The sequence below is a fragment of the Gambusia affinis genome, linkage group LG10 (assembly GCF_019740435.1).
Source record: "Gambusia affinis linkage group LG10, SWU_Gaff_1.0, whole genome shotgun sequence".
Lineage (NCBI taxonomy): Eukaryota > Metazoa > Chordata > Actinopteri > Cyprinodontiformes > Poeciliidae > Gambusia > Gambusia affinis.
Genome location: NC_057877.1, coordinates 23487380 through 23742672, shown reverse-complemented (window position 1 = coordinate 23742672; position 255293 = coordinate 23487380). Strand labels below are relative to the sequence as shown.

Genomic DNA, 255293 nt, shown 5'->3' with positions numbered 1-255293 from the left:
TTTAAACTCAAAACATGGTGAGCCGCTGGATGACGACCCTAGCGATGCGCCTACCACCAAGATTTATTTTTGCGGGAAACTCTAAAATTATGTGAAAGTGTGTTATTCTCCCCTGTTTGTTCAATGAACGTATCTATAAATGTCCCTAAATCTCAAAACATGATTAAATGCAGTAGTTACTGTATCCAGTTTGGTGATACAAATCATTTGTCCTAAAGAAGCGTAAATGTCTTTCAAGAGCAGCATTTGTGTTATGGAGCCAGAGTTAAATAAAACATTAGTAATAAATGGTTCTTATCCTCGCTTTTAGCATTACCACAAAATATTGTGATAAAACTTTAAGTCCGTGTCGTCCAATCCGATTTTAATATCTGTATTAGGCCTGCCGCAATAAGCAATAAATAAATGAATCGCATGATAAATTAAGACAAGCTCAATAATTTCCATTTGGATGATTTATTGTTTTTCTCTCTCTTTTTACCAAAACCTGGATGATAAAAGTCTTCATCCTGGTGCAACCCTGTTGTATTTAGAGACTTTATAATTAATCTTATTCGTTGTACTTTTGATATTTAGAATGTCTTCCAGTTCTAGTGTTAAATATTTATTAGAATTTAAATTACACACAGTTATTAGTTATCTTTAAAAACACTCTATAATAATCGAGTATAAAGTCTCTGTAAACAAAAACGTCTTAAAAAACAGACATTCAGCTTAGCCAGTGAAAACAGGCAAAGGTTAGGGCAAACAAACTACTTTATATTGGGTTTTAAAATGTTTGCAACAATTTTCAAAATACATTCAGTGCATTAACTGATTTGTTGTTTATTGTGGCAGGCAAAGGAATACAGCGAAGAAAAGCTGAAACTACATGCAAACCGTGGAGAAAAAAGTTAGCACTAAACATACCAGCAGTGGTAGAAACATCATGTTGCAGGAATGCTTTTCTGGTCAGACTCGATGAAAAATGGATGGAAATAAAAGCAGAAAATCCTTGACTGGGACAGAAGCTCATTTTCCTGCACAGCAACAACCAATGACATAGAGTCAGAGTTACAATGGAAATCATGCATTTATATTAAAACACTCTGTAACATTTGTCTAAGCTTCAGTTTTTCTCCTAAGTAAAAGGCACAAAATTTGTAGTTTGTTCACTGAAACAATTGATTTCAGCACTTCTATTCAGAATTCTGCACTATAATTTGCTTTTTCAAAAAAAATAATGCATATAAATTGTTGAAGGAAAGACCGCAGAGTCTCACACACACACTTATTTTGCACGGTACATGTATAATAGTTAAGTAGTAAAGATTTAAACTGCAGCAGCTAATCCAAAATAAAGTGATCAAACAGTAGCTTCACACTGAATTTCTCCAGCAGAAGAATGTAAAGACTGGATCTGCTGACGCCCTCTGACCTCTAAACCCAGACTTGTGTGCAGGAAGATGAGGCACGTGCTTCTGCAGTCCAATAAAAGTCATGTGCCGGTCATGAAGCCATTTAACCTGGCAACTGCAAGGCAAAAAGAAAAAAAAAAGGAGTCATTTAGTGTTGTATTTATTAGAACAATGGGCATGTTTCTCATCATCACAAGAGGACTGCTTGAACTAAAAGTTATCTTTATTACTAGTTGCTTCTTAATCCGTCATAATGTTCCCACTGGCAAAATGATTTTAATGCTTAACTCAAAGTTTTCAGCTTTTTGCTGCATAATAAAATGTTTCGAATGTAAACTGAAGGTTTGACTAAACCCAAACATAGAAAGTTTTGCCTTAGAATTGTTTATACAAGTTATTAGTCACATGCAAAAACACTGATATATGACTAATATTATTGATGTATTAATGGTTGTCATTAAGGAAGCCGAAGTATCATAACTCAATGGTAATTTTACACAAAAATTCCTCCCTTCCTTTTAATTTCTTGTTTTTGCTTTTTTAATTTTCCTGCTGTAAAAATATCCACTTCAAATTCAGAGTAAACATCATCATTTTACATTATAAAATAAAATTAAGTATGAAAATATGTAGGAACCCCGACCAAATTTTTTAAAAAATATATATATATTCAAAGTGACATATATTATTTCAGCAACAGTACGGATTATTGTTGCTTCTATATTCTAAATAAAACAGAGGATCATGTTACAGTGGACCTCCGGTATTTGTTGGGGTTAGAGATCAGCTACCCGTAAATAGCTGAAATCCGCAAATACTTGAGCCCCTCTTTAAAAGTAACGGCCTACTTTAATAGTTTAAACACAGAATATATCTTAATCAGTCCCTCCAGTTTTTCTTAATAGTATTTTTCTTTCTTTCAATAAAAATGACCTATTTTATGGTCCTACTTTTGAAATATTTGTCCTGAATACCTTTCACTTTTTCAACTCAACAGTCATTTTGAAACATATATTTCAGATTCTTAAAAAAGTACAAGTGAGTAAAAGACGCGAGTAAAAGTAATGTTTTTATTTATTGGTTACATGTGCTTTTCTGTGACGGCAAATGTGATTTTTTTTGTTGTTGTTTGTTTGTTTGTTTCTCGCCGTATCGATAACGGACTTCCTTGACTGTAAGAAATACCGCAACCTGCAGTTAGCAGTCACTTTTCGTCAATTTCCACTCGCGATACCAGGAAAACTGGAGAGACTGTAACTTAACATGCATTAATACTTACAATGGAAACCTTCTTAGCACTACCATTTTAAGCTAACCTCCGCAGTCTTCTAGCGCCACTAATCCAGCCAATCAGCGCCAAGAAAAATGACTCGCGCTCCTTGCCTTGATTGGGTGTTTTGCAAGCGTCAGCCAATGGCATTATTTTAGTATTTAGATCTGTGTACGTCCGGTCACCAAGTAACCATAAGCCAATCTGGTTAAATGAAGTTCCAAATCTTGTAGAGTTTTTATTATTTATTTATTTATTTATTTATTTATTTATTTATTTATTTATTTATTTATTTATTTATTTATTTATTTATTCATTTATTTATTTAACATTATCGAATTTATTAAATTATTATTACTACTATTTGTTTCCATTGAAATGTCATTGCCTCTCCTGTTCTGTATCCCACTTCATCCACTATTGTTACACAAACAACAAAAACCTCCTTTCACGTGTGGCCCAGGTGATTGGTTGTTCCCATTGAGAGGTTAACTCACCAGTAGAGCACACCCAACCAGTTCCCCTCCTAAAAGGTGGTGGCAGCAGTAATAATATTAAAGTAGTCCTATATTTATCAGTATAGCAAGGTATTTATAAAAATAAAGCATTGTACTACTGACTCACAGGTCTAACTGTAATTTGCCACTTGAGTCACTCAGCCATCGTCTTGGCGGTTGGCAGAGCTCCTGCTCTGTTTTCTCTGCCGAACCTGCAGCTTTGTCATGTGAAGGTCTCCATGAAAAGAGGAGGTCAGAATAAATAATCAGAGCCTCCATCCAAGGTTTAAAAATAACAACCTCCAAAGCTGGCGAAGGAGGGAAAAAATCACAGACAATCTGAGTTATTCACTGCTGCTCCCAAGTTGGTTTAAAGGGCCTCTGTGTTCAACCAAAAAGTGTTTGCTCATCACATGTTTTTACAGGAACCCCCCAACCCGAATGACAAAAAAAACGAGTCCCTGTTGGCTTTAAAAGAACTAGTTTTCTCTCACAAAGCCAAATAGCCAGAGAGTTGGATGGTGATTAAAAACCTGGCAGGAAAGGAAAATATTTCACTCTTTTTGTTGTTGATTTTCTTCTTTTCTTCTGCTTTGTAATGTGAGCATTTGGAAACTTTAATCCACATCCTTCACAGCAGGACCCTTTGAGCATGGTTAGACCTTTTGTTTGACTAAGAGGTTAACAGGCAACCCTGCTAAGCTGCTGTAAGTTGAATTAGTGTTTTCCCTTAAGCTTCTCTCTGTACGTGTTTTACCAGAAGTCTGACCTTTGTGCTGCTCTTATTTCATAGATCGAAACTAAACTGCACAGTGGAAGTAGTAGCTATGTCAAGTCACTTGTGGAAAAAAAAAAATGCAGATTCAGTTCAAAGCAGAAGCTCAAAACCTAATATGCTGTGCAAGAAAAAAAAAGTAAAGAAAAAATACAATCATAATGCTCAATGAGTAATATAAAGTTTGATTTCCAGTCACTTTAAATCATGATTTCAAAGACCTGTAATTTTAATTTTACTGATGTCATCAAGAAGATTCAAGTTGCACAGAAATCATAGTTCGGTTAGTTTTTGTTTAGCTTAAATCAAGAAAAAGAAATAAAAGTGCTCAGTATAAAACTGACAAGAGGTTTGGATATATTTTTTAAGTTAATAAAACTGTGCAGACATTTGAGAGTAAAAAAGGTCTAAGGCACTTTAGAGTTGCTTTGATATTTAGACATTGCAGCGTACGAGATGTACTTGAATGCACCATTAAAGCACAGCTGTCGAGAAATCCCCTCTGGTCACCTGTGCAGCACTTTGCACTGGCTGAATGTTTCAGGCAGGTGGATTTGGATTTTAGCTTGAGATCATTTCAGGTGATTCAATTAAGTCCGGAATGTGGCTGTTAAAAAAAAAAAGATTGCTGCGTGAGAAAACCTTAATATCTCAAAATATTTGATTTTGAATATTAGAGTTTGGTGACTTCTAAGAGTCTTTTCTGTTTTGTTTTTGGAGTCACTTGTTAAAGTTGCTCTACAGAATGTTGCAGTATGCCATATTGGTGAAGTTGTGCCAGAATTGTTTTGGATTTCTTTATCTATTCTGCTGAATTAAAACAATTCTACAGAGCAGAATGGGCCAAAACCCCTCCCAGTTATCACCATTGCTTAATAAATTTAATAGGAAATAACTTATCACATAAGGCCAGGTAGGTTTGGTTTTGGGTAGCTTTTTCCCCCTTTTAATTTGTTAAATCCAATTTTTTTTTCCAAGTTATTTTTGAATGATGTAAATTCTGTTGTGATTTGATGATCTGAAACATCAACATTGTGACAAAAATTATTAGAAATCTGTAGGAAAATACATTTTTAGTGGAAATTCTGTGCTGTAGTTTCAAGAGTACCAAACTAAATCCCAACTGTAGTTTTATTCAATGACTTTGAGCATTATTCATTAGCGATAATAAGCAACTAATAACTAAAAATAAATCTGGTGCTTGTGAAATGAAACTAAAAATGTCATAATGATAAACTGTTACGAAGAGTAACAGCTTAATTAATTCTTTGACATTCTTGGTGCTCAATACTTTGATACTTAATACTTTGAGCACAATTCTCACAGACGTCTATCTTATTTATGGATTTCTCTTTCTAAAGTTAATTTGAACTTATGTACACAAAACTAAACAAGCAAAAGTGAGATCAAGTTTTTCCGGCTGCATCGGAGACTTTTAAGTTTACGGGAATCTGAACGAGTAACTCAAAGGTCAGATCTTTGACTTCTGAGTCGTCATGTGTTTTTGTCATCTGGCTTGTTTGCTGTGTGAGGTTAAAGCAGGAGAGTTGGAGCACATTCCTGCCTATGCAACAGCAGAACATGTGCAGCTTACATATCTGTAGGTCTCTTTGTGTGTGTGTGTGTGTGTGTGTGTGTGTGTGCGTGTGCGTGTGTGCGTGTGTGTGTGTGTGTGTGCGTGTTTGCTCTTTGAACTGCAGGTCAGGAATGCAGCTGCTCTCAGCGGGAAGGCGACTGTGGTGGGGTCTGTACATTCTCTGCGTTCTCGACAGTGAAGCAGAGTAACCTTCTTTATGTTAATCTGAACAAATCGTTACATATGTACACAAACATTTAAATTATCTTAAACTTATCTCTGAACATCTCCTTTGGTTTGTAGCACTTCAGAATATGGAGAAAATACTAGATATTTAACACATAATCGTAAGTGTTAATAATAAATCTGCATTGTTGTTGATATGAACTGTATCCTTCATAAACCAGGTGGAAAACGACAACACTAAAAGGTCAACATACTTAAGGGTGACATATGAAAAACATTACCCCGGCCCTGAGGTTTTATTGGACTGTTTTGCAGTTAATAAAGCAAAAATGCAGGAACTTTCAGCAACTGCAGAATCGGGATGAGGTACAACAGAAAATGGCCAAATACAATAAATATCTGTCATTAAAATATAAAGAAAAATCAGAAAACATCTTTGCTGGTGTATGTACAACTTTATTATAGCACAATTTTTGTCAGTATTAGTAAGTAGTCTGTCCTTTAATGCACAGAGACATGCATATTTTGTACATTTTTAATTAACCAACTCAGTTGCACATTCTTCTGAACTGGAGTAATTTCTGATAACTTTTTTATATATAATTTTGCCCTTACAATACAGGATTTTTATTTTTTATTCTGTATGTATATAAATTATACTCTATCTTGTTGTCATTGCTTGGCTCTTTGTTTCTGTTGCACAGAAATATCCGCATTGTTTGACAGTAAAATATATTTATATTCTATGTCTTCTATTTCTATTTATAGATAATTAGTTGCATGCTAAATGAGACAAAAGTTGCAAAACATAGAAAAGAGAGAAAGCATTAAAGTGCTGCAAAATGTTTTAAGGTATTAAATGAGCAAATAAAAAAAGCTAATATTAACTGCACTATATAATAGTTAGTGGCAACTTTTATAACCTTATATACCTTATATGCTGTTTATGATTTAGGTCTTCTATCTGAATGTATTATGAGTCATTTCATTCCCCTTAAGCAGAAAATTCAGAGTAGATGTAATGTCAAGCTGTGTATTATCTGTGTAGTTATGGTAACTAATATTATATTTGTAATAATCTGAGCTAGCAGGAGGATGTAGATATTAAATAAGAGAGTCCGCAAGATCAAACCCAAGATAAATCTTTATGATGCTGTTTGTTCAGTAAAGCTGTAGTATGTAACCTTTATAAAAAATATGCTTTTTTAATAATTATTGAAACTGTCACTATAATGTGACGGTATAAAACAGGCAATCTGTGAAAAAAAATCAAGCTCCCCTGCCTTCTCCCAGTGTTTCTAGTGCAAACAGCAGAAATGCATCACTCGGTCAGAAACTACCATTCAGAGCCAAGAGCTGTCAATCAACACTCGTTCCCCTTTCTCTCAGCTACGCTATAGCTTCTTTCCGGTAGCAGAGCCTGTCATTAATTCTCAGGCTAGTTAGCATAGCCAACAATGACGGCTGATAAACAGTTTTTCTGAAACTTTAAATGTTTCTCTGCCATTAACACAATGAGCAGTGCATAATACTTTACTGATTGACAGCGATAAGACCCTCCTCCTGGCACTGATTGGTTGTTTTTGACTTCAGGCTGCAATAGGAGCTCAGGGATACGGAGCCCCCTAGGGGACATGGGGAATTTTTTTTCTTTTGCGTTCCCTCGCAATACTTTTGCGTTCCCTCGCAAAACTGTACTGATCAGTTATGCGGCATAATTGAATACTGTAAGTCTTTCTTACGGTGGCCGCCGTACTTTCTGATTTAATATAAGGTTATGTAAGGTTTTTCCATGAATGTTAATATCTCGTTGTGAAATATCTGAAGTTTTATATCTTTCTTTAGAATGCAAAGGCACCACAAACCTATGATATAAACAGAAACCTTCCGTAAGTAGGAAAGAAATATAAATACTGTACATCCAAACTATATTTCTGAGTTATTATCGCGGCGTAATAAGTCATCTGACAGTTTTGATTGTGTCGCTGTTGTGCTGGTTGCCTGAATGGTTTAAAGAGCTGCTTTTATGTTCAGTTCCATCTCAACCTTAACAGACATAAAAATGCGGTGAATGAATCGATTTTCAATCAGTTTTTTGCACCAAAGACTTCATTATAATAAACACGTTTTCACGTAGGCTTCTTTTTCGTAAATTGGCAGCTTATGAAGCACTGGTTGTTTTTTAGTGTCATACCGATAGATGTAAACTTTGAATACTTTTTGAAGGCGTTAATAGAAGGTGAACAATTAATCCGTTGAACAGATTTTTTATGGCTTTTGAGCCCGACTGGTTCTTTAGACATGAAAGCTGTGAGAGTAGTTGGACTAATGTCTCCATATACAACAAACCCGACCACTTTCTCCTTGATTCCCTAAATCAAAGCTGGATCCATTTTCTCTTGTTTTTTGTGTGTCAGATGGACTTGACTTTACTTTGAGCTTATCTCAGAGGCTGGGTTATGCTGGGAGCTGCTTGTTTGCAGGTCTCATCTCTCACCAAATGTTAGTTAAGGGTTGCACACCACCACGGCTCATAGAAACCTGCACAAATATCAGATTTATTGACTTCGCCAGAAAAAGTTTCAGTTCTTTTGCGCAAGTATCTGAGAGCAAAAAAATGCCTTGCTACATTTTCTTTTATCAAAGTTGTTGAAACAAAAACTCTTTCATCATATGTACATTTCTCCACATTCCTGCAGGTAGTGTTTGTATTATTAGCTGAGCTATATTTAACCAAGAGGGAGAAACATTTCATGTTTATTCATCATACACAGAGAGAGGTGTAAGGAACGTTTCTGAAACAGTTCGTCTGACAATGGATAAACTGCATTAGTTAAAATGCACAAGAATTTAAAAGTGGGGTTAAAATTTAACTCTGTGGAGTAACTCTGGGTGAACAACCAACAGCACATGACTTTGTGCTCCTTCCTCATTAGCCCCTATGCCCTTTGACCCAAAGGCCAGGGGAAAAATCATCTCTCCTCTCTCTTCCCCCTCACAACACCCGGCACATCCTCAGGCCCTTTGACCTCCAGCGAATGGCGAAGCAATCTAAAATAAACAAGGCGGTGGAACCAGGCAAGGAAAAACATCTGCTGGGGTGACTCCACAGCAACACTTGATGTCCAATCAATATTTGCCCTTTCTAATACTCAAACCCATAGGATGTTGGTGGGAAACTTCCCTTTCCGTTGTCATTCAAACCAGATCTCTTGTCTCCGCTGTTTGCTGAGGAGTTGATTGAGTTGTTTACAGTAGCAGCAAAATTTTTCCTGGATGTCTGCTGTGCTGATGAGATTTCTGATTGAAAATAGCTGTAAAGGTATTCACATCCCTGAATTTATTAAACATTTTATCATAAATTGAAGGTGTTTTATTAGGATTTACAAGCTAGATCAACATATAGTACTGTTAAATGTAGGAAAAATGGTTTTCAGTAAAGAAAAACCTGAAAAGTGTAGCACAAATGTCCTCAGACTCAGTCACTCTGATATCCCTAAGTCAGAAGTATCCAAAGTGTGGTTTGTGGGCTATTTGTGTCCCTCTGGATGACTTTGGGCGGTCCCCCAAACTCAATTGGAGAAATGATTACAAAGATTACAGTGGAGCCCCATCTATTTGTTTTTTCATCTCTTCCTAAATTTTTCTACGGACTAAATTTTTTCCACGAAAGGACACTAAAGAGTATTTGTATTTGTGTCATTTTGGTTGTAGTTTATACAAGGTTTTAAGAATAGATGTGCGTTCATCCATTTTCTTTTCTTTCTTCCATTGCTGACATGTTAAGCTCAGAATATCAAAGACTCAGTGTGATTGAACTGATTTAAGGCTTTTGTTTTATGTTTGTGTGCGACTGCATGTGGCAGCTCTCATTTTAGACTTTGTGCTCATATGATCACATAACCCCTAAAACGATATATCATCTTTATGACACCCTTTACCTTCAAAGCTGTCATTCACTCAATAAAACATTTGGAAACAGATTTAAAAATAAAACTGATTGCAAAGGTCATTTTCACTGAAAGTCAAAGAGATTTATGTTCCAAAAAAAGCGCTACTTAGAAAGTAGCTAGCTGGCGGGTTCATTAGAGTCATTGAAACAGCTACTAATCACAAGTTTCCAATGTTTCTTGTTGAAGGTAAACCTTTCTCCCACTGACATTTTCAGACAAGGACTTAGCTGTCTGCACCAGCCAAACGGTTTCCCTCTGTTCCTAATCAGCCTCTCTCTTCTCTCCTGTAAATCTGCATCCAATCTGTTGCTCCCAGTGTGTGGCCTTTGTTACACCAGACATTGCCTCTAGGTCACATAAGGTGCTTAGGATGACAGAAAATTAACCTAATCAGCTCAGTGAACAAGACTCAAATGCTTTAACAGAATTAGGTCGAGGCCCCTCCTCCTGCCGTCTTTTGCCGTACTGAACACCTCCTATCTGTAATCTACTGCTCTCACGCTGAGATGAGTGACCTCATTAGGTCTTCCTCTCAACGGTTGTTGGGATCTTCTGTAAGTTTATCTCCCTTAACCTGCAAACAGAAGCTTGACTTTGTTATCACAGGAGAACCCGTTCAGGAGGTTGTTTAACTTCAGCAGCGTTTGAATGTAGGTCAAACGGTGTAAAACCACTGAGAACACATTATGCAAAGAATGAGGGAATCTGTTATTATTATTATCTGGCCTTCAGAGTTGGGTAGTAACAAGTTACTAGGAACTTGTTTAAGATATTACCCAACTTAAAACAGTTTAAAATAATGTATAAAAGGTTGGCTTTTGATTACTATAGGAATGGAGACTAGAATTGAATGCTAAATAGAATTACTACTGTTATGTAATGTGCTATGTAATTAATTGGTTGTTAATTGTTATTGTTTTAACTGGCATTTTGTTTGCATAGATGAAAGAAGTTAAAAGGGGAAAGGGGCTGGATTTGATAAAAGTTTACCTCTGTCTTTTTCAGATAAGGAACTGATGAATAACTGGCAGGGGATTTATTAATTTACGTTATTTATTTAGTTGATCCTGCTTCGTTGTATTTCCATTTGCTTGTTTTGTTATTGCAAAGGTCTGAAATAATCTAATAATAATAAACATTTATTCGATTACATTCCCTTTTTGAAAAAAAAAAACAACAACAAACTTCTAGGAGTATTTATTGTGCTCTATACTTTTACTTGAGTAACTTTATTACAAAGTATTGCTACTCTAACTTGAGTAAAATTTCTTGATATTTTACCCACCAAAAGATACAGACACACATGCTGTTTTTGTTAGTTTGGAAAAATGTTGTTTCTTTTTTTTTGCCTGATTTAACATCTTTGTAATTATTTTACTTATATTAATTGTTTTCATTTTGGTCCTTAAAATACCAAAATTTCCACATAAGTTTATTCTTTGGTCCATCTGATTATGTAATTTTTAAATCTTAAATATTGTTTTGATCAGTTACTTAGTACTTCATTAAACATTTTACCAAATACTTTTTTACTCTTGACTAATTTCTTGGATGGCTACCTTTTTGCTACTTTTACTTGAGTACAATTTCTGGGTATTCTACCACTTCTACTGGGGGTTCAGATGAACAAACAGTAAACTGGACTGAACTCATAACACTGATTCTCTTTACAGGAAAGGTCAGAGCAGACTGAGGAGATCTTATGGAGTACTTTGGATGCTTCTAAAGGCATCAGCCATTTTTTTTGGTGTTTTCTGTTGTTGATAAGCTGCTGTAGAGCAGCTTATCTACAGCTGAAAGGAAGCGGTTTGGTAAGTTAATCAGAAAGTCCAGCTCTCTCCTAGGATTCCCCCCAACCCAGTACAGATGGTTAAAGACAGAAGAACTCTGGATAAAATGACATTGACATGATGGACAATGTTTCCCACTTGTTAACTTGTTTACTGTAAATTCTGGTGATTCCAGCTGATGTTACGTTCAAATGCTTAAAATAAAATGGCACACTTAAATACTGCATTTCAAAATCCAATTTTTTTGTTTGTTTTTTGGGTTTGTTCCTCCTTTGAGGTTAAAATCATTAGCCATAACAACACCAGTGTTATGTAAGCTAATTACAAACAACGCTAAAGACAGTAGACATGTTACACTCATACAGAAGTTGGCATTGGGGAACTCCAACAGAAAATCTGCTTTGAACCCCAAAAATGGTTGGACTGGTCCTGCCTTGATGTAAGAGGTCCAAAGCAAACCATTGTTGAAAGAAAGCAATGGAATGCACTGTTTACAGTTTAAAATCAAATATGTAAGCTTTTTGCCAACATAAAAGATGTGAGTATTTGTGGAAAACTACCACCCTAAACACACCATCCTCACAGTGAAACATGGGGGTGGCAGCATTATGCTCTGTGGGGGATTTTCTAATTTAATTTCCCACTTTCTTTTTCATATTGACCAATATTTTAATCTAATTCCCCCTTCAACTCTTAGAGGATTTTAGACAGTGTTTTCTCCCTAATCCTGGATGTGAAGTGAGCTCCAACCTGCTCAGGACTTTATTTGATCTAATATTGAAACATGATCTAATGTCAAAAACAATTTTATTCCCAGCATACACATTTTTTAAGCATCTGTGTTGGCTTGTTGCCAAACTGCTTTGCCGATTATCACTTTTCTAGATTAAAAAACGCTTTTTTTCCTCCGTCTCTCTCAATCTTTCATCAAGCTGATGAGTTTTGGTCATCAAGCAACTTTCTCAGTCAAATGTCATGCAACACTCTTTATCCTCCGCTCCCCATGTCCGCCCGGCCTGAGCTGTTTGTTCTCATTATCTGAGTGGGCGAGAGCACAAAGCGGATGTGCCCGGCCATTTGATTGAGGTCAAAGCCTTTTTTTGGTGTGTGTGTGTTTGTGTGCTTTTTTTGTTTTTGTGCCTCTTGCACCCCTCTCCACCCTCCTGACCTCTTCTTGGGTTGACTTGTGTCGGAAAGCTCCTGAGAGCGGGGCGATTGGGTCATGGTGGCAGCGCAGAGTGGATGGATAAAGAGCAGAGGAGGGGACGAGCGGGGATATAGAGTGGCTGTGACAGGTGAGCTAATGGCTTGGAGAGAGGAAGCTTTCAGGCGGTGATCTCTTGATACAGCTTACAGCGGGACGACTTATTAAAATAAGGGATAAATGCAGAGAGCAAATGAGTTGACCTGAAACCCAAAGGTTGCCCCCTTTGACTCACCTCCTCCTCCTCGGTGTGTTTGTGTCTGCAGGCGTCCACCCCCACACTGATTGACAGCCACTGCCGTTATCTAATAATGGTCTGGGTATTTTTCCCAGGCTTTATAAAACTCTGTTGTGCTGTGAGGGGGAGTGAAAAATATCTTGAAATATGGAATAAGCTCAAAAGAAAACAGAGCAGATTCTCATAGACAGTTGTTTATTAAAATGAAGACCAGGAAAAAACTTTATTGTTGGACCAATGTGTTTCAGTCTGCGGCCTTCAGTCGGGTCTTTACTAAACACTGGGCAGTTTAAATAAAAAGAAACTTATTTTTAAATGCATCAACTGCAACCCATTGAGGGCAAACCTTCAAGGAGAAATTAAAATTGAGGCTGAAATTATTTCTATCTTTTTCTCTTGATTTTGGAATTCACTGAGATTCCTCTGTGCTGGTTTTTAATATAAATCATAAAACGTAAACTTTTTATGCTGAACTAGCATAGAATAGAAACAGCTTTTAATGGTAAAGGAGAAAATTCAGGTGTGACAGCAGCAACAGGTAAAAAGGTTCACAAATCTTTATACCTGCACTATGAACCAGGTATAAAGTGTTGAAAACAATATATAAAAACAAGATTAGCAATAACAAAAGTAAAAATGATGATGATGATGATGATGATGATGATGATCATGATAAAAATAATATACTGGACAAGACTATGACAGAAAATACAGTGTAGTTATTACAAATAAAAATATTGGACTTGTGATCCAAGAGATGAACAAATGAGTCGGATCACTTTTTCAATGAAGTACATTTGATTTTTTTCTTTTATTTTGTTTGCAGTTTAAAGTGATTTAAACATGTTTTGAATGAAAGAGAGTTGAAAAAATATTATGTACTCCTTTAAATTTTATCATAGACGCTCTTCAACTGTGGTTATCCCTGATGTGTCTGCTGTGTTGCTTTGTCTTCATGATGCTGCATTCTTTTTAATGCTCTCTAACCAACCTTTTTCTTTTTAAACTCTCATTTATATGTGGCAGGGTTTTATTTTTAGCAATAGCCTATTATAGATGTGAATTATGTCAAAATTTGAGTGTGTCTGTCATAAAGTCAACAAACGTATTAGGGTTACATAATATACTTTTATACACTACATTTGTTTTGATCTCATAAAATTTAAACAATATAGTGAAGTTTAAGGATGTCATGAACATGACAAAATGTGGAAAGCTACAAATACCTTTTTCACAACACTAAATAAAAAAAGTTTATAAACTTTTAAGGTTATTTTGCACCTCAGGCTTTAATATAAACAATCTTTCAATAATCTGATAAAACAGAAAACATGTTTTTAATTTTAAAAATATATTTTTATAATAACTTAACCTAATTATTTGGATTGATTGAAAAATTTCCTTGCACCTCTTATGACATGATACTTCAGTTTTCCTTCACTTCTCACTTTAAACTTGTAAAATGTTTCCCTCAAAGGGCCATTTTTGTTGTTATTGCTTCGCCTTTGACTCAAGAGTCACCCAGAGGTTACAGCAGCCATGTTTTCCTCAAACCTTTGATGAACTAAAGAGCTTAACATAGATCTTGGAGAGTGGCAACATAAAATTGAATGATAATTGCATCATGTGCTCTAATGGCAGCTATTACAACAATAGCGTTGGTGACCTGGAGGTATGGGATGAGAGGGAGGAAAGGCCCTCTGCGCTGACCTCCGCTTAGGAAAGGGCAAACTCAGGCAACAGTCGGGGCGTCAGAGGCCCCGCCGCCTCGTCTGCCACTCCGAAGCTTCAATTCAGTGCCTGACACAACAGCCAAGCATCGCTGTGACCCTGTGGGTGTGACACTCAACCTTTGCCTTAACCTCCTGAACCGCCGGTCACAGCTGCAGCGCGAAGGTCAGGGTGCAGGGTCGACCAAGGGGGGGATTGATGGGTGAGAGATGAGCTGGGAGAATATGGAAGGCAGGAAATTGAGAAAAAACACTGGAAAATGGACAATTGAGTGAGAGGCAAAGAAAAGGTGATAGAAGAGAGGAAGATGTGCTTCACTTGCAAAAGATTAGAGAAATTCAGTCAATTGGTTGAATCTAAAGAAAGCAATACATTTTCACATTTATTTATAATTCCCACTGTCTGAAATACTAAAGGTCACGGATTTACCTTTAATTTTTTTTAAAAATTATTTTACATTTTTTCTTTGTACCCCAGTTAATGCTTAACTGTAATCTGCAGTGGGAAAAAGTTTTTTCTCTCTCTTTTTTTGCAGTTTGGTTGAGTTGACCTTTTAACTGAACTGTCAAGCGTGAAAGGCGAAGAACGTGAGACCACGGAGGTGCAAAGAAGACAAATGGGCTTGGCGTAACATTTCGGGTGAAGATCAGCCATTGTTGCGGGCCCCACCCCCTGACGCCGTTGGTTTTTATGGGAAAACGAACATGTCCGCTGTCACCTACCTCAAATCATCTGATGGTTCATTCTTTATTTAAACTGCATGACAGTTTTATTTAAAAAGAAGATTGTGTCTTATGTTTGAGTTTTGCTATTTCAAACGGTCAGCTCTCTTTGTTGTGCTGCTGTTTTATTTTCTACATAGGCCCAAAAAGACAGATGGTGCAACTGCTATTGGTTAGAAAAGATTAAAAAAAGAAAAATTCTCCTTTTATGGCAGTAGTGTAGTTATAGCTGAATTAATTAAAATAGAGTCTCTAATTTGACTACATTTCTAGTAAAAACTTTCTTGAATGAATCAAAATCAACAGGGCTTTGTTGTTCCAGTCTATTTCACTTTTTTACATTAAATTAAGTGACTAAGTCTCTCTTTTTGGATATTTATATCATTTTAAAGAGAAACTCAGTTTTCTAAAACACTTTTCAAAATAGTAATGTCAAGAAAAGAAGCCATTCAAGTAGCTTTTGATATGTATTATTCTTCAGGTCAGGTAATGGCAATGCAAAAGTATCTGTCTGCGATAATTAAGCAGTTTAACACACGCTCACAGGTGTTTGGATTCAGGTGTTTACAGATATACATTATAATAGGCTGCAGTTTCCACTCAATACCTACTTGTACTAATTAGATGTGAAACAAAATAAACATTCTTGCACTGTACAATAGTTTTTCTTTTTTATTTTCTTTATGTATAATATATAATGAACATACACATACACATGAAGAGTGCTCCTTTTATTCTTTATTAAAGCATACATATTTTAACTTAATGTCTGCAAACTGTGAGCACTTGAAACCAAAATCACAATTGTTTGTGCAAAAACATTTTGGGCAATAATGGTGATTCTGATGCCAACTGAAAGCCTTTTCTGTCCTACCATCCTGAACATAAACATGTGGAGTTCTTAATCATTTGAAACTGGCAGAAAAATATTGCATACAATATACATGGAGGAAGCTATATGGTGCAGTAGGTCAGTTTCTCTACCAAATGGGTTGGCCTGGATTTTTTTATATAAAAATTTTGTGGATTTCAAATAAAAAATTGTTTGTGATTGTGTCCTTTTAGCAGGATGGCTGGAAAATCACCACAGAAATGGTTCAGTAGACACAAGTGAGTTTAACGCCACTGATTTATAAGAAATATTTGCAAAAAATGATTCATTTATTTGAAGGTTTCCTTCCTGTAGTTTTACCAGTAATAATAGAAGTGCTACAAGTATTTACATATGCAAAATATAAGAATAAATGTTTTTTAAAAACATAATTTATACATCAGATTTGAAGCTTATGTGAACAGCTTATAGCTGCGACGGATCTATTTTTGTCTTATAAAATCGTCTCTTCCTTCCTCCACTCCGCTCCTTCCTCTGCAGCTTTGGCTGCTTCACTCTGGCTGTGTTGACTCTCCATCATGGCGGCAACCTTCTGCTCCAGCCGCCACACCTGCTCCCGATACTTCCTGCGAATCTGCCTGTAGGAACTCAAGGCTTTACTGCAATAAAACCATCAAAATCTGGATTAGTTTATTCATTTCATTCAATCTTTCGGTAATTCGTATTTATGATAACATCCTGAAAGGGAAGAGCAACACATAGGGAGGGGAAAAGACAATATTATGTAGTTTCACTGTCAATAATCAAATTTAACTCTTCTTATGCCTTGAACAGTAAACAACACTAAAAGTATAACATAATAATACTTAGTAGGGTTAGGCAACACTCTTACCTTATTAAAACATTTTCGTTCTTAAACTGAGATAAATAAATTAACTAGTAAAATTAAGCTAAAACATGTACTGGTACCTAATAATTATTTCTTTACAATGTCTTTAAAATGACCTATATGAAAGTACACAGTGTTAAACCTCTTTCCAATCCTTTGCTGCAGTATAGTGGAAATACTGTTTTCCATATTTGGGCAGTAACTAATTACATTTACTCAATTACATTTACTTTTTACATGTACTTTTACCTTGACTTGAGTAATTTTAAAGTAAAGTATCTCTACTCTTAAGTAAAATTTCTGAATTTTCTACCCGCTGAATGAAAAACAAACAGGTCTAAACCAAATTTCACCAGACAGACAAACACCTGCAGTTTATGTTAAAGCTTGATAAGTTTTTTAATGAAGGAAACTGATAACTTTATATTTTGTTCCATCTGATTATGTAAATATTAACTTTGGTTACTTTTCTACTCTTACTTGAATAATTTCTTGGATGGATACTTTTTTGTTTTTTTACTTTTACCTGAGTAAAAATATGTTGAAGTAGTGCTACTTTTACTTGAGTATAATTTTTGTCTACTCTGCCCACCTCCGATGGTCACATATGATACAGGATGTTGAGTTTGGACATGAATTTAAGTTGTGAAAAAGACAGAGAATTATCACACCAAATTTCCAGACATTTATATTCAGTCATTTGTTGAGTTACTCCACCATCCCGGTTTGTAATGGTTGGGAGTAACAGTGATTCTAAGTAAGCAGTTTGCTTAAAGTGAGCATTGAAGCAGTGAGTTGCTGTCGATATTTACCTGTGTGCCTGTGAGAGGCGAGCGATCTGCTCTGCGTTGTCCTTCCTGTGGGGGACGCCGTCTGCAAGAGCCGAGTTCAGCGAGTCGTGGACCATGGCCAGCCTCCTCTTCAGGGCTTGTTCCCTGCCAGATAAAGAAAACAAGTGGATCAGAAGATAACTCAGTTAACAAAAGACGTTTGCTCACAGTAATAATACAATCGTTAAGAAACGAGTTCTTTTATTTACTTCATCCTTGGCCCGACAACGAGTGTAATTTAAAATAAAGCTTTTTTCTCTCAAGGTTAGAAGAGAAAGAGGAAGGTCTCTGGAGTATACTTTATGTTAAAGTCTGTTACCTAGCAACAGAAAAAAAACTTAATATCACCGCTCATCACCTTTTTTATTCTGGGAACATCACTCCAAACAATAGTTTCCTCAAACAACAAAAACTGTGCTTTGGAGAGATTTGCGATAGACCAAACAAGGCGGTGAATAATCGCCAAGTGGAGGAAAAATGTTATGAGTTTTCCATATTTGTTTACAAACAAGATACTGAAAAGTATGGTGTGAACTAGTTTATCTATAATTCTTACTGTCTAAAACCACTGACATTTATAAGTCTCCTGGAGGGTTGTCCAAATTTCTGTCAGACTTAGAAAACTAAATTCACAAAACATTTTATTGAGAACCTTTTTTGGCTGCTCAACAACAAACGAAACAAGAAATATTTTAAACAAAGAACATAGATTTTTTTTTTTGTAGTAAAGAAATATGTAAATTGTTGTAGATCCAAAATTTAAAAAAATTATTTTGCATGAAAGAAAGGTAACCACTTTACTAATTTAGTTTGACTGAAGGGCTGAAGAAAAAAAAAAGATTTAGTTTGTTCTCAGCAATAAAAACATAATTTAGGGCTCTCTTTATTTGAAAAACTTTTGAGAATGCAATTAAAAGTGTACCAAAGTTTGTGTTGTTTCTACATTTTTTGTGAAAAATTTTTAATTTGTGGGTAATAGTTTTGACTTGATTGAAAAAAGCCTGTGTCTGCATAGAACCAGCTGTGTGGTGGGACAAATTTCTAACATTATGTCATACGAGCCGCAAAAAATCAGTTCAGGTGCCGCAAATGGCCCCTGGGCCACACTTTGGACACCCCAGGCCTACTGGTTTTGTTCAATCAGATTGCAACATGTAGGGAAATTATAGATGTGGAGAAGCAAGTGTTAAGGTTTGAACATCACACTAAATAAAAGTAGGCTAATCAAAAGTATTGATAATATCAATATCAAAGCCTGTATCAGTATCGGATCAATACTAGCTTGATCAGGTTGATATTTTGGTTTCAGATTCTTGAAATTTGACTTTATTTTTGTATTGTAGCTTCTCATCTCCGAATAGAACAGAAAGGATTTCTTGGTTTAGATTTTAAAAAGTACATATATTTTATTATATAACAGAAATTTAACAGGAAACCGTTAAATTCTGGTCGTAGACATGCGATCCGGTCTTACCTCTGTAGGACTACCTGCAGCTCTTTCAGAATGGGTCGGGTCAGAGAACTCGTGATTTCACCGTCCCTAACAGCTTTGGTAGCGTTTTCACCAAACCTCTGAAACGTAAATATGATAATGAGCAGAAAGAACATCTAAAAACATCAGAAAGAACAAATCTGAAAGTTTTCTGTCGACAAGTCATTCCAGAGTCAGAGCAGAAATCTGGTTCCAAAACCCACTGGACCCATCCATCCATCCATCCATCCATCCATCCATCCATCCATCCATCCATCCATCCATCCATCCATCCATCCATCCATCCATCCATCCATCCATCCATCATCCATCTATCAACCATCCATCCATCCATCCATCCATCTATCAACCATCCATCCATCCATCCATCATCCATCCATCCATCCATCCATCCATCCATCCATCTATCCATCCATCCATCCATCCATCCATCCATCCATCATCCATCTATCAACCATCCATCCATCCATCCATCTATCAACCATCCATCCATCCATCCATCATCCATCCATCCATCCATCCATCTATCCATCCATCCATCTGTAGATCCATCCATCCATCTATCCATCCATCCATTCATCCATCATCCATCCATCCATCCATCTGTAGATCCATCCATCCATCCATCCATCCATCCATCCATCCATTCATCCGTCATCCATCCATCCATCTGTAGATCCATCCATCCATCCATCCATCCATCCATCCATCCATCCATCTGAAGATCCATCCATCCATCATCCATCCATCATCTGTCCGTCCGTCCGTCCGTCCATCCATCGATCCGTCCCTCCGTCCGTCTGCCTGTCCATCCATATCCATCCATCCATCCATCCATCCGTCCATCCATCCATCCATCCATCATCCATCCATCCATCATCCATCCATCCATCCATCCATCCATCCATCCATCCATCCATCCATCCATCCATCCATCCATCCATCCATCTGTAGATCCATCCATCCATCCGTCAGTCTGGAGGAAATGGATAATTTAACATAATTTGTAATAAAGCTGAAACATTCTGTGAATTATTTCCTGAGTTGCTGTATCAAACTCAGAACTTGTCCTCAATGTCAGTCGGTCTGACAGACTGAGGTGAGAGGTGCGGCATGACTTCCTGCTGCAGGGACAAGACGGCCGAGCAGAAGACCTTGAGGAACTAAAATATCTGACTCGGCCTGGAGGGATTCTGCTTTGGAAGACGTAATTTCCCAGGTGGGAGAGCTGGATTTGAATCGGATCTCTCTCACGAGCCCAAACTCCCTCTCGGTCCTTTCACCTTGACTTTGTATTATTTGCTCTTTTTTTAATTTTTTTTTTTAATGAAGTCATCTTTGCTGCAGTTGGAGCCTTTCATACCTGTTCGGTCTTCCGATCTTCCGCCTCGTCTCTGAGGTTTTCTGGAATGAAAACCCCAGCGGCTTCCGGCGACTTCTGTCCCATTAAGCCCCATTCGAGACATCGCAGCTCCTTCTCCTTCAGACGAATTAAAGCTCGAAGATCTGACATCTCCTCCTGGACAAAGGCAGTCAAACCACAACCTATGATAAACAAGGACAATTCATAGCAGCATAGTTTGTGTTAGGTAGCACAACTAAAAACTTTCATAGTTAAAGGAAGCCAGAAAGCAAAAACTGAATGTTATTTCTGACTTGGATAGTAGTAGAACAGCAATTTCTAGCTTTTATGACTGGTTGCAGCTCCATTTAGTTTATAAATATAAGTGTTTCAATTGGTTGTGAGCAGCCAAAAATATAGTTAAATATATTTAATACCAGGATTCCTGTCTTTTAATATTCATTAAACTGGTCTTATTGCGAAAGTGCTGTTGTAAAAGTGTTTTAGTGTTGAATATGTAATAAAAACTGCTGGCTGGTGAAAGATTTAGAGTCCTGAATCTGAGCGTATTTTCACAATAATCAGGCTGTAGACCGTATTTTTTTCCTTTTTCTACCTTTTGCTCTTTAGTAATCATAAAAATATTTTTGAAAGATTAGACTGCTACTTGTAAATGTGTTCATTTTTAAAAATGTTGTTAAAAGTTTTGATAAGATGCAGCAGTAAATTAGCTTTTCACAGCTTTTTGTTACTGTTTTAATCAATTTGCGTATTTTTGTGCTAAGTAGGCTGCCAAAAACAACACAAAACAGGCTGATGACAGCATATTTTTCACCAGTTTATACATTTAACCACTGAGCAAACAAAAACAGGGTTTACAGTTCTGTTTATTCTGTTTTTAATTAAATACAAACTGTTGCTATAAAGCCTCATTTATTGCAAAAACTGGACTCTAGAGATCACTGGATGTCCAAGTCAGAATACTGGTTTCCAGATGAATTTTGCTCATTTTTTCCAATTTCAACTTTGGAATCTCTTAGTAGGAATTTTAGCAAACCTATTAAGAGAAAATAATGGAATTGGATAAATATAATGGGTTCGTTTTGCCTTGAAAGTTGGAGCACAAATGTTGGAATTATGCCTCAGTTGAATGTGCTGTTGTGGAAAGTCTGCTGCTAACAATTATTAGTAATAACAGCTCAAACAATGTATTTATCTACACTGGAAGACAATTAAATTGTCAGAGGTGCTAATAAAGAGTTTTTACCAGCAATGTTCACTTTGTTTTCAACACACTGCAGTCATGTTGGAATTGAAATGCTCAGAAAAGTCTTAATTTGCAAGTTGGAGTTCTGTCTTTCGGGGAAATTCTTGTTTAATTTTCAAAGTTTTAATAAAAAAACTGTATTTGACAGTTAGACTATACTACAGTCACATAAGAATAATATTGGCACTACAAGGTTGACACAAGTTATGGAAATGCGACTTATTACTCTTCCCTGCAGTCTGAACTCAACGTAATGCGTAAGTAATTATAGAACCGTAAATCTTTGAAAAGCAGAAGTAGAACTTCCTGCACAACCAGCAAGAATGCAGCAAGTGGTTTCTGGATGTTATGTAAGTCAATAAAAAAACTGTTGTCCTTTCCAGCAGCCATTGTACAGCACATACAGTGGTAAAACCAGCTGAACAAACTGGAGCTCTGCTTGGGTTCTGAGGTTTCTATAGGTAATGGGTGGTACCTGCTGATTTTGTGATGTTTAATCGAAAAGGTTTTGAAACAATACATTTTTCCAGACACCAAATACATTCTCTTATTGCCAAAAGATGGCTGGGTGGTTTTATTAATCGCTTGGGTTGTTTTTAGAAGAAGTAGAGAGAATGGAACAACAAAACATGCAAAATGTGAATTTAATAAAATAGGTCCCCTTTAAAACTTAGCAATGTTTTGTGAAACTCAAAGCCAAAATCTGCTCTATGTTGTGTAAGAAAAATAGTTTTTTGTTGTTTTTGCAGCTAATAAAGAAAACTGACTTTTGTTAAAAAACAAAAACAAATCTCCCACCCTGACTGAGATCAGCTCGTAAAACAGCGATGCTTTCTCTCTCTTGCTCTCAGGAGGTTTGGTGTTGTCCTTCATCATGTGGCCCCATCTGGTACCGACCGGTTGACCGGTTTCTGAGCTCAGTCTGACCTCGGCTCCTGGACCTGGCTTTGCTGGGCAAATGGCTGCCCGTTCCCTCTTCAGTCGCTCGATTTGTTGTCGGAGAATTGCTTCCCGGTCTGCTGGATCTGGAGTTCTGTGGCGTTAACAGATTTCAACTTGTTGATATATATATATATATATATGTCATGTCTATATTTCTGCATCCTGACAAACGTCACCTGTGCCTCGTGTGACTCTGGGTTTCCTCTGTGACTCCAGCTGTGCAGAAGGAGGTGGATAACTCCTCAGTTCCCATCTCCGGGTTCTGAGCTGCTTGCTGCATGTCACACACCGGCTCTGGTTGGAGGAAAACGAGTGATTCAGAATCAAAGTATTTTATATATATATATATATTTTTTACATAAAACTTGATGACAACCTGCTGAGTGTATCTCCAGAGAGGGGCTTTGCTGCAGCTTGGCTTCATAAAGAAACAGCAGCTCGCCATAGGCCTCCTCACACTCATCACTGTTGGACAACAAACACAGGACAGAACCTCTACTCAGAATATTTGTGCTGGCAAGTTTAATTGTTAATGTGTCAGGTGTGGATGATAAATACCAGTATCTAAGAGCCATCTGCAGGGCAGAGCAGTCAGACTCCAGTCGGCACAGTTTCAGACTGATCTGCTCCGAATCCGCCTTCCTTCGCTCCAGAGCCCCAGTCAGACGCTCGTTTCTGGCCTTCAGCCTCTCAATGCATCTGAGAAAAACAGGAGGCCAGATTTAAAGCTTTTAACTGGGTATGGATGATATTTCGGCATTAACATCGGGATTAGTGATGATAGTGATGCTTTAACATATCAGTATCAGCAAAACTAGGCCAATATTAACAACTAAGTGATGCAACTCAGGATTTTGAGAGTTTAAAGCAGAGAAGAAACGTCAGCAGACATATTTTCATAGTGTCAACAGGGAAATATAGACAGTTCTGGAAAATATGAAGTGTCCAGTGCACTGAACCCCACTGAAAACCTTCTGGTTTTTCCACCAAATATTGATTTCTGAACTCTTCCTGAGTTAAAACATTAGTATTGTTGTTTTCATTGCATTATTTGAGGTCTGAAAGCACTGCATCTTTTTTGTTATTTTGACCATTTCTCATTTTCTTTAAATAAATGCAACATTTTTGCTTGGACTTTGGGAAACATGTTGTCAGTAGTTCATAGAATAAAATAACATTTTACTAATTTTGAGTTATTTTATTCAAATATAGACCTATAAAAAGTAAAATCTGAGAAACTGATCATTTTAAGTGGTCTCTTAATTTCTTCCAGAGCTGTAGATACAATATATATATATATATATATATATATATATATATATATATATATATATATATATATATATATATATATATATATATATATATATTTATAATATTGGTAAATACCGGTTAGTAGTCATATGAGGCATATTACTGTCGAATATCAGTAAAGTAATTGGTGTTCCTAGAAAAAACATAAACATTTTGACAAAGAACAGCTGGGTGTTTTTTTAAGCATTTGGGTTATTTTTAGAAGCAGTTCGGTGTGCTGTGGCAGCGTAGAGGATTTTCCACGTTTGGAGGCCCTGAGTCCTCGACGCGGCTGTCGCGGGTTCGATTCCTGGACCCGGTGATATTTGTTGCATGTCTTCCCCCCTTTCCTGCCAGCTTACTTTCATATAATAGACACTAGAGCCCACAAAAGACTACCTGGAGGAGAGAAAAGTAAAAAATAAATAAATAAATTTTCAGAGGCAGTAAAAACCCAAAGGGAAGTACCAAAACATGCAAACTTTTGCAGAAAATATTCACTTTAAACCTTCATTTATTGCTTTCTGTAGATAGAAAAAATGTTCCAGTTTTCTTTACATATAGAAAAATCTCCACCTTTTGAATATCTGAGAAAAACTGAATATGTTTAAAGTCAAAATATGTGAAAGACATGTTGGAAAAGCTTCTTTGGGTGCAACAATCAAACTTTTATCTGTAAAACTCATGTTCACATGTTGCCACATCATAGAGTCTTCACATGTGAGACAAATGTGAAAACATTTCACATGTGGGAGGTATCTCTACATGTAAACAATATAAAGCTCTAAACACATTAAGAGGCCACTTAAAATGATCAGTTTCTCTGATTTTACTTTCTATATTATATGTTTGAGTGAAATGTTCGTTGTTCTTTTATTCTATGAACTACTGAAAATATGTCTCTGATATTCCAAGCAAGAATTTTGTATTTATTTGCAGAAAATGAGAAATGGTCAAAATAACAAAAAAGATGGAGAAATATCAGACCTCAAATAACGCAAAGAAAACAACAATATTCAAGTTTTAACTCTGGGAGAGTTTAGGAATAAATATTTGGAATAATCAGGAGGTTGTCAATGAGGTTCAGTGCAGTGGGCTCTTCATGTTTTCCGGAGCCGCATGTCATGCAGCTCATCAGTTGAGGTCTTTTATATGGAAGGTTTCCCCAAATGTTTCACATGTTAACACACATCATAATTCCTACATGTAAAACACATGTTCACAAGACCAACCAAGCTGTCTTTCAGTGTCAGTTTACAGCTGCTGTTCAGTGTTTTGCTCTGGCTTGTTTCTGGTAAGTCTTGGTCTCACCTGTTCAGTCTGTCTGTCTCTGATTCCAGGCTGATGGGGCTGGGGCAGCGACTGCTCGGGCTTACGCAGCCCAGCGGAGTCCCGTCCCCACTCAAAGACAGAGGAGTCGCAGCTCTGGATGTTCTTCTGTGGAGTAAAGGTGAACCGGGGTAGGAAGGAGGCGGTCGGTCGGGGCTGAGAGCTCCTGAAGGAGGCCGGTATGAAGGAGAAAACCTGTCAGACCTCCAGGCCTTGTGGAGACCAGCCAGGTGGAGCACCTAAAAAACCCAACTCAAATTATTCTAAAAACTGTAGAGTTAAAACAATGAAACAAGACAAAAACATTTTACCCACCTTGTTTTTCTCATCTTCCAGTGAGTAAATGTTACTGGGAGCTCTCTGCAGCTCTTCATTGTGACTCGGCATGTTGTTCCTGAGAACAGACTCGTGTCTTTCCAGATCCAACAAGTCATCCAGGTTCTGGTCCTTCTGCATTCCCACAGAACATGAAATCCCAAAGTCTCTCTCCATCTCCTCCAGCATCTACAACCAGCAGAATATATTTACAAAACTCAGCGGTATTTGTTTAAATTCACAGCTGTAATAACAAATATTTCAACCAGAGTTGGGTTAAAAACCAAAAAATGTACTAAAAGTACATTTTAACGCATTTGTACTCAAGTAAAAGAAAAAGAAAAAGAAAAAAGTATTTGGTAAAAAGGCTACTAAAGTAACTGATCAAAACATCAATCAGTTAACATTTAAAAATGTCATCATCAGACGGATAAAAATACAGTTATGTGGAAATTTTTTGGTATTGTAGATCAGAATGAAAATAATTTATATCAATAATACAATTACAAAATAAGGCAAAAACAACATTTCTTTAAAAATGAGACTTAAAGAAAAACTGCAGGTGTGTGGTGAATTTTTAGCTAAAACAAACTTGTTCTGGATTCAGAATATAGTCACTTACAGAATATAAATATAGATATAAAAAGTAGAATATCCATGATATTTTACTCAAGTAAGAGCAGCAGTATTTCATAATAATGTTACTCAAATAAAAGTAAAAAGTAAATCGCAGTAAAAATCCTCCACATTTCTTTCAAAACTTTACTCAACTAAATGTAACTGAGTAACTGTAACTAGTTACTACCCAACTCTGATGTCAGGTTAAATGTTAGAAATGTTTCCCTCCAGTTCATCACCTGTGTGGCTTTGGTCCAGTTCTCCTGAGCAGCTCTCAGGTGCTCCGTGTCCTTGTTCTGGTCGGAGGCTGTGATTGGAGCGGCCCACGTCCTTCTGAAGCTGATCGAGTCCTCTACTGAGGATAAAACCTCCTGCAGTTGTGTCCAGACGACACCGCCGCCCCCTAGCGGGTAAAGAGTAGAGGTGCAGTAACGTTTAAAAGACCTCAGCTCAACGTATGAATCTTTAGCTCAAATTTAGGGGCTTTTGTAGTAATAACTTTTTTTTTTACCAGAAAGGATATGGGAATGTTTTTATGTAGAAGAGGCAAAACTAATGAGTTCTATAATAGGCACAGATAGTGTTTAATATTTTTCTTTTTAGTCGTTTAGAGTTTGCTTTTTTTGTGTGAGACATACTTTTCCTTACAGTAGTTGTTTTTTAATATTCAAACCCCTTAAATATAGAAATAAACTTATTTCTGGTGCTTCATTTCAAGTTTTAAAAAATTTACAGTTATAGTATAGTATTTTATAACGATAACTGTATGGAACCATTTTTGCTCAAACTACTCTCTCTGTAAGACGATCCACAATTTGGAACGCACTCCCTGTTAATTTAAAATCTATAACCAGCTTCAATATGTTAAAAAAAACAAACAATACTCTGTCCACGAAAAAAACAGCGTGGTATCCATATCTAATGTTTATTTTTTATTGTCATGTTTTTAATTCCTTCATACTGATTTAAAAAAAAAACTAGTTCCATTAGCAGATTATTTTACTTACAAGAAGACATTTTCCCCAGGTTATAAGTAAACTAATCTGCTAGGGGAGCTAATACTTTCTAAATCAATGTTAAGGATTTAAAACAACCTCCTGTATCTTGCTGAAATTAACTTGAATGTTAATTTTGTCTTATTTCAAGTGTAATAAGATACTTGCACTATAATCTAAATCAGAACTACTTGGTAAAATGCTCTTTTTGCAGCAAGAAGATCTTGAGCTCAGATTCTGACTGAACTTTTCTGCCTTCTTCTTCCCACAGTCCAACAGTGATTGTTGTGTCTATATAGTACAGGGTCATGATTAGGCAAAAAATGTCTGTTGTGTAAAATGTAAATTTTGTTTTAGAAACTAACTTCAAACTGACTCAACAGCATTGTTTCCCTTGCATTTGCATTGCTTTCCGTTCCTGAAATTCAAATGTTTTGCTGTTCCTCGTTTTCATTTCAATGCATTTTACTTCACAAAGCTGGACAGCTTGACATATTCGTTCCTAACTCGGTATGAACAACGGTTCCTCATGCCCACCTTGGTTGGTTGTTGGATGTTTGGATGCGGCGACAGAAGCAGAGCTGCTCTCTGGGCTGCTTCTGAGCAGCCGGTGAGACAGAAGGTCCGGAGGAACCAGAGGTCTGGACGGACGTGGCGGTCTCATGTCTCCTGGATCACTGGAAGAGTCAACCCCTTATACGAGTCATACTCTAAATCATGCGTTATCCCTGAAAGAATCATTTATTCAGGAACTGTACTCACCTAGGAGCCTTTAGCGACCCCATCTTCTTGTTTAGATCAGCGATGATGCTGAGCAGGGTGCTTACTTCTGCTTCACACTGAGCCACCTCTGCTGGTGTGGGTTCATGGCCAATCAGAGGCTCAGAGGCTTCAAGGTCAAAGGTCACAAAGTCACCATTGCTCAGCACATCCTTGTTAAACAGGGAGCTGGTATCAAGGCTGTTACATCTGCTTCTTTTGGAATCCTATAGAGACCCAGTCAAAAAATAACCTTAAATATTTCAATGTTTTCCTGCTAAATTATGACTTTTTAACACTCAGTCTAAAGGGTTTTCTCATGCTATTTGCTTTGGATTAAAAGTCTGTCATGAAGCTGGCATCAAACTGTTAAGCCATTGTTCAAGGCGGAAAAGGAGGAGACCAAAAACATCCTGAGATCCAACTTCCTGGCCAACAAACATTTGCAGATCACACCATCTATTGTTTTCACTAAAATTTTCAGATAAATACCCACAGCACAAAACAAATCATTGTAAACTGCAAGTAAAAAACTACTTGGAGAATATCTAGATTTCACACATGCATATTTTAATTGCTTGAATTCCAACATGTTTTTCTGCTGACCAGAGAGGACAGCATGTTTCACATTCCTGATCCCTGACTTTCAAGAACTTCTCATCAGTGTCAGAGGCTATCATTGCATCTCATGCATTTATTTCTTTTGCCAATTAAGTGGTGACATGGTTCTTTAGCTCATACTGATATGAGTGTGGAAAGTAGCAGAGGAAAATATTTACCAACTCCTCAGTTCCACAACAATTATCTTTCAAATGTCCTGCCAAGAGCTTACTTCTTAAAACAGCTGGAAACACTTTAAACAAGCATTTGTTAAAGTGGAACTTGGTTACTTTACTGTACTGGCAGTGTAACGGATTTCATCTAAAACCAAACAAACATTTCAGCATGACTCACTTACCTCCATTTTTTTTGTTTTTGATTTCTCCAGAGTATAACAATCCTTAACATTTGGAAAAAAAACAAAAGAAAAGAAAAAAAAAGTGGAGATTTTCTTCTTGGTCCTGCTGTTTTGTGCAGTAAGATGCCAGAGGTCAGTCCCTGAGCAAAGGTAGCAGATTGCTGTTCTGCTGCATGTCTGTCTAACTCTGTTAAATGTGATGAATGAAGTCAGTGGGAAACGCTCAGAGAGACATCCACACCCATTCCCCTTCACTTTGTGTCCTTTCCTGTTTTGGTCGCAGTTAGTTTCCATGCAGTGTCAGCTCCTGTCTGGGTCTTTGGAAAAAATGTTTTATACGTAAAAAATGGTTGTTAAAGGGGCAACATTAAGTATTCACCAGCCACATATTGCCATTTTATATCACAATCAAAAAACTTTGTTACCTTTAGTTGTAATAAAAATTTTACAAATATGAGACTTGGAGCTTTTCCACTGCAAAAATGTGAGTGAATCATAAAAAAGCAGAGGATTAATATTTGGAAAAATACCTCAATCCCACTTTTTCGTATGATGTGGAATCTGTGATCGTGTGAGTATTTTTCTTCCCCAAGTAGTGGGAACCTTAGAAGAGAAAAAGGCATTCTGAACTCTTAAAGTAACATAACATAAATGAGTGTAGTCCAGATAAAGGCTAGAATTATTTAGTCTGAAATTTTTCTACTGCAGTAAAAGATGACTTTATGGCTTTTATGCAACTTTGCTATTGGTAACGATAAGTGTGGCTGAAGTATAAACAAATGGGCTAAATGTGAGGCAACAGAAGTTTAGTTAACAAAAGAGAAACTGTACTGTTAGGAGCATTGAACTTGAACAATACAATAAGTTTACAAAAAAAGGCAAATATTGCTATAAAAGTAGAGAAAGAGTAAAAGTAATAGGAAAAAACACACATTGATACAACATTGCAAAAGGTAATAATTTTTTATTCAAAATAGAAGATTCTTGTTTTGTAGAGTTCTTTCATATTTACAGGCAGAGAAGAAAAGAGACTCTAATATTTGTTTTAACTGCACTACTGAGCTTTCACTCTATTTTTTATAATGAATTATTATTGTCGTTATCACTGATGTTGAAGATTATTTTATTGTGCTCCCGGCGGTCTACAAAACGGAAAAACTTAAAAATCAACCCAAAAACTACATTACCCACAATGCTGGGAGGACCGAAAGTTCCGGCTGTGTTGTTTCCGAACAGGAAGTTACCCGTTCAAAACAAACGTTAGCTCTGCTTGTTATTTATTAGAACTATATATGACAGTTTGTTGCACATAAAACAAAGACGCTTATTTTTTCTTAAAAACGTAAGTAGTATTTTTCCATTTTATATATGGCGTTTATATACTCAGCTGCTTGTTAATTTTATAGAAGCTAACTTATGCTAACAGCTAAACTTGTTTTTATATTATCGAGATTCATTATCTACAACGTACCTTTCCAGTACAAAGTGTTTGTTCAACTCCTAAAATCTGTGTAGAGATTTAAAGATAAAGCTGGTTACATGTTCACTGCAGAACTGCAGAAATAGTGCTGTGATTTGGTAAAGTAAGCCATAATTTAAGCTTTAGAATAAATAAGGTCCATCTGAAAGGTAGAAATGTTTTATTAAAAAGGAAAATATGAGATATAAGTCTGGGATTCATCCAATTTTAAATGTTTTGTATGTCTAAATAACTCCAAATATAATTGTAAGGTTTATTTATTTGTGTATTTATTCTCAGAAATTGGAACTCGAGTATCATATACAGATTGATTTCACCCAGAGTGATACATCTGAACATTAGCTTATCAGGATTATGGTGTAGAAGTGGATAGAGTAGCCAAAAATTGTACTCAAGTAAGAATAGCATAAAAAATAATATTACTCAAATAGGAATGAAAAAGTATAGAAGCATTGGTTTTTAAAGTTACTCAAGTAAATGTGATGTAATGTTACTACCCACCTCTGGTTGCAGCGACTAAAACTTTGGATATTTCATTATCCCAATTTTGAAAAATAAATTTTGAATAGAAATATGTCACATTAATTGAGTTTTCAATTGTGGATTTATATTAATTGTATTATGATAACCATCAAAACTAAAACAACTAAATGCTTCAAATAAATCAAATCTTGTGTACTGAATCACTTGTTTTACTTGTGGAATTCAATTGGTGAAATAAACATGCCCTGCAGTGATTTTATTTTAATTCATTCTTAAATCCTTTTATTGATGTAAACGGTTTATTAGTTTTAAATGCTCCATCCACAGCAGACTGGACTCATCACCTTCACTTTGTTTGCATCCAGTGTTTCCATGGAGACTCCAGAGCCAGGCCCAGCTGATGGAGAGGAACGTCCAGTGGAGCTGCGACCCCGGACGCGCTCCAACCCCGAAGGTGCTGAGGACCGTCGCAGCAGCACTGGCAGCCTCGGAGGCAACGGGAACCCGACCATACCTCAGCCGGCAGTGGGGAACCGCGTGGAGGGCGAAGGCGAAGCCTCGACCACCGACAGCCCTCTGAGCTCTGTTACAACAACGGTTTCAGCCGCTACATCTCAGGCCGTGGTTCCCCCTGTGTCCGTTTCCGTGGCAGCTGGTTCTGGAACAGCAGCTGGCACCACGGCCCAGCTGTCCACTACAGCTGTGACGGTCAAAGAACGGCCGAAGGCACCTCACCAGCAGCCTGTCCTCAGTACGACCATTCCTCCACCAGCAGAATACCAGCTCCGAGTTCCCAGAGTCAACTGTCCAGAGAAAGTGGTAGGTCCACCGTACACAGAAATAATTTCTTATTCAGGAAGTTAAAGTGATCAAGAAAGTAAATCCTCAAGGTTCTGTGTCTGTGAAAAAAAACTGTAGTCTTTACCTGGCTTTATTAAATTAAATAAGTAGGATGTTTAAATCTAACCTCAAAAGTAGAAAGGTTTAGTGTTTAACACAATTTGTTGAGTTGTATGAACCGCATTAATCTTGGGGCAAATTTGAGATCTTCCGTCTATGGGTCTGCATCTATTTTATTGTTCTTTTATTGTAAAATATTTCATTTTGATTTATTGTTGCCTCAATAAATCTACATTAATTAAACAAACAAAAAACAGAACTGACATGTTGTTTTTTTTAACTATTTTCTCCACTGTTTGTTCCTCAAGATCATAAATAAATATCAGTAAATTTGAAAATATGATCAAATGCAGTTAATATGTGCAGTTTAGTGATATAAATCTTATTTCTTTAAGTAAGTGGCCTCCTAAATTGGGAAGAGCAGTATTTGTTTTTGTGGCACTATGATTACTGAGCCATTCATGCCATACAGTTAACAAAAAAAACTTATAATAAATTTTTTTTTTATCACAATTTTTATTGTTTTCATAATAGTTGCATAAAATATACAGATAAAACTTCCATCTGAATCTTTGATGTCTTATTTAAAGTAAATTACAAGATAATGAAAGTAGCTCATTTTTATTGTGCCCAGGGAGAAACTATAGAATTGATTTTACTGTGATGTAGATTTATATATGACTTCATTTTAATGTTTTCTGTCTTTCCTGCCTTGTTTCTCTCTGTACAGATAATCTGTCTAGATCTGTCTGAAGAAATGTCCTTACCTAAGCTGGAGTCTTTCAACGGGTGTGTAAAAACACGGTAGACTGTCTCACTGTTTCCTGGCTTTAGAGTTTAACATTGCGTCATTTCATTGTCTCTCTGTTTAGATCTAAAACAAACGCCTTGAACATATCCCAGAAGATGATCGAGATGTTTGTGAGAACAAAACACAAGATCGACAAACGACACGAGTTTGCTCTGGTTGTCATCAACGATGATGCTCTGTGGGTCGGTACACGAGACGTTCAGTCACTGAAACTCCTGCTGGGTGTTTGACTTAACTTGGTTTAATGTTTTATAATTTTATCTCTGGTTACCCAGCAAAACCAAAACCTGAACTTATAAATATGATCTAGTATTTAAATTCAGAAATCCAATTATTTTTATTACTTGTATAGTTCTGTTCTAAACACAAATTAGGAAAGATGGACAGAAGGAAGGATGGAAGGAGGGAGAAGGATGGAAGAAAGAAAGGAGATATATAAGGAATAAAGGATAGAATGAGAGATATAAAAGAGGAAGGATAGAAAGAGATATACAGTATAAGGAAGAAAGAATAGAAGGAGAGATACAGAAGGAAGGATGGAAGCAGAGTTAGAAGGAAAGAAAGTATGGAATGGAAGCAGTGATAGAAGTAAGAAAGGAAGTGTGGATAGGAGAAAGGAAGGAAGAAGACAAGAAAAGAAAGAAGGAAGGGCAGAAGATATGGAAGTAAGGAAAGAATGAGTCGGTAAGGAAGAAGGGAAGGAAGGACATGTAGACAATCTGTGGGTCTGGAAATATTCATTTTTTTCATAGTTTATTTTTCTTTCCTCTTTGAAACCCTGCAACACAAAAACAATTACAGCTTTTTGTGTTTTTATTTTATTTTATGAACTTTGTGGAAATTTCCCTTCATAATTGTTTTGTTTTTTGCCCCAGCTGTCTGGCTTCACGTCTGATCCCAGAGAGCTGTGCAGCTGTCTGTATGACTTGGAAACCAATGTGTGCGAGTCCTTCAGTATCCTTCCATCAAACATTCACCAAAATACCTTTAATATTAAAATCAGATTACCCTTAACCTCTACATTTAGACCTGGAAGATCTCCTTAACGTCATGTAAGCTATGTTTATGTTTTTCTAATTTTCTCAAATTTGCTTTAATTGAACAAATAAAAACTTAAGTAGAAATGTTTTACGTTTTAAAATCTTGTCTCTGTTGCAGTCGTCAGAAGATCGAGCTGCCGTCGATGGAGAACGTTCAGACCATCCCGCCTCCCTACGTGGTGCGAACTGTTCTCATCTACAGCCGCCACGCTGGGCCCATGCAGTTCAACCCTTCAGAAGCTCTCAGTGTGAGTCACTGCTCTGTCTGTGGTATAGTCAAAGCACCTATATGTTTTATCTTGTGGTGATCAAGTTTCTTATTCCTGTTTCAGAAAATGCTGCAATCTCCATATTTCTTCTTTGATGTTGTTTATTTGCACAACGGGATGGAGGAACAAGGAGATGAGACCAGCTGGAGGGTGAGTGTTTTCTTAAGTTTTTTAAAGACAATATTACATTTTCTTATTTTCTAAATGTATGTCTAAATGTTTACTGTGAAATCAGTGAGGTCAGAATTTACATACAAAACCTGCAGGATGGATGGACTGGGAATAAAAACCCAGAATAAATTGTTCCTTCATTGCGTATTTTCCAGACTGGGTTGGAAATTGTGTGTTTTTCATATTTTTCTTCTCAAGTTGCATTTTTAAGGCCTGTTTTGATGTTAAAGAAGCATTAAAGTTAACAGTTACTTCTCTGTTCCTGTATGGCCACTTAAAATAAACATATTGCAGAAGATCATCAGTGTTTGGGAAGTTTGAAATTAGTTTACAGATACAGCACATCAGAAAGTATTCGCAGCGCTTCACTTCTTCTGCTTTTGGATATGTTACAGTCTTACTCCAAATTATATTATGTCAGTCATCATTATCGTTACTATTGTAAAAAGTACTAGCTCCACTGGCACTTATGAAAAATGTCTTGTTATAAGTGAAATAATCACCTAGTGGGACTAGTACTTATAAAATATCAATATTAAGGAATTATTTATTTAAAACAAGCTTCTATATAGTGATGAAAAGTTGCTTGCAAGTTAGTTTTATCTTACTTCAAGTGTACTAAGATCTTTGCACTCAAAATTAGACTAGAAATACTTGATAAGATTTAGTGTTTTTGCAGTGGTATTCCACATTCTCTGTTTTACTGTGATACAATAGTATTTATGCCTTCACTGCAAAAAACAAAATAATACCAAATAATCTTTGGTTTAGTTTGTAGTGCAAAAATCTTAGTACATTTCAAATAAGACAAAACTAACTTAAAAGCAACTTTTTGGCAATTATGGAAGCTTGTTTTAAGTTAATAATTCCTTAATATTGATAAAAGAAGTACTTGTTTGTAATAAGAAAATTATTGAACTTATAACAAGACTTTTTCTCATATTATAACTGATATATTATAATAATCTGCATATGGAACAAGTTCTTTTTCATTAATATTAAGGAATTACTAAGTTAAAGTAATCTCCTTTATATTGCTGAAAAGTTACTTATAAGTTTGTTTTGTTTTATTTCAAATGTACTAAGACGTTTGGACTAGAAACTAAACCAAAAATACTTGCTAAGATTTAATGTTTTGCAGTGGCAGGGGGACTCAGACTTAAGGTTGTTTATTCAAACTTTAATAAACTGAGACAAATAAATTATCAGGACTACTTCACTTCTTTTATGCCTTTACATTTGTGAGATCTTTTAAAGTCGAGTCCATCAGAAGTTCTTTGACCATCTTTTAAAGTGTTTGTTTGGTTTCCCAGGAGACTTACACTTCGTTCTGTACCCTGGACTCCAAAGGCATGTGTTATCGCTTCGAGGTCTCCCTGAGTGGACCCGCCATCGAGCTGCACAACTGCATGGCCAAACTGCTGGCTCATCCTCTGCAGAGACCGTTCCAGAGCCACGCGTCCTACAGCCTGCTGGAGGGGGACGACACCCCGGACACGGAGGCTACAGTGTAAAACGGACAAATTAAAACGACCTCGCTTATCTGTGAAGTCCACACATGCTGCAGATTCAGCAGAACTTTTTATTTTACTTTATTTTTCATCTGAAGGCACAATGTTACTGTTATTTTTTTTCTTTTTTAGTTTTGAACAAATGTGAGAATATCTGGGAAATGAGGGTTTCGAGAAGTCACTGATTGTAACCAAATTGTTCTGTTATGTGGTGAAAATTACTTGAACTGTCCTGGTAATGAGGGAGTAGGTGATGAAAGTTCAAATAAATAAAAAATAACCTAATAAAGAGTGGAGGTTGCAATGGTTGAATTGTCAGGTTTTGCAAAGACCTCTTTCATATTTGTGTTTTTGCTTCTGAATGTAATGAATGTGAAAGTTTATTTACAAACAAAACAACATTCTGACTGGCTTTTTTAATTTTGAGAGATAGAATGTCAACAAAAGATCCATAAAACACACATTAAATAAAAGTTGCAGATTAATTTGTATGTCAGGATTTGATCACCCAGAAACACGTGACTTATAAATTATTAGAAAATGTGTTTCTTTTAATTTGTCAGCAGGTTTGGGTTATTTTATTTCCTCATCAAACTTTCTGATTCAGCGCCAGAGATTAGCTTTAATGTTTTTCTTCCTTAGCTGCTCCTCTGTTTCCATGCTGGAATGTTTTCTGGGGGTTACATACTGCCTGTCACAGATTTTTATCTGAACCTCTCCACTCCGAGGGACTCATAAATAGAACCTTCATCAGATTAAAGTTGTTTTTATCTGTATAACTGTGAATTTATTGCAAATTATCTGAAAGACTTTCAAAAACATTGGGTTTAAATGACTAACTCCCACCTGCAGGCGGCAGTATTTCTTACTCTTACTATACTACAGCTGCCTCAGCCATACTTATAGTTTGTGATCGATATGCCGAGTAAAAAATTTGAATTAAAAAAATATGTAAAACAATCACAAAATCACTGATCAATGTGAAAACATGTCTAAAACTTTAATTCTAAGAAGTATTTAATTTGAGGAGACGGCTATTAATATTTTAACAGTTTGCTAATAAATTTTATCAAAGTATTCTGGCACAACCGTCACTTTGAGAAATTTTATTTTCTTGACGAGGCCGAAAATGAAAATAAGTTTGACATCCCTGATTTGCAGTTTAGAATATGGCCGGTTTTCTTCACTTCATCACTGTTGTACGTCACACAATGTGGCCGTGTAGGAAGGTTACACAAACACATTTATGGTTTTACCTGAAATGTAGCTTTACTCACAACAAAAAGTGCACCTATAAGCTTTTTTGGATATATTGAAAAGGCATATTAAATCCTATTGATTGTCTTTTAAATTGTTTAGCTGGTTTGGCCAGTAGATGGCAGCAGATTCCACCTTGAAATACATCCAACTCAGACTGAAAGCCCCAGCATGTTCTGCTGTCTGAACAGAACTTAGTTCATATTTTCTAAATCCAACAAATGAAAACCTGAACACACATCTTGCTGGATTCCTATGTTGTGTCAAAAACTCTGGAAAAATCTGAGAATTTTATTTTGAATTTCCACATTTTGTTTGTTATAAAACACAAAAATCAGAATTTTCTAAACAAGGCAAAGCAATTTTTAATAATTACTCATATTTAGATAAGCAGTTTTAAAGTTTCAAGCTAAAGGATAAATACAGAAATGACTTTTTCAGGGATTTTTATGGCCAGATAATTCACTGATTATCTGTCTCATACTGTCACAACATGGTGATAGCTCATTTTGTTGGGCCACATTCACTTTTACTGAGCAATTTTGAACACCTCTCCATCAGATAGTGTAAACGTGCCACTTATTCATCTATTGCCTAAACAATTCCCCAGTACTTGAGATATATCTTCCTGTCCGGTTGGCCGGTTGTCTCAAAAGGTGTCAGTCTCCAACCGTTTGACTTCCTGCCTTTGTTCAGAGGTCATCAGCCTGCGCTGCCACTCTATCTTCATAAATTAGTCTTTTTCCATTTGAAGGAAGGCTGTCAGAGCAAGCAGGAAAAGATGACCTGGCGCTTAGAGAACCTTTGGCCCGTCACACTTTTCCCAGCAGCCCGTTGTGTGCCTCACGTCATCGGCTCTGATAACGGCTTGGCTGGGATGGAGAGCGCCCAGAGGGAGACCTTGTTATTCCCTCAACTCTGAAGAGTGACAGCTACCTATTGTTTCTGTTCTCTCTGTCCTCTTCTGCCATGACTCCTTTCCGCGTAGGCTCAGGACAGGATGTGGGGGAAATTTTTTTTGTATTTGTTTGGCTTTTTCTGCTTTACTCCTTAACATGTTATACATTGTTCGTCCTTCGCCAGGGAATAGGATGAGGAATTCTGCTCCTGCTATATTTAAAAGTGGCACGGATAGGTAATGCTTCCTGCTTTCTGGACTCACACAAGTGGAAGTTTATTAAACACATCCACATTATTTACCAAAAACATGCTCTACACAGTTCTACAAATACTAATTTTATTCCACTTAGATATCCCCATAGCAGGTAATTAAGCAAAAAATATGACAAAAATACATACATTTCGCATTTATGTTAAAAGAAAAAAACAAAAAACAACCGTAAACCAATCTGCCTGCCTGATTAGGCCTTTGATCACGTCCCCACAAAAAATAAGTTCTGTCTTATAAAACTTGTCCACGTAGGGATGGACAATAAATAAATAACAGTATACATATTACGATAGATACGCAATATCAATAGATGATGCATCAGATAGAAAATTCAATATTTAGAATATTCAATGAACTCCACACAGCATTCTGGGAAATGTAGGCAGAGGAAAGGCTTACGCTAAGCATAGTCGGTGGAATCAACTGGCTCTTTAACTCTTTGGTTACCTAGCAACTCACTCGTTCTATGGTAACCTAGCAACAACTTGTTGAGTAAATTGTGCTCAGGCAAACAAATTTCTTCAAATCTTTTCAGTTCTCTGCTCCATCTTCTTAGAACCAATTCCAAACATACATGAACCTAAAGGTACTGGTTGTTACATGTTTTTAAGGCTGTTGTTTTGAGAAGGAATCATCGATCTGTAAATGTTTTAACTCAATGGTTCATATATTTCTGACATTATTGACTTTTTCTGTGCTTTTCTTCTGTGAATGTTCTGTAATCTCTTTATACTTCAGCCAGTCTTTGCTAGGATTCGCTTCCGAAAGAGATTTTTAATCTCAAGGGGATTTTCCTGGTGAAATAAAGGTTAAATAAAAAAAAAAATAATAATACGAATATAAAATCTGTAAAAACCTTTGAGGTCATAAAAACGTGGATATTTTGAAGACTCACAAAAAGCTGTCTGTGTGACTGGCTTTTATCACAAAAGTCCATTTGGGATAATTGAAAGTAACCTCAGAGAGGACAACTAAATGGGGTGAAAGGTCAGAGGTGAAGGTATTCTGTTCACAATAAAACCACACTGCAGTCAAACAGTTCATGACTGTATGCTGATAAAATAGTTTTTGTCCAGTTATCTGCTGATAAAAGTGAGAAAAAAAAAATCCTGAAAATGTTTGATTTAAGGGTCACGTTTTTAATAAACAGCTTCAGAAAAAATATGAACATTGAACCAAAGAAGGGTTGACTCTACTGAAGTAGGACTAATTTGACATATTTTTACTCAAATAAAAGAAATGGTAGAAAAAAAATTATACTTCTACAGACCTTTAGCTAGATAATAGTCACATTTACTGTCCTAAAAATCTGGATTTTACTCATATTTAGTTGATGTCAAACATCTGTGTGGGAAAATATAAACAGTAAACCATTCTGTCTTAAAACCTGTGGAGATTTTTTTCATTATTAGTTAAGTTTCTGTTTCTGTACAATAAAGAGTCTTCTGTTGCATAGAAAGTTCTTGAGCGTTGACGCTGGTCATTCAGGAAGTAGAGAGGAGGGGCCGTCCAGGACGAACCCTTTAAAAACCTGTTCCCTCATTAGGCTTCCTGTCCACCACATCGCTGCCTGATCATTTCAGCATCTAAAAAGACAAACAGAAAACCAAGGATTAAAGAAATATAAAACTTCTACTTGGTAAAGATCTGCTTTTTCTTTGCAGAGGAGATCAAGACTGAAGAATTAAAAAAATATATTTTCTTTGTTATCAAATAATTTCTGTTAATATCATAACAAAAACCAGCTGCAACCATTTCACCACCGGCTGCTATGTACAGCTCCAGCTGCTCCCGGGTCAAGCTCGGCCCAGAGGCCCGGCAGCCGCTGTACAGAAACAAAGGAAAGAGCTGCGGCTACTACATGAGGATCATTTTCTTCTTTTCATCCCTCATCCAGTCGCTCATCATCGTCAGCCTGGTGCTCCTGCTCATCTACGGACAGCCGGAAAAGTCTGCAGAGGAGGAGCGGGTCAAGGTTAGTGATTTCCTTTACGACTCGTAAAATAACTTTTATCAGATTGTCTGATGAAAGGAAATCTTACAAATGCATGATTTTAAAAGACTATGCCACATTTTTCAGTTAAAGAAAACATTAAACAAGACGAGGGTAGAGTACTCAAAAGTTGTACTCAAGTAAGAGTAGCACTACTTCAACATATTTTACTCAAGTTAAAGTAAAAAGAAATTACTCAACTAAGAGTGAAAACGTTTTTGGTAAAAAAGGTACTCAAGTAATAAATAACTGATCAAAACATCAATTATTTATCAAACTTTAATTTATATGTAATTATTCATACAATTTCAAAATAATTAAATCAAAGTATTAACAATTACAATTTATTTCAACATAAAACTAACAAAAACTGGTTAAAGGTTTTTGTCTGTCTGGTGAATTTTTGGTTCTTTATTCAGTGAAGTTACTTACAGTGGAGAAGAGTATCCAGACATTTTACAATACTTCATAAAAATCTTCTCAAATAAAACTAACAAGTGCACGTTTTATTATGTTTTTAATTTAATCTGTACTTACAATGAATGATACGTTCAGAAAACATTAAAACACCTTTAAGCTTAATAAAAATACACCTAAAAGTAAATTTTTTCCACAAAGTTTCTCAAGTAAGTGTGGATATCCCAGTCTGCATTGAACTGTTGCTGATTCTTCATGTATTGTGCAGAAGCTGGAGCTGGAATTTAACAAGCTGAGCACAGACAACATGAAACTGACAAAGGAGAAAGCTGAGCTTGGAGCAAAGCTTGCTGCTTGTTCGGCTGAGAAAACGGCTCTGCAGAAAGAGATGGCGAAGCAGCAAGCTGAGGCCAACTTCACAAAATTCAGATTCAACGCTGTAAGTACAGAGAATAAACAAGAGGAAGATGCATTTTTTTCTGTCAAGTTGCAGAGCTGCTCTAATTCTTACTGCACTTTGTGAAGATAACCTGAGATCCTCTCATCATTCCCCTCCTCACTTTCATTTTTGTTTTTTAATGGTACTTCTGTGGAAAAGGATTAGAGACACTCAAAAAGTGAATTCTGGCTTTTTTCCCTCAGATTTCTGACTTGATTTCAGAAGATGAAAGTCAGAAACATGAAAAAACAAAAAGTAAAAATCAATCAGAATTCTTTTCTTTTTCCATTTTCAGTGGCCGAAACGCTCTTCTGTACATTTCTGTTGCTTCTCTGTTGGTCATTTTTGTAATAATAGAAATGAAAGCCTATTCATTATCTAATTCACCTTCTTTTATGTTGTTTTTTTTAATGGGCAAACCTTGAAAAGCAGAAAAGCGTCGTTCATTCTCCTATGCGCTGTCCTCCCTGTCTTCCACCACCTACATATATCCGTAAGTTCAACACTGCATCAACATCTCTCAGAGTAACCAACAACAACGTTAGCTGGGACTGAAACATTAAGAGTTCATAAGCAGTCTGAAGATGCTTGCAAGGGTTTGACTTTTCAAGTTTTCCAGGACTGAATAAGAATGTAATATGGATTAATTGCAAGTGATTGTCCTGCAGATCTAACTAATGTCTACTGTACTGACTAAAGCATGTAGAAATTATGCAAAATTGAATTCTAGTTGTTAGATTTGATTTTCTTGTGACACAAACCTTCCATCTGAATCCTGCAGATAAGGCAAAGTGTCAGGAACTTGTCCACAATGAGACAGCACTTGTTAAATCAAACATCAATCAGGTAGTTCAGAATCTGTTGTCCGAGAAGGACAACACCATCAGAGATCGAGACAACGCCATCAGAGATCGAGACAAGGTCTTAAGAGATCGAGACGTCCATCTCACGGAGATCAGGAAACTGCATGGAGATAAGAATCTCCTGGAGGAGAAGCTCACCACCTACAAAAGGTGCCGTCCTCTTGTCTGTCTGTCCAGATGGTGCATTTGTCCTAAAATGTAAAGAACAATCTAATGGCGGCTTTTTTTTTTCAAATCAGGAAGTGCAAAGAAGACTTTATTCAGTCTCTGAGTGGGATCCAGACTGTGACCACCAAGTTTTTGAATAAGATCGACAACCTGTTCCCTCACTCGCTGACGTTCCACCTCACCTGCAAAAGCCAGAAAGAACAGCTGGAGACGATAAAAAGCAACTGCACCAACCTGTCCAGGGATGTGGAGAACAAGTTCCAGCCGTATCTGGACCATGTGGGCGAGAAGGTGCGTGAATGCAGACTGGTTTACCAAAAGCATAAAGAGATTGAAAAAAAAAAATAACATAATTTCAGCCTTAAACACATCCAGCAATGTGACAATTTCTCCTGGTTTTGGTGAAAGTGAAGTTTTTTCTGTAGTTTAGTAAAGCAGAACGAGTTTTGCATCAAGTTTGGCTGCCTTATGGTTTCATTTAGCATTTGCAAAGTTAGTCGAATTAAAAATCTAAATACAGACAGAAAATCACATGATAACACCAAAAAGAAGAGATAATTAGAATAAACAATTTCACCAAATGATAAGTTAATACCTTAAGGAATCATATTATCTGCACAGCATTAAACCTCACAGGTAATAGCCTCGGCCAAATTGACCCTGAAACTTTCCCTCAACACGTTTCTTCCTAAAATCCCCTGCAAAAAACAAGCTGAGCAGGAAACCTGTTTCTCCAGAGAGGAAGTTTACTCACGGCATCATTCCTGATAAGTCCAGCTAAAGAGACAGATGTCCTGTGAGGCAAACTCGAGGTCAACGCCGAGGTGAAGCTGTCCGCCCTGCTGATGCAGCAGGACAAAGACTAAACTTATCTTAAGCAACAACATGTTGTTAATCTATTAAAAAGCTCCAAAGGACAAGCAGAAAGCTTAGCTTTTACATGATTTATTTTAGTTTCTTCACCTGATAAACTTTTGCTTTTCCATTCAGAGTTCAGTTAAACTCGCTTGTGCGCCCCATCCCAGATTAACTAAGGAAGAAAATGAAATATTCATTAAACTTTTTGTTTTTTAAAGAGAAAATCTGATTATATCCTGCAGATGAGTGAGGTTCAATGGCGGTCCAGTCAGCTAGAGGTGCAAAACACAGATCTGACCTCCAAACTGCAGCAGTGTGAAGACAAATACAAGACGGCAGTCGCTAAAGCTTCCATGGATTTAGACGAGAAGCAAAAGCTTCATGATCAACAGGTAGGTTCTGGAGCAAAGCTATGAGAAAAGCCGTTTTCTTCAGTGACAAACGAAAGCTTAAAGCTGCAATAACTTTTACAAAAATATGATTTTTACATGATTGTTAAAACTAGTAGGAGACATATTTCCCCAGATAATCTTCTACTATTATCGTCTGAAGAAATGCACTGCTCTTGGTCAAAAACAACCAATCAGAGCCAGGAGGAGGGACTTTAGTGGAGAAACAAATGTTACAGAAGACGTAGTCATGCTAACTAGCCTGAGCTGATGGGGACAAGCAGAGCAGAGACCAAGGGGGAGAAGCTGTGAGCGGCGTGTACACACGCATGATTGGCACTATACTGTCACGATGTAATGATAACTTTAATAAATAGATAAAGAACATGTTTTATAAAAGTTACATACTGAAGCTTGAATGAATAAATTAAAATGCATTATTTGTTTTAAATTGATACATCTTTTGTTTTAGTTAACGACTTTACTGAAAGAGAAAATTGAGCAGGACCAACAACTGGCACAGAAAGACACAGAGATTCAGGCGCTGCGTCAAATGCTGCCCAGCAAGGTAACATACAGAGGAGCAATTTCTATGTAAATATTAACAATTGATTCACATATTATATGTAGAGCAGTCTAGATTTAAGAATTTTGGTAAGGCAAAAATAGTAAAATTTCACTGTGAGGACGTAAATCCTCAATCTGTGGTTAAATAATAATTAAATCATTCAATCTTTTCACAGGCTGGCCCACCAAACACTGCTTTCCTGCAGACTCTGCCTCGGCAGGGGAGGTAGGCAGCTACCAACATGTCTGCCGCAGTCAGCTGCAGCAGACCTGAAGTGGTGAGTTCCCGCTCTGGAAACCTTCAAATCAAACCTTGATTCAATCTTTTTCAAGTTTTCATTTTGCTTGAGAGGGAGAGATAAAATTGATTTGTCATTTTGCTTCATTAATCCTCTAACAAGCAGGAGTTTGTGTGATTAAACTTGTTTTACTGCATCAATATTGCAATTAATCCCATTTTTCAGCAGCAACAAACAGTATAACAATAATACTGGAAGTTAAAAGACTTGACTATCTGTCTATATTTTTTCTGCTCTTGCATGTGTAGTCCATAGTTGAACATGTGTTAATAAATGTTTTTTTTATATTTTTCAGGTTGGTTGATATGAGTTGTGAATCCATCTATTACCTGTAGCATCGATTTCCAAAGCACAGAAAACCCACCGCAACTTTGACTGTGAACTGTCAACAGACATGTTTGTGTTGCTATTGTTAAGCAATTTGAGGAAACCTGTAGATATCATTAGCATAACAAAAATACACCTTTCTACATTTCCAGTATTTTACAGAAGATACTAAACACAACCTGATCTTAAATTATTTTAGTCTAACCTTAAATGTAGATGAAAGTGCAACAATTTCCTGGTTAAACGGAAGCAAGAATAAATGTTATTCCATGAGATGTAAAACTAAGTTAGCACCAAGTTACTGCTAATTAAAGGAGCAGTATTATGTATTTTTCATTTAATAGCAGAATCAATCATCAATCTTCAGTCATTTCAAAAAGGGTGTATATATCAAAATATTTTAAAAGAAATTTGACTTTGCCTCTTTAAAATTGGGCCTCTGCCTCTTTAAGAAGCTTCTGCTCTATCCGACTCTCCGCCTTCAACAACGTTTCTCCATTAAGCCCTCTATAATCAATTCAAGAGCGTTGCAAAGAGAAATAGTTTTTAGAATGAGGTTAGACTCACAGCTCCAATAAGTGTTAGCTAATTGGTGCTGCTGCTAGTCGGAAGGAGCAGTGTGGGGGAGGCGCCAACTCTTTTGATGGGGGAATAACATTATAGCATAATATAAATGTCAAAAACTAAACTTTACATAAAAGTAACTGATTAATTGATCATCAGTAAGTGTGGCTGCATTTATGAAGACGTGACTTCAGCCAGGTTCCTGGTCCAGTTTGTAAACATGATGTAAAAACCCAGAAGGACACAGGTGTAAATATTTTTCTTGTGCATTGCTCACAAACTAAAAATGGACTCTGACTCACTCCAAAGCAGGTTTGCCCTCTTATTGTCTCAACGGTCGTAAAAATGCAACAAAGACTCAAGACGAGGACACATAGAGTCGCTGTTTTGTCTGCTAGAAGCTGAAATAGCAACACTCGTAACTCATGAGCGGTTTGCACGAATACACATCAAGTCTGGTGTTAGCTGCTCTATTTCTATTTTTGTGTTTTTGTTGAGCTTAAAAATAGGTAAACTCTATTAGCTGCTTGTTTTATGGCTTATTTTATAGTTTTAGTAACTATTATAGGAACGGCTCTTTAGCTTTACAGCTTCCTTTTCCTTCCAGACGTTAATAGTACAAAGGTTTCTGTTGCTGGAAATAGATGCTGGTCCTTTTTTTACGATTATTAGAGGTATATTTTGGTACACACGAACAAGAAAAGGGAAAAAATAGAAACATTGTGAAAGGAAAATGTACTCAAGGTCAGGATCAGGTTGAATTCTCATTAAAGCTTGTGTAAATATTGTACAGATTATTCATGCTGGTGATTAAATTTATACATTTATTATTCTTAAACTACATTTTTCCTGCTTTATTATAGTGAATTTACATTAAAATATTTACCTTTTACTAACATATCTATGCAAATATACACCTTCTGCTTAACTTTGAGGCACCTATAATAATCTGACTTAAATTTTTCTTTGCAATTTATGATTTATTTTGAACTTTGAGTTTAAGCAACCCGATTGCTCTGAAATATGTGAATAAATTGTGTTATTATATTTCATATGGTTTGTTGAAGTTAAATAAGTTTGTTGAATCAGAAGTGAAAGTTGCCACCAATGTGAGGACAATCCTGCCACCAAATGATAAAGCTATTAGTTAATCTGTTTCTGAGTAAAATTAACCACTGATGTTGGTAGATCTGTAAATAAAAACTGTTTTGACTTGACAATCCTGCGTTTGTGTGTAACTTTAGGTAAAAAAAAAAAAGTATCTAATTTTCCTCACAGGAAATTCAGCAGACATCACTCAATGGAAAAGGAGTATTAGTTGTAAAATACTAATTTCTCAGCTTTTATTCTTATGATTTGTTTTAGGGGATGAGCTCCAAGTCCTTGTTGCCATCAGCAGAATTAGAAATATGTGGTAAAATTAAATTATGGAACAATTATTATTCAAAAAGAAGAAAAACATTGTTGAAGGAAAGTTTAAAGTCTTCTTGGACGAAAAGGATTTGGTCCAATGAGACCAAAATTGTAACTTTTTGGTTGCAAAAGGAAACAAAGAATATTGTTCAGTTTCATCAGATTCAACTGAACCTGAACTATTCACCAAACAATCAGCAGAAAGGAATAAATCTGGTAGAAACATCCCAGAAAACATGCAGCAGTGATTGAAGTGAATGGTGGTTAGAGAAAGTATTAAATCATGAGAGCTGATTACAAATGCACTCCACACTTTACAGATTTTTATTTGGAAATTATGTTGAAAACTCTGCGTTGTTTTACTTTCACTCCACACTCACTACTTCATAATCATTCACGTTTTTACGTTAGTTTTTCTTTTGGATGTGACTTATTTTTATTATGTTTACTGTAAATTACTGTTCTTTTATGTTTCAGTGCAGCTATTGTATTTTTTTAATCCCTCCCATCAACTTGGTAGGAAACTACAGATGAGAATCAGCCTAAATCTGGGAAATTTACATGATGTATTCATGTTGATTAAAATGTGTTCTACCCTCTATAAAAATAAAATTAATTTGAAATTTATTACAAGGAAATACCTTTGGAAATAAGCGTAATCCCTTAATCCTAACTTTTTAAAAAATATTGTGTAATTAGATTAATTAGAAATTAGCATGTTTTTCTTACATTACATTTAAAAGTCAGTTTATTTTGTTGTTCAAGTGGTTGATGGCAGAGATCCTTAGATATTTAAGCCTTATGGAAACCAGTTATAATTCCTGGAGTCACAACTTGTTACCAGTGAAGAAGCCAGAGAGACACAAAGAGAAAAACCGTTTGCTGCTTTCCATATTTCATAAGAAAACGATCCGTCAGGCTCACTTTTCTGATTAATGTGAAATCTACAGGTGAGTCTGTCTGCTTTCTGCTGGCAGGAAATCCTTTGTTTAACATAAAGTGTTTGTGATTCCATGTATAGTCCCGGATGCTCTCGTGCACACAGGTTCACATGGATACAGGGCAGACCGGGCCGGATCAGCTACGTCAACACTCACATCTCAGGATGGCGACCATTCAACACCACAGGAAGCTGACAGACAGTTTCAAGTCCCTGCGACGAGTCAAAATAAAAGAAAGTTGGGCATCAGTCAGAAACCATGTGAAATTATGTTAGAAATCCCCTGGAGGGAGAAAATAAAATAAAATAAAAATATTTACCTGTTATGAGTCCTAATTTATTTATTAGACTTTTTGTCAATCAGATTTCTAAATCCCAATTTTCTAAAAATCTCAGAAATTCTCTAGAAAAAACAGTTTACAAAAGAAGAAAATTTCTAAGCTTTTCAACTAAACGTTCTACTTTTCAAACTCAGAAAAGTTTTTTTTCTAGAAAAAAAGATCTTTTGTTTTTTATCTACAATGGACCTAATATGCCATCATGCAAACATCAGCCAGTTCGGACAAAAATCCTTTATTACTTTGCAAGAAAGATGAATACATTTTTTCTGGGTCACTTTTGGTTGACGCATCCAAATCAACAAAATAACGACTTTCTCTGAAAAACATGAAAATTTAGAAATTTCTAGCCAGAGCTAAATGTGTGTAGATATTTCCAAAAAGCCAATAACAAAGAAGCAAAATTGCTTCGAGTTGTGCTACATTCAAACACTTGCATCCAAAAGCATGGCTTAAGTATTTAAAGACAAAGCTCCAAAATTTTTAACCACAAATCGCCATGACAGCAAATCCCCACTTTTAGCTCAAAGTCCTCCAGCTTTGTCATCAATCAGAGAAAACATGAAAGAGAAGCAGAGAGTTGACAGAGCAAAGCGGCGAGAGGAAGAGTCGCCAGCTCAGACGGAGTCAAACAAATGCAGAAACATCAGTTGCGCCGGTCTGCAGCGGGCCGAATGTCGTCAGAGACAGGGAGAGAAAAACCAGGGGAAGAAGGGTGAGGACTTCAACAAGGAAACATAAATATTTGATCAAGGGCAGATTGACAGGCGAACAAAGGGTGCAGAGATTATCGCCTCCAAAAACGCCCTTTTCCCACTGAAGGGTTGCCCCTTACTACCTTACAAATGTGTGTAAAACTTGATTGATGTTGAAAAAACACAATTTCACAATAGTGGTGCTGGTGTTAAATAAGAAAACGTAAATAAAAACACAAGTTAATAAGTTTGTTTGAAAGATAAGATGGATGTCAGAATCCGTCTTCCACTTTCTGTCGTCTTTTCCGCCTTCTGTAACATCGACATCAAAAAGTGTTTCTGTTGCAGTTTTACAAAATACAGTAATTTTAATACATCATAACCTAAAAACCTTTCAGCAAAAAACTGCAGCATTTTCGAAATTGGTCTGTTTCCATTAAACAAATGTATTTTTGTCATTCCAATTTGTGCAATTTTATGGTCAATGGACACTCAACCACTGTCCCTCATCCAGAACTGGGGGGGAAATGAGTAAAGTGAAGTAAAAAAAAAAAAAACCAAAATGATACACTGAATGCAATCTTACAATTCAATTAAAAACTCAATTCAAAAATTATTTATGTTTTACTCGTTTTACACAAAAAACATTGCATTACTTTTAGGGATATTTCAGATAAAAGTAATGTAATGTTGAGACAATAAAATGCTTGTATTTGATCTAGTAAAAGATAAACAGAACCATAGTTGTCATCACAATGTTATTGTCTGCTGTACTACAATCACAAATTAGTGCTTGGATTAAATATTTGGTACGAATTATTACTATTGAGATATTTTTCTGTTTCTGTCAATATCTGTAAATATAATAAGAGAACAAAGCCTGAAGACGTCAGGAAGGAAAATACTTCAAACAAATACAAAATATAACATATAAGTTTATGATAAATAATTTACTCCTCTACCTACTTCAACCAAGATAAAATGTTTCACTTAAACATTTGGTCCTTTAACAGAGTCTTTCTGTTTTGCTTATTTGTTGAGTTGAAATGTTGGAAATCATGAAACAAATAACAGACAATCTGAGTTTCAAATCATGATTTCAGTTTTTATAGCAAAAAAGATCTGCCCAAATCAACATAGTCCTATTTAAAATTTATTTCCTATAGGTTTGGCAGCAACAAATTAATTTATAGAAACTCACAGTGAAATATTGTCATCTATACATATAAATTTAGTCACACTGGAGGGTTTTCAAGCGTGTTAAGTTCACGCCATGGCCTCTCAATTAGTCCAAACTTTGACTAGGCAACCCTAAAATCTGAAAAGAGATGATAGCCAAGTATTTTCTGTATTTGTTTTAACATGTGGACCTTCCTTTATAGTTGTCAAACATCAAGCAAAGAAACATATACAAGAAAAATATAAATTTCAATGACAAAAGTAGACATCTGCACGCTCAGCTGACCTTGTCGAGGTCACAGCTGATTTTGTTTTGTTGTGCTGCTGCCCTGAAGGACAATATTTAGCCTTGGGAAAGTTTTTCGGATGATGACTGAGTCTGTGCCAAACACTTGTTCAGTATATTGGGCCCCTGAGACATTGCCATCATCCTAAAACTATTTCAGCTGGATTTAAAAAAAAATGCCACCAGAAAAAATATTTCTGTCCTGGGAACGGAGGTACGTCTGCAGCCAAGAACACACAGCCGACTATTTGGACCCTGACGCATGGCACGAAGCCCGGGCTGTTCACTAAACGGTTCTGTGGGAAAACAGCCTTCCTCCCTGAGTGGGCCGTCATCACCTGTGTTCTGTGTTTTCACTCTCGCTCCGTTATTTTCCAATGCAGAAGTCTTTGAAGATAATATCCAGGATCTCCTCTGCCCCCACTCGTCCTGTGATCCTCCCCAGGCTGGTGAGCGCTAACCGGACGCCCTCAGCTGCCAGAGCGAGGTCAGAGTCGCGGTACCGCCGATACTGAGCCAGCGCCGCCACGCACTGCTGCAGGTGGGCCCTGTGGCGGGCCTGGGTCAGCGTGGGCGCTCCGGAGAGAGGGTCACCACACCTAGAGAGGAAGTCAGGAGAACAAAACGAACGAGAGCAATAAAACGATCATTACTTTTTGTGCTTCAGTTTGCAGAAGAAAATCAGACCAAGAAAAACAAACATGAGGTTGAAGTCATAAAAGCTCATCAGCAGCAGAAAACAAATGCGATTTTTCTCATCGCTACTGAAATGAAAGAGGAACACAAAGAAAAAACAAAAAGTTTCACCTAAAACATGACATGTATGGAGGTTTGTCACAATAACCAATTCTGATGGATCAAAAACTGTCGTAGTAAGTAGGTTATTGGATTACTAATAATCTCAGTAATTACTGTGCTGGTAATTATTGAAATAAACAATAATATTGTTCTTTTGAGACAAAAATAATGTTTTTGTGCAAAATAGTGCATAAAAGTTCCCTCCCTAATTTAGTAAATAACACTTAATACTGGAACTGAAACACATTTAAATATTCAAAATCAAACACAACAACCAAAAACAATAAATAAAACAGAAATAAAAAGTACACACAACAGAAACCATAAATAAAATTGATAATCAAATCTCTGTAAACAAAATTACCATTCAAAAAATATTGAGCATCAAAATTTTAATTTTAATTTTAATTTATCACACAATTAACTGATTGATCCCTTATAGCGACAAGCTTAGAAGTACGTTGAGGTAAAATAGTCATTTTGTTGTTTAACTTTTTAATAGAAATGTACCGATACAAAAATCTGGGCTGATATCGATATAAGATATTGTCTGTTATGGTTGATAAACAATATTTACCAGTATCATATATATTTCACAACCGTTTCGACACCTTTTGGAAAAAACTCCACCAGACAGATAAAAATAAATATCAGTTGTTCATATTTGCCCAGTTTTATTTATGTGATCGATATCAATGTGTTACAAAATTAACAATATCAGCCGATACCGATGTTGGCGCCGATATATCGTGCATCTCCCTTTTTTACTCCCCTAATGCTAATACTGATTTGAGGCGATGAAATAAAAAACGTACATTGTTTTGATGTTGCTTTGCAGCACAGTGAGGAAATCTTTCAGTCCTTCGTTGGTTTGACAGGAAATCAGGCAGACAGGTGGGAGTCCAGAGACTCTTCTCAGCCCCAGATTCAGCTTCTCTCTGTGAGCCTCAGGTAGCAGATCAACTTTATTCAGCACCAGGAGACACCTGCCTGCAGAACCAACACAAACGTATCAGTAGTGTAGTGAGATTTTAAGGGATAAGAAAATGGAAAACGATTAGTTTTCCATATTGAATGTTGAACCAAATTAACTCATGGTTCAACGTTCAACATTTCACTAAAGAGACACAAACACCTTGATGATGTCATCATGACGTACCTGCTCCAGGCTGGTCCTGGGAGGACAGGACGCTCCTCAGGTGCTCCAGCAGGAGCGCTGCAGCTTCCTGCTCCTCCGAGGGGAGGATGGTGGAGTCAACGACCAGCAGAGTCAGATCAGCCTGCTGCACCCTGCAGAAAACACAAACAGCATCCAGTTTCATCCTGGAGAATATTTATGGCACTTTTGTGGAGACGGAGACGGAGACATTTTCTTTTTAAATTCTCAGACTTGGACAAATCTCTGTAAATAGAAAATGTTTTATCTTGCAGAACTACTTTAGCCAACTGTCACAGCAGTGTTTATGATCCGGTCATTTAAAAACTGAAATAATTTAAAGATAGTGCACTGAACCCACAGTGATAAATAATAATAATAATGAACATTGATGATTTGTATTCCCACTCCTGATAATGTTCCTTTAATTGTAGCATATTATTTTTTACTTTCTTTGGTTGTTTAATTTACAATATAATTTGTTATAATTTCTGTCCCTGAATCTCATATCATCATGAGCTGAAGGAGCCTTAAAACCAACACTGCTGCAGGCACAAAGTGTGACTGTAAATATGAAATAATTAAAGTTTCACATCATTTCAGAGTCTCACATTTAATAGGTTGTCTTTAGATCACAGTTTTATTTGCATTGAACATTTCACTGTTTCTAATTCATTAATAAAAATAACTGATATTCCTTCTATGATTTAATGTAATATACTTGTTTTTTGTTTCTATTCATCTAAAACAAATAACAATTTTCAACTCAGTTTCAGTAGCTACAGCTGTCATCTTAATTGTTTTGTTTAATTTAGAAAAGGAGAAGCTTCTCATTGAATATGTCAGTCATTTCTGCAGAGTTTTTTTTCCAGTGGGATTTTCTGAAAAGATTGGGATTGTTTACATTGTTGTTTAATTTATCACTGTGAAAGGAATCAACGTGAAATGTCGCTGCCTTGCATCCATCCAAGCGTAAGGTAGCAGCAGGAGTGGCAGCGGATGCTTGTATTCACCATGTCCTTCCTGTAGTGACCCGGGTCACGAGCTCCAGTCCTGCTCCCTGCAAACCGGTTTCCTACAGAACACAAAGTGCCCACCCTTCCTATAGAGCCACCTAACTGGAGCAAAATTACTCTGACATTTCTGTGTTTTTATCTTCACTTTGATCTAAATTTGTTCATCACTACAAACAAACAAAATGCAAGAAACAGAGAATATTTTTTAAAAAATGACTCTTTGTCAATTTAAATGTCACATTTTTTGCTATTTAAATTAGCTCTTTTCTTAGCTGTGAATTTAGTTTAATTATGTTCCCATTTTGCTACTCAGAACTTTTACATCTTCTGTACTTTATAACCCTGCTCCTTTGGTCTCATTTAAAATGAACATTTTTCAACAACATGACCAGTTGAAAATGTTTATATTAATTACTGTATATACTGCTTTTTTGTACAGGAAAAGAGGTAAGGGAAAAAAGTGGAAAAAATTGCAACAAATATTCTGGCCGGCTGCACTAATATCCTCTTTTTAAGGTGTGCTTTCAGTGCCTCATAAATCCCATTTTAAACCAACAACACACACTTCCACAAACAGAAATATCATAAAGTTTTTCACTCTTAATCTTCTAGTTTCTTTTAATCACATTTTATTTGACTGTTAAAACACTGCAATGACTAACATTTTGTTTTATAAGAGCCGTTAAAATATATGTGGCATCAAAAGCTATCCTTTATCACCAAAACAGAAGGCTGAGCCCTGCAGCACTCTGTAAATCTTTTTTATTGCTTTCTTTGCAGAGATGCAAACTGCCTGCCAAAAACACAAGTAGTTTGGGAAACACTTGACATTAATTTTCTAAGGGAAGAAAATAATGATTTAAACAGAATATGTTGAAAAGATTTGACATATTTACACCTAAAGTTCTTTATATCAATCATATTATAAAAATAGAGCCACTAGTTGACTTTGATAACAAGATCAGCTTATTTTCTTGGATATTTATGTCACAGTCCAACTAATTGTTTTAACTTGTGTATATTTTTTCACTTCAGTGTCCGTTCTGTAAAGCAGTGATGACAAATGCACCAAGTATTCTTCGCTGATGTAAATACTGGATGCCTGTAAGAGTGAACCACTATGAACATATATCATAACACTTGAAAAACTCACAATGAGGAACGGTGGCTCTTCATTGCATAACCTCCTGGGTCTGTTTGTCCCATGTATTTATAACCGTGGCTCAGCAGTAAAATAAACTGAGGCAGCTACACAGACATTACAGAAAAGACTTATTTCTTCCTTTCTTTGTTTTCCAGAACATACGTCTTTGGTCTCCACAGTCATTTGTCCTGCTAAATTATACACGTGAACACTTGCTGAGGCAGCATTCAGCACACATCGTTACGTAGAGCTATCCTGTTTAACCAGCATCGATCTTATTTCTGGCTGTGTGGATTTAAATTGAACAGAAATTAACTGGATTGTTAAGGAGTTGTTTTGGTTGCTCCCTGTCTGTACCTCTCCCTGGCCCGACGAACCCCCTCCTGCTCCACCAGGTCTGGGCTGTCTCTGAGGCCCGCCGTGTCGCTCAGCAGGACAGGGAAGCCCCCGATGTCCAGCGCCGACTCCACTACGTCTCTGGTGGTCCCAGCAATGGGAGAAACAATAGCTGCAGGTCTCTGGCCTGGAATAAAGAATAATGAAAAAAAAGTTAAAATACAGTTGGAAAAAAAACACAAATACATTTTTTTTTTCTTTTTCTTGATTTTGCTTAGTTAAAATTCAGAAAATTATTTCTATTTGTCAGAAAACTTGCAAGACTCACTTTAAAAGACTGTTATCCCAGATACTAACCAAATAAATTTTTGATTTGAGGGAAAGTTACAAAAATAAATGTCTAAAATATCTTCTTGCTAATGTGTTTTTTATTCAGTGTATGTAAATATTTAATTACACTTTTTAAACCCAACCATTATTACAAAATTTAAATTCAAAGGAACAGTGTCATGTATTTTCCAGGCACATGGTGCCATTTTATAGCACAATCAATTCACCTTCAGTTGATATAAAGATACGGTATATATCCAATATGAGTTAAAATAAATTTGATGTTGCATTTAACGTCTTGAAATTGGGCGTCTGTCTCTTTAAGAAGCTCCTGTTCCTCCAGACACTCTGCTTTCAGCACATCATCACAACAATGTTTCTCCATTAAGCCGTTTACATTTTAAAATACAGTTGAAACCAGATACTGATATAAATACGGTACACAGAATAAAAATAAAATTTTGCTCACTGTCTGCAGTTAAATAAAACCAAAGCTTTCTTATTTTTGCTTAGTTAGATTTACCAAAATTATTTCTATTTGCTAAATGTCAGAAAACTTGGCGAGACAGTTTAAAACACAGTTAACCCAGATACTAAACAAACTAAACTTCTGAATTAGAGGAAAGTTGCAGAAGTAGTTTTATGAGTAGTGATGAGTTTTATGAGGTGCAGTTCCACCAGGTGTTTGTTAATTGCTGTTGCCACTAGTCTGGAGGAGCTGAGTGGGGAAGGCTTTGTGAGAGCAAGCGTTTATGCACCCCAAATGGCTGCCATGGCAGATTAAAGAATCATTTCAACACTCCAGGCATGTTTCTGATGAGGGAATGACATTATAATATCACATAAGGTTACAAAAAAGTCAGTTTTACATAACATACCCTCTTCAAGCAGGTCAAACAATATAGAGTGTTGTTCAGTCCATCATAAGAAAGTAAAATGAGAAAACACATCAAAACTTGTCAACACACCTAAACTGACGCACAAATGACTCGAACAACATGGCAAACAGAACGACACGTCATCCTGGCCCCCAAATTCTCAAACTTTAACCTCATTGTTTTTCTGAGGGATGAGCAGGAAACACAAGTGTGACCCCCTTTTAAACTGTCATGACCTGAAGAATCTCCTGGAAACAGCCTGGTGCCTGATAACACAAAATACCTTCCAGAGGTCCTGAAGGGTTTAGGGCAGAACGGGTCAAAGCTGTTTATGTGGCATGAATGGGGACGATTCATGGTTTTCACAATCAATTCATGATTATGAATTAACTGTATTAACTTAACTTAGGTTGAGTTAATACAGAACTCAACATAAAGACGACAAACAACTGAATATCGAGCTCTGGAAAAAATGAAGAGTCCACTGCACTGAACCCCATTGAAAACCTCCTGGTTATTCCACCAAATACTGATTTCTGAGAAGTTAAAACATTAGTATTGTTGTTTCTAAATAAATATGAACTTGTTTTCTTTGCATTATTTGAGGCCTGAGAGAACTGCATCTTTTTCCTTATTTTGATAATTTCTCATTTTATGTAAGTAAATGGAAAAATTTTGGAATTTCAGAGACATTTTGTCATTAGTTCATAGAATAAAAAAAAACAATGTTTATTTTATTCAAACATAAACCTATAAAGAGTAAAATCAGAGAGACTGATCATTTTAATGGTCTCTTATTTTTTCCATAGCTAATTTTTGTCCACCTAAACTGGACATTGAATGGTTTTAAAATAGTGAAATAATCTTTCAATCACTTCTACTAAAATTAAAGACAATGACTCTCAATGTGCTGACACGATAAGATGCCATCTGCCCAATAACTCCAATCAAAAAATTTACTTCCTATTAAATATCCCACACTCAGCAGCTGTAAAAGGGGATTTATTAAGCAAAATTCTCATTTTTTTTATTTTTTTGTGCTTCCATTTGGGTCTCAACTGATTCTAAAACCAGTAAAAACCAACCAAGTTAATGTTTTTTTGTTTTTTGGTGTCTGGAAAAGTAGTCGTTATGAAAACCTCCTGAATGCAACGGCACAAATCAGCAGTGTTACACTGTTAGGGTCTACAGAGGAAACCAGAAGTTTACATAAACTATGTAAAAAAGTGTCTGACATGAAATCAGGAAACATTTTTCCTGTTTTAGTCAATGAGGATTACTGACATTTTTTATTTTAAAAATGCCAGAATGATGAGAGCAAGAATTTTCTAAAGGCAACATTTTTTTACTTTCTTTAAAGGAAAAAGTTTACGGGTAAAGTCACAAAAATTTGGGACATTCTTTGTTAGCTCCTGGTAGGTTTTACCGAAAAATGCGTATGTATCTTTTTATATAGTTTAGGTAAACTTCTGGTTTCAATTGTGTTTCAGAAACCCTTGTGACATTTTTTATTCAATCACAAATTGCAACACAGGTATAGGGAATAATTACACATTTATGTGCTTTTTACACAATTTAATTAGCAGTTTTTATTTAATTATCAATATATTTCATTTCTTTTATTGGACTGTGGCATTTTTCTACTTGACAGATAGAAAAATGGATTTGGAATTTGAGCCTTTCCAGTCAAAAGAAAAAGAAAACCCCCTTGTTAATTTTGCTCATTTTGATTTTATGCTAAATCAAAATGAGCAATACTATGTAAACTAATCTTTCTCTTATGTAATCTTTATTACAAAACTTGTTTCTGCAGGTTGGATGTGAAACCAAAGAGACAACGAATCAGAACTGGACAGAATAACCGGATTATTATTCTAATAGCAAATCTCTGCCAAGTTCCTGTTCCGGATTGGTTTATATAAACCATTCATAAATGACTCCAGGAAACTAACGTAATATTAAAACAACAAAAGTCTCATGTTGACACCATGTAGTTTACACAAGTGGAAACAGGAGTAAGGGTGATTCAGTCGAAGATAAGCTGACCATTTGCTGCACAACAAATAATGATAATTGACACAGTAAGCCATAAACGCAAATATATTTTAGTTGAACAGAAATGTATATGTGACCATAAACAGGCATTTTAACACGTCTTATATTTCTGAGAGCTAATTAGTGAACAACGACAAGAGACGGTTTTATCAGTGGTTTTTGATAAAAGTAGCACAGATTCTTGTGTCTACTTCCAGAGTGATACTTCAGACTCATTTTATTTAATCTGCAGAGGAAGCATGTTTGTTTGTTTCTTTATATGGACCCCTCTGGGTGACTCAAACATCTCTGAGTCTGTGCTAGGTTGACAGATTTTGCCTTTTTCCCCTAATAAATCAAGTGTGATTTAACAATAAGTCTGTGTTTATGTTTCAGCAGACTCATTTTAAGCTAATCCATCATGTGCGCTCATGCGTGCTGCTTTTCTTGGCTCTTACAGAGTGTGTTGAGGAGGCTACTTTTCCCTGCGTTGGTGGCACCAGCGATCACCACATGGATCCCGCTGCGAAGCCTCTCGCCTCGCCGCTCATCCTTCAGATGCTGCTTGATCTCTGCTTGCAGATCACACACTGAGATGTCCACTAATGGAGGAGGAAAAAAGTCACTGCACAGAACAGCAAACGATGGAGGGTTCAGAATCACTTTAGGGCTCTAAAGCTGTTGTTCTTCAGAGCCTGTTAAGTTTTGAGTTGTGCAGACTCTTATAAAAAGAGTTAATTATACAACTGATTCAGGCAATTATACAATTTACTTGTGGCACATTCTTCAAACTTGTATATTAAACCTTCTTCACTCAGGAACAGATAAATAAAATCCAGTGGATCAAGCTGCCTGTGTGTGATTTAATCTCAATTGAAAGAATATTAGAAAAAAATCAAAGCGAGTTTCCTTAGATAGATAATTTTTTTTAATAATTCACAAAGGAAACTTACCTCGACTGTATTGAACTAGAATGTATGCAACTGAATTTATCTGGGGGATATACAAATTGGATCTTGCAGAGTTTCTTGAGGCAACAGTTGAATTTAGATGATTCCTGGAATAAACCCTGACAAAACCTCTTCAGACCAGGACAGAGGTTGACATTCCAGCAGGATAACAGCAATAAACATATGTTAGGATTGCCTAGTTATCCCACACCGACAAGACTTAAAATTACATGCTGAACTGTAACTGCGGTAAAATATTCACTCAGGTGAGTTGAACTGAATCAATTGTTCTTCAAAATCTAAAGTAAGTTATAAAGAGTTATTGGCCTCAAAGTGAATCTGCAGCGGGATCCACTCCAGCTGTCATTCATACACACCTTGGTCTAAAACTCCTTCCTCGATGAGCTCATCCTCGCTGAAGTCTATAAAGGCTTCGACATGGGCTAAAGTCTGAAAAGAGGCAGAAACAGTCTGAGTACAGCATGCAAGGACAGGCTGTTTTAGACAAATTAACAGAAATAGTCCCACAAACAGTCATCTGTCTAATTATACATCATTCATGTCAGAAAACAGAGAAAAGATGTGAGAAAAACACAAAAGAGCAGAACTGATTAGAGTATAAAGTGCAATAATTTCAATATTATTCAAACCTATTGTCACTTTTTCTTGGGTTTTAATCACCAACTTCATTACATTTAAATTAGAAGTTAATGGGTTGAACTGCATTTACAGGTATCAGAATAAAAAGGCTAGAAATCAAATGCATATTAACCCTTTTAATGCTGTTTTATTTGCAAAACAGTTGCAATAATTTACTAATTTCTGCCAGTCTTTTTCATTAAATCCCAGTGAAATACATTAAAATATGCGCTTGTAATGTTGCAAAGGTTTAAGGTGTATGAATGTTTCTGCATGTTCTTGCTGGGGATCCATTTTAAAAATTCAAAGTTTTTGCTATGTGCAAAAATACATAAATGGGGTTTAGAAGCACAAATTATTTAACTAATAAATGGAATCAAAGGAATCATTTCTTATTTGCATGTGTAATGTTTTAATTGACTTATCCATCCAGTAATAATTTGAAAGTAAAAACAGTTGCCTTTCTAACTGGAGACAAAAAAACGGCTGGTTTCTTTCAGGTCTAAATGAGAAATATACAACTTAAAATGCATGTTTACTTAACACACTGAGTTTAATTCACCAAAACTAGCTGGAGTTCAAGATGCAATGTGTTAAAAACAAGTCCAACCCCAATTCAGCCGCTTGCAGAAACATGTGCAGATGTAATAACTTTTAAGTAATTGTCCTTTTAATGACGAGGCTGATATCCTTACAGTAGTCGTATTGTCTGACATGTTTCTGTGGAGGAAATGTGGTTATCAGTGTTGTTCCAGTTCATTTATGTCCAGCCAAAAGATTTTAATCAGCTAAGCTGAACGCCTTGTTTCTCTTCTTAGTCAACCACTCGGTTTTTTTAGTTATTGTTCAACAGGATTAACAAGTTTTTGACAAGATAACATTTGAACCTTAAATATTTTGGCAGAGAACTTCATGAACGACTATATGACAGCTTTGAGCGGGATATTTAATTAAACTGTCTTAAAGTGTTTTATGTCTTTAATCAGCTGTGATTCCGCCCTAAACAAGACAAAGTGACTTTAAAAAGTGAAATGGGTCTTTGTCTTGTGCTTGGAGATAATTTACTGTGCAGAAAAAAGGAAAATAAAGAGCTGCATAAAATTATTTGCTCCCTTGCAGACTTATACAGAGTTTGGTTTAAAGAAATCAGACCTAAATAAACAGAATAAATAAAAAAATTCCGCTTTGAAATGTTTCTTTGACTGAAAATTATCAACAAGTGGTGAAAAACATCCAGTGTTTCCTCAAAATGACACACAAAGGAAGAAGGAGTAAAAGAAATGGGAGAGCGCCTGTTATTGCACCTTGTGGTACCCCATAAAAAGGAAGCACAAAGAAAGACATAAAATCACATATGCCAACTCAAATATGTCTCACTGCCAAACAGGAACAAAACAAGTCCCACAAAACTAAAGATGTGAAACAAGGAGGAGTCAAATTTCAAAGCAAAGACTACAACAGGGATAGAATCACAATTGATTTAAGGAGTTTTATTTCAGTGCTGCCTGTGACACCTTTTAAAACCCAAACTAAAACTTTTAACGCAAATGACTCCTCACTAAAAATGCATTTACCGGCATAAAAAGGTCAAAATTTAAATGTATTTTTAGAGAGGAATGTTGACTGTGATTTATTTGTCTCCATTTCTACTAAAATTCCTGATGAATTTGTTTCCCTTGGTGCTACATGGTTCTTTTTAATCTTAACCTAAAGTACATAAGGAAAAATGCTTCGATATTTCCACCCCAACAAGATCGGCATCTTGATAAACATTAAGGAACATACACACAATAGTAGAGTAGCTGCAGAAAAACAGGAAGCATCAGACTCCAGCACTTTGCCCCATGTTTAGTTGCATGGAAAGGCATTAAAAACGTAGCATTGTTTAGGTGTCAGATAAAGATTTGACCCCTGTCATCATACAGATTGTATACTGCTGATTAGCTGTGTTCTCAGAAATCTGAGTGCAGAATAACAGACCGAACATCCAGCTTCAAGGAACCAAAGCTGCTGACAAGCAGATGAAACAAAGCTTCTCAGGGGAGACCACCTGGATCGGCTGGTGGGGTCTGCTGCCAAAACCATTAACAGCGGAAGAAGTTCTGGCCAACTTCCACTGGGATGAAACCATTCACCTGCGGTCACTGACCTTCTGTGCTAAGCTGCTTTCACAGGATATGTGAGGGAAACTCAACTTTTGTAACCATTAAATCTAAATGAGAAACACATACATCCAACGACTCCTTAAAAAAATTAGGAGGATGTTCAGTCAGAGAGATATCATCGGTACTCACTAGTGCATTTGGACCTGTTCGTGTACCTGTTATAGAAGTGCAAATTATAAGGCTATTTCAGAATTTCTTACTCGACACTGAGAGATATTTATTTTTTCTGGATGACCTTAAAAGTTATGAAGGACCAGTCTAAGAAAATTTTGTTTTTTCAAATTATGATAATCAAGAGTTTTATTATGAGAATAAAACTGTATGACAATAAAGTCGTAATACTACAAGAAAAAAGTTGTAATGAGTATATAGTTCTAATTTTACTGTAATAAAGTGATAATGCAAGAAGAAAAGTCATAATAATGTCATAATAAAATATTAGAAGAATAAAGAAGAATTTTTTTGAGAACTCCTACACAAAAAGTCAAATCACTGCAATAACATGAAAAATGTTGAGAGCCTTGTGAAGTTATACTCTGCTATTGGTTTTACAAGTATGGAAATACTTTATCTTTCAACACATCAACATAGAATTAACACAAGTAGCAGATTGTGCAAACTACTGAGTCTATTTTTAAGAAAGAAGCACACGGAGTCGCCAAGCTGGTCATGGTCGCATCAAATGCTGAAAAATATAGAAGCTTTGTTCTTAATAAACCTACCTTTTTCTTGTATTTTTATTATTTTCTCACAGTAGTATTTGTATCAGAATAAAAATTATGATACTTCATAGAATAAAGAGCCTTGCAAAAGTATTAAACCTTTACATTTATAAACACCAAATCAATTATTAAAGACTTTACTCATTTGACAAATACAAAGTAGAGCATTACTGAGATGTCAAAGGACAAATTTTAAGTTCTTTGCGATTTTTACAAATTTTATAATAGCGTAATATGATGGTCGTGTAATCAGTAAATAGAGTCCACTTGTGTTTAATTGAATGTCAGTATAAATCCCACTAATCTTGGAAAATGTTTTGTAATTATGAGAAATTGAAAAGCTTCATTTTATTGAGTGACCACTGGGGGAAGGAGAGGTTCAGTCACTGAGTCAGTAAAGACACTCAAGGTAACTCTGGAGGAGATGCAGAGATTCACAGCTCAGATGAGTGAATCTGTTGACAGGACAGCTCAAAGGGAAAGAATGCAGCTGGAAGGCAGTATTTGTACCAGACAAATCAAAGTGATTATGTTTTCATATGTTATGCAACAGAAAGCAACATTTGAGTTTTTAGTGAAGGTAAAATTCAGTGCTGTATTGAAGTAATCAAATGTTGCACTTTAACTGCAGGTTTCCTTGATAACTTAACAGTCACAGGTAGAAAGTCAGTGTTTATACAGTATCAGCATCAGAATCAGAAATCTTATTTTCAGCATAAAGTAACAGAATAAAAAGTGGCAAAATGCTGTGATTTAATTGTGTGTTTCTGGATCTGTGTTGATCATAGAGCACAAAGATACCAAAGGAAACTATTGCAGTCCTCACGCATTTTCCAAGCTAACTGCAAAAAAAATGAAAATAAATAACAATGGGTAATGCTCCATAGATGAGCTCTTTTGTTGCCTGCTGATATCTGAAATCAGATTATCTGATTCCTGTTCTTTTAATTCTATAAAATAACAGGAATCAATTAGTATCAATTAGTTTTTATCAATTAGTTTTTTAACTGTTGGCATTAGAAACACACGTACTACATGTCCTCCAGCGACATAAAAACAGGAAGTCTCTGATTCCTTTAAGAGCAGCTGTAGAGATAAAAACAAAAACAACAAAAGCTTTGTGTGGGAGTGAAACCACTGAGGTCTGACCTGCAGCTCAACACGGACCGCTTCTTCTCAAACCCTCTTCAAAACAATAAAAAAAAATCAAAGAATTCAGCTCGCTTTTTATTCCAGACACTTAAATAACTTTAATAATCTCCATTTTTATGCAACAATTTTGTCATCAAAGTGTTTTTATAGATAGCTCCTATAGGGAAAGGCTCAGGTAGTTTTTTTTTAAAAAGATGCTTCATGTTTTACACTAGTACTTCTCTGTTTAGGTGAGGAAACTGCAACACAGCTACATTTAAATCTAATATTGCAAAGAATTTTGATATGTTGGGTCTGGATTCCACAAAGTTTCTAATCCAACACCAATCAAAGTGGTCAAGCATGACGATATTAATCACCTAAACCCCCCCACCCCCGTATTTTTGCATTTTTAAATTAATAAACTCTGTGGCTCATCAGTAGTTTTAATTTGCCAGTTTGGGCTCTCGGGGCTCACTGACTGACCCGTTTCAGCCTGTGGCTCCAGTCCTGATAGAGGCGTCCCAGTTCTCCTGACATCTGTCTGAGAGCTTGTCTCCGCTGAGCCTCCGTCTCTGCATGGATCAGATCCCCGAGGCCTTCCACCTTCAAACAGAGTTACCCAGAATTACAAATCTGCATGTTTTTATTACAAAACATCTGCATTTATCTACATTTGTTTATACGATATAATTCATTTTAACATGTCATGTTGAAAAATGTCCTCTCTTAATGTTCCAAGTTTATGAAAAAAAAATCTTAACTCGAATTATAGCCATCAAAGCCTTTTTGCAGTTAATATAATATGTGGTATCTTAGCAACTGCATGCGCCTATCTGCAGGTAATGCTATAAAAATCTAAATAATTTGTAAAGACGAAAGTATATACGTACCAGTATTTAAGTGGATATTGTTATATAAAGTCCTAGTAATAACTGGATTAGAATATGACATAAGATTGAATTTATATGTTATGAAAGGCCCAATAGCTGCATTTATGCATGAGCCTATCACAACCCAGTGAAATAAACACCGGTGGGTAAATTTTCTGTTAACATTTCAGACATTGGAATCGGCTTCATTGGATTTGACTCTTCACCCTACTGACTAACAAAACCTAAACACACAGGGTCAGAATGCTTTTACGCTCTCCTCTGACTTACCTCTGTTAAATCGAGCTTCCCTGCGTGGAAAGCCCTCCGCGTGAACTCCCCAGCGTCGGCAGGCCGCATGCCAGGCACACTTCCTGAAAAACACACACACACGCTAACAAAAATGAAGAAACAGCATGATGTATGCATGCATCATGGACACAAAACATGCACACACAACCACAGGACAATCAAATAAAGGGCATCAGGGCATCACGACAGGCAGATCTGCAGGTTAACAAAGGTTGCGTGTGCATTGTTCGCTCAGCTGTTTTTCAAATCTCTTTAGGAGACCAAAGGGAAGACAAAACTATGCATGACAAATACACAGCAGAGAAAATATGTTAGATTATTATATTGAAAAGAGTTATTAGACTCTTCCCACAGTACAAAAACATGACTGTTAGATTAATTTAGTTTCATTTAAATGGCTCTTAGCTATCACTGAGTGCAGTCATGGTTTATGTTGCCCTGTGATGGACTGGGGACCTGATCAGGGTGTAACCTGCTTCTCGTACAATGACTGCTGGAGAAAAGCACCAGCCTCCCTCCTCCCACAAGGATAAGTGCGTATAGACAAGGGAAGGATGGATAAATATCACAGCATGGATTATATCATATAAATATTCCTGAATAATAAAAATCCCACAGCTCATGAACTAGCAGCCCTCCACTTTGCCTTGAGCAACACTGCCCTCTATCGAGTTCACAGAGAAACTGCTGAGAAACATTCTCTGAAAATCACAATAGGACCGGTCATGCCTGCCAGTGCAAATATTTTAAGTACCTAAGAAACGTTGATGCTGGTGTCAGTTTTCCTTTTTAAATCCAAGAAATGACTGAAGCGTAGAGAGTTTATAATCACACTAAAGGCTCAGTGCTTGAGAAAGTGAGGCTATAAATACCCGCAGACGGAGCCACTGGCGCTCTGAAACCGAGCGTTACTTTACAGTTTATAATCCTGGGTCCTGTTGTGATACATAGAGATGCAGGAGAAAAAGTGTTCACCTAGAGCTTGTAAGACAGCAGTAATGACAGCAGGACCGCCGTGGATGTGGAACTCCACACTGTCTTCTCCAGTGAAACTATGAGGAGCTGACAACAGAAAAACAAAATTAGCATCATCCTAACAAATATTCCCTCTTAGACTTTTAGTCAAGATATTCTCTACATCAAGAAAACTTCCAACAAATTCCAAATAAATGTTTTATTGTAACAGAATAAAGCTACAAAATAACAAAAACATGTAATCCTGCAGAAAAGTGAGAGAATGATCTAGAGAGAAGAATTAAAAGATCCTTCTCTCTGAGTGTGAAAAAAAATGTTACAAGAAAATACTAAGTGTCACCAAAAGGAGGTTAATGTGGAATCTCTTTACCTTCTAAGGAAAAGTACACATTTCACTGCAAAAAACTTTCAATTTTTTGAAACCAAGCTGTTTTAGTACAGAAGTTGTCTGTACCAAAACAACTTCTGCATAATTTGAAACCATTTCCTTTGTTATCTGAAAAAACAGTTTTGCATCAGTAACCTGAAGTATTAGGTCACAAACAAGATCTGAAGAGTGTGGGAGTCTAACCTGGGAACCAGAGGACCAATCCGCGGTCCAGAACTTCTTTAGAGTGGGGGTCTGTGATGCTGCGTAACAGCGCAGTTCGTGGAGGAGGCAGCTGATTTCCGAGCCCAACCATACATCTTAATGCTGTGGCTGCAGCAGAACCACTGATGCGGACCACTGCTACTCCACATCTGCCATGACCTGATGACAAAGCGAAGATGGTGTCAGCATCCGCTAGTCCAGCCAGAACTCTGCCTCCAGAGGACAGACGGCAGTACAGAGAGATGTTTCTGCAGGAGGAAAGGTAAATGTAACCTGTGTTTTTTATTTGGACTCTTTGGTCATGTCAGGCCACAAGATGTTAGCAAACATATAGTACATTTTACTGTTAAATTATTTTATGTGACAAAATACTTTCTTGCAGTTACATCCTGACACATTTGCTTTACTTGTTACATGTTATCTTATCTCTCTAACTTACAAATATTCATGAAAATATCTTTTATTATTTATTACGGTGTAATGGACTTGAAACCTAATGTATAAATTAAGATACGTTCAATTAGATTACAAGACTGTTTTGGTGTTTCAATAGTGATTAGAGCAAAAACTAATTCTTAACATCATGATATGAAATATCTTTAAACAAAAGTTATAGTAAGCATTTTCATTAAGTTGGATCCCAACTTTTAAAAAAATATATATTTTAGATTTTTAGATATTTTCAATGACAAGAAAAAATCCTCCAGAATTTCTTCTTTTGTTGCCGCCTTGTGTGTTTAGCTTATAAAACTGACCTGAATGTAATTTGATTATTTTTTCTAACTATATTAAATAATTTGCTTTGAAATTCAACTCTTTTGAAAATTGTATTAATATAGGTTAATACCTCTTTGGAAACAGTTCTACAATCTTATTTTATCAATATTCCTTTTAAAGCCAAAGAAACTGGGACATATTGAATATCTGCGCCAGTCTGTAGGTTATTTTTAATAGTTTGTGATGTGCAGACACAACATTGAATCATCTCTTGAATTGCAACGCCTTATTAACTAAAAATTGTCACAGTGGCTTGCAATAACTGACAAAGCGGGTAAAAATAAACAGCTTACGGTTCTTGAACAGCATTGTCCCTTCGTGAATGATTTTCTATACTTTTAAAAAGCACAACGCCCCTGCATACATTTAGTTTGAGTTATACAAATAAAGCATAAACAGTGAACAAACCTTGTCGTACGGATTACAGCTCTGTATATTCCTCCACAGACAGCTGAAACTGGCAGCATTATTGCAGAATAATACATTTAAACTTTAATTTATGGGTATTTTATTAAGTAATCTGAGATCTACTACACCGTCGGTACATTTTAACCTGTTAACTGCAAACAGGTGATTATGAGAGCAAACTGTTTGCTAACATACGGAAAAGTGACAATCTGGACATTCAGTAACAAGCTGACCCACGCTGTCGGCGTGTTCTTCCTGTTTCTGTGTTATTTTCTCCAGGATGTCTGCGATTGGTCAACACATTTTTACGCAGACGTGTTCTCTATTTCTATTCGTCTAATCAACAGAGTCCCGCCCTTTGTGCATCGGAAAATCAGGTCCGTAAATATTGTTCTCCTCAAACGTTCCGCCCCTTTCCCTGACTGTTCGCCGGGACAGTCGACAACAGAAGTGGAGGGGGAGAAGCTATTATTTTTTTTATTCATTCTTTTTTCTCTTTTATGCTCAATTTATGGTGTCAAAAAAAAAAGAAAAAAAAGAAGGTGGAGTGGGAAGAATTTTCACAGTTTTACTTCAACAGTGAATTAAAGTGTTGAACTTTTAGCTTCCGCCATATTGACGTAGGATCACAATTGTCATCTGCTAGATCAGAGGCCTGCAACCTGGAGCTCTATAGCTAGAAGTGACTCTGCAGTGTACTTAGTATAATTTACAAATGTTGCCCTGTATTAGTTAGTTTGCTCGCTTGTTTTATGCTCACATGAAAAAACAAAACAAACAAACAACAACAACAACAAAAAACACTGGGCCCGTTCTGGTGTTCCTTTGGTAAATTTTCTCTATAACCACCACTGCATTTGTCTGACTATATTTTAAATAATTTGCATGTTAACAAATCAAATCTTATGTCAACAGGACAAGTTAATAATGTATTGTCAATATGGTAAAAGCCACCTTTAATTTAGTTTGGTAAAATAGTTCAAACAGATCATAAATGATACAATAGACAATCAAAAAGACAAGGTTAGGTTTTCTTTAATTAGCCTCAGTGATAGATTGATGGTGCAGTTCAACAAAGGAACCATGAAAAACATAAATATATAAGAGGTGCACATGACTAAGTAAATGATTCAGTTTGCAAGGAGTTTCTCATGTCTGCAGCCTTCAAAAAGCATATGACCTCATGAATGAAACATCATTCACATAAGTCAGTCATTATACCAAATGGAAATCATCAGACAGAACTAAATGTGGTGAATATTTCCAAATCTACAATAGAAAGCAGTGAATGTGTTTGTATTCTGTTTTCTTAGACCTCAATGTAATCAAAATCATTGTAAGCTGAATCCTTTGTTTTGTGTTGCTTACATAGATATTTATGGTTTTGGCTTGCCTCAGTCTCTGTTATTCACAATGTTTTAATCATTGTTTAAACACACAACAATCGCGCATGCCGCAGAATAAAGTCACAGCGTCCAGACTTCATGTGCACTGATGTGAGTTTGTGGCCCACTGCAGAGTCTTGCAGCTATCAACCCTCTGAGCTGGTGAGTAAGCAGAAATTCTGCTCCAACTGGACTTGCCTCTGAGTTGTGAACCATGATACCAAGGGGAGGGCCGTCAACCTGACAGAGTGGCTGCAAGGAGAAGCACAATGGAAGAGGTTCCTGATTGTGTCCACACAGAACATGTACAGCATGAGGATTGGGAGAATTTTTTTAACCTTAATTTATAATTTATAGCATGCTCTATGTGAGTAAAAGGCATAAAGCAGCTGCTACCTCACAGCTCCTGAGTTCTGCATAATCACTTTTAAATAACACCATGTGTGTCATTACTAATGAGAAAATTCTCCTTGTAAAGAATAACTATATATATTTGTTTGTTTATGCACACCTGAGATGCAATTTACCAGCTCCATCAGTGGCTTTACAGATCCATACATAAATAATATGATCTGTAACATAAATATTTGTTTTGATGTATATGTATTTAATGCATAAACTACTATTGTCTTATGAGAGACCACAGTCTACAAATTGAGTTATATCTGTCAGCAAACATGATACAATCTTCTGCAATGATATAATTTATATTTATCCTCAGACATGTTTAACGAGACACATTATAGCAGTTTAAAAACAATCTGCACATTGCCATTCTTGGTGAACTGGAAGGCTACTTGTACCTTTACCTGGACACTGATGAATATTTAAGCAACAGCTATATTTCTGCATTATTAAATAAATTATATAGCCTATTCAGTTTTCCAGGAAAGGGTGAGATAGCTAAAGTGATAGAGACTAGAAGACTCCACTACTCTGCCAAAGAGGACTATTTTTATTCTCTATGTTCTCTAAATCAAATCTATGTAGGTGTAATTGCTTTTTTGTTTGTTTGTTTTTTTTTTTTTTTTTGTGATAAGAGAGAGCATTTTATTTTTTTATGTGTTAATTTAATGTTATGGTTCTGCAAGACACAACATCTATTCTATTAATATTGTTTAGACAAATGCAGGAATGATCCAGAAAATGACATTGATCAAATCCCAGACAGGAATACTGGTAAAAGTTAAACTGTTATAAGTTCCCTGAAAACAAAAATATCAAATTAAATTAAAAGCGGTCAATATATGATGACAATTTTGTGCTGCACCTTTTCTGTTTTAAAAATACCTTTGTAACAATAACTACTGAAATCTGGGCGACTTGAGACAACTTTTTCTTGTAGAGAAACATAATTTTTGTTCTTATTCACAACTACTTGAACAACTGTGGAATCTGGAAATTATGTTGCAAAGAAGGATTTTTCATAAAATTGAGAATATTATGGACCATCTTGTTCATGAGACTGTCATACAAAAACAGTTGGGTGTCTTCAGTCAGAGGCTTCTTCAGACTCGCAGTATTACAGACTCCTACAGGAAATCCTTCTTGCTCACAGCAATCAGCATCTACAAAAACTCTGAAGAAAACTTGGATATGATTCACAAAATTTAGCTTCCCTTTGGGATCAATAAAGTATTTTTGAATTGCGTTGAAGTAAATTGAACTACTTTTCATTTTTGTCAATCACATCAAATACTTATGAGATAAAATAAAGCTTGGAGTTGTTATGAGACCAAATGGTAAGTTTGCCTGCAACCCCTTTGCAGTAAACAGCAAAATGCGCACTTCTCTGACTTCTTGCATCCAGGTAGAGTGATGAGTTTAAAGGAACAAAGCACGTTTTTGCTCAGTTAACAATGTGAGCCATGCAGCAAACAATCACTCTGTATTTCTATTTCTGGCTTGCTTACAGAGTTTGCTGTATGGTGATATTATTACATGTCTGTGGGAGATGGAAAATCAAGGTCATGCATGTTTTAAAATGACTATTAGGAGTTAGTTTGCAGCTTCCATGCAGTTTAATTCAACATGAGATGACTTTTGAGTAACACCTGCAGGTCCACTGTAATAATCTAGGACAATAGTCAATTATCAGGGTGAACCGCTGTAAGGTGAAATGAGTGTGTCATCCAGCCTCCTCCCCCCGCCCTCCCTGTCTTTGTCCCTCCTCCAGTCATCATCGGAGCAGCTCTCTCCATCTAGCCGCGCATCCAGCTCCAGAGCCCCGTCAGGATGATCCGCCGCCGCACCGACAACCTTCACTTCACGTTCACTCCTCTTCTTTAACAGAGCCCCTTCCTTCACCCATGCGCTGCCTCCCTCCTGAGATGCGACACCGCTGCCTCATTTCCCGGACGATACCTTCATCTTGCGTCGCTCCTCGCTGATAGAGAGCATGCCCGACGCGGGGACGGGAGGCGCTGTGGCCGCCGGGGGTGCGACCACCTCCGGCGACGGCTCCGAGAGCTCCCGCCACCGACACCGAGCGCAGCAGGGGGACTCGGAGAGGCCGGAGCCGGGTTCTGCCCCGCAACAGAGCTCCTCGGGAGTCCTGGGTGAGTCGCTTCGCTTCGGACGGTGAGGCTTGGAGTCGGAGGAGAGGACAGGTGAAACAGCAGCACCATTCCTCCTCCTCCTTTGTTTCCCCAAAACGATCACATCGTGTCACTTCAGGCCTGTAATTCATGGTCTTACCTGCACTTCTTGCCCGGAATATGTTTGTTTGTGCCTCTGCTTAGGGAGATGGCTTCATTATGCACATCTAGAGCTAGTTTGACCTTATTGTTGAGTAATGAGGAGCTTATTACCACCTCCTGTCCCAGCATTATTACTACACCGTTCCTCTGAGCTCCTTTTCTGCTGCATAATGTCTGTAAGGCCTGCAGTTGTTCACTCTTCTTTGTAAACAAATATTTTCGTCACCCAGGGATTTTCTGAACTATTGCAGATGATGCCCTGCAATAATATTTCCCTTTTATTTTGACATTACAACCAGAAATCTGTGGAGAGCTATGCATTCAGGCCCCTTTCCATTTCTATTACCCCTAAGTAAAAACTATAACAACTAAATCTGTAGTCACCTTTTGGGGAATCTGTGTAATTTAATACAAAATCCAACAATCATTAAAAACATCAGGTTCAGTTCAGTTCAGAGTACGACAACCTACCAAAACAGGGCCGTCCACTTTAATTTGCAGGTTATTGGAAATGATAAAAATAGCAGGCTGGTGTTAACTCTGGAGGAGCTGCAGAGATTCACAGCTCAGGTGGGAGAATCTGTCAACTGAAAGCACAAATCAAAAGAAAAGAAGTAGTTTAAATTGAAAAGACTAAAATATCTGATGTGTACTATGCTAAAACAACCAAAGACAGAGGACAAATAAAGACAAATTAAATCAAAAGGTCCTAAATGTCATCATTTAGAAGTATATTTTAAAATAGGGCTGAACAATAAATCAATAATAATATATATTGCAATTGACACATGATCAATAGTATGGAAGAGGGCAAGACATAAGACATTGTTGATAGAGAGATACAGGAAGCCTCATGTGCACTTTAGAAGAAACCCTGTAGGACGCTTTTTTCTTTAGGAAAGACAGGGAAACTAGTCAGGACAGTCCTGGACAAAACCCGGTTAGAGGTTCTTAAAGGCTTGAGACTCAAGCCCAAACAGTGTTATAATGGTATTATTTAGAACCAAACATTGTCGTGTTTGGAGGGCTCAATCAAAGTTCAGACTTAAATCTAAAGGAGAATGTGTGGAAAAACTTAATTATTGCTTTTCACTGACACAAGCTGCATTTCCATTACTAATGTGTGCAGAACTTTGTGAATATTCTGCTAATTTCGAAAAAATACAATTTCGCAGTTGTGGTTTTTCCATTTAAAATCAGACATGAATAAGTTTAACAACATAATTAGAAAACATGCTGCGCCGTCCTCTTCCTGCTACTTCCTGTCGTCTTTTCTGCCAGTACTAAATTAAGTTTTTGATCATGTAACTTGTGCGTCGCCAAAAAGTGTTCCCATTGCAATTTTGGGAAATACTCTAATTTCAATACAGCCAAAAAACAAAAAAAACAAAACACCTTATCCTAGTGCAAAAACTTTCTATAAAAAAACATGGGTTTTTCGAAATTACCATGTTTCCATGAAGCAATTTTATGGTCAATGGAAACTCATCTAGTGACTCAAATTGTTGAAACAAATTTCTGTCTTTAGATAAACAAAGTTGGTAGAAACTTTCCCCAAAAAGCTCGTGGCTGCTAACCTCGTCCCGTTTTTTTGTATTTCTCAATTATCACATAAAATCCTAGAAAGAAAATAGAAGTTTTTGATAGTAATGTGACAAAATGTGAAAAGGATTAAGTAGTATGATCTACTAGGAAGTCGCTGTAGATTGCAGGCGGACTTTTCACCGTCTGGCTATAAGTACCAGCTTATTGTACAGCATGAGAGGTTGGACTACTTATTGTGTTTTGTTTGTGGTGCTGTTGATTCTTTAGACTCTCCTAACGTGATGTTTCTGTGCGATTCAGCTGCCTGGGTAGACTGTTATGGTTTTGATATTTCTGGATCAGACCTCATCGTTAGGGGAAGCCTTGGCTGGACTGTTTTCCTGCATGCAGGGTGCAGAGACGGCCTCCGTGTGCGATGCCAGCACTGCTGCAGAGTGATGCAGTGGAGCTGTCAGCAGCACATGAGAACTCCTTTCCACTGTCGGAGGAGGTAACCTGAGCAGGCAGCAGCTGACTGGACGAGCACGCTGATGTCATCCTCCTAAGAAGGTGGCACCACCGGGTGTTTGAATGGGTCACGAACACTCTGGAGGGTCAGTGGAGCACAGATTAGTTCAAAGGCTTCATTTGTTGGAGGCGGCAGAGGAACAAAGGAAAGGACACAGAGTCTGAGACGTTTAAGAAAGAATACAATGAAAGAATCGTAACTTTTGAGACAATGTGTTGATGTTTCTTGAATACCATTGTATTGAGTTATTGCCAAATCAATTGTTAGGTGTTAAAATAGGGCTGCATGATATTGGATGAAAACTGATAGTGTTTTTTTCTAAGCCTGTGACATTGCAACATAAAAACAGATGTCTTGAACAGTACCTTAAGTTATGCTCCACTCCTGCCATTTTGTTGACAATTTGCACTGATCTTATCTCTTACTATGAAAGTTACAAGTATGACTTTTGTCTCTATTTGATATTTATGCTTGTTGGGCTGCAAAATATTAGACATTTTTGTGATGGGTGATAATATTTGATCAGTCACCTGTTTTATTTATTTCTTTCTTTCTCATCTGTGCTTCCATCTCTCTGTGACCTTTAGCATTTTTGATAATGTCATTAGCATCTGGTGTGAGACTGTCCAGCTGGCTAAATATGACATTAGCATGAATAATGCTGGAATATCTTAGCAGACATTTATTGGACTCCAAACATTGCGATGATGACATATTATGCAGCACTACTGTAAAGCCTTAAAAGTTTTACATTAATCACACAAAAATGAAGGAACAGAAACACATGGATGCAGCGAAAAACAAATCCATTTTTTACATAAATTGTATCATTTCTTTCGAAAGATCTCTTGAATATTTTGTCCTGTTTTGATCAAAACTTGTTCAAATGCTGTGATTTTTTTATTGAGAGTCAAACACTGATAGAGAGGCAGATGTAGCATTTACTCACTCTCAATCAGTTTAATCTTTCAGGTAAAGTCACAGTGATCATACAGAAAACCAATGAAATCAAGACATTTTAAATGTATTCTTTCTTTTTATATAAAAAAACACACACTCTTACAATTCCAGGGAGTTATCTTACAGGACATGAGTCCTAGTGAGCATGTTTGATTTAAAACTGTGTAACAGGAAAGTTAGGAAATATCTGAACATGCACATCTTGTTTGGGAGCTTTGCTATGAGAAAACGTCTTCTTTTTAAAAACAGTATAGCAGCAAAATATTGATTTGGTGGGTAGGAACTCAGTGAACCACTTCTGGATCAACTGTACTTGAATAATAAAGAGTCCTTTATAAAATCATCCTAACCAAACTGGGTCGTCAACAGGACAATGATCCCAAACACAGCAGCAAATTAACAACAAAATGAGCGAAAAAGAATCCAATTAAGGTTGTGCAATGGCCCTGTTAAAGTCCAGACATCACTCTGGCTGATAAGCTTAATGGGGAACTGAGGAGAATATTAGCAAACCTCACTGAATGAAAGCTCATTTGAAAGGAAGAGTAGTTATCCAAAGTCCTTTCACAACATGAAAAACTGATTCTAGAACTGCTCCGCTCATGGTGGCTGCATGTTGGAGTAAGTTTGTTTCTGATTTTTTCTCTTTGTAGGTTTCTGCTCACAGTTTTTTAGGTTGAAGGGTTGCATGCATGGACAGTTATTGCCTCTGGGTTTGGATGCAGTGGAACTGGAAGGATTTTTGTTCTCACTTTTTTTACTTTCTGACAGTTATTATGATGACGACAACACATTATTTTCATAATTGGGAACAACTGATTATTATACCTGAACTATGAACCCAAATCCTTGAGGGGTTAAAAAGGAGGCTTCGTGGATGCAAAGCAGAGAGAGGGAGGAAGTTCAAACATCTCTTCCATTGATCATAACAGGCAAGGATCCTATCCCCTACTCCAACGTCTCTCTGCTCAGCTTTCTAACCGTATGGCCAGACATAGATTTAAAGGGGAGTGGCAAAAGCAAATGAAGTGGATTAGCTGTGCTTGGCAACAACAGTCTTTAGTCAGAAGTTTTTTCAAATTTGTTGCAAGACTGACTGCTACTGGAGAACCATCCTGTCCACAGCATCACCATCCACAATGATGACTATAGGATTATATTAGTTCCGACAAAATTTAATTTCTCTTTGAGATCAAGTGCTTTGAGTTGAACTGTATTGAATTCAATTTAACAGAGATAAGTTGAGAGAGCTATTGCTGGTTATTGGTTCGCTTTAATCATAGGGTGTAGATGGATTTTAGTGTTTTTGGCTTGATTTTTCTTGAAGAAAAAGAGAATTAGGGGCGTTGCTGTGTGTTTTTCTACATTTGACATTCTGACTTGTTCTGTTTTGATTGTTGATTCTATGTTGCATTGTGTTTTTGTTTTTTATTTGATGTAAAGCACTTTGAAATGCCTTGCTGCTGAAATGTGCTATACAAATAAAATTTGATTGATTGATTGATTGAATTAAATGATAGAACTCATTAAATAATAATAATTTTGCATGGCTTGATTTGTAAACCCCTGGAACTGGAAGGAGGTTTGTTTTCTTTTCACCTTGACTGAATCTATCAGGCCAGGTTTTGCCCAGAGGGAGCTTTGTTGCTGGAATGCATGCTAAATGTGGTTTGTCTTTCTTCATCAATGTATGGGCTGAAATACCATGATATCACATGACCACCCTCACATGTGTCGCTGTCAGTCAGCTAACGCAGCAGCAGGAGCGCCGACTTCTTCATTCAGTGGAGACTTGGAAGGATTTTCTTCTCTGGAGTCTTAGATTGTCTCCATCCGTCTTCCGTGTTTTCCTAATCCTGCCACAGTAGACATCAATGACTTTGATCCTTGATGCCACCATCCTTTGTAGCTCAAACACTCATTTCAATGATTAATTAATCTCTCGTCATTAGAAAATGCAACATAAAAGTCACAGCAATTAGACCGTGTTCCCTGTGAGGCTGGCGCTGATAAGGTTCTGTGTTGTGGAAATTAGGTCATGTATTTTCTAGCTGTCCAATCAGCTGCCAGGGATATGTGAAACATACGCTTATATTCAATCTCGCTTAGAAAAAAGATGTAATGTCCAAAGGTTGGAGGCAGAAATTTGAAGACTTTGCCGACATTTTGACAGATATAAATTAATTCTAACAAACTTTATTGTAATAATGAGGTAAATTTAAGTGAAGACATTGTTCTCCCAGGTTCTATGACATACATAGTATCTGGTCACCCCTGCAAGTCATTAAGTGTATAAAATCCAGCACTGTCAGGCGTTTTTTGTCAGACTCTTTTTTTTTTCTGAGCACTTCAGTGAATTTCAGTGTGCTACCATGATAGTTTGCTGCCTGTGCAATAAATCGAGTCATGAAATTTACTTGCGACTAAATATTCCCACTATGTGCAAAATGGGAACAACAGCAACTCAGCTGAGAAGTAAATTCACAGAGTGGGGTCAGCAGATGTTGAGGCGCAAAGTGACCAGAGGTCACCGGCTTTCTGCAGAGTCAATAATAAGGGCTCTCTTTTGTCTGTCATGTGAGAACTCAAATTTCTTTAAGGAGGGAAACGATTTTGGTTTCAAACTTTCTTCATCTACTCTCTAAAAGTGAAAAGTTTCCCACAGAACATACAGATAAATACATCCTAGTGAAGCAATCTAACACGGGCTGTTTTATTGAAATCAAAGTTTTGTGTTATTGTGGGATGAGATTTAATTCAAATTCACTTGTTCATTGCTAATTAAATAAAACTCTTAGCCATGTTACAGCTGTAGTTTTATATGTAGCATGCCAACACTGTCTTAACTACAATGCAGTCACATTTTGCGTTCATGTTTTCATCTGCGTTCTGGACCAATTCTTGCATTTTCCTTTTGTTCCAATTTATATAATGCGTCATGAAGTGTTGAAGAAGGTTTTGTATTTATGTCATGATCTGTTTGCTTTGTAAACTTAGTTACTAACTCCACACTTGGTGCTTGCCATTAATAATTGCTCTCTATCATCTGGAAAATGCATGGAGAGAAGGTCTTAAGTGGAAATCTGCACTTTGGTTGTGGTCCAGCCACTTAGATAAAGTTGAATACTTCAGCTTTACCTCTAAGGTTCTATGTCACACGGGTTTCTCTGAATCCAATGGCACTGAGAGGAAAAGAAAGCATCCCTCTGAAGTGTCGAAAGGAAAAGCTGTTTTCGCAGCAGCAGACAGTACGAGCCGCTGGTTTTGCCCTCCCACAGCTTCATAAGTGAAGGGGCTGAGGAATGCTGTTCTGTATGATAAAATACCAGCAGTATTTTCGCCTAATGACTCCCAGCTTAATGTGTTTCTCTGCTGCATCTGCTTCTGAGCCTACATTGGTTAACCGATGCGTTTTCTGTTTTCCTGCTCTTCTTCTGTGCTGGAGTATGTGCTGAGCTGCATATTAGCTGCACTTTGGATGACCTTGCTGCTGCTGAGAGTTTGTCTTTATTAACCTGAGCTGAAGGGTCAAGCACACAACTGGGGCATTACTTCAGGAAAGAAACAACAAAGTAACCATCATAATAAAATCACAGTTTCACAGTGATGTTATTGTAATTAGCAGCAATCAGGGCTCATTCTGGCTATCTGCACTCTGATGTTTTATGCTGCTGCAAATATAAACTATAAGTTTACATGTTCCTCAGAGCAACAGTGATTCATCTAATTGCTACTGATGCTAATCTGACCGTATCAGGCGTATCGTGTTCTGGCTTCACATTAATTGCTGCCTGTCAAAATATAATGTTTCTGTCATAATTTACATTTGTACTGTCTCAACTGTGTCGCTTTAATTTTCCATGCCACAAAAATCTTGACTTCTTCAGATGGAGTAAATGTTTCGTTGGAATAAATGAGTCAGCTGATTCTGTTTTGCTGTAAAAGTTGATGTACATAACAAGAAATAAAAATAGTTTTTTATAAGTACACAGCCCTTCAACCTTTATCGTCAAAAATGGTAAATGTGTACAATGAATTGCTAAGAGATCCTGATGCTATTATTTCTAACAAAGTAGAGAAGAGAAACAGGCCCAAAGCAGCACAGACCCTCCACCATGCTTATGTATGAAACATGACATATGTGAGGAAAAAGTACAGAATTATTCTTTAAGAAAGCTGTTCAGCAGTGCACAGCAACAACTACTGAGATTTCTGGACACAGCCTCACTTCATTTAAAAATAACAGTGCCTTAATATCTGGTCCATTCTTAAATACAGCATTTTGAAAGTAGTTAAATTTAGATGATAGAGTATTAATGTGAAGAACATCAGATTGCAACATGAGAACTTTTGTGTTAATTCAGAGTTGCCTGAGTCTAATTATTATTCACAAGTCATCACATTCAATTGACTTGTTTTTGATGACTTCCTTATCATTCAGTCCCATCAAAGTTTCAAATATCTTTGACTCTAAACTTCCTCATACTTTGAAGAACATTTAAGGTAATACTATCTTAACTAAAACTGGTTAATCAGGCAAGTGTAAATGTTTGGTTTTCCCCTTTGCCTGTTCTATGAAGAACCTTTAAAAACCGCTTTCGTTTTTGTTTCTGCAGCTCTGTAGATGGCCAAACCTGGAGCTATTACAAGTCGAGAAATGTTTCAGGAAGCTGCAGACAATTTCCCTAAGTTGTGATAAACAATTTGCCTTGCAAGTAATGATTTGCTCGCCCTAAATTCTCATGTTTTTAATGTCTCTATCTGTTTGTACGTAATGCATCTTTGCCTCCAGAGACGCACCGCCAACTTCTGAGTTCCTGTTTATGCCGGCCTGATGTTCACACTTTTCCATTTATAGCCATGAAGATAATCAAACCTTGTGCAGAAAAATGATAATGCACACCCGAGAGCTTAAAATACTTAAAAGTACAGATAGAATAGCTGCTGGTGTTGCCCATTCTGTGCTTTCTAAGATGTGTAGCAGAGATTTTACCACTGAGTTTAGGCTCTGATCAAAGCAGTGTGTGACTGGGCTTCTTATACTGCGAGGAAGAAGTGGGATTAAAGGGGGCTTGGTGACCCTGCCCTTCATTTTCTCTAACTTCACTAAGCTTTGGTCTGATTTGCCTTTTTCTTCGCTGCTAAGCACACCCTGCAGACAAACAATGACCTTGGTGAAGAATGCTGCTTTTAGGCTTGGTGGCAGAGAATTGCTCCACATTCGTTCCGTTCCCCATCCTCAACAACTGGAGGGCTGGGAAAGTGCAAAGAGGATTGTTCTGTCTTCCACAGCTCATAAATGGACGTATTATCCATGTCTGCGTCTGCACAGAGGCGCTCAATGTGAAGCTGGGGAGTTTTAAGCCACTTTATTGCACATCGTGTTCCTCTGCCGTTCTTGTTTATCTGATAACACCCTCCTGTGACTCATTTGGTTTGGCCACTCTTTGATTTGTTTGGTAGAGGTGCAATCAATTCTCATCCTCACCTCCTTATTAGCCTCTTCAGGAGGCTAAATTTCAGAGCTAAACCTCAGCATAAGGCAGAATTATCTGTTTGCTTGCAGACATCCTGCTGCATATTTTAGGATTGTTTTATTGCTTTTTTCTCTACCAGTTTTTTTAATGTAATGAATGAAAGGTGAATGATGTTTACTGCAGATTTTGCAATGAAATAAGAATTTATTGTTATCCTGTCGGAGTGTAAATTTTTCATCTTTGATGGCAACAAAACATGTTCTCCTTTTTTGTCAATCTTAGAAGCTAGCAGCTGTACAGGACAGTAAAGCTTTTAAATTTTAATAAATACAGTCTGTGATGTCTCTTACGGTATTTATTTCTTACCTTTCCTGAATCCATCCTCAGTCACTGGGGCGCTGAATTAATTTAATGGCTATGTCCTTCTGTGTCTTCATTTAACCTTCAAAACCCATCCACTGAGCCGAGGGTCGACCACATCTCTGTGGAAAGAAAGCACATTCAGGATGTTACACTGATTAGATCAGAAAACAAAGAAGCTAAAATATAAGAAGTCCCAAAACATGCAAACAAAAATCACCTGAATCCGTGCATATTCTGTGTTTTATGTAGCTGTGTTGGTGCTGTGGAGGACTTCATATAGTAAGCTAAATGTTTGATGTGTTAATTAATTTTAGCAGCATACATGGAGTTAAATAAAATGTAGCAGTCTTTCAGTTTTATTTAATCATTATGTATTGTTTTGAAAACATAAGTCTGTAGTTTGATTTTACTTATTTGTCAGTCACACAGGTGTCATAATCCGTAGGTAACGTTTAGCTTAATTTGTTTCTGTTTTGATCTTTTCGTTGTTGTCTTACTTAGATCTTGCCTTAATTCATTCCTCTGTTTGTTTACTTCTTGGTTTATGCTTTTTGATTTTTGTTTCTTTTATCAGTATTTCTTGTAGTAATTGTTTATGTTAATATTTTGTTTTGCTACTGTTTGATAGTGTCGGTGTTTTTCCCATCATTTAATTGTATTCTCTCTTCCTCCTGCTCTGCTTCTGTTCCTCTCCTCAGCGTGTTTCTCACCGCAGTTAAACACACTGTGGTGAAGAGGAATCAGGTTGTCTATCTCCTCATTCCTCTTCTGTTTTTGCTTTCCCTTCAGCTGTTCCTCATTCCCTTGATTACACCTGCTTATGTACTCTTCTGCTCCCCATTGTCTTTGTCGGATTCTTCCTCATGTTATTCCTCTGCTCTGTCCACCACGTCGTTTTAAAAGTGTATTTTTATACCCTTTATTAAATTGGTTGTTATGAAACTTACGCCTTTCTTTCTGCATTTTGTCTGTCATACATTACAACAAAATAAGCACTAAATGAAGTTTTTAAATTATGTTTTAAGTAATCAAAGCTCTCCTTTTTAACCTGGCCTTATGTAAAAGTAATTTCACTTACATTGATCACTTGATTCATTTAGTTTCCCCTTAAACAAAAAACTGGAGTCTTCCTCTGTGCCTTCAATCCATAATGCACAATCACTGAAGAAAACCTGGTTTGTTCTTTTTTTAGCCAAATTTTATTAGTTATAGGGTCTTCAAGCATTATTGATCCATTTAATCCCATGCCACCGCCTCTTAATTGGATTTAAATCCAGGCTTTGACTAGGCACCTCAAAACCTTCATTTTGAATCTCCTTGTTGCTGAAATCTGCTGCACAAGTAAATTTGACTTGACTTGCTTTTTTAAGTATCTCGTTCAGAGGTACACTGTAAAACATTTGAGCTGCATTTAGTTCTGTTTACTCTCTTATATTCTTTAAGTCAAATACATTTTGTGAGTTTTAGATTTTGAACCACATATCTGTTAGAAAGTTCCCATTTTGTCCTAAAAAATGTCAACTTTTAGATATACATATTACATATGCCATTTGTTTTATGTATTTTATTGTTGATTGCCAAGAATAAATGTTAAGTGGAAGAATCGGAAGTCACTAACTGTGTGGAAACAGAGACTAAAGGTGAATGATGTGAAAAGTGAAAATGGATCTTTTCAACTAGAAGTAGAACATGATTAAAGTTTTTTTTAAAGTAGATTATAAAAGGTTTTGGAAATTATCTGGTAATGTTCTGTTTTGAATTGTTTAAACTTAAAAAAAGTTCCAACATAAAAAGAAGTTACAACTTCTTATGCTTGCTCAGAAAATGGCTCACACACATTTTACACCACTGGGAACTTTGCTCCCCAGTAAGGGAAATGAATACTATTTAATTTCATTTATTCATTTCTTTAAAACATCCAAACAAGAAAACTAAAGTGCATAACAAGAAAAGATTAAGAGCACTAAAAAAAATCACAGAACACACAATGCAAAATTCAAATGCTAAAAAGTAAAAGCCTTTTGCTGATGTCGCAAAGATTCAAAGGAAGCTGATTTGGTTCTCAGTCATCCCAGCGTTCAAACTTAGCCCTTGGAAAGCCCAATATAAGCTGAATGAAAAACCCAAAGGACCTGCAAATACTTGTAAGCTCAGATAAATGTCAATAAATTCTAAAACAATCAGGAATTCATTGCAAAGAATATAAAATAACCTCCGATTTTAAGGGCTTGTTGATTGTGGCATTTAGTTTATTATCTCTCAGGATGGAGATTGTAGGTTGTATGTTTCATGGTGAGATTGCTTTGGCTGCAACGAGGCAACGAAGCAGGATTACCGCATGGCAGCAATGAATAAATTACTAGAAGTTACTTGAAGTGCTGCCAGCCCAGTGTGGCTCTTATTGGTGTGACTATAAATTCTCTGATGACCAAGCAACACAAGTGCAGGTTAAGTGCTGAAGTGACTTTATGAGATCAAAAATGCTGGGAGTTTGAGAGACATTCAGTAGGATCTCAGTAGGACTGAGACCACGATCTAGTGATGCCCTTTAATGGAACAGCAAATGGAACCACTAATGCTCATTTTCTTTTGTCTAAATGCTTACAAAGAACTGAATAAATCGCGATGTACTGTTGCATATATTTTCAGTTATCAAAGGCTTAGGGAATCAGTGCTGACTAAGTTATTAGTAATATCTTCGTCTGCTTCTCGCTGAGTAGGAAAGGAAATGGGAGGGGTGTTGTAGTAATCTACAATAATCGCTGATTCCTCGGGGATATTGATCGGATTCTGAGGCTTCTGCTTCCCTATTGTCGAGAAATGGATCATACATTCGTCCACACCAGCAGGGTCACATTAAACTCTCAGTTAAAGGTTTGGCATTTTTCCTGGACAGTCCTGAACCCTCCTTTGGTATTGTTTAAAACAAAGAATAACTGGAAATGAATGGAAAGGAAAGGAAGGAATCAAACTGTAGAAGTGACTATATTATTAAAAACTGAGGTGTGGTTTTGGACTGGGAGAAATTTCCAGAAATGTTATTATTTTGTTAACCATCTATCTCTATCTTTAGACTGCTTTTTTTGTTTGGTGCCATATTTGTGTTCTTTTGTATCCGTTCATGTTTTTTTCTGATTTTGTGACTTTTCATTCTTCGATTGAGCTGCACAGTATATAAAATCGCAATTATCATCACAATTATTAATACCTATTATACCAGAGCTGGGCAATAAATCAATAACAAACAATATCGCAAAAGGCATGTGATCAATATCAATAGAAAATATGTCCTATAGAATATTCAAATGTTCAATCCAGAACTGCATAGCATTGTGGGGGATGTAGGCAGAGGAAAGCCTTTAGCTGCTTTACCTCTCACCAACCTAGTTAGGTTGGTGGCGTCAATTAAGTAATTATTTGGTTACCTAGTAACAACTTGTTGAGTAACATGTGGTTACTTAGCAACAACCTGTTGAGTAACTAGCGCAGCAGCAGTTTTAATGTTTAATGTTTTGCCACCGTGCCTCATAACTGCGTAAAAATAAAAAACACTGTCAGGGAGTGAAAACTAAATAAAACAGGAATGGTCATGTTACCAGTTTGGCTGTATTTCAGATATTTAAAATCAAAACGAATCAACAATTATTGATATCAATTGATATGAAACACTTAAATCGTGATATATTTTTCAGCTATATTAGCCAGCGTTACTTTATGAAGGAACCACCTGTATCGAGGATCCAGTTCTGTCAGAAATGAACGGTACCTCATGACTTCAGGTCATAAATCCAAAGCTCCACCTTTAGATGTTAGATCTTTATGTCTTTCTTCACCTTGAAGGTCCCCAAATCATCCAATCCCTCTGCTCTGTCAGAAATGATACACTAACGAGATTGAGGAATGTTTTCTCAACATGTGTTTTTTAAAGTATCCTGCCACCAAATCTTTTATTCAGTGAGAAATGTCCTGTACTGCAGTGACTCTGAGGGCTGTTCAGTACAACACAGAAAGACTGCTTTCATGTATTAACATTGCTTAGGAGTCTAATCCATGTTCTTTTGTTTTCTGTTCTTCTGAAAAGCCCTCTTCCACACTAGCGGTTGTTCCCAGCTCAACAAGGACGTCTCTTTGCTCCACAAAGGCCTCTATTCATTACTTTATATTTATCATCAGCTCTCGGCCATTCATAATTCCCAATCCTGCTGCTTGACAATGTTCAATTCAGCTGGTTAGATAAGCAGGGAAATAGTACTTTGCACTAATGGGGCATGGAAAGGTCTGCCTTTCACCTTGGTTACCTGGATGAAAGGCACACAACTTTATTTTTCTCATTTAACCTCGGCGTGATATTGCGGCCGAGGTAACACTGAAATATACCAGCTGACCCTGAATGAGCCACCAATTAGCCCACTTGGCAGGAGGAAAGACACAGTGGGAAATAAAGGAGGGAGATTTATTGAGTCTGAGTGAGGAGAGCAGAGAAAAGTGATGCAAAGGAGAGAAATAAGATGGTCTAGGGGAAAGTGATACTTCAACTGTTCTGCTGTGTGAGCGTTATAACTCCTCTACCCCTACATCATCTCTCATGTCCTCGTCCTGGCACTCAGCCATGGGTGCCTCCAGTGTCACATACAGTCATTGGTATTTTGAAGCCAAGGACAGGTCCCTATTATCCTCCTTGCCACCGATAATGAGGAAACCAGAGTCCTGACATCCACGAAGGTTGACATCTTTATCCCATTTGTCACAGGGGTGGAACAGATACCTTTGTCTTCCTACCAGAGAAAGAAAATCCTTATCTAAACTACAGGATGTGTTATTATAGAAAAGGCAGTTTTGCAGATTTTTTTTGGGTATTTGGCTTTCATAAGATTGGAAGATATAAAGATTCAGTGATGTGGAGGCTGTCCCGTCCCACTCCCTGTAAAATGACTCCTGCTCCTGCATGGCTCCCATTTCCTTCTTCGGTTAGTCTTTAGACAAAGCACTTAACTTTTATTTGATCTTCTCCCCATTAGGGCTAGACAATAAATCAGTAACAATATATATTAATATAATACATCTGATAGAATATTCTATATTATACATAGGATATTCACTAAACTCTGATCAAGAACCCCACAGCATTCTGGGAGATCTAAGGAGAGGAAAGGCTTTAGAGCGGGTGAGCTTAAGCAAGGTGGGTGGCATCAACTAACTCACTCACTCTTTGGTTACCTAGCAACTCACTCGTTCTTTGGTTACCTAGCAACTTGTTGAGTAACTTGCACAGCAGCAGTTTAATGTTTCACCACTGTACCTCATAACTGTTTAAAAATAATAATAATAATAATAATAATAATAATAATAATAATAATAATAATAATAATAATAATAATAATAATAATAATAATAATAATAAAAACAGCAATGGTGTGGAGTGAAAACTGTGGCTAAAAGAGAAAAGGTCAGTTTGGCAGTATTTCAGATATTTAAAACAAAAAAAAACAATAATTATTGATATCAACCGATATGAAACACTTATGTGATGTTTTTCAGCATGATCGTCCAGCCTAGACACCCATTTTACGTTACTTTGTTTTCTGCAGTTTTGTTTGAAAAGATGTGGCAACCGAAATAGTTTATCTGTGTTTATAGAGGCATTTACTACAATAATTAAAACAAAAAAAAATTTCACTAAAAAAGGCACAAAACACCACATTCACTGTGGGCTGCTGGGACATGCAGTTCTTTTGACTTCAGTGAATCTCTAAGAAAAAGGCACAATCTTTTATCTACTGAAAGTATCAAGGGAAATGCAGTTAAATTGCCAGAATTGCCAATTATTCCTTTTCCAAGGCAACACTTTAAACGTAACCCCTTTAATAATCTTGGGAAGATAAGCTACAAAAGTATATCAATAAAACTCAGTGCCAGCAGTTGAACACATACCAAAGGAAAACATATTTATTCTTTTGTCTGCACTTTCTTTGGAAAAAGCCAGAGAGGGAATGAGGAAAGCCACAGGAGGAAGTCATTAACATAACTTATAAGAGGGGGAAACCCTTCTTACTACGCCACACAACTGGTTCTACAAACAAATATGACTACCAAGAAAACTCTCCCTTAATATACTCTCAAAATTCTAATTCTTAGTTTACAGCATGAATTAAAACAGAAAACATTCTCCAGTACATCAACAAACTGCTTCTTTGAAATCAAACTTTTTCTGAATTGAAATAAAATTACGTGGATTGTTTAATTGGTAGCTGTTAGCTGTTTGTCCCGTCAGAGATAGCTGTTCATACTAAGCCTTAACTGTTACCTTGCATTAGATGCTCTGCCCACCATGACATGCTTTATTTGGCAGTGGTCTTTCTTCTTTAACCACAGGTCAATGCTTTTTGACGCTAATAGTAAACACTTAATGGACTTGATTAAGCTTTTCCCTGTAGTGCAGTGATTACTCAAAACTTGAATCAGCTGTCAAACTAAATCCTGTGTGTTATTTTTCAAAGAACGGGGAACATATTTTATTTCAAGTCTTTTAATCCTTAGAAAAAATCTGAATCATTCAAAATTGGAGTCAGTACGTCAGACCTCCAAGAGAAAAGCCTGATCGGTGCATCTCTGCTCTTCAGTGAAGTGAAACTGTAAAAAGTTCAGCTCACTGGAACAACTGAGTGTTTTAGACCAGGTTTATTTGTAATATCAGTATCAAGCATTCCCGCTCTTCTCCATCTCGCTGGAAGGCTGCATCCAGATAAGCTCTCGAGTGCAATGATGACAAATACCTCTTGAGACAGCCTGACTGAGTGTGAAGGCTGCAGAGCTGAGACAGACATTAAAGAAATACAGAGAGAGAGAGGGACTGGTAGATCTGGCCTGGAGGAGCACAGAGAGGATTTGGAGGAAAGAAAGAGGCAGGAATGATGCTGGGAAAAACAAGCTAAAAGGAAAGGGTGGAACATGTAGAGGGAAAAGAAAGAGAGGAGAGAATGTTCACTCATTTATTGACAGTTGCTAGTAAAAACGCAGCATTCGATCTGTTGTGGTAAGATTATTTCTGTAAATGTTTGCCAACTATGCAGTCAGGTTGCAGTGCAGGAAAATAGAGAAAATGTTGCAGCATAGAATAAAGTGAGAGATTTATTGAGAACAACAAGAGGGAGAAAAAGGTGAACTGAAGTTACGTTTTTCTCTAAGATTTTTCTGGTCTATTCACGCTTCATTTACAAGTTGGTTTGAGCCACTGTAGCATTTCGATTATCTTACTTTTTCATTTTACCGGAATGAAGAAAAAACAATTGAGATTAAAAGTCTAATTTTCAAGGAAGAAATAAGTCCTTTTCTTTCATAAGAAAACATTTTGATATATTTTGTTTTGAAAAGGTTGGAGCAAATAAAATTTGTTTTTGCACATTAACTAGAATTGACAACATTTCTGCAAAAGTGTTTTGCACTAAAACATAGTTAGAAGAATTAAACTTTACCTGCAGAGTGAAAACTGATTATAATGACACTGATGAATATTAAAACTTGAGTCAGGACGTCAGTGGAGCATAAAGACCCTCTTAGTCATCAACGCAGCTCACTGCAGACATTAAAAAGCATCATTAACTCATTGTTAATGTGACCTTCATTTCTGCGCTAAGGCGACTTACACTCGATTGATCTGGTATTTTAGATCCCAGCCTCTCACACACACATAAACATCCCAGAGAAATGGTTCACAGAGCAGCTTAGATTACAGACAGACATCCTGTGTGATGCTCCTGCCTGGCTGCAGTCTGATAAGCATTAGCCCTGGAACCATCGTCTTGCTGTGAAGGCCGTGAGTAATACAGGCTTTATCTGTTTCCACCGCCGGTCCTCATGTAAGCCACTCCGCAGCGACCTGGATTCTGTTGCATGGCTAAAGACACTTTTAAACTTTTTTTCTCAAATAAATATGTCAATGACTAGTCGATCAAAACATATATTCTTTGTAAAACTTATAAAGTGTTTATCATGCGTCTAGCTGATACTAAGAATGATCCATGTCATCATTCATGTCTTTAATAGCGGTTATCTAAATTGTTTTCACCTTGACCTGCTTAGATTGTTGTAAGAACATCTTTACACTGCAACTTTAGACAATTACAGTTTGTCTAAATAAATGGCATCCACACTTTTTACAGCATGACCTAAAATTTCCAAGATAAATCTTATTTTTAATTTGTATGTTTTGCTGTAAACTAAACATTCTAACAATATAACTATTTTCTATACCTGGACAGGTCAACAACCATGCACACACACTCATGTGCAATTTAAAGTAAACAATGAACCTTTTAGTCATGTTTCTGGACTGGGAAAGGAAGCTGGAGTTCTCTGAAACAAACTACTAACCAGTAAATGCACAGAGACATTCATTGCAGATCCAAAAATCAAAAATAATCTTACATGTTTGGCTTGTTGAAACAATTAGTTTCTTATTTATTTTTTACTGTCAAGAATTTTACATTTAGTCTTTCTTCAGCAAGAAGCAGGATGTAAGTCACGCTTTCTTAGAAAATACATGCAATATTTTGCAAATGTTAATGATTGATTGATCTAAAGTCTGTTTCTGAGTGAAATATGAAATTACAATGAGTACAAAAAAAATCACTAAATTTATTGAATCTACTTTGCTTTGCCTCTAACACTCTATTTTAATTGGAATAAAACTCCTATTGGAAATCTTCAAAAAATACATAAAAACTACGTAAAGCATTAACCTACATCAATCACTGTGCTAAAATATTGTCTGCAGCCATACAGAATCATTCCAAGTGTAGCAATTGCCCATACATCACATTTTAGACAGATCTCTGCTAAATAGTTTTCTCTTCACAGCATTTCAAGGATGTTAAGACCAGAACTTTGACTGGTTGAAAGAAAATTGTAGATTTCTTTCTTTTTTCCTCATTTTGTTGTAGATCTCCTACTTAGCTTTGTGATCATTGTCCTTTTGGCTGACCTATTTTCTGCTGAGCCTCCGCCATCAGACCGATGGCTTCACGGTTGACTGTGAATATTTTTTTTTGAAAACTCAATTACTGGAGTGGCTGCATAAACACAAAATGATATCTTGTAAATTATATTACAAGACTACATTCATACAAGAATAAAGTCATAATATGTCGACTTTATTCTCAAATCATTTTGACTTTATTCTCATAATATCCTGATGTTATTTAATTTTTTTTTTCATTTTCTTACTCCTTTATAGTAATCACTTGTTATACTGTAAAAATTGCATTACCTCAATGTAATTGAGGTATTGCAATTACCTCAGTTAGAGTCGATACAGATCTATACCCACCACGGAGGTCAATGCTCTCTGGCTTCCATGCACTGATTTACTGCAGCCTTTATTTGGGATCTTAGTTTTAGTTTATGCAAACACAGACACAAACCTGCATCATGCCTTAAATGTCCAACCTATCCTGGGTAATATCACACCGAGCAACAAATCCATAAAAGCATGCAACGTGTCTGAGCCGCTCTTTGGTGGGATTCAGAAATTGAAGCCTCGTAAAAGTGTTGAGGCCTATTCACCGGCTGCTCCTGGAGTGTGTTTGTGTGAGCTGCTCTCAGCGGTGAATACAAGACTCATTAGAATGGCTGTCATGTCACAGCAGAGCCTGCAGCATTTCATCTAAATCACAGCTGAGTGACGAATTATGTTTCTGCTCTGGGAAAACCATTCAGGATGGGAAAGCAGAAAACAAAACCAACCCACCTCACTATGCTTTCCATCTATTTTTTGCCAGTCAGAAATAGATGGGAAATGTTTTAAAGATGGGGAACATTAGAATTCAAACTTACAATGCCTGAAAAAAGTTTTGACAGATTTCTTCCTTTTGCTTTTGTTTCAGCCAAAAGTAACCTGAGTAAATGCAAAAATCAGTTTTCAAAAACCCCCTGTCCACAAAATATCTTGCAAAGGTTTTGCTATTGGTAAAAGTGAGATGGGGTCATCTGTCCAGATGAAATGGTAACAACCAGTTTAAGGGAGGTTCTTTTAAAAAGCCAAACAATGCATTGGAAGTAATATTTTGCTAATTTCCTTTCTAAACGAAACCAAGCTTTAAAATTTGTCTTAAAAAATATATTTGGTTAAAACGCCATGAAACTGCCCTGCAACACAGTTATTCCCACTTAATAAATATCCTGAGCTTTGCTCATTTCCAGTGCATCAATATTTATTATTTCTTAAGACTTTTTATCCCCACCAGGAGCATCAATCATAGCTAAAGAAGAAATTAAGTTTAAATTTCTGTCCTAATGCTATAATTCTCTATCTAGCTCTGATTTAACTTCCAAAATCGCTTTAGAAAGTGTTTAAAATGCTAATTACTTCTCCATATTAGTTTGCCTCTCTGTAAAAGCTTGAACTCTATGTGAATACAGATGAAAACGAGGTTGAAGATTATTTCCAGGGCAGAAAATCAAAACAGTAAATCATAAAGGGATAGAACTAGGATTAAGACAGCAGACCTAATTTCCCTGAAATAAACCATAGTTCACTGCCAGAAGCCCCATGACGGGTTTGTTCTTTGCAGCCGCATCACGTTGCACATGTTTTGCATGGTCACAATGCAAATATAAGTGTGGCTAGAAACGTGTGCTGTGTTTCCTCTGAAGCCTCCCATTTCTTGGAAGGGGAGGGACAGATTTTTGTGACAGGTGTTTCCTGAGAGCCACACCATCATTCTGACAGCAGTGATATCCTGCTAATATTTATATCTCTCATGGCCTTGACCTTTTTGTGTTGTGTGCACATCAACAGTATAAACTATTACTACAGTGACAAAGAGGCAAAAACCTTGTTAAATTATTACAAACCTGTTGGATTTCAGTTTAGCCTGGATACTTTAAATAAACCAAAATAAATAAGGAGTATATCATTATAATTTGGGGACTGTGATGTTAAGCAGCCCTCAGTGTGATCTTTGGAAACAGACCAATGTTTTGGCTTATCTTAGAGCCTTCGTCTCAGTTTTTTTTGGAGCTGTTGAGGGATGGAAATTTACTCCAGGCTGCTGTCATTATTGTTCAGGAGTCAGGAAGCAGTTTTTACGAACTGTCCGCTGACAGCTGAGCACCGCTGTTTGCACTGGTGCATCAGTGTAAATGTGAACTCTAGAAGGAGAAGAAAGAACTTCAAATATATTTCCAGTGAAGAGTTACCGTATCCACGTCAAAGAAATGTAAGAAATATAAAACAGCCCAGACAAATCACAGCAGTTGGTCTCTTTGATCGAGCTGAATCTATTTGTGTGTGTGTGTGTGTGTGTACTTGTTTTTGTTGCTGGGATATTTACCAACCTTCTGAAGACCAATCGGTCTAATGGGAAAAAAGAAAGTGGTTGTGATGTGGCAGATACCCATTTCTAAGGTCAGGGGTTGGAGTTAGAGGAATGGTGAGGTTAAGGTCAGACTTAGGCAAAAATGCCATTAGTGAAATTAATGGATGTCAAAACAAAGTCCTCACTGGGTAGTATTAAAATGTGTGTGTGCGCACAACAGTTCAAACAGTGCAGACAATTTACAGCCTGTGGTCCTGGCAGGCCAGGATTATTTCTGTCAGTGTCGTGTTGTGAAGCAAAGCAGCGTGACATTTAAATCTGTCCTGATGAGAAGGATGGTTTTATTTGTGTTTATGTGTCTCTTTGTCTCAGTGTGCGGGGAGGTTGTTTTTTTTTTTACAAGGTTTTGAAAAAAATGTTCCAAATGTCAGTGGTCTGTACACATGTTGACTTTGAAATGGTGACTGTCTCCTTCTTTCGCCCCCTCCCCTCCGCTCTCTGTCTCTTTTTGTCTTCCAGATAAGTTGTTTGGGAAGCGTCTGCTGCAGGCTGGGAGACACATCCTGTCTCATAAGTCTTGGATGAAAACGGTGCCCACGGAGAACTGTGACGTCCTCATGACGTTTGCAGGTCAGACGCTTAAAGACGCCCACAATGATGTCACAACGGCTAAAGTTTGGGTTTTTAAAAAAGTCAACAATAAAAACATTTATCTACCTTAAAAAGATTATCAGATTTCCCCCAAGGAGTGACCTGCTGATTTTGAACTCTATCATTTTTAAATTCAGCTGCTAACTGTAATAATTGATAAAAAAAAATGTTTCAGCATTTCTGAAAATACTAGATTGCTTCACTAAACTTTATTTGAAGCTTTCTAAACTCAAAATAAATGTATCAGGGTAAACAAAGGGAAGTGTAAGGAAAATTGTAAACTAATAATCAATATTCTTATCACATTTTCAGGAACTTTATCACAATGGAATATTTTTCTGCTCCTTTTTATGCTTTCATATTTTTCTGTGTAACCCTAACTTGCTGTATTTTTTATAATTACTTTGTCAACTTTAACAAGTTAAAAATGATAATATAATTGTAATCTACCTTCAAATTAAGACATTTATATTTAGCCATATTGCTGAGATGAGATTAATAGTCAGGGGTTTACAGGAACAAATTTGCTTCTCAGTAAAAGCTTTTTAATTAATTTTATCTTCATGATCAAACAATAACTACTTTTTAAAATAAAATAAGATTTTATTTAAATATATATATAAATATATTGGAAACTGACTTATTGAGCCTAGAAAAGGATAACAACAAGATAAATTCCTGTAGTTTCTCCAGTGTTCTCAGCAGACAAAGGAATAAATTAGCTGTGGATGAATAATGTTGATCTTGCTTGTTTATGCATGAAAAATTCATTTCTGTTTCTTTTTTTGACGCAGACACTACAGATGACCACACGTTGCTATGGATACTGAACCACATGCGGCTAGGAATCCCAGAGATCATCATCCAAATCCGGCATCATAAGCACACCAGAGTCTACGCATTCTTCATCACCGCTACGTATGAAAAGTAAGAAACCTGCCAGGAACAGCGTTTTGGAGGTCTTAGTTTGAAATTGTATTTTTTTAAATCATTTATTGTAGCTTTTATTTCTTGAATTATTAGTCAATGATGTTATAAATGTCATTGGACTAAAACATGTTAGAGGTGTTTAATTTTTCTGCATTTTATTGGCTCTTTACATCTGATATTATAGATCCTTGACTGTGACAAAAGACAGTTTAGTTTTGTTCTCTGATGCAAAAGTAGTTCAGCTAGTTCCTAGCAGACACAGCTACTAATTCCTGATTAGCAATTAATCTATGAATCTAATTTCATTAGTGGTTTTGTACAATAAATAAGATAATTTGTTTGTATTTGTTGAGATCAGTGCTGGACATTTCAGGTTTTGCTCTTAAAAGGCAAAAATAATAATTTGTGGATTTCTTTGAAAGTTTTAAGTTAAAACGTTTCCGAGCAGAATGACGATGCAAACTTTCTGTAGATGTTATCAGATTGACTGCTCCAACCTCATATTCTAAAGGCTGTTCAACTGGGACTATGAATTAATCCCTAATTCACCTTCTGCAGAACTTACACAAGAAACTATTCATCCAACTTCCCTCCATAACAAAATTAATATCAAGCAAAACTATGGACAAATGACTTATGAATAATGCTACATATGAGGTCTGTCTGCAGAAGCTCTAGATGCAGTTATTGTAGACGATTGATGCTGAATTGGGGATGCTAAAATGTAAAACTATCTTTGCTGCTCTGTGCAGGTGGGAAATGGAAACTTCCTTTTTAATGGCTTCACATTGAGCTGTTGCTACAGTTGGCACAGCAGCGTTTAGAGGTGATGAATCATTAGTGAAACTGCCAAGATGTTTGGTGCATTCAACTGCTTCTGGCTGCAGCTTTAATTCAAGTCCTGTAAAGTGGTTTGAACTGTATTTACACTGATTGTGCTTCATACTGCAGAGTCTCATTGTTCCTGTTTCTAGGAAAGTTGTAGAAGAATCCTGAGTCAGTTTCATCTAGGCTTTATTTGTGGCAGCTCTTTGAGGGCTCTCCTCTATTGATAGCTGAGGGTTTGACTTTAAATATAACCTAAGAGTGGAAAACTGATTTGGTTGAGGATTATGCTGACATATGCTTTGAGTGGGGTTAAACTGTGGCAGGAACTGCATCATCTGATTGGTTCAGTCTTTGCACGCCAACAGAATAATGACTCTGTTTCAGGTTTTAGCGGTCAACAGAGATTTGCAGCAAAAAAGAGCTACTGGTTTATTAACCAGTCTTACTTTTAAATTTAATTAATGCACTCCTCAAGGAATTGGGTCAGGAGGTCAAACATCCTGCAAAAGTCATTTTACTTTTCAAATAGCAACACTGAGGAACATCCAAAGATCCAAATACAGACTGTTGGTTGATTGATTGGTTGATTGATGGATGGATGGATGGATGGATGGATGGATGGATGGATGGATGGATGATGGATGATGGATGATGGATGGATGGATGGATGGATGGATGGAATAGAGATATCAATAATATTGAACAATATCAGGATTTAAATTGTTGCTAACATTGCTCTTCAGGGTTTTTATTATTTTACCTTTTACAAAATAATCCTTTAATTGAAAATATTAACATTAATTTAAAACACGTCTTCTTCCTCCTTCTCTGTGACTTTGTACTACAGAAAAATCCTGTTCCTCTTCCCTGACAGAGCATTTATTAGCCATTCCTCTGCTCTGACTGTGCATTTTACTGCATGCTGTCCAGTTCTGCTGAGATTTATTACTACACATTTTATGTCTGATAGGCATTTGTTAAATTAGCATACGCTTTAGCAGCAATGGCCTCCTCAGCAGAGTTCTGCTCTTTTACAAGGTTACCTTTGTGCACAATTTTCCTTTAACTCAATCCAGGTCCAGAGGACAGAGGGTAAAACATCTAGATGAAATGATAAGCGAGCATCTTATTTGGTTTCCTGGCTATGCCTGGTGCTTTAAGTTCTGAATGAACCTTAAAGTGTACTAAACATTTAGTTTAAGTAGATAGAACCTTTTTATTGCGATAGATAAGCTCAGTTCACAGCATTCTGCAGTTTGCACCTTACATTCTCATTGCCATCTTTCATGGCGCTGACTGTACTTTATTGTACCGCCCCTGCAACTACATGCAGTTGCATGATAGATGGATGTTACAAGCCCACCTAAGCTGTACTCCCACTTCCTTGCATAAAGAATAAATATATATATATATACAGAGAAGTGCAATGGAAGCTGAAAACCTCCAGGGGAAAAGAGGGAGAGTCATGATTTATTAGCAGTGCAATTTCATCTCAATGCCTTTAGGAAGGACATAAAGAAGCGATGTAAGAGGTATGGAAGGCAAACAAGAGGTTAAGACTCTGATAGAAGTTTGAAAACTCAACTGAGAGGAAAGCAGGTAGAAAATGTGCATGAATAAAAAAAAAAAATAAGGAGCTGGGGCTTAGATCAAGGGGCTTAGAGAAATTAGTAATCTCTGTTGGTTTTGCATTGTCCCTATTGTCACTGTTTCCACTTGACTTATTGAAAGGATTTAATAATATAACTAAAATTTACATATAAATTTGAATAAATACAGGTATGTGCAAAACCATTACTCATGTTTGATGACAACAAAATTCAGCCATCTCAATTATTTTGCTGACTGTCCCACTAGAGAAAAACTACACCACCACAGCATACACAATCTGCCAGAACAAGGATAATCTCTGCAGAAGATCTTGTCTAAAGATTTATTTTTGGTCTAATTTCTAGTTTGACTATATTAGTAAACTTGAAATAAGACAGAACAAGCTTGCAAATAACTTGTCAAAGAGCTATACGTGCTTGTTTTAAGTCGGTAATTCCTCAATATCAATTTTAAAAGTGCTGTTTTTTCTGGCATGATAAGAATTTTGATTTATTGTTGTCACGATACATTTCAAAGTAAAACATGAACTGACCAAAATGTTGTTTTTTACTATTTCCTCCCATTTTTTCCATGAGAGCATAAAAAAATCAACAAATTCAAAAATTAAGTTTAAATAAAGTCTCCATGTGTAGATTAGTGATACAAATCACATTTCTTTAAATAAGTGGCATCCTGAAGAAGCTTACTTTAAATAGAAATATTTTCCAAGAACAGTATTTATGCTTGTGGCGTTATATATGCACCTAAAAAATAAGTAATTGATTCTAATTGTTATTGCTTTCACAATAATACTACAATATAAAGTGATAAAAGTCCATATTGTCCAGTCCAAGTCCAGGATGATATTTGATGTCATGGATGGAGTCTTAGTGTAACATGAAAGGGGTTCTTGGTGAAAAATAATAAATTTTTTAATAGCATTTGTTGGTCAAATTTGACCTAAAATAGCTGAAATAGTTTTTTTCTGAACAGAAGGAAACACTCCTGCTTTGCCGCTACTATGAGATCAATCGTAGTACTGCTCCCTCCGCCTACATGTTTTGTTGCAGCAGAATGCAAAAGCTGGAGGGTCATTTCAGTATGTGAGTTCTGGGATGTGCAGGCAATCAGTAACAAAAGGAGATTTAACCAGAGCAGATTGAGATGAAAATGACAAGTCACAAATCTGAAACAAAAAGCGAGGGAATAAAACTGCTTTCATGTTTCTGCAGTTTGCTGCGAGGTGCAGAGGAGATGGGCCTGAGAAAGGGGGTGAAGCCGGAGTTTGGTGGAGGAGCACGGAGCTTCTCCTGCGAAGAGGACTACATCTATGAGAACATTGAGAGTGAGCTGTGTTTTTTCACCTCACAGGTCAGTCTTCTCTCTCTCTCACTCTTTTTCTCACACACACGTTTGCGTGGCTGTTTATGGGGACTTTCCATTGACTTCCATTCATTTCTACAGCCGAAACCTCACCCTTAACCCTGACCATTACACACCTATCCCTAATCCTAATGGATGGATGGATAATTGCATCCTAACCAAAACTCAATTCACACCTTAGTCCTAAATCTAACATCTGGCCCAGTGTTTCCCCTGGAGGGGACCAGGCTTCAGTCCCCACAAGGAGCAATTGATCCCCGCAACATAGTATATGTTAGAAAAATGGTTCCCACAAAGTATTACAAACAAATGCACATGTACACACACACACACACACACATACACACCAATGCTACCAACAAGGTTCTATCAACCATGCCAAGAGGGGACTTCTGTTTCTGGTTTTTTGAAAAAGCAAAAACCCAATATAAAATTAACTTTTAAGTTCTCTTGTCGCAGGAAAGACAAACCATCATCAAATACTGGCTGGACAATCTACGTGCCAAGCAGGGCGAGGTTCTTCACAATATCAGCTTCCTGGAGGGTCAGCCAATCAGTAAGCTGAAGCTGTTTGTGGGTTTAGGGTTATTTGATTGTTTTTTTTGTTTGGTTTGTGTTTGCTGCTGTCTCTAACGATCTGTAATCGCCTCTCTGCAGTCCCAGAGCTGAGAGCCAGAGGAGTGATCCAGCAGGTGTTTCCTCTCCATGAGCAGAGGATCCTCAACCAGCTGATGAAGTCCTGGGTCCAGGCGGTCTGCGAGAAGCAGCCACTAGGTCAGCAGGTCCACCCATCCAACCATCTGTCCATCCAACCAACCAACCAACCAACAATACATCCATACATACAAACATCCATCCATCCATCCAACAAACCATAGATCCATCGATACATCTGTATATCCAACAATACATCCAACAATCCATCCAGCCATCCATCCATCCATCCATCCAACCATCCACCCATCCTTCCATAAATCCTTTTATCCATTTTTTTGTTCATCTGTTCTTCCATCCATCCATGGATGTATGCAATTATCCATCCATCTATCCATCCCTCTATCCGTCCATCTGTCCTTCCATCCGTCTATCTCTGTCCATCCATAAATTGATCAAATTATTCATTCATCCATCCAGGTATCTAAATAAATATTCCTCTCTCCGTCCATCCATCAATCGTTCCATGAAAAAAAACTTTTGATTAAAATCTTTAAATTAAAGCACTCAGAATAAAAAAATTATGAACCTTTAAGTTAATTTTTCAGGTCATTCTTTCCATATTATTTACAGACGACATCTGTGACTACTTTGGGGTGAAGATAGCGATGTATTTCGCCTGGCTGGGTTTCTACACCACCTCCATGTTGTATCCTGCTGTGATCGGCTTTGTGCTGTGGATGCTCACAGAGTCGGATCAGGTGAGAACACAACATTTGGTGGCCTGAATTATTAACGGGAAGACACCACCGCCTGCTTGCTGCCACAAACACTCGCCTGTTTGTGTATCCCAGACGAGCCGTGACATCTGCTGCGTGGTGTTTGCGCTGTTCAATGTGGTGTGGGCCACTCTGTTCCTGGAGCGGTGGAAGAGGAGGGGAGCCGAGCTGGCGTACAAATGGGGAACGCTGGACACGCCCTCCAAATCACTGGAGGAGCCGCGGCCTCAGTTTCGGGTGAGAGGAGCTGGATTTTATTCCTCCCCGTTTCCACAGCAACTCCCTGCTGTTTTGAGCTGTTTAATGCTCTCTGTGTGCAGGGAGTGAAGCGCTGCAGCCCCGTAACGGGATGCGAGGAGTTTTACTACCCGCCGTGGCGCAGGCGTGTGTTCAGGTGGCTGGTCAGCCTGCCAATCTGTATCCTGTGCCTCTGCTTTGTCTTCCTCGTCATGCTCATCTGCTTTGAGCTGCAGGTCAGGTTTTCTTTACTTTCTTGCTGTTTTAAATGTAGTAGCTGCGTGCTAAGAATTTAAAATGTTTGGTAAGCTGTAGCTTTGTAGCTGAATTTGAAGATTGATGTTGTAGTTCAGCAGTGTATGAAGTGTCGAATGCGCCAATGTTTTAGATATAGATTAAGCATTAACTAAAAATGTGGGAAAAGGAGAAAATAATTTATCTATAGCTCTTTAAATATTTAATTAATCGCATAATTAGCAGTGATGTTTATTAAATAAAATTATAAGTTGATATTGTTAAACTAATACTTTATTATTTCATGGTCAATTTCCCCTTCCGATAATTTAAATTGTCACTCTGGCTTATTAAAAAATAATCTAAAATCTGACTGTTTAACCTGCAAAGTACAAGAACAGCTCAATTAATTGTAATGTGAATAAATGAATCCAGTGTAAAACACGATACATTATACAGTTCACAGACATAACTTTAATTATGACAATGTTTCTCTAGTTAAACTCATTTTTTATTGATTGTTGCATTTAGATTTTCTGAAAAACTGGGTTTTGGTTTATCATAAGCTGTATGTCATCAAATGCAAAATGAATAATTGCTGGAATTACAGGACTATTTGTAGTGAATCTGTATCAATTTCACTTTTTTCAATTAAATTAATAAAATAAATGTATTGATATTATAATTTTTTGTGATGCATTTGTACATGCATCTCAAATCATCTTGACTGAAACTAAACTAGTCCTACCCTCTAACTTTGATAGCTTAGACTGAGAAGTGAAATGGATGAATGATTTAAAATAATAAAAACTGCGTAATGATCAAACTTTTGTTTCAAAAAAAGACAAGTATATTATTATTGACACATATGTTTAGTTATTTATCAAACAGTTCTGTCTTTTGCTGCAGGAGTTTGTGATGGGGATCAAGGAAATGCCGCGGCTGGCTCGCTTTATCCCTACAATCATGCTTGCTATCACTGTGAGTGCATGTGATGAGGTGTACAGGAAAATCGCCTGCTGGCTCAACGACATGGGTGAGAGTCCAGCTTCTGGTCAATACAATACAATTAGCAACATTGATGTTTCCTGAGCTAAACAGATTCTGCTCCTCCATTCTGTAGAAAACTACAGACTCCAGAGTGCCTATGAGAAAAATCTCATCATCAAAATGGTTCTTGTGAGTAAATTATCTGTCTAATTTTCCCATGTAGGATTTAATCAGTTGTTCTCACCTTTCTTTTGTTTTTCTTGCAGTTTCAGTTTGTAAATTCTTATCTCAGCCTTTTTTACATTGGATTCTACCTCAAAGACATGGAGCGTCTGAAGGAGGTAGGAAACGACTGTATATTTGCTTCAATCATTACACAGGCTTACACAGTGTGTGCGAGCATCATTTCAACCCATAAATGCTTTGCTGTGTCTGTCTCCTCGCATTGATATCCATGCCCATTCATCCATACATCCATCCATGTTTGTCTGTGTGCGGAAGATGCTGCTGGTGTTGTCTCTGTTACGAAGTCTGCAGCGGCAGGTCCGGGAAAATTTGCTGCCTTACATCTTCTTCAAGATCCAGATGGTTGTGATCTCAGTGCCCTGGTTCTTCAGGGCTTTGCTCAAGTCTAAAGTATGACTCCTGTTGACTCTTGGAGGGACTGAAGGTCTCACTCTGTCACCTCTGCTTTGTTCTGGTTTGTCTGTTGGTGTGGGGAAACTTTATTGCTAAAGATGCAACGATTTCAAATATGTGCCTACAGTTTTTGTATCTGAAGATGGTAGATCCATATCGCTGAGACCCCTTAAACCTACCGATAATCCATTCAACCTTCCTGTTATCTGATTAAAGGCTTGCTCTCTTGCCCCAAATTATTCTTACTCCTGACAGATCAAGGCTTGCAGTAATATTTTGACATGTTTTGACTGAAAGTAGTTTTTAGATTTGAGAAAGGCACTGCCATAATCATGACTTGATATCGTTGATGGCAAGGCCATTACTAAAGATAAACCTTCATGAGCACAAGGCAAAAAGCGGTTCAGGCATTTTAACTACAGCTAAAAATGTTTTTTCTTTGATTATTGAGAAGGGTGTGGATAATTTGAGCTTTTTGATTGAAATATAACAAAATAAATATTTTTTCCAAACTTTATGTTCTTTTTGCAGTATTTTATTTTTTTAAGACAAAACCTGTTTCATTTCCTTCTACATCTAACCTTCTAGAGCTGTGAATAGTTTTGGGTTAACTGTAGCTTCTTCACTCAGTAACAGAGTTCACACTAAAGACATTTTGTGGCAAAGATTTCAGAGCTTCTGACGGGCTCATCAGTTCCAGCCAATATCTCAGTGTTGCTTTATGTTTTGGATGTTTTCCTGTATCCTTGTACTTGAAGCCTCTGTTTCTTTGTAGCTGCTGGAACAAAAGTCTACAAACTTGCCAGGATCGTTTCTTGCATCTTATAGCATCAAACCTTTTTGATCTTTCTTCTTTGAAGTCATTGTATGAAGATGTTTTCTACTTTGTTTCCATATATGTGACGGCCTTTAGGAAATTTGGTCTTTCCTTTCTGTCATTTTTGTTTGCCTTTTTGCTTATTTATCTGCAACATCTGACAGTCTGCAGATCCTGTTGCTTCCTTAGCTGGATTGGTAATAGTTTTCCTTGTTCCTGTCTCTACAATCAACTTTATTCCAATATTTGTTGAGCTAAACTCACTTAAGAAGTTTATGCCCAACACCTAGTAAGCAGAAAGTGAAATAAGCTGAAATTATAATTTATTGTGACTAAAAATAAACAGAAAGCTTCTTAGTAAAAAATAATATACGTGAAAATCTTTAGCCAGCTCTTTTGTTAAACTTTGATTGTGACTAGCTGGTGTTTGCACTGGCTGTTTCAGCTGGTATCAACAGAAGGACGAAAGCTCCTTTCCTCAGTTTCCTAGAAACTGGATGTGACATTGTATCCAAGTCCTGTCAGGAATTTATTGAGGCTTAGTTTGTTTTAGTCTGCTGTTCTTTGCACCTGCCCTAACAATGTTACCATACATACAGAGTGAGCCTTTATCTATGTAAGCATTTCTGTTTACATATATATTACAGAATGAGTAAAATAATTCTGGTAAAACTGGGCAGTTTAGTGCAGTTTTAGTAGCATTTTTGCAAGATTTACCAGTCTCCTACCAATATTTGTATGTGGATCCCTTGTGGTTTATATGACCAATGGAGCCTTAGATTTAGATTTTTATACACATTTAAAACAAAACCTGTTTTTCAGACAACTTCCAACTAGGGGTGGGCATTTATGGTATCATTTATCAATTGTTTCACAGAGTTTTAAATTCTGACTTTCTTCATAAATTCTAATTAATGTTGAACAAAACCTCCTCAAAACGACAGTATTATTTGAATTATTAGTTTTACAATTTTCTATATTGTCTGGAGAAAATTGTAACAGTATCAACAAATATTACATCATTCCCCATGTCTTCCATTTAATGAAATAAATCAAATAAATGCATTCACAGCTATATTGTAAGTAATAATTTATCAATAAAAAAAAAAAATCATTATCACAATTATGCCACAAAATATTGTGATAATATTCTAAGTCCGTATCTCCCACCTCTCTCACTCTGGTGGGCCTCGTAGTGGCCCTCCATGTAAATAATACTTTATCTTGGATACATTTTTGTTTTACTTCTTGAGGTTTTATTGCTGAGATTAGGAAACAAACATTATCTGAAACAAATAAGTTGCAACTACAAAGGTTTTATTTTACAAAAATTAAAACATCAAACACGTTTCTTGTTTTATGACCAGTTTAAGTGCTTAATTAAACACAAAAAATTAATGGCATTCAAAAAACATTTCTTCTTGCTATGGTTTGTCTTTTGATTGATTTTAGATTTGGTGAATTTTCCTAATGGTGGTATCCTGCTCTTTCTTCTAAAGCTCTTGCCTCTATCTGACACCTTGAATACTCCTTTTGTTTTCTGCTTTCCTCTCTTGGTAAAAAAACAAACGTTTTCCCTCTTCTTGCCAGATGTTGGCCACTCTACTCATCATCCGCCAATTCCTTCAGAACGTGAAGGAGGTTCTGCAGCCTTACCTGTACGAGCGCCACAAGCTGGGGGAGCTGTCGATGAGAGCCGTGTGGGACCTGCTGCTCTCCGTGTTGCTCAAATACGCCCGGCTGGCGGCCGGGAAGGTCCAGGCTTCGCCAACGGACCCGACCGTGCCTGGATCCGGACTGAGGGGCACGAGACCTGGAGTGGGGAATCCAGAACGAAGGTCAGCTCCATCAAAATTAGCTTTTAGATCAGGCGGGTCCAAACCTTTTGTCATATGGGTTAAAATTGTCAAGTCAAAAGATCTTGAGGGCCAAACAATTTTTATATTTTCTAATAAAAATTTATACTATAATACTTTAATGGAATAAGTGAAGTAGTCAGATTTTCTTTTGTGGACAAGATATGTGTAAACTCAATAGTTTACACTTAAACTAAAACGTTAAAGAGCTTAAACTTAAGAAGGGTTTTGCAGATTTGTCTTGTGTTTATTGAAAAATAGATAGCAAAAACATAGTCACTTCAGAGGAATAAAAGCAGGATTTAGGATTTAGGTAACTGAATAGATTTCGGTCTTACAAGAGAAGGCAAAAAGTATGGTTATGTAAAGATGAATATTTTATATTTTAAAGGGACGTGTTGGGCGAAATTCATAATTTGCAAGTTTTTGGGCTTCCATTAATGTCTCACCTGCTTCTAAAAACAGCTCAAGTGCTAAAAGAAACATCTAACCAAGTTTTGGGAGTATATTTCTATTTTTTGGTGTCTGGAAAGTGAGCCATTCACAAATCTCCAGAATGTATAATCACAAATCATCTAGCAACCCCAGTGAAGCGAGTGTTTTGTTGTTGACTTACCATCCAGAAACTACTTGCTACATTTGTGCAGGAGGCTCTACTTCTGGTTTTTAAAGATGTCCAATGGTACAATTGTGCATCTATTTGCAGCCATTTTCACATATGAGTGTAAATGAACATGTTTTTAAATTTGTATTATTATTGAATTGCAGCCAGGGGCCGTAAATGGCCCTCATACCACACTTTGGACCCCCATGTTTTAAATGAAACGATAGTGTGCAGATGAGTAACTGACACTAATTATTTACTCTCAGATCTGCTCGGGTTCACTCCATCTTCCTCCACCATTGTGCCGCTTGCTGTTATGATTCATTCCTGTCAGACGTTTAGAGAATAGCTCCAGCGAACTCCCAGCTTGCCCGACAACATAACCACTCATTTAACTCCTCGCAGGGAGAAGAAGTGTTTGAACGGCGGCTGTGGCGTGCCTGATGAGGAGGAGGGGGGAGAGCGGGACGAGGCTGATAGCGGGAGGTTCAGCGAAGGAGAGACGGAGGAGGAGAATGTGATAGACTGCGGCCTGAAGCTGAGGAAAGTCAGCTTTATAGAGAAGGTACAGAGCGGAGCATCAGATGAACTTTAACTTGTTGTGAGAGTAAAAATAACAACAGCTGCTGTGTTGAAGGTGGACAGAAGGCCGGCTTGTGGTGGAGCCCCCATGGAAAACAACTTCCTGGAGGAAGGAAGCCCCACCATGGTGGAGAAAGGAATGGACCCGGCCTCTGTGTTTGAAATGTGCGATGACGACGACGATAATGGAATCCATGATGTGAAGGACTCGGGAGGGGGCGGCGCCGAGGGGCTCAGTGCTGCCGCTGCAGCCATTGGGGGCAGCGCCGCCCTGCCGTCGTCTGCCTCAGACGGCGCCGCGCCACTGCGTCACAGAAGAAGAGGCCAGAGCGTGGAGAGGACAGAGCCTAAAACCAAACGGGAGTCATGGATGGATCCTCCGGAGGAGACGGAGAGCATAACGCTGACTCAGGCTGAGATGGAGAGCTGCATGCAGACCTACGCTGTAAGAACGCACAGCTGTCAAACTCAGCCTCATTCTGGGCCATATTTAATTATAAATCTCTTCAAAGGGCTGGTTGTGGCAGAAAGTATTGGTGAAACCTATTAACAAACTGTTAAAATATTAATAAATAGCTGTCTGCTTTTGAAAATTTGTCCAACCATACAGGTAAAAGCTGCTTTGATTTGATTGATAAAATAATATTTACGTCTTGTTATCTTGACGGTTCTATTTTGCATCGTTAGCGTTTAGAGGGCCACATAAAATGTTATGGTGGGCCGGATTTGGCCCCCTGGCCTTAAGTTTGACACATATGCTGTAGAGGTTCAGGTTGTGCAATAAAAACCAGAAGTCTGTCAGAGTGTAAGGCAGCCTGTTAACAACACCATTATGTTACGCTACTGTTATTGTTTACTCACTGCAGTTCATCTTCCATCATTGCAAGATTAACTGAATGGGAATCAGAATTTAACTCTAGTGTGAATTAATTTGTGACAGTTTCAACAAATATGTTAAGAAGCACTTGTTATAAAAGTTACACACTGCAGCTTTAATAAAGAGAAAACATGATAAAAGTAAAATTATGTAAAGACATTAAAATATATTATAGCTCCATGAAACATTTGATCTCAGTAACTCTAGGCCTCGAGTTTCACTTGTCCTGTAACTTTTGCTCTAACACACCTGAATCGGGTCAGACTACTCTCTCAATATGTCAGCAAGTTTTGCAAAAACCTGGTCATTAACTATTCATTTGAGTCAGGTATGTTAGCGTTGGATGTGAAAACCTCTTTATGAACAACACGTCTGACTGGTACGCCTCCTTCTGGCTGATAAAAGTATGGTTCTCAAAATATTAGTGCAACATGCTAGATTTCTTTTGTGGGAGAGCAGTGTGTTAATAATGCCGTTTTTACTCTGGTTTGTTATTTATTTTAGATGCCTTAAAGGGACAGTGAACATTAAACAACATGTGTTTCAGTCCATCATGCAATGATGTCTGATTTAATCGTCTAGTTTCAGTTTCGTCTGCAGTCTCTGTCAGACTGAAGGTATAGAACAAGATTAAAAACATTAAACGATTGTTAATTTAACAGATTATGTGGTTATATGTCAGATTTGGTGTCAACTTTGTTGATCAATTCAAACAGAACAAAATTTCCTGTTTGGCTCCTAAAACAACACTTTTACACTTTCACTCATTATACATCCATATATTATACAATCATATTTTAGCTGCACAGACAATTCATCAACATCACTAAATATTCAGAACTTTGTCACCAAGAACTTTATCTGTATAGCAAATAAAGAGATTAATGTTTCACCTGTTTTTTAGGACACCTTCCAGGACTACCAGGAGATGTTTGTCCAGTTTGGCTACGTGGTTCTCTTCTCCTCTGCCTTTCCTCTGGCGGCCATGTGTGCGCTCATCAACAACATCATTGAGATCCGCAGCGACGCCTTTAAGCTGTGCACCGGGCTGCAGAGGCCGTTCGGACTCCGAGTGGAGAGCATTGGCCAGTGGCAGGTGAGGCTCATTCAGTCCACAGCTAAAGCATGACAATATTTTTTTTTTACTTGCAAATTGCATAATTTTTTTTAAATAAAAGTTATATTTTTTGCAAGCAGAAACAACAGAGTTGACAGAGTTTTTTTTTATTGTTTCTTCTCAGACGGCGATGGAAGCCATGGGCCTGATTGCCATCATAGTGAACTGTTACCTGATTGGTCAGTGCGGTCAGCTGCAGCGGCTCTTCCCGTGGCTCAGTCCGGAGATGGCCATCATCTCTATTGTCATCCTGGAGGTACCAAAGAGCAAACCGTTTAAATCACCCAGTCAAATACAACTTTTTTATAAATACACAGAAAATGTACACATTCCTAATTAAGACTTTAAAATGTGCACAACATTTTTAAATTATTTTATGCAGTTGTTCCCAAAGGTGTAGTTGAAACCCGATTGTGGGTGATGAAAGGTCAAGTCTTGAAATGATTCTAATAATTATATTAAAATTTATTGCTAAAATAACTACAAATAATTTTTGTACAAAACTATTTTTAATGCATTTTCCTGGATGTTTCTTCATTTAACTAAATCACACTCCCACGTTAAAAGATGCTATTGATCTCTGTTGACAGTGATTATAGGGAAGGACTAATCAATGCTCTACAGTTTTATACCCTAATGTACTAAATCATTTCTACCAATATATCTTCCTAAATGTCCATATTACACCTTATTTGGTGTTTTTATATATAATAAAATTTAAAAAAGTTAAATCTCATTACTTTTCAGACATAACATAATGAAATTGCTCTTATAAATTCTACATTTCTAAGCTGCTGCTCCAGTCAGTATTCTTTAGTTTTAGCTCGGTCAGCTCTGCACTCTGTGGCTGCTTGTATCTGAAAGACAAGAACAGCTTGCAGCTCCGTCCTGGCCTGATTAGGAAGTCAGGCGTAACCAGAAGGACATTTTCACAGGCCACAGGTTTTGGTGCAGAAATTACCTGAAGTAAATGTTATGTTGAGGCTTTATCATCCTTTCTGATATATAATTCAAACATGGTTCATTAACTGCAGCAATCTGCTTCTAAATGTGTTTCTTTCAGCACTTTGCGATCCTCCTGAAGTACATCATCCATGTGGCCATTCCTGACATCCCTACATGGGTCGTGGAGGAGATGGCGAAACTGGATTACCAGCGAAGGGAGGCTTTTAAGGTAAAGGAGGAAGCAATTTGTTGGGGTTGTTGAGGTCCATCTAGCATCTTCACTTTAGTACTTTGGCATCATGTGGAGGGAAAATGTTTATTTTACACCTGATTCATTTTAAAGTTTGAAAGCGAAAAGGTTTACAGCTGGACATAAAAAGGAAAACTGCACTTCAGACAGTGAGGGGATTTGTAATATGAGCAGAGCGTTAGTTAGTGCAGATCCTAGTAAACACCTAATGTGATTTTTATTTTTCCTCTTCATTGCAGAAGCATGAGCGGCAGGCGCAGCAGCATTACCAGCAGCTGCAGAGGAGGAAGAGGGAGGAAGAGGAGCGGCAGAGGCAGGCGGAGCATATGGCGCGCAGAGAGAGGGAGCGGGATGACAGCAAAGGTGACCCGTCTGGGGATCACCACCATGACAAAATTCACGGGAGCAAATCTCGCTCTGGAGGTGGCGGAGGAGGAGGCGGGGCCAGCGGTTCTGACAAACCCAAGAGGCCCAGCTCCCTGCTGGGCAACAACAACGTGATGAAGCTGAAGCAGATCATCCCGCTGCAGAGTAAGTTCTCCTCCAGCGGCGCGCGTTCCCCGCAGTCGCCCACCGGTAGTGAGCCCAAACTCCCCGGATTCCTCAGCTTCAAGTTCCTCAAGTCACCCGAGAACAAGAAGGAAGGAGCCGCTGCTGCTGCTGCTGCCGCCGCCGCATCTGCTGCAGCCAGCACCAACACAGCCGCAGCATCATCATCATCATCCTCATCATCAGGTAGCAGCTCTCAGGAGCGTTCTCAGTCACCCAGTAAGGCCTTCAACCCTGGAAAACTGTTTAACTTTGGGAAATCCGAAGGCGGAGCGTGTGTGAATGGGGCTCCGCTGCCCAGACCCGGAGACGGATCGTCGTCGGAAAGACAAGCCTCCCGCTCCGACTTGAACGGTGTTCCCGACGAGATCCCTTCTCCTCCAGGGGAGGGATCTGAGAACGGACATGCTGCAGACTTGGACCTGGCCAATTCGAAAATCTAGCAGCTCTGGAGGAGAAAAACTACATATCAGCCGGAGTTGATGTGCTTTACTGTGAGAAAAGGCCCGAAAAGTTCCTGTTTGTGCAGAGGAAAACAGGAAAAGATGAATCCGACGGAAGATGACTGTTCAAAGAGATGATTGTTCCGGTCAAGTTTCTTGCAGAGAGACAAAAATAATCGGGCTTTGTACGACAGACGCAAGTCCTTCTGTCATGACCGACTAAAACACACTCACTCAAATTCTTCCTTGTCTGCAATACGTAAAGAAATGCATGAGCTGCGTTTCGACTATTTTAAGCCTTTAAAGCAGAGAGCTATGTTTCCTGATTTCCTTTAGTCAGAAATTGTAAGCATCTTGGTGGCCTCACACAAAAAAATAAACAAATAAAAAGCCAGTTGTGAAAGGATAGAGGTTAAAACAAACATGGAAAGATTTCCAGACTTCATCCTTCCCAACACAAGTAAATATTTTATCTTTTTTTTTTTATTGTGATGAATTTTTGGGCCCTTCTCTTTTATATTGAAGCGGATAAATGGAAAAGCAATATCAGTTAGTGTTTTAATGATTCTCAGCAGTCGCAGCATAAATCACCAGCTTTATTTTGAAAGCAGAGGTGATGTCTGAGCGTTCAGTTTCCTTCCCTTTCTGTAACAGATTAAAAAAATCACAAAGTAAAGAGCTTAGTAAGTCAAATTACCCATACCGACATTTTCCCCAGGAGAAATTTGGAGGCAGCGGCTGAAGGTGATGTTTGGGAAAGTGGAGCATGGATGATGCCTGTAGTGAGCCGGGTAAACACAGATGGCGCTCCGTTTCACACACTCCAGTCTGGCTGGAGTGTGTGAGGAGGTAAAGAGAAAGTTGCACTAAACCTCAACGAGAAGCTTGATAACAGCCTGATTCATTACGGTATGTTACACAAAAACGGTTTGTTTTTTAGTATCCACTGCTCCCTCCACACTTATTCTCTCCTGATGTGATGAAGCTTTGAAATGAATGAATCGTTTCCTAAAGCTGAATAATCCCACAGTAAAAGCTATATAAAAAACCATCTTAGATATCTCCTATCAAGAAGAAAACGTTTTCATCTCCTCAGCGCCCCCTGCAGGCTTTCAGTAGCACTTAGCTCGTCCTCTGATTGACACGTCTAGTTCCCTGCAGAAATCACAAAATGTTTGTTGTATTCCAATGCTCACGATACAATCTAGCAAAGTTAGCAAGGCTATTAGATGTAAGACGGACCCACAGCATCACAGATCCTCCACTGTACCAAATAGTATTCATTCTTTTTTTCAAGAACTAGAATGTTTGCTGCCAAAAAGGCTAAAAGCCAGAAAAATTACTTTTTCCTCCATAATTTCTGTTCTTAGACTTGATGATCGTAAGACGCAGTTTTCTAAATGAGCTTTGGAGATTTTTTTATTTTTGCCTTCATTACCTTCGTCGTCACGTTGAACAGTGGCAAGATTAACCTGAATCCTCCACCTGCCCCTGTACCTAAGAGAAGATCTTTGTGTCACACCATATCAATACCCCAGGGAAACAAAAGTCCAAAACCAAAAACATTAAAACCTGCAAAGTAGAAATCATTTATATTTTATTACTGGTGTCTATCAGTGAGATTTTAGTGTTTTTCTCAGTAAATTACTGCAATAAAAGATAAATGTATTTATTTTAAGGCTTTTTTTTTTTTTTTTACAGATTGCCAATAAGTGTGGAGGGAGATGTTTTATTTTGTCTCTGCTCTTAGCAGTTCTGATTGTTAAACACTGACCATGCGTTTTGTTTTTACCAGTTTTTTTTCCATTTACTTTACTATTTGCATATTTTACAATTTTTTCCAGCTACATGTAGTATTTTTTAGGTTATGATCTACAGTATTCTACAACAGGCTTAGACACTAAATAGAGAAAGGAGGATCCAATAGAGAAAGGAGAAGATTGTTAAAAAAAAAGATGTATTCCCTGATCCCTCAGTTGGTTTAGTTGGCATTTTATTTTGTTTACAGAACCCTAAAATTTGAAAACAGGCTGTTAAGAAAGCTTTTGCAAACTGCTCTATTATCATTTATATCATCTGCTCAGTTAACTTTATGTAAACTCATCATCATGCAAACAGTAAGTCATTATTTCATGGTTTCCAGAAGGTGGTGCAAGCTTATAAAAATAAACATTTACCCATAAAACCATTCTGTGGGCATCAGGAGGCAGCAGCAGCACAGGTTTAGATGGAAATGCTTGGTGGAGTCATTACACTGTAAAACACACATTTTACATGTTTCAGAGGCCACTGAACTGTCCTGTGGGTTAACAGATGGAAACATTAACTATGCATTTACACACGTTCACCTCCAACAAGGACTTTGGCAATAACACTGAGCGGAAGCAGATACTGTAGACCGACATTGAGCAGCACATCTACATCCGCCTTTCTTCACTTCTCTTTTCTTTACTCTATTTATTTATGGGGAATCTTCACTGAATCTGTTGAAATAATGTTTTTTATTGTTGCTTCTGCCTTGTCAGACCAGTTATAAATGATTAAATAAAAAAAGATTTAATGCAATACAGAAAAAAAAACACAAGAGGGTAAACCATGTTGCAGCATCAGTATAAGTGTGTTCTCTTTAACTTCTCTGGATGCTGTTTGTTATAAATGTAAAATAGGAATTCCGGGGATGAGAGGAATATATTGTCTTTCTGTTTGTTGTTAAAAATCTAGGACGTGAATTATTAAAGGGAATCGGTGGAACAACATAAACAAGACGTAGATGTTACAATGTAGCTGAGCTCAGTCTTATTAAAAAAAATCCTCCCAGTTTGCTGCATTTGGATTTCAGGGATGAAGAACATCGATGCATTCGAGTCCCTTCGTCATCATCATCTGTACACGTGTTTTAGCAGAAGGCTGGGATCGGGCTGTTTGCTGGAGCCGTTAAGTTTTTATGTACAGTTCCACCTTTTCCTGTTCAAGCAACAAATAGCAAAAGAATTTCTCTTCATCACAAACTCAAGGCAGCTGGAAATTTAGAAGAGATGGGGGATTTTGATAAGCCTGAGTCACGGAAGCTGGCTTTGATCGGGTCGAGCTGTGACGTCCCTCAAAGGAAGCCTCTTCCTCTTTAACAGGAAATCAGTGCAATTGAATCGAGTGGATTTATCAAACGCTTCACCTTCTGGAATTTGAGTCGGATGTGAACGGGTGAGGTTCTCAACACAGCTTCATTAAAACCCGACCTTGACCTCAAAAACCAGATGTTTTCATCACAGCCTCACTGACACGACATCAAACGCTCTTCCAATGTACAAAAGAGAAAAAACAAAACGCTCTTTTAAAGAAAAATACTGGGAAATGGGATTATTTATTTCTGTTAATTTATTTTGTCATATTTTTGTAAAATCTGAAAAGAATAGTTAATAAAACTCTTTTCAAATGCATTTCATGTGTTGGGAGTTTGTTTAGCTGAAACAGTTACAGCACATAATGTTGGTACTAAAATAGTATGTCAGGGCTTTTCTTCTTTTGTTCATTTTTATTTTCTTTATTTCAAACAAGTTTTTAAAAACAGCAACAAAAAGCAATCAGTAGGACAGAGAAAATGTGTGTATATAACCAAACAAAAGATAATTTGTTTACCACTACTTTTCTGTTTGAAAAGAGTAGGAAGAAGTGAACAATTATTTAATCCTACCACTTATCCAATTTAATGAAATATATTAATTGATAACTCAATAATTATAAAAAATAAACTCTTAGGGTTCTGTGGAGAGGTGACGATTAGAAAACATCTTACTGGCGGTAGATATCTGGCAAAGTTCTTAAAAATACTTGAACTTTTCTTCGACTCACATCTTCAGTTAGGATTACCAAATTATTTCTATTTGTTCAATATGTGGAAAATTAAATATTCTGGGTGGGGGTTTTAGACAACCTGGAAAAGCCGGGGTGATTAGTAAATATGGAAGAAATACAGTTTCATTAGAAAATCTGATGTTGAATTTATCTTATAATTGATTTTGTAATTTGAAATTTTTTTTTTCTTGCTTTAAAGTCACCATAAAAAAATTTCAATTGAAAAACAAATTCCTTCAAAGAATAAAAGTGCCTGGTAGTGTGGTGGACACAGAAACCATCCCAACAGTGAAGTATGGGGGATTCTTTTCTTCACCATGGGAAGATGGATTAATTTTTTTTCTCCCCTCCAGGGTCTTTTGTGGGCTCTTGTGTCCCTTATTTGAAAGTAGGCTGACAGGAAAGGGGGAATACATGTGGTAAATGTCGAAGGGTCCGGGAATTGAACCAGCAGCGTCGAGGACTCAAGGCCTCCAAATGTGGGTCACGCTATCCCCTACGCCACCACAGCACGCCCCTAGATGGATTAATTTAAATACTGAGCAACTCAAGCAATAATCAAAATTAACAGAATTAAACACATCAAATGTGTCCTGTGTCCATCTTATATGTAATGAGTTTTAATCGCAATAAGTAAAACTTTGGATTATTCTGATTTATTGATGACTATGTAACCATTCAAAATTAGTAAAATAAATCAGTGAATTGTGATATTTAAGATATATTTATCATTACCTTTCTCTCTGCCCAGTTTCATATATAATTTAGCTTTCTTTTTCCAGACAAAAGCAAATTCAGATTTTAAGAACCACGTGACAAAATCTAGTTTTAGTGAAGCTTTATTTGAACAAAGTTTAAAGGAACATCTGATCAAACACACAGTATGGAAGCAAGGCCTAAGGTGGAGCTGAACAGTCTATCAGAGCAGAAGCATATCATGTTTTTATGATTGAAATAAAAAAACGAATATCTACACTGCTGCATCGGCTGATAAACCATCAGGAGGCTTCGACGTGACTCTGCTGGGCAGTGATAACAAGAAGCTTCATTGCAGTGTAGCGGTTTATGACACCAGAACAAACTGAAAGTGAGAACGCTGCTTCCCAAGCTCCATGTGCATTCTGTGGCTGAAAACGCTAAAATATCCCTTTTAAATCCCAATCTGTGATAATTCATGCCAGATCTCAAACTGAAAGAAACCTTCCGAGACTGGAAGATGCAGAACGTAGCCAAGCCGGGGCAGCTAAAGGGTTTCGGACCACGATGACGAGTCGTAAGGCCTCTAGGTTCCGGTTCTGCAGCAGCACATCCAGCAGTGACAACAACAACATGCAAGCCAGAGAACGTCCACTGGGCATCAGGGTGCTACCTTTCCTATCGCATCCATGGGTGTGTTTTTATTTATTTAGGAAAACAAAACATTACAATTGTTTAATTGTAATGTTAACTATTTACACACACACACAAAAAAAATAATCTTTCCTTTCAAGTAATTAGATTTTTTTTTTTTTTTTTTTTTTTACCATCTGTGCTTTACGGGTCTGAATTCCTTCCTTTAAGAAAATCACATTTTTATAGCCATAATCAGTGAGATGCTAGGTGTGAAAATGCATCTCAGACAAATCTACCTAAATCCTATGAGCACAAGTCCCAGATTAAAACACAAATATGAATATAGTCGCATCTTATGGGGGATTTTGGAAAAAATGGCTCTACTTTGTGCTCTTTGTCACAGTGCGTTTTGGTTCTGTGGAGTTTCAGAGATGCTGAAGCGCCCCCACGTGGTTAAAAGTGGGCAGTGAAACCGAGTGGGCACTGCGGCTGGCAGGAAGCTCAACAACGACGAGTTGTAATAAAATTAACAGAGTAACAAAACGTTCACGTGGATCAGAGCGGATTTACACAGGTTTAGTTTTTAAAAGTAGCTTTTTCTGTCCAGTGTGTCTCCACCTCAACTCTACACACTTTAACACTCTCGCTTCAGGCAAACGGAACGACACGCATCCACAGCGCAACACACATACAAACACTTACAGGTGTACAGGCTCACACGGGGAGGAGTCGACATGTCAATCAGAGCCAAGATAAAAACATTATGATGGATTTTGACTCGATCTTAAACACAGTCAGCCAGGAAAATCCTGATCAGTGCACCTCTTTTCAAAACTACCACGTAATTTTATTCAGGTTCGCCTAACTTTCTGTGTTCATCAGTTCACATAGGCTACACCTTGTATGTGCACATGCTATTTCATCCTCTCACACACACACCCACACACACTTTATGAGTCGTCATTCATCTCTTGGCTGTCTGTCCTGGCGATTTTCCTCGGCGGTGCCGGGCTGTCCCCCTCGCCTTGTTCCTGTTCCCTTTTCTTTGCTGCATTCTGGTTAAAACAAAACCACACACACATCAGCGATAATCCAGCCATGACAAGACATTTTTTTAAATATAAATAATTTATTCAACACACAGTTAACTAACTAATACTGATTAAAAAAAGAAATATTTGACTTAGGGTTTAGAAATAGGTGTTAATGAAGGCACTTGCTCACCTTTTTGTCCCACTGCTGATGCAGGTAACGCAGGAGGATGTTAGTTTTCTCTGTTACAATAACTGCAACGTCAAAAAAGGAAGATCACGTTAGTAGTTCTTAAAGGAAATTAACATAATAATATCACATTAATAAAAGCACAGATTAATAACTGCACAAACTTTCTATCATCATCGCTCCGACTTCTTTTCTTTCCTCCCAGTCAACAAAACTGCAACCTGTTCTCGATCCCCCCCACTGCAGCCAGGTACTTCTCTTTGAAATGTCATTGATTATTCAAGTGTTTATGTCACCATAGTGCAGGCTGTTATAATAAATCTGCTAGTGCAGCCAGTCTGAAGCTGCTCCCTGTGACTCACTCTGTTCAGAAGGGTATTCCCGGGTTGGCAGGTAAACAGACGGCCTTCGGTTCTGCACAACAAAACACAAAGATGAACGAGAGAAAGAACAGTCAAGACTTATTCTCATATACTTAAAAAACAAATTCCCAATTCAGGTCAAAGCAGTGAACAACAGTTTTCTAATTATTTCTTTTTACAAATTGCATCATCTTAATTTACAACATAAATGTATATTAAACATAAGTAGTATGAGAAATGGGCAAAAACTTCAACTTCAACCTTAAATTTACTCAGAATAACTTTTGATTAAGGGTTTAAGGAGAAAAATAATCAGAATTTCTTTTTCTTCAATACATCTAGATTATTAACAGCCATTAACAACAGTCATTTCACACAGCGGATGAACAAACTGTTGTATGCAATGACAATCTAATCCTGCCCCACTGCAGCATTAAAAGGCGTCTGGGGGAAATAACAGCAGCAGATTAAAAAAAAGCCGCTCAATCCTTCACATTTATGTTGTATATTTTCAACTGCAGACAGTAAAGAGTCAGTTGGGTTGTAAGATGTGACCAAAAAAGAAAGTGAGTCCAGGAAAGAAACATAAAATGAAGTAAATAAAATGCTGCATTTTTTCTGAAATAGGACGTACATGAGATTATTCTCAAACTTCTACTTTGAGTCAACATATATTTTAATACACCTTGTAAAGATATGTTAAGCAATTAAACCTATTACTAAAACAGAAATTGATATTTTCAATGCAAATTTTTAGAAATTACGTATATAGAAATTAAATATTAGTACTTTCAAAACAGATTGTGTTTTTTTAAGTACATTTCAAAAATTCTTGTAAGGTTTTAAAGCCCATTCAAGAGGCCAAATACACCAGTGACCAGCAGTCTAAATGCATGGGAGCTGGAAGAAATTAGTTTATCCATTACCACAGTGATGTCATGCATTGATATGAGGGCGATCGTATTTCCCAATATTCACTCTAATGAAATCATCCTTTTTAGTCATTAAACACAGGGACTACTGTTCCAATAAAACATCTACTGTAACGGGATTCATTCTATTTTTATTTCTGCATTTCATTTGAAATAATAGTAAAAGCCAGGAAAACAGCAGAGCTGTGTGACAGACTTTTGTCATGAACATGATATAAATAATAACTGACCAAGATGGAAAAGTTTCTTAAGACTCCCAGTTATATATATAATGAATATGTAGTGTAAAAACCAAACACACAACAGAAAATCTAATGTTTTTCCTCTTAAATGTTAAGCTGGATGCTGCTGTCATTTATGTTAAACAGAGAACATAGGAAAAATATTTTGCGGATGACATTGTTATGCAAAGAAAAATATTAATTAACTATTTTTTGTTTTGTATATGAGTTAATAAAAGATGTGCTGAGTTACTTAATATAATTTAAGGGATTTTAAAGTAATACTAGATTTATAGTGATACAGAGGGAGAGCTGTTACTTCAGGCTGCTACTGGAAAATCTTTGTGTTTTTATAATGAACACTTTATATTTAACAATGAATCATAAACATCAAAGTACTCAGTACTATTATTCTCCATCTACAAAAATGGAATAGATATTACTCACTGATGCTTTACAAACTGAGTCTGCATGGAATCTGCTGAAGTTGCTCTTGTTGTAGACTGGAAGTCCTTTTAAGAAATCAGCCTAAGGGAAAAGACATGAGATGGTTATAAAAACTCATTTTGATGAGCTATATCAAGGCTTTTACTTTCGTTTCGTTGAAATATGTGATAGAAAAATTCCCAATTATTGCCTAAGCTGGACATCATTATCTGTTTGAGATCAAAGACTGGGCGTCACCTCCTCTATACAAACCTAGAAAAGGAAAATTTATCTTGCTACTGTCCCAAAAACATCCACTGTGACCTGGCAGCTGAATGCACTGATATGAGCCGGTGTTGACCATGAACATTTCAGAGAACAAAAATGCCGGTTTGGCCTGAAAAGAAAGAGCAGGTGTGGCAACCAGCAAGCTAACATTTAGCTACACTTAGTCAGAACGCCATCACATATTCTCTGTATTTCAGACAAAAGCAAAATGACCAAACATGTTGTAAAAGGAGTACCTTCTCCATGATGACGATGGCAGAAATGTCTAACGTCGACTCGCCGACTCGACTCGGTGTTTGTTGTGCTGCTCGTTATGGCCGCGATAGCTAACAGGCTAGTCCACCGAGGCAGCTAACCTGACAAATTTTCACTGCAAAACACAGCAACGACCTTCACATAGAACTTCTGGTGTCCATTATATTTAGCTATATACCCAGGTGTCAACTAAAAATTACACAAGATTCATAAAACAAATCAATCCAAGCTGACATCCCATAAGCTCGTAAAGCTATTTACATATGACTCCGTCGGCTAACATGATAGCTGAATGGCAGGGATGTTTACTTGGCCACGCCCTTGAAGCGGCTATTGGCTTACTCGTGCAACCACGTGATAAAAGCTTGACCAGACAACCAATCAGGAGGCAGATCACAATTTGCCCTGTTGACGGGCCCCGCTCTTCGACATGTTGAGTAGTGATGGGAATTTCGTTTCTTTGCAGGATCCGAATCAATTAGCTCCACTCATTTAAAATATCTGACCCTTACCTTCAACTCTCAAATTGTAGAAGTAATTACACCTCTTGAACCTCATTTTCACATTCTAACAAATTGTAAACACAAATGTGGATGTGTTTTATTGTAAAATACAAAATGTAGCCTAATTGTTAAATGAAAGAATTTATTTTTGCAAAAAAGAAAAAGAAATTCTTTTCAGATTGTACTCACCCGGACTCTACTACTGAAGAGCCACTTCTTTGCTGCAATTGCAAATTGTTTTTAAGTATGCCTCTGCTTCACTTTTCAAGGAAGCAGAAATTCAGTGAAATTGGATAATGAGCATTTAGTTTTCAACTTGTCATATCCAAGTTGGACAAATGGATATGACAAATGTGGTAATTGTTAGCCAAATTGTCAAACAATTACCACAGTTTGATATTCAACTAGGCTATTATAACAAATCAATATGCTTTGACCTGATGGATATGAAATATCAAGTCATTTAGTTGTATTCTGAGAGACTTATAGAAAAAAGAATTGTGATGAGTTTAGCAAATTTAGAAAGTGGCTGAGATGAACCAGAAGTCTCATATTGACAACAGTGATTTATTTTGAAACGTGTTTTACTTAAAATTTTATTTTTAGAGGCTTTGTCTCACTTTATGAGCATTGCTCCACATATCTATATTCCACTTGAAGATTGGTTTAAAAAGTTTTAAATATTAAGAATATTTGCTAAAATATTTCCAAATTTGACAGAAAATATTCCAAAACCTTTGACATTGCATTCTGGGAAACAAGGTACTTAGTCTGGTGGGTCTGGTTACTGTACACAGTCAGGGCAGACTTTCTGTACACTTGATTTAGTTGAATAAAAGCCATAATAGACAACATATGATTCATCATGGAATATAATAAACATGATGTCACGTTTACAAAGAAATTGAGATGCTCTACGGGGAGATGGAAAGTCAGTGGAGACCATGTGAAGCTCAGAAGGTATTTGAATTCAAAACTTTATTTCTGCAAGGCAGTGCAACCACATTGTAAAAACTTTTCTCAGTTAAACAAGCTTCCTCTCGTGAAGAGTTTGATGTGCTGTCTTCCCCTCTCTAGCCAACAGGGGGCAGCTCTTCACACGCGCATCAAGGACCAGAGGCAGATGGATTTAAAAGCCTCTGACACAGACAGAGAGCTCTGGAGCGCCTCCAGCCGCCTTCACTCATATCCAGGATGAAACTGGAGGACTGGAGCTCCTCTCTGATATTTGGCTGTACCTCTGGTCCCTTAGAAAGACATGTTGTCTGCTGGTACACACTGGCCGGCCGCCATGTGGTGGCTCCCGGCAGGCCAGCGAAATCCAGATAAATTAGATTATTGGATTGGCTACAACAGATTATAGCTCTCCTTCGATGCTTCATAAGAAAGCGGCAACAGTTTGATCATAGGAGGTTTTATGAGATAGAGCCTTGATAAAGGTAAGCTTTCTCTTTCACGTGTAATTTTTTTTTTTAATAAGTATGTTTAGTTTTGGTTGTTTAAATATTTAGTTTGAACTCAAGAGAAAGGTTCCTGCATATAAACCAACCAGAGCTGCAAGCTACCCCAGACAGGCGGATTATTTACATTTAATATTGCATTTGATTTGAGCAAAAAAATTTTAGTTTGAAAGAGTGAAAACGTTCTGGAACTTGCCTCATTTTCTGCAACATAAAGCAGCGAGCACTCTGTTCAAATGAGTTTCACTGTTTCAGGTGAATAGATGGAAAAATGCCAACCAAAGCAACAAAAACACTGCAGCTCGGTTTTAAAAACAAATTTATTTCTCAGTGAAGAGCATGCTTTCCATCCCACATTGTGTCAAGATAAACTCTTATGTGTTCAAAGTTTTGGTAAAAGTATGTTAGACATTATATTCCAGTTTTTATAATAATAATAATTATTAAAAAAAGATCAATTTCTGAACTTTTAACTTAAATTTAAGCCAATTGTTAAGCAGGCGGAATTTGTAAACGCACTAATGCAACAGGTAACAATTACCACTGTTTATTTTAGATTTCACCTTATTATAGTAAACAGGTAAATTTCATTAAAGTGATCTTTAATGAAAACTATGTTAGGTTTTTACAAACCAGATCTGCATTTATTTCACTCACAGGTTGCAGCCTGCACTACTTTTCTGGACACCATGCAGTGGTTGTGTGTAACATGTGCATTGTTATGTAATAATCTTTTACTGCCAATGACAACAGAGGCACTAAAACCTCATTAAAGCAAATGAGGATCACCACATTATTTGTTTTTTTAATGAGGTTCAAATGCTCAGTAACTATAATCACCAAAGTAAAAAATAACCAAAACTGTTTCAATATTTTCTATTATTAAGGTTAATAAATTGCATTACTAATTGAACAGAAGGTAATATGTTGGTTGCATCAATCCATATCATATCCCTAAAATGCATTAGCAATAGTGTAAGCAGCCAATGCTTACACTATTGCAAGTAACATCAATACAGTGTTACTGTATTGATACAGTAACATCATATCTATACTTATAATTCTTACATTTTCTGTAAGATTGAAGTCTTTCACTTCCTAAATCACATATTTAAAGAAAGAAGGAAATTATGTATATCTCTTAGAATTAATCTAAACAAGAATTAGTGTCATTCAAATCACACTAGAGTCCGTTTTCTAAAGCAACAAAGACACAAACACGTCTGTTGTGTTGGTTCTGATTTGTTCTTTTGTAGATCTCTGTTTTTTGTTTTAGGCTTTGCATGTTTGGAAAGTTATTCTCTGGTTTTAGATGCTGCAGCTGGAAGAATTTTTGTTCTTGCATTGATACCTTCACTTAGCAGCTGTGGTTCTGGACAAAGATGCCAGTTGGACTGAACCATTTTTTGTTTCTGATTCAGTTCTATGATTGCCCTGGATGTTTCCTTACTTCCTCACCTCTCTGACTCCACAAAACAAACAAAAAAAAAATAGATAAAGAAAGTCTCTCTTACCCTGAGTATGATGCTAATGGGGAGGAAAATCAAAACGTTTCAGAACTTTTCAGAAAAATTAGATGAGCATGGTAAAGAAAATGTGGGAAGTGAGGTATTTGTCTTTAATTAATCACCTCTTTGCTTACATTTTGATTAAATATTCAATGACTGTTTTCAAAGTAGGAGCAACCCATATCCTTTTATTTTTATTTAGCCCAGGGTTCTGTAACATGTTGGTCCAGAGCTGCAAGTGACTCTTTGGACTGTCCACATTGTCTCTTAAATACTTTGGCTTAAACTGATAAAAAAAGTCTTGTTTTTAAATCCATATAAAATTAAATTTTGAACAGTTTTTAACTTTTTCCACTGAATAATTCTCACAGCAAATGTTACTAAATGCACCAGTAATATTTATTTAAATGTATTTCTCTTGTTGTTAGTCTGTGCAAATATCAACATCCCATAAAATAAATTTAATCTATCACCTTTTTTGTAAAAACTTTTATTTTAAAACCTAAACATAGAAATAAAATGGTTGTCCTCTAAAGATTGCAGCCTTCATGTAGCTGATATTTACTAAAATTGTAAAAAAAAAAAATCCCAAAAAATTATGGAATATTTTGTGCCTCTAAACAAGATTTATTCATCTGGACTGATGACAGAAATGGCTCCTTGGATTGTAAAAGTTGCTGATCCCTATCTGGACCAAAGAGAGAGAGAAGAAACAACCAAAAAAAGTTAAAGGAAGTTATTTGGGTGTCTTGTGAAACAATCTTGTAAAACTCTTTTAGTGTGTTAGTCACAAATCCCTTTTCCACTGAATCAGATCACATTGTCTCAATAAAACATTGTGGTTTTAGTTTGTTTATAGTTTGTGCGATTTAAAATGAAAGGATTCACATGAAAATTATATTCTTTTGTGATTTCAACCTCCAGATTCAGCACTGTTAGGAAAGAAAAAATTAACACCTGAGTCTTAATGGGATCGAGTATTTATAAGAGTTGCAGCAGAAGAATGTGGGATGGAATCATCTATAACATTATGTCATCATTTATTAATATAAAATTGTCACTAAGACAACAATTTGTTAACCTAAAGACCACAAACGGACAGCTGGATAAAACACTTATAAATTCCTGTAATAAATGTAAGTATTTTTTTACCTCTTATTGTGATTAAAACAGCATGTACTGCTCTACATAGCACCTCTGTGCAGACTGGGGATCTGCAACTTTAGCCAGTGTAAATCAGGCAGAAAAGCATAGGCTGCAACACATTGTGCCCAAAACAAAAGCAGCAACAAATGGAATGGGAGTGCAAAAGAAAAAATGCAGAAACTGAAACAGCAGCAGATGTGACTGTTTTTCATCAAGATGAGGTGGAGAGATTTGTTGTTTGTACTTAGAGTTTAATCCCCTCCAATGGGGAGGGGAGCAACGGGAAGGTAAGATAATGCCACCTGCAGAGAGACTTGCAGACTTTACTGCTGCTGTAGTTTCTGTGGCTGATAAACAACTGAAACTAAACTGTTTCAGTTGTGGCTAGCTGCATTTCCTTAAAAAGAAACTATAAAACTAATTTAGTCCATTGTATTACTAATACTGTACTTGGAGTCATTACGATTTCTGGACATTTACCATTTAGTTTCATTAACATTCTTTATTTGAACTTTATGAGTCTAGTTACTCCTGAAATGATCCAATTTTCTCTAATATCATCCAAAAGTAGCTGGTTGGTTCCCCTGCAGCCCTTCAGCGGACTGCACTGCTGCAGAGGGATCACATGGTGGACAGCTTTAACTCAGCAGCTATAACTGTCTGCTGCTATTTATATCGCCAAATGCTGCCGTAAGAAATGTGGAGAAAATCACAAAGGATTCAGGCGTAAATACATACTTGAGTGTAAAAGGGCAAAACTTAGCTAAGTTTAAGTTTAGCAAAGTTTGAAAAACATGTAATTGTAACAACAATTACATGTAATTATTAGACTACTTGTAATTGTAGTTTATTAGACTACAATTACACGTAGTCTTAATAATTACAGTCTAATAATAAAATTTTATTAACCTTAATTAAGCCCATATTGTATGCCATCATATTGTACTTCTGTGTCTGTTTTCCATCCAGACTGGCAGCCATGCTGACCAGCTTTATTGAAGGCCTCCTCTGCTGTCTCACCTCCAAACCGGCCAACACCGTGGTTCCCGTGGAAACCTCTGAGCCTGCAGATGGGTACGAGTTTGTGGAGGTGAAACCAGGCCGTGTCCTGCGGGTTCGACACATCATCCCTGACAGACCGGCGGTGGAGGAGCCCTCGCTGGGTGGGATCGTGAGCTGCAAAAGAAAGATCACAGTCTACCGCAACGGACAGCTGTTCATTGAGAACTTGGGCGAGAGGGCGAGCGCGGAGCTGAAGATCTGCCAGAACGGAGAGACTGATCCCAACAGCATGGTGGAGGTTGAACTGACAGACTGTCGCAACTCTTCACCTCCTGTCAGCATCCCTGAGGCTCGGTCAGACTCTGTCACAGCTGGAAACAACGGGGCATCGGAAACTGGGTCAGCAGGAGAGGTGCCTGCTGCCGGACAGGCCGAGCAGTCCCAGCAACCCCGCAAACGAAGGAGGAAGCCGAAGCGCATCGTGGTGATTGACTGTGAAAGGAAGATAGCAGCCTGTAAAGGAACACATTCAGATGTTGCTCTGTTCTTTATCCACGGGGTCGGGGGGTCACTGGATATCTGGGGGAGTCAGCTGGACTTCTTTTCACGACTCGGGTACGAGGTGATCGCCCCGGATCTGGCAGGCCATGGAGCGAGCTCATCTCCACACATAGCTGCAGCGTACACCTTCTATGCCCTGGCGGAGGATATGAGACTAATCTTTAAGAGATATGCAAAGAAGAGGAACATCCTAATAGGACATTCCTACGGGTATTATTAATGTTAACACCTTTATATCAACTATTAATGGAAAAAATCATCAAAGCTTCATTCTGTTTAGCAGGTTACCACAAGTTTACTATCTGTTCTATATTGTAACCCTCAATCTGTTCCTATTTTCCAGCGTGTCTTTCTGTACATTCCTGGCTCATGAGTTTCCAGACCAGATTCACAAAATGGTGATGATCAATGGTGGTGGTCCCACAGCGCTGGAGCCCAGCCTGTGCAGCATCTTCAACCTGCCCACCTGTGTGCTTCACTGCCTGTCCCCACTGTTAGCCTGGAGCTTCCTAAAGTAAGACACATTTTTATTCTGATTATAGATGTCCAGATCAGGATTTTTGTCCTCAGTGAGTTACTTTAGATCATTTGCAGCCACTGTAGTTCAACACAATATCTGCATTTTTGCAGACTACATCCCATAAGTACCATAAAGTTGACACAATCAATGCTACTAAATGATTTAGGCTGATTATACTCGTGGTGAAGGTGGAAAGAAGAGATTCTGTCAGGATTCTGGTGTGTGATTAACAGGTGGAAACTTTGAGCTGAAGCTGGCTTAGTTTGAGCTGACATCTGCTGGCACAGGAGACAGAGTAAACAAATCTGTTTGCAGGAAATTCTGTACAGTGACATTGCCATTGTCCCTTTCCTGCCATTTTCAAAACATAAGCAGAATAACCTATCAATTTCTTCTTAATTCCAAGCAAAATAATTATGTGAGGAGTATGAAAAATTTGGATTTAGCTGAAGTGACCAGAGGGAAGAACAAACTGCAGCTAAAAAATCTGCAAAAGGTGGAAAAATAAAATCTATCACAGTTAATTCTTTACAGTTTTGTCCACATTGGGAAGCTTTAGACTTTGGACTTAATGCCAGAAAGTGGGCGATGCAGTGTTTGGCATCATTTGTTTTCATCTGTGTTTGTAACTTGGATAAATCTCTGCTTCTGCCTCTGCAGGGCCGGCTTCGCTCGGCAGGGATCCAGGGAGAAGCAGTTGCTGAAAGAGTACAATGCCTTCAATGTGTCGTCATTTGTATTGCGTGCCATGATGAGCGGTCAGTACTGGCCTGAGGGGGACGAGGTTTATCACGCCGAGCTCACGGTGCCCGTCCTGCTGGTTCACGGCATGCATGACAAGTTTGTCCCAGTAGAAGAGGACCAGCGCATGGCTGAGGTGAGGACTGACCAAGACTCTGGGTACAGAGACCAAACAGCTAATCTCGTTGAGGTTGAGTTTTTAGTTTGGGTAAAAAAAAAAAAACAAGAACAAGGTGAGAAAATGTTTGAATCAGTAAAATTGATATGAATATCCCAGAGGAAGACAAAGTTTATCCAGACCAATTAGTTTGAGAAAGACTAAATGATTTGTACAAGACAACCAATTTGTAAAGGTATTAAAATATCACATACACACATATCACATTTTACAAAACTGTATGGTAATCCGTAACACTCTGAAAGAGTTGTTTGAATTTGTATTAACATATCATGTTATTACTCACGTACAGTGGTGCAAAAAAGTGTTTTGCTCCCTTCCTGATTTGTCACACCTAAGTGTTTCTGAACATTAAACCAATTTAAATATTATGGTGCGTTCACATCAAACACTTTTTGAGCGTCAGACACGTCTCATTTACATCCAAAGTCTGTGGAGCGTCGGACGCATTGGACGCGCTTGCGTCGCGCTAGACGCTCGATGCGCCTCCGCATAGACTTTGAATGTAAACCAGACGCATCTGACGCTCAAAACACATTTGGTGTGAACGCATCATTAGTGAAACAACATGACTAAACACAAAATGCAATTATTAAATGGAGGTTTTTACTATTAAGGGTTTTACCCGAGTTCACAACATTCATGTTTCATGAAGAACATTGACTGTACCTCTTCTTTATTACTGTTTTTGTCAGATTCTTCTAATGGCGTTCCTGAAGGTCTTGGAGGACGGCAGTCACATGGTGATGCTGGAGTGTCCTGAAGCTGTCAACACACTTCTACATGAGTTCTTCCTCTGGGAACCAGTCACACTTCCACCGCCAAAGAAAGAGCCCAAAGCCCGTCCGGAGACCGCCAAACCTCAAACTGACAACATTTCTGAGCCCGCCATCGTCCGGCCTGCAACCGCCATGCAAACCCAATCAAACTGAACAAAAACAGACTAAAGAATGCAACTAATTGAGGCTAAAACTGAAGCAGGGGTAAATATAAAACCTGGTTCATCCACTTCCTGCAGAACAGAGCCGGTTTGAATGGCACGGAGAGACAAAGTGGACGATTTATCTGAGCTCCTCGGGATTACAGGTGGATTTGTGGAGGTGGGACATTACTGTTCTGGTTTGGTTTCAGTTGCAGTTTGAAGAGAGCAAGTCAGGTAAAAGATTGTTCGAATGTCAGCTCTAAGGAGTTTATCTCAAACAGAGGTTCATGTGGTTGTGCCTTTGAAAAACTAGAAAATAGTGGTGAAAATCAACCAAGATAAACAATGATATGAAACTGGCAGGAGAGTAAATCAGATTCCGTCCGTCCATTCGTTATTTTGTCAGAGATCAGGTCACAGGGCTAACCCTCCCACCAGCAACACTTTCCATCTCATTGGGGGGTCCCAAAGTGTTTCCATGCAAACTTGTGGTCTCCTCTCAAGAAAATTTCCAAAGGGAGGCAGGTTGGTGAGATGCCCAACCTGACTCCTTCAGATTGAAGGAGTCAGGTTGACTCCTTCCAATGCGGAGGAGAAGCACCTTGGCTCTGATCCCCCCGGATGATGGAGCGACCCATCTAATCTCTAAACTGAGTACAGGCACCCTGCGGAGGAAGATAATCTCAATCATTAAAGAATGTCTGAATCTATTTCTCATGGCCATAGAAGAGACAGACTGGACAAATGAGAGCCTTGCATTTTGGATCACCTTTCATCACCACAAGAAGAGCAGAACACAGTTTGCAATACTTCAGATGAGGCCCCAGTTCATCTATTAATTTCCTTCTCCATTCTGCAATCATTTGTAAACAAGACACCAAGATACTTGAACTCCTCTGCTGGAGGCAAACCAAATCCTGAACAGAATTTTGTCAGATGAGAGTCAAAGTTTGCACTTTTAGAATCAAACTATGATGCAAACTGCTGGAATCTGATTTTTTGTTTGTTTTTCTATTGCTCAGACTTGATGAAAATGTTTCTGTGTGTGTCTTTTTTTGTTAAATTGTAAAAGAATGCATTTGTAAACCATACTGAAGAACATGACCATCAGAAACAATTGTTTGTACAATAAAATTAGTCGTTGACTATTTGAGCTCTGGCTGGATTATACAATGGAGTATTAAGGTAATTGCAGATAAAAGATATAAAAACTGCAGACATTTTGAGATTAGTTTCACATACTTAAAAGAAGATTTCCTCTGATGTTGAAAAGTTGAAAGTTTGCAAGATTTTCTTTTTGTTTTTAATTTTGTTTTAATTTGAACTGTTTAACTGTTCCATGGTCTTAAGATATGAGGTAATTTGGTCCCTGAACTTTTTACTCTGGTCCGGCGTGGTCGCAATAACCCCGCATGGTTGTGCATGGTTTCAGAAACTGACGGTCCGCTGGAATAAATCCGTCCTTCTTCCCCACTGTCTGACCGTGACATCTGCTGTGCTCCTCCTGAGCGTCGTTTTAACACCATGGGAGGGATATAAATATACGATAATAAAACTAGAATATTCTGACATTGTAAAGCCAGAATTTATAAGAAAAAACTAATTTATCAGAAAAATATTAAAAGTTTTTCATTATTAAGTCAGAGATTTGTGGCAAAATTGACAGAAGTCCTCTAAGATTGAGGTGGTAAATTTAAGAAAAATTTTTTCAAAGGTTAAGCAGCAGATCTGGACTATTTTACTACATTAGAATGACATCTTATGAGTCTGACTTTGACTTTGTCTGACTTTCTAATCTCAGTAAACTTTTGTGTTTTTTCTTAAAGGTTTCTAACTTTATAATGTCAGAAAATATCTAAGGTTTAAGATAATTAAACTTTTAGTCAAGAAAAAATATTTTCTTCTTGCAAATTTTCAACTTCATTTTAGAAACTATTGAAATATTTTTAATATAAATATGGAAATTTTGGTGGAAATTTACAAAAGATTTTATTTTATTTTATCTACATTAGCCGTAATACTCCTTCGTAGATTTTGAGCCTCATCTAGATGTAAATTTCAGTATTTTTGTTAGTGCTTGTTTGTAGTAGTTATTGATATACAGTACGGTAGAAAAAGGTACTAGAGGGCTGTGCGATTATGTTCTTGCAAGCTGAAAAAGGGATTAATGAATGCTGCTCAAGACAGGAGTGAAATGAAATCTGCTGCTTCCTGAGATGATGTTAATTCAGCTATACATCAGTAAATTTAACTATGAAGTCAATTACCAATATATACTAATAATTTCTAAAAATATATGTTGATTCACTAAAACTGTTAGGATACAAAACAGGGAAAAATACAATCCAGACAGTTTTAAAGTATTAAAAATATTCTCTTTAAAACCCTTAAGGCAAAGTCAGCATATTGTTTAGTTTATAAACTGTATTTCACCTGGTTTTGTTTCCTATTTTCACTTTTTTGATACAAGAAATAATTGTTTACAGTTAAATATGGATCATTTTATTAAACCTGTTATAGTTGTTTCCTCCTTTAGTTTAATGTACAGCACCAGTCGTGATTGTTGGCACCACCTGGTAGAGATATACAAAGCCTTAAAATAATTTCCATTTTCCTCTGGGGAATAAATCTGAGACACAGATGGCATTAAATGAGTCAGATGCATGTTATTATTTACAAAGGAAATGACCGCAAGAAAGTGGTTCAGGTCCAAGTGAAAGGTCACTTTCCTGGAACAATGTGTCCTCTTGGTTTCACCAAGTTTCCATAAAAAGAATATACTTTAAGACTTCAGTACATATCTTACGAGGGGTGCCAGTAATGGTGGAGAAAGCTGTGTCAAAGTCAGCACTGTACATTTTATCAGCACTCATATTCACAAAACAATGCAAAATCATTTATAGAGTGTATTTGAAGATAAAGATTTCAAGGGTTGGGAAGCATTTTCTTTCATTTAGGTAATTACCTCTGATCTATAGTGTTTGTTTCCAAAATCTTCACTATAGTAAAACATAACACATGCTCTTGTTATTGTGTTTAAAGTTCACAGTTGGATGTTTTTTATGCTTATAAGCCAAAATAATTTTTTTTTTAACAGACCTAAACTCTTCTAGGCAAAATTTGATCCAAAACCAAGATCTTACCCACACAGAGTCTGCATAAGTTTTTCTAAATGTTTAGATGAGCATCCCGGTTTCATTGCATTCCTTTTATTTGGGCTGCAGTAATTTGTTTGTATTTTTGCAAGACACAGTTGATAATTTTTGAAATGTAGTTTTTGGTGTGCTTAGTTATAGAAAGTGCTTTTATATTGCCATTTTTGAAGTTTATTTAGAGCTTTGACTGAATTTTCGAGCTGATATTTTATTTAATGTGCAACTTTAATCAGAAAAACCATGCAGCTGTTTGATTCTTGTGCAAAATTGAAGGAAACACTTTTCTCTTGTGTCTTAAATGTTGTAATTGTTTGCCTTTAACAGTCACAAACTGATTACAAAAAGTAATATTTATCAAAGGAAGTAAATGTGTTGTGTTTTTTTTTAGAATTTTTTCTTGTTTTTTACTATTTCTTGTGACAGTAAAATAAATTTTTATCAAGTCTGTGTGGGATTTCTCCATGAAATTAACAATCTCATTCACAAACAGAAGTGAAAGTTTTACCACATATTTACCGATATTAAACTGTGTTCAACTATGTTAGTGAACATTAATTAAGCAATGCATCAGAATTAGCCTGGTTGAGAGTTTATTATGTTTAAATCATAATGTGGGCAAAATTTAAAAAAATCTTTGGAAAGTAAAGGTCAAAATCCGAAGAATGGTTTTGATGTTTTCAGGAATGTAAGCAGCCATTTTTTCAGGTGCAACTTCATAATTTATTGTTGATATTGACAAGTGAAGTTTTCTCATACTCCAAAAAATGTTTGTATACTATATGACACCCAGAGGATTTTAATAAAATATTGTTTATTTCTGCTGGCAGAGAGGATATAACAATTGTTTCAGTATAGCACAGAGATCGGAAATAATTAAACATGTCCCTTTGAGAACAAGTGAGAAGTATGTTTTGGAAATCATTAGTACTATAATAATAAGCAAATCTGCATAAATAAAACATTTTTCATTGTATTTCAGAAAGGAAATACAGTAGTAAATAATTAAATTTGAACTTAACAGCTAAAATATTGCGATATGGCAGATGTACAATATGTAAAGGTAGACTGCAGTGTGTGAAAATAGCGAGAAACTAAAATATAAACTAAATTTAACCTTACACAAACTTAGAGTACCAAACAAAAAAGCTCGTCTACTGCGTATTTAAACTTCATCTTGATCCATAGTTTGACAACAGCAGTTCTATTACCTTTGCCAGCAGGAAAAATAATCTATTACTCAGAAACTTTATAACTTATAGAAGTTCAAAATATGGAAGTAAACATCAATATTTAATCTAATTCTTTCTAATTTTCACTTACCATCTCATACTGAGTTAAATCTTTACACTGTTTATACATTCATGATGTATTTTATTTTTTTTTATTTTATTTTTTTTAATAAAAGCATAAAACTGAAGTATTAAAGGAATAAATGTGTCCCCTCATCTCAGACCTCCACAGTGACTGTGGGGCCGTTGCTGGTTTCCTCCTGTGGTGTGGACTCTTTGGGGGCGCTGGACTCCTTTGCAGGTTCCTCTTCTTTCTTTTCCTTTTCACTCTCAGCCACCAGAGGAGTGCTCTCTGCCTCCGCCTGCTGGTTGCTGCTGGTAGTGCTGGCTGACTCCTCAGCCTTCTTCTCTTCTGGCTTCTTTTCTGCTTCTTCTCCTCCGGCTTTGGTTTCGTTAACAATTTCAACACTGGTGACGGTGGGGCTCTTTACTTGTTTCACTTCCCCGTTCTGGACGGGGAAGGCGCCCTCTAGAGCCTTGTAAAGGTACTGGTACTGCTCCTGAAAGTGATATGGAAGAATTTTACAGGAGAGCAAAAGACGTATTGATGCTGCTGAGGCTTTTACTGGAGAAGAAACTTATCAAGAGTCACAATGGTGCAATTATGACAATTAAACAGATTTTAAAGTTCATCCATAGTGCCAACAATTAGTAGAAAAGTCATCTACTCATTTCTAGTGTTATAAAAATCTAATCAAAATGTCTAAACTTATCATTTAATTTGATTTTACACTGAATATTTAAATTTTAATTTGAGAATATTTTTGTTTTAATAATACATCAAAAGCAAATATAGACCTTTGATTAGAAAGGTTTAGTTTGGAGACGTGATTTAAAAAATAATGATAATTCAGAAAGCAGTAGCTAGAAATGTTTCATCTGTTAAAGCGAGATCATTTATAAGATCATTTTAAGAACATAACATAAATTTGAAGAAACTAATATGCAAACAAACAAGTCTCGCAACCTGCTGCAAGCTGCATTAGCAAGCTTTTAAACAATCAAAAATATTAGAATGGTTTTATTATTTTATTTAAGTTATTTATTTTTTTAAATGTTAAATTTTAGATATTTATTTCCATCATAGGTAGTATTGGCAATAGCATTTTATTTTTATGTTTTATGTAATTCTTATTTATTGATTATTACTAATGTAAAAATAACCAGCATGGATGAAGTAATAACTCTTCTAATGTCGTTTCAACCTATAGGAGTGAAAAATGTGTTTGTACCAGGCTGGTGATCATCCCCTTCCTGTCCTTGCGTAGAGTTTTGACCACTTGGAAAACATCAACCAGCTTCTCAGTCTCAGCGCTGTCCAGCAGATTCCACAGACCACAGAAAATTCCCGAACGTGTCGATCCGTCACTGAGGAGATGAAGAACACAAATAAATAGAAGCTAAATTAATGATACAATAGCTGCTGGTCATCAAATTTGGTCTCTTTATGTTGCTGATCTATTCAGAGTTGCTCTTTGTGGCTCTCTAAGCTAAAAGTTTAAAATGTTCCAAGGTCTCTTCTGTAAACGTGCTTTATGTGAAGTACTGTGCAATTGTTTGAAAACACACCCAACTACTTGATTGTTTCATTCTGAGAAGATTATCTCGTAATCTGTTAAAGTGGTGTTGACTTGTAGTTTTTTGGGTATTCTGAAAATATATATAAAAAAAAACGTTTGGATGCTTTGCATTATATTTTAAAATTTTTATCTGCCTTATCTGAACCCTGGAATCTTTCTCTCTTGTAGTGAATTATGTGCAAACTGAGCTCTAGATAAAGAGCTTTTAAATCACGCTGTAAGCTGCTGGTTTGCTAAGTCTCCATTCTATTGATCTCTACATCATTTCACCTGCTTTTATCAATCTTACTCACAAATCTGGAAATAAATAATCACTTTATGAACTCAAATTTATCTAGGAGAAATATTTATACTTTTAGTTCACCAATGGCTTCAACTAGCATTTTTCTTTTTGAATTCCTAATTTTTTTAAAAATATATTTCACAAATAAGTTGAAATTAATAACATGAGCTTTAAGGCTGCAACAAAGTAAAGTTGTAAAAAAATTATCATTTATGTTGTTTAAATTTGTGTTAACAAAGACATCAAAGCATTTATGAGATTAATGTTTAAATTAGCTTTATTTTTTTAATCAATAATATCTAATTACTGGACAGCAGCCAGTTTGCGGGAGGCTGCCTTACTTGCAGTGGACCAGAATTGGCATCCTCTGGGATTTGCTGCCGACGCAGCTGCGTTTTACTTCCTTTGCCATATCTACGAGTTCCTGCGGTTTCTCTGGCAGATTTGTGCCCTCCCACTTCAGGAACTGGAAATGTTTCACCTGCCGACTATCTTTTCGCTGTTGACAGAGTTGTTTTCATTAAGCAAACACATAAAACCAAACCTATGGGTAAAATTAATGCATAGAACTGGTAAATATGAAAAAGTCATAAAGTCCAGCTCTGATGTTACCTTGACATGTCGGACCAGCATGGTGCGGGTGATGAAAACTGGAGTAATTTCTGTACTTGAAACTTCTACCTCAAACTCTCCAAACGTCTCCTTTTCTTTCCTCCAGTAGAGAGGTTCACCATCCTGTCAACAAGAGGAGAGAAAAGAAAACAAGATCATTTACTCTAAACGTGTGCATGGATGCATGATAAGAAGTGAAAGAGGGGTTTTTACCTCTTTGTGCTCTGAAAGCATGACAATAGTGGATATTTTCTTCTGGCAAACCATCGACCAGAAGTCGGCGACGGTGTCTGGGAGCGGATCCTGGGCTGCGATCAGAGAACGAGGTCCCCAGTAACCCTGCAAGAAAACAGATTAACCAGTTCAAACAATCAGAAAGTGAAACTAGAACTAAGATAATCAGCCCTCCTTTTTTTAATCTAAAAAACCCTTAATGTATTTAAAGGTGAGAATAATAGCATACATTAATGTGGGAGGCATTGATGTATCTAGTGGAGTCTTCGTCTTCTTCATCTGACGAGTCGTCCGGCTCTTCATCGTCAACCTCGCTGTCCTGACTGTTGTCTTCTTGTGTCTTCAGAAACACTCGGTTGTAGTCATCTGAAGACGGGAGGTTTAGAGAAGGACGTTGAGACACAAGAGAAACGGATAAAAACAAATAATTCTGAAGAAACACAACCAAGACAGATGTAGAGTAGAACATCAGTAAATCAGGTTGTCTTCCTAGTTAACTCAGGTTGGTTTTGATAGTGGCTTTCAGCTCATCTGTTGACTTTGGGATGATTTATCATTTATCAGTTTAGGTCAGACCAGTTTGCTGGCCAGTGCAACACAGTAAAGCTCAGACTCCAGTCCACACCTTGTGAAGCTCTCACAAACTTTTTAATTGACTTCCTTCACTGTCCAATGAATGCTGAACTTATCCCAGTTGACGGTCGATCCTTTCTTTTTCCACACTTTTCCTTCCATTCAACTTTTCCTTAATATGATCGGACATAGCTCTCTGTTAACAAACTTCTTTAGCGACGTTTTTTGTGGCTTACCACCAGTGTGAAGAAGCCTGTTACCGTGTGTTAGACTACTGTCCAGTCAGCAGTCTTCCAAATGACTGTGTCATTGTTATTATAATATTTCTGTGTTTAAAAATCAGTTTTAGTCTACAGAATATCATAAGAAACCTTTCAGAGAAATGCTGGTATTTTCATTAGCTGTAAGCTGGATTTGTCAAGCTTTATAGAAAAAAACTCTTCAAATATATTAATAGGGTTTTGAATGTAAATAACATCTGGATTTCCCTTTTTCAATAACATTTCTGAAACAAATGTAATTTTTGAAGATATTCATATTTATTAAGATGCTCCTGTAGCAGATACTTACATGGGATAACAGAGGAAGAGCGATTCTTCTTCTTGTTTTCTTCTGTGATCCCTGTGTTACAGGTCCTCCAGTTTTTAAAAGAAGGGAGTCGCTGAAATGCAACACAAAGATTTTTTAAGTGGTTCAAAATAAAAAGTCATTTAAACTGAAATGTTTTCCATTTAGGCCCTAAAAACAGACTGGAAAGAGACTAATGTGGACTTTTTGATAATGACAAAAGATGTTTAATCAGTACGTTTTTATTACAAAACAAAATGACAAATCCCTCCCTATCTTATTTCAGATAGGCCGACTTGTACAAAAATAGTTAAACTAGCTTAATAAATAAGCTTCAGATAAATAAATGTTTCAGAAAAAAGAATAAAGCATACCTCAAACTCTTCTTCCATAAGCGTGGGTTCGCTGTCGGAGTTTTTCTGTTTGAGCGTGCTCAGTGTGCTGTGCAGCTCCGACAGAGAGATCTCTGTCTCTCCAAACTGGTTGTGCTCCAGTAAAGCCTGATGGATCAGGATGTACTGGGCCTGCAGGTGACACAATTAACCACATCAACCCCCAAGTAACAGAACCAAAACATGTATTGATTTACCGCATTTACTCCTTTTATTTTAGTTTTTCTTTTTTTTTGCACTGCTGGTTTCACTTTGAAACACGCCATCAAACATCAAAATGGCTGACTCACCCATGTAACATCAGTGATCTTTTTTTTTTCTTGAAAAATTTAAATATTTTGTCACATAACGGAAGAAGAGATGGTAAATAAAGTGCCTTGAAAATTTATACCACACAGTTTTGTCTTTTTGCTTTTATTAAGTATTTGATTGTGGTTTTATGTGAAGAACCAACAATACGTAACGCAAAAGGTGAGTGATGATAATATCTTTCATAAATAAAAAGCTGAAAAGTGTCACGTACACTAAACTTTTTAGCTGCTATTACACATTTAGACACAAAGACTTTTGGATTTTCCTTTCCGAAATAGCTCAAGTTTAATCAGAAGATCATCAGGGAACATCCATTTCTTTCCACAGATTCTCAATTAGATTTATGTCTGGCCTTTGACTATACCATTCCAATACACAAATATGTTTTGACCTAAACTGATCCAGGCTGTATGCTTAACATCTTAAATATTTTGCAGCCATTTCCCACCAGAACCACATTTTTTACGGTTAAAAAATATTCATACACCCCATCAGATTTAGATTTTAGATTTAATGTAATCTTAATCAACATGTTTATTCTGACTGAGCTGCAAAGAAAAAAAAAAGCAAGAAATCAACTGTTTCTGTATTTGACGGTTGTATCACATAAAGGTAAGTGACAACAATTCATCCCCAACTCAGACTGAGAGTCTGTGGGAGAATTCAACGACCTGCTTCATTCGGATTAGATCGTGCTCCTCTCAACGCTCACCAACTACCCAGATTGACTGCTGTTTACACCAACTCAAAAGGGGGAAAATAGCAGCTCTCTGTGGTTGGCTTGCTGCAAGTCATCGCTAAAAGCACGCTCAGTGAGGCCCTGTGGCTTTACACAACGCAGGAAACACTGAAAAGCCATTTCCAAATGCCTTCAAGTTCCGGTGACAACAGTAAAAAGCTAAACAAAAAAATACAAAATGGTTCACACAGTGAAAAATCTATGAGGATGTCGGAGAAAGCCAAATGTTACACTGGTGCAACTGATGGTGTGAGACATGAAAAAAACACCCAACAAGGACCCATCAAGACCCATCCTGGAGAAAACGAACCATTCCAGTAGCAACATCTCAAAGCAGAGAGTCAAACAGACTCAGCATAATGCTGGACTGCAAAGCTACAGACTGTGGAGGAAAATACTACTGAGAGTAAGACACAGCTTTTAAAAGATCTTATCTGGTGTTGTTTTGTGGTCAGACAATACAAAAAGGGAATTGTTTTCACACAATGTTGCATTCTTCATTTGGTATAAAAAAGCAGAAACATCTAAACCAAAGAAAAATCCCCAACGATTAGGATGATAAAGCAATAATTTAGTTGTTGTTTTTTTTCAACTAACGAGAACTGATAAAAGTTATGGACATAAAGAAAATGCCAGAAAATCTTCTCAGGAAACCTGCAATGAAAACCTGATCTTTTCACACAATAATGACCTGAAACAAACAGCAAAGTGTTTTAAAAGTGATTAGCAGAGAAATATTAATATCTACTTAAATCTGATGTAGTGTTTATTTTTATTCTGAACAAAAGTGTTAGAATATTTTAACAGCTGTGTCTCAATTTCAGATAAGAAGACACCTTATTAGTTAAAAATAAATTGAAATATTACAGTAATATTTGACATTAGCTCCATACATCTATATTTTTTATTCAGAGGTATAAGAATAAAAGGGGATGAATTCATGGATATGCCGTTTATTTTCAAAAATTCCCATAAAAACACACATAAGGTTGTTTTTGTAATGTGGGAAAGTATTGCTTGTACTGTTTCAAAGCATTTTACATGTAAACAAAAGCATTTTCATCTCTAATTGTGATGTTTGGAGGCAAAATATTATTGCTTGTTTTGTCCCTGCATGTATAATAAATGCCATGAATGCATTTTTTATTTATTGTTTACTAAATATATCCTTCTTGGTTTTCAAATATATTAAATGTTTTTTCTAACTTGTTTTGTGTTTAATTTAAATGGATTTTATGGCTCTGTTTTTTTGCTTTACTTGTGCGCAGCACTTTGATCAGTTCATTTTTAAATACGCTTTACGATGATTGGATGCGATCTACTGGTCCTACCTCCACTTGGACCATGAGGCATCTTTGTCTTCGAAGTCGGACAACGTATCCGTAAATGTCCATCCTGCCCTCGGCTTCCAGACCCTCCATCATGGCATCGATGCCGATGTAGGTGCCGGTTCTGCCCACTCCAGCGCTACACAGAACAGAAATAACACAGTGTGTTTATTTTAAATACTACACTTTGTTTGAAAGGTGCAATGGAGAATTAAGAGTAAATAAGAGAGATGAGATTGGACCTGTCACAATAACAAATTCTGCTGGATGATAAATTGTCCCAGTAATTATTGAGATAAATGATAATATTGTTGTTTTGAGACAGTCTTCAACTAATATACCTATAATTCTATAATAATGCAAGTTCGCCCTCTCAATGGCCAACAAACTTTTATTTTGTAGAAAAAAAAAATCCCACTGGAACGTGAAGATATTGCAAATATCCAAAATTAAACATAATAACCAAAAACAACAAATAAGAAGGAAATTAAAAAAAATACCCTAAACCAAAACCATCAATAAAATGGATTATGAACTGACTGAAAACAAAATTTCCCTTCAAAATTTATTGATCAGATTGGAAATTAGGGAACTAATTTTAAATTCATCATGTAATTAATTGATTCATTGACCACTGCGACAGACTTAGATGAGATCATTGGTCCCAGTCTTTTGCAGACTAAACATATGATAGCAACAAAACTCAACAAACTTAAAAAAAACTGGAAATAGATTGAAAGAATGAGAATATTTTAAAAGACCATTTGATGTTCTACATGCCTGCAGTGAACAACGATGGGGCCGCTGAAGACGTTCTTGAAAGCGTTGACCCGCCGCCTCAGTTTCAGGAGGAGGTGCGGTTCTCCTGGGACGCCGTGGTCGGGCCAGCTCATGAACTGGATGTGAGTCACTTCCCTCTCCAGGTTCTTCTCTCTCTTCTGCAAAGTCAAACATAAACAGCTGTAAAAACACCTCCACACGTCTCTGCAGTGAAATTCTGAAGCACTATTCCTTTTTTGGTGTCTGAACACAGACTCACGTTAGTCAGGCTCAGATGGCGGATGGTGTAATCTGGGCAATGTTCTTCTGAGGTCAGCTTCACTATGAACTCTTCGAAGATCTCGGTCTCTCGATCAAGAGAAGGCCAGTACTGGGCACACTTGATCTGCAAAACAACAGTTAACCGACATCAGAAGGTTAAATGAAGTTTATACATTTGGCAAGTGACAAAATTATTATTTTTCTCAAAATTAAACAGTTCAGGAAGGATTTCAAGAATTAGTTCAAGATTCTGCAGTTTGAGGTTCTCACCCTGTTTCCTTCTTCACAGCGGGTCACCATGACAATAATGGACGACTGCTGCTCCCAGACCATCCTCCAGAAATCACTCACAGTTTCGTCCTTTGGTCCTGCAACAAACACACAGAAACACAGAATAAGACGTGTTACACTCTGTGGGCATTTTGTAGCAAAAGAAAAGGAAAATAAGACTTTACCTTGAGCTGCAATGTATTTTTTGGGCTCCTTGTATCCCTGCAGGAAAAAGAATATTGTAGTTATAAATAAAAATAAAATTGTTGAATGTGGTAAAATTTTTTTCTCTTGTTGAAGTTAGTGGTGTTACAGTTAAGCCAAAAATGATTCATTCCTAAATTTAGATTTAAGTTACTTCCATTCAACCAACATATTCAGTTAGAGAAAATCCATGTTTTTATAAACAATGTATTTAAAAAATGTCATTGAATTTTTTCTTTAATTAACCTTTTCAAAAGTAAAAAGAAAAATCTTTCCAGCAATTAAAACTTTGTTATAACTGCTGAATAGTTTTAAGATTTGAGTTGGGGTCTATGCCACTCCAAACTCTTAGTATTAATTTAATTCAAAAGAAACATGTTGGTAACAGCATGTTTAAACCTAAATCTGCCACAAGATTATGAATCTAATTTAACATTCAACATACGTCAATGAAGCTGGCGTTAATATAGTCACATCCTGCTTCTCCGTTTCCTGTGGCCAGTTGGACGCGGTTGTAATCATCTAAATGAGAGCACAGAAAAAAAGAAATGAAATGCATCACCCAGTAGATTTTAGCTCTTCACACCCACAGATAACAAAACTAGAGTGTCTGACATTTATGCAGATGATCTTTAAGTTAAAGTTTGAAGTCTAGGTGTAATCTGCGGCAGACAATAATAAACTGATGTAGCTTTGGTCATTACAAGAATAAAAAAATCCTGCAAATACTTAAATACATCTAAATGAGCCAAGACGGTAGGTTTGAGTTTGACCTCCCTGTTCTGATGTCATCACTTTATGGCAGTGCAGCTCAACAATGCATGGAGTTATGAACGCATCTTTAAATGGGCTTAAATCTAACGGCCAAATTGTCACTGCATGTCTGATATGTGTGAAGCAGAGCTAGGAGTAGCTCACAGGTGTTGCATCATTTCTCTCACTCACATGGCAGGATGTCCACATAGCGGTTCTTGGGGGCGTTGCAGCCCTTCTTAGCTTCTTTCACTACGTATCTTGAGAAGATTCTGGGAATGCTCTGCAAACAAAAACAAGTTATATGAATAAAAAACACCCTACTCTGCTTCCTTCATTCATTAAATTAACAAATTATGCACATTATATGTTGCTATATTTTGTGAGAAATTAGTTAGATAGATAAATATTACTAGGTTTATCTTAAAGATGAGTTATTACCTGAAATTCTCCCAGGAAAAGCCTCCCTTCATCTGCTAGCTTCCTTTTATAGGTTTCCAGCAGGAGTTCTGCTGGAATCGGTTCAACGGGCATCAAACTATCTTCATCGTCTACAACAGAAAATAAAATGACATAAACATTACCAGAATTCAGCAACTCTTCATCTGACACTTATAAGTAATTTGTAAAACTACCTTAAATTTTTTAGTGATTTAAACTGTATCATTACTTGTATAGTAAAGATTAAACATTTGTTAAAATGTGAACTAATATAGAGAAACAGTTAAGGGAAAACTGAGAAGCTGAAGTTCAATTTATTTATTTACTTTAAATAAATGTTTTTTTTGTGACAAAAAGGTAAGAATAACAACGAGGTGAGTTAATGCAACAAGAATAAAAATGCCTCAGCTGTGAATAATATTCTTGGACAACAGTAGATATTGTAAGGATATATGATGTAATGTGACCCATTTGACCATATCATAATAAAAAATGATTAATTATTTTAAAATAAATTTCAATACTTTTATACACTTGGGCTAATCGTGATATTAGTTACCAGTTTTAATTTCTTTTTATCTTAATAAACTATTTATGAACTGAATTGAATTTACTTGCTTTAAGATTAATTGAGAAATGAAATCAGTGGAGGGTTAAATAGCGACAGTGACAAGATTGAATAGAGATTATTAACACATACACTCCAGTCACACTATTGCATATCTGCTAATATATTTTAATTAACTCACCTCGTTGTAATCAAAAAATGCTGCAGTTTTCCCCTCATCTGCGTTTGAGTCTTACATATTTTACTTAATCTGAAGCTAAACGAGTCTGACAAGGATTTTAATTGGATAAGTCAAAAAGCCATAAGTTTTACTTCATGTTGTTACAAATATTTTCTGCTCTCATCATGATTTCCATCATTTATTGGATGAGAAAACTACTGAAATGAATAAAATGAAGATTTGACCTGATATAAACAATCAATAAAAAAATGTAACATTGTTTGAATGTCCATAACAAGCAACAATTGAGATAAATGGCATTAATATGGAAAACGTATTGAGCCAACAGTAGATGTGAGAATATGTATATTCATTGAAAAATTTTAATTTACTATGGGAAGTTTAAAAACCTCACTAACTCATAATTCATTCTTTACAGCCTTAAAGCGTATTTTCATCTTCCAAACTGTCCTTACTGTTCAAACTGTTTCTAATAGAAAAAGTTTTTGTGTTTCTGTGTTTTGGAGTTGATGTGTGGAAAATTTTGATCTTAAAGTGGAATAATGTCCAACTAAAAACTGATTTTAAAAAGAGAAACACTTGGCACATGACAGTCACAAAAGATGAAGAAGATGTTTGAAATTAGATGAATTATTCTGTCCCTTATTTCCTACTCCATTATAAATCAAATTGTGTAATTAAAATAGTTAAATAACATATCTGTTGTCTACAGGCTGAGTGGGATAAATTAAGTTACACCTCCTCCAATCTGTTTTTGAATATGTAAACTAAATCACTAAAACTGTGACTATGTTTATTTTATTTGTTTGTATTGAGTTTCAGGTTACTTACATCTACATTTTACATCCATCATCACAACAAAAACAACCTACTGAATGATTCTGCATCATAATACTTTATGTTCTCAACATTTTAGTTACAATTATTTATTTTTTATGCAATAACATCCATTGGAAGGAGGATGCTGACAGATCCCAAATTAAAAAAGGCTTTTCATTTTGCAGCTCTAGCAGCTTGGAGCTTCAAGATAAACTTCATTTGAGAGTTGGTCTAATTTTATTACTTCTAGGGTTTTAAAAATGAATCAGCAGAAATAAAGTCTATATGCCATTGTTTAAATTTACTTTAGGAGAGTAGTTTTTATTTAATGATGTTATTAATATTGTACTGTGTTCTTTGTAACAGAATTACATCATAATGATTACAACTCATAAATAATACTCACTTCCTTGGGCAATTAGTGACATGTTTTCAGTCAGATCACTGCAAAGAAAAGACCAAAGACACGTTTCAAAGAAAAAGTAGGATGATAAAATGTGAACTTCAAAATTGTTTTATGAACTAAATGAAATTATAACAATACAAATAGTAGTTTGCTATAAAAAGTTTCTTAAAAGCCTATTTTAAAAATAAACTACAGTCACAACTGAACAAAGAGCAGAACCAGCCTATCTGCTGAGAAAACAAAACATCCTTACCGAGACTTTCTGTGTTTCAACACGTAGATCTTATAGAGGACAAGAAGAAGAGCCACAGAGGTGATGATGATGAGGAAAACCAGAAATCCAATAAGAGCTTTGTCATTATCTAAGAAATGATATTAAAAATTGAACCATTTAAGAAGAAATTTGTAGAAATGCATTGGGAAATGTGAACATGTGGAAGGAAGCATGATTTAATGAAACAACACGTACATCTGGTGTCAACCTGACTTCTCACAGGTGAGCTGGTAAAAGGTCCATTGGAAGTAAACACCTATAATAACAGAATGCTTCTTGTTAGGATTCAAAACATCCAAATTAAGTTGAGTAATAAAATCAGAATGTATTCGTGAAGCAGACGCTGGTTATTACAAACCTCCACTGTGTAAGTTGTTGAGTAGCTCAGATCTACAAATTGAAATTGACATTTTTTGCTGTCCTTTCTGCTGTCAGGAACACCATGAAGTTGTGCTCTGTATATTTTATCTGGTCCATTAAAATCCATGTAATCTAATGAACATGTCACGTTGATCTTATTGTTCTCTGGAACTGTCACGACAACGTTACGAGGTTGATCTGGTACTGAAAGAAGAAAAGAGAGGATAAATATCAGGACAAACACATCGAGAGGAAAATCTTTTCTTTCTATAAGAACCTTAAAAACAAACCAAAACATAAAAATGACTAAAATAACATGACCAGGTTAGTAAATGACCAAACACTGAACAAAATTTTTAAATATCTGACTTATTTTAACTTACTATGACACTGTAATGCAGATAGAGTTATGTTAATATTTTATCTGCAGTTCAAAATAAAAATAAATATTAAGACAACTCAACATTGCTACATTGTTTTTTGTTGTTTTACCAACCAGATTTGATTTATAAACATGGATTTCTCTATTATCCAGCACAAAGCCAGAGAGTCACACCAGCTTTGTGTTAAAGCTGGTGTGACTCTTCAGGGTTTGAGATCATAAAGGTGAATTTCTGGGTCTAAACTAACTTGTTATTATTATCCACAGAACTTTACAGTGATGGAATATGTTGAGATGCATTTTGTGTTTTGAAAATAATATAAGTTTTTGCATGAATGGAAAACCAGATGAAAGAATAATGACTTTCAATACTGTAATAATTCAACTGGATTGCAATAAAACTGGTTTAAAAATTTGATCTGATGAAGGATTGACTGTGTGTCCCTGAACCTAAAAACTAAATTTATGATTTAATTTGTAAAAGAAGAGTTGCATTTCCTAACAGACAACATTTACTGTATTTACCCTTAGCCAAACGAAACATAAAAACAAACACACAAATTCATATCAAGTCAATTTAAAACAATTAGTATTTGTAGATTATATTATTATTTCAAAAAACATATTTTCTTGGTTACTTACTTCCAGGTTTTGTCTTCTCTATAACGTTTGCTTCTTTAAAATAACGTTGTCCAGTGTAGATGTGACGAACTTCACAGTTGTAATTCCTGAATGGTTTAATTCCACTGGTGAACTCACACATTCTTCTTTCAGGTCGATCAATAATTTTTCCATCAATTGTAATATTTTTTCTATCACCTGTTTTGTGATTGGTTTGACAACAGCAGCTTGTTATAAAAGATCTTTATAATCATGAAAATTATTAATATGTTGAAACAGAGTTTGGTCTGTTTTTCATGTTAAACATTAAATAAAGAAACATTTACATTAAAATCATCCACAGGTCAGTAATAGTTCAGAGTCACGGCTTCACTGATCACATCTGGTTGTTTTACACATTTTTATCTCCTCTTGTGTAAAAAAGCTGATAAATTTACAAATTTTCCATTAATCTGTTTTTTTTAATAGTTGTGCTGATCCAAATGTATTGACATTATTTAATGTAAATATAATAATAATAGACTAAATCTATTCATTTGACTTGCCTTTCTGTTGCTGACAGCTGCAGCGATAAGAAAGCTCATCCAGTTTTTTGAGAACATCTTGACAATTATCACTCTTCGTTTCCCAGTTCAGCTCAATGGAAGTACTGGTTGAACTGGGCTTCAGGTTCTCCACTGTAAAATCTGTTGCAATAAAACACAAAAACAATAAATAATGTCCTGATAATGATTTTCTCTCCATGTTGTTAGTATAATAACTTTGTTCTTATTTCCAGTGAAATGCAGTAAATACCAACTCACCACAGTCGATGTTGAACTGGACAGGTGGAAGTGTCTTATTTATGGACACTTTGTTCATCTTGATGTCACCAGTACAGCTGTAGTTTGTGAACGGCTTGAACTTTCTGATGTCAGAAAGTTTGACAGATTCATTGTGGATTCCTGAAGAAACACAAATATTATGACATTTCTGCAACATTTGCTGTCTGAATATTGACACTGATCAGCTGTTTGCTTCATTCTTTACATTTTGACACAATTTACAAAGAGAAAATGTTAAAACATTTTGGAAAATACTTATAATGTATTGTTAAGGCAGAATCTGTAGTTTTCTACTCTAAATTGTTTTTAAATTGTTTTTCCATAGATGTAGTTTTTACCTGAACATTTATACTCAACACTGAGATTTTTACAGCTTGAAGGGAACTCTGGTTTTATGTTTGCAGGAAGTTTAGTAGGTCCAGTCTGTATTATGTCTTTTGGATCAATAAAATCTGAAGAATAAAAAAAGCACAAATTAATGTAACTAATATCACATCGACAGATTTGATAATTATATTAATTATTAATATGTTTTTGTTCATACCAACACTGAAGTTTTTATAGATGGTAAATGTGTCGTTTGAGCAGTTTTCTGTAGGGAACTTCAAAACTAAATCTGAACACATTTTGTCATAAGTATGTTTGAAACGATATGATCCATTGTTGTACAAGTCTTCAATCGAAACGCTGTTTTTTGATAGTAAAAAGCTGATGTTCCAACCACTTTGGTAACAGAAATGTCCAGGATTGCAGGAAATGCTTTTAATTTCTTGTTCAGCTGAAACACAGAAACAATATTTGTCTCAGTTCTACACAGAATCTCATTTCAGTCAATAATAAAAGTAAAGATAAAATATGAAACATTTTACTCACTCAGTCCAGTTGTTTTTGTTGTTTTATTTTCTGTTTTGTTACAGAATATTTCTGTATCATTGAGATCCCTAAATGTGACATTTAGCTCATATTCGGTGCACGGCTTCAGACTTGTGATGTCATGAGTTGAGGTTTTATTGGAGATGAGAAAAATCTCTTCCCTTTCAATTGGACCTCTCTTCTCAGCAACAGATACGGTGTAGTTACCAGGAGTAGAATTTGTCATCTTTATCTTTAGACCAAACTTGACATTCTCAACACTGTAGAAACCTGCAAAGCAACAGTTTTACATCTGAGCTCAAATAAAACCAAACTTAAAGTTTTTATCTCAAGCTGTTAGAATTAAATTAAAAAGCAAAACCAATTATTTTGATATTATATAATCTCAGAAAAAAGAGCACCTTTAATAAACAATTGTTTATAACCTCAAATCTGATACTCACAATTTTGATCTTTTTTGGGTTCAGCTGCAAGAGGGAAACATGAAAAAAAGTTAAAAACTGAAACAGATTCTTAAACCATCTTAAATCTACAGTTACCTGATTTCTGTCTTGGCAGACCTACAGTCTGTAATCCATAGTCTGTATCTTAACAAACTTGTTAAAGACCAAAATTAAATACTTAAAGTTCCAACCTGTGGTGGGAGTCATGGTTGTGTTTGGCTGAGGTGAGAGAGTTATCTGAGAAGATGACTGGTTGGTGGTTGAAGTCTCATTTGAGATGCTTGGAGGTGAGAGAGTTGTCTGAGAAGATGACTGGTTGGTGGTTGAAGTCTCATTTGAGATGCTTGGAGGTGAGGTATTGACTGCAGGTTGGAGAGCATGCGGAGGTCACCATCAAGCTGAAGAAATCCACTACCAGGTTTCTTACCTTCTACGATTCTTAAAGGACAACTAATTTTATCATTCAAAAACTAAAAACCATAAACTAAAGCTGAATACATTACCAGTTGTTTTGGTTGAAGAGATTGGAGGATTTGTGGTGGTGGATAGAGAGGTGAGTGTAAGAGTGTTAGAGGTGGTGGGAGGTTTGGAGGCTGCAGCAGTCGATGCTGCTGGGATGCTTGGAAGTGAGATGGTAACAGGCGTAGAAGAACCTGTGCCAGTGTGTGGAGGTGAGGGGGCTAAAAATATAAAAATCAACATCAATAACAGTTCTTCTTAACGGAAAGAATTGAATATTTAGGTGAAGGAACTGATCCTCTCCATCCTCAATGTTTTACAAGACATTTGCTCAAAGATATTTTAAAAAGTAGATAAAATGTGAAAAAAGTTGATTATTGATTGGAGTATTTATAATCTACATATATAAAAAATAAGAAATGCTCATTAAGAAAAAATATATTGCATTTAAATACTTACACAATGTCCACATTAATATGCAGCGTTACTTTTATGGAGTTAAACCTAAAGTTAATGTCACGATGCAGATTCACTGAAAATAAGAAAACTCTTGAAACTGTTACTGAACCAACCTAACATCTGAATTAAAAACTCATTAAAAACTGCTTTTTAATTATTTCACCTCAAGCTAAATGTTGTAATGGTTAAACAACTACATCTACATCGCTATAGGGGAAAGCAGGTTTATTTAAAATTGTTCATAACCTCAAATCTGATACTCACTCTTTGGATCTGTTTTGGGTTCAGCTGCTGGAAAACAAGACGGAAACATTTAAAAAGTCGAGAAGTGAAAACAAAAATCTTTAACTAGTTTTATTTTAACAGCATCATTCATATACAAGTTAGTGCAAAGAGGTTAATGGGACACAAAAAAAGAGGCAAAAAATGGTAAAGCATAAGCATGAAAGCATTGGAAAAGAGAAAGAAATGTTTCATTATTTTCATCAGGAAGATTCTTTGAACAAAAGCTCCTGAGAACAAAAACATTTGTTGAATTTAAAGGAGCCAACAGTTTCACAGGTTTTCAGGGAGTTTCTTCTGGATCTAGAGAGCATAGAGACTAAATGCTGTTTCTGGTTGTTTAGTTCTGGTCCTGCAGACACAGAGTGAGCAGTTCTCTGAAAACCTGAGGAGTCTGCATGGTTTATACTTGATAATCAACTCACAAAGACAATTTCCTTCTTTGTAGACCCACCAACAGACACATCAGTTCCTGTGTTATAAAAATGCCCCGTTACTTTTGCAGGTTTTACTTCATAATTAAAAATAATCTGGTGAACCATGACTTATTTTATCTTTGAGACATTTTCATTTTCCATAAAACATTTGCATGTAAAAACTATAAGACAAGAGGCTCTGTAGATTTTTTCCAATGACTTATAGATTTAATCTTAGATTTGTTTATTGTTGGACAGCAACATCATGCAAGATATTTATCTTGACAGGTCTGGATAAACAGAAATGAAAACACAATGCAAATGTTAGCTGCAAAGCAATATTTAATGAAATGAGCACAGAAGTGAGTTGTGTCATAACTGGGGGTAAGATCAATATCTGGAGTAAATTAACAAAATTATTTCTGTCAATTATTTTGTGAATAATTCACAAATAATTCACAAATCTACATTAAATCTACAGGGGATTTCTTTAGACTCTACTTATAGTTTTCTCAGCAATCTGTTTATTCAACTGATAACTGATGTTAAATTGACATTTTTATGGTAAAAACTTACTTTCATTGCTGCACGTAAAGCAGGTTAGGTTTGTGCTCATTTCAGTAAAACGTTCAACAGGTCTCTGAGAATGGGCGGTTCTGCATTGGAGCAAACAGGAGCCAGTGACCCTGTAGAACTGGTCCCGGCCTCTGTTATGGACCCAGTACTGAATAAATAATAAATACATTTTAATGGTGATGTGCGCTGACACAAAAACTGTAACTAATTGATCCCTTGAACCAATTTAAGTTTTTACCTTCACAGTTTTGCTTTAGAAATAATTTAAAAATGAAAGTATTCACTTTTAGCTTCAGCTGTTTTTAGGATAAGATCACAGTTTTCATCTATTAGATCAAGGGTCTGCAATCTAAAGCTCCAGAGATCCAAGTGGCTCTTTGGCTCTGTGTTTCACTTAATAATAAAACAAATCAATATTGCCCTGTTTTTGTTGTTGTTCTTTTGTTCTGCATCCCTATGAGAAAACATCGGCCCCCCTGGTAAGTTTGATCTAGAACCGCCGCTGTCTCTGACTCTGGTGGTTGTACATAAAGACATTGTAGGAAGACTGAGATGCTTTAAAGGTTTGGGCAACATGAAGCAAAGCTGGTGGCTTTTAGGAACTAAACATTTGTATTTAATGAATAAATACCTATTTAACCAAAATTTTATTTTGGCTAAATATGAATCACTACTTACGATTGGGAACTTGACCTGAAAATATAAAAAGAAAAGAAAATTATGTAAAGAAATGATATACACCATCACACTAAATACATTTATATATATATATATATATATATATTAAACAAACAACCGTTTTTGTTTTATATTTCATTCATCAGGGATCATTTTGTTTTCGTTAAAAACGATGTGAAAGCATTATCAGCCCGAAAGAGGAAGATGGCCGACTTATCTGGATGAGGCAGCTCTGTCAAACCTGGTTGCCTTGACAACGGGACAGAACCACACTTGCTATTTCAGTAAGCAAACCACCACTTCCTGCCTTGCACTAACATGTAGACACCCAGTACTTACAATACTGCAGTCCAAACCACCACTCAAGAATAAAAACTAAACTAAACGAAAAAAGCTTGAATAAAATTTTTATTTTAATAATTTGTACGATGTATGAAGGGTCCCTGTTTTTAGCTCTGGTTGAGGTTTATGTATTTATTATTTCTTAACTGCTTATTTAAACACAATTTAAAAAGAATAAAAACAACTTTAAGTAATGTTTTAACGTCTGTTTTAAGCGCCCAGAGTGCTTCAGTTTTCCTCCTGACAGAAGTGATGAACAGCGCGATCGGGGTCTGTCAGACAAAGAGAGTCAGGATGTGGTTTGGTGCGTTGTTGTTTCACAGCTCTGAGCAGAGATGCACGCTCTCTGCAGTGACATTTCACCCCCTCGTTCAGACTCATCGTGTCAGTCATTAAGAGCACTGGTGAGAAATGATTCAGTTAGTGAGGGAAGAGGTCGATCTGCTTCTCATGCAAAAACTTCATGATTTTAAACAGATAGAGGAAAAATGTTGAATATTTAGCACAAACAAATATGGACCTAATCTCATAGTTAATGTTAGTTAATGACTAACTGAGGGTTATGCAGCTTGTAATCAGTTCTCTGATAAGTTAAACAATTGAGAAATCAATTTAAACTGGCTGGATTACAACTCATTTCCTATATTCTGTGTTGGTTTATGTAAAAAAAAAAAAAAAGATAGATAAAAGTTATAAAAAGGAGAATAGACCTTAAGGTTTTAGGAAATTATACATCTTAACTATTTTTAACTTTCCTGATCTATTTGATTATTCTACAGGTAAACAGCACAAAACTAAATGAAATGTATGAAAACTGTAAATTAGTTTCTACATTTCTGTGGCCCAAAACACACAGGTTGTAAAATGTGTGTGTTCAAAACTTTATTTTGATCCAACATTTACTGACTTTCTTAATGCTTCCAAATGAAACTACAGAGTAGTTTGTAACTACTGTAACATCAAGGCATCCTTACCATTCTGTTTGTTGGAAACTCTCAGTTCCCTCATTATTACCTTTGATAAATAAACAGCAAATATCTAAAAATTAGAGTTTGTCTTGAAAACAAACCAAATAATACAGGATTTATTAAAATAACTAACAAATTATTGTTTTAGAAACAGAAAATACAATTAACAGAATTCATAAGCTGAGATTTAAATTAATAAGGTTGAAAGTATTTATTAAATTCATTCACTAAAAGGAATCAGGAATCACCACAGCACTAAGGAAAACAAAGCAGAAATTAGAAAATATATAATTTCATATTGTTTTCTGCTCCTTATTTACAGTTAAACACAAAATTATTAATAATCCCGACAGTCTTTGATTTGAAATTCTGTCTTTCAACTAATAATTTTGATTCCAAATGGAAATTAGAGAAATAACAAAACAACATAAGAGTACAATTTTACATTTATTTATATTTATACCCTTCTCTAATTAATGTGACATCTTTTCATCTTTGGCAATAGAGCAATAAAACCCGACTTGTAATCACTGACCAGATTTTTACATGTTTTATTATTCTGTAGGTAGGTAGGTAGTCTTTTACGTTGGAAGGCCTCATGACCATCACCCTAATATTTTGCTCTCTCTACAGATCCAATATGTTAATTATTCTTTCAGTGAGAAGAAATGTATTGGTAAAATTTAAACCCACATTTTAAAATTTCAAGTGCTTGTGAAGGAACTGATAAGTAGAGAGAAGGGTGGGTTACTGATATACTGAAAATCCATTATTTCTACTTTACAAGTTTAAATTTAGGTTCAGCATTTGCAGCCAATCTGATTACTGTAAAATGTCGTAATCTAAAATGTACCAACTGAAGATTCTCTGGTGAAATTTAAAATGATCACCTCTCTTACACTGACAGATGGTTTATGTTAAAAAAGAAGATGTTTACCAACGGATTAGAAGAAATGCATGATTTAGTTCAGGATTGTTTACTGTTATCATTATTTGAGAAGCCAAAAATGTGAAGTTTATATAATTTAGAACAAATCTAGAAAAATATGACAAAAAATTATAGTTTGTCAAATTGTTCATTACCAGATTGTTACAATCTTTCAGCCTATTGTCTGATAACTCATACTTTATGTATATTACATTCCAAGCTAAAGTAAAAGCAATGTAAATACTGATAATGTGTTAATAATGGAGTAGGATTTGAATATTTACACATTTATCTGTACATCTAACATTACAATTGTCTCTTTATTTTAGTTTAACCGTTCAATGTTGTTTATGAGCAACATTAAACAATGTCTGTTGTTTAATGTTGCTCATTGTAAGACTGCCCCTTTATATAAAACAAGGTTAAAAACCTTCTTATTTGATGTTGCCTATTCTTAATTTTTTTTAATTCTATTCATTCACTACATTCAAAATTTTAATGTTCATTTTATTGATTTTTAATCAGCTAGATTCTTTATTTTTACTTTTTTTATTGTCATTTTTAATTTTCTTGTACAAGCACTTTGAATTGTCTTTGGCTGAAAGGTGCTATAAAAATAAAGTTGCCTTGCCTAAGAGAGTTTGGATAATTAGTAAATTTTTTTGTTACTGTAAAATATTTTTTCTCTCTAATAATAATAATAATAATAATGTGTCTGTCCATCATTATCGGCTCACATCACGGCCCAAATGTTTACAAAGCACAGGCAAGCTACATTAAAGACAGTACAGTAAGGCCTAACATTATGAGAATCAAAAAAAATGTTCAAAACTTGCCATCTTTGACATTATTTTGCAGATTTTCTTTAAACGCAACTTGAAGTTTCTGTCGTCCTTTTGAGTACACTCTGTTCCACTGTCCGTAGGGCAAAGTGTGAAACAAATGTGTAATTTCCACACTTTCATTTTGCTAAAGTGAGATTTAGAAGATGAAGAAAATAAAAGAAGAACAAAGTCAGAGTGTGAAAGAGTCTGAAGTAACAGAAGCTAAATGACCAAACATCTGGACTTCATTTAGTCATTTGAGTTCGACATTCTGCAAAAACCTGAATGAAATGTGTGAATGAGTTTCACATTCTGGATGTTTTGGAATCTCTGGTTTATTTTTTCTTGTAACGCCTTTTTGTCTCCTTGCAGAAAAGGCCTTTAATTATATTCAACAGTTTTGACCTCACTTCTTCATTTTCAGACAGTTCCCATTTCTTTGTCACGAAAACTAAAGCTTGCATCGCTCGACCCGGCCTGGCCCTGCCAGGAAGTCGAGGCAGCCCAGAATGGAACAAGGAAGTGGTTACAGCTCCGTCCCGCTGCAGCTACTGCAAAAGAGCCGCACATTCGCCGGGTAGCATTGAGGAAATTAAAGGCCTTTACTCTCTTCATTAAAATGTTGGACAACCTTAAAAATGATCAAGTAAAAGTGGAAAAACGGCTGAACAAGTTGGTTTTAAACAGAATTTATATTTAGGAGCATTTCAGGTTCCAACTTTTCTAAAGTAGAATAAACTAAACTAAATATCAGCTGAAAATGTTTTACTCATACTTTTGAACAGCTGTCCTTACTTTAATTTATTAAATAAATGTTAAAGTTACAAAACAGGAAAATTGAGCATTTACATAAATAAAAGATGTCTGTTGTTGTGGTGCTCCGGAAAGACACACCTAACACAGCTTTCTGAAAATATTGTACAACTTGCAAAAAAAAAAAAACAAGAGACAAACTCTGACCCTTGCTGCAGAAAAAGACAAGAGAGCGAAATAATAAAAGAAGCATTTATTTCAGCTTGTGCGCACAGACGTCTCCCTAAAATAGAAAAAAGATGTTTGATGTGTTGAACGGTAGCAGAACTGTGAGTGCTGCTGCAGGCAATGAGGTGAGCCTTCACACCTTCTGCATGCATCCACGCACACACACACACATAGATGTTTATCTTAATCCAATACCGACAATGACAAAGGTTGAAGTGAAGAGCTCGCAGGGACACACCCCATAAGAAAAAATATATCACAGATAGACATGCACACTCCTCCACCCACACACACGCACACATGTACACTTACAGTGTAGGATCTCACCATCACACACATGCACAATGTCAAAGCAGAACAGAAACATGATTGCAAAAATTCCCTTCGCTTTTACGACATGTTTTAAGCAGCATCATCTTATTAACTGCAGCCTTTGATTGAACATCAGTGTTTATTCTTTTGCCAAAGGCGGCTGATAAAACCTGTCACTTTTCAGCTCCTCACATCTCACAGATGTGCGGCTCTACTGTCTGCCGTTCGTGGGGTGTGGAAAAGTTTAAGAGAGGTGAAGCAGCACCAAAGCAGAGAAGCAACTCAAAGGTTTGATATACTGTAGCTTGTCATCTCTGCCCTCAGTTTAAATGATTACATTTTGTTCGCTGATGTTTTCTACTTCTTTTGAAAGAAAAGCTGATGACAGATTCATGTCTCATCCCAAAAAATAATTCACCTTTTACCATAAACACCATCACACACCAAACAACAATCTGCTGCAAGTTCAGAAACTTAACTCAGGAGGTTAGACATCAGAATGTTTCTTTTTTAAAAGGAAACCCATTTTTAGACAAACTGTCAGTAGACAAGAAGAGTAGTACACAAGAAGACATTGAATGCATCACTTCCGTCCTCACAACCAGCTCATAAAAAAGCTTCACTTTTATTATATTTTTTGGAGTACTTACAGTGAGCCAAACCAACCATCAGGATCAGCAAGATCATCAGACCTCGGAGACCCGCCATGTCCGGGGTGTAAGGGTGTGTGTGAGCACCCAAGATTCAAGCCGAGTCGGGTCCAAAAGAGAATGAAGAACAAATCGGACGCCAAACCTAACCTCTATTTCTAATATAAACCCCCTAAACGTTGATCTATTTCAAACTACATTCGCTTTATCTGTCTTGTCAGAAGACGCAGCTTCCTGGACTTGTTCCCCAAACCCTAAACCTTGCTTCTGGTTTCAAGTGAAGCAAATGGGAGTGATGTCACACAGCGAACTGAGAGCCTGCCTTCACCTTGGCTGTCAGTGGCAGGAAGTTTCATTTCAGCTACGCCACCAAGAACAGGAAGCCATCTCTTGTCTGATCTTCACTTGCTTTTGCTTGAGTGTGAAAACACTTCAACTTCAACAGAAAAAAAAAAGAACATACATGCTCACGGAGCAGCTACTAATTTTCATATCTTAAGGTTGACTTTTGTTGGTTTTCTGTAAAGTGGCAGATAGAAAATTAGAAGAGAATCCTGTACACATTGAGGACTTTGGGTTTTTGTCAGATGCTCCTTTAAATAAAAGGGCCTGAAGTAATGAAACTTCTCAGAGGACCTTTTGGGTCTTCTCATTGACTCCTCCTCACAAAGCAGCTAACAGGCCCGTCGATGCTCGCTCATGCACCAACATTGTGGCCCTTCCGCTTGCACACTTTCCTCCACATTTTGATTTCCCGCTCTTCTTCCAAAGAGACAGACAAAAAACGAAAACACGTGACCACTGGCTGCAGGAGGGAATATCTTCATTTCTGCTGCTCATTTTGTGTGAAATAGCTACATTTATGAGCGCTTTCAGATCTCTTCAAAGTCATTGATTGTGCAAGCTGTTTGATCATCACGCTTTGCCCCGAAGCTTAAAATGCTTTACTTCTGTTTACATACACAAGAAAATGGGGGATAAAAGGGGAAGAAGAGGAGTAAAAACTCTCCGGGGAGCGAGGCTCTCACACCGGGTGGTGAGCTGACGTGAATCCAGATGAAATGCGGATTTTCATACGTTTTTAATGCAATAATACACAGGACTTCTTTTTAGAGCTTAGATAATTGGAGCTGAGCTGACAGAGTTTTACTTGATCCTGCCGTGGGTTTACACCAGGCTCTGCATGGTGGCAGGATGATATGAATCCACACCATACCCTGTCAAACATCTAATATTCTTTTTATTTATATTAAAGAAGAAACTTTCTTTTACAGCTATAATTCAGTGTAAATTACTTTCAGGTCAAAGTGAACAGAAAGAAACCTCGTTTCTGCCAGAAAAAAAAAATCAAATTTTTTTCTGGCAGAAAAAAATGTGAGTATGAAGATCTAAATATGGATTTCCTCTGAGAGCTCTGAAGCACATGATATTTGGCTATTTCCACTTCTGAGACTTTAGCCTTTTTTATTCAGGAAGTGCCTCTTAAGTAAGCAGCAACCTTTTTAAGCAACCAAGAAGAAGCTTTTCACAGCTTTCAAGTTAAACAAGTTGATTCTGATAAGTCACAAGACTCTCATTGTTGTTAATTATTTCTTTTCAGAATGCTAAACAATTTACCACAGTATTTCCAGATTTCTTATTCTCAACATTAGAGCATCGGCCCAACAGAAAGGCTTGCATTACGTACTGATTATTACAACTCAAGTTCAATAAGTGTTAAAGCCACAGCTGTGTTGTTGCACCTTTGGTTAAAGTGTTTCTCAGTGAGCACAATGCAAATGTGTTATTGTATGATGAAATCTCATCTCAGTACAGTCAGCTTAGTTTGCAACGTCCTCCAGGGCTAATATTTATATTTCTTGATAATCTAAGAGTTACTCTACAAACAAATATGTATTAAGTTGAAACTATATATTTACATACACTGCCTATCCTGTATGACTAAATGCCTTCAGAATGAGAACATTATGTTACTCAAAGTGAGATTTTTACACATATTTTGTGTAGAATTGCCTTTAAAATTTCTGACAAAAGTCAAATGTTTTGCACAAATCCCCACAAATCCCCACAACACTGACTATAACAAATTTACTGACATCTCATCGTCCACTTTGAACCATTTAGACCCAAGACTTACTTTGTCTTTCAGAGGTTGCATAATTATTTCTACATAATGTTCTTTCCTGATGATGTAATTTATTTTGTAAGTGCAACAGAACGTCCTGCAGAAAACAAACCCCACTGCCACTCTTTTAATTCACAGTTGTGATGGTACTCTTTTTCCTCAAAAAGTGATGATGGTCTGACACTGGGACTAATCAATGAAGGAAAGGTATGGATCCCAGCACAATGTGGTGATGGTTGAAACCAGGAGCTCAAAAGGACCTAATATGGAAAGTGTGCATATGAAACAAAACCTCCGTCACACCTGTATGTTGGGAAATGCTAAAAATGGTGCCATATATGTGTTGATAAAGATCAACAAAGAATTTCCACAAGTGGGCCAAATTTGCTCATGATTCAGTTGTTCTGATAAGGGCTAAAATTTGAAATATTTCTTTTTGCTGTTTACCTGAAGTCTTGTCTACAAAACCTTCCATCCATACATATAGAAGCTGCTTAGGACTACGAAAACGCATCACTGTAGTTCTTTTTATGGGAGAACGCTCTGGAATGAGCTGGCCTTTAGAACTACTTGTGTTTTGGGCATTTTATAACTGATTTTAACCAACCATTGTTACACACAGGATTAGTGTGTCAATTTTAAATGAGGCTTAATGGAAATTTCAAAATAAAAGCCTCAATATTCCTGTCAGGTTAGTGCACCCCCATAGGCAGTGCAATAATATTAGCCTGTATTATCTTTTCCTCTCAGGTTATGGCTAATGCATTGGCCTTTGACCTAATAATAATAAAAACGAACTACAAAAACGCCATATCTGTAGTTCTAACACTCAGTTAAAACAGTGCTGAGCTTCCATTTAGAACTACTGGCTGTTAAGGCCAGTAAATAACAGATTTAACCCGAACACTGTTAGACATTGGATTAGTGTGGGCATTTAAAATGAAGCTTATGTTTATTTTTCAAAATAAAAGCCTTGGTGGAACTGTCAGTTACTACAGAGGAGGACTGAACTGGCTTTTAGAACTACTTGTGTTTTGAGCATTATATAAGTGATTTAAGACAATCACTGTTACACATGGGATTAGTTTTACCATTTATTATGAAGCGTACTGAAAATTTCAAAATAAAAGCCTTGGCAATTCTTACATCTGAGAATTGCTCTTTTGAGCATTATATAACTGAATTATATGGCAGCCAGTGAGAAGTTGATCAGTCCCAGGTGATGCTCAGCTGCTGCTGCCTCACCTGCTGCGCTTCTGAGCATTTGAATGGAAAATGCAAAAATTCAGCGATTTTGAAGAAAAAATCATCAAAATTGGTTAAGCTAAATAAAAAATAAATACTTTACAGTACAAACCACAGGGTAAAAATAGCTATCTAAATTATTTTTTCCATTATATTTTTCAATTATGACAGGTGAGGCTCTGCATCACTTGCTTCCAGTGACCGCACCTCACTGGTAACTATGGCAACCAGTGGCAGTTCTTTCTGTAGTCTGGTTGGTTCTTCACATCCGTCCTGTTGATAAAAAAAATTCATCAGACAAGCCCGCTCTGAATACCAAACAAAGCTGTGACGTCACAGTGTGACATCACAGTTTAACTCCAAAGGCAGAATTCTGACATCACCAGCCACTATATAAGCTCCTCACATCATCAACTTTCATCACAGCCGTTTAGCAGCCTTGTTAATACGCTTCTCTTGAGAATTGATTCAGCTTAGAACCTGAACAAGCAAAGCTTACAATGGAGACCAACCAACATAGAATCGAAGAGGTTGCATCCGACAACTTTGTCAAAAAGGAATTGCAGCCACCAATGACACCCAGGCGGAAGAAGAAGAAGGTGTCGTTTGCAGTTTGGTTGGAGCAGCAAGAGCTGAAGATCTCTGCTGAAAACATCCAACAGCAGGACGCTTCACCTCTGACTGACAATGGATCGATAACCAAAGCTCTGGAGGCAGTCGATCAGAAAGGGGACAAACCGACACCTGACAGTGAGTCTAAGGAGAAGAACCTGGTACCATCTAAAACCTGGTCGGAGGAACACGTCCCCGCTGACCAAGAGGTTTCTGCAGAAAACACTGAGAAGCAGAACGAATCACTGGTCAGTGGAGAAGAATCCACTGCGGGAGGGCAGGAGACAGTTGAGGTAGCAGAGAAAGAACAGCCCTCCATGTCAAAGGAACAGCTACCAAGTACGAGACGTATCAAGAAGAAAATGATACCATTCCACATCTGGTTGGAGAAACACGCCACTGTTGATCTTTCATCTGAAAGCACTGAAGAAGCTTCACTGGTTGCCAAACAGGAACCGACCTCTGTACTGAAGGAGACAACAGAGAAGAAACAGCCTCTTCAGTCCGGCACTGAAACTGTTGAAAAGCTGCACACTTCTCTGCCTGAAGAGGATCGTGACCAGAAAGATTCCTTAAAGAAGGAGATCTGCACAGAGGAACCTGAGATTTCTGTAATGCAACCGGTCATTGAAAAGAACGACATCTCCAAACCACAGAGGAAACTGGATCAGAAAGGAGAAAAACAATCCAAGACTAAGCGCATCAAGAAGACGCCACTGTTGTGGAAATCTTTTCCCGAGCCTGATGCCTGCGTAGATCTATCATTTTTTTCTGAAAACAGTGACATTAATAACGGACCTCTGCCGGAAAACCAAAGTCTTCAAGCAGGTTTGCCTAGCAGCGGAAAGAAGATGTTTTGGAAAATGCTGCCCAAGTCAGAACCTCGCGTAGATATACAATTTGTTACCGAGAATATTGAAGCACAAAGTGTTTCAATGCCAACGCAAGATCATGATGTGGCAGCTTCCTTGAAAAACGAAAGCTTTTCCAAGAACACCGTGATTCCTTCAAGACAGCTGGTCAACACCAAGGAATCCATTTTCAAACCGCTGGAGACACTGGAGCAAAAAGAGCAAAAAGAGCAGAGAAGTCCATCTCCTGGAAAGACAACAACTCAGTGTACGTGTGTTGCTAAATTTAAGGAAACTGAACTGGACTATATGGAAGTACAGAAGTACTTATTCAAGCAGCTTGATGAGATGTTCAATGTAAATCAGAAACTGAATGCAAAACTTAAACAGCAGAAGGATCTGATCAGGAAAGGACTCTCAGAGAGACGACAAAGAAAGAATTCAATGGTTTCTGTTGAAACTCAGACTGATTTTCAAGAAACCCCAAAGCAGAAAACAGTCCAGTACTCATCTGCTTCAACTCAAACAGAGATGGATACACTGGAAACCAGTTATCAGCTAAAACCAGTCCGTCAAACGACTTCAACACAAGATAGGAGATGAGATACACTGGAAACCAGATGTCCAGTCAAACCAGTTTATCAATCAATTTCAACCCAAACTGAGCTGTTTTATTGAAAAAACAGCCCTCTCAAACGGAGCTGAATGGGCATCAGGATCAGGACAAGCTATTCAAGAGATCAGCAGGTAAGAACAGGGGAAAGTCAGGAAAGAAAGCTGCCTCTGAATTGGAGACTCTTAATAATGAAAAGTTTTCTGGAGCAAACAGTGAACATCAAGTAGTTTCCACTCTAGAAACAGTTGAGGATCCAACAGATTATAAACAAGATTCAGACAAAAGAAGCAGTGATCAGTAAACCACAGCAGATCACTGAAGGAGAAACTGTTTCTGAACCCAACATAATGGAGACCAGGAAGATCAGAAAAGAAATCAAAGACATCCAGACGTAAGATCAAGAGAAAGGCAGCATTAAAAGCTTCTCTGAATTTGAAAAGCTCAATAATGAAAATGCTTCTGGAAAAGACAGTGAACATCAAGTAGTTTCCACTCTAGAAACAGTTGAGGATCCAACAGCTTCCATTATAAACAAGATTCAGACAAAAGAAGCAGTGATCAGTAAACCACAGCAGATCACTGAAGAAACTGTTTCTGAACCCCAACATAATGGAGACCAGGAAGATCAGAAAAAGCCATCAAAGACATCCAGACGTAAGATCAAGAGAAAGGCAGCATTAAAAGCTTCTTCTGAATTTGAAAAGCTCAACAATGAAATCGTGTCTGGAGAAAACAGTGAACAGGTAGTTTCTATACTAGGAACTGTTGGGGATCCGACAGCTTCCATAGAAACCAAGATTCAGACAAAAGAAACAGTGATCAGTAAGATCACTGAAGAAATTGTCTCAACAACCCAACAAAATGGAGACCAGGAAGATCAGAAAAAGACATCGAAGACATCCAGACATAAGATCAAGAGGAAGGCAGCATTAAAAGCTTCTTCTGAATTTGAAAAGTTCAACAATGAAATCGTGTCTGGAGAAAACAGTGAACAGGTAGTTTCTATACTAGGAACTGTTGGGGATCCGACAGCTTCCATAGAAACCAAGATTCAGACAAAAGAAACAGTGATCAGTAAACCACAGCAGATCACTGAAGAAATTGTCTCAACAACCCAACAAAAGGGAGACCAGGAAGATCAGAAAAAGACATCGAAGAAATCGAAGACATCCAGACGTAAGATCAAGAGGAAGGCAGCATTAAAAGCTTCCTCTGAATTGGAGACTCCCAATAATGAAAACGCTTCTGGAAAAGACAGTGAACATCAAGTAGTTTCTACTCTAGAAACAGTTGAGGATCCAACAGCTTCCTTTATAAATAAGATTCAGACAAAAGAAGCAGTGATCAGTAAACCACAGCAGATCACTGAAGAAATGGTCTCAACAACCCAACAAAATGGAGACCAGGAAGATCAGAAAAAGACATCAAAGAAATCTAGGTGTAAGAAAACAAGAAAGATGGCAGTGAAAGCTGAACTGGAAACTGGAAACCCGATAGAGACAGAACAAAACTTGGTCCAAAACACCAAGACACCAAAAACAGACTTAGAAATTATACCGGAGATCCCCCAGACAGCTTTTGAGGAAATAGAGACAGAATCTTGCAAAGGTTCAGAAGATATAACGGGTAAAGTTCCTGTAGTTTCCACAAAATCAGAGGGTGGTCTAATGGAAACACCGAGAACATCCCCTCCACAGGTAAACGGTACATTAAAGGAAGAAGTAATCCAAACAGCTCAGGAATCAGAGGCTCAAGCAGCTGAAGATCCAGCGGAGCACATCATTGTCTCTGAAGAAGAAGCGATCCCCATGAAAAAGATGTCACTGTGGAAGCGTTTGAAAAAGGCTTTATCTCCAACATTTCTGCGCAAGATCAAAAACAGATGTAAAGTCCATCCAGCGTAGACTTCATGTCTCCAGTATATCAGATTTAAAAGGCCGGTGGGGCCAGGTGTGGGCTGGATGATCGGCGGTAATTTAGAAAGAGCTGCTGTTGTTGTCAATTGGACATTTCAATATTAAAAGGCCAGGACTGCACAGTGGGGAACGTCTCCCTGTGTAGCTGTGGGTTCACTCCGGGTGCTCCGGCTTCCCCCACATTCAACAGCATCAGCACTCATGTTCATCCACTGTTAGAGTTTTAATTCTAATTCTAAACAGAAAATAAGAAAACATCATTTATTAATTAAAGGGAGATTTGGAAAAGAAAATGTAAACAACTTGGAACAAAAACAGACTTTTAGAAATCTAAACTTATACAAATTAGGACAAAATTTGAAAAATATTTATCTTTCTGGTCAAGATATATCTATCTATATCTAAATCTATCTGTCTGTATAGATAGATATATAGATATATCATCTATACATCTAAATCTATATAGATGATATATATCACCTATACATCTAAATCTATATAGATTATATATATCATCTATACATCTAAATCTATATAGATGATATATATCATCTATATATATATAGATGATATATATCATCTATATATATGATATATGTAGATATATGATAGATGTCTGTATAGATAGATATCTATCTTTCTCGCTCTCTATAAATATATAAATCTATATATAGATATCTAGATCTATCTAGATTTAGATATAGATAGATTAATATATACATACACATATAGATATATCTATATATAGATATATATATCTATATATAGATGGATCTATATAGATAGATAGATATAGATATAGATATATCTAGATCTATATAGATATAGATCTATATAAAAGTAACGTGCACTGACTTAATCATAATCATATTTACAAATGTAGACCACCTGCATGTTCTTGTTTATATAAGGAAATTTTGCGGACAACGCTGGAAGGCAAAAGGATTATTTTTCTACATGCCATCCATAACCGCGCTGCTGCCGTATGAAACTCAGAAATGTAGCTATTATTAATTGGGGCCTTTCCATAGCAATGCATAAGGAGAGCAGTGACTGACTTACAAAGCAAGTCAGTCACTGCCTCCATGCATTGCTATATGTATATATGTATACATATATACAGATATATGTATACATATTTAGAATGCATTATATTCTTCTCTCAGGTTGCGCAGCAAGGCAGTTCATTAGCCTTATAGCTTAAATAAGCTATTACCTATTTTTCTGTCTTATTAGCCATGTTTAGTATACTGAATGGAGTAAGTAAATTACAGAGAACATTCTAATGATACCCCACATGTTACTGAAAGTATTTATGCTTACATTAGCATTTTGGCTAACTTGAGCTTATACAATAATTTCAACATACTGAATGGTGCAAGTGCATGTTAGTCAACATGCTTGTGACTCTCCAAGGGCTATTGACTACCATTCAGCTTTCTTTAGCATTGATGCAAATTTTTTAGCATCAGAACGCTGGGTCCAAACCGACGGGCACACTTTGGCAGGCCCCAGTTAAATTTCTTCAGGAATTTTCTAGTTTTTCCTTACTTTGCCACTGCAATGTAATATTTTTGATTAATTATTGATATACATGTATGTAACACATGTAATCATGCGATACATGATTACATTTAATCATATAACGCACTCTGAATTGTCTAGCTGCGGTAAAAGTGCTATACAACAACAATTTAAATATGAGTTGGTATAAACATATTTTACAGTTGGCTTGACATGCCAACTGTAAAATATGTTAACACCAGCAGAGAGTCGACTTGCTGTATCGTGCTCTGGTTTAAATTTTCTCAGGATGTGAGCAGAAATGCTACTAAGAACCAGAGAAAGTGGTCATCATCCCATGACTCTCTGTGAACTGAATGTTCTCATTTCCACTTGCATTATGGTTAAGAGGAAGAATTTCTTGCTTTGACTTAAGCACATAAAATGAAAAATGTATGAGATCAAGTCCTTCCATCTACAACTCCATTCTGTATTCTGCTGTAATACAGAAATAGATTTCAGTGAAACAAGACTTTGTCATCATTCAAACACAAAGCTAAAAAATCCCTAAATCACGTCACCCACTGACAAATTGTTCAGTAGTCCTGTTGAGTTTCTCTTCATCTTTTTTCAACTTAATCAAAAATACAAAACAGGATTCATGTGGCCTCAAGATGACTCAGTTCATGGACAGAGTCAGCAGGCTGCTGCATAAACACAGATCTGATCTTTCTTCTGAAATTAAAGTTGCTATGGTCAGGAAGAGGGAAAAGGTTAAAAAGCCAAATGTGCTGTTTGATGCTGAGCAATGCACAGTGAGAGTGGTGTCCCAAAACACTTAATAAATATAACACTTTATAAATTTTCAGACATTTATGTAATATAGCTGATGCTGGACCGTAGTGTGAAGAACTCTGAACTTCGCTGAGGTGAACTGGTCCCTGTTATCCGTTGTTTCATTACTTTCATTACTTGCTTGACATCAGCACCAAGCAAGTTTTCCAGTCCATCTATTATGGTGTGTGCAGTGATGGAGTGCAGTTGGCAAACCTCTAGCTTTGGTTAAATGAAAGTTTCTCAGTTAGCTGATCCACTTTAGGTACTTTCTCCAACCCAAAGTCACAGAGTGTAGCCAGTTCAACCGGCTTCTGGCTTTTGGGTCCTCTGGTGAAAACTTGAACACACCACACAAATCTAGCGGCTCTCATCCAGAAGCTTTTGGCGATAACTCAAACCTCTCCATTTAACAAATTATTTCTTCCAATAAAAGTAGCTTTACACACTAGATGTATGCTGCTGTGTGTCAAATAAACATTTTTACAAACATACAGCCTGTGCTACATGCAAAGAAAAGTTACAAATAATCCATGACTAACCCGGAAGTACTAACTCTGAGACTTCTGGTTTCTGGATTTTCAAAATTAAATTGAATAAACAATGCACAAAACTCTGCAAAACAGTGTAGAACGAAAATGTCAATGGCTCTTTAGGAGCCATAACAGCTATCATTAGCTGGTAAAAACAATTTTCTGACATTCTAGAACTACAGTAATAATCTAGACTGTTTGCACTGCGTGAGATGTGTTGCAACCCATGCTGCATAATGCTGTTCAGTAGGTACCAGTTTGACATATTAACACATTTCTCAAAATCAGCCTAGCTGTTGCTGTGGTTAAGTCAAAACCTCCGTTTGACTCGCTGAACATAGACTTCTCCCAGAAGCCTCTGCAGACTCAACCAAACTCTAATCTTTTGTCCATCAAAGATGGGAGACCTGTCACAAGAACAAGGCCTGAACAGTTCTTGTGGGCTGTGGTTGCATTAGTTATTTGTTAATATCATATGCTATGCTGCGCTGTCTGTTTTGAAGCAAAGCTCTGCAAGACTGACCCTCTCAACACCCAAAATGCTGAGTGCTAAAGCTTACCATCTTGATGTTTCCTTTTTCATCCTGTCAGATTTAAGTTTGATCATGAATTGTTACAGCCTATCACTGTTAATGCCTATTTTAGTTATTTGGCACATTTAAAAGCAATAAATGTGACACCAAAAGATTTACTACCAAGGCAGATAAAATAAAACACAATAAATGAGCAGAATATAATAAATCAGAAGATCACAATACAGAAACTTAACTCTATGTTTCCAATTGTGGGTCTGCTCTGCTCTGCTGCGTGTCTGTGCAAAGGTTGTTGACAAGATTTGTGGCAGCTACCGAAAAACCTCAGCAATCTTCATTTTTTAATTTTGTGCCGTGACATTGAAGAGAAACTGACTTGCCGACTGAAGTTCTCTGAGAGGCGTGTTCATGTTAAAACATTCAGCTATGTATGATGGGGTTCGACAATTTAAAGCTTTAAACTGCCGTATTAAAACTATTTCATTAATTCAGAAGTGGACAGAAGATGAAGCCAGCTAAGAGACAAGACTGAAGCAATATGATCACAACAAAAGCAAAACATACAGAATAGAGTTAGTCCAACATAAAGATGTGTAAAGTCTAAAAGACACAAAATAAAACCACTAATAACTTGTCTTGTTAATTGGAATATAAAATTTTACTTCACATTTGTAATGTTATCAACTGGTAAAACTAATTTTATGAAAGCATTTATCTGCTTCTCTTAATTGAAGGAGGTCTCAAAAAAACAAAAAACAAACCTCAAATTCCCAACAGCAAAACAACAAGGAGTCAGAGGACAAAATGTGTCAGAAATGTTTCTCAGAAGAGAAGATTTATGAGTGATGTGACTTTAATTTATCCTCTTCTCTAACCCAACAAACTGGGCCACAATTTTGACCAAATGCGGTTTAAAACCCTCATCCTGTGTACCCTCATGCACCACTAAGCCTGAACAAACAGCTAGAGTTGTGTTTTGTGTTGCCAAGATGAAGGCAGTTTAACTACAACAAATGCCACATAAAAGACGTGGGTATCACAGCTGATGATTCTGAGTATGAATTATGTTAAACTCGAGCTGCAAAATGTTTCATTTTTATGTTTATTTAAAAAAATAATGGATGAATAACTTCTTGTGGCTAAATATCTGTTTTCCCTCAGCATGTTTAATTATTTTTTCATTTACTATCAGTGAAATGCACAAGCTCAAAATCTCATGCACATCAGAGGGAAACCTGCACAGCTGCAAGGCAAAAGGAAACTTGATTTCGTACCTCCCACTCAACAGTCACTCTGTCTGAGGAGATTCCAGGATCTAACCTCCAGATTACATGCAATTCTTGTGGCGTTACCCGTTCTCTTAAAGGGATCAGTTTCAAAGTCTTGAGGTCAGCTTTCTGTATGGTCAGCCGGTAAAGTGAAATTAACAACATTCTGTCGGGTTTTACTAGTTTCCAAAAACAGAAGAGTAGGAATTAACAGAATTGCTTGTGTTAACAGTAAAAGTTGCCTCAGTTTTCTATTCTAAGCTCCTGCTGTATATGTAGGGGTGGAGAAGGAAGGTGTGGTTTCACATAAGAAACTGTGTCACAGCTTCCCCAATTTCGATTTTTTTTTACTTCAGTTTTTAACATCTTGCATGGCTGACCAAAGTTCTCATTTTCTTTAATCAAACTTTCTCTCCCTTAAAGCTTTAGTGTGTCGTCAACAATCCTTTTTCCTCTTCTTTCTTTCTTTCTCATTTCTGAACCATATATTTTTTCATCTCCATAAAACAGCTAAAAATTGGTGAAGGAAGGCCAGAGACTACATACTGAAATGTGTTGTTAGTTCCTCTCTGCAGTCACAGCTGCGACCACAGGGTGGTGAGATAAAAATGGATTGCAAACAATGCATGTGTGTGTGTGTGTGTGCGTGTGTGTGTGTGTGTGCGTGTGTGTGTGTGCGTGTGTGTGTGTGTGTGTGTGTGCACTACACCCTGATGCACTTACGATTTTTCCTTCTATCTTTGCAAAGTGCACCCACACTTTGTAAGTGGGTTAAAACTTTCAGTCAACATCAGAATTAGCGCTGCCTGGTGAGTTTTGTACTTGAAATATCACTGGCAGATGATTTGGTTGGGGATATGGTATGCTTCACAAAGATGATGCAATTGTGAAATTTGTGCAAAAGATTATCTCCTAAAGTTAGGAAAGAAGACTTCTCATAGTGAATTGTTGTTTTGTATTGCATATGTGTGTTTGTCAACTACTAACAGATTCGTAAGATGGTCAAATGAATTAACTAACAGTTTAATCAAGCTTTTGTAAAGATTCTAATCTTAGAATTCAGTAAGATGACGAATTCAGGAAGATGACGAACACAAAATAGAGTTTTGGAGAAAGATGAGTCAATGTTCATCAATTGCTTGAGAAAGAGTGAATCAATCATTTACATTTACAGCATTTCTACTGTTCGGTCCATTTAGGTGTCTAAAGATGTTGAATTGCAGAATTTCCAACCTACCATCAGAAAGAGGAAGGTGATTTTAGTGCCTTTTAATGTGGCAAGGTGTTAGTGCAAGATGGGCTCCTTTGAATATTACAGGAACTACTGATGTACTGATATTAAATGTGCCAAAGGAAATGAATAAAGAGGGAGTGACATTGCCTCTAGCGTGCTGAGCCCTTGATGAGAAAAAGCCTCCAGTTTTTGAGGTGCAAACATGGTTTTTAAAAAGAGTTGACTAGAAGGCAAAGAATTCAAAACGTTGAGGTATGCTTTGAGATCACTGTTCTGTTTAAATGGTCAAAGTCCGTGCTTTGGGTTCCTTACACACAGCGCAATTTATCTCCCAGGATTTTCTAATTCTTGAATGAATCCACCTTGCCACTCGACTGGGGCTGGGTAATAAATTGATTTTATTTATTAATCAAATTAGCTGTTTATGAACATTAAATTTTTTATCAGTGCACTCATTGGGGTTTGGTAGTTCAGACTGATGTCACCCCACCCGGGGCCGACCATCTCGCTTAAAACGCATATTTTAGATCTTATGTTTACTCGGACTTTGAATTTAGGTCAACTCTCAGGAGAGATGATTAATTAATATTTGGAAAATATTTTCTGCCATTCATATCTTTCATTAGGAAAAGAAAGGAAGAAATAGAAAACTAAAATCAGATTTGGTATAAAGCAAGCTGAGATTTTACTTTTAAGCCATATCATCCAGCCTTACCCTCCACATTGTGGGAATTTTCCCGTGCCAGCAAAGCATCCCCAGCATCACCATGCCTTTCTACTGGCTTGGCGTTTTTTTAAAAAGTGATCCATTCCTCCAGTTTGTCTGCAGGAGGGAGACAAAGGTCTCAAAAGTTTTGTAGTAATCACACTGCATAACAGAATCGCAAAGCCTCTTTGATTTATTAATATAGTTGAGAGCAAATTGGAGCTGATTTTCATTGTGCTTTTGGGTAAATAGTCTTGGAATTCACCCTTTCAGTGTTTAATAACTGCCTTACAGTGGAAACTGAAACTGCAGTGGCTGCTGCCACCAAGTCTTGCTGTACGTCTTCTTTTGCTGTCAGTTGAGGGTTTCTGATCATTCTTAACTCTTTGATTCAGAATGAAAAACTTTTGAGACTACAGTCTTCACTGAAAGTAGAATTTAGTGATGAATTTGGATTAAATCCTGGCTTTACCAGTTTTTTTTTCTCCGAAGAGTTTTTGTGGCGCTAGTGGCTCTTATTTTTTGCGACAGTAGGCAGATAGGAAGGATGGGGAGGAAAGGGGGGAAGACATGCGGCAAAGGTTGCCGGGACCAGGATTCGAGCTCGTGACCTTCGCGTTGAGGACTAAGGCCTCCAAGTGTGGGGCGTGCTAACCCCCTGCGCCATCACAGCACGCCCTGGCTTTACTCGTTTTATCTCACTTTTTATTGCAAACTTAAACGATTCTGAATTTTACTCAGACATGTACTTTGCAGTCAGCGTGGAATGTTTCAGTCACAACTCTATGTCTTGAACAATTTATGCTGTTATGGAGGCACAAGCGAATTGAACCCGGTACTTGCAATAAACGAGTTAGTGAGTACATTTTCATAAGAGCTGTGTTAACACTCAGTCACATAAAACTGATGGGCTGGTGATGGCATATGAGGTTGCATATGACATAGGTGGCTTCTGGCTCTAAAAATACAATGTCCCAAGTGAAACAAATAATAAAAGAGCTTGCATTACTTGAAGATTAAAAGCAAAGTTTACTTTGAGTTAAAGACACTTGATGAATAAAATTGTTAACTCAGAAAACAGTTTTGACTCGGCTTATCTTCATTATTGCCGCTAGAGGAGTTAAATGACAGTGAGACTTCAGTGGGACTGTGCGTAGTGTTTCAGATCATTGTCAGAACAACCTCTTTTACACTTCCCCTTTCTCCTTCCTGTCTGCTCTCTTTAGATCACTCCGTCTTTGCACACTGTGGCACTCTCAAGTTTTCTTTATACACCCCTCTGACTGAGTATACCACCCACGAAGCTATGCCTATCAAACTTGAAAAGAATATTTTACTGTAATTTTGGTTCTCAAATCTGCACAGAGCACCAGTGGGCCTCATGTTGTGTTGATTAAACCAACAAAGTCAGCTTCCACCTTCTGAGTTTCACAACCCATCTGTGTCTTCTGCTGGTGAGGCAACTAAAAAACCACTGGAGGGCAGTGTGGCCTCATGTTGCACAACAGCTGTTCCTCTATTTTATACACATCTCTCCTCTGACTTGTTTTTTTTGGGGGGGAATAGCCAAGCAGGTGAATGCATTTCACACACACACAAACACCCCACACACACATGCTCAGTGTTGCGATTTGGACTCTTTTTGGTTCCTCTCTGCAGATGACTGACAGGTTCTTAACGAGAGCAGCCTCGAGCGTTTGCCCTCCAGGCCTGTACATCAACCATCAACATACAACGCACGCACTCACGCACATGTACGCTTACTCCCATATTTATAGGTGCATACACACTCATGATCTAAACACACACATATCCACTCTCCTTGTTTTTGACTCTTTTTTTTTTGCAAACATTCACCATCCCATCTTGCAGGCTTGATCACTCAGTCCATTGCTGAGGAAATGTTTGACTGTCACTGGGAGACGATCAGGTGGCCCAGCATTGTTATGTTTCTATGAGGCAACCTCAACCAACATGGAAAAAATGCCAGCTACAGCGTTCACAAAGGCTCAATACAAACAGCACCAAACAATGTGACAAAGGCCAAGCTGAAGTCCTTAATGTCCACAGTGATGAGCTGGCATAGCCGGAGAGGTTAGATGGAAACCCAGAGCAGCACATCCCCCCTTCCTCCCACTCATGATTCATCCCTCCTCTCACCTTTATTACCTCTCTTTTTTCTGAACAGGAGAGAAAACCCAATTAAAATACTATGTGGATGGATACGATGAAGAAAGACATACCTCCTCGGTGACATTCCTTCTACCCCCCGTGAGGTGACAGATCTGGTGCATTGAAGAGGAGGAGAAGAATGGGCAGGCTCCTACCCTATACTGCTGCCATTAAATGTTGATGTATAATATAAAATTATAATGTACACCACACTGGGAATAAATGTGTAAAATAAAAACCTGCTGCAGATTCCCCTCACATACATACATATAGTGTTTGTTTGTATGTTGCTGTAGCAGAGATTCCCACATGCCAGACAAATACCTGATACAGCAGGAGGTGGAGGATGTATCTATTTTTTACATTTCACTTACAAACACACACACACACACACACACACACACACACACACACACACACACACAATAACAGATTCAGGTCTTCCATGTGCATCACTCCCTCTACCCCCCACTTTCTCCTTCTCCGCTCTTGTTTTTCTCTCGTGCTGACCCAACATCCGGTCCTCCCAGGAGATTCTGCTTTCTGCTACCAGACTGGGCCTGAACTGCATGCTCACACACACACACACACACCCGCACACACACACACACACACACACACGCACACACACACACGCGCACACACGCCCGCACATGCAAACTCTCCACACTCCGACTGGCTTTTTCTCTCTGCGGAGACATGAACTGCCTGTCAATCCAGCAGCAGTTCAGTGCAGACCTCACTGCTTCCACATTGCAGGGGTCAGGGGCTCGAAATATTTGTGTGAACAGAAAAAAACATGGGGTCAAGGAGCTGGACAAGTGTGAGGACTCCTCTATTCAGGCCCATTAAATACGTTGCTGATATTTACCTGTATGTCAGGAATGCATGTGCACACCGCCAGCAGCAGAAGGTGGAAAACAATCAACTCCAATCACAAGACAGCAACATTCTAGGCATAAAAACATCTCTATTAAGCATCTCTCCTGCGAAAATATCCTTAAGGGATTTCGAAAATTGCAACAGAGCTCCCATCAGTGAGAAAGTACAGAGAGACAGGAGTATTAGCAGTATTCTCACACACATACATATACAGATCTTCTTTTGGGGCTTTGAGTGGCCATTTAAAAATCTGCACGGCAGTTCACTGACCCAGCACTAACGAGGCAGTGATCCGGGCCTTTGAGGAGTATCACCTCTTATCTAGTGAATGCACAGAGCCGGCTATCTGCTGACCGAGTTTGACCACTGCTTAAGCTGATTAGCCTGCCTTCCAGTCAAGTTACAGTAAGCAGGAATACAATTAGAAACATTTTCCGCATGGGAATTTTTAAACTGTGAAATGAATGCAGCCTTTTTCCAATCGGAAATGCCGGCATCAAAATTCCAGGCTCATATCAAGATGTATAAACAACAGCACACTTTTCACTTGAAATCTGTCAAGATAGATTGGATAAACGGTCAGTGGTTGAGAGATGGCAAGGCGGGCATGTGATGGTCTAAGTGTCAGGGACTCAGAGATCCACTCGTTTAATGAGAATCTATGACCCGGACTGATAAAGGGCCTGACTGAGAGACTGTGACAGGGCCTAATGCTCACATGTACAAATGATGTGGGTGGTTGGCTGAAGAGGGTGTAGGACATCTCTGTGGAAATGATACACCGACAGCATGGGTGGCATTTCAAACAAGGGCCAATTTTACAAAAAGAAGCAAAGCATGAAATATAAACCTATAAGGAAACAACTTTGTTCAACACATTCAGAAAAAAATTTATCTGACGTTTTGATGGAAAGCAAACATCTATTGGCAATGATGTTGACACAAAGTATTTTTTTAAGTTATTTTCAGTTATTTTTCTTATTTTTTCTGCAACATGTGTGGCCCTCAATCTGAGTGTCAAGGTTACTCAACAGATTTATTTTCACAACTATATTCATATAAAACATCATTAGAAATTTCTTTGGGTTTATATTAAATGTAATGGACACAGAGACAAAAAAGAAAGTGACAAAAGGTGGGGAAAACGTTTAAAAGGAAAGGAGAGAAAGAAGCACAAGAAGAACAGAAGTCAACACCCTTGAAGTTCGCCACTAAACCTTCAGAAAGAGAAAAAACAAAACTGAGAAACAACAACAACAAACAACATAATAGTAACAGCTCTAACTTTTTGAAAAGTACAAGGTACATAATACAAGAGGCTTTTAGTGGCAACTGCAGCCCAACAGAGAGTATCTGACAAACACCTGTGCGTGTTTATGTGTGCTAAACCTTACAGACTTTATGGTTCATAAACCTTAAAGTCTATAAGGTTTCTTCATAAGAATGTTCAATGTGGGTGTGGGGACCCACAGGTCCGCCCACAAGGACAACCTGAGGAAGACCAGAGTCACAGACACCCAATGGGCCCCCAAACCCCAGAAGAGCCCCAGCTGTGAAAATGCACAAGACACAGAGGGCTGCAGCAACAAGACCACAGGCTACACCGGTAACCCGCTACACTTCAAGCAGACCTGTCCAAGGATATAGAAATCCAGACCCAAGATCACACCACCCCCCCAGCAGAGACCTGGTGGGCCCTCTCAAGCAGCTACTAGGCAAGGCAGCACATGATCAAGCCCCAGACACAACCACCCTTTCCCACATAGACATTCACACCCACTCACCCAAAGTTCGCTCTAGACATACACACGCTTTACTCCCGGGTCCCAATAATGTCACCACAAAGGGGCAATTCATCTCTGGACCCAGAAGATGGTTCCCTTCATTCCTTGGTGGAGACGAGCAGACAGTCCGAACCTCCGTAGCGTCAGAGCAGCCCCTCAGCCCCTGCAAGGGCCGTGAACCACCTGAAAGACCCGGGCCTGGACGGACTCTTTCTGAGTCCATCCGGAGAAGAGGGAGAAAGAGTCCATGCAGTCTAAACGAGCCAGTCAACCAGAGCAGACCCAGGTTGAAATAGTCCCAATCCCCCAGCGAGCTCTAATCTCAACTCTGCAGACTTTCCTCCAAGCCCCAAAATGGGTTCCCCGACAGGTCCACCCCGAATCAGCACACAAAAATCAAACATGCGACCCCACACACAAACGTCACAAATCTCATATCCACAAGGGGCACTGCAGGAAAGCTACAACCCCAGAAAGCTGATGAAGACACACCCACATGGTGCAAGCTATGCTGCCCATAGTCCCCACTCCAAGGAACCCTCTTGTCCCCAACCACACAACATGCCACAGTAACAAGTTTGCATGACATTACCCAAGCCTCATATGCAAATGCAACCTATCAGACGCCATCAACCACATAAAACCCCCTTGATCCAACACCAGGACACGACCAGCTACCCCCACCAAGCATCTTTGGCAGGAGGCCCACATCAGGTGGTTAGCTTAGCCTAGATAGAAGAGCAGCAAGGTAACTAGCCTATGAAATTTCATTGTGTCTAAAAATTACTAGACATGTTTTGGGGGGGTGAATGGGTTGATATGAGGGCATTTATTATAGCACTAATTTATGCAGTTTATTCTGAATTTATATCATATTTTTCTATGCAGATAAAGTGTGAGAGTTAATTTAGCCCATCAGGTGCTGAGTGTCATTTACACTGACACATTTACAAAAATGCTGGTGATGTTAATTACCTTATATAATTGTCCCCCCCGCTCTAAAAATAAGAATTAATTTAATGAGGAACTGGCTTCAAGCTGTGTACATGAAGTAAAACATGCCTAATAAGATTTTTGATTTGTGAAAATTGAAAGGGCATCAGATTTCCCTGGTGTGGTAATTGTTCAAAGATCTACAAATATTAAGAAACCATCCAAACAGCACACAAATGCATGCAAAACCACACTCACACAGCCTTTGTTATGTTGAGAGCATTTGTCTCTGCACGGCAGAGAGGGGTTAAATCCGATTGAGTCGATATCACTGGAGAATAGCACATGCGGTGTGCAGTCTGAGTGTGTGCACAGGTTGTGTACATGTGTGTGTATTTGTGCCTGAGCAACATGGAGCCTGGGGACTTCCTCCCTCTCCGTCTGCAGCCCTCAGTTGAAATAGAATTGAATAGTCTGAATTCTCGATGGTAAATGTTCACAAAGTCAATACGAACTGTTAAGTCTCCCCTGCATTGGGGTTAGGGGCATTACCATTTCTGAGACTTCAGGAAAACACACACATTCACACACACAGATAGTGAAGGAATACTCGCCAGACACCCCAAGAGATGCTAAAATATTTTTGAGTCCTTTGCAAAATGCTTACTGTACATCCTGCTTAAAAATTCTGTTTTAGCGTAACTCAGTGATTGAAGGCTTGTTTTCAGTTTTGTTCACTAATGTCAGAACAATGATGATAGAGGGAATGTGCCGTTTTTAAAGTGACATCGGTGCCTGAGGGACAGTGGTTATTACTGATGTAACTATGAATCACGACGCAAGAGTCTTCAAACACAAAGAAAGATGGGAATTGTATAACTTACAGACTACCCTTATGGAATAGATGTTGTTTTTTTAGGTTTCTAAATTTTGTCAAAATTTTAGCAAAAAAAAACCCCACACGTATTTTAGGATATTAAAAATTCAACCAGGTTTCATAGCATCTTCAAGCCAACAAATGGATGCAACTTATAACTTATTAGGTCTCATTAAATGATGAGACATTACTAAAGAATGTCTCATCATTAAATGAATTACTATGTGATTTATAGACTGATTTGATTGAAAATATATTAGTTTTGTCTGAAAAATTAACATGGATTAATTTCAGATTTGATCTGTATAAACAAAGGTAGTTATAGTTGTTAACTTACACTATTTCATCGTTTTGGCAGAAGATATTTTCTGATATCTTAATTAATTTCTTAATTTCTTGTGATCTGAAGGATCTGGTTCCTTCAGATCACAGAAGCTAATCAGGATCATACCTGCTCAGTATGTGAATGGACCATGTTCTCTCCATGCATGTGTGGGTTTTCTCCAGGTACTCCGGCTTCCTCTCACAGTCCAGAAACGTGACTCTTAGGTAACTGGTCTTTCTAAATTGCCGTAGGTTTGAGTGTGCATGTGCATCCACACACAACCCTGTAAGGATAAGCAGGTATAGATAATGGATGAATGGATGATTGGATGACTGGTATTTTATTGCCTAAACTACAACAAGTTTGATAGTGATGATTCACAACAAATTTCATCTCAAGAGAAACAGTTTCTATTCTATAAAATCCAGTTTGAAGAAGAAAAAAATAATAATCTGAAAAGTGTGGCATACATATGCAACTAGCTCCATATGTATGGAGCTCCATCACTCACTAATTTCTTTACATCATTTTGCTGAAACTACATCCACAGATCTTTGGAATATTTCTCCATCAGCATTAAACATCTAGAAAAACAAGCTGAGTCAGGCTAACAGGAGAATGTCTGCAAGCATTTCTTTCTAAACTCCATTTTCTCCAGGTCTGAACTTCATCCATCCATCTTCCTCTCCCCTATGAACAGTTCTCATAAGCTGTTAAATAACCCCCCTCCTCCCCCAGTATGTGTCAAGGGTTAGTTTTCTTCTCACTTAGCTTTTTGCATACAAGCAGAAAAGTTTACCTTCTTCTTTTTGCGGTGTCTCCTACTTGACCATTAACAGGACTTCTTATGACTTTCGTTCATTTTTCAGTAATGTCTTGATTTATAGAGAGCATGACCAGTAGATTCCTCTCTAACTCTCCTTTAAACTTCTCCACAACGTTTTTTCCCAGTTTGTCATGTTCCTTGGTCTTCATGAAGCTGTTAGTTCACTCATATTCTCTAACAAACCTGAGATTTTTACTGAGAATCAATTACACACAATGGTGCTAAATGTACTAATTAGGTGTCTTCTGAAGGACTTTTTAAAACCGTGTATACTTTTCTTTTCCACTTCTTAATTATGCCCTTCTTGGTGAAAGAGGACAAGGGCTTATACTCCTTTTGCAAGGCACATTTGGATTGTAAAATATCTTCTGTGTTAGAGACAGCATCAGCAACAGTTTAGAACAAAAATCTGTCTATTACTTTAAATAGCAAGCTCTTGTAAGATGTTCCATTTTGTATTTAAAGATTTGTGTTATTTGGCTATTTTTAAGGTGTATCTGTGTGATTTTCATAGCTAGATTTTGTTTTTATATTCTCTTATCACATGAAGTGTCTGCCAAGTGAACGCTGCAAACATTTGGAGATCTGTGCGAGCCTTCAGAATATATCCAGCTGCTTTTAGGCTCAGGTCGGTCGCAGGTTACTACCATGCATGCAGTGTTCACACAGCGCTTCTGTGTAGAACCAAGATAAGTTAGTTAGGAGAAATTTGCAACGCAGTGAGGTGGTGAGTTTCACGAGTGCTGAAGCCTCTAATATCTCCTGCTGGTCATTAACGGCGGGCCGGCGTGGACCTTTTACTGAGCGGCAGCGTCTCATTGGAAGAGCGAGCCATAAAACCCCAGGCCCTGTCACTCAGTGTCATTTAAACCAGGACTGATTGGAACTTTCTCTGGCCTTTGCTGTGCCTCCTTCCTCCCCGCTTGCGTTCTTTCCTGGCCGGTTCATGAATAATGAATGAGGATATATGCAGGCTGGAGCTCAGATATTAATGGAGCAGGAAAACAGAAGGAGAGCCATCCTTTGTGCTGCCAGCCATTTCCTTTTTTACGACACTGAAACTGCCCCTGCCCAATTCCTCTCTTTTTCCTACCTGGCCTTTTCCTCCATCTTTTCTTCCTCTCTCTCCTTCTAAGACCAAGCTCAGTTTCTGTCTCTTTCCAGCCTGGAGTTATTCTTTTCTCTTCTAGTTGTCACTGTGTGGCCAAAGAGTGGACAGGGACCAGGAATTGAGAATGTGTAACTATAAATTATACCAAAAAAAAAGGCCAGACACAACTGGAGGACAAAATGAAAAATAAAAAATTTACTTGCTCTATTAGCAGGGTGCCTGTTGTCTGTTACAGTGTCTGTTTTATTCAAGGGCATGGCACAGAGTTTATTTCTTTGTCTGCCCTCATCCTGTCTCTCCTCCAGCCCTACCGATCCGTCCGCTCCGGCCAGAGCATCCGGCCAAACCCTGGAAGTCAAGGACAAAAGGTACGGCAGATTTAGGTGGAGGGCAGCTGAGTGAACTCTGCCCTCAGAACGCATTCTTATTCAGCTCCACTATGCTGTTGCATGGTCTAAAAAATATTTCTCTTCATAAATAAATAATATCACAACTTTAAGTATGCATTGCAGGAAAAAAGCTCAACAGTTACTGGGACCAGAAGAGGTTTTCTGAAAACATGAGGCATTAGAGGAGCTGGCAGTATTTGAAGTCTGGCAGAGACAAGGCCCATCCTTGGATGACTTGCCCAACAAGGCCAGAGGGCGCTGATAACAGGCACAGCCTTATAACCCTCCTTGCGTGCCAAAATATCTCTGCGTACTTCACATCCGCACCTTATAAGGTCAGATGGGCAGGGAGTCGCTTCTCTTCAGTCCAGAAAGCTGTGAATTGGCTGCTGGTGGAGGGTTGTGGTAGGCAGGCCAGATCCCACTGTCCTAAATCTCTGACCCACAGCCGTTTCATCGTCTCCGGGACCAACTGTCGCCTCAGATGACCGATTTATCCCATCGAAATGAAGTCTGGCTCTAATAAAGTCAATACCTTTCTGATAATGTAAGGATTGCTAGTGATAGTTTTTTATTTTTAAGCAGCATTCTTTTTTTTCCTTCTCTAATCTGAAACAAACTTCCAGAAAACATGCTGAGTTCCTTCAAATAAAAGCTAAAAACCCATTTGTTTAGAGATGAATTTGAAAATCAGTCTGTTTTTCAACCTGTAACCTCTTTAATTTATTTGCCACTTGAGTGTAATGTTTTGCTTGTTTTTTATTTTGTCTTCTTTTTAATCATGCAAAGCACTTTAAACGATCTTGTTCCTCAAACATGCTGTACAAATTAAATCTAAATAAAATCTGAAGTTAATTTCTAACTGACTTAGATGCAAAGGTGATGCTTTAACTACAAACATCAGTGTATTTTAATTGGGTGTACATGTTACAGATGCCAAGTGTCAGGACTGCTGTAACAGTGATGAGCACAATCTGAAGAATAGTAAACCAGGATTAAGCAATGACATCCGAAGCACTGCCTTTAGGATCCAGATGGCGTCTCATTTATTTGTTAACCAACAAACCTTTTACAGTGTGGAACCAAGACATAGTGTATTAAACAGAATAAATCAACAATTTTGTTTTTTAATTTCTACTGCATTAAGCTGCATATTAACTAGTCTAAACATCAAAATGTACACTTTTTTTTAACTTAATACTGATCATAATAGAATTACAAAAAATACAGAGAATTTAATATGCTACTGTTCCAACTTTGACCTCTGAATTCCCACACTTCATGAACAAAGACTAGTTTCTCTACCTTTACTTTCAGCTAGATTCATTTTACTCTCAGGCTCTAAGCTGCTTTATGAAACATGCACTGAATATTATTCAAGCAAAAGAAAAAAAAAAACTTCTAAAACCCGGAGTTAGTAACATGTTACAGTTTTCTAATCACCTAACCCCAGCGACACTTTCCCAGCACGGCTTGGCATTCTGTCAATCTAAACGTCAGATGATAAAACGTACAATTATTAGCAGAAAGATGAACAGAAACCGTAACACAATACTATCTACTGACCAAGTAACAGGTAAACATCTAATATGATAGTGTTGATATGTTTTCACCATGAACTGACCTGAACAATAGTTAAACAAGATTCAGCAATGACAACCGAAGCTCCGCCTTTAGCATCCAGATTGCCTGAGGCAAACAGGAAGTCCGCCCCAAAATGAACCCAGGAGCAACGCTTACAAACAAAAGTTCCGCTTTGACTCTACTACTGCTCCCTTCTCAGGTCAAGCGTTATAAATGCAGACAGAATAACATGCCAAAATGTAAACAAAAATAATTTGTTCATTTTTGGGAGAAAATTGGCTAAATTATATATGAAAATATTTAAAAATTATAAAACAACCAAAATAATGTGGTGACATTTTTAGGTGCACTGTATTATATAACAGATTAACACAAACTGGTTCATAATTGGAAAGTGAAAGATAAATTAAATATAGACAAGGTTTTCTTCTTTTTCCCAAAAAATCTGAAAAGTGTGGCATGGATATGTATTTAAGCCCCCTTTACTCTGATTTCCTTAAATAAAAACTACCACAAATACTTTCCGATAAGAGTCTCTGTCTGTAATTGAATCTGAGAATAAATTCAGCTGTGATGTAAAGGCTTCAGAAATTTGTCAGAGAACATTAGAGAACAAACAGCATCATGAAGATCAAGGAACACACCAGACTGATCAGGGAGAAACGTCTGGAGAAGTTTATGTTCAGTGCATAATCTGAAAATAGAAAGAGTGTGATACACCTGCAAACCTACGAAGACATGGTCACCCACCTGGCTGGGTAAAGAGAGCCAAGAGGCCCATGACATAAGAAAGGGACATTGAAAGCATGGGGAAGCATTTGATCAGGTGAGAATACATGGAAAATAATTTTTTCAACAGGTAGATAGACAGAGTCAAATAAAGGCCAGTTATGGGGTAAAAAAACTGTTGGAGTTTATCATTGCAACAGTACAACATACATCCAGAGCTACCAACGTTTAGATTTTTAAAAAATTTAGCATGTTAGAATAGCCCAGAACTAAATCTGACTGAAATACGACAAGACTTGAAAATTTATGTTTACATACACATTTAATCCAATCTAGCTGAGATGGAGCTAATTTGCATATAAAAATGAACAAAAAGTTTCGTCTTTGCACATCTAAATGGTAAGAGGAGACAGTGGTCAGTGCTGTCTGTCACCCTATTAACATTTCATCTCTATATTCATTTATTCACAGAGGCATTACTATTTCTGCGCACACACGCGGTTCAATTTGAACTTTGCACAACTTGCTAATAGGACGTGCAAGTTGGCAGCGCTGTTTTGCTGTCCGCATACTCCAAAGACTCATATAAAATATATTTCCTCAGCGAGGGAAGGTTTTGATCTTGGAAGTGAAGCAGAGTGTCAGTGAAATAACGTCGAAAAGGCGTACAGTTCAAAAAGTTTAAAATCTAACTTTTTGTGTTTGCTTGGGTGAGCGTTTCAGCTAATTACGCACAAATCCCTCACGCTCACTGTTCCAATCCACCGGCACTGCTGTCTCAGCAGAGGACAAAGAAAACAAAGGAGACTGACAAACAAACAGTGAGTGAAAAAAAAAGATATAAAAGAGTGGAAGCTTTTCTTTCCATATAGCAGCAGAGCTGAGGCGACGGTGGCGTTTAATCAGTCGGTTTCTGCAGCGCCGTCAGCGTGAGCAGCCTCGGCGGTGCAGCCCTCTGATCAGTGCTGGGAGATGAGCTCCCCGCTGAGCTGCTGCCGCCCCTGAACCACAGGTCAGTCCTTGGTGAGTAGGTTTCATTCTGCTGTCGCCTTCTTAGTGCCATCTCCTTCTCTCATTAAGATATAGTTTGTGTCTGAGTGTGCATTTGCACATGCATGTGGGCTTGTTTTTGGTGTGCGTGGAATAACTGCACCCCAGGAGTAGCCTAAAGGGGATGTGGATTCCCGGCCTCCGCTGAGATGCAGCAGCACAACCAGGATTTCTACCAGTGGGGGGCTTTCTGTGGGTGTGTGTGCAATCCGCATCAAGTGACTCGGTGCCTCAGGGTCAGACACACACACATGCAGGGAAGGAGCTGGTGCTGCAGCAGGGTAAACAAGAGCAGCCTGTTAGATCTTATCAGCCTCATCACACGCTTTATTATGCTGATTTGGGAGGATACTGTAAACTAATCAGGAACCCAGGAGTCACGGGGGGACACCCGGCTTAAAGGTTAGGCGTACAGAGAGAAGAAAACTTGCTTTGCATCTAAACTCCCAACTTTTCATCTTCTTTTTGTTTTTTGTTTTTTCTTTTTGCTCACAAAGCTTCACTGCAACAAATGCTGCGAGTTTGTAGCAGAAAGGTTGTAACCTTTCACCCCTGGGCTTGAAAGGTCCAAATCACGCCTGCCTTGGTTCATTTCAGAGGTGTGTGGTGATTGACTGGCTCCGGAGAGCCTGCTGCGGCCTGGGGATTTTGAGCTGAAGTCAGGACTCTTTCTGCCTGTCGCTGTATGCTAATATTGGCCTTTAAGCAAATTCACAAAACACACTTCAAGCCTCATGTTTGTTCACTTTGCATAAATGCATATGATTCTTATTCTGCGCCCAACATCTACAACGACACGACACCACAATGTTAAAAAGTTCACAATGTCTATTAATTTTGAGGCATCTGAATAACACCTCTGTGTTTATTAGTTTCACTCCATGTAAATAAATATAAAATCATTCTTCCTTTGTGCTTTGTTAACTTTCTAAAAAAGTAGTTTGTGACTTTTTTTGGTGCAATTTTTCACAGTTCAACCTTTTCCACTCAATTTGGCTTTCTGTCCGTCCATGTTCTCGTCTCAGCAACGTTTAACAAGCAGCCTGAAAGAAAGCGCTCGCACCGAAATGTGGCACATTAGCAAGCCAGAAACCAAGAAGCAAACGAGCTGGATGACTGGTGAGAAAACGCTGTTGAAAAGTGGGAGACTTACCCTTTTTCTGGTCTCTGAGACAGAGCATAAACAAGAGCAGTAATTAAGAGTTTTGTGGAAATGCAGGGATGGAATGGGACACAAAAGCAGCCTCTGGCAGATCTGTCATCACCATCAGCATCAGCAGCAGTGTGCATTTAAAAATATACTGAGCTCATCTGCAGCTGTGCAGAATAAAATCAGTTACAGTCATAAAGGGAACTGCAGGAAATACAGAGCAGATTTAAACTGAATTTTACTGAGTTTATGAGTTTAGAAGATGTGTTTAAATTTAAATTAACACACATCTTTTTAAACTTTTTAATGTTAAAAGTAAATTGTGTTCCTAATTTAGACATTCACAACAAATGTTAATTGCTGATCTGCACAACTCTCTACGGCGATGCACATGAAGCTGCATATTCCAGCACTCCGATGTCAGAATACTCTGTAGAGCAAGGATGTCCAAAGTGAAGCCAAGTATGTGGCCCTCTGGAGGATTTTGTTTGGCCCCTCAGTTCACAAATATAGGGAGACATTTTTACAGACAAATAAAATCATTTAAACATTTTTTAGGTTTGAGACAAATTATTGTTTTTTTTATCCACAATGTTTTTATATTCACTGATTGCACTTTGATAAAAACTGCAAATACTACCCAGTGTAAAATGAGAACAATGAACCCCAAAACGTTTTCGAAAATACATACCTATCATTTAATAAAGCAACTCTGTATATTTTGGCTCAACAATAATTTACAGAGTTTTTAAAAGTAGACAGCCCTATTAAAATATTGTGAATTTAGCATATTGTAGAAGAAATAAAAACAACAAATGTTTTCAGATTTACTTTTCAGTTTTAACTAAGAAACAAATGTGGCCCTTTGTTTCTCTTAGTTTGACAATTTTGGCCCCAAGAGCAAATACTTTGGACAGCACTGCTCTAAAGTCACAGCTTTAAAAAAAAACACTGCAGGATTTAGAACCCTATATAATTCCATCTTCCAAATTAAAAAGATGCCAGGTTCAAATTCTTGAACAAATCCTATTCCGTGGGATTATTTACATTTCATATTGTTCCATATTTTAGTTCAGTACCTTTAACTGTCAATTCGTCTTTCTTTCCAGAACATTTTGCACAAAAACACAACATAATTCTAGTGGAGTCTAAAAAAAACCTGCTGTTGTCCACAATGAACAGAGACATCCACAGCACAGACTCGACTATATTTTACAGGAAGATGAAGGCTGTACCTGAGGGTCTGTGCCTGAACTGCTCTTGTGCTATTCAGGGCTTCAGAAAGCTGTTGTATTTTTTACTGCCACCTGGGGGCAGTCTGAAAAATATGTTGAGGAAGGTGACATGGAGGCCTTTTTTAAAAAGCTGATAAAAAGAGACAAGAGCCACAAATAGCAAAAAAAAAAAAGCTGCTTAGTAGTGATAGAAAAAATAATTATAGCAAAATTGCAGCTATTATTTCTGCTTTTTGTCAGTGCTGATGATTCCTTTTTAGTTTCTATGCCCCTTTTGTGAAGAGAATATCCCCTATCTATTAAATGATATACCCCTGAGGTTTGTGTTACTTCTGCTAAACTGAAAACAAGCATTCATCAGAGGAGTGTCCAATGGTAACTCTGGAGGAGCTGCACAGATTCACAGTTCAGTTGGGAGAATCTGTTAAACTTGTTAATTGAATCTTTGAAGTGGGATTGGAAACCGTGGAAGATCCTGTCTGCATTTTACCACAAACCATAAACTATGTAAAAACAAACATAAGTGCAACCCAGTGTTAAGACACAAGTAAGAGTAAGAATGAATAAATATTGATTTCTTATCTACAATGAGATAATAAATTTTTTAATTAAATATAAGTACACAAATATTATGTAAATAGTGTTAAAAATCCATAGAAACTGTGCAATACTTTTAGTATTCATTTTGGTGACGGCCTGAACAACCTGCAAAATATGTTGTTCAAAATATTACTTTATGTTTATTTAACTCTAGAAAGCTTCTGTTGTGAGCAGATTGGAACCCGGAAATCCTGATCGTGTCACCATGTATCATTACTGTTTGTTAACCATCAAGGGTATTTGAAGTAGCCTAACTTAGAGATTCACACATTACAAAAGTGGTGATGCAGTCAGGAGCAAAGAGTTGTGTGAATGACAATTTGAATCTAATTTGAATTCATTGCAAAGTTAGACATTAAAATACCGAATGCAATCAATCTCTGGTGACATTTTTCTGTTTCTTTTGCAAAATTACGATGCATTAGATTTACATGCTGAAAATCCTGTAATCGGAAACATTCAGTAGGGATTTCATCAGTAAGCGTGATTATGTCTCCACATAATTTTTGCCTCCTCACTACAGTCATGCACTCATGTGGCCCAATGGAGAGAGAATCAGCTGTAATCTGCACCTGCTCACTTTGGAGCACCTTGATATAATAAGCCGTCTTCAGCATGTTGGCACGGGCTGTCAGCAGGAGATCGTGTCTTGGTTGAAAGCAAACGGATCCTCGGCCCCCCTCCTCTAACATGGGAGGCTCCAGCGGGGCTGTCTGTCGTTTAGGACTCATAAACAAGGTGCATGTTGAGAGTCGGAGGGGTCCTGCTGCTTTGGAGTTTCCTGTCTGCTGTCAGAGAACAAGCAACGCAGAAGAGCAGCGGAGAAGAGAAAAGACGAGGACAAGGCAAGGAAAGATGGAAGAGGACAAGACAACAAGACAGAGGCAGGCGTGTGAGGAAAAGGAACACACAGGGAGGGAAAACATAGGAGACAAAACAGGAGAGGAGGGAAGAAAAAGATAGAAGACAGAGGAGGACAAATAGGGAAAAGGAGAGGACAGAATGATAAGTGAAAGATTTCACGGGAGCAAAAATAACCAAAATGTTACATTCTCAGACAAATGACGAGTAAATGATGAATGATGACTGATAAAATATCTTGGCAAATGCCCGTAAGGTGAAAGACAAATATGCTGAGCCAGGATCTTCAGAAAACTGGAGAGAACCAGGAGCAGATGAGTTAAACAGAATGCAGTTATGGACACCAGAAGAGAGGACAGAAAAATAAACTAATTAATGGATGAATTTGGGTTTATTTGATAGTACTGGGTTGAAGCTTCAAGCAGCACTGGCTCAGGTTTTCAACCAAACCCAATGGATTAAATGGACTAACATCTGCTGTTCAGCCTGTCATAGAGAGCCTAATCCTCACAGAGCTGCACAGAAGAAGGATGAAAAGTACATATGTGTCTAACTGTGTGTGGAAGTGTGTTCAAAATGAGTTTCCATGAACAAATGTGGTAAGTTTTAAGACCGAAAAGTAAGAAAACTGATCATTTTCATGCTTAGAGAAATAGGCGGGTGTTTTAAATCAGCTTCCTGTTCCTGTTTTATCCTCTCAGGTATCCATGGATTTCCTTTATATGCACATGCTCTGAATAAATCCTTCAACTAGAAAGAGTACGCAGAAAAGCTAGTTGAGTTTAGAAATCAAATAGGTTTTTCTTTTGTTTCTGTCCCAACAGCATCAGTCCAGCAATTGGGTTGAAAGAATAACCAAGCAGTTTTTAAAAAACGTGAAAGATCAACCTGAGGGGTAGAGAACCAAATTTCCCCCAATAGTGGAGGAAAAAACACAAAAGCAAATGGAGTATCAGAATGCAAGAATACAAGGGGCCTCCTTTAGTTGCCCCAAAAGAGGATGAATAGTTTTTAAATTGAATTTAATTGAATTAAAAGACAGAAAAAAAGCAAAGAGCAAACAGTTAAGAAAAAAAAGATAAAAAGACAAGATCACTAACTTCAGAAGGAAGGACAGGAAAGATCAAACAGAAAGAAAAGGGCACGATTTAAAGAACAGGAAAAGACAAATCTGAGCAAGATGAGACTGGAGACAAAACATTAAATCCAAAAGATAAAAGAACACAATTAAGACAGAAAAAGACACCAGAAGACTGGGAAAAGATGAAAAGAAACAGAAGAAGACAGAAGACAAAAAAAAACCCTCTTACATGGAGCAAAAGAGTGACCAGAGAAGAGCTAAACTAATGGGACATATAAATGAAAAAATAAGAAAATCAATTATGTGAGGAGGACAGTCTGAAGAGACAAGGACAAGATAAAGAAAGGTCAGAAACAGCAAAACAGAATGAAGATGAGAACAGGATAAAAAATCACGAAGAGACAGAAACAGAGAAAAACAACAAAAGACGACAATCATTCACAGAAAACATAAATACGACCCAACAGGAGAAGGACAGTCGGAGACACTGTCCACAAAGTCCTGTGATGACCCTTCATCTGACAGCACCACCTCGCTGTACATCATCTCTGTGTGATTCTTCCAAAACAGAAACGCCTTTTGTTGTTTTGTGTGCGCTCATGTACGCGTACAAAAAACATTTCGGCTCTCCCGTAAACACACACTGACATCCAGACAAGGCGCTCACCTGGAGGTGGTGGGTGGGAGTGGGAGGATGGGGTCTGTGTTTAGCTGTGGGCCCTGCAGACAGGGCGATCAAAGGCTCCTCAGTCTTTGTCTGCTAACGTTGAATAGACAATAGTAAAGAGGGCTCGCTTTGATTTCAGCTCACTTTTATTGATCACAGAAGAGCAGGGATTGAAATATGAGAGACAGCCCTGAACTGGATTCTTCTTTTGCTATTGATTATATCCAGAACAGACGGCATTTCACGATGATCCAAGTTTTTATTTTATCCTCTTTCTTTTTTTTTTTTTTGAACTATGAAAAAGTGTGTCTGGCTCCTTGCCTGTCTTTTTGTGCAGCTCTTAGCACTCACTACCTTTATTTTATCAGACAAAGCCTTGTCTTAAGTCTCATTTTCTAACTGCTTCTTAAAGTTGACACCCCAGACTTATTTAGGATGTGCTGACAGAAACTCAGCCAGCTCCTTGTGTCTCTTTTAAAAAATCCTTCCAATAAATCAGACTTTTGAGAGGACATTTTGTTTCCATACCCTTAGAGACAATACAGATGGCAGGGTATGAAAGCAGGGGACCTGACTGCAGGTGGAAAGTGTCAGTGGGAACATGGAAACTCTTCACAGTGACCATCCCACGGAGCTTTCCTTCTCTGCATGTTCAGCTCGACTCCTCAAATGGCTTAAATTTAATAACTGCAACCATTTTAATGGGTCAGAATCTATTTATGAGGTGAGATACAAATGTTTCTCTTGAGTTTAAATTCTAGTTTTCAGATGCTATTCTGCTGACTAATGTGATGAAGAAATGAGCATTTGGTTGAAAAGGTGTTTCTGTGCAAACGAATGCCACACTTTTCAAAGATTTGCTTGTTTAAAATAATAATAATAATAAAAAATTCCACTTCCCAACTATTTGCAACATGTTTTGTTCTATTATGTTTTTATGGCGGGGCATATTTTTAACTGCCTTGTTGCTTTAAGGTGCTATACGAATAAACCTGACTTAACTTAATGTGTGGGGCTCCAACTCTAGTCTTTGAGTTGAACTTTAAGATGCTTCAACACAACCGAATCAAATTATTGAATTATCTCTTCACATTGCCATGGAGATTGGCAGAGGCCTGATTTGATTCATTCATTTGATTCAGGTGTTTTGAGGCAGGAATGCATCAAGGGTCAGAGCATAAAATACCATGAAATATGTGATGGATTGTGGTTAAATGTTTAAGGTATGAATACTTGTGCATGTTGCTGTCAGAAACATAAAAAAAAAATAGATAATGTTCATATAAGCATGAAGCAGGTCCTGGGTTTGACTCCTGACCTGGGGTCTTTCTGCATGGTGTTTGCATGTTCTCCCAGTATATGTGAAAGTTCTCTCCTGGTACTTCAGCTTCTTCCCACAGTCCAGAAACATGACTGTCAGGTTAATTAGGCTCTCTGTTGTCCTTAGGTATGAATGTATGTGTGATTGGTTGTTCAGTCTGTCTCTTTGTTGCCTTGTGATGGACTAGCGACCTGCCCAGGGCTCACTCTGCCTCTCACCCAATGACCATTGGAAATATGACCCTGCAAAGATAAACAGATGTAGATAATGGACGGATTGATGGATAATCTTCATGCATTTAGTTCCAGCTAAGCATTTCATGGCAGAGGTAAGATCTTTTCCCTTCATCTTTAGGAGTTCCTCTTCAGGGCCTGTTTAAGTTAAGCAGACAGAAGTGGTTATTTGGGTACAGCTCTTGGTGAGTTTATGGCCAGAGTGCTTATTTTATTGGAGCTCAGCACATGTGTTGAAGGACAGTAAGAGAAATGCTTTTTCAATGTCTGGCAAATGGATGCAATGTAAGATCTTTTAAAATCTCCTTGATGTATTTTTAAAAAGTTGGACTTTGACAGAAGACGTGATAAAGTTTTAATTATGACGATGGAGTCCGGGGCCCAGTTGTTGCAGGATACCAGTAACTGATATCCTGCTCTTATTCAATCTTTAGTTTATTGTTGAGCATGAAAAGGGAAAAAACAGACAATGTAAATTTTATGTTTTTCTTTCAAAATCAGGGTTTTGTGGCCTGCCAACCTACCAGAGGACTGTTCATTTAATGTTCCCACCACCAGAACCAAACACAGGGAGGCAACATTAAGTTTCTTTTTTTGTTGTTTGCCTTTGGGGTTTTTTTTCTACAGCTTTTTTTATATTTTTCTTTTATTTAATTTCTTCTTTATTTCTTAATTTTTCTAAGAATCATTTGGAACTACTTTCTGTGTGAGCGGTGCTTTCCAAACCAACTTCTCTTTACCTAAAACTGTCAAAGTGTGTTTGCATATTAAACGACAGTAAAGAACTAAGCCTGAGGTCAGTTGTGGTAAAAATACAGATGATCTTTGCTTCTAGCCTCTGAGCGCATTTTGGCCGTGGTTTGCAGGTTGACTGCTGATTGGTTAACACAGAAGGGGAAGAGATGGAAGCATTTATAGTCTCATAGGAAGTGAAGAAGCTGAAATGTGTCTTGCAGTGTGTGCGCATCCGCTGCTCTAATAAAACCGTCTCAGTGAGGATCAGGTTTCTTTTGAACATGTCGAAGACGACATTTGTTCCCAATAGTTTATAGTTTCTGGAAAGGCCTGCTCCGGAAGGCTGAGCTGATGCTTCCGAGTTAAGTTTTGTGGGGTTGAGTTTTATAAAGCCCCCGTAGCCCTGCTGGGTGGACAAGAGAGAGGCAGTGCGTGCCTTTTAAAAGCCCCTGACGGGTTTAGTGAGCCACTTGGCTTTTTATTTTGGCTCAGCTCACTGAAGGCTTCTTGTTCTTTGCCGTACCCCCTCCGTGCCGGCCTGGTGGTTGCAGATTAAGGACGTGCAGAGCAGGAGTCACTCATTACACCGCTGCTCTGTGTGTTTGTGTGTGCGTGCCTGTATATGTGTTGGTGTGTAAGCAGCGGCGGTGATGAGTGACGCCAGTTGTGGCCTGCTGGTTGTAGCTTCCCACTGATAAATGACTGCAGGGATCGTCTTCCTCTACCTGAACCTCACAACGCTGTCCCCAGAGAGCAGCCGCTGACAAATATTCTAACCTGAAAACCGAGCAGGCCTACAAGACAAGTGTTTCATTCTAAATATGACTTTAACCTGCTTAAAGTTACTGAAGTTCAAACAATAGCAGCCTTCAAATGATGTGCAGCAGTGCGCTGCCGGTTCCCGCACGTGTTTGGAGACCGTCCCTGGTGATTCTCATCTCCCGGCAAACTAATATGTTTGAAGCCGGAGCTGCCACCGTCAGGCATACCCCACGAGCTATTTCAAATGTGAAAAAAAATATTGATATTCCTGGTTTCTAAAAACAAAACAAACAAGCAGAGGGGAGTAAAATAAATAATTCTAAGAGGATGTCCCTTGGAATGGCCTCATTCTTCCTCAGAAATCACCTGAGACACCTGATAAACTTCTTTTTCCCCAAACCTACACTTTTACACAATGCTTGTAGCATTACAGTATTTATTTATAGGAATGCGCCTCTTTCTCTGTATTCAAAAGTAAACATTCTCAAATTTAAAAGGAGATCATAACACAATGGATACATGTGAATTTATACACAATTGTGAAGACGTTTAAAGGAAACATGGTCTTGGTGTTGGATCAATTTCAATTCAGCTTGAAATCGATTCTATGTGTAGCATTTTATGTGACAGACCAACATGTGAAAAATATCTTTTTTACTGCAAAAAAAGCTGCAAATCTTTTGTCGGTTATGAGATTACATTTATTTCAATTTGTTAAGCGACATGACTCAAAGCTCAATCAGATTAGGCGAAGAACATCTGTGAACAGTAAATGTTTCAAGTTTTCTTGTCATTAATTTTATAATTTATCAGGTGGCGGTTAGTTACGCTGGATTTTATTTAGGTGTATCAGAGTAAAGAGGCTGAATATGATATTTGTTTCTTTGAAAAACCCTTTGATCATGTATTATTTTCCTTCCACTTCCTGATTTACCATTATACAGCAGGGCTTAAACACTAATAAAAAAAAAGAGGGATATCATTGTAAAGTGAGAAAATTACAGAGCAAACCCTAAACAAGTTTAAGGAGTTTAAATACTTTTGCATGACTGAAAGCTGAGCCACAGTTCAACACATGTGCTGGGTTTCCTCAGTAAGAGGAAACATCTTCTCAAGGCATTTCTCACATAAATGCCCCGAGAACATGTTGAATGATTCATCCAACCACCTGGCATCATGTGGTATCTGCCAGTTATGAGCTGTGAAATGTGACCTCATCTTAATACTTTAAGCTTTAAACATGGCATCTGACTGTTTTGCAGTGACAGGTGAGCCCTTTTTCAGCTTAATAGGTCCATAAAGAAGCAGAAAAAAGTTGACTTTTTTTCCAGAAAATAATGCTTTAAAATGCAGTTTTCCTAAAAAATAAATAAATAAAAATATCAAGATACTAATCTTGATATTTATATATATATATTAAATATTTTATTGATTTAGTCAGCTGTGGCTTGTTGCGTAACTGTAGGTAACATTACCACACATGTTCATTTGTTCAGTTTCCTTTGTCACCTGGATGTTTAAGTCACTCAGTCTTGGTGCAGTAAGGAGTTCTCACCACAAGAGGGACTTACGGATGCATGAACATGGAGCTGATGACAAACAAAAAGGTAAAGAAAAATAGATCAGAAACAAACTTTGTTCTAAATGTTGAAATGGAGAGACAGCCATCCTGCAGAGGGATAAACTGTGGGAGGGGCAGAGCACACAGATGGCGTGAAAACCCAAACAACTTGTGTTTAATTCCATATATTTACTTTTGTTTGTTTTCACTGAGTTGAGGGCTCCATGGGAGCAATTTTTTCCGTGATGAATCTGAACTGGAGTCTCTGTGGAGTTCATTACAGTGAAAGAGCCAGTGCCCACCCCCACTGTTCGCTGGCCAAGAGGGAATTTGAGGACCCAGAGGGATGGGTTAGTTTGGGGTGGAAAGTACATGCAGGATGGGCTGCAGGGTGAGAGGGAGAAGGCAGCATGGAGCTAATGACCTGAAACAAACACTAACAAATCAGCAGTAATTAAGAGAATGGCAGAAATAAAAGAAAACTGGTTTTGAGTTAAAGATTGATTGTTTTTTGTCCATGCAGTTAAGGATGCTTTGTAATTGTCATACAGTCAGTACCAAACCTGTGCTGCACACATCAGACACTCACTTCATTTAGATACAACATAAACACCTCAGATTTGACCTTTTACCTTTTATAAGAAATGCGTTTCTGAGCCTCCTCCAGACATCCTACCTGGACTTTATCTTTTATATCGAGTCAAAACAAATGATGCAGGTGGCAACATGAGATCTATTTGGAGAGATCAGTGTTACGAAACCACACAAAAAACAGCATGTTCAGAAAACTTTGTATTTTATATTCTTATCACTCACTACATTAACCTATAAATGGAAGATTTGTGAATCCATCACTCTTACCGTTTATGCATCAATGACGTGAGGAAGTAAAGATCTGTAAAATAACCAGATGTGATCAGAAAAGTTGTGACTCCAAACTATTACTGACCTGTGGATGATTTTATTGGAAATATTTTCTTGATTTAATGTTTAACATAAGAAATAAAGTTATGTAAATAAATTAATTGTCTAAACTCGGTATTGGTTTTATTGTTAAGTCATAACATTTACTTGCTGTATCAGGAGAAACTGAATGATGAGTTTTTGTTTCTCAAACTGAGGATCTACTCAGCTGTGTGTAACTTTAGGAGGTACTTCGGCATCAGGCCATAAAACCTTGAAACTTTAAATGCCTGAATCGCTGAAATGAATTTCAGTTCTTAATGTAGTGAAGTCAAAGGCTAGTTCATGAATTAAAGGAACGTTAGACTTCTTCTGGGTCTAATGGTGCATTTATCTTTAGATAAAAAGCTCAAGACCTGAAATCAAAGTCAAATTCAGATAAAACATGTCAAAAAAAAGAATAACACTAAATTTAATCAATATAGATATCCTGTCCTCTGCTATACAGGACAGCATTACTTATCGTTCTGTTGCAAATGGATTGATATTCAACCCATTTGTTTGAAACCACTGTTTATTAAAAACAGACATCCCAATAAATACATAAATAAAGCACATTTCTAGGTCGTTTTATAGTTGATGCTTGAACATCACTATATTTATACATGCAGCATGCAAACCAAGCTGCTAATTTCCTCTAAATGATTTTGCTTCTAGAACATGCAACAGCAGCTTTGAGCTCTTCTTTCACCACATCACAGACCTCTACCTCTGTGCTCTCTGTTCGGTAAATCCAGGATATGTTTCTGACATGTCTGCACTCATTGTCAGCTAACCACAGCACTGCACATGAAGTAAATTCACACAATCATGACATGTTTTTACACATATTTAGAAAATAACAGTCCTAATAACCGCCAGCTACACAGTTTGGTCCAAGAACATTTATTATTATGAAGTTATTTACCAGGTTTTATTTATTTTCTCTTAACTGCAGAGCAAAGATACAACAATGCAAAAATTCACAAATATCTTCAAGCCCAGAACAAACTGTATAATTTATTAGGACACATTTTTAGAGCTGTGTGGTCTGTGAGTGTGATTTTCAACTTCCTGCTCTATGTGTTGCAAAAGAAAAGGTAAAAGTTTGGTTCTGCAGCTCAGACCAGCTCCCAGGTCCTGATGGAATCAGATAGTTTGCATCGTTTGTGTTACTAAGACAGTTGATGCTCCTGGATATGGCAGGTCTGAGTGGCGTTATCTTGCTGATATGGGCCGTAAACGCCCTGGTCCAGGGTAAGTAATATTTAACTGTAACATAATAACCAAATATGTGTTACAAGAAGAAAATAACATGGATTTGAGTAAAGTTATAAATGTAAAATTGGTAAAATTGCATAATGTTGCAATGGTAGAGAATGTAAAATAAAGGTTTTAAAACGACGTTTGTCCTTAAAGTATAATTTATAAATTATTATTGTCAGTTCATTGTTAGTTTTTACTCTTAGTACTCTATAATAAGTTTTTCTAAAATTTCTCTGTAAAGTTTTTTAAAAATATATTCATCAGAATCAGATACAACTTTGCTTGTGCAAAAACGTTTATATAATTCAGTTAAGTTTAGAGTCGCAGTTAAGAAAAAAATAAATGTTTTGATGCATCACTTCCCGTTACGGGCTGAGCGCCACTTAGAGCGCTTTGAAGCTTTGCATTTTTTTTTTTTTTACTTTAAAGGACTTCAGTAAAGTTTTTTTATGGATTACACTTTAGATGTTGGATTTCAGGTTGGCTGAAGTAACAGAGAGCAGAAATGTTCAATTTAAAATGGTTAAACAATTTTATTTCTCTTCTCGACTTTTTAAATGTTTCCGCCTTGTTGTGGTCTTATTTCCTACTTTATGAACAAAAATATTTTTTATATTACTATACATGGGTCATCCAAGTGTAATTTAAAATTAAATGTCTTAATACTATAAAAAAAGTTTCAAGTAATTACTTTAGCAGTGAATGGGGCCAAACAGCTATTTATTTAATACTTGCAACACATTTGTCATTTTATCACACATACACATAAATCCTGATAACAGATAACAGCTATTGAACTGAACTTTATCTGTGGTTGAACAACTGTAAACTGGTGAAATGTGACCAAACAAAATAAAACACAACTGAACACATTAGTAGAACACAAACTGCCATCTCAATTTTTGCATGCCTCACAAATGATCACAAATTTTTTGTGCTCCTTGCACACCGGCCTAGTGCACTGGGAAGACCAGCTGCTGGCTTTTCTGTCTTTCGAAACTGGGCGCACCTCTTCCTCTTCCTTTGGCCCTTCTGTCTGATGTCCTCTAACACTCTTACACTCACCTCTCTATCCACCACCACAAATCCTCCAATCTCTTCAACCAAAACAACTGGTAATGTATTCAGCTTTAGTTTATGGTTTTTAGTTTTTGAATGATAAAATTAGTTGTCCTTTAAGAATCGTAGCAGGTAAGAAACCTGGTAGTGGATTTCTTCAGCTTGATGGTGACCTCCGCATGCTCTCCAACCTGCAGTCAATACCTCACCTCCAAGCATCTCAAATGAGACTTCAACCACCAACCAGTCATCTTCTCAGACAACTCTCTCACCTCAGCCAAACACAACCATGACTCCCACCACAGGTTGGAACTTTAAGTATTTAATTTTGGTCTTTAACAAGTTTGTTAAGATACAGACTATGGATTACAGACTGTAGGTCTGCCAAGACAGAAATCAGGTAACTGTAGATTTAAGATGGTTTAAGAATCTGTTTCAGTTTTTAACTTTTTTTCATGTTTCCCTCTTGCAGCTGAACCCGAAAAAGATCGAAATTGTGAGTATCAGATTTAAGGTTATAAACAATTGTTTATTAAAGGTGCTCTTTTTTCTGAGATTATATAATATCAAAAGAATTGGTTTTGCTTTTTTAATTTTATTCTAACAGCTTGACATAAAAACTTTAAGTTTGGTTTTATTTGAGCTCAGATGTAAAACTGTTGCTTTGCAGGTTCCTACAGTGTTGATAATGTCGAGTTTGGTCTAAAGATAAAGATGACAATTTCTACTCCTGGTAACTACATCGTATCTGTTGCTGAGAAGAGAGGTCCAATTGAAAGGGAAGAGATTTTTCTCATCTCCAATGAAACCTCAACTCATAACATCACAAGTCTGAAGCCGTGCACCGAATATGAGCTAAATGTCACATTTAGGGATCTCAGTGGTACAGAAATATTCTGTGACAAAACAGAAAATAAAACAACAAAAACAACTGGACTGAGTGAGTAAAATGTTTCATATTTTATCTTTACTTTTATTATTGACTGAAATGAGATTCTGTGTAGAACTGAGACAAATATTGTTTCTGTGTTTCAGCTGAACAAGAAATTAAAAGCATTTCCTGCAATCCTGGATATTTCTGTTACCAAAGTGGTTGGAACATCAACTTTTTACTATCAAAAAACAACATTTTCATTGAAGACATGAACAACAATGGATCATATCGTTTCAAACGTACTTATGACAAAATGTGTTCAGATTTAGTTTTGAAGTTCCCTACAGAAAACTGCTCAAAAGACACATTTACCATCTCTGAAAACTTCAGTGTTGGTATGAACAAAAACATATTAATAATTAATATAATTATCAAATCTGTGGATGTGATATTAGTTACATTAATTTGTGCTTTTTTATTTTTCAGATTTTATTGATCCAGAAGTCATAAATCAGACTAAACCTACTAAACTTCCTGCAAAGATAGAACCAGAGTTCCCTTCAAGCTGTAAAGATTTCAGTGTTGAGTATAAATGTTCAGGTAAAAACTACATCTATGGAAAAACAATTTAAAAACAATTTAGAGTAGAAAACTACAGATTCTGCCTTAACAATACATTATAAGTATTTTCCAAAATGTTTTAACATTTTCTCTTTGTAAATTGTGTCAAAATGTAAAGAATGAAGCAAACAGCTGATCAGTGTCAATATTCAGACAGCAAATGTTGCAGAAATGTCATAATGTTTGTGTTTCTTCAGGAATCCACAATGAATCTGTTGAACTTTCTGACATGAAGCCGTTCACAGACTACAGCTGTACTGGTGACATCAAGATGAACAATGTCTCCATAAATAAGACACTTCCACCTGTCCAGTTCAACATCGACTGTGGTGAGTTGGTATTTACTGCACTTCACTGGAAATAAGAACAAAGTTATTATACTAACACAACATGGAGAGAAAATCATTATCAGGACATTATTTATTGTTTTTGTGTTTTATTGCAACAGATTTTACAGTGGAGAAACTGGAGATCAGTACAACCAATACTTCCATTAAGCTGAACTGGGAAACGAAGAGTGATAATTGTCAAGATGTTCTCAATAAACTGGATGAGCTTTCTTATCACTGCAGCTGTCAGCAACAGAAAGGCAAGTCAAATGAATAGATTTAGTCTTCCATATTATATTTACATTAAATAATGTCAATACATTTGGATTAGCACAACTATTAAAAAAAACAACAAATTAATGGAAAATTTGAAAATTTATCAGCTTTTTTACACAAGAGGAGATAAAAATGTGTAAAACAACCAGATGTGATCAGTGAAGCCGTGACTCTGAACTATTACTGACCTGTGGATGATTTTAATGTAAATGTTTCTTTATTTAATGTTTAACATGAAAAACAGACCAAACTCTGTTTCAACATATTAATAATTTTCATGGTTATAAAGATCTTTTATAACAAGCTGCTGTTGTCAAACCAATCACAAAACAGGTGATGGAAGATATTTTACAATTGAGGAAAAATTTTTTTATCAAACTGAAGGAAGAATGTGTGAGTTCACCAGTGGAATTAAACCATTCAGGAATTACAAGTGTGAAGTTCGTCACATCTACACTGGACAAAAGGATTTTGAAAAAGCAAACATTGAAGAGAAGACTAAACCTGGAAGTAAGTAACCAAGAAAATATGTTTTTTGAAATAATAATATAATCTACAAATACTAATTATTTTAAATTAACTTGATATGAATTTGTGTGTTTGTTTTTATGTTTCGTTTGGCTAAGGGTAAATACAGTAAATGTTGTCTGTTAGGAAATGCAACTCTTCTTTAACAAATTAAATCATAAATTTAGTTTTTAGGTTCAGGGACACACAGTCAATCCTTCATCAGATCAAATTTTTAAACCAGTTTTATTGCAATCCAGTTGAATTATTACAGTATTGAAAGTCATTATTCTTTCATCTGGTTTTCCATTCATGAAAAAAGTTATATTGTTTTCAAAACACAAAATGCATCTCAACATATTCCATCACTGTAAAGTTCTGTGGAGAGAATAATAATAACAAGTTAGTTTAGACCCAGAAATTTATCTCTATGATCTCAAACCCTGAAGAGTCACACCAGCTTTAACACAAAGCTGGTGTGACTCTCTGGCTTTGTGCTGGATAATAGAGAAATCCATGTTTATAAATCAAATCTGGTTGGTAAAACAACAAAAAACAATGTAGCAATGTTGAGTTGTCTTAATATTTATTATTATTTTGAACTGCAGATAAAATATTAACATAACTCTATCTGCATTACAGTGTCATAGTAAGATAAAATAAGTCAGATATTTAAATTTTTGTTCAGTGTTTGGTCATTTACTAACCTGGTCATGTTATTTTAGTCATTTTCATGTTTTGGTTTGTTTTAAAGGTTCTCATAGAAAGAAAAGATTTTCCTCTCGATGTGTTTGTCCTGATATTTATCCTCTCTCTTCTTCTTTCAGTACCAGATCAACCTCATGACGTTGTCGTGACAGTTCCAGAGAACAATAAGATCAACGTGACATGTTCATTAGATTACATGGATTTTAATGGACCAGAGAAAATATACTTTGCACAACTTCAGGGTGTTCCTGGCAGCAGTAAGGAGAACACAGAATGTAAATTTCAATTTGAAGATCTGAGCTACTCAACATCTTACACAGTGGAGGTTTGTAATAACCAGGATCTGCTTCATGATGAAATTCTGATTTTATTACTCAACTTAATTTGGATGTTTTGAATCCTAACAAGAAACATTCTGTTATTATAGGTGTTTACTTTCAACGGACATTTTACCAGCTCACCTGTGAGAAGTCGGGTTGACACCAGATGTACGTGTTGTTTATATAAGTAACAATCAGTATAAATAAGACCAAACTCAGTTCTGCTCACTGTAACTTCAGTATTAAAGGCTGATTGACCTCTGTTATAAATGTCTCACACAGACAACAACAAAGCCCCCATTGGCAGTTTGGTCTTCCTCATTATCTTCATCATCCTCTGTGCTGCGTTCTTCATCCTGAAGAGGAGAAAATCCAGGAAGTAAAACCTGTTCATCTTCCATATTTCTGTTTGTTGATTTTCATTGTTAATTAAATCATGTTTTCTAAAATTAATCTTCTGACTTGATTGATTTTCTCCAGTGTTAATGAAGAACAGAAGCTCTTCTCGACAGTCAGTGAGTAAATTTCCGGCAGAATCACATGAAGATAACAAACAGCATGTTTAATCTAAGAGTTTAGTTAAATCACCACATGATGTCTGTTAGATTTCCTGGAATTCATAACATGTTTTAGATTGTTTTATATTAGCTCAAAGTCAAATGGAAAAATTCCTGACAAGGTTTTCCTGCATTTTCTTCTCCATTTCTTGTTACAGTCTATACTAACATGCCACCACGCAAACACAATGAAGGCGACTGATGAAGATCTGATGGAGCTGCAGATCAAGAAAACATTTAAAGTTTTTATTTCATTATGTCTTAGAAATTTAAATCTTGAATACTGCAGCCGATGGTACAGTAACTGTCCTCCCTGAATCCCAGACATGATTGGTTGGACTTTTCAGTTCTTTGTATTTTATTTTATTCGTTCTTATGTTTATATTCTCTAAATCAAAAAAGTGAATCAAATCACCACTTGGATTTTTTAAAATCAAAATCTAAGTAAATTACTGAAAATACAAAAGTTGTCTTCATGTTTCATGCAATATTAAAATCTGGAAAGAAGATAAAATGTGGCTGGAAAAAAATTATTCACACAAATGATCACTTAAAAGTGACATAAAATTGTAAACCCACAGCTGAACTCACAAACATGTTCATGACAGAAAGTGAGAGCATTTCAGGGCACTTGGATAAAACCTGCAGTGTAGCTTTGAGAAAACCGCTGAATTCATATCTAAAGCCGACAAAAGTTATTTTATATCTTAATTGCTTCTTTTTTTAGGTTTCTGCTTTGATAGTGAGATGTCATGTGCCACATGTTTTTACTTATTTGTTGTCAATCCATTTTTATTTTTATTGCTTGTTTTTATATGGATCTTGGTTGGTGTCATCTGGAAGAGTAAATGAAAAAGAAAACCAGTTATCACATTATAATTTGAAAATAGGCTTTGTTTTAGCATGAGGTTTGAACATTTCAAGTGGTCTGATAAGTCCAGATTGACTCTGTTCCAAAATGATTAACCGATCAAAGTTGACCCAAATGACGAGTCAAGACAAAGAACTCAATGAAGCTGATGTGAAACAATAAGATCTAGGAAAATAAGCCAGAAAGAGTGGTAAATAAGTTGTTTTTGTGATTTTCACTTTATATATAGTAAACCTTTCCTTGTCCTTCATAATGTTTATCTTATTTTGTACCTTTATGGATATGTCAATAAACTTTCATTAAGGAAAATAAAGCTGGTGTTCTCATTTCTATGGGTAATTGACAACATTTGGGGAAATAATCTAATGCAATAAATTATTGATGATTGGGTCTCAGTTAATGTGTCATCTGCAAAGTGTTAATTAATGTTCATCTGTTAAATAATATGCAAAATGTAAACTGTTATGCTCATCATAAACAGTCGTGGTCCTTTGGATTATACTTTTAATATATTTTTGATGTTGTTGCCTTTCCATAATTAGTTCAGCCTTTACTTCTGAGATTATAATTTTCCCTTATCTGCTCTTTCATTTTTAAGTCCTTGCTCCTGCCAATTAAAGCGACCTGTTTGGTTTGAATTAGTTCTCATTGTAGCAGTCAGATGATGAAAGTCGCCTCACCATCTTCACCCCTTCTTGTCACAACACCCTGGTAAACTTTGTGTCACTTTCTGAATGCTAATCTATTTTGTCAATGATCAGAATTGTGTGTGTTTGTTAATTCAAAACAATAGGCAGGATGTCATATCATCACACAATAAATGTATGTTTATAATAAGGTTTGTTGTCACTTTGGCATTATTTGCAGCTTACTGCTTTGCTGTGCTCATCGTTTTCATAGACAGAAAGAACTGATCCGTCAACCAGACAACGTCATTCAGCAAATCTCACTGCTGGTGTTTGCTGCAGCACTCGCACTTGAAGTGCTTCACGTCTAGTGGTTATAAAACTATTTTAGACAACTACAAGGGAAAACAAGAACTAGTGATCTGCGATCGATTATTTTGATCTTTCAAGTTCAGTGCTACAGACAGATACAGTAAAAGGTAGCCTAAGTTTAATGAAGTTTAAAAGCAATGTACTTTTCTGGTTATGTTTGTTTAGAATTCTTGAAAAGTTCAACCTTTCAGATTTTAAGTTATGAGAGTTTGTTAATCGTTATTTTATTTTATTCGTTCTTATGTTGTATATTCTCCAAATCAAAAACATGAAGCAAATCCCCACTTGGATTTTTTAAAATCAAAATCTAAGTAAATTACTGAAAATAGAAAAATTGTCTTCATGTTTCATTATTAAAACCTGGAAGGAAGATAAAATGTGGCTGGAAAAAAAAATTATTCTCACAAATGATCACTTAACCCTCCTGTTATGTTGCGGGTCAAATTGACCCGTTTTAAAGTTTAACATTTAAAAAAAAAATAGTTGGAAGAATTTTTTTGCATGAAACTTTTTCTATTTGTCTTAATAGATACACTCGACATATAAATTGAAAATTTATTCATTTTATACATTTGCAATCACCCCCTATGTCTACTTTTTACATACATACTGTTCGGGTCAATTTGACCCGGAAGTCAAGTTAAACTGGAAAAAATAATAAAAAAAGTCCAATTCTATATGTTTCCTTGCAGCTATGAACCATATTTCACCACACACACACACACACCACACACACACACACGCAACACACACACACACAACACACACACACGCACACACACACACGCACGCACACGCACACACAACACACACACACACACACAACACACACACAAGTCCACTTTCTCACTATTCTCTTTACTTCACTAGGAAACTGCGAGAAAGCAGGTGTTCATTCAACTTTTGACAGGAATCTTTTCTGTTCCCAGACAAACTCCACCCACACTGAGTGGAAACTCAGTAGAAGTGGAGAAAAACATAAATACTCTCTGTAAGACTCATTTATCTTGATTTTAATCAGCCGATCAATTTGACCTTGAACACTATGTGTGTCTCAAATTCAATTATAAAGGTCACCCATGAAAAAAAAAAAAGTAGCATAAATAAAATGACCAAAGATCAGTTTTAAGGAAATTATAGTTTTTTTGTGTCTAGGTTTTTTTCAGCGGACATAAAATAAATGTAAATTCATTTTTTTATGTCTAAATGAGTTGGTTGTTTTCATTGATTCTTAATTTGTGAGAAATAAAAAAAACATCATTGCACAAATATTGATTGAAATGTTTAGTATTGGAGATAATAATCAGATACAAAAATGTTTTGGAGGAATTTTTTGATTTATGACACTATAGCATGGTTAAACACTCCCCGGGTCAAATTGACCCACGAACAATTTAGCTGTACTTCAGGGTTAAGTTGCACAAAATTCGAGACCAAACTTCAGCTTTAGGACAGATCAAACACAGCTTTAATCAACATCTGCAAATGGAGAAAACATACAAAATTCACACCTCCGTGAGAATCAGATGAGTTCTGGCTTGGGGCTGAACTTCCCCTCATCTACATAGGATACATACATCGCACATTACGTAACCACCACCCCCTGGTTCAAGTGTCAGGCAAAAATCTACAAGTCACTTATCTGTGAGTTTCAGTTGAGCAGGGTTTCATACACATTCACAGCTCAACTTTGGACATATGCTCTGTGTTTATTGCCCTTTTAGGTTTATCTAACGAAACATAGTAGATAACGTCTTCTTTCTTTCTGTGTCCAAATATGTTTTTCTCCAAAAAGGTCTCTCTGCAAGTGACTGAACAGATACTAGTAACAGAACTTCTACAAAATTGTTTTATCACCTCGGCCATGTCTAACATCTCTAACCGCTGAACACCCAGTTCTTAACTTATTATATGGTTAGAAGAGCATATTTCCTGCTGAGCTGCAACAGAGTGCAAAAACATCATAAAGTTTACATTCAAAGTAATTAAACGTTGTTAATTAATTTTTCCTTCACATTAGAAACGAACATAACAGGAGGGTTAAATGTGACATAAAATTGTAAACCTAAAGCTGAACACACAAATATGTTCATGAAAGAAAGTGAGAGCATTTTAGGGCACGTGGACAAAACCTGTGCGCAGCAAGGCAGTTCATTAGCATTAGCCTTTTAGCTTAAATAAGCTATTACCTATTTTTCAGACTTAGTTATTAGCCATGTTTAGTATACCTAATGGAGTAAGTAAATGACAGTAAACATTCTAATGATACCCCACATGCTACTGAAAGTATTTATGCTTACATTAGCATATTTGCTCATTTTAGCTAATACACTTACTTTATCATACTGAATGTTGCACGTCCAGCTTACTTAACATTCTTGTGATTCTCCACATTCTATTGATTACATTGCAGCTTTCTTTAGCATTGATGCTAATTTTTAGCATCAGAACGCTGGGTCCAAACTGATGGGCACACTTTGGCAGGCCCCAGTTAAATTTCTTCAGGAATTTTCTAGTTACTCTTTATCCTTGCAAAAAAGGCAATATGTTTTAATATATAATGTTTACATCGTTTTGTATTAGACAAATTAAAAATATTGCATCACTCACTTTATTCAAATTTGCAAAATTATTTCAGCGAACCACAGCGGAAAATTATTTCAGCGAACCGTTAATCTGGGTGCATTTCTGACGTAGCTGCACCCATCAGATAACCACAGCTCTGCAGATCAAACATAATGTTTTAAATATAAATAATAATAATAATAATCAGCTACATTAATCATTTCAAAAACATCTCCAATAATAAAGTCACTCCTGGTTCTAGCCTTTCTTTTAACTGTGCAGCATGAACCACAACGATGCAGAAAGTTACAGATATCTGCAAACCCAGACCAAACTGCAAAACTCATTAACGCTTTTTTTTTTTTTTTCGATCTGTGCTCTAGATGTGGTTTTCTTCTTTTCCTGTATCATGCCATGCAACAAAAAAAGCTTAAAGTTTGATCCTGCGTGTAAGATTAGTTCTGGGGGCTGATGGAATAAAAATATTTTGCATTAGTTTCATAGGTAGACAGTTGATGCTCCTGGACATGGCAGCTCTCAGTGGTGTTATCTTGCTGATATGGGCTGTAAATGCTCCGGTCCTGGGTAAGTAATTAAATGTCTATCTGTAAAAATCAATGCGATGTGATTGCCTTTATTAATATTTAATAATAGTCTTTAATAATGTTAATAATCTGGGTAATTTACAGAATAACAGGTCTATTCACTATTGCTATGTTAAGAAAAATAAAATAAAGTTTTAAACAACTCTTGTCTTTAAAGAATGTTATATATTTGAAAAATGTAAAAGTATTCTTGTTAGTTTATTGTTTATTTCTAATACTTTGGAAGATTTTCAAGAATGCTTTTCTCAGTGTCAGTCATAACTTTGCCAAAGTAATAAATATGATGTCAATCTAAAGACAGATGTCAAATATTATAATTATTTTGTGCTGTATTACTCCAAGATGACAACTAACATATGCCTGAAAATAATTTTAAAAAATATGTTTTCATAAAAGAAAAGGTATGAGAGGAGGAATTTAAAATATTAGAAAAGTTCACATCCTTAATAGTAGCTAATATGTATTTTTTAAATTATTATTATTGTTAGTAATACAGCATCTCACTTAGCTAAACATCAGTAGGAGCGCTTCCACAACAGCTTGGACTTTTATTCTTTATTCTATAGGACTTTAGTGAAGTTTTATTATGGATCAGATTTTAGATGTTGGACTTTGTCATTTCTGAGAATCAAACAGTTCATCTAACTCAAATTTTAATCATAATGTTGATTCAGCTGTTTCAGATTCCAAGTGTTTTAAAACCTAACGATTTTTTAAACACACATTTATTATTGTTTTGCTTTTTCAGTTTTTGTCCCTGCTTATTAAGAAATTCTCTTTGTTGTGAATAAAAATGTTAGATTATTTTTCCAGCTATACCTCCAGTTGTTTGAGATTAAATATTTCAAAACATCTTCATGTGATGGTAAAATTGTTGCTTTACCGGCTCGTAAGGATCCAGTCTGGTTTCCTGATAAAAACGACAGATTTTACTGATGGTAAATACACCATAGATTTTACTGAAGAGGAAGATTCAGTTAGAGGAAAAGTCACTTTTTCTTTCTCCAAAGAAAATTCAACTTTGGAGATTTTTCAAACCTCTTAATCTGCGCACTGAATATTAACTCAGAGTCAAACTGACTGGTATTAGTGGTAGAGAAATCCTCTGCAGCAGAGCTGAAATTAAAACTTCAACAACTGGAATGAGTCGAATTTGATTTGATCTTTACTCTTTTGTTTTTGTTTTAAATGAGAACTGATCTGCCTTTCATGTTGGAAAGCAGCCGGCCGGTGAGCTCAGCTCTGGGAAAAGTTTGCTGGGCTCGGTTCAGAGTTGAAACTTGTTCAACTTTGACCTTGGTGTAAAGTGATAAATACTTGTACTGCTAACAAGGACTGGATATTTATCAAAGAACAATGTAAGAAGCAAAAAAAAAAACTCCTTCTTAAATGCTTTATGATCATAGCGTCTCATAATTATTGTCTCTTCTTTTTATTGTTTTCTCCATTTCCTTTAGTTTCATTGTTGGTTTTAAGCAGAAAAAACTGTATAGTTTTGCATCATATGCCTCTTTTGTGCTGTGAACAGCGAGCAGAACCGATCTGTGAGACAGATATTTGTTTCAGAAAATGGTTTTATAAAATCCTCTGGTCCTTATGGATATTTCTGTTACAATCAAAACAGGTTCGGCCTGCAGAGTTCATCAATGGATCGTGTTGTTTCAAACCTGCTTGTGAAGACATTTGCTCACATTCAGTTTTTGGATTCCTTCTAGAAAACTGCATAAACGTCTACCTGATGTCACTCTGAATTAATTCCTGCTACTACATAGTTATATAGAACTAGAACTATAAATCTAATTTTCTATAGAAAAAATATTAAAATTTCTTTCTTCTTCTCCAGGGTTCATTGATCCAGAGAACATAATTCAGATTACACCCACAAAACTCCCTGCAAAGATAGAAGCAAAGATACCTCCACGCTTTAAAGACCTCAGTGTTGAGTATAAATGTTCAGGTAAAAGCTGTGAGAAACTCAGATTATTACTTTAATATATATTTGAAATGACTTGAAATAATATGGGGGGTTTTTTTTTATCAAAATGATTCACGTTGTCTTTGTAAACTAACTCAGTTTTTATTTTGTGTTCATCTGTAAAAAATGTAAAGAATGAAGCAAACAGCTGATCAGTGTCAATATTCAGACAGCAAATGTTGCAGAAATGTCTTAATGTTTGTGTTTCTTCAGGAATCAACGATGAATCTGTTGAACTTTCTGACATGAAGCCGTTCACAGACTACAGCTGTACTGGTGACATCAAGATGAACAATGTCTCCATAAATAAGACACTTCCACCTGTCCAGTTCAACATCGACTGTGGTGAGTTGGTATTTACTGCATTTCACTGGAAATAAGAACAAAGTTATTATACTAACACAACATGGAGAGAAAATCATTATCAGGACATTATTTATTGTTTTTGTGTTTTATTGCAACAGATTTTACAGTGGAGAAACTGGAGATCAGTACAACCAATACTTCCATTAAGCTGAACTGGGAAACGAAGAGTGATAATTGTCAAGATGTTCTCAAAAAACTGGATGAGCTTTCTTATCACTGCAGCTGTCAGCAACAGAAAGGCAAGTCAAATGAATAGATTTAGTCTTCCATATTATATTTACATTAAATAATGTCAATAAATTTGGATTAGCACAACTATTTAAAAAAAAATTAATGGAAAATTAGTAAATTTATCAGCTTTTTCACACAAGAGGAGATAAAAAAGTGTAAAACAACCAGATGTGATCAGTGAAGCCGTGACTCTGAACTATTACTGACCTGTGGATGATTTTAATGTAAATGTTTCTTTATTTAATGTTTAACATGAAAAACAGACCAAACTCTGTTTCAACATATTAATAATTTTCATGATTATAAAGATCTTTTATAACAAGCTGCTGTTGTCAAACCAATCACAAAACAGGTGATGGAAGATATTTTAAAACTGATGGAAAAATTATTAATCAACCTGAAAGAAGAATGTGTGAGTTCACCAGTGGAATTAAACCATTCAGGTATTACAACTGTGAAGTTCATCACATCTACACTGGACAAAAGGATTTTAGAGGAACAAAAGTTACAGAGAAGACTAAACTTGGAAGTAAGTAACCAAGAAAATATGTTTTTTGAAATAATAATATAATCTACAAATACTAATTGTTTTAAATTAACTTGATATGAATTTGTGTGTTTGTTTTTATGCTTCATTTGGCTAAAGGTAAATACAGTAAATGTTGTCTGTTAGGAAATGCAACTCTTCTTTAACAAATTAAATCATAAATTTAGTTTTTAGGTTCAGGGACACACAGTCAATCCTTCATCAGATCAAATTTTTAAACCAGTTTTATTGCAATCCAGTTGAATTATTACAGTATTGAAAGTCATTATTCTTTCATCTGGTTTTCCATTCATGCAAAAAAGTTATATTGTTTTCAAAACACAAAATGCATCTCAACATATTCCATCACTGTAAAGTTCTGTGGAGAAAGTAATAATAACAAGTTAGTTTAGACCCAGAAATTCACATTTATGACCTCAAACCCTGAAGAGTCACACCAGCTTTAACACAAAGCTGGTGTGACTCTCTGGCTTTGTGCTGGATAATAGAGAAATCCATGTTTATAAATCAAATCTGGTTGGTAAAACAACAAAAAACAATGTAGCAATGTTGAGTTGTCTTAATATTTATTTTTATTTTGGACTGCAGATATTAACATAACTCTATCTGCATTACAGTGTCATAGTAAGATAAAATAAGTCAGATATTTAAAATTTTTGTTCAGTGTTTGGTCATTTACTCACCTGGTCAAGTTTTCTTTTTTAATCATTTTCATGTTTTGGTTTGTTTTTAAGGTTCTTATAGAAAGAAATGATTTTCTCTCGATGTGTTTGTCCTGATATTTATCCTCTCTCTTCTTCTTTCAGTACCAGATCAACCTCATAATGTTGTCGTGACAGTTCCAGAGAACAATAAGATCAACGTGACATGTTCATTAGATTACATGGATTTTAATGGACCAGAGAAAATATACTTTGCACAACTTCAGGGTGTTCCTGGTAGCAGAAAGGACAACACAGAATGTCAATTTCAATTTGAAGATCTGAGCTACTCAACATCTTACACAGTGGAGGTTTGTAATAACCAGGATCTGCTTCATGAATACATTCTGATTTTATTACTCAACTTAATTTGGATGTTTTGAATCCTAACAAGAAGCATTCTGTTATTACAGGTGTTTACTTTCAACGGACATTTTACCAGCTCACCTGTGAGAAGTCAGGTTGACACCAGATGTACGTGTTGTTTATATAAGTAACAATCAGTATAAATAAGACCAAACTCAGTTCTGCTCACTGTAACTTCAGTATTAAAGGCTGATTGACCTCTGTTATAAATGTCTCACACAGACAACAACAAAGCCCTCATTGGCAGTTTGGTCTTCCTCATTTACTTCATCATCCTCTGTGCTGCGCTCTTCATCCTGAAGAGGAGAATATCCAGGAAGTAAAACCTGTTCATCTTCCATATTTCTGTTTGTTGATTTTCATTGTTAATTTTGATAGATTTTCATTCATTGTCTTTAGGTAATTTGCAACATTTAGGGAACTAATCGTATGTTATAGGTTTCTGATGAAAGGCTCTTAGTTAATGTGTCATATGTGAAATGTTAATTAATTAATGTTCATTTGTTAATTAATGTCAAACATATAAACTGTGATGCTCATCACATATTTTCATGGTCCTTTGGATTTCATTTTAATATATTTTTGGTGTTGTGTATTTTGGCTTTCTATATTGAGATTGTAAATGTTCCTTGTTCTTTAAGTTTTTAAGTTTTTACGTCTTGTTCCTCTAGTAGCAACTTAAAGTGACCTGTATGGGTGCAGCTGGTTCTCCTTGTTGCAGTCAGGGGATGAAAATCGCCTCATTCTTCCCCACCTTCGTCCTGCTTGCTCTGTTTTTGTGCTGCTTTTGAGCCTCTTTTTGCACATTCTCAGAATCTACAAATTATGGATCTGCTCAACTGGTCTCTCAATGCAATTGATCAAATTTTCACAATGAGAAGACTGGGCAGAGGAGAGCCTACTTGTCCTGTGGGGACACAACCGGCAGAGTACATCCTGGATTTATTTGGTACGTCTGGATTGGGTCGACTGGTGAACTCTCAGACTGACACCTTGTGGGAAAGAGGCGCAAGTTGGATGAGATTCTTTCACCGGCTGTGGACCTAAAACCAAATTCAAATCAAATCAATGGTGATTTTCGACCTTCCCATTAATCAGATTGTATATTTATGTGCAATGTTTTCAGCTGTTTTGAGTAGAAATACAGTAAATCATTAACATTATATTAATAAAATTAGTTTGAAATTTGAAAATATTGACTTTTTCTTGTTTATTATAAAATCAAGCATAATCCTTGGTTTGAATGGTTTAGTCAAAGTCTACCCTTGTCGGCGCCGGGTTTAATTACAGCTGCACTTCAGTTATGTGCTGTATAGCTGTATCGGTTTCTGAAGAAACATTTGGTTTTATGGAGTTTCAGAACATTTTTAAGTTTATCTCTTCAGTTAGTCAGTTCACCATATGAATAAATTTGATTAAGCAGATAAGAGAATCTACTTAAAACTACAGTCACACAAGTTATTAGCAAGCACACAACCAGAAATCACTTGTGGTTTAAAAAAAAAAAGATTTCCTGTTATAAACAGAACAACATAGCAGTAACAGATATAAGGCAGCTTTGCATGAGAAACTCGGCCTTCATCATTTCCCTGGTGAAAGTTGTTCCCTCTTGTGTCAGATGTATTTATTACACGCAGCAAAGAGGATTTGGGAGATCAGAAAGGTTTTATTATCCTGCTGCTGTAGACTGAAGTCTTTGTTTTGAACAAAAGTAAATGAGTATATTCAATTACACTTAATCAACAAGTTCATGAAGACATTTACAAAAAGTTTCATTTCATTTTCAGTTATTGTTATAAAAAAAAAAGAGAACACACGTTTTACCATTTACAAACCCATAAACCCGGCTAAAGACATTTAGGATTATTCTATTGATTTTGTTTTTAAGGAGTGATAGCTTCTTCTCTAATTATTTAATTATCCTCTCAGGTTTCACTACATAATATTTTATTTTATTTTATTTTTGCAGAAAAATCTGTAAACAGGTGAATCAGCAGGTGCTGAACCAGAGATAGACAGAGATAGACTGTACTTCTGTCTGAGTGAAGATGATCACGACTCAAAACGTAAAACTTTCTCTAAAAATCAGACTTTAATTAAAATCTCATCATAAGCAGGAATTTATCAAATAAATACCGTACAGAGATAATTGTCTATGATAATTTTGAGAGGACATTTTGTGCTCTCTTAGGAAATTGGAAAATATGCTAAACTCACATTTATGTATTTATTATTATTTATTTTTACCTTCAATCCAGAACTACTTCAAACACAAAGGGTGTGAGCACCAGCTAAAAACACCAGGAATCTTACTTAAAAAATATTATATATATATCTTAGAAAAACCTCCCACTGTGTATCTTAATAAGTCTGAATATTATTGAGTCTTTTATTTCAGTAAATAAATTTAAAAAATGAAAGTTCAAGTGTTATATTAATTATATAGAGTGATACATGGGACATAATTATTTCTGTAATTTATGGCTTATAGATAATGAAAACCTCAAATTTCAATAATAATAATAATAATAATAATAATAATAATAATAATAATATGAGGCAGGATTTAACATCTTGCTGTTGAGAGATGGGATTTTTACTCTGAGCAAAAATAAACCGAGTAGTTAGCCTTTTTTTATTTATTTATGAGATTTTTGAGAGTTTGGGGATTTTCTGAGGTCAAATCTTTGTCTAATTCATTTATGACATATTAAATGCGATATGAACATAAAGTTGAGTTTTGACAACTTACTTCTCTCTGCTCTAGAAAAATAAACATTTTTGTCTTGGAAAAGATTCTTCTTTTAATATGAGCATGACTGAAAACCTTTTAAATTAACTTGTAGGATCTAATAAGGTTCAATTTCAAGTCAAATTGCAGCTTAAAGACTCAATTTAGACAATAAAAAAAAATGTGACTCTTTCAGATCAGATTTACTGCATTTTTCTATAACCTAATGCAGACTTTCTGATACTGATACTGCAGGGTAAGTTACAAACCTACAAGCTCAAGAAAGTGAAATTAAAATTTTGGAAAATAACCAGAGATCCAGATCAACTGTTCTTTCATTACATCTGGTTTTTCCTACAGAAATGAAAAGACCTTTGTGTTCTGTGATACCAGACATCACTCCTTGTGTCTGAGAGCAGAAAGGAAATACTGTAAATCATTATCTATAGATTATAATCCCTGATCAGAATCATCTCGTTAAGTCTACAGATTTAAACCTCACAGGGTGAACAGACAGAATGATTTATAAAACCAAGTGTAGGAGAGAAACTATTAGATCTTCCTTCTTCATCTGTTGATTCGTTATCTGACCTGATTAAAAGCTGCTTTTGTTTCCATCAACTTGATGTTTCTTGCAAAGAAAAGAACAAAAAGAAAGTCTCTTCCTGTCAATGGGGGTGGATGTTTCTTCTGCTGCATTAAGAATCTGCAGCTCCTCTTTCTGCTGCACATGCAGCCTGTTTCTGGACATGGCTGATCTTTCTGCTCCCCGCCTTCTGCTGCTCTCATCCATGATTGTCTGTTTAGCCAAATGTAAGTACGACCCTTTTTCTCAAAGTCACTCAAAATTATTTATATCAGTTAACAACTTAAGCAAAGTGTTAACTATAACTCAGCTCTGATTTGTAGCTGTATGATTAAAATGATGAGCTACAAACCATCATAACTAAAGAAATTTATTTTAAAACAACTAATTCTTGCATCTTATTAGAATACATGCAAAAATAACTTGAATATGAAATAAATGTTGTTTATTCTAACATTTTTTAAATCTAAATACACCCATATTACTGCACATACATAGCACAATAACGGTTAGTTTTCCTGTAATGAACAGATACAAAATTGTGAAATGTATGGTTTTTCACTTTTATTAATAATTATTTTTTTATATTTATTTATTTCTGCTGAATTCAGTAAAATAAGAAATAAATATATCAAAATAAGCAAAAGAATCAATTAAGGTAGCATATGATTTAAAATAATATATAAAATCTTCTAAAATTAATTTTCTTCTTTTATTAAAAGGTGTAAATTTTGAACCAAATTAGCTTTTTTAAAACTGTTAAAATGAAGTGTAAGTGGTTTTCTTAAATTACTTTCTTAAATCTTAATCCTATGCTCTATTCTAGTAGGTTTTTATTTAATTTGTAGGTTAATTTTATATTGTTTTAGTTGTCTGTACATTTTAGTTAATGTTCATTTTAGTTATTGAACACCAGATCTCCTCAAAAACAGATTTTATCTCTAGAATATTCCTGATAAAATAAAGATGAAATAAAATTCCTTTCTGATTTAAAATTGGGATTAGCATTTTCAGATTCAGGCAAATAAAAATTAACTTAGTGTTGAGTTTAGATGATAAATGTTAGAGAAAAATAACCTGAGAACATCTGACAAGCAAGATCATTTTAAAACATTTTGTTACATTTTTTTCCTCCTCTTCTCACAGCTGAGCCAAGCGCCGCGCCTCCACGGTGTGAGTAAAACATTGTGAACTTTTAAGCCAATTTTTGTTTTTGTTTCACTATATCTTTTCTATTAATTTTGAAAATACATCTTATAGGAAGGAGACATTTTTGTATCTTCCTCTTTAAGCTAAAGTGGATTTATTTCTAATTTTCTGGGCAGGTTCTTACAGTGTTAGAGCCATCCGGTTTGGATTCCAGTTTGAGATGACCAGTTTCCCCGGTGGTCGCTACACGGTAAGCGTTGGTGAGGAAGGAAGTCCAACAACTGACAAGATCATCTACATTTCTTCATCTAATAAAAACCCGACGCATGAAATCCAACGTCTGAAGCCCTGCACTGAATATGAGCACAAGGTCACGCTGCTTGACAACAACGGTACAGAAATATTCTGCAGCGGCTCTGGAGGAAAAGCAAAAACACTCAACCTGAGTAAGTACAAAAACTTCTGCAAGTCCTACAGTATTACTTTACTTATTTGACGTGCAACACTGAGAAACATTACTGATGTGTGTCAGATGAACAAGACATCACAAACAGCCCCTGCATCCCGGGTTACGTCTGCTACCAAAGCGGCTGGAACATCAGCTCCTCGGTTTCTGCACCAAACCAAACCGAACTGCTCAGAGACGGGAACTTTGGTTTTAAACTGGCTGAAGACGACATCTGCTCAAACTTTACTGTCAGTTTTTACTGTAACAACTCCTCCTTTAACCTGACCCGATACATTCCTGCTGGTATGTACCAAGATCAGACCAAGCTTTAGAATTAAGTAACTTTATTATGACTTTTGTAGGAAGGAAAAACACATTTTTTGTGACAATTATATTGTTATTTTGTATTTTTTTAAAGTCTGCAGTTGTAATAAAATAAAACACAGAAAATATACAGACATTCCTTAGGAAATGCATAAATTGTTGTAGATCCAAACCTTAAAAAGTGTTTTGCATGATCTGTGTTTGGTCATGCAAATTACTCTGCGATCAACTGATAAAATAAATTTAAAACTTAGCCTGTTATCTGCAATAAAAACAATATTTGGGCTAATGTTATCTTGCTACATTTTGATAATTTTAATCAAATAAATAAAAAAGCAGATTTCAGTGATTCAAAAATGTGGTTTGATTTATTTTGAAATTAAATAAAAATCAAAAAGCAATTCATTTAATTTCAAAGATGAATACTTATAAGTAGACTCTAATTTAATTAAAAACAGAATTCTCTATCTTCATCAATCACCTCAGGGCCGCACACAAGCAATCCAGAGGCCACAAATGGTCCCCCGGACTGCAGCTTGGAAACACTTTCTAAAAACCAAAATGGTTGGATTAAGATTATATTTGTTTCTTTTTCTAGATTACATAAATCCAAATGAGACGACTCAGACTAAACACAATCGCCTTCCTGCACAGATAGAAACAAAACTGCCTCCAAACTGTAAGAATCTCAGCATTGAGTACACCTGCTCAGGTGAGTGAAATGACTAGAAGAGATGTGCTTAGAAACATAGAAATATGTGCACAGAGATGATTATTATAGCACTTGTATTATCTGTGTCGCTCTTCTGAACGTCTCTAAATTTGGAGCAAAAGGCAAATAGCAGATATTAAATAAATTCTCTGCGTTTCCTCAGAAAGTGGAAAAGTCGGGGGCTCCATTCAGCTCTCTGATTTGGAGCCGTTTACAGATTACAGCTGCACTGGTCTGATGAAGAACAACAACGTTTCCATCAATAAAATAACTCCAGCCGTCCAGCTCAACATTACCTGTGGTGAACTGCTGATTACCGTCTCTGAAATAACATAACTTTAATCCAAACATAGTTTTGGGTTGGAGAACAACAACAAATAAAGGAGTTTTTGCTGTTTTCCAACAGATTTTACAACAACTCTCAATAATGCATATGAAAACCAAAGTTTAGTTGTGGGCTGGTGGGAAACAACCAGTGAGAGCTGCGGAGCCGTTCTTCCTAATCTAGAGAAGCTTTCTTACAAATGCACCTTTCAGGACATTGATGGAAGTGAGTAAAAATCTTCTTATAATTTTGTTTCTCAAAAACATTTTTACTGCTAATTCTTTGTTAGACGTTTGGAGAAACAAATAAAAATGTAGTCAATAGTTAATTTAGATCTTCCATTCTCTGTAAGACAAATCAACTGAGCCAACATCGAATAACAATTTAGTTTTAATTTTCCATAGGACAAATGTAACAAACAAATTGTTTAAAGTACTTTTATTTGGTGGACTGAAGTGTCTTTATTCTGACCTGCTGTTCTCAACCAGATGCAAAGATCCATGGCAAGACGGTCCGAGAGCCTCGTGGAGGAATGTGTAAAACTACTGAACTTAAAAGATACACCAAATATACTGCTGAAGTTTACGTCATCTATAACAACAAGAATGTTTCCCAAGGACTGACAGTCAAAATACAAACAGGTCCCGGAGGTAAAAGCGAAAGAAAAAGTGTTTATGTCTTGATAAACAAATCTCATTTACCATAAAGATGTTTATGACTTTCTATAAAATCAATAAAGTAGTTTAACTTTCTTCAATGCTTAACAAGAAATACACGACAGTTTCTGTTGTCGATTCACTTCACTTAAGAAAATATTTTGTGTAATTATGGATAAATTGTTTTTACAACTCAAACTTTATAGCAGAGTTTTCTTACTTCAGCTTACTTGACTTACTAAAATAAAATAATGGATAATCCTACAGATATCCCATTACAAAAATACAATTTATCTAATTGAATTAAAAAAATATAAGCTTTGGATTTTCTGTTTATAAACTTCCAGTTTTTATGCCCCTTCTTTATTTCATTTCATTGTCATAATATATTTTTTTCACAGATTTAATGTATTTAACTATTTATTTACTATATTTTGGTCTTGTGGTTAGTCTCAAATGTAGGGTAAAACATTTAGAAATATACTGACAGACATGAAGATGTTTTATAATCAAAAGTGTCAAATTAGTTATTAAAATGATTCTTGAGGTTTTTTTTAAAGACAGAATATTTTTCTATGCTTTCACCGATTTTAAAAATAAGTCATAAAGGCATCCATGATTTTAAAAAAAAAGTATTTTCTTTCTTTCTTGTATCAGTACCAGATAAAGTTCAACAACTGAAAGTCCATCTCATAAAGCACAATGTGATCAGAGTAACTTGCTCCCCGCCAGTCGGTGGATTTAAAGGACCGAAGAAAGTTTACATCGTTCGTCTGATTGGTGGCAGAGAAGTTGAGGAAACTGCTGAGTGTCATTTTGAAATCGGAGATCTGAGCTACCTGACGTCCTACACAGTCCAGGTTTGTGTTCAACCTTTTCATATTCTCAGGATAATTAAATTTTTTTTCTGTTTAACCCTTGATGAGGAGCATTTCTCTCTTCGTAGGTGTTTGCCTTCAATGGGGTGTTTGAGAGTGAAGCTGAAACGACAAACGTTTCCACTCGCTGTACGTGTTGCTCAATAACTACAACAAAGTGTGAAGAACTTCACACACTGATGAAAACGAAACACTGCGTACTGTAACTCATGTTTTGTTTGTTTCATGCAGACAATGACAAAGCTCTTAGTGGCATTTTGATCTTCATCCTCATCATTCTCATCTTCATACTTGTAGCGCTGCGTCTGGCAGCCTTCATCAAAAAGCGAAAGAAGTCAAAAAAGTAAAAGACTATTTACTTATGAAGATCTTACATCATAACACTGACTTTTATATATTAATAATTTATCAAAAATAATCGAAACTGATTGGTTTTCTCCACAGAGTTACTAAAGAAGAAGTTATGCTCACATCAACAGCGAGTGAGTTTTCTCAATAAATTTCATAAAGATTTTATTTTATAACAATCTGGTTGACTCAGGTTGTTACAACATTATCCCAAGTTGCTATGACTTGGGTGAATGTCATTTATATTTTACTTTATTATAAAATAAAATGAGACTTTTGATTTCAATAAATAGTTCTGTAAATTTTAATAATTTTCTGTTGTGGTGGAGATACAGTACTTTCTAATTAACCAGACATTTAATTGTGAAAATCCTATTTTACTGTAGTGTCAGATTTCCTGTTTGTTGTCCTCTGTGTTAATAAATAAATATTTATTAGACGCTTACAGATGAAGACACCGTGGCGCTGAAGACCGATTCATCATTTGCTGTCTGTGCTTGAATATCAAGTTCGTTTGGAGACAATTTTGAAGAAATTCAAAACATCTGCACCAAAATTTCCCAGATTTTGATTTTAATGTTTTGTAATATATATATTTTTTGATTCAGATGTTTACAGATTGTTACTAAATGCATCTATCTGCTGTTATAGATGCATTTGTTGTTTATCGCTGTGGTTTCTCTGTTCTCTTTGTTTTTCTTTTTCTGCAGGTGTAGAATCAAATAAACTAAAGAAGCACAAAAGATATTCTCCTTATCTAATGTATGTATATACATTTGACGTTTGTTTTTACATTTATAATATACGTGTGACTTTTGGAATATGTACAAATTTTGTTACGTCTTAAAAATGTCAAATAAAACAATGTGCTCTTCATTGAGTGGATTTTCTCTGAATCGTTTCCTTCCACTGTTTTAACCTGACAATATTCCACTTCAATCATAATGAGGAAATAAAAAAACAAAACAAAAAGAAAACTTTGGCACTAAAGCAGATTTTTTTTGGTGGAACATATCTCCTAATATTTTCCATAAAATTCACCTATTTGTTGATTTTTTAAGGCGCATTTAAAATAATCTAACGAAGTTTAAAGGATGGACGGTAGCAGCTCTTGTGGTGTAGAAGCTCCCTGATCATTATTATTCCACCACCATGCTTGACATCTGGCCTTGTAAATGTTTATCTTTATACACAACTTTATTTGGCTTTAATTAAATGTTTGTTAACTCCAGTAAATTTCTCTAACTGATCATAATACCCACAGAGGCAACAGAACATGCCAGCAGGCTCTTATCAGAAACTTCAGAAGACATTGCTACAAAAATATTTCCTGTATGAAACAGAACAGCAAGAAAAAAAATGTCTGCTTCCTGTTGTGAAGTGGTTGCATTTTGCATGCAACCTACATATCTTTAGATAAATAAACTTTACAATGAGGAGTTATTTAAATTCAGCATTCAGTGAGGAGTTACTTGGCCTTTGTGCAGATACTTGGAGAAAACAAGATTTCATGTTGGACAAAAACAGCCTGAGATTTTTGCCCGTCCCTCAGTGTTGCCGTCAGTCTCCTGGCAACGTCACTGAACAGTTTATATCTCATCAGTTTTGGAGAAACATCCAGTTTTTGTATCTGATGCTACAGAATAATTGTTTTGTTCTCTTCTTCTGACTGATACCTTTCTACAGTGAGATCTTTGTAGTCCTTTTTAAACTTTACTGCCAGTGCTGGTTGTGTCTAAAGGATGTAAATGAGGAAAGCTCCACCAAGAAGGCTCAGTTTGATTTCTGGTTCATCAGATTCACTATATCTAATGGCAGGAATGAACTCAAGACGACTGAATGCTGATTGAAAGATGTTTCAAACATCTTTCAATGTTGTCTCCATACATCTTTGTACAATAGTTGTTTAAAACCATTTGGTAAATGACAAATGGTGCAGGAACTTGTTTAAATGAAAACATTATCAGAGTGAATATTTTAACAATAAATCCAACTTTTTGAAATACACTGCACAGTCTAACTCATATGTCACTTTGAGAGCGCTATGCACCTGCACAAACACAAAACACCAATAAAGGAATGAATATAAAACTACAGACATTTAAACTACCTGTGGTTTCTTCAACAAATAGGGTAGAAATACAGCTTCCTGTTGATTCGGTGAGTGAATAGTAGAGGCAGGTGTGCAAGGCTTCATCTCCGTCCTTTAACAACAAAACAAATGCTAAATTGAAAAACTAGACTGTTGACATAACCTTTTAGATGTGATTTACAAATATGAGACTTTATGATCTGAACTGCTGAGGTATAAGCTCGATATTGGCCAAAAATAAAGAAAATTTCACAGGTTTACTTACTTATAAAGTTAGGAAACCTCTAAAGGTATCATATTCATAACAGTAACGCATTTTAACACTGAATCAAATGTTATTTATTTATTCAAATGTTGCAGCACTGTGGCATTCAAGACTGGAGTTGCTCACCTGTTTTATCGTCTTTTGAAATGAGAGTCTAACATACCTACACCGGAGGGAAACAGGAAGTAGTGCTGATACATTTAAATGTTTCTAAACAATATGATGAACTTTAATAAAGAAACATAATTCACTATATATGATGGCAGGAATTAACTGCTCGTGTTCTCACTAAAACCAGGAAGATAGAGCACATAACACCAGTTTTAAAGTCTCTCCACTGGCTCCCTGTAGCTCAAAGAATAGACTTTAAAATACTGTTGTTTGTATCAACCTTCCAGAACTCTCAGGTCTTCTGGTTCTGGTCTGGTCTGCATCCCCAGAACCAGAACCAAATGAGGAGAAGCAGCATTTAGCATCTATGCACCAAAAATCTGGAACAAACTTCCAGAAAACTGTAAAACAGCTGAAACACTGACTTCCTTTAAATCTCAACTAAAAACCCATTTGTTTAGAGTTGTATTTGAAACGTAATCAATTGCAAATTCATTGACGGAATCTGACCTAATGTTGTGTTTTTATTGTTGATTCTATGTTGCATTGTGTTTTTGTGTTTAATTTGATGTAAAGCAGTTTGAAATGCCTTGCTGCTGAAATGTGCTATACAAATAAAATTTGATTTGATTTTGATTCGATAACTGTCCCCACAGAACTGCGGATACATGAACAGTTGGATTTGTAGAATCACAAAAAGAACCTGACAGTAACCCTGAATGCCCATGACCTGTTTCTTAGAAAATCTAACATTCTCTGTCCTTTAACGTTGTTTTATTGCTTTAATATAGTATCAAAAAAACAAAGAAAACAAGTCTCAGTCAGCTCAATGTCCACAAAAATGTTAAAGCTTTATTCATTTTTAATTTTCATACATTGCATTTGTGATATGTGAATTTCATTTGTCATGAAATGCTGACAAAGCAACTAAAGCTACCAAGACAATAAATATCACCAATGTTTCCATTTTTACTTTCTGGACTCTTCAAAAACAACTTCAGTGGGCATGCAGGAGAAAACGGACAAAAGCTAAAAAGGCACAGTCAGGCAAGTTACAAATAAAAATACCAAGAATACCAAGAATTTCACCTTCTTTGGAAAGATAAAAGAAAACTCTAACTTTGCAGGTAATGTCTGCACAGATAGAGCTCAATTTCCTATGTATAATATGCTTCATCTTTCAAAGTAAAGGCACTTTATGTGAATTTACATACAGTAAAAATGCTTTAATTAATTATGCATCCAGGAAATATCAAGGCCTGCCTCCTGAAGGTGCTGCAGAGTCAGCTTTAGTACTTTAGTTTCAATGTCGATTTGCCAAATTAAAAGAAAAAACTCCACCAAAACCAAAATTTCAAACATTACAGCAACAAGTCCCAGACAAATACTAAAGAATACTGAAATATTTTGGTGCTATCTGGATACTCATTAATAGAGCATTATCAGGATGGTAGCTGAGGGGAAGAAACGGTTTTATAATAAAAAAGTCATAGAAAAGAAAGGAAAATATATATATACTTGCAAAACACAACTAGCAAACACTGTATTTGCTGTAAATCTCTGTATTTCTGTAACTATAAACACATCATTAACATATTTGTTAACCAACCTTTCTTTTCTTGCACTTGTAAGTTTTGATTCTGTATATAACACACATATGATGCATTGGATGTTAAGGAAGCAGGGGGTTTATTACACACTAAAATAGTGTTATTAATCACTATACATTTACCTTCAGAACGGTTTCAATGTTGAAATGTAAACCAGTTACAGTCAGTTCATGGCACTAGGTGAGTGCCATGAAACTGGAGAAAAAACACATACTAACCAGTAATCCATCCCATGAACCCAGTTTGTCTTTGGTATGAAGAGTAAACATCCCATCATGGCTTTTTCCTTTAAACAGGGGTGTATATATGGTCAACTAAATATACTTTCACATAGATTGATAATAATGTTTGAGATACTTTGACTGAGAACACAATTTAGGCACACTGCGGTGTCTTCCAAACACGGACGGCTTGACAGAGATCTCTTATTTATAGCACAAGAGAGAAAAACGCTGCAATACTAACGAGGCTGCCTTGAACTTGACCACCTGTATGGAGGGTCAGATGTGTCTGATGGACCCTGAAATAAAGGAAGCTTTATTTCATGTTCTTAACGTTTTCTTTGTGACTTTTACAGACCCAGAACAACGTGACACTTTGTACTTCGCTGGAGCTGAGCTAAGAAGAAAACATGGTGTCACGGGAAGGGTAAACAGCAGATATAAAACTGCTTTTGTTACAGCTTCAGCGACTATGGGGGCTGTCAAAAGAGACATTGTGAAGTTTTCAGACAACACAAAGGTGTCAAAATGACTAACATTCAAAGTGTTGTGGAGACATTTGCCCGTGTTCTCCCCCAAGCACGTCTCTAGTCTATCCTGTAAATGATTCTTCCTTTTCTAATACATTCATTTGACATAACCCTGCCAGCCTTGCTTTGCCAGGGTAAAAAAGTGCAACACAACAACATATCAACCATCAATTGCTCTGCTTTGTTTCAGATTTGCTGCTGTCACTCAGTGAAAACAAATCTCCACCAGAATTTTAAGTTTCTGAGTTTTTTACACCGTGCAGTAAAGCGTTGTCTGAATTTCTTTACACATTTAAAGCTAAAACGGCAATCTTTTATCTTTTTTTTTTTGTGCCAAGTATCTATTTTCTAACTAAGTGTTGACCTTCTCCACTTAGAACATTTTCTAAAAAAAGAAAAATATATTTCTCCATAATTGTTTTTGGGGGCAGAAAGGGTTCGGTGCTAAGGCCTCATCCTCTGCAATGACAGAGACATGGTTTGGGAGTTCTTGCAGCTTTTTATTTTTATTTTTTTTGGACACGTGGCTCCGCAGTGACACAACTACCTTGCAGAAAGAAGGTTCTGGGTTTGAATCCCAGTCTGCGGTCTTTATGCATCAATTTGTATTTTCCCCTCAGGAATGTCTGGCTTCTCTCAGGGTTTTCTGGGATCCTCCCACATTCCAAAAACATCACTGTTAGGCTAATCGGTCTCTAAAGTGTCTCTAAGCATGAGAGTGTGTGGATGGTTGCTTGTCCAGTGTGTGTCTGTGTTGCCCTGCGATGGACTGGCGACCTTTCCAGGATGTGACCTCTGCAGATAGGCAGAGGACTCCCACCATTTTGCAAGGGAAGGTGTGTACAGACAACAGATGGATGTTTTTGACACATCCGCTGGGCAGAACCTTTTACTTGTTGCTTGTTCTTGCAGAGAACATAATGACTTTTAGTTGGGCTTCTCCTAACTCTCATGTTTCTGGGCTTATTGTAATATTTATTGGGCCTTGCAAAAGTATTCATAAGCTTTGATCTTTGTACATTCTAGCATATTATAAATACAAACTTTAGTGCAGAGGTGTCCAAACTTTTCACTATGTGGGTCAAAAAGGTCAGTTTAACCGTAAGTGAAGGCCACAAAGTTTGGTTGTCGTTTTACTTCGGGGTCTTTTTTGCAAAATGTGTCCTTATTATCTGTACTAATAAAACTAATGATTATTTTTTACTATTTTTAGATTTATGTTGAGCACCACCAACTTTTAATTCAGAAATAATTACTTTATTTAGCTGAGATTACTACCTCAAGTAAAAGTCACTGGATGTTTGCTGTCCTGTTTACTATAAAATTGAAATAAAGGAGAAAGACATGATTGACAAAATTTTGCTATACTTTCCATTCCAAGAAAAATAATCAAATTCATTTGTATGTGTTTTAACAGCATCACATAATTGCAAACATTACTATAGCATAATTAGCATAAGCATAATTATTAAATTAACTGTGCATCCGTTTCCTTCCACTTTTTATTATACACTAGTTCTGTTTCTTTGTCATATAAAGTTACAGTGAAATACTCTAAAGTTTGTGGTTGTAATATGACAAGTGGAAAGGAGTATGGGAATGTGTGCATGGCACAAATTATAATCTGGGAGCACTGATATGTACAGCCTGCATAGGAGAATATTATTTTTGTTTCACGATGCAATACTGTTCAAAACGTTGCAAACCATTGAAAACACATGAGAAGTTGTTGAAAGGGTCTGAAAAGTCACTATTTCTACCAACTAATGTCACTGACTGTGGTAAATGATAGTCACAGCTGCAGGATGGATGCCAACAAACACAAACTGAGACAATTTTTCAACCTCAACAAAATAAAAGTTGAAATTCAAATCCTAAAATTGAAAATCTACCTACTGAGAGAAGAACATCTAGATCACTGACTCCGGTCTGTTTCATAAACTTTACCCTGGCAGTAAAATATCTGCTTCATGTACCAGGTATCACCAGGAACTAAACTCTGGAGGTTTTTTGTTTTTTTGTAAAGGGCAAAAGTTGTGTTTGGAGTCCAACATAAAAGGCAGGAGTGGATGAGTGGAGGAGTTCTGCAGGGTGTAGTGTGCGACTCTGGGCTTAGCAGCCCTGTGTGACGCTCTGCATGTGTTTGGCGATGCCGGACACGTAAGTGATGTCCGGTCTCTTCTCCGGGTCGGGGTTGATGCACATATCTACCAGGTTCCTCAGCTGGTGGAAGGCCAGGGGAATAGTGGATGGGAAGGAAAAGAGAGAAATGATGAAACAGTTAATTATGCTTTACTACCAACATGTTGATTTTGAAAGGAGGAAACAGCCTGCAGGTTGTTCCAACACAGCAGCAAAACCAGCAGGCAATGGTGCTGTAATCGGGTTTTGGTCAGATGAATCCACTTTAACCCGAGTTCACACATGCACACACCCCGGTGCCACTCCACCGACACATTGGTTACACCCAAAGCAAAACGCAGCAGCTGATTGGAGCAGACAGACAGAACTACTGCAGCTGGGACCGTCAATGCCATCATTAAAAAAAAAAAGGTAATAAAAGATGCAATGGGGGGAAAAAAAAAACAAAACAAAAAAAACCACATCTATACAAGGTCGCTATGGTAACCGTCTGTCGACTTCCTGGCTGCTGTTGCGTGGCACCGGCTTTTCATCAGCCGTTGCGTGTAGTTGTGCATGTGTGTGCGCGTGAAAGGATGGGTTAAAAAAAAAAAAGTGAGAGGAAGATGCAAATTCAGACGGTCTGAGAATTAGTCGCATGGAATGGAGACGGAGGGCGTGCAGAGAGGCAGCTATGTAAAATATTCATGCGCTTCTTTGCATGGCGAGTGAGGGGGTGGGAGGTGGGAGGAGTGTCAGGTGGAGAGTGTGTGTGGGGGGGGGAGCGAAGGAAGGTGGTGTTGGTGGAGGAGAGGGGAGCAGAGATGGTTAAATGACACAACAAAGATGAGCAGCTGACAGTTTGCTGCCGATCCTTCAGGAGCATTGTTTACATCCAGACAGGCGCTGCAGGCACCCCCCTCATCTCCATCTCTCCATCGCCCTGTCTCCCGCTCTATCATTCCCGCTCTCTTTCGCTTTGTCTTCCTTTCTCCAGGATGGGGGTGACATGTGGGGTAACGCTTAAGCTCAGCGTGGTGTGTGTGTGTGTGTGTGTGTGTGCGTGCAGAGAGTTGCTGTTACAAATATACACTTGCACATTTTTTTTGGCAAGTACAAAAACACACATAAAGATGCCACAAAGGCTAAAAATACCTCAGTAAAAGCTCTTATTCCCCTAATGAAGTAATTACTGAGGCATAATAGAAGCTTATTCTCTTCAGGATTTATTATTAGACTCATTATTAGACAGAAACCTGACTAACAATATTAAATACTTTAGTCTGTCAGTAAACTTTAGTGAATCCATGAGGTTAAAATAATAATAAAAAATAATCAAGAACCATTCAGAGCATCTTGTTAGGGGGCATCAACATCTAAATGGGAAACTGCATAATGCAGGAGCTACTGGTCCTCAAAAGGGACAGAAAGAACTGCTTTGCCCAACCTGCAGGACATTAACAGTCAGAGGCTAAAACAGTCCAGTCAGTTCCAGTATATCCTTCTCTTTACCACCAGGAGATTTAGCCCAAAATAATTCATACTGCTGGCAGTTTCAAGTTTCAAGAGATCTTTAAATTTGACTCTGCAGGTTTCTTCTGACTGGGAGTGAGATTAATGTTTTGGAGAAGCTCAGAAAGAGTCCCAGCTAATGATTAAAAAGAATATCAAATTTCCATTTGCTGATGCACTATAAACACAAACATGTTTTTTGGTGAATTTAGCAGGTCATAAACTACATTGAATTAACCAACAACACTTTTATTTGTTTTCTGCATGTTTGTAATTTTATAGGTGAACTGACAACCGAGAAAAAATTATTTTCTGGGTTTAATTGTGAATTTTTAACACAAAAACATGTTCAGTTTTTCTTTTATTGACTAACAATATCACACCAAAAATATTGTTATCTTACTAGTACATTTATTTGCAGACCAACCTTTAGCACATAGATTTTTAAAAGCTTGCTTTAAAAGGTGAATTATAAACAATATTTTTGCATTTACTGGTGGATTGTCAACAAAACTTTTAATGTCAAAAAAACACTTTGCTGTTTTTTTATTTTATTTTTGGACTATGAGCACAAACCTTTTTAACTTTTTGGTGAACTGTTAGTAGTTCACCAAATGTTCACTCCAAGTGTTTTTACTCTTAACACTTCAAAATGTGAAAGTACTATGTTTACATCCATGTAAATGTACATCAAATATTTGAAGAAAAATAATTACTGCTGAGATCAAAAAGTGGACATAAAACACCATCCTTAACGAAGTACAACAGAAACATGGATTATAATTGGGAACAAAAAAGTCTTTTGTACTAAAATTTCAGCAATCAAGCAAATTTGATAACAAAAATCTGTAATGGATGTATGGTAAACACCTACCATACATCTGTGGATCTGTCTCATCAGTGTTCTGAAGCATTTGTCTGAATACATTTAGAAGAAAAATAACTTCCACCCACATGAAGACGACACGCAAACAAAAAGCCACGCAGATTCTCATGCTTGTCATCGGTAATCAGCAAAAGGGAAAAATGCAACCAGAAGTCTGACTATGTTCCATTTTTATGCACGAGGAAGTCTTCACAGAAGTAAAGTAGATGATTAAACGATGATTTTTGGGAAACTCTAGCCCACTTAGTGCGTCTGACTCCCCTCTAAAGCATGTCCATATGTTTTTTTTATATGTGAATTTAATTCCCAAATGGATAAAATCACTGCCAGCCTTTTGATCAATTATACATCGTTCACTAGGTCAGACAGATGGGTGGATTTTCAGAAAAGAAAAGTTATAAAAAGAAATGAAGAACAGGGCAGTAAAGTGTTTGTTATGCTTGTTTCAAGTACTAAGAAACCAATATGGTTGAGTCCTCTTGTAAAAACACAGAACAAGTCCACATATATTTCATGACAAAGCAGAAAAAGGCAACAGATAACAGTAGAAGTACTTACCTCTTCCGAGTAGTGATCTGCAGGAAGAGGGGGGTAGTCACACTGTTCTATCTTCTTGCAAAGCGAGTAGAGGTTCATCTTATCCCCATAGAAAGGACTCTGTAAGGCTGCCATCTAAAGCATAGAGATGTAAAGAAATAGAGAGGAGACGTATAGAGAGAAAGGGGATAGAGACAAGAGGAGAGCTGGTGAGACTACAAAGACAAAAAGGAAGTAAAACACTCAATCAAACTCTCAACAGGTGGTACAGGCTGCACCGGGTGTTGGAATCAGTCTCTGCACAGTTAACTGCTCTCGAAGCGTGAGGTTTAAAGGACCGTGTGAAAGACAACAAGTTGATCAGTCTAAAGTTTTTTTTTGTGCACGGCAGATCAGTGTACCATCAATGTTTATGTGAATCAAAACAGAAAAATCTCTTAAAAATTGTTCCCAGCAGATGCTTTCTGTTCCCGCTTGCTGGTCTTTTCCTTGGCACTACATCGCAAGGCTGTGAATGAACATGTGAGATGTAGCTTTAAATGTAGAGGTGAATGGACACATGACAAAAGATTATTTCAGTTTTCAGGAGCAGCAAGAAATGTGCAACTTCTAGACAAATGAATGTCAATATTCAGAGCAGACAAAACTAAGATGGACTGCAAAACAGAAATACATGGGAACAGGTCAAAAATCCTTTCTGCCTCTAAAAATAGGCTCCCAACATGACATTTTCTTTTACAATTGACTCACTGTTTAAAGGCACTCAAATTAAAATTAAATTCTTATGTTTAAAGTACATTCTTAGAAGCTTTTTCAACCTCGAATGTGACATTGCTTAAATTTATTTTATCAGCTAATCTGATATATTCTTGTTCTAATGATGGATGTACAGCAATACTGTGAAATTCATGTTCTGATTATTTCCACTGCGGTGACTTTATAACAGTTTACTGGTTCAAATCTACAGATTTTCAAAAGTGAGAGTTTCAAAGAGGATGACTGTCAGTTTCACTTTCGGTTTTAAGCATCCAGCATGCTGAGGTGAGCAAATCTTTAGTGCAGACTGCAGACACTGTGACAGTATTGGGAAATAGTGACGATGTCACTTCTATGAAGCCTGTAATAATTTTTGCATGGATGTAACAGTGTACAGCAGGTGATACAGGAATTTACCTCTCAGTCTGTGGAAAATATGATTAATACACACAGGTGTGCATGATCATTTTTGAAAATACAGTGATATAAAAACTTCATCATACCCCCTCGCTCCATACTAATGTGTGTATTGCTGCCTTCCTTTTGGACCAGCATTAGGTTATTCTATCTGGTTTTCTGTTTGTCTTTTATTTGTGCTTCTATCTAAAGCCTTACTGTTTCACCCAATTTTCAAGATCTAAATTTAGTTTAAAATTTCACTCTGAACGCAATCTTGATGGTTGCTTCTGACCTTTGGATGAGCTCATTGTGAAAAGCCAAACCTGCAAAGAGAAGCTATAAAAAGGAAAAAAAAATTCAGAAAAAACTTCACAGGTTCATCAGCGGGCAGAAGGAGTTTTAACACAATATTTTCTCAACAATTTTTCAGCTGTCCATGTATTGTTTTGGAGACAAAAGTATGTGTTTGACAGGCTGCTAATTTGGAGTGTGAAAGCTGACAAAGAGGAAATTTTCACCTGTGAATCAAAAAGGAGTAATTCCGTACAGAATACATCAGCGTGGTGTGAAGGTGCCATATTATAAAATGCTTGGCACCATGGAGAGAAAATATTTGTGTGAGTTGGACCAATGAAGAAAAATGGCTGCAGGATAAATGACAAAATAAAAAACCCAGAGATTCTGGGTAATAAATGTAAAGATTTCCAACCACAATAATAACATAGAGCTGTAGCTTTTCAATTCAGTTTACTTTTGTAGCACAAGATCACAAAAAATTTACTTTAAATCCAGGTATACATAATAAAAGAGTCAAATAGTATTCAGTCGAAAGTCTAAAATCAATTAACTGTATTCAAACTAAACCAATTTCTATCAAGTTCAAATTTCTTTCAGTCTGATGCAATGCATATTTTCCAGAGGAAACTCTCCATTTTTAACAAGAAGAAACCTCCATCATAACCAACCTCCATATGACTGGACATTTGATGAGACCAGAGAGCTGAAAGGATCGGAAGAGTCCAAGAACAACCACTGAAGGACTTGTCCAGGTCAACTTTCCATAAAAAAAATAATACTAATGACACAGCTAATGCCAGCAACGTCTCTGCCAAAGAGCTTGGTCAAGGAAACCGACAGCTAACCACAGGAGTACTTTAGTATAAAAAAAACCAGAGAACTAAAATGTACTTTGTTGAGGTGCATTTGTTAATGCATGTGTCCATGACAGACTCATGACTAAACCCCAGAAGAGCCGAGTCAGGAGTACTTTACATGAGAAAAACAAAAGAAATCTTAAACAAATGGTGCATTAATAAAATAATATATGTATATTAAAGTATCTGTAATATTTTGGATTGCTTTATCATGTAAAAAGTATATGACTATGTTGCGTGTCAAAAGAAAAAAACAGTCAGTGGTCAAAGAACATGGCTGAACAAAGAGACGTTTCTATTAAAAAGAAAAGAAAGAGCAGAAAGAACACATCATATCTCCAGCTTAAATGCAGGTTTCATTTATCATTGACAGACGTGTCAAAAACTGTACAGTACAAGGAGTACTTTCTATGGCAACAACCGTTTTTTTCATTATACTAAAGACCCGTCGCACCGATTTGCATTAGCACTCCTTCAATAGTTAAGGTTGTTGTTTGGAAAGAAAAGAAACACTCAAATAAAAACACTTTTTTATTCCATTAAAGTAATTTATTGCCACTGCTCAAACAGTCCTCTGTCTCCAACTTGAATGGAGCTTTGGCACTTCCGTTTTCAGTGGCTGTCATGTCAACACTGATGCCACAGAGACCAAAAACAACATGGGTTCTACTGAGCAGATTGACAGATTTTTGACTTGAAGCTGCCAGCAGGAAGTGAAGAAGACACCCACAGAATCTCAGTGGGCCCTCTCTCGTCTGGACACAATTACTCAAACACACATATCTGAACTACAACCTTAGAAAAATATACAACAGGATGAGGAAAATGATATAAAGCCTACTGAGGCAGGCACAGCAGGAAACAGAAAGTTAGGTGAAGATTTAAAAACTCCACTAAAGTCAATGCCTTAAAGTTTCCAAACTGATTCTATGGTTTCAGTTCATGGTAGCTGCAAGACAATCTGCTGGGTTTTCTTAGAAAGAAACTTTTTAATATACTCTGGTTAATTAATTGAGCACAATGCACTGTTTGATAACTAGAATCAATTGGAATGCATGTGTGATTGAATTAAAATGATTTCTGTGAAGTGCTTTGAGACGGACCAATTTATCGCCCAGCCAATATATCGGTGCTGACTTCCTTAATTTTAGGAGAACAGCGATCGGCTAAATTTTTACAAGTGAAGCCGATCTTATCCACCAATGTTATCCGCCTCGGCAGCAGTCTAAAAATCAAGACTTTTGCCGAGGTCTTTTGCATAAACTTCCGCAGGTTTAACTGAACTGCAGAAGAGGTCAGTTAAACCTGACAGACCAGGCCACCAGGTCATGTCTGCATTCATAGTTAACAATAGTTACACCACTGTTGTCAATTCAGCAACATTCTTGCTATGTTTAGCAACATTTCAGACAAAAAAAAAAATGGTTTCGACCAAAATTAGAATCGGCAGGTCAAGGTTTTTAAAAGATCTGTAATATGCAATCGGCCAGAAAACTGCAATCGGTGCACCCTTAAAAACCCTAAATTGAAAAGATTTTTTTTGCAAGGTAAAATGGTCAATTGCATTGAGGCAACCCTTCAAAATGTGCGCCAGATTTATTCTCTGCGAAGTAGATACCTTTTTTAGAATTGAATAATTGTTTTATGGCCTCTAAGCTTTCTCATCTGTACTTCCTACATTCTGAGATCTTTGGTGTTTCGGACAATGTCGTCATTGGTATCTAGTGTGAGCATCTGCTGCCATGAGATTTTGTCCAACTGTCCAAATATTAAATGAAAGATTTCAGTTTATAATGGCTGAAATATATTAGTAAACAAATATTGGACTCCAAACCGTACTTTGCGATATGAATGCTGCTCTCACTGATGTTTGTGATGACGATACTTTCACGATATACCATATTATGTTGTTCTCTAGTCATACTGTTGGAGACCAACATTGTCTGTAGGATGGAAGTTAAATTTATGTCAGTTCAAAGTGAACAGAGTTCGTAAAAGGCTTAGGTGGAGGAGTGAAATGTGGGTGAAAGGTTACATCCTGCGTGCCGTGGATATGTCTTATTTAAATGAACATATTATCTCATTAATAAGAACTTCCAGCTGCAGCAGGATATAAATATGTCACATGTGATGCAGGACTAGAAAGCTAAGGTATTTTTCATGACCAATTTACTACTGCATCTCTTTCCAACAACTAAAGTTGAAGCTTTAAAATGTCTAAGATCAAAGAAGAGATCTAAATGATCCCTCACTGAGTTGGCTCCCTTCAACAAAAGACATTTTGTTATAAAAGTCAATTTCACTTGTTTTAGAGCGGTCCATGTGGAAAACACTCCTAATTGCTTTGCAAAAAATACACTGTGTGTGTATTTTTTAAATTAACCAAGTGCCTTTATGCCCAAATTTCTCAGAAAGCGTGGAGGAAAAAAGACTGAGACAGAAACATGGAGGAAGAGGGGGGGGGAGCAGGCAACTGCAGACACCAGGAGGCAAAGGGTTAAACAAGACCCCCTCGTATTTTCATGCATCTTCTGCTTTTGACAGATGAAAAATGTCAACTGTCCTGTTTGTATTTGCGAGTTTTTGCACTATTCATCTGCTTCATTAGTGCCTGCTGCTCCTAGCCCCTGACAGCTGCCGGCCCCCTGCTCTCGGAGTGAGTACACACACACACACACGCCCACACACACGCACACACACGCACCCCCACACACACACACACCCGTGCATAAAGATACATACCCACACAAAAACAGGAAAATACACACTTGCTCCTTTTTCAGGCTGTGTCGTCGCAACGGTTTAGATGATTGACTCACTCTCTGACCTCTGAGGCCCTGGTGTGTGAGTGTGAGCCGGGGTGTGCGCACCTCTGTGCATGTGTGTGTACACGGTTCATTGATATTCGGGAAAGACACACTGCACACGCATGCCTGCTGTCTGTCTAAAGGGAGTGAGCTGCTGGTGGCAGAACACACACACAGGCACGCATCTCAAAAACCACACACACATGTGAACGCACACACACACACACACACACACACACACACACACACACACACACACACACACACACACACACACAGCTGTATTTCAGAGAACTCCCCCTGATACAGCACTTTACTAGTTTCGCTCAGCTGTCACAACTAAAACATAATCCATGAAAATTACTCGAAACAAAACCAATGAACAATAATCTTAATCCTCAGAGATCCCCTTGAATTAATATAAAAAGTAAATATTATGGGCTCTTTCTACTTAATGATACTAATGCAATAATTTGTACCCAATTTAACAAAAGAAACTCTACTTAGTTGGTCAGGTAGCAAAAGAAAGACTAAATTATTGCACCCAAATGATTTCATTATCCACCTAAATGTGTGCCAATTATTCCCAATAAAAAGAAAGAACAATTGCTTACTGGAGACATAAAATACAAAATCTCGCCATACAACTCAGGGTAGCATAAGTCCAAAGCTCATAAAGAGCAGAATTTCAAATGTGTAGGCTGGAGTTTAGACCCCACTGATATGTTGTTAGTTGTCTTCAATGGACTGTAAAAAATAACAACAAAAAGTTATTTTGTATTAAACAATTTCTACTTAGTTGGAAGGCGTCCGACAAAAAAAAAGGAAAAAAAACAATATGTACAACGTTTCCTATAACTCTTCGTTTTCAAGAGCACAAAAACTAGAATTGCACCAATGAGGCTTTAACTGACTGATGGCAACTTCTAGTTTTCTTTGTCAGCTAACCTGCTTATTCCAGAAAGAAAATTCTTAGAAAATCTTAGCAAAAAAATCTTTTTTTTTTTCTTTCTAAGATTAACAATTACCAACAGGGTTTCAACAAATTTAATTTTCATTCAACCGTTACAGGTACAAACACTGTGTATTAAAGAAATAAAACATTGGTGCAAGGGTTATTGATTTATTGAATCCAATAGGAAATACACTGTTAGGCATGAAATTATTCAGATTTGGCAGATTTGGAATTAAATTTGTCAGCATGCTTCTTCTGATCAGGAACAGTATGAACACTTTGAAGCTGCCCGACCAGAATCCTAACTGGACAGGCATTTAATGAAAACAACTGCTGAAAGTTACCTCCTGTAAAGTATAATAATAATAATAATTTCTGATAATTGAACCATTCTACAGCCATTATTTGTCCATACTGCATACAAAATATGCTAGAAAAATATTGCAATTACAGACCATAAACAAGATATCATACATGATCAACCAGCTACTACCCTTCTCAGGATTATGCTCTTTTGTCTTCAAATCTGCATTTCTTTAGCTGTCTTAATTTGAAATTGAATTGCATTAATTTATGTCTCTTTTTATTTTAAAAGAAATATGACCATAAACCTTTTTGAAACCCAGAGGGCACAAGTTTTAGCACAGAGTGCTTAAACTTTTATTATTAATACCTTAAACAGTCTATCTCTAAACTGAGGATTGAAATTTTGATTTATCTCTTAAAAACACTCTAATAAAGCTCGTCATCAAAACACAATCGAAGCGAGAACCAAAAAGACTGTCTGTCTTTTTCAGCTAACTGGCCATGTTGTGCTTTCCGCAGCCCATGCATGTAAAACTGGCATGGCTGCGCTGTAAATGTCTGGATGGGGGCTTTCCATTTTAATTACATTGATCCAGGTTTCAGAATCCAGCTTCTCTCCCTGTACACCAATTAGGAAGAGCTACGAGAGGCAGCCATCTTCCTCCTCTTCCCCAGCCCCATCATCCCGGGAGTCTTCACATCCTGGGACTAAAGGGCTTCTCACAACTTTTCACTCATTTATGAACACACACCTTACTGTAATGGCAAAATAAACACCCAAATGTTAACATGCTTTCATGACAAACGTATATCTATATACAGAATGTTTTAAGACACACAAAAAGTGAAATACTACTGCACAAGTGAAACCAGTAACTTCTTAGATGGTGCTGGTCCTTCATGAGTCTTTATGATGATATATTAATCAAAGTAACAAGTTACAATGTTGGGACAGTCATTAGGCATATACCTACACCCAGCGGAGCCATCAGTGCCCTACTTTAACACACTAAAAAGGGAAAGAAAGGGAGGAAGAAAGGGATGAGTGAGTTGAAAGCACAGAAATGTTAAAGTGGACTGAATCTTTGAAGAAAATCTTTTTAGGAATATGTTCACCAGAGCCAAACTTACTGCAGCCGTACTGAGCGGAAATATTTGAATTCTGAAAATTAAACATAGTTTAACATCTTTTGAGAAAAGAAAAGAAAAACTTCTGTTGAGACAAAAGTAGCAAATGTTAAAAGAAAAACTATATTTCCTTTAGGAACACACCAGCTCTAACCTTTCACCCCTAAGACTTGCATTCTTCAAGCACTTAGAAAATATCCTTGATGGACTTCTTAGATAACATAAAACTACGACTTTATCCCACACTGATGGCATTCTGAATCTTCAAAGTATGAATTCTTTTTACACCCTGAAGTGAAATTTAAAAATTCTGAAACCATTTTAAAATAATCAAGTTTGGGTTAACTTTACTAGTGATTAAAGACTGGAAGGGAACTCTCTTTTATTCAATCAAATTAATAGTTGTTATATCCCTGAATATGAAATGTTTTAGCTTGAGGATAGTTTTATCATCAAGGGCAGTTCCTTTTCCTTTTTTGTCTCTCTAGTTTAATTTGGTAGAAAAAAAAAGTAAAACCAATTTTCTTATTTGCTGATTAACAGGATGTAACAACTAATTTCCCAGAAGTCCTCTTCCAATTGGCCGATCAGGGTCACATGATGACTCTTTTCCGTTAAGGCAACAGAACCGCTGTTGGATGTGAAGTGGACTTTGTAGAATATGTGGTGGACCTAAAGATTAGGGTGATGGGAAGGAGGGCTTTCCACCTTCCCACAAAAGGAAACAGCAAAAATAATTTTGCACTTTCTTGAGAGATGCCCGTCTCATATAGGGGTGAGCAATATGGACCTACGGTTTTATTACAATATTTAGCGGTATCGCAGTAATAAAGATAAACGTGATGACGGGAACCATTTACAACATCTGCTTTAGGTAATTATATGACTCTGTGTGTCACAACTATTATAGCCCCACTAACACAAATAATGCTCCTGAAAAACATTCCCATTTGTAATGTGCTTTTTTAGGAGATTTAGAAGTCTGAACTCGGTAACTTTTATTTTTAAGTTTATGGGTGTTAATGACAATAAGGGTAGTTTTGGGGGAGTTTAAAAATCATTAATTAGAATTTATTGTGAAAGCAATAAATCAAAATGGTTATCATAAGCCATTTATCACAATAAATTATTCACAAAATGATAAATAACCACTCCTAGTCTTATAAGTAAACTTATTTTGTTGATCATTTTAAATCTGAATCTAGCAGGGGTTTAAATAATTATGAGATTAACCTTAAATTAACATAGATTACATTAGAATGTCCAGACAAAAAGAAAAACGTGTTAAGACTGAAAAAACAGGGCCCCAAACCTTGAAAGCAGCAGACTACTGACATGTTTTAGAGAACAGAAAAAAAATGTTATAAGAGCTAAACAAAGGGAAACCGCAGAGGCAGCTCATCACATGCGAACGCCAGATGCTGAGAACCCAGTATTTTGGGGTCTCGTAAAACCAACACCAAAAACAAGGCGGGAGGGAAAGGCGGTGTGCAGGAGGTATGAGACATGGGCACAGTCAGAGGTATGGATGCTTTGGTTTCATACAGGAAGGAGACACATTCCCGTAAATCTATTCAAGATATTATTCAGCTATAAACCGTAAAGCATCAGAATGAACAGGAGTGTAAAACGTATCTCTCTTTACAGAAAACACAGTAAGTTTGAGACTTACTGATCGAATTGCATGGGGGCATTGACCAGGACCAGGTGTCTCCAGCATTGCTCGGTGCCATGTGACCAACCTTGTGATTTACTTCCTGGTGCTCCATGGGAGACATCCCAACAAGCACCCCTGTTTAGCACGCCGTAGTAGGTTTGGGTGAAGGGCAGAGTGCAGGGTCAGGGGATGTAATAAGGTTGGACATGAAGAGAAAGGGATCAAACAGAATGGAAGATGAAGATGGACGCAGATACAATGGTGAGGTATTGACGGGCAGACCCTTCGGACCTCAACTCAACCCCCGGGCGCAGGAATGAAAAATGCAGGCTCCCTCAAACGGAGCCGCTTCACACACAAGGAACGAAAATCCCTGCACTCATTCATAGATGAGAAAACGCACCGAAAAAAAATAAAATAAAAAAAAAACCCAGCACAATCTTCATTCCCAACTGTGCTTTCGTAGTGAAATCAATGAGGAACAAAGGAATCAGAAGTGGATTTCTATGTGAATTGCCTGGAGGTTAAGTGAGGAAAAGAAGGCATGTGGAAGGGAACTTTGCAGAAGTTAGAGTAGAGCAGAGAGGAATGAAGGCTCAAGTTCTGAGAAAGAGATACTACGTACTGTGGAGCCGTCTTGCTAAGAAAAGAGCGGAGCACGAGCCTCTTCTTCAAAGAGAATATGCATGGTGTGGTGAGTACTGCTCTGGTAACAATACGATTGTAAAATCTTTATCTCCACAGGCTTCGTGCATGACTCACCTTGACCTGATGGGGGGAGCTCTGTGTCTGCTCTTGTACCTGTAACAATTTCTCTCTGAATGAAACCGCCCCATCATTCTCTTTGCTACAGCAATCCATAACTCAACTCTCGCCATTTGTTATTCTCTCTTTCTACTTTTCTACTCTTCTGTCTCATTTCGTTTCACTCTCATGACTTTTTCTACCTTAATGCCCTTAACCTCTTCTACTTTTCTTTAGAGATTCCCATACTTTTTCGGCGTACATCTCCATGTTTGTCTCTGAACATCCTCTAGGAGCAACAAGTCTCGAGTAGTTTTTCAATTCTGCTCTCCAGATCCCTTCTATTCTTTTCCTCTCATCTCTTGGTCTCATTTCTCGTGATTTACTCCAAATTCTGGAAGAAAAACCTCCAAACTGAAAATAAACTATTCATATCATGTTTACAATTGCATAATGAAAGACAAAATTAAATGGAATTTGATTTTACTATAAAACTGCACTTAAAATATTGATACAATGTGAGACTTAAAAAATATACAATAAAGGAAAACCAAGCTTTTCCTTTATTTATTGCAGCACTATGATCTCAGAGTGGCTAAATATTGTTTCAGGGCAAAAATCTCGTCTCAAAGCATTACATAAGAAGTTTTCATTTGAAACCTGCAACTTTAAAAAAATATACTTTTTTTTAACCAATGTCAGCCTAAAAACTAAACCTGACTGAAAGTCACAGAGGCTTTAAAGTTCAAAGACCCAACGCGTACTCATGACTCCTTTACAAGGAAAAGATTTTGCAAAGACGAGCGATAATCTCAACCTGGCTGTAGAGAGATACAGCACTGATATAACCCTGAAATTGATTGTCCGGGTTTCGGTTTTGCAACATCATAATGTTGGATCACTGAGCATACGTTAAAATGAAGATGCTCATTACAACCCTGATGCTAATTACAGGAAAGGTCAGAGCAAACTATCTGCTGAGGACACAGGGGTCTCTTGAAGTGCAGAGGGCGCTCCTGAAGGCGTTTTTCTACTCTGTAGTGACATCAGCCACCTTCTATGGCGTATTATGTTGGAGCAGCAGCTTCTCCACAACTGAGAGGAAGCTAGTGATAAAGGGCAGCTAGTTCCTTGGATGTCCCTCAACCAAGTGCAGGTGGTGGGAGACAGAAGAACTTTGGCTAAAATAATTGGATAATTTATCTAGCAGAGATGTTACTGAAATTGAAAGCTCCTTCAGTGACAGACTGCTGCATCCTTGGTGCGCAAAGCAGCGTAAGATCCTTCCTCCTTGCAAACTTTATAACAATCACTACTCTCAAAACAAAATCAATAAATGTTTACAACTCTGCTGTTATTTGAAGTTTTTCCTAATTTCAAATAACATCGTTGCTATTTTTCCACATCCCAGCTGATGTTATAGTATTTTCAATTTCTTGTAAAATGTCTGATGATGCTTTTTCCAGCACAAATATTCAAATTTAGTACATTTCATTATATTAACCCATCGAGCTTCTATTCCTATAAAGAAAAAGAGAGTACTTACTGTACAGTTTCTTATTCTTTATATTTTTATTTTAGTTAAATATGCATGTTGCATTTAACTCACTGCTGTTGCACCAGAACTTCTCCACTGCGGGACAATAAAGAATATTTCTATTCTGTTCAACTGTAAAAGCACACCATGGTATACAGAAGGAGACAAAATGAACCAACATAGAGGAACAGGAAGGTGGAACTTGATGCAAATTTTAAGGAGGGCATTGCGATATATCCAGCTCATTAAACATGCATTTCTAAGATAACTGAGAATTTTCATTTTTGCTTTTTTTGAAGAAGAATGATTTATCAAATCACAGAATTTGCTTTAAATAATCTGTAACCACTGTAAAATATTTAAATCCAGGTTTGACCAGCCCACATGTTGCCATTTTGTTGCAAGTCTAATTATAAGGTGGTCCTAATGCCCAAAAATAGCACTTAAAATTCTTGTTTTAGCTGTTTTTTTTTCTCTTTAAAAAATTCTTATTCTTTAAATCAAATTTTTAGATACAGTTTTCATGTATCTAAAAGAGAATTTCTGGTCAGTGTAGATTTCTCCAGTTCAAGTCTGACCAATCAAGTATTTCAGATCTTGAGCTACATATAAGTTTTTAATACTTCCTTTCTTATTCCAAATTAAGTGTCAAGTCAAAAGCCCTCACCTTCATTTCAAAGACTCAATAAAATACAGTAAACTCCATCAGACAAAGATCCTGATTTATTCCATATTCCATTTTTAGTTTGTGAATAAAGTAAAACTTTTTAAGTTTGATTTAAATGTGATCTGATTTTTCGGAGTTAAAACATGGGTCAGCTAAAACGCTTGTTTTTATCCGTTTTTTGTTTTTTTTTTTGTAACCAGGTGAGAAGTTGTTGCACTTGCTGCTTTGTTCGGCTACTGATGTTTCGCACCACAATTTTCACCATGAAGCTCCTGTGAACTTATGCCCTGTAAGCTGAGCTCAAAGTTCTTCCTCGCTCGTTCTCCACCTCTATGCCTGAGGCATTGTGGAGAAGGTGCAGTCAGCGATGCGTTGAGATGCAGCTCAAACCATCACAAACTCATGGGAGTTGGGAGACGAAGAGAGGAAAATGTGGGCAGGTCCTAAGTCAACAATCTGTCTCTGAATTTGGGCTCATCTGTGAGTAGTGAGGGCACAGAGAAGCTGTTAAACAACAAGGTCGGACTGACTGTTGTCCACGTCCAACATTACTCTGCCTCTTACTCTTCCCCCCTTTGTTCGTTCTGCTGTGGGGTCTTCAGCTCTGCTTGTCTCTACTCAGTGTGGTTCAGAAAAAAAGCCCCGCAGCATTTTGCTCCTGACTAATCAAACTAGTCAGTGTCACCGTGCAGCCTTATCTAAAACACATGGCCATGTCAGTTTCCTTCATTCGAAAGCTTTTCAATGTTCAGCAGGTTCTACAATTTAAACAAAAGTCAACCCAGAGTTTCAGGGCCTCCGAGACGGCACAGAAAAAATCCAAAACTAATATTTTATACGTAACGAGTAAAGAAATCTGTGATGTCACTGTTGATAACAAATATAAATAAAAATACTGTGGTGTAGGAACATACAAGACTGTCAAGTACAGTGCCATATCAAAGTGTGCATACCCCTAAAAATCTACAATTATTGTTTTATTGGCATTTCTGGTTATAGAACAAACAAAAAACAAGCATATATCCCCCTTTCCTCTGATAATCCAAAATAAAATCCAGTGGCTTCATTCAGTAAATGGAGTCAACTTGTGAGTAATTTAATCTCAGTATAAATCCAGCTGTTCTGTGAAGGCTGTAAAGTGAACAAACAGCATTAAGAAGACCAAAGAACACAGCAGGGAAGAAGTAGAGGAGATATTTTAAAAAAGTAGATGTTTGAGTTATAAAATAATACCCCAGGCTTTGAACATCAAACCACATCGTCCAATAAAATGACAGAATGGGTAAGGAGACAATAACCAGAGAAGCAGCCAAGTAGATTATTGTAACTCTGGGGGAGCTGCAGGACAACTGTTAGTCATGCACTCAGCAAATCTGGCATTTATGGAAGAAAGGCATGAAGAAAGTCATTGTTGGAAGAAATCCATCAGCAGCTCTGTTTGCAGTTTACCACCAGCCATACAGGGAACAGCCAACAGGTGGAAGTTGCTCTGGCCAGATGAGATTGAAATTGCATTGTTTTTGGCCTACGAGCAAAGCGCTACATGTGGTGGTAAACTAGCGCTTCACTTCAGCTCAGTTCTTTATTGTCCCACATGGGGAAACTTGGTTCACAGCAGCAGACAGTCGAGGCATAAACCACACACGTCAACACAAATACCACACTAAACAACAAGGAATAAAACTCTGAAATGCTCCAAAATGTTCTAAAATCTGCCAAGCTTAGTCAAAATTAATTAGGAGCTTTAAAAGCTCTTGGGACTAAAGGATATTCCAGCCAAGTGCATCCTATAGATGGCAACCTGCACCTCTGATTTGAAGGGAAGAGAACAAATTTCTCTAAAAGAGGATGGTTTCTGCTGGCTGGGATGTCTGGAGACTTTTTCACAATTTGTCTGATATCAGACAGAGAGAGCACTGCCAATTATTTTGTTCTTATATTTTAAGAATAAGTTGCTAAAATAAGCAATAGACAAAATAATTAATCTCTAATCAGCATTTTATCAATGCCAAAAATATGTTACCATCTTAGAAAATACTGCTTGTGCAGACTTTTATTGCAAATCACTGCAGAGTGTTGTTCAAACTTGAGAAAACTGTTAAAAATTGTTCCCAGGTAACTGAAACTGTCCAAAATTCCCACTGGAGATTCCTTGAATATTATTGGTACAGAAGGGTGGGTTTTTCTCTTCATGTCATTTGTTTTACTGATATTCAACTTGAGGCAACTCTCATCACACTACTTCATAAAGTAGTAAAGAACAGTTCCATATTGGATCTCTCCATCCTGCAGCAGACTGACTACAACAGTGTCATCTGCAAACTTCAGGAAGTTTGTTTTAAAAAAAGAAAAAACACTCTTGCAGTCATTTATGCATAAAACATGCAACAAATTCAACAAAAAAATATTCATGCACTACTTAATGTTGGTTTATACAAATAAAATCCCAATAAAATTCATTGAAGTTGGTCATAATAATGTAAGAAAGTTCAGATTTTCTTATTACAGTGTATATCCCAAGTATGCAGGGTTTAAAATGGCCTGTCTGTTGATGTGCATGTTTGAATGTGTGTGTTCCTCTGTCACTCCCTCCTCCGACTGTAAGGTGACAGAGTGTGCACATATTCCAACAGCTTACCTCGTAGAGGAGGCATCCTAGCGACCAGATGTCAGATTTGAAGTTGTAGCCGTTTTCATGTATCCTCTCTGGTGACATGTAGTAAGGGGTACCCACTGGAACACAAAGGCAGAGAGGGAGGAGGGATGGAGCGAAGGGGAGACGAAGACAAATAGAAAGAAATAGGCAGAGGGATAGAAAAAAAAGGTAATATTAATATGTTGCAGTAAACAAGAAAAATAAAAAAAATTTAGTCTATATTATATAAAAACATTTGCCTTTACAATTGATCACTTTTGCTCCATTGCATACCTCGGTGGCATTACACAGACCAAAACCAAACATAAAGCCATATATACACACATATGTGTATATACAAACACATGTACAGAAATTATACCCACACACATAAATCGGTTCCCATTAGTGAGACTCCATAATGATCTGAAACAGTAGTCAAAGCTGGCCCATTTCCACTTCTGGTTTTGAAACTCAAGAATCCCCAACTGCCAAGGCGGATGGCAAAGCTCCAGGAAATCAGACCATCACCCAACTGGACCCAAAGAGGAGGCACAGCTTCGCTTCACATCCATGACGCACTGCAGGAGGCTTTGGAAATTTGCTGTTTTCTTAGCAGACTTTGACTGGCTGCTTTTATCATCTGCTTTCCGTTTACTGTGAATTCCCACGTAAAAGTCTATCAAGCAAATCCAGCGGGGGCATTTTATTGATCACATATGGTTAGAAGATGGAAACTTCACCAAGTTCTTAGACTTCTTTTACATCCACTCAAACAGCAGCATGAAGGGTGGCTCACTAAAATATAAACGTAATCTGTAGGATTCACATAGTCAACGTAACCGATGACGACTATTATGCAAAATGTCTACATCAATGTTTTTACTCAACACATCATGCTCATGCATTTATCTTTTATTTAAACTTTTTAACAAAAGTTACAGACTCCTGTCTGCAGTCTGCAGGCGTTTGTGTGTGTGCGGGCGTGTGCACGTGTGTCTGCAGGAAATCATATTAAACTGTGTTTGAGATGCAATTTCAAAGCAAACATGGTGGAAAAAGCATCTGATTCCATGTCAAATGAGCTATGTTACTTTAACATTTTTTTTCTCAAAACTTAAAGTGGTCTATAATATACCAAGTACTTCAAGTCAAGGGATGATAAACTGGTAAAAATTTGAGTTTCTATAGGGTTTGTTATGGATTATAGTAAAACAGCCACTGTGAGGGAGAAGCATCCAAAGAGACAAAACAGTCCTAACAATAAAGCCAGTATATGCTGTTGAACACAAATTATGAAGTTATTTCTCTTCCATGTTTTTCTCTTGATGAAGCATTTGGACCAGGAATGGCCAAAGTGCGGTCTGTGGGCCACTTCAGCCCTTGGAATGATTTTGTGCAGCTCCTGACTTCAGACTGAAAAAGTAGCACAACTGGGCAAAAAACCAAAGAGTTGATATAGATGGAAAGATTTTGTTTTTATTTGGGGTCAGATTTCATATCTGTATAAAATGGAAAATTTTACATTGACACAATGTTTTTGTCTTAATTAGCCTCACATTTTGCTTTTATCAAGGCAAAGTTTGGCACACAGTGACCCATATCCTTATCTTGTTGCTCAGAATAGAAATACAAACCTAGATTTAAAAAAAAAACAGTCAACCCAACTCAAACAAGGTATCTTTCTTTTAAAAACATCAAAGGTGTTCAACCCATTTTATGTCTCAAATCTACAATGAAAGTTACTGAGTGACATGTTTTTGATTGAAAGATGCTCAGAATGCAGAAAGACATTTTTGTACATTTTGTCTCACTGGTTATATCTGGATTTAGGTAAATGTGCAGTAGCTGTTGAGTTTACAGCTGAAGAGAGCTGGTATGTGTGAGCATCCCTCAGCTTGGATAAAAATATTGAAAGAAAAATGGTCAAAAACAGGACTGAGATTTGTTTTCGCACAGAAACTCTCCAAGCCATTCAGCACATTAAATGGTCTAACGGAGGTCAAATTATAAACTGTAATTAAAAAAAAGTTAGAGGGAGAGGCATTAGACTAGACATCTACTGACCTCAAAAGCTAGCACTTTTAAATTTGGTGAAGATCTAATTGGGTGGAGAAAATCAGCTTTAATCTTAGATGAGTGACTCTGAATAAAAAAAAGCGTTATATGTCATTCTGAAAATAATCAGTATCCACAGTGGCATATAGAGGAAGAAAGGGAGAAAGTGGAAGAATACAGGGATTGCCGCTTTAATTGGTTATCAGGTTTTCATTGTAGTTTAGGTACATTATTGGCTCTCTGGCTGTGTATGTGCGCGTGTGGGCGTGCATGTGGGTGTGTGTGTGTATTAACACCCATGTTTGTGTGAGAGCTCTGAGGCCTCCCGGTGCGGTCTGAACAGGCTCCCCTAACATCCATTATTAGTTGATTAAAAGAATCAGCCTCCCTTATGCTAATAGTTGCATAAAAAGGGCTGCAGCGTCGGGCTCTGGCTCCTTTAGTGAGCCGAATTAAGGACACATTATTTATTCATGCAAATAAATTGAAAGTCATGTAGGGATTGATTTCCATTATAGTGAATAGCAATGACAACACTGTTTTCGCTGCATAACGGCTTAAGTGTTGTTGAATGGGAGGTGAGATGCCATCGAGTATAAAGAACGCAGCACTTCTGAACCCCTGCTGAGCGTACAGTGAAATGAACAAAAACTTGTCTCATTTGAGATGCACTCGTTGATTTGATGCCATTTCCTTATAAACTTTAAACCTAAAGCTCCAACAAGACTATTTCAATGTTTCAGACAGAGTTTCCATTAATAAACCTGCTTTTATCTGCGCTCCATTACAGCTTCCACTACGCAGAATTTTGAATCACAGTCGAAGGCGATGAATTAATTTTCATTCAGACTTCTGTGTTTGAATCCAGGCAGCAACACAGTCAGACTGAAATGGAGAAAAAATTCTGAGATGTTTTCTGCTGCAGTTCTTTTGTTGTTGTTGTTGTTTATTCTTTCTACACATCAATCTGAGCCATCATCCCAATTCAACTCTCTACCAACCTCTTCTTTCTTGATTGCATGCCTTTACACCTTCCAACAACACATACTTTAAATTACAAGATGAAATCAGGGTAAATTAGAGTTATAAAAAAAGTACACATAATATAAATTCCATATATAAAGCACCGTTTCAGAAAGAGAATCCGACCATCAGATTTATTTAGCAGAATGATCCTTAACAGACCAGCAACTTCACCACTAAATGCCTAAAATAACCAAGAGGCCAGATTGAAGGCCGTGTGGACTGGACTTCAATCTGACTGAAATGCTGAGGTATAACCTTAACCAGGCAGTTTAGCTTGAAAACCTTCTAATGTGGCTAAAATAACAAGTCTATAAACCAAAAGTGACCAAATCTCTTTCACATTGATGTAAAAGACTAATCGCCACTTATCACAAAGCTTGGGGGCAGATCTTGCAACAACCAATTTGGTTTAGGGGACATTTTCAGAGAGTTTGATTGGTCTGAATAAATCTCTTCCCCAACTTGTTAACTTGTCTTTTATGAAAAGTAAGAAATTAGCAAAGTGCTAATCTCAGACTAAGATTAGCACTTTGCCAAGACTGATAAATTTTAAGAAACAGTTAAATTCCCCACGAGGGACCATTAGACACTAAATTAAATATACTACGCTCAAACTGTGGTACACTGAGTATTTAATATGTTTCCTTTGTACTTTCACATTGTAAGAAGATACTCAACTTTAACCCACACTTTATTTTATGTTTGGTTAAGGCCTTATGAATTTAAAGACACAAAATTTTAACTTCTATTTTGTTCTATTTTCTTATCAAGAATGATAATGTTTGACAGTGAATTACTGTACCCTCATCGAAAGTATTTACCGAACTGTGATTTAATCTACCCTCAGACCCCTGGTGTATGTTCAAACTAAACTGAGGGTGTTTCAGCACAAGTCCATATCTGTACAGAAGACAAAAAGGATATCTTCTCCATCTCTCTCAGTGTGTGCAGTGTTCTAGACAGGGGAAAAAGAAGTGTGCATGTGTGTTGGTGTATGTACTGAGAAGCAGCTGAGTTGAAAGCCTTGGAGCTGACAGGCTGTAAGCCTGGACCTCCATCTCAGCTCCACCACCCAACTCCTCTGTTCAGCTGGGTGGCTGGGCTCATTACAAACCCACGCAATGGCATGCATACACACTGCGCTTCTGCGGCCATCTCTGTGAGGTCATTTAATGTCACAATGCAATCCCCTGCTCCTTTCGCTTCAACTTCAGCAGATGACTTCAGCCTTCATCCTGACATTCCTTCCACCCGTCGCACTAAAGCCAGGGCTTCGTTTGCAAACAGCCACCTTATGTTTTTCACAGGAAGAGGAAGAGACAGAACGTCCTCACTTTTTAAAAATGGGAACACTGGAATGATCAAAAACTAAAATCTGGTTCCCACAAAAGCAGTCAGACACAGATATAAATACCTATCTCTCACCACTCCACCCCACAGCTTTTCTACCCTTTCTTCCTCCTATGTTTCCTGCCATTCTCTCATTTTACTCTGTTCTTGCCAACTTCTTTTTTCTCCTCTTTTTTGTCACTTTGTCACACTCCTTTCTTCTACCTGAGACACTGTACATTTTTTTCACTTTTTCTCTGTCACCCCTTCCTCTGTTTCTTGCGCTCATTTCATTTTTTTAGTACCATAATGCCTCTCTCCTGTTCTTGCTCGCTTTGCTCTCTTTTCACTCGCTTCCATTCTCCCAATTCTAGTTTTCTCACACCTTCTCCCTCTCTCTCTGCTTCACCTACGCCGTCATCTTTCCCTGACTAAAAGTCAAAGCACCAGAGGGAGGGACAGCGGGAAGGAGAAGTGACAACAAGCAAGGCACAGAAACAGCAGCAGGAGAGAAGGTGAGGTGACAGAGAGAGACAGAGAAGATCTGCTGTTTGAAACACACAGTGAGAAATGTCAAGGGGAAAGCCAGACGGAGGAGGAGGTGGGGGAATGAAGCGAGTCTCTTGTGTCGATAGGTCATGGTAACCTACAGACTTTATCAGCTTTTTCCAGTCCAGGAACGTCCACAGATATCTGGATTTGGTAAATACATTTACACATAAATTGAATGTTTTTTTTCTTTTTTCTTTTTTGCGTATCGGTCTAAAGCAGAGAGACGGTGGAAATCAGCGAGAAAAACTGACAAGTTCCTCCTGATGCTTTAAGCATCGTCTGCGAAAAACAACATGCAAATGAACCCAACAGTATCAAAACTGTTGTTACTGAGGGGGGAGAAAAATCAACGGTTAGTTGATTTTTAAGTGGTTTAAGTTTTAAAAAGCAATGTTTTTTATGATTCTATACAAAAAAATAATACACAAGGATTAACATTTACCATGTCGAGTGCAAAAAACATGCACAACAAAAAAAAAAACAATCTCCACTGATTCAGACTCACTGATCACCTTGACCACACTTCAGGCGGAGCTGCCTGTCCTATATCAGCCTAAAGAGGGTGCTGTGGACTCAGCTTTTAATGAGCAATCACACACGCACACATATTTTCAATCTTCTCTTCTGGCACTGTAGGATGTTTGGTTGATAGAGCTTCTGTTTTAGCTGGTCATGTGACTAACACGTTCTCAAAGTCTGAGCTGCTGTAGCACTGGGGGCTGAGAATAGCACACAGTTTGAGGTAATAACAGTTCGACACAGGAGGAGACACGGTGTGAATGGCATCCCAGTTGTCTGTGGAATTTGTTTTACTGAGTTTTCCAGTGTATGAAGTTGCAGAAATGTCCAGAGGGATGCTGGGTAACAGCACAGCTGATAGAACTCCAAGCGTCGACACTGATGTCTATCAGATTTTACATTGTTTTCTGACATTTTAATACTGTCTGAAGTCTGACACTCTGGAGCCCAGACTGGAAATTATATGTGAATCTCAATAATCATCTGCTTTTTCAGGTGTGTATGATGAACCGAAAAAGTATTTATATACAAAACGTCAGTAAATATCGGTTTCACAACACAATTTAAAACGTGGGTATTTCAGTAGTAGTATTACTAATAATGTTCTTCTTTTTCTTTGTCTCTTTGACACTTCTCCAAACCTAGAAAATACTTTATACTTTTCCAGACTCTGCGGGAGCAATGATTAAAGTGTATATTACAGAATATTTCTTATGTCTTGTAGTTACCACAAATACATTATAATCATTTATTACCATCTAGTAAGATTTTCAAGAGGCAGTCACATTTTTCACACTGGCATTTGTTTAAAGTAATGTGTGCAAACATACGTATTTCATCACACAACTTCCGTATTCTGAGGGAAGCATTTTCAAGTTTAAGCTGTAGAAACCATTATGTTCAAATATGTGGCAACGACAGCTACTTTTTGCAATGCAATGCTCTTCTGGGAACCATGGGTTTTAACATCCATTAGACTGTTTTGTTCTAACTAAACATTGCAGCAGAACCAGCACACCTTGTCATGGTAAAATAACTTTCTGACAACACTGACAAAAAAACCCCAAAAACATCTTGAGTATGAGCTCGAGAAACACAACAGAGCTGAAGGTGTTGACTTGGACCAACCTCTGACTTCCCAGATCCCTACTTGACATCTCTGAGACAGACAAGAACAAGCCCAGTCCATCAAGACCACATTCTGCAACAGTTGGCACCACAAGGCTATAAAAATATACATGTCAACACCACGTCCCATTTAAGATCATGCTGTCCTGCAAATATCAAATGAATTTTAATGATGGATGGAGTTTCTTTCTGCAAAAACAAAACATTTGCTTCCTTCCAGATGTTAAAATCCAGTTAATACAGGCGGAGATAAACAATTTACGACATGTTACTCCATGTTCTTATTTGGTAAAGAAAACCAAGTCATTAGGCTTGAACACTGTGTAAAAAGTCAAGTACACACCATAAATCTAGAGGTTGTGGAACTAATTTTAGCAGCTTCAAATTTAAGAGTCTTTTGTTTGATCAGTTCAGTTTTTCACCTTGCCTAGGCATCAATGGCTTGAATTGCCATTAGTAATTAGAAAAACACTGATAGTCCGCTGGAGATGGACTCCCATGACCCTGCAAGGATAAATGTGTGAAGACAATAGATGGATGACTGATGGATACTGTAAATCCCACTGGGTTTTCTCCTTGGAACTAGAATGAGTTCAACTGAGTTGTAATGTTGTTCCCAGATTTGGCTTTTAAATCCAAGACAAAGCAAATATAACTGGGTTTGGCCCTGGACTTTAATAGATCAATACAACACTCAACGTCAAAAGAGTCCAAGGTCCAACAGTAAGCCAGAGATCTCAGGACATCGACAACAACTTCTGCATTCTTTGTCTTAGGTGTTCCTTATTTACCTGGGCAAAGGACTGTCACCTCTTGATAAAACACACTGACTAATGAATGTGATTTTGGTTGAGTTTGGATGATCTTAAGTCCAAATTAAGAGCAGCAATCTACCAGGAAATTCAAGAGCAATTTCTGCTTCCTTCTGCTGACAAGCTTTATGGAGATGCTGATTTTATTTTGCAGCTGTCGCTGGAACCGCTCCATAGTCAAAACTAATTCAGTGACTGCCCTCGACTCACCAAAAACAGTTTTATTAGTCTTATGCAAAATTGAAATTTTTGGAGAAATAAAATTCAGGGTTTTATTCACTGCAATACACAGTCATCAAAATTAACAAAAATAAATATAAGAAATATATTGCCATGCTGTAAACAGTTTTATTTCTTCATAAATTTTTGATACGTTTAATTAACTGAGATGCAGCTGTATAAAAACCTAGTGCACAAAGAAAAAACAAAACAAGACCAAAATTAAATAGCCTACAAAATCTGTCAATTGTGACAAGATCTGAGTCCCAGATTAAAAGCAAAATGTGAAAAGAAAATGGTAAAACGGAATTTTGTCCACTTTTTTACTGTGTCCGCACCCTAATTTATTTGGGGATTTTGTGCAGAAACTTTCACTTCCTTGAAGGAAAAATTGGGTGTTACATGATGTTATTTCCTACCAGTGACTAACCGGTCCATCAACATGAACAATAGCCATGATTGTAGAGAAGGCTAGCTTGTTTTATTGCAGCCGGTTTAAGTAAGACCTGTGTGACTCCAGCCTCAGTCCTTAATGGCGTCAGGGTCAAAGGTCAAGCCAACAGGAAGCAGTTAAGTGGCCTATGGCAGAGCAGGACTAAGCTCTGAGAAGGCTTGACGACTACGTGACACCAGACTCACCATGCCTAATGAAACACTGGTGGATTAGAAGCTCAGCATTCCGATCTGCGTATCGGTGTATGAATGGGTGTGTGTTTGTGAGTGCGAATGGGTGAATGTGACTCTAGTGTAAAGTGCTTTGAGTGGTCAAAATGACTGGAAAAGCGCTATATAAGTTCAGTCCATTTACCATTTTACCATTTACTTATGTGTAGACTGTTGTGACTTACCAAGAGAGTGAGCAGCAGTTGTTTTGGAGCTGAAGAATCTTCCCAGTCCCAAGTCTCCCAGTTTAACCACACCAGTAGCTGTGATGAACACATTGGCTGGCTTGATATCTGAGAAAAGAAAATCACAAACAAAATAAATTCTGAAAAATCGCCCAATTTAATTTGGCAACTGTTTTTTTTTTTTTTTTTTTTTGGTCAGCACACAAAACAGGCACCTTAATAAGAGACATTAAAATATCATTTCAGTTAATGTGGGCGTTAGCAAGCTGTTTTCTGAAGTAATGGTAATGTGACCTGCCGAAGCCTTTGAAATTTACAGCACCCGTATAATTGTAAGCAGCTTTTGAATAGGCCGTCTCTGCTAAGTGGCTGTTAGAGCTCAGAGCTCAGGGTTCATTTGTGTCCCTGTGTCCTAATCAAAGTCAGCATTAATGGAAATACATCACCTGTAACTGAGAGGGTCTCTGAACGAGCAGCAATCTGTGCACATGAATCCAGAATGAGACCTCATAAACAGAGCACTTTTTTTAGATGATGTGCTTGTTAACAGCTAGACTTTAAGCCTGTCAAGGTGCTAGAGCAGATAACAGAGATTTATTATTATTGTTTGACTTTCAGATTTGCCTTTCGCCAAGTTAAAAGATTGTTTCACTTTCTGGTAACAGTTTGCTTAAGTAGTTTTCTTCTCATCATGGGATTCGGGGGATTAGAGGCGAATAAGAAATCGACCTGTGACCAGAATAAGACAATTTGCAACTTGATTGGTCCTGAACAATGACCGACTGATTGACAATTCAAAGAAGCAATCCTTTTCCTAGTAGAGATGGCAAAATACATGAATTCTACTAAGAAGCACTGACAACACTTCTTAATGTTGATGACGTCATAACAGAGAGTTGGCCATTTTCACTACCTGTGGTGTGTCTGAAAACGAATTGTGAGGAATAACACCAATGCGAGATGTTTAAGAAGAAAACATGCTGAGATCAGTCAGAAAGAAATAAAAAAAGTCAGCAACAAATAAGTCAGAAAGAAGGTCACAAAGTCAGAAGAAAAAAATAAAGTAAATAGAATGAAACTGAAAAAGAAAAAAGAAACTAAGAAACAAATAAATAAAGAAAAGAAAAAACAAACGAACTTTGGAAGGATGGATAGATAACAGATTCCTCTGTTTTATATTTCAGAGATTTCAGCCACCATCTCATGAGGAAAAAAAGCATAGAAAACATTCTGTTTTCACCGACAATGCCTCCCAACTCCACTTGACCCAGTTGGCATGTGAAACTGGAGATTACTGATGCCTGATGAAACCATAATACCTCTGAATGAGCTCAAGCTTACTGATATTTATTGACATCCAGTTACCACATTTCCACTTCAAACCCTGAGGAGCTTGCAGAAGATTACTTTTGATTTACAAAACATCCAAATGTTGGATAACAGTTTACATTAGACGTGTGCTGAGCGATCAGCCACCGATCATAATTGTCCGATTTCCATGAAAAAATGTATGATCAGTGATTGCAGATCACTGTCTCTTGTTGCCGATCACACAAACTAATCACCTATATCTCACTTTGCAGCCTGCGTGTTTAGCTTATTTCCTCTTTTCTTCACTCTGCGAAAGCACGCGGCAACAAATCCTAAGCAATGCCGTGTACAACTTCCAATGCTCAGAGTAAACGGGGGAAGTGTGTATGTTGCGATGGAAAATACCTCGGTGGTAAAGAACGTCAAAATGCATCAACACAACGAATCTAAAATGACATTTAAAAAACAAACACTTGACGGAGTCTGGCTACACTGCAGGAAAAAAAAGACATCTGGAGCAGCTGGGTAACAGGTAAAGCAGTGCACAAGTACAAACACTCACTTGGATTAACATGATGGTCAGAAAGCTAAACAAATAACACCAAAAGTAATTTAAGTCAATGGGCTGGTGGTAGAAGACACTGGTTCATAAATGTCCATACATTTTTGACTAAATATTGGTCTTTCTTGTAAGTGAAGGAAAATGGTGAAGCCTTTAATCTCACTAACCCAGAGTGTACAGCAACAGGTGGAGGAGGGGTCCTACACCACAAAACAGACCTGGGAACATAAAACTACTCTGGCAATTTCTCTAGCATCTCAGTGAAAGGACTTTACATCAAAGAAATTATATTTTTCCATTTTTTAAAAAGTGACTATTTAAAATCCTGTAACACCTTGATGTTAGTAAACATCTCATGGATAAAGGTAGATATGAAGCAACAGCGTTGTTTCACATAAAAAACAAGTATATACTGACTATGAAATTAGAAAGTCTGTAAGAATATGAAACAGTGATGGTGCCAAATGAGTAGCACTTATAAAAGATAAAAACAAACTGTTTAATTACCATAGTGGAAGTACAGAACAACGCCCTGACCCATCAGAAAATTCCCTATTAAGATGCACTGAAGCATTTATGTGTAGAACAACGCTACCTCTGTGCATAACTCTTCGGGAGTGCATGTGTTCAAGAGCACTGCAGAGCTGGACGAAGTACTTCCACACCGTTCTCTCTGGGATGAGCCTCCTCTGCTTCTTAAAGTGCTGCAGCAGGAAAACAAAAACAAAGAGCCAAGGTTACATTAAAATGCAGCAGGGGCAACAGACAAACAAAAGATTTTACTACAAATCGGAAAAAAGTACAAAGGATAGAGTTACTAGGTTGGCATGTAAGATTTTATGTCTTTGTAGAGTATCCTTCCCCACACACTGACTCCACTCCTAATGCAAGCCAGACCAGACTATCGTCTGTCCCTTGCATAGCCAAGTTCTGTCTCATTTTCTCTGCAGCGTACAATGGAAAGCACATGCATTCTCCGGAGCAAAGAAAAAGAAATTTGTGGTGCCTTCTTAAACTCCACCATCTGGCACACAGGACTCTTGTTGCGCTCAGCCCACAGTGGCAGAACGGTTCCTCCTGTTTTCAGAGTTTATGCACGTATTACTATTTGGAAGGCTAGGAGTTGTTCTTGATTATCAACACTGTGGTTCAGCTGAAAAACAAAAGCAAAGTGATGACACGAAGGCAAACTGATCAACTATGACTAAATGAATTAACTGGTTCTTGGAACTCCTATTAGGGCGGCTGTGCAGCAGTGCAGGCCATAAAAATGTATCAAGTTCTATGATCACAATTTAATGGGGTGTCCTTCTGCCTCCAGCTCCAGGAAAGAAAAGCTTGGAAGTAGACCAGGTTAGATGAGAGCTGTGCACACGAGGAATGCACTTGGAGTATTTAGCCAACTTTTACCAAAACAGAAAAAAATGTCTTAAAATTCTGGACAGGATACATTTCACCAGGAAGTTCAACTTGCATAAAGAATTTCCTTGCACAACGGAGCCCTAAAGCACAAAATTTAAAATCTCCAAGCACATTAAAATGTAACGAAGGCAGGATTTTGCATGCGCTATAAAAATACTTTATTAAATTTCCTTTTATTATTAACAACTGTCCTTTTTATACAAAATTTTTCTCAAAGCACATAAAGGTGCATAATTTGGGATCTCTGAGCAAATTATTCCATGTTCAAGGTGCACAGTATGAAAAAGCAGCCTTCCCTGAGATCAATCAATACCCTTGGTACGTTAAAAAGAGGCAACTAGTTTAAGAAGCGTGGCTGCTAAAAATCCAACCTGAGACGGAGGGGAAACTGAGGCAAGCTGGGAGTTTACCCAGGACTGCTTTACAGGCAAAAATATACCACAGGTTTTGTCTGCAAGTGGTCAATGATGTCCACCACACCAAATCATAAATAATGCAACGTTTGCATTTGTAATGAGAAGAGTTGCATGGCACACTAAATCAAGGCTCCAAATAAGGGAGCTGCATGCAAGACGAATAGATCACAGCATAATCAATCACAGGCAGAAAAGTTGCTTCTGTGTGTTGTTTTTTTTGTCTTGGTAATACAGGAAGATTTATTCCTAAAGTAATTTATGAGCTATTCCGTTTGTTTCTCTGATACACATTATGCTTGCACTGCAAATAAGTAAAACTCTAAACACCTGTTCAAATGTATGAATTGATTACAGAATTAGCTGAAAAAGACCAGCATGTCCTGGTAACAGCTAAATTACTGTATATTTTACACAATTATGTGTATAATGAATGTCAACCAAATATTAGTAAAAATTAGACATTTGGTGCATAAAGGATCTGTGGATCTAATTCCCAGATGCATAAAACTAAAAATATACACAAAAAAGTTCACATATTTTAAAGCCTCCACAAGCTTCTGGCTTCTGACAAGTAAGTGCCTTGATTCCTCTCCAAGTAATAATCAGAGGAGTTAATTTAAAGTGGCTGTTTTTCAGAAACAGACCCAGAATAAAAGCATAACCCATGTAGTTTCAATAGGGCTGAGGGTTGGAGCCGTTCCAGGAGCTGAAAACTGCTTTTCAATGTGTGTTTGGGGTCAATATCTTTATGAGACACACACATAACTTTGAATTTCAACCAAATTATTGCTACTCTGATAGTTCTTTTCATTACTGTGCTTTGCGCAATGACCAGTAACACTTGTGAAACAGTCCCTCAGCATGATGTTACCACCCCTATGCTGGACAGCTGTTATAGTGTCCTTAGGTTTTCAGACACCTGGACTTGGGTCCTATACTGAAATGACGTAACAAACCAGCCACCTTCAAAGTTTGGCCCAAAATTATTCATACACCTGACAGGTTTAAGTTTAAAATAATCTTTTAATTCCTTGTGAAAATAAAGTCATGCATTTCAACTAAATTTTTTGGAATTACTATACATTTAGACCAAGGTCCAGTTTGAGTATTTAATCTTGCAACATTCACTGCATCTCCAGATTTCAAATTATCCTTGAAATTGAAACATTATACCGTACTATATTTATATCTGAAAACAAACCATTTTATTTGTATGTAAACCATGACAGTTTATTTTTGCTGGATTCACATGAATTGCAGTCATAAAAATTCATAAAATTAGCTCTCAAAAATGGCATCTTTTTATCAGGGAACTTTGTATAACACCCCATTCTACTTAAAATTTAAAATTCTATTAGTGTTTTTATCCCCATTTAGGCCAGTTGACTCTTTTGAGATGTAACACATTAAGATCCCTGATCAACCCCCCCAAAAAACTACTTCTGGTTGAAACGTCTAGGCTATTTCACGTACAAAACATCCAAATCTGCAGCCGTAAAACAGAAAGAAGAAAAAACATCTAAGGGATAAAATAAATACAGCAATCTTTATTGCTCTCTAAAGTTGATGTTTTAGTCATGATCTTGTACTGCTGATGGGGGACTTGGACCCAGAAGCAACAGAGTGGCTAAATTTGGACTGTGTGGTAAAAATATGTAACATATTCCCCAAATCTCTTGTTCACCATTTGAGCCCAAACAATCCTTGCATTGACATCCCCTGTGAGTTGTTTCCTTAAATAACCCTGCAAGAGGATGTTTAAGGGATGAGATGCAACTCACTGCATCCGTTAAGATATTATAATATTCCTACACCCAACACAAGCTAGAATATATATTTGTCACTGCAGCACTCTTCCAGTGAGAATGTCTTAAGTACCTTATTTTATATATATTTAGGTGGTGATTTGCTGGACTCTGTTTATAACAAGAACAGAGGGGCAATAGAGATTTCAAAAACTGAAGTAGCAGAAATATAAAAAGGTGAGAGACAACTAAAAATGGATAAAGGTGTGACAAAGGGAGGAATAGAGATAGACTGATGGATAAAGAAAGGGAGGAATAGACCTTGGCCTACATCCAAACAAAGCCTCAGTAAGGAGCCATTCTTTCTTTGCCCCCCATTTCCATATCAGAGGACCGTTTGATGTCAATGGGGGAGCACATAGACACTCACCAACACCCTCTTTTCTATGCCTTTAACAGCAAACACTGCACATGCAATATTCTGTAAGTGCATGCAAATCAGGGACCATCTGATATCATTCGAATCCTGAGATGGTCCAAGAGAAACAAAAAAGTAACAGTTTGGAGGAAAATACATCAAAAAGAATAATAATAATTAAAAAAATTTTACAGTGTTTTTCTTTCTTTTTTTTTTAATATGGCATGTTGTATGAACGTGTTTACTGCACAGCCCAAAGAAGAGAAACTGAAATCTGGCAAAAACATCTGGCCTGCCACTGTTAGACTGGAATAAACAATCAATTAAAATGGTGAAGAAGATAAATGGTGCAGAGAAGTAGCATATATATTAAGAGTTTGTCTTGTCAGCAGACATAAGGCTGATGACACAACCCCAATGCTCTGAGCATCCGACAACGCTTAGCTAACATAGCAGTGACACTTAGTGGTTTGTTATCCTACCACCATGTTACCTGCCATGTAACATCTTTGTAAAATGCAACTCAGAACATTTGCTTGAATGTGTGCCTCCATGTTTGTGTCTGCATCTTCTCTGCTTACAAAGTAGACTATATGTATGTGTAAGGTGTGTGTGTGTGGGCGTGCATGTGTGTGTGTGTGCCAAGCCTGCCATGTTCACTCTCTTGTACCACTAATCCTCGCCTCTCCTAATTTGCTATGTTGAACTGTGCAGATGTGGATCTGCTGAGTATGACTGCAAACAGCTTGTCGAGCTGTGCTGATACAACGCTGCAGCATCATTTATGCATAGCAGAAGACCAGGCTTTTTCACATACACACTCCTAATTTGCTTTACTGGCAGATTTTTATGATAACTGGGGTGTCGGTCTAACTCGTACTCAAAAAAAAGAAGAAGAAGAAGAAGAAGAAAAAGTATAAGCTGTGGATAAAAAAAGCACTACTAATGCTGGATAACCCCGAGTTTTTCTTCTGCTTAAAAATTAAGACAATTCCTTGAATATAAACAAGCACACTGAGACTTGATGTCAAATTTTATTTTGCTTGAACCTGATTGTATGGATAAGAATTAAAAGAAGCTCCAGCCAAAATAAAAAAGGATTTATTAAAGGTTTTTCCAGGAACTGATACAAAAACAAACATTGCTACTACTTCAACATACAGCCTTAACAGCAATTATTTCAGTTTAAATTCATCCAAGTACCCCCTACACTCAGAGGCTTGAATTTTATTACCACTAACAGCTCAAGATTTCTAACAATGTTTCTTTCACGGTCTGGGCAGATGTAAACACGTTCTGGTGAGATGAAAGAAG

At 36.9% G+C, this 255293-nt stretch overlaps 12 protein-coding genes and 1 long non-coding RNA gene across 20 annotated transcripts in view; 7 read left to right on the top strand and 6 right to left on the bottom strand.

Annotated features, from left to right (window-relative positions):
- Nucleotides 1-15993: 15993 nt before the first annotated feature.
- ushbp1 (Usher syndrome 1C binding protein 1) lies at nucleotides 15994-29390 on the bottom strand. The gene is made up of 14 exons (XM_044130533.1): nucleotides 29201-29390; nucleotides 28246-28469; nucleotides 28021-28160; nucleotides 26728-26891; nucleotides 25871-26059; nucleotides 25538-25794; nucleotides 23492-23632; nucleotides 23310-23398; nucleotides 23110-23227; nucleotides 22790-23024; nucleotides 20746-20901; nucleotides 19365-19462; nucleotides 17873-17995; nucleotides 15994-16830 (listed from the first exon to the last, which is right to left on the bottom strand). Exons 1-14 carry the CDS (start codon nucleotides 29204-29206, stop codon nucleotides 16665-16667), a joined length of 2106 nt encoding a protein of 701 aa, XP_043986468.1. The 5' UTR covers nucleotides 29207-29390; the 3' UTR covers nucleotides 15994-16664.
- Nucleotides 29391-30410: 1020 nt separating this feature from the next.
- On the top strand, nucleotides 30411-36183 carry babam1 (BRISC and BRCA1 A complex member 1). Its single transcript, XM_044130532.1, has 9 exons — nucleotides 30411-30542; nucleotides 31529-31982; nucleotides 32794-32852; nucleotides 32936-33056; nucleotides 33750-33828; nucleotides 33902-33926; nucleotides 34033-34162; nucleotides 34247-34333; nucleotides 35668-36183. Exons 2-9 carry the CDS (start codon nucleotides 31536-31538, stop codon nucleotides 35866-35868), a joined length of 1149 nt encoding a protein of 382 aa, XP_043986467.1. The 5' UTR covers nucleotides 30411-30542; nucleotides 31529-31535; the 3' UTR covers nucleotides 35869-36183.
- Nucleotides 36184-39838: 3655 nt separating this feature from the next.
- plvapb (plasmalemma vesicle associated protein b) lies at nucleotides 39839-46394 on the top strand. The gene is made up of 9 exons (XM_044130530.1): nucleotides 39839-40268; nucleotides 40972-41142; nucleotides 41575-41635; nucleotides 41924-42155; nucleotides 42245-42464; nucleotides 43274-43423; nucleotides 43893-43988; nucleotides 44164-44265; nucleotides 44582-46394. Exons 1-8 carry the CDS (start codon nucleotides 40065-40067, stop codon nucleotides 44215-44217), a joined length of 1188 nt encoding a protein of 395 aa, XP_043986465.1. The 5' UTR covers nucleotides 39839-40064; the 3' UTR covers nucleotides 44218-44265; nucleotides 44582-46394.
- Nucleotides 46395-48807: 2413 nt separating this feature from the next.
- gtpbp3 (GTP binding protein 3, mitochondrial) lies at nucleotides 48808-67541 on the bottom strand. Of its 2 annotated transcripts, none has more exons than XM_044130528.1 (11): nucleotides 67264-67541; nucleotides 66058-66326; nucleotides 65487-65573; nucleotides 64491-64573; nucleotides 63814-63933; nucleotides 59048-59120; nucleotides 58179-58322; nucleotides 54500-54665; nucleotides 51986-52116; nucleotides 51642-51816; nucleotides 48808-50627 (listed from the first exon to the last, which is right to left on the bottom strand). In XM_044130528.1, exons 1-11 carry the CDS (start codon nucleotides 67338-67340, stop codon nucleotides 50396-50398), a joined length of 1557 nt encoding a protein of 518 aa, XP_043986463.1. In that variant the 5' UTR covers nucleotides 67341-67541; the 3' UTR covers nucleotides 48808-50395. The 2 variants fall into 2 exon arrangements, with proteins under 2 accessions (XP_043986463.1, XP_043986464.1); XM_044130529.1 differs by having other exon boundaries at nucleotides 66058-66237; nucleotides 67264-67345.
- A 699-nt stretch (nucleotides 67542-68240) lies between these two features.
- Nucleotides 68241-106535, bottom strand: LOC122839151. 2 transcript variants are annotated; one of them, XR_006371989.1, is made up of 8 exons: nucleotides 106456-106535; nucleotides 106060-106284; nucleotides 102904-103060; nucleotides 80204-80319; nucleotides 76090-76216; nucleotides 73237-73478; nucleotides 71819-71934; nucleotides 68241-68900 (listed from the first exon to the last, which is right to left on the bottom strand). It is a non-coding gene; the product is annotated as an uncharacterized LOC122839151 (long non-coding RNA). The 2 variants fall into 2 exon arrangements; XR_006371988.1 differs by lacking the exon at nucleotides 68241-68900 and having other exon boundaries at nucleotides 71200-71934.
- ano8b (anoctamin 8b) lies at nucleotides 69659-109794 on the top strand. Its single transcript, XM_044130527.1, has 19 exons — nucleotides 69659-71206; nucleotides 92035-92145; nucleotides 92961-93093; nucleotides 96747-96885; nucleotides 97357-97453; nucleotides 97555-97671; nucleotides 98185-98312; nucleotides 98406-98567; nucleotides 98651-98803; nucleotides 99711-99837; nucleotides 99925-99980; nucleotides 100058-100132; nucleotides 102838-103085; nucleotides 104113-104272; nucleotides 104345-104734; nucleotides 106071-106262; nucleotides 106408-106539; nucleotides 107347-107457; nucleotides 107718-109794. The coding sequence occupies exons 1-19, from the start codon at nucleotides 71047-71049 to the stop codon at nucleotides 108468-108470; spliced, it is 3444 nt and encodes a 1147-aa protein (XP_043986462.1). The 5' UTR covers nucleotides 69659-71046; the 3' UTR covers nucleotides 108471-109794.
- A 3351-nt stretch (nucleotides 109795-113145) lies between these two features.
- Nucleotides 113146-117698, bottom strand: dda1 (DET1 and DDB1 associated 1). Its single transcript, XM_044130526.1, has 5 exons — nucleotides 117341-117698; nucleotides 116838-116918; nucleotides 115238-115289; nucleotides 114879-114940; nucleotides 113146-114709 (listed from the first exon to the last, which is right to left on the bottom strand). Exons 1-5 carry the CDS (start codon nucleotides 117347-117349, stop codon nucleotides 114605-114607), a joined length of 309 nt encoding a protein of 102 aa, XP_043986461.1. The 5' UTR covers nucleotides 117350-117698; the 3' UTR covers nucleotides 113146-114604.
- Nucleotides 117699-119087: 1389 nt separating this feature from the next.
- abhd8b (abhydrolase domain containing 8b) lies at nucleotides 119088-130243 on the top strand. Its single transcript, XM_044130525.1, has 5 exons — nucleotides 119088-119301; nucleotides 122946-123749; nucleotides 123883-124053; nucleotides 124720-124936; nucleotides 125674-130243. Exons 2-5 carry the CDS (start codon nucleotides 122956-122958, stop codon nucleotides 125908-125910), a joined length of 1419 nt encoding a protein of 472 aa, XP_043986460.1. The 5' UTR covers nucleotides 119088-119301; nucleotides 122946-122955; the 3' UTR covers nucleotides 125911-130243.
- Nucleotides 129848-153593, bottom strand: ptprc (protein tyrosine phosphatase receptor type C). Of its 6 annotated transcripts, none has more exons than XM_044130518.1 (32): nucleotides 153300-153593; nucleotides 148295-148309; nucleotides 146607-146633; nucleotides 145928-146104; nucleotides 145616-145786; nucleotides 145425-145448; nucleotides 144982-145251; nucleotides 144653-144886; nucleotides 144447-144560; nucleotides 144088-144228; nucleotides 143830-143970; nucleotides 143306-143482; nucleotides 142280-142485; nucleotides 142117-142177; nucleotides 141901-142009; nucleotides 141648-141685; nucleotides 139674-139783; nucleotides 139425-139515; nucleotides 138925-139001; nucleotides 138461-138497; nucleotides 138276-138373; nucleotides 138004-138129; nucleotides 137745-137902; nucleotides 136968-137103; nucleotides 134568-134717; nucleotides 134197-134287; nucleotides 133283-133419; nucleotides 133033-133158; nucleotides 132820-132942; nucleotides 132549-132706; nucleotides 131577-131712; nucleotides 129848-130844 (listed from the first exon to the last, which is right to left on the bottom strand). In XM_044130518.1, exons 1-32 carry the CDS (start codon nucleotides 153355-153357, stop codon nucleotides 130503-130505), a joined length of 4059 nt encoding a protein of 1352 aa, XP_043986453.1. In that variant the 5' UTR covers nucleotides 153358-153593; the 3' UTR covers nucleotides 129848-130502. The 6 variants fall into 6 exon arrangements, with proteins under 6 accessions (XP_043986453.1, XP_043986455.1, XP_043986456.1 ...); XM_044130520.1 differs by having other exon boundaries at nucleotides 146607-146630; XM_044130521.1 differs by lacking the exon at nucleotides 145928-146104.
- Nucleotides 153594-179435: 25842 nt separating this feature from the next.
- On the top strand, nucleotides 179436-207150 carry LOC122838932 (receptor-type tyrosine-protein phosphatase C-like). Its single transcript, XM_044129980.1, has 8 exons — nucleotides 179436-179910; nucleotides 204485-204598; nucleotides 204830-204961; nucleotides 205081-205221; nucleotides 205566-205742; nucleotides 206567-206772; nucleotides 206875-206935; nucleotides 207050-207150. The coding sequence occupies exons 3-8, from the start codon at nucleotides 204862-204864 to the stop codon at nucleotides 207148-207150; spliced, it is 786 nt and encodes a 261-aa protein (XP_043985915.1). The 5' UTR covers nucleotides 179436-179910; nucleotides 204485-204598; nucleotides 204830-204861.
- Nucleotides 190389-198674, top strand: LOC122838933 (receptor-type tyrosine-protein phosphatase C-like). Its single transcript, XM_044129981.1, has 16 exons — nucleotides 190389-190493; nucleotides 192266-192342; nucleotides 193309-193466; nucleotides 193608-193715; nucleotides 193883-193906; nucleotides 194081-194350; nucleotides 194446-194679; nucleotides 194771-194884; nucleotides 195103-195234; nucleotides 195354-195494; nucleotides 195844-196020; nucleotides 196845-197050; nucleotides 197153-197213; nucleotides 197328-197424; nucleotides 197526-197560; nucleotides 197761-198674. The coding sequence occupies exons 1-16, from the start codon at nucleotides 190389-190391 to the stop codon at nucleotides 197802-197804; spliced, it is 1983 nt and encodes a 660-aa protein (XP_043985916.1). The 3' UTR covers nucleotides 197805-198674.
- A 3154-nt stretch (nucleotides 207151-210304) lies between the features above and the next one.
- On the top strand, nucleotides 210305-215841 carry LOC122839146 (receptor-type tyrosine-protein phosphatase C-like). Its single transcript, XM_044130517.1, has 13 exons — nucleotides 210305-210371; nucleotides 211291-211317; nucleotides 211470-211739; nucleotides 211826-212044; nucleotides 212664-212777; nucleotides 212941-213078; nucleotides 213184-213327; nucleotides 213591-213752; nucleotides 214416-214618; nucleotides 214705-214765; nucleotides 214868-214979; nucleotides 215081-215118; nucleotides 215423-215841. The coding sequence occupies exons 1-13, from the start codon at nucleotides 210308-210310 to the stop codon at nucleotides 215434-215436; spliced, it is 1566 nt and encodes a 521-aa protein (XP_043986452.1). The 5' UTR covers nucleotides 210305-210307; the 3' UTR covers nucleotides 215437-215841.
- Nucleotides 215842-218278: 2437 nt separating this feature from the next.
- The window catches only part of nek7 (NIMA-related kinase 7), a 78916-nt gene continuing 41901 nt past the window's right edge, over nucleotides 218279-255293 (bottom strand). The window contains exons 5-9 of the mRNA XM_044129979.1: nucleotides 250574-250682; nucleotides 248106-248213; nucleotides 239618-239712; nucleotides 224891-225004; nucleotides 218279-222036 (exon numbers count right to left, since the gene is read on the bottom strand). Of these exons, the coding sequence (XP_043985914.1) occupies nucleotides 221926-222036; nucleotides 224891-225004; nucleotides 239618-239712; nucleotides 248106-248213; nucleotides 250574-250682 (537 nt within the window). The 3' untranslated portion in view covers nucleotides 218279-221925. The remainder of the gene's footprint in view (nucleotides 222037-224890; nucleotides 225005-239617; nucleotides 239713-248105; nucleotides 248214-250573; nucleotides 250683-255293) is intronic.

Excerpts from the sequence above, each read along its gene's own strand:
- ushbp1 (XM_044130533.1), bottom strand. Across the intron at positions 19,463-20,745 it reads AAGATCGGAAGACCGAACAG|AGGTTTGGTGAAAACGCTAC; the intron begins GTATGAAAGGCT and ends TTTACGTTTCAG. Across the intron at positions 16,831-17,872 it reads CGCCTCTCACAGGCACACAG|TAAAGCCTTGAGTTCCTACA; the intron begins GTAAATATCGAC and ends GTTTTATTGCAG.
- babam1 (XM_044130532.1), top strand. The coding sequence starts at position 31,536 with ATGGAGACTCCAGAGCCAGGCCCAGCTGATGGAGAGGAACGTCCAGTG. Across the intron at positions 31,983-32,793 it reads TCAACTGTCCAGAGAAAGTG|ATAATCTGTCTAGATCTGTC; the intron begins GTAGGTCCACCG and ends CTCTCTGTACAG. Across the intron at positions 33,829-33,901 it reads CAATGTGTGCGAGTCCTTCA|ACCTGGAAGATCTCCTTAAC; the intron begins GTATCCTTCCAT and ends CTCTACATTTAG.
- plvapb (XM_044130530.1), top strand. The coding sequence starts at position 40,065 with ATGTACAGCTCCAGCTGCTCCCGGGTCAAGCTCGGCCCAGAGGCCCGG. Across the intron at positions 40,269-40,971 it reads CAGAGGAGGAGCGGGTCAAG|AAGCTGGAGCTGGAATTTAA; the intron begins GTTAGTGATTTC and ends TGTATTGTGCAG. Across the intron at positions 43,989-44,163 it reads GTCAAATGCTGCCCAGCAAG|GCTGGCCCACCAAACACTGC; the intron begins GTAACATACAGA and ends ATCTTTTCACAG.
- gtpbp3 (XM_044130528.1), bottom strand. The coding sequence starts at position 67,340 with ATGTATTATTCTGCAATAATGCTGCCAGTTTCAGCTGTCTGTGGAGGA. Across the intron at positions 63,934-64,490 it reads GGAAGCTCGATTTAACAGAG|GTGGAAGGCCTCGGGGATCT; the intron begins GTAAGTCAGAGG and ends CTCTGTTTGAAG. Across the intron at positions 54,666-58,178 it reads TAGCCTCCTCAACACACTCT|GCCAGAGACCTGCAGCTATT; the intron begins GTAAGAGCCAAG and ends TCTTTATTCCAG.
- ano8b (XM_044130527.1), top strand. The coding sequence starts at position 71,047 with ATGCCCGACGCGGGGACGGGAGGCGCTGTGGCCGCCGGGGGTGCGACC. Across the intron at positions 96,886-97,356 it reads TGTGTTTTTTCACCTCACAG|GAAAGACAAACCATCATCAA; the intron begins GTCAGTCTTCTC and ends CTCTTGTCGCAG. Across the intron at positions 97,672-98,184 it reads CTGCGAGAAGCAGCCACTAG|ACGACATCTGTGACTACTTT; the intron begins GTCAGCAGGTCC and ends TATTATTTACAG.
- dda1 (XM_044130526.1), bottom strand. Across the intron at positions 114,941-115,237 it reads GGAATACCCTTCTGAACAGA|TTATTGTAACAGAGAAAACT; the intron begins GTGAGTCACAGG and ends TTGACGTTGCAG. Across the intron at positions 114,710-114,878 it reads ATCAGCAGTGGGACAAAAAG|AATGCAGCAAAGAAAAGGGA; the intron begins GTGAGCAAGTGC and ends TGTTTTAACCAG.
- abhd8b (XM_044130525.1), top strand. The coding sequence starts at position 122,956 with ATGCTGACCAGCTTTATTGAAGGCCTCCTCTGCTGTCTCACCTCCAAA. Across the intron at positions 123,750-123,882 it reads CTAATAGGACATTCCTACGG|CGTGTCTTTCTGTACATTCC; the intron begins GTATTATTAATG and ends CCTATTTTCCAG. Across the intron at positions 124,054-124,719 it reads TTAGCCTGGAGCTTCCTAAA|GGCCGGCTTCGCTCGGCAGG; the intron begins GTAAGACACATT and ends CTGCCTCTGCAG.
- ptprc (XM_044130518.1), bottom strand. The coding sequence starts at position 153,357 with ATGGCGGGTCTCCGAGGTCTGATGATCTTGCTGATCCTGATGGTTGGT. Across the intron at positions 145,449-145,615 it reads AACCATGACTCCCACCACAG|CTGAACCCAAAAAAGATCAA; the intron begins GTTGGAACTTTA and ends TCCCTCTTGCAG. Across the intron at positions 139,002-139,424 it reads CTATGTGGACATCCTGCCAT|ATGATTACAACCGCGTCCAA; the intron begins GTGAGTGAGAGA and ends GCTCTCATTTAG.
- LOC122838933 (XM_044129981.1), top strand. The coding sequence starts at position 190,389 with ATGAATCTGAACTGGAGTCTCTGTGGAGTTCATTACAGTGAAAGAGCC. Across the intron at positions 193,467-193,607 it reads CTCTTCAACCAAAACAACTG|TCAATACCTCACCTCCAAGC; the intron begins GTAATGTATTCA and ends TCCAACCTGCAG. Across the intron at positions 195,495-195,843 it reads CAGCTGTCAGCAACAGAAAG|GTGATGGAAGATATTTTACA; the intron begins GCAAGTCAAATG and ends ATCACAAAACAG.
- LOC122838932 (XM_044129980.1), top strand. The coding sequence starts at position 204,862 with ATGAAGCCGTTCACAGACTACAGCTGTACTGGTGACATCAAGATGAAC. Across the intron at positions 205,743-206,566 it reads AGAGAAGACTAAACTTGGAA|TACCAGATCAACCTCATAAT; the intron begins GTAAGTAACCAA and ends TTCTTCTTTCAG. Across the intron at positions 206,936-207,049 it reads AAGTCAGGTTGACACCAGAT|ACAACAACAAAGCCCTCATT; the intron begins GTACGTGTTGTT and ends TGTCTCACACAG.
- LOC122839146 (XM_044130517.1), top strand. The coding sequence starts at position 210,308 with ATGGCTGATCTTTCTGCTCCCCGCCTTCTGCTGCTCTCATCCATGATT. Across the intron at positions 211,740-211,825 it reads AGCAAAAACACTCAACCTGA|ATGAACAAGACATCACAAAC; the intron begins GTAAGTACAAAA and ends GATGTGTGTCAG. Across the intron at positions 212,778-212,940 it reads CATTGAGTACACCTGCTCAG|AAAGTGGAAAAGTCGGGGGC; the intron begins GTGAGTGAAATG and ends GCGTTTCCTCAG.